Source organism: Eptatretus burgeri, chromosome 12 (assembly GCF_056783735.1).
Source record: "Eptatretus burgeri isolate ZD-2024b chromosome 12, Ebu_testis_v1, whole genome shotgun sequence".
NCBI lineage: Eukaryota > Metazoa > Chordata > Myxini > Myxiniformes > Myxinidae > Eptatretus > Eptatretus burgeri.
Genome location: NC_140972.1, coordinates 35,099,372 through 35,341,871, shown reverse-complemented (window position 1 = coordinate 35,341,871; position 242,500 = coordinate 35,099,372). Strand labels below are relative to the sequence as shown.

The 242,500-nt window shown below is 44.5% G+C and overlaps 5 protein-coding genes across 14 annotated transcripts in view; 1 reads left to right on the top strand and 4 right to left on the bottom strand.

Annotated features, from left to right (window-relative positions):
• Window positions 1-76,305, bottom strand: part of TRPM7 (transient receptor potential cation channel subfamily M member 7) — a 224,113-nt gene extending 147,808 nt beyond the window's left edge. For 2 of the 3 annotated variants that reach the window (XR_015050321.1, XM_085850122.1), the window contains exons 1-9: window positions 75,703-75,893; window positions 52,090-52,169; window positions 42,727-42,765; window positions 41,698-41,902; window positions 41,396-41,609; window positions 34,697-34,821; window positions 32,916-33,087; window positions 31,652-31,826; window positions 16,614-16,737 (exon numbers count right to left, since the gene is read on the bottom strand). Coding sequence is in view for 2 of the 3 variants with exons in the window: in XM_085850122.1 (XP_085706248.1) it covers window positions 16,614-16,737; window positions 31,652-31,826; window positions 32,916-33,087; window positions 34,697-34,821; window positions 41,396-41,609; window positions 41,698-41,902; window positions 42,727-42,765; window positions 52,090-52,169; window positions 75,703-75,705 (1,137 nt within the window). In the remaining variant the exon portion in view is untranslated. Of the gene's footprint in view, window positions 1-16,613; window positions 16,738-31,651; window positions 31,827-32,915; window positions 33,088-34,696; window positions 34,822-41,395; window positions 41,610-41,697; window positions 41,903-42,726; window positions 42,766-52,089; window positions 52,170-75,702; window positions 75,894-75,940; window positions 76,057-76,174 lie in introns of those variants that run through there. The other variant, XM_085850121.1, reaches the window with a different exon arrangement.
• Window positions 76,306-92,471: 16,166 nt separating this feature from the next.
• MLLT11 (MLLT11 transcription factor 7 cofactor) lies at window positions 92,472-108,812 on the bottom strand. Its single transcript, XM_085850120.1, has 4 exons — window positions 108,703-108,812; window positions 101,840-101,968; window positions 97,036-97,180; window positions 92,472-92,922 (listed from the first exon to the last, which is right to left on the bottom strand). Exon 4 carries the CDS (start codon window positions 92,910-92,912, stop codon window positions 92,613-92,615), a length of 300 nt encoding a protein of 99 aa, XP_085706246.1. The 5' UTR covers window positions 92,913-92,922; window positions 97,036-97,180; window positions 101,840-101,968; window positions 108,703-108,812; the 3' UTR covers window positions 92,472-92,612.
• On the bottom strand, window positions 108,347-193,201 carry LOC147015401 (signal peptide peptidase-like 2B). 8 transcript variants are annotated; one of them, XR_015050320.1, is made up of 17 exons: window positions 186,475-186,794; window positions 183,807-183,917; window positions 174,789-174,971; window positions 172,460-172,558; window positions 153,831-153,964; window positions 150,892-151,046; window positions 144,956-145,052; window positions 144,754-144,870; window positions 140,693-140,774; window positions 140,501-140,575; window positions 139,857-139,919; window positions 138,730-138,832; window positions 128,233-128,310; window positions 128,046-128,086; window positions 113,385-113,545; window positions 111,244-111,267; window positions 108,347-110,267 (listed from the first exon to the last, which is right to left on the bottom strand). XR_015050320.1 is itself a non-coding variant. In XM_085850118.1 (16 exons), exons 1-15 carry the CDS (start codon window positions 186,541-186,543, stop codon window positions 111,250-111,252), a joined length of 1,545 nt encoding a protein of 514 aa, XP_085706244.1. In that variant the 5' UTR covers window positions 186,544-186,793; the 3' UTR covers window positions 108,347-110,267; window positions 111,244-111,249. The 8 variants fall into 8 exon arrangements, 5 of the variants coding, with proteins under 5 accessions (XP_085706244.1, XP_085706242.1, XP_085706240.1 ...); XR_015050319.1 differs by lacking the exon at window positions 111,244-111,267; XR_015050318.1 differs by lacking the exons at window positions 111,244-111,267; window positions 128,046-128,086 and having other exon boundaries at window positions 108,347-108,812; window positions 109,222-110,267; window positions 186,475-186,792.
• Window positions 193,202-195,991: 2,790 nt separating this feature from the next.
• Window positions 195,992-215,220, top strand: LOC147015400 (U6 snRNA-associated Sm-like protein LSm7). The gene is made up of 4 exons (XM_085850119.1): window positions 195,992-196,147; window positions 198,789-198,876; window positions 212,694-212,765; window positions 214,766-215,220. The coding sequence occupies exons 1-4, from the start codon at window positions 196,124-196,126 to the stop codon at window positions 214,948-214,950; spliced, it is 369 nt and encodes a 122-aa protein (XP_085706245.1). The 5' UTR covers window positions 195,992-196,123; the 3' UTR covers window positions 214,951-215,220.
• A 13,170-nt stretch (window positions 215,221-228,390) lies between these two features.
• Window positions 228,391-242,500, bottom strand: part of CHSY1 (chondroitin sulfate synthase 1) — a 102,259-nt gene continuing 88,149 nt past the window's right edge. Inside the window, exons 2-3 of the mRNA XM_085850113.1 lie at window positions 237,408-237,827; window positions 228,391-232,306 (exon numbers count right to left, since the gene is read on the bottom strand). Coding sequence (XP_085706239.1) covers window positions 231,077-232,306; window positions 237,408-237,827 — 1,650 coding nt within the window. The 3' untranslated portion in view covers window positions 228,391-231,076. The remainder of the gene's footprint in view (window positions 232,307-237,407; window positions 237,828-242,500) is intronic.

Sequence of the window (242,500 nt, the reverse complement as noted above, 5' to 3'; positions counted from 1 at the left end):
CTTTTTATTTTTTTTTTTGGTGTACAATGTCGAGGCTGGTATGAGAGCTAACACATAGACGTATAACAAGGGGAGCAGGAGACAAGAGGGGCAGGAGAGGGAAGGAAAAAAGTGTGGAACAGAGACATTAGGAGATCTGAGGAAGGGAGAGAAATGGGGCGGGGAACACGGATTATACAAGATGGACACTAAAAAGACTTTCAAGTTCTTACATGATGGGGACTTTCAGGAAGAAAAGCAGGGAATTTGAAGGTGGGTTTGGGATGGATTAATGTAGTTTGGGATGGGGGAAGATAAGAGATTGTGAACAGCTGTTTTGAAGACCTGGAGGGAAGAGTGGGATTGAAGAGAGTGTGGTAGTTTGTTCCAAAGGTGGGGAAAAAAGAGGAATGAAAGAGTTAGGGTGAGCAGTGATTCTTGATTTTGGTAGTTTTACCAGAAGGGGGTTTCTGGCAGACCTTGAGCACCCTGCAGAAATATGGTGGGGAGATATCGCAGACAGAGCAGTTGGGGCGAGACTAGAGAGGAGACAGTAGACAACAGAAAGACCACCGACCTGCCTGCCAGTGAGAGAGTGAGACACCCAAAGACTCAGCCTCATTGTGGGAGATACCAATGATCCTAAATGCCTTGGTTTCCACAGCATGAAGCTGAGAAAGGTGAGAGGCAGGAGCACCAGCCCAGAGGGGAGAGCAGTACTCCATCAGGCTGTGGACGAAAGCTTTGTATGTGGTCAGGAGCTCAGGTGTGCCAAGGAAGGACTTTGCATGATGGAGGATGCCCAGTTGTCAACTGGCTTTGGAGGTGATAACCACCATCCAGATACGTCCAGTGACAGAGGGACAGAGAGGGAGAGAGAGAGAGAGCTGTGGGAGGGTGGGGGGAGAGAGAGGTGTGGGAGGAGGGTGCTGCACTGTATTAGGAGGGGGGGGGAAGAGAGAGGAGAGAGGAGAGAGGAGAGAGGAGAGAGGAGAGAGGAGAGAGGAGAGAGGAGAGAGGAGAGAGGAGAGAGGAGAGAGGAGAGAGGAGAGAGGAGAGAGGAGAGAGGAGAGAGGAGAGAGGAGAGAGGAGAGAATATTGTTACGGCTGTGGAAATTCACAGAACACCATAAAGGTTCCTTATTCAGTTATTCCGGTAAGTCTGTGTTCAGTTAGATTTCCCCACCGTTGTTTAATGAAAATTATTCGTGTCACAAGGCTGTGATCTTTGAGGTAGGTTTTTCTTTTTCTATCGTTATTTTGAACCAAACACATCTCCACCACCATTACAACAACCAACATCGCTCCCCTTAACCACAACGCCAACCACACCACCAACGCCACAACCACGATCGCCAACCACCTAACCACCTTCGTCGCTACGCCAGCTATCAATTCCCTTCTCCTCCACGGACACATTCCAACCATCTCTCCGCATTCAGTCAATAAACGCGAGCAAAAGGAAGGAACTTGAGGGCGCACGGATTTTTCCCGCCTAATATTCCCGCCTGTTTCTCCGCACTTGGTGTGGAGGGAGGGCGAGGCAGATCGTTCGCCATTGGTCGGTTCGTGGAATGAGGCGCTGGGAACGGAGGCACGCCCCTTTTCGAGAAGTTTCTCGAAGAAGCTCGAAGGGAGGCGGAGCCGAAAACGGGGAGGAGCGAAGCGCTGAGCCCCAGGAGATATAAGGCGGACAAGACGCGAGCTTCGAGCGGGGGTCTTTGTCTTTTGTCTTGGTCTTTTTTTCTTTCAAGCTGGTGTGGTTCAAGCTCGTGTGGATCGGGGCTTTGGTGGTTTCGCCTTCTGGGGCGGACATCGAAGAGGTGCTGCCTTTCTTTCTGGGCGCAAAGTCGCGAGGGTTGTGCGTGGAGGACCAGCCCTGCCGCGCAGTCAGGAGGAGAGTGCCGGAGAGAGCTCGCCGACCGTCGCACCACGAGGGTGCAGGTAACCAGCGTCGGTCTCGTGGGACCCATTCGGTCAGCCAAGTCCCACGCCATAAAGGCCCACGGGCCCAGTCTGACCCCCGTCTGTGGGGGTGGTCTTTTCTCTTCTTTTGTGTGAATGATGTGGTGCCGTGTCCATAAGTAAAACTGCTTAAGTGCCTGTAAATGAGTATTGCTTTTATTCGGTCGTAGTGCTTTCCCTTGCTTCGTTTGCCTTGCTTGTGTCTTTGTCCCCGTCCCGTGTATGCTTTGCCTGCATACGTTTTGTGTGTCAATTGAGAATAAATGTGCTTGGTTCAAATGTACCCCGTTCGTCGCGTCCTCCTTTCACCACATTGAAATGCCATCTTGCATCACGGAATAAATAGTTGGGTTTAAATACCCGTTAAATAGAATCGGTTCTGGCGAGGTCGGGCGATAATACCCGCTCGGTTATCACTGCAAAACGGAACGGACCGCGTAGCGGTTCGTGTCCAAGCCGACCTGTGTTGAGGTACGGTTTCCCGGTTAGCTATCCTCGTGGGTACTTAGGTATATCGAGATTCGGCGATTGACCCTATCCTGCGCGGGTAGAAAATTGGCTAGGCCGTGGTGGGGTTGAAGACCCACCCACGACAGGGTTCTGGTGTTGCTCCGGAAGGTCACGACTGAATTGTCCGTCCGGTGGGCGAGCTGCTACTATTAGTGGAAAGCGGCAGTTCATACGCCGGTGGGCGCGAATTCGTAACAATATGTTATGCTTTATGAACAACACCTGCATGCGCACTTGGCCAATATCGGCAATTTTTCGGTAATCGGCTGATTAGAGTGAGTGTGTTTACTGACAGTACGTACTGTATCCAAACCAAAAACCTTCAGTCGGTTTCACCCTTGTTTTGGGGGATTTTCAATGAGCAAATTGAAAAACACATTTCATTAAAAACGTTTCAAGGAGATGTGCTGCCAATCGTCGTTTGAGAGGTGGAAAAAAATTTGGCTCGGAAATTTAGAAAACATGTTAATCCGACAAACGGCTCAGAAATTGGGTGTTAGCAAATATATTGTTACGGATTCGCGCCCGCCGGCGTGCTGACGGCCACGTAACTCGAATCGCGGCACGTCGCCCACCGGACGGACAATCCAGTCGTGACCCTCTCGGACCAACGCCGGGAACCAGTCACGGGTGGACCTTTCGGTCTCACCGCGATCGAGCCAATCGGCCCCCGCGTGGGATAGGGTTGCTCGCCAAATTCGACCTACCTAAGTACCCACTAGGAGGGTAGACCGGGCGATCGCACCTCGCCGCAGGTCGACTTCGGACACGGGCCACTTAAGCGACCCGTTCCGTACTATCGGGATAACCGAGCGGTGTTATCGTCGGCCTCGACGGTTCGATTAATTATCGGGCGTATTCAGCCCACTACCAACCCTTTACGTGAAGCAAGATAAGGATTCAATGAGAGAAATGACGAAGCGAAGTGGGAAAGCAGTTCAACATAAAGCACATTTATTCGCGATGAACGGAAAGCACACATATACAATTCCACCAAAAGCACATAGAAAAGAAGAAGAAACACAATGCAATTTTACACAAAAAGCAAATGTAAAAGCGAAGACACAATGCAGAGCTAATACCGACTACCGAGCACACGGCAACACTTATACAATTCTACTTCACAGACGGCGCCGACAACACATACCCAAAACCAAGAAAAAGAACACCCTCAAGGATGAGGCGGGCCTGAGGCCGAGACCGGGTCGGGCCTACCCGTCTGGTGATGAGACGCGGAGCGGCGATGGTGCCTCAACTCCGCGGGCCTCGCGGACAGTGTCTGGTAGGGGGTGGGAAAAGGGGCCCCCTTGGTCGCACTATCTCAGCGCGGGGGGGGGGGAAACAGGAGGGGGTTGCTGATGCTCGGGGAAAGGAGGATTTTTACTCTGTGTGGTCTGTAAGGAGGCCTCCCTGGTGTGCAGCTCCCGGCACGACGCGAGCACCCCCTCGTCTGCCTTCGCCGCCTCTCCACAGCTCCGTCCTCTTCGCTCCGACTCCAACGCACACGACGACGACGACGACCAACAACCAACGACCAACTCTTTTCTGACGAACGCAGCCGCTTATATCAGCCCCGTGGCTTCGCCTTTGACCCCCTGCCTTCGACCTTTCACCTCGCTCCCCATTGGCCCGAGAAAAAGTGGGCGTGAATGCATTTTGATCCATGAATTTGCATATAGCGACCGCCCTCCAACGCCCTGGAGGCGGGGCCAAATCGCCCCTCGCTCACCGATTGGACGGAACAAAAGTGGGCGTGTGTCGTTTTTGATCCGTTTTTGGAGCGGAAAATCCGTGGTTTTGTACACGCTGTTCGGCGCGCGCCCTGCACGAGTCCAATACCGGTACCCACAAGCGGCGCAAGAACGGTGGCGATGCGACGGTTGCGAGGTGTGACGGGAAAGGTCGTGGCTGTTGTGGTGAAGCGGCGTTGTGGTGGGTGGTTGATGTTGTGATGACTGTTGAGACGCGGTTGGCGGTGGTAATCATGGCGGTTGGTCCAAAATAAAGATAGTAAAAGAAAAACGGCTATCCTGAAGAGTCGCAGCACGCATGAATGACATGTATTCCCACTAGACAACGGGTTTGGGCCTAACTACACATATACTTACGGAGATATCTCACCTAAGGGACCTGAATGGTGGTTTGCGAATTTGGTAACCACAACAATATTTTGATTCGAAACTCACAAAGAGAAACTATATAATCTTTGTAAAGCACACCCGGTTCATCACGTACCTCTACCTTGTAGAATTGCCGACTGTACATCCTGATCGGGACACAAACTGTATCGCTATCAACTGCAGGGCACTTGACAAGGGGCTTAAGCACTCAAAGAAGCACTCCAATTAAATGGTTGAAAGGGAACAGCTGGCTGGCTTGGCAAGCAACAGCAAGCCGATTGGAAATGGCACGTACCCGCAAAAAAGTAAACATCGCGGATATCTTAACATTTTCAGAATTCATTCCAGCTTTCGAGTTTTTTAATCCACATGATCCGATCCGATCCACCAAGCTCAAATTATATTTCTATTATTTCCTTGAATTAATCCGTAAGAGTAGATCTTGGCAAATCGCATCACAAATTACATAACTAGCAAATAAAACCCATCGCTTCGCTAACGGGGGTAATAAAAGGGGGGGTGGGGAAAGAGAGAGAGAGAGGAGGGAGGGGAGAGAGAGGACAGAGGGGAGGCAAAGAGGACGGAGGGATGGCGAAGAGGATGGAGGGGTCGGAGAGGGGGAGGGGAGGCAGAGAGAGGAAGAGGGGTGGGGGAGAGAGGGAGAGGGAGAAGGGTGGGGGAAAGGAGAGGGGTGGGGGAAAGAGGGAGAGTGGTGGGGGAAAGAGGGAAAGGGGTGGGGGAAAGAGGGAGAGGGGTGGGGGAAAGAGGGAGAGGGGTGGGGGAAAGAGGGAGAGGGGTGGGGGAAAGAGGGAGAGGGGTGGGGGAAAGAGGGAGAGGGGTGGGGGAAAGAGGGAGAGGGGTGGGGGAAAGAGGGAGAGGGGTGGGGGAAAGAGGGAGAGGGGTGGGGGAAAGAGGGAGAGGGGTGGGGGAAAGAGGGAGAGGGGTGGGGGAAAGAGGGAGAGGGGTGGGGGAAAGAGGGAGAGGGTGGGGGAAAGAGGGAGAGGGTGGGGGAAAGAGGGAGAGGGGTGGGGGAAAGAGGAAGAGGGGTGGGGGAAAGAGGAAGAGGGGTGGGGGAAAGAGGAAGAGGGGTGGGGGAAAGAGGGAGAGAGTGGGAGAAAGAGGGACAGGGGTGGGGGAAAGAGGGAGAGGGGTGGGGGAGAGAGAGAGGGAGAGAGGGGTTGGGGAGAGGAAGGGGTTGGGGAGAGGGACGGGAGAGCGAGAGGGACGGGAGAGCGAGAGGGATGGGAGAGCGAGAGGGACGGGAGAGCGAGAGGGACGGGAGAGCGAGAGGGACGGGAGAGCGAGAGGGACGGGAGAGCGAGAGGGACGGGAGAGCGAGAGGGACGGGAGAGCGAGAGGGACGGGAGAGCGAGAGGGACGGGAGAGCGAGAGGGACGGGAGAGCGAGAGGGACGGGAGAGCGAGAGGGAGAGGGACGGGAGAGCGGGAGAGCGGGAGAGCGGGAGAGCGGGAGAGCGGGAGAGCGGGAGAGAGGGAGAGAGGGAGAGAGGGAGAGAGGGAGAGAGGGAGAGAGGGCGAGCGGGAGAGAGGGAGAGAGGGAGAGAGGGAGAGAGGGAGAGAGGGAGAGAGGGAGAGAGGGAGAGAGGGAGAGAGGGAGAGAGGGAGAGAGGGAGAGAGGGAGAGAGGGAGAGAGAGGGAGAGAGGGAGAGAGGGAGAGAGGGAGAGAGGGAGAGAGGGAGAGAGGGAGAGAGGGAGAGAGGGAGAGAGGGAGAGAGGGAGAGAGGGAGAGAGGGAGAGAGGGAGAGAGGGAGAGAGGGAGAGAGGGAGAGAGGGAGAGAGGGAGAGAGGGAGAGAGGGAGAGAGGGAGAGAGGGAGAGAGGGAGAGAGGGAGAGAGGGGAGAGAGGGAGAGAGGGAGAGAGGGAGAGAGGGAGAGAGGGAGAGAGGGAGAGAGGGAGAGAGGGAGAGAGGGAGAGAGGGAGAGAGGGAGAGAGGGAGAGAGGGAGAGAGGGAGAGAGGGAGAGAGGGAGAGAGGGAGAGAGGGAGAGAGGGAGAGAGGGAGAGAGGGGAGAGAGGGAGAGAGAGAGAGAGAGAGAGAGAGAGAGAGAGAGAGAGAGAGAGAGAGAGAGAGAGAGAGAGAGAGAGAGAGAGAGAGAGAGAGAGAGAGAGGTTGGGGGGAGAGAGAGGTGGGGGGAGAGAGAGGTGGGGGGAGAGAGAGGTGGGGGGAGAGAGAGAGAGAGGTTGGGGGGGAGAGAGAGGTGGGGGAGGAGAGAGAGGTGGGGGAGGAGAGAGAGGTGGGGGAGAGAGAGAGAGAGGTGGGGGGAGAGAGAGAGAGAGGTGGGGGGAGAGAGAGAGAGAGGTGGGGGAGAGAGAGAGAGGTGGGGGAGAGAGAGAGAGGTGGGGGGAGAGAGAGAGAGGTGGGGGGGAGAGAGAGAGAGGTGGGGGGAGAGAGAGAGAGAGGTGGGGGGAGAGAGAGAGAGAGAGGTGGGGGAGAGAGAGAGAGAGGTGGGGGAGAGAGAGAGAGGTGGGGGGAGAGAGAGAGAGGTGGGGGGAGAGAGGTGGGGGGGAGAGAGAAAGAGGAGGGGGTGGAAGAGAGAGGAGGGGGGTGGAAGAGAGAGGGAGGTGAGATAGGGGTGAGAGAGGCAAAGGGGTGGGATACGAGAGCAGATAGAGGGAGGGGAGGGAGAGTGGGGAGGGGGAGAGGGAGAGGAGCAGAGGGCCAGAGGAGAGGGGGGTCGATTCCGGCAGATGTGATGCCCAGTTTATCATCTATCCAAGAGACGGCACACACAATGATGAATCACCCTGCCTGTGAAACACTGAGATGACTGTTTATAGCTGGGTCGGGATTGAAACCCAGGAGAGACAGCTTCGAGGAAGCGTGTGACCTCTCGGCTATCCTGCCGTGATCTGGTGATTCATTGCTTTATAAAAACTGAATTGATCTGAGCAGCAGTTACAACTCTTACACAAAACAAAAGAAAGAAAGAAAGAAAGCTTTAGTTTGTCCAATTCACACGTTCTTTAACAGCACTTCCTCTCCTCGACCTTCCGAGAGTTATATGGTGGTGGAAGGGGTTTGGCAGGAAGATAGCGTGAGGGGAGGAGAAGGGAAGGCAGCCTGAGGAGAGAAGGGAGGGAAAGGCAGCCTGAGGGGAGAGGGGAGGGCAGGCAGCCTGAGGGGAGAGGGGAGGGAAAGGCAGCTTGAGGGAGAGGGGAGGGGAAGGCAGCCTAAGGGGAGGAAAAGGCCGCACGAGGGGAGGGAAAGGCCGCGCGAGGGGAGGGAAAGGCCGCGCGAGGGGAGGCAAAGGCCGCGCGAGGCGAGGGAAAGGCCGCGCGAGGGGAGGGAAAGGCCGCGCGAGGGGAGGGAAAGGCCGCGCGAGGGGAGGGAAAGGCCGCGCGAGGGGAGGGAAAGGCCGCGCGAGGGGAGGGAAAGGCCGCGCGAGGGGAGGGAAAGGCCACGCGAGTGGAGGGGATGATAAGGCAGTGTGCAGGAAGAGTCTGTCTGGACAAAACCACCATCTGAACACGTCCAGAGGTAACCACCGTCCAGCCACGTATGGAGATAACCACCGTCCTGACACGTCCAGAGGCAGACATATGTATGTATATGTATGTATGTATGTATGTATGTATGTATGTATGTATGTATGTATGTATGTATGTATGTATGTATATATATATATATATATATATATATATATATATATATATATATAGTTACGAATTCTCCCCCGCCGGCGTGTGAACGACGACGTCTAACCAATAGCGGTCGCTTCACCCACCGAACGGACAATTCAGTCGCAACTTTCCAGAACAATGCCGAAAACCAGTCACGGGTGTGCTCCAAGCACACCACAACCTTGTCCGCACCCTACCCACGCTACAGGGTCTGATCGCCAAATAATTGATTTACCTAATTATTCGCGCGGGGAGATTACCGAGAGATTGTACCTCAGCGAGCCGCATCATGGGACTGCATTGGCGGCCATTGCACAGTGTTTGTTTTCACCCATCCATCTATCCACCGTTCATTGCTGTGTTGCTTGAGCCAACACCATCACTGTGCCGCAGGGACTGCCCTGTAGGCAGCTGCACCCGGAGACTGCATTTGTGCAGCCCGTGCACCGTTTGTTGTTCGCTGCGTTCATTTCAAAAGGGGGAGGCCTTAGACTGCGTGTGAGTAGCAAGCCACATCCCCTGTCACCTGCTTTGTTCATGAGCCAGAGACTGCATGTGAGCAGCCTGGCTCCCTGCTGTTTTTTCCACAGAGTCCATAGATCCTGGGCCATGGTTTAGTCTAGAATTTGTAAGGATAAGATGTAATTGTAAATGTGTTTTGCGCCACCAGCATGTGTGGCTTAGGGCCGGCCATTTATTTAAGTCGTCTGAATGAGTGGGTTTGTTTAGTTAGTTACTCAGCCCGTAGGTTATTTATTTTGGGGACACGAATATACTGAATGTCACACTCAGGGATCCAAAGATAAATGGTACAAGGGGAAAACTTACACATGATGGCACACGAAAATTCGACGACTCGGGACGAGTCTATAAAAAGGGGAGGGGGTAGTGTTACGGCTGTGGAAATTCGCAATACACCATAAAGGTTCCTTAGATTAGCTATGCCGGTAAGTGAGTGTTCAGATAGGTTTCCCCACCATTGTTAAGAGGGGATTCTTCAGTGTTCACTGGGCTGCGACCCTTTGAGATCGCCGTTTTTATCTATTGTTATTTTGAACCACACAAACAACCGCCGCCACCAACTACGCCACAACACCAACCACGCTCAAATCAACCCCACAACAACCACCGCCATCTTCGCCACTACGCCCGCTTGAGAACGCCATCCTCCACAGTCCACGCTACGACGGTTTCCGCGTCGGGAACCGTCCAAGAACGCGGGCAGGATTGACAGAACAAAAGCTCTCTCGGAGCCTGTGGGGTTTTTTCCCCTCGCTTGATTCTTCCGCCTGAATCCCCCACGCTTGGTGTGAAGGAAAGGGGTGGGGCAGCTTGCTCCCGATTGGTGGATGAACGGCGTGACGTGGACGGGAGTGAGGAACGCCCCTTTTTGGGAACCCTCTCGAAGGGAGGTGGAGTCAGAAGCGGGGTGGGGCGAAGGACGGAGCCCCGCGCTATAAAGGACGGATGTGCGCGAGGCTCAGGCTCTTCTCGGTTCATGCTCGCCCCTGTCTCCCCGGTGGTCCAATTCTTCTTCCTCTCGCTCGTGGTCCTTTGAGCAGCCTGTTGGTGGAGACGCGGACGGGAGGCGCAGCAGTGCCGGCTGTCTGGTGGACCTGCGCGTCCGGACGAGGGGTGCTGGAGAGGGTTCGCCGGCCGCGTGGGAGGCCGGAACCAGGCGCGACCACGCTGAAGGTCGTGGGAGAGGGACGCGACGGCCGCTGGAGGAAGGTCTTTTCCTGTTATTTTTGTATGCATGCTGTGGCGCCGTGTCCTCTAAGTGAACCTGTTTAAGTGCTTGTACATAATAATTATAGTCAGTGGTAATGCTTTTTCCTTGCTTGTATATTGCATGACTGCCCTTGCTTGCATTGTGCTTCATAATGAATGTCCTTGTGTGAAACATATCCCGTTCTTTGCGTCCTTTCCCCTTTGAAAGTGCTATCTTGCATCGTGGAATGAGTAGTGGGGTTTGAACGCCCGGTAAAGAGAATCGGATCTGTCGAGGTCGGCGATAACACCGCTCAGCTATCACTGTAGTACGGAACGGACCGCTTAAGCGGTTCGTGTCCCAGGCCGACCTGCGGCGCGGTGCAGCCCCTCGGTAGGTTACCCGCGCGGGTACTTAGGTATATCGACATTCGGCGATTCACCCTATTTCGCGCGGGTAGAATGCGGACTGGGCTTTGGTGAGGTTAAACTCCCACCCGTGACTGGTTCCTGGCGGTAGTTCCAGGAGGGTCACGACTGAATTGTCCGTCCGGTGGGCGACGCGGTTGCGATTGGAGTTACGCGGCCGATCGCACGCCGGCGGGCGCGAATTCGAAACAATATAGTAGCGATACCCGTGCACATGCACGGGATAGCAGTACAAGATAGCTGGTAGCAGACGACAGACCGTACACGGGGAATGACAAAAATATGCTTTGTGCAAAATGCAAGTGGTACTATGGAACGCCAAGACTTCCCAAACATTGTCGGCATGTCCACTAAGTGCCACAGCAATTTCATAGGGATCGTGTGACGGCGAGCCGAGTTTTTAGTGTGCAAGCTTGGTAATATATATATATATATTATATATATATATATATATATATATATATATATATATATATATACATATATATATACTGTTGTGGTTTTCCGCCCGTCGGCGTGCAGGCAACCGATTCTAGCCAATGGCGGCCGCTCTCGCCCACCAAACGGGCAAACCTAGTCGCAGCTTTCGGATCAACGCCGAAATCCAGCTACGGGTGTATCTTTAATCACACCGAAAATCAGCCAGCTATTCTGTCCACGCGCGACAGGGTCCGATCGCCGAATTGTCGATTTACCTAATTATGCACGCAGACAGAAATGCCGGGGATTTACACCTCAACGGTACCTGCTTGGAAACGAGCCGCTAAGCAGCTCGCTCCAGCTCGCTCCAGCTCGCTCCGTTTGCGATTTGCCGAGCGGTGTATATCGCCAAGCCCCGCCGGATCCGATTCTCTTATCGGTTATTAACAACCAGCTATATTCCGAACTTAATTATGGCAGTTCAATTGAGGGAAAGGACGCAACGAATGGGTCAACATTCACACAAGGACATTTATTACACACACGACACGTATGCAGTCATGTATGCAATCAGGTACGTATGTAATCAAAGCAATTAATGCAATGGGGGTAAGGGACAGGACACGAGCAAGAGAAAGAACTACAACCGTTGGCCTATTTATTATGTACAATTACTTAAACAGGTTTACTTAAGGACAAGGCGCCACAGACTTTCACTCAAAAACCCCGGAAAGAAAAGGAAGAAAAGTGACCTTGTGGTGGGCCCTCGGGACTCCGTCCTCCTTCTTCCGACCTCTCGCTCGTCCTACCCTCACAGTTCTTTCTCCTCTTTTGCGCCACAATTCTCCTGCACCACACAATCCTTCCACCACCACCACCACAATTCTCTCTCCCAGACACTCTCCTCAGCGTTCCAGCGCCTCCGACCTTTATCCACGGAGCCCCGCCCCCCTCTCCTCCCGGCGCGCGAGAGAAACTTCCAGAACAAGGGCGTTTTCCTCACTGAATCGGGGCCGTTTTCATTCTTCTGGAGGGTTGGGCTCCTGCTGCGTTGGCCGGCGGAGATGTTATTCGTTGGGGGGTGGGGGCCATTGTCTGCTTTCCTTTAATGAATGCAAGGCTTCTGGCAACGATGTGCTGAGGTGGAAATGCGGTTGTGGTTGTCGTGATGGTCGCGTGGCTGGCGTTTTGTGGTTGTCGTGATAGTGGTGTGGTTGAGATGGCTGTGATGGTGGTGTGGTTGGGCAGTTGTGGTTAAGGTGGTTGTTGTGAAGGCAGTTGTGGAGAATGTGGCTGTGGTAGTTGAGATGCGGTTGGTGGTGGAGGTGGTTGTCGTGAAGCGGTTGGTCCAAAATAAAGATAGCAAAAGAATAATAGCTGACTCAAAGATCACAGCCCGGTCACACGAATAATTCCCTCAGACATCGGTGGGGAAATCTAATCTGAACACACACTTATCGACATAACTGATCTCTGGGGAAGCTGTATGGTGTTCTGTGAATTTCCACAACCGTAACAATATTATATATATATATATATACATATACATATATATATATATACATATATATATATATATATACATATATATATATATACATATATATATATATATACATACATATATATATATATATATATATACACATATACATATATACATATATATATATATACACATATACATATATACATATATATATATATATATATATATATATATATATATATATATATATATATATATATATATATATATACATATACATATACATATATACATATATACATATATATATATACATACATATATATACATATATATACATATATACATATATATACATATATACATATTACCCCTGTGTTGTAAGAGGCGACCAGGGTTGCGTCAGGAAGGGCATCCGGCGTAAAACATGTGCCAAATCACTATGCGGATCATACGGATGATCCGCTGTGGCGACCCCGAATGGGAGCAGCCGAAAGAAGAAGAAGATATATATATATACATATATATACACATATATATATATACATATATATATATATATATATATATATATACATATATATATATATACATATACATATATATATATATATATATATACATATACATACATATACATATATATATATATATATATACATATATATATATATATATATATATATATACATACATATATATATATATATATATATATATATATATATATATATATATATATATATATATATATATATATATATATATATATATATATATATATATATATATATATATATATATATATATATATATATATATATATATATATATATATATATATATATATATATATATATATATATATATATATATATATATATATATATATATATATATATATATATATATATATATATATATATATATATATATATATATATATATATATATATATATATATATATATATATATATGATTGGGGCAGTTGGGATGACACATTTTTGCAGAAGAAGAAGGCGCTTCCAACGAAGGTAAACAACTAGATCGACTCTGCTAATTTAAGCAAAAAGCGAGAGCAGACCCGGTCTCAGACAACGTTTCGCCGGCTTCGCAGCCGGCTTCATCAGGCACCATCGACGCTGAACCTTGGCATGTGTCCAGTTTTTATTTTGATACGACTGCTCACTTCTGGTCACGTGCTAGCGCTCAAGGTCAAATGAAAGTGCTTTTTATTTTGCAAAAGCAAAAACAAACGTCATAACACATCATTAAAGCGGTTCTCTGCTTTTTTTACTTACACTTGATCGGGTGTTGTGCGTGTGTGGGTGGGTGAGCACGTGTGTGCACTTGTCTTTGTGTGTTGTTATCATGTTGTCTTTGTGTTTCCGTGTTTCTGGCACTTGTCAGGATAGAAGGGAAAAAATATGGAGCAAAATACAGAAAGATCCAAGAGGAAAACCTGCAGCTCTCTGCAAGAAAGCTGAAATTGGGACAGAAGTTCACCTTTCAGCATGACGACGACCTGAAGCACACAGCCAAAGCTACACTGGAGTGGCTAAGGAACAAAAATATAATTGTCCTTGAGTGGCCCAGTCAGAGCCCGACTTAAATCCAATCAAAAATTTGTGGCAGACTTGATGATTTCTGTCCATCAACGCTCCCCATTCAACTTGACTGAGCTTGAACAGAACAGTTTGAACAGAACAGAAGAATGGGAAAATATTACCCAATCATGGTGTACAAAGTTGGTGGAGACCTATCCCAACAGACTCACAGCTGTAATTGCTGTCAAAGGTGCCTCCTCTAAGTATTAACTCAGGGAGGAGGGAGGTGGACACTTATCCAACCAAGATATTCTAGTTTTGTATTTAAAAAAAAAAAAAAAAAATTGTGAAATTTGTTTCTCACTTGGAAGTTGTGGGTTATGATATGTAAATATAGGTGGAAAGTGTGATTTAATGCAATATAATTCCAGGCTGTAAAGCAACAAAAGGTAAAAATTTTGAAACGAGGTGTAGACTTTCTATAGGCATTGTATACATATCTACAGCGAACTCTCAAATATCACGGGTTTTGACCAATCACGGGCAACCTATTGTGTCCAATTGAGTAATCGCAGTTTTTCATTTCAGCCAATCATGGTTTTAGCTGAGATGAGTCATCGTTTGTGTCCGTGTGTATGATAACCTCCCATTACGAGCCTTGTGCTGTTTCTTGCGCACCATTTATTGCAGCAATCAGACCAGCATATGGGAACGAAGCTAAGTTTAATCCTAAATTATCATCAACCAGGAAATGACATCTGGAGATCCTGTAACACGAGATCTCCAAGATCTTGTATACACAACAGTTAATAATGGCATCCAAACGTCAAACGATGGACAAAATTAATCATGCCAGAAGGCAGAGAAAGGTTATGACATTATGCGAAAAAAAAGAGTTCCTAATACATTGGCAAGAGGTGAAAGTGCGGCATCTGTGGGCCGCCATTACAGGAATAGACTGTGCGGTGAACGCGAGTCAAATATCCGTTCAAGTGTTCCCGCTCCGCAAAGCGCAAATGTCTCATTCCAGTCGCGTGATCATCATCGTGAAAGGATGGAAAAAGCACTTAATGTTTGGATCAAGGACCAAAGAGAGAGAAAAAAATGTCCGAGTGGACCGGTGTACGGGAGAAACCATTGTGGATTTACTCGGACTTGGAGTAGAACAGTTTACGTGAAAAATCATTGCAGATTTACGAAGCCTCCAGTTCATCCATGGTTCATGGAATTAATCGAGGCGAAGGGATATATGCCGGAGCAAGGTTTTAACGCCGAAGAGATGGGATTATTTTGGAAGAGGATGCCATCTTGTACCTTCCTCTCGAAGCAGTGAAGATCTACTCTGGATCAAGGTGGCTGAGGATAGTTTTTTTCCTTCTTCTATGTGGCAATGCAGCAGGCGACTTTGTCATCCTCCCGATGATCCAACAGCCATCGCCAGTTCTACAACCACATCTTTCTAACCTCCAACCTCCCAACAGCATCATAATCATCCCGAGCTAAATCTTGTGTTTTCTATTTATAACAGAGAACAGTATGAGTGCGTAATATGTTTACTCTCACCCACCTCACTGTTTTGGAATAAATTTAAAAGGTAAAACTCATGTTTTTGTATATTTTATGCCATACTTATTTTATTTACATGTTTATTTCAATGTGAACATGCTTTATATGTATTTTACATGTTCATTTCAATTGTACTGTGTTTATTTCCGGCTGCCGTCGATCTTCCTCTATATTTCCTCGAAGCCCAGGAACCAAAACCCCATTTTCCCATTGGCCCTTGGTTTCTCCGTACGATAAAAAGAGAGACAGTTTGGGCGAAGAATATTTGGAACCCCCTAACCTGGTGCGACAGCTCTGGTAAGCCGGCGTGTCCGTCTGGAATGATGTTCTTTGGTTTCACTCGACATCAATAGCTACGAGGTCCACGCCGACCTCCCCCAGGACTATGAGGTGTGAAGCTGCTCCCCACTCTCCTCCCTTGTTACCAGTGCTTCCCGCACATCGTTCCCTGGCGCAACGGACTGCACAAGCAGGATATCCTTAGTCCCGCAGCACGCCATCACCAAAGCGCTGCAAAACCCCGATCGAGCGCCATCACAGGGAGAAGGTGATGATCAGATGGAGAGCAGAGACGACCAAGCAGATGAGTAATGATGATGACGAGCCAGACAAGAGCCCAGGGACCGACTGACAAAGCCAAGCCAGACTGACTCAGGCAAGAGACCGACAAAACCTGTTGGCATTGGCATGTGGTACATGTTTTGGAGCCTTTATTGGGTGAGAGCTAATTGGTTGTTCTCTTTCTCCATGGGAAGCAATGAAAAGCTCACGGTTCGAGGGTTAACCCTCTGTTGCTTCAATGAAGGGTTAATGCCTGAATCATCAGCTTCTTGCTTCCCACGACAGTCAGCAAACCTCAATCAACTTCCTGTTGATTTTATACATTGTTTTACCTGTCTGCCGATGCATATCGACATGAGTCTTCACCAGCAAGACTAGTTCATCATTGACCATGACCATACTTTCTTTACATCCAATATAATCAACAATATTTTGTAAAAGTACAACAGAATTCACACTGGGGGTTGGGGGGGGGGGGTGAAGCCAGGAGGTTTACTATTAAATTACGTGATAAGAGTAACAATGAAAATGACATTCAAATATGTTTAAAACTTGGAGATAAAAGCAAGACAAGTTAGTAAAAACAATGAGAGTGCTGAAACAGTCAAATACAAAACCACTTCATCGAAATTGTGAAATTAACGATGCATTCAATTGAGCGGAATGTGAATACCCACCAGCGCTTTGTTCCGCATGCACTCAAGCAAGGTTTGTAGCAGGTGATGAGCTTGTCCGTGGCTGAAATTGAACGTCCTTTTTATGGTACTCATGATTTCCTCTTGGATCCCATCACAAAGTTCCCTGTGCGCATTCAAGGTTCAAACAATGACCGTTTCCACTTTTTCATTTCGCATATTCCTCAATGCCACTTTCCATTGCTCAAGCCACTTTCACATAAAGCATACAGACATGACCGAAGTGGAGAGTTTGATTCATTTTGTCATGCAAAGTAAAGAATCATATTGTGAAACAATAAGTAATCCATCAACATATTATAACAGCAATTTAGGCACACCACTGTGTGAATGATCAATGATCACAATGGCTTTGTGGCAAACATTGCAACAGTAAAAGTACAAATGGCAATGACTAACATGGGTGTGGCTTAACCATTTACATTCCAAACTAAGAGAGAGGGGTCAATAAACAGAAAGCAGAGACAAAGAAGTGACATTACTGTGATTGAGAAGCACACTACAAGGGGTATGTGTAATGTTACTAGCCCCAAAACAAAAAGTTTACTGATACAATAAAAGGGCCGGTTGCATACCAACTTCATGTTTAAGTGGGAGCTGAATGCAAGACCGAGGAGGACACAAAAACGAGTCCTGATTTGGGAATACAAGCTGTTGAGGAAGAAAGCCCAAATTCTCCAGTGTGATGTTAAGTACCTCATGGTATGTTCTCGAGGTGATAAATTACGATCTCGTCGAGAAGATATTGTGAATGACCTAGCTGAAAGTACTGGTGTTAACATTTATTCAAGAAAAGTAAAATACATTGTTATGGAACCGGGGTTTGGGATTCACCACAAGAGGGACTTATGGAGCCGTCTTCCCACACTAGGGACCTCTTAGCTTGTCCGCTCTCATGCCTCTGCCCCATGCACGTCTGGTCACAATGCTACCTGCCCAGCACTACTTGGCCCCATCTTGGTGCAGCTTGTCCCAGCTCCAGCACCATTGGTTATGGCAGTCGGTTTCTTACTCAGGTCTCCAGCGCGTTCCAACAGCAGTGAACAGTCTGGCGTTTCACCTTTTTAACCCTTCGTTAGTCTGCTGTGTCATTCAAACGTGGTTAGTCTGGTGGGGTGTTTACACGCCCCAATGCGAAAATGCATATAATGTTACTCTTTTTAAAAAATGTAAAAAAATGCGGGATGCCAAAACACCCCATGGGACTAACGAAGGGTTAAGCAGCTTGAACGGGGTGGAGACTTGGGGGGGGGGGGGGAGGTTAGAGTTCATGGGAGGTGGAGTTCCAAGGAGCAAAGATCATGGCAAAACGCCAGACCCTTGAACCTGTGCCAGCACGTTCCCATTGGTGCGCTCACCATGCAACGCCCCCCTCGGGTGTCAATCATCCTCGAGGTTCTCCTCCAAGTCAATGCTACTTCTTTTTAATTGGTTTCCGTGCCCAAATGGTTTGAAAATAGGAATATTGTTATCTCCCTCGTCATCTGAATTTGTGGTCGTCTGTAGTGCGGTGTTTTATAATGTGGCTATATGTGGTGCTGTATGAGAGGACTAATAAAATTTTAAAAAATGTACAAATAGCAGGTTGCACCCAATATATACGTGAAGATTGTTAAAATATAATTTGGGATAAACAGAGAGCCGAATTGTGTTGTGTGGTGCATTAAATTACAACCACCACATATGAGACTGGAATAAATGAGGATTTAAAGGGAAAATAAAGGAAGGACAGGAGGGGTATAGAGAAGGAGGAGGAAGACGACTTACTATAGCTCACACAACACATTTGTCCCACGCCCCTCGAGACAATGGGTGAGGGCCAGTCTGCACACATACACGAACAATATTACCAATACGAGGAAGCTCCTACGTGTTATGGATGTTTGTTTCACCTGGGGGCCAGTTGTATTACCATCACATTATATTGGATATGCAGCTGCCGAAAAACCTTTGCTGAGGAGAGGCAACCAAACAAAAGAACTGCAATGGATGGCAGAACTGAAACAGTGGGATGACCAAACCTGGAAGAAAGTGCTCTTTGCAGATGAGATGACCCAAAGTTTAAACTGTTTGGGAATAATAAATCAATGGAAGTTTGTTTGAAGGCAACCCCTGGAGCGATACAATAGTCAGTGCAAAACAGCTACAGTGAAGCATGGAGGATCAATATACAAGTGTCAGACTACATCTCAGCCAAGACTTGCATCTATCGGAGACTTGCATGTAATCAAAGGTACATTAACTGCTGACAGGTATGGGCAGGTTATGATCCATCATACTATTCTCTTAGGATCACATCTCATTGAGTGGGGATTCATCTTCCAGCATGAGAATGACCAAAAGCAGAGTTGATGTGGTGAAAAACTATCTGGAAGGGAAAGAGTTTGAACGAACACGGACAAAGATTTTTTAGCCTGCACAAAGCCATGATATTGTTACGACCAGGGGTTCAGGGCTCGTCATGAGTAGAAGCACTCAGGTCCCACCTGAACGCCAGGTCCTGAGCACTGGCGGGTTGTAAGCGCAACCACGTATGCCAATTGGTACTGCCAATCCTGACAGGGTTACACGATTTCGCATTTCACCGTTTCCGGTGGATTGACTGCACCAAGTGAGTTTCGTGCCCTTGATGCATACTTGCGTTTATTTACCACATCAGGTGCAGCCGAGCAGAGCTGTCAAGTTCGCACCGGCAAACAAGCAAATCCGGTGGAGTACAACTTCCCGTCTAACTACACTTGTACACTGTGTCGGACCAATAAAGGAAAAGACAATCGAGACAGATTACAAATAACAACAAACAATTATTTATTACACACACACAATCATTTAAAAGCAAGTATCGACATGCAAGAAAGCAAAAGGCACACAAGAGTAGATTTAACCATGCACATATTCATTCCTATTCAATCTTACTTGTAGTGGGGCAACTTAGCTAAATATAGCATAACAATTGTGCATTTTGTGAGGAAAGCACCAAATTTGGCACACTAGTAGCCTAACATATTATGAACAGATTTGGATATTGGGCCATCTCAAATTCAGCCGCTGATGGCTGTGGCAGCCATTTTCCACTGCCACCAAAAATTTTGAGATGGCCCAATATCCAAATCTGTTCATAATATTGTTGTGGTTGAGGAAATTCGCAAACCACCATTCAGGTCCCGTAGGTGAGATATCTCTGTAAGTACATGTGTAGTTAGCCCCAAACCCGTTGTTTAGAGGGAATAAATGTGATTCATTCGGGCTGCGACCCTTTAAGATAGCCGTTTTTCTGTTCTACCTTTATTTTGAACCAACCACGTCTCAACCGCCATCACACAACAACCACCAACCGCAACGCCGCTTCACAACAACAACGCCAACAGCCACGACCTTTACCTTCACAGCACACCCAGTCTCGTGCCCACAGGCCCCGTCTGTCCCCTTGTCGTTGAGGGTGACCCTTTTCTTTTGCTTTTGAGTATATGTGTTGTCGGCGCCGTCTGTAAAGCAAAACTGTGTAAGTGTTGCCGTGTGCTCGCGTAGTCGGTAGTAGATCTGCATTGTTGTGTTTCTTTTGTTGCAATTGCTTTTGGTGCATAATTGTTGTAATTGTATATGTGTGCTTTCCATGTGCCGTGGAATAAATGTGCCTCATGTTGAACTTTTTTTCCCATTTCGCTTGGTCTTTTCTTTAATTGAATCTCCATCTTACTTCACGTAAAGAGTTGGTAGTGGGCTTAATTCGCCCGATAATTAATCGGAACCGTCGAGGTCGACGATATAACACCGCTCGGTTATGCCGATAGTACGGAACGGGTCGCTTCAGTGGCCCGTGTCCGGAGTCGACCTGCGGCGAGGTGCGATCGCCCGGTCTACCCTCCGTGTGGGTACTTAGGTAGGTCGAATTTGGCGAACAACCCTATCCCACGCGGGGGGCCGATTGGCACGATCGTGGTGAGGCCGAAAGGCCCACCCGTGACTAGTTCCCGGCGTTAGTCCGAGAGGGTCACGACAGAATTGTCCGTCCGGTGGGCGACGTGCCGCGATTCGAGTTACGTGGCCGTTCACACGAATTCGCAACAATGGTGTCAGGTCGTGGGACACAAACCCATCCCCCTCCTCGCGGCACTGGTGTCGGAGAGCGGGAAAACGGGCTCTCCTGTCTCCAGCTAAATTCACGGGAATCGGTCCAGGGGTGAGAGGAGCGACCCCCGATTCCCTCCAAATTACGAGCGATTCAAATTAACCCTTTACGAGAGATAAGATGGCGTCTCAAGGCGAGCGGGAGCCGGGGGTATTAGAAATGGATTTTGAATGTGTAGAATCCATGGTCCAGGATGAAAACCCCCGAGCAGGAAATGTTGGTTGTGCAGGAACACGAACTACCCCAACTGAACCCAGAGCCCGAAATAGGTGCGGCGGCGGCCGCGGTGTATGACACATCCCCTCCCCCTCTCCGCCAAAACCCCCCAATCCTTGTCGAACCGAGTGCACTCGACAGGATTCTGCAGGCAATAACAGCGAATACGCAACAAATGAACGAAATAAAAACAAAAATGGATACGAATACGCAACAAATGAACGAAATAAAAATGAAAATGAAAACAAATGCGCAAGGAATGAAGGAAGAAATGAAAGAACTGCGGGGTGAGATGGAGAACATGGGACCAAGCCTGCAGGCGGGCATGAAGGCAATGGCAGTGGAGCTCAAAATGGCGATGCCACGTGTGGGAGCGAACGAGCTGGGAGGGAGTGCAACGGCTGTCAGGCCCGCGGTGAAGGCGGGAACAAAGAAAATAATTCGGGGGGCGTGTTGGGCGAGACTGGTAAAGGTGACGGAGAGAGCAACAGTGACGGTGACCGAGAGGGAAAAACTAATTAGGGTGACGGAGACGTGCACGAGGGAGACAAGAGACGAGGTGAAAGGAATTGAGAGGGAGAGAAAAGAACAATTAAGACGGAAAGCAATGATGAGGTACGCGGAGATCGTGAAAGAGCAAGGAGTGAAACAGAGGGAAGGACGGGAGCGACTTAAGGAGAAAGCAAGGTTGACCTACATAAAGATAAGGGAAAGACGTCAGAAAGAAGCAGAGACTAATAGACACGAGGGGACAACAGAAACTAATAAATGTACAGAGACACGGGAGATGGGAACGATAGAGGGAAGACTACACAATGAAGACGGGGTTAGCGACGCGCGCGCGCGCACACACACACACACACACACACACACACACACACACACACACACACACACACACACACACACACACACACACACACACACACACACACACACACACACACACAGGCAGTGGAGGATAATGAGGGGGAGTTGGCGGACTGGTTAGAGACCCGGTGCGAGCAGCTGGATGGCCTCCTCCAGGAACGAGGCGAGGGAGTATGCCCCCTTGAAGCGAGTCACGACCAGGTGAGTTCGGTCGTGTCGAGCGAGGTCGAGAGGAGGAGTGCTGTGGACAGGTGCACGGAAAGCTTGGGGGGTATAGAGGCCCCGGAGACCCTTGTGGGGACACGAATCCCCAGTGTGGTCGTCTCGGTGTGTGTGGTGCAAGGTGTGAGTGCGTCCCCGTGTGTGGAAGCGACCCCGTGTGTGAGTGGTGTGGTGGCAAGTGTGCCGAAGGGCGTGCTTCCCAGCACGCCGTGTGTGGATGAGACACCGCGGGCGAGTGCCCCCGCGTGTGTGAGTGGTATGGCTTGTGTGGGGGAAATGGCACGAGTGAGTGAGCGGCCGAGTATGAGGGAGACAGCGTGTGCATGGTCGCTGTGTGTAAGGGAGATGTCGGTCGGCATGCGTGAGCATGCAGCCGCGTCTCCCGGTGTGAATGTAATGGAGTGGAGTGTGAGCGTTGTGACACGCAGGAGTGCGTGTGTTGAATGGAGACGACAACGGCGATGGAGGAACGAAAGCCGGGTAGCGGCCGTAGAGGTTTTGAGCACGGCGCCAGGTTCACCCAGCAGCGAGCGCGAGGTCCGTGCTGTGCAACGCACGAGGCCCCGACATGCTCGTTTGCAGGAGTGAAGCCCGGTCCGGAAACGAGCGCGGTGAATGTTGCCGATCCCGCGACGGACAAAGTTTAGGCAGGATTTCGGATTTGGACCGGAAGGGTTCTCCACGCGAGCGGGTGTGTTAAGCTCCAACGGGCAGAGCACATGTGTTCGCATGGGGAACCCCTCGAGACGTGAGGCTTGTGTTTTTTTGATGCGCCGGGTGACGTCATGGCTGCGTGTGTGGTTGGAATCCGGCAGGAGGGTGAATCCCTGCCGGATGGTACCGTCCAAGAGGGACGAGGGACGCGAACAGCTGCCATGATGTCACGCCAAAGGTGCGCGGCTGTGAATTGCTGCGCTGGTGCGCAGGTTGCGAGTTACCGCGCTGGTGCTGCGCCATAAAAAAATAAAAAAATAAAAAAGCAAGCCTCGCTTTCGGGTGAACAGGATTTTCCCGGGCAAGGGGTGGATGATCCCCTTCCTGGGCACAGGATGGAAACTAGTTAGGGGGAAGGGTTAGCTTAGTTAGACCGGCTCCATGGGGCAGGGGTAAGTCCTCATGGGGCCTGTGGAATGGATTAGGTAGAGGGATTTAGATGAGATTTAGGTTGGGAAATTGATTAATGGGATTATTTGAGGACGGTGACAGACTTTGAATGTGTAGCGGGGACGTAGATTAGCTACATAGTGTTAAAAGGAACGTGCTGTAGTTTAAGGGGCGACGTGGGAGCACGAGTTAGTTAGGGGATGTAGATAGAAGGATGGCAGAGTTCAGCGGTGTGCGTGTTGAAGAGTTGCGAGGTGAGTTGAGTGGAAACATGTACTTGGTGAGTGAGTGAGGCCAGCGGGTCTGTGTGAATGGAGCGAATGGGGAATGCATGGTGCGATGAGTGATTGGGGGGAGGAGTGACTCCCGCCCAAGGGACCCCGGGGTCAGTGTAAAGTGAGTTAGCTGGGTTAGTCAAATTGAAAAATGGAAGTCGTTTTGCTGTTGGCGGGAGTGTAGGCTCGAAACCCGTTTGGAGGGGTGCAGGAGCCCTGTTGACGGGCTGGGAGCGTGGCTGCGAAAGGTGAGTATCGCTGAGTGGGTACCCCGGGCACCAGGCTAGTCGGCCGTAGTAGGCCAAGGGCCCATGGGGGGCCGGGATAGCGTAGTGGGCACGGGTGCGTCTGCTTGGTGTGGGGGCCCGGGGCGCCATTAGCCACGTGGGCAGTGTTGTAAGCATGGGTGACCCTCGGAAAGGGGCCTGGGAAGCCAGCCTGCCACGTGTGCATTTCAGGGGAGTTGCCATGGGGGGCACTCCCCGGTGTTTAGGGAGCTGGTAGGCTCGGAGGCAGTGTAGTGCCAGGGGGTGCCATAGCTGGAGATTCGGCAGAGGGTCGTGTCTGCCAAGGGGAGCCACGCGTCCCAGCCATGAGACCGTGTGAGGGCACGGAAAGAAAATTGGGGGGCAAGGTCCGAAATGTGAGAGGACACCAACACAGGTGACGGGAATCTGGGTTTTTAGAACCAATAGTTTAAGCGAGAGGCGCTTGTTGAAAGCCCCGGGGTAGTTTTAAGGTTAATGGTTAGGGTAGATTAGGAAGTGTACCCCTCCGCACCATCCATCCCTTTGCTCTCATTGTGGGCCGCTGGACCCACTTTGTGTTATAGATCGCTGAAGTCTGGGGAGGCCATCTTGAGGCTTCATTGGGCCTCGACACAGGACGTTAGCTCTCCCTTATTCCCCTCCGGGAAGGGAACGTAGGTGTTGGGAGTAGGCTAGTAGACGATAGGTTAGCTGAACAAGGATGATAAAGGGGGTAAGGGGACGAATTATAGTGGGAGAAAGGAAAAAAAAAATCAAAAATTAAATAAGTTGGGGCTAAATTGGGTTTGACAAATTAAGGGAGTGGGTCAGGACAGTGACAGGCAAAGGCGATAGGTCGGAGGGAGACCGTAGGGTAGGTTCGAGCCCGCCTTCCGAGTGGCCAGCACCACCGCACTCCCTCCACCAACTTCCACTGACAGGCAAAGGCTGGCCAGCTTCATCTGCTGGCTGTGTTGCTTCAAGGCCTGTGCCGGCCCACTTCGTCGGCTGTGTTTGCCTGCACCAGCCAGTTCGTCTGCCGGCTGTGTTTGCCTGCAGCGGCCTTGTTCTGCAGGCTGTGGTTGCCTGCTCACCTTTGCCATGCCATGCCCACTGCCCCTGTTCACCAGCCCCCGTTCAATTTTGCTTTGCCCCCCCCCCCCTGTTCATTTTCTTGTGCGCCAGGATCAAGGCAACAGTTTGCAAGCTGCGAGAACTGCCCTGTTGGCAGCTGCAACACGGGCCTGCAGTGGCGGCCCGTGCACCACGTTTGCGTCCATCCATTCATCCATCCATCCATCCATCCGTTGTGTTCATTGCGTGTGCCACTTGAGCTGGCACGGAGACTGCGTTTGTGCAGCCCGTGCACCGTTTTGTTGCTTGCATCAGTGCCCGTTCAGTGTTTTGCAGGGACTGCCTTGCGGGCAGCCGCACCAGGAGACTGCGTTTGTGCAGCCCATGCACCGTTGTGGTTCACTGCGTTCAGTTCAAAAGGGAAGGCCTTGGACTGCGTGTGAGCAGCCGGCCACGTTCCCTGTCACCTGCATTGTTCGAGCCAGAAACTGCATGCGAGCAGCCTGGCTCCCTGCTCACTGCTTTCTTTTTGCAGAGTCCATTGATCCTGGGCTATGGTTTAGTGTAAAATTTGTAAGTTAAGGTTAAGATGTACTGTACATATGAGTGCGCCCCCGGCAAGTCTGTCTTAGCGCCGGCAATTTTATTTAAGTCGTCCGTGTGAGTGGGTTTGTTTAGTTAGTTACTCAGCCCTCAGGTTATTTATTTTGGGGACACGAATACCATGAATGTCGCACTCAGGGATCCGTAGGTAAAACGTACTTGGGGAGAACTACATATGATGGCACACGAAAATTTGACGACTCGGGACGAGTCTGTAAAAAGGGGAGGGGGTAGTGTTGCGGTTGAGGAAATTCGCAAACCACCATTCAGGTCCCGTAGGTGAGATATCTCTGTAAGTACATGTGTAGTTAGCCCCAAACCCGTTGTTTAGAGGGAATAAATGTGATTCATTCGGGCTGCGACCCTTTAAGATAGCAGTTTTTGTGTTCTATCTTTATTTTGAACCAACCACGTCTCAACCGCCATCACACAACAACCACCAACCGCAATTCCGCTTCACAACAACAACGCCAACAGCCACGACCTTTACCTTCACAACTCGCTCCCGCAAACATCGCATCACCGCCATTCCAAACATCGCCATGGCCATGGACCAGCACTTTAAACCCTCCACCACCTTCGCCTCTCCTTCTGCGGCCATTCCCGTACCGCTTGTGGGCACTGAGCGTCAGGCTGTCCTGGACTCGTACAGGGCGCGCACCGAGCCGCGGGTACAAAGTGCGGCCTTTCCGAGGAGAAGTCGGATCAGGAATGATACACGCCCACTTCTGATCCGTCCAATCAGCAAGCGCGGGGCGGTTTGGCCCCGCCTCCAGGCGCGTCGGAGTAGAATCGATATATGCAAATTCGAGGATCAGGGGAGATTCACGCCCCTTTTTCTCCGTCCAATGGGCGAGCGTGGCTCCACCCCGAGCTCGTTCTGATCCAGAAATTTGCATATGGGTTCTCCTACACCACTATAAAGCGCCGAGCGTGGGGCGAATTCAGTCAGTTTTTCGGTCAAGGCGAGTTGGAGAAGAGTTGGAGTTTTGAGTTGGAGAGAAGGTTGGAGGCAGTGAGTTAGAGTCAGGAAGGTCGAGGCAGTCAAGTCGGGTCTGGAGAGTGGCAGTCTGTCGGGGTTCGGAGTCTGTCGGGGAGCTGCAGAGAGAGGAAGCCTGGAGCACGGTCGAGGTGATTTGCTGCAGTCGGCTGAGGAGAATTGTGGAGGGGACCGGATACCTCGGGTCCGAGGCAAGGAAGACGGCGGTCGGCGACGCGGTCGCAGTGGAGTCGCTCGTCGTGGGACCCAAGCAAGCCAGCTATCCTCTTTCCCCAGAGCATCAACAATTCCCCCCCTTCCCCCCCCCCCCCGCGTTGAGATAGTGCGAAAAGGGGGCCCTGTTCCCACCCCACTCCAAGCAGTGCCAACGAAACCCGCGAAGGAGCGCGGAGTAGGGTTACCGCCGCCACATTTGCGGCTCATCACGAGACACGGGTAGGATCCACCCGGTCTCGCGGCCCACAGGCCCCGTCTGCCCCCTTGTCTTTGAGGGTGGCCCTTTTCTGTAAATGTGTTGTCGGCGCCACCTGTAAAGTAAAACTGTGTAAGTGTTGCCGTGAGCTCGCATAGTCGGTAGTAGATCTGCATTGTTGTGTTTCTTTTGTAGCATCTGCTTTTGGTGCATAATTGTTGTAATTGTATATGTGTGCTCTCCGTGTGCCGCGGAATAAATGTGAATTATGTTGAACTGTTTTTCCCGTTTCGCTTCGTCTTTTCTTTAATTGAATCTCCATCGTGCTTCACGTAAAGGGTTGGTAGTGGGCTTAATACGCCCGATAATTAATCAGAACCGTCGAGGCCGACGATAACACCGCTCGGTTATCCCGATAGTACAGAACGGGTCGCTTAAGGGGCCCGTGTCCGGAGTCGACCTGCGGCGAGGTGTGATCGCCCGGTCTAACCTCCGAGTGGGTACTTAGGTAGGTCGAGTTTGGCGAACAACCCTATCCCACGCGGGGGGCCGATTAGCACGATCATGGTGAGGCCGAAAGGCCCACCCGTGACTAGCTCCCGGCGTTAGTCCGAGAGGGTCACGACAGAATTGTCCGTCCGGTGGGCGACGTGCCGCGATTCGAGTTACGTGGCCGCTCGCACGCCGGCGGGCGCGAATTCGCAACAATATTATGAACAGATTTGGATATTAGGCCATCTCAAAATTTTTGATGGCAGTGGAAAATGGCTGCAACAGCCAGCAACGGCTGAATTTGAGATGGCCCAATATCCAAATCTGTTCATAATATGTTAGGCTACTAGTGTGCCAAATTTGGTGCTTTCCTCACAAAATGCACAATTGTTATGCTAAGTTGCCCCACTATGTGTACCATGCTACATACAGAGTGTCCGTTCTGCAGAAGAAGTTTCTTGGCTTGGGTTGCAATTCTAGATGGGTCGCCAATCCAACATACGATATTCGGATAAGGGTGCAGGAATCTGTAATTTGAAATTTGGGCAGGGTGCCGGCAATAGCTCACCTCCTCTTCACGAAGGACTGAAACGTGCGATCTGTATTGTCCACCAACCAATGCTGGCAGACGGGATGCCCAGTTTACCATCCATGTGAGGGACAACACACACATTGATGAGTGAAATATCAGGATGACAGTTTATAGCTGAGCTGAGATTTGAACCAAGGGAAGACAGCTCAGAGGCGAGTATGCATATCACTTGGCTCCCCTCCCACCATTAATGGTACTAGTGCGGGCCCGTAGGTGCGTGCCCGTAGGTGCAGCATCGTTCCTTCGCTCTCGTAAATGATGACTGGATTGGGGCATTGCTTCAATTAGATCGGACCAACTGTATCATAAATGGCCATAACTTGGGAAATATACTCAGGTCCCCAGCGTCGATTGTGACGTCATACCAAACGAAGAAGAAGAAGTGTGACATCAATCGTGCAAAAAATAAATATATAAACAATAATTGTGACGTCATTCGTGATGTCATAGCACCGTGTCCTGTCATTGGTTGACAGACGTTATTGGTCATTATTGGTTGACAGACAATATATAGGTCGTTATTGGTTGACAGACATTGGTCATTGTATCACGTTATTCTTTTTATTACTGCCAATTATTGTGCTATTATTATTGATATGCTGTTATCATTATTCTGAGATATCTTTGGGAAAAAATGGCATGATAAGGTGGAACGACACTTCAGCTGCGATATATACACCTTTCCAACAATGAAAAAAGCAATAAAATGGCCGTAACTTGGGAACCGCTCGTCCGATTAATATCAAACCTTGAAAAGGCACATCCGCGGGTCCCCGGCAATATTCCTGGCAAGTTTCAATCAGATCGGACTGGTGGTCGTCGAGAAACGGCGGTCGCAGACAGACACACACACACACACACACACACACACACACACACACACACACACACACACACACACACAGTGCTGGAATTATAGATAGATAACCAAATTTTCACTTCGATGCAAGTGTCTATAAACACAGGTTTGTCTTCTCCCACTCCCCTACCACACAAAGAATGGACAATTTGGTTGAAATCACTTCTGTGGTTCACAATTTATAGTGGGAACAAATAATTTCATTTGAAGGTTACATATCTCTAAAAAAGGTATGTTGTAAATAGCATGAAACCAAAACATGGACAAAGTGATGCATCAGTATTCATGCTGAATCATGATACGAAGAATCAACTCAGGACAGATGTTGGTCGTTTTCCATGTAGTTTTCAGTAAGTATCACACATTCTTCCTAGTGGTGGATGAGTTTACCGATGCTGTTGGAATACAAGTTGTGTTTTTTGGCCTGAAAACCTTTTTCAGAGGTAAACATTTGGACTCTTTCAAAACAAACATACTATAAACCACATACATATATCAAACACAAAATCAAATGTGTCAACCTTTGTGCTCTCTGTCATGGCCAAGAGGCTTTTTAGTGTCAAATGCATTTGCCAATAGTGAAGTAGTTAAAGAATAAATACAAGTACGAGGCTATCGAGGCATTGTATATATACACAAGGAGAGATAATGGATAAATCGATCAAAATAAATACAGTTGAGAGGAAAGAAGGGAAGGGTAGAGGATAGGAAAAATAAGTGAGAGCGACATAACTCGGAAAGAGTGGAGGAGCAAAGAAAGAAGTGAAACACTGCATTCTGAGACTAAGCATAATGATACATTAATCAAAGGTACTTAAAAAACTGTACATATTTCAGGATAGGTATTGTAAAACTTTTCCCCTTGTTTCACCATTTTTTTTGCCCATGCATGCTAAGCAAAAAGCAGTGCTAAGCAATTGGTTTATCATGTCTGTCTGTTGGTCTACCTAAAGACGTCAGTCTATGGTCAAAGAACCACTTAATTTCAGTTGAATTTTATATTTTGAATACAACAGAACAAGAATCGGAACGCGAGCCTGCAGTTTAGCAGCACTTTGGCTCTGAATATGGCAAATTGTACAGAATGTCGTCCCGAGCATGCATGCGCAGAGAGAGGTGAGGTAATTATTATCTTGCCAAAACTAAGTTTTTGCAAGATATGTTAGTCAGCTTGTATGTTTTTTTTGTTTTTTTTTATTATCTTGCCAAAACGAAGTTTTTGCAAGATATGTCAGTCAGCTTGTATGTTTTTTTTTGTTTGTTTGTCTGTAATCACGTATAAAAAATCTGCAGAGCACAGTTATCATTGGAAATTTTTGTAACTTCGCATATCAGAGGCCTATAGAGGTCCCTTTCAGCGCATAAAATTTTGAAGGTCAAGGTCAAAGGTCAAGGTCACTTTGTCGCAAGTCAGGGGAGTCGACGAAACCCTTATTTTTTGAGTAATTTTGATCAGATAGTCTTCAAACTTCATGGGAATATAGTTCATGGTCTGGCACTCAGCTGATTAATTTTTGGTGGCGATTGGCCTTGACCTTCATATGTTTTTTTTTTGTCTGTAATCACGTATAAATCACTCTGCAGAGCACAGTTATCATTGGAAATTTTTGTAACTTCGCATATCAGAGGCCTATAGAGGTCCCTTTCAGCGCACAAAATTTTGAAGGTCAAGGTCAAAGGTCAAGGTCACTGTCGCAAATCAGGGGAGTCGACGAAACCCTTATTTTTTGAGTAATTTTAATTGAATCGTCTCCAAACTTTATGGGAATGTAGTATATGTTCTGGTGCTCAGCTGATTAGTTTTTGGTGGCGATTGGCCTTGACCTTCATGGTTAGCGCCTGAGGTCAAACATATTTGACCCCAAGGTCAAATTTTCAAGTTTTAGGAACCATATCGTGTATTACCTCAAATTGAACACCTCGATGAGTGCTTTCTAGATATGTCAAGCTTGAGACATTATGACGTCATTTGGTGACGTTATGAGGCAAACACATATTTTTCATGGTTACTCGGTAGAACGATTCTCATCGGAATCTCTCGTAGGCAGATATTCCTCAAGGAGTCGCTCCTGGTGGATAGCAGCTCTGTTCACCTCAGTGTGACCTGAAAGAAGTCACACGTGGTCACCTTTTGGTAAGATGGTTTATTTTAGTCTGTCTGGCAGTCAAAGAAAATTTAAAAGTTTTGCAGTACTTGGACAAAATATTACTCCATTTTATGGCATTTCGAAAATCGAATGTGCCACTCACGCTCTCAGCATTGGGGAATATCAAGATTCAGACATAATGGCGGCTCGTAGGAAATATATATCTTGCTCAGAAACGCAAAGCAAGAGTTTAAAAGACCCTTCTCCCATGTCCTTTTTTCTCAAAGCTGTGGTGGGGTAAGGTGTTGTATGAACTCTTTCGTCTGATTTTTTAAAATCATTTGTACTTCGTAAAGTAAAAGTATATTTCTTGCTTTTGTTTGTCAAATATAAATTTGGATTTGGCTAAGAATCCAGAATAAATTGCAAACAGATTTTTCAATCCAGCTTACACCTGCAAGAGCCTCAAGATACTATAAACAAGAGGCGAATACTTCGATATCGCGCGGCTGGGGGGCAGTAAAAGTCTAGGTTAAGAATGATGAAACAATTTTGCAGTTATAAAATTTAAATGTAGACACGGTGAATTAGCATGCATGATGGGAAGAGTTGTGATGTTGGACAAATTTCTATTTATAGCCCTCAGATCAAAGGGACGTACGTGGCCATAAGTGTAATAGAAGACGTGACAGAAGAGACAGGACAGAATAGCCAATTGTATAACAGCGCGATGTCACCGCGCTATAATAAAAAGAGGATTGATGACCGACAGAAGGCCTGTTCATGTATCCAAGATGATTATTACTACATTTTTGAATGTGTAAGTAAACTCCTAACCCGGTCTCGTAGGTATTCTTATGGACGAAGGCAAGTATGTCTGCAGCACGCCCTGTGCCTTCACACACGACCACAGGTACTGGTGGAGTTGACTTCAGGTACTCCAACACGGTCACAATCAGGTTTGGACCCCCTTCAGCTACAAGGCATACCACGGGCACACCCTGACCCATACCTGTCGAGCAGACACACAGGGAAAGCAGCACACACCTCAAAACACCATCAATAACTGCACATCATGGTATGGCAAGAAAAAAACAAAATGCTTTCGCAACAGTGGATCCAGGGAAGTTTGAATATTACACCTCACACACCGAAGAGAATAAAATTCATCAGTTATAAGCTCTAATATAAGAAATTACAACACGGATGGATGCATGAATGAGAACTCTGACAATGAAATTGAGATACCAATGTAGCGGGGCAGAATATGATGGATATGTTGTGTTCTCACCTTTGCAAACTGATAAATTTGTTGACAATAAAGGTGTAAACATAAGTGCTACCATGACGAGATAAAGACTCATCACAGTGTTCCGCTTCTAACTGTAGTTACTAAAACAACTCAGGAACTACACTATTCTTCCTGAAGAAAAAAACACAACAAAAAAACATTGCTTACACTTCTTGCCAATTGGATTCAAGAATAGTGCTGTAAAACTCCCATTAGATTAATGAATAGCACATGCTGTTCCACAGCCAATGAGGGACTCACAAAAGCAATAAAAGGCTGGTTCTACCAGAAAATTTTTTATTTGATTGTGAAATTGAGTAAATAGTGTTTGATACTTAATGGTGTAATTCTAAAGGTGATGTGCCAGATTGGAGTTGATGAATATAACCTGAATTGTGCTTTACACAAGGTTACTCTGGAGTCAACTAATAATACATTGTCGCGGGGTGGCCGGCCTGGCCCCCTAATGTGACTCTTTGTCTTTGCATAATGATGAGAATTTTATTGAAGGCAAGAGTTGAGGAAATTCGAAACAAATTGATGTTTGTCATCTTTCACAAGTCACAATTCTTGTTTATGCAAGAGGAGAAATGCAAAAACAGCTTTTATGGCTTAAGGCTAAAACGAATGTCAAATAATTAAACAAAAATCATATACCACGTTTCTATAAATTATAAACACCCAATTTCATTTATTGTACGTGTTTAAATGATAAAACAATTCGTGCACAGGACATAGGATTTTTAACATACACCATCGGAAATCCTTACTTTCCGTGCCACAAGAAGACCACTCTGGCTAATCTCTTACGTGTATGTATTTTCTGCAAAGCAATGTGTTTTTCCAGTTGCTTGCGCAGACCGTCCTCAGCACCAGTGCGACCCACAGTACCATCATCCACCAAGATAAAGTGCGAGTGTAGGTTGTTAAGCAAGTTTAGCTTGCTTAGCGGGTTCGTCAGTGTCTGATAGGGAGAACAAACCTGGGGAAGGGGTTAAAAAAAAAAAACACAAAAAGAAAAGAAACTTCAACAAGAGTCGAAATTGATGGTCCTGCAAATCTGCTTAACTCTCACAAAAGAAATATTTGGCTGCAAACTTCAAACTGTGCCGATTCAAGAAGGCAACCGCTGAATTTTCATCAATTGCGCCACTTGTGAACAAAGCTCGAAAATGACAGTGGCAATTTAACCAGAGTGGAAATAAGGTCAATACATAGGAGGGCATAACCAGATGTACATTGAGACATAACATTTTCAACATCAAAACAAAAACTACATTGCTATCCATATTGAAAATGACGATAATATCTCTAAAGTTATGTTTTGGATGGGCGATTGCTATCTTTGGCACAACCAAGCTTTTGGTCTCAATGTGCAGCACCCTCACCCTCCTACTAACCAGACAGGCCAATGTGGATTGGTGGAAAGAAAAGGAAACCAAAAAGGGGGGGGAGGGGAGGGGGTGAATTAAATAATTGTAGAAATAAACACAAAAAGGACATTAAAAATAATGCCTCTGGCGATTTTGGTGGTGGAGACATAAAAATCTATTTCAGAGCATTATTAAATCGACCATCAATAGAAAACCACCGAAAAAAAAATATCCCCAGTTGCTTTAATCATTGTGACAGTGAGGCAGACGTTCAGCATCTCCAACGTTGAATGGAGAACATTCAAGGCAAAAAGCAATGACCAGTAAAGCCAGAAGAAAAAGAAACCGCGATCATAAAATAAATTATGACGAAGCAAAAAATTCCATATGTGGGTATTCGTTTCAACATTTGCCAAAATGTTTAATACCTGAATAAAGTTGTGTGCTGAACACACGCACACATGATGCACATCTGAATTATGGAAGCGAATAGTTGATCTCCATTTCAAATGAAACAGGTAGAAGCCTGCCTGTGTATCAAATATCATAATTCTCATTTGTGGAAAATGATGTTTGTCAACACTGTTCCTTCTATAATGGTAGGCTTACATTTACTGCGCATCTACTTCTTGCCAAAACAATTTGAGGAACAGAAACCAAGTGAGTGCTTAGCACATTTACAAAATCGGTTTTTCATGTGCCGCGAGCGTAGGATATATGCTGGAGGCTCGGGAGACATCAGTTGGCATGAACACTGACCGACTGCTTACAGGGAGGGGGGGAAAGGTTGGGACGCAATATAACTTTGGCGTGCCAGTCAACAATGAAATGGGATTGCCGGTCATCCTGAAGCTCAAACTGCAAATTACAAACAGCTATTTAATATGCCAAATTATGAAGCCATGTGTCATGAAAAATAAATTAACAATGTGTATTCAAAGGTTAAGAGGGGTTTGCAATTACTGCATTTCTATTACCGACAGAATAGACAAACAGGCATACTATATTCCAAATCAGGTGATCAGTGAGGCACGATTATATCTTTATACATGTCTAACTTCACTTGCCAAATGTCACAACTGTTTGTAGAATACACGAAACACTGCAGAAGAAGGTCTGCAACAGCAGAGTGGGAAGAACATCGAGGAATGCAAGCAAGCAGAGTCAATGGAAGGTGACGGAAAATGTACAAGATGAAAGGTATACACCATTACTCACATCTTGACCAATGAGATCATTTCGGTTCTCAATGAGTCCCCAGGGTGCTATTCCAATTGTGCATATTTTCTTGCAGGAACGACTCGAGTGCTCTTTCAGTGCATCACCCACGTGCGTTACGATACCTGCCGTGCACGTGCCAGCTCAATATCCTACTTAAAGTTAAAAAAAGAAAGTGCCCTTGCAGTGCAGGTAACAAATCAAAACATCATTTGTTGGGGTGAAAAGTCATGATAAATGCCTTTTGATTTGACACACAGCATTTTAAATTTGGGGAGTGTCTAGTTTAACATCAAAAGCTCTTTACCTGTTGAGCAGTGCAAACAGGTAATCTTAAAACATCACTGTCAGAACAGGTTTCTTCCTGAGGTTCACTAGATTTATGTATACAGCTTGCCATTTCATAAAAAAAAATATATAAGAATAAAGTTTAAACCAGTTACACTTTTCTTATATTCATTCCAGATACCTCAAAGGTAATGTTGCAATACAGGTATGCCATAATGGTTGAGTCACAAACCTTCCACATTGCATTTCATTATACAGTGCCTTAAGAAAGTATTGGCATGTCCAGAAGGTTAGCCCCTATCTGGACGGATAGCCAAACGATTTCCCTTGGAGGATGACAGTGGAGATTCTCGGAGATTATGACGTGCGCAGGAAAGAAACAGCTTGGTGCTTCACCAAGACGGTAGCACATGGGACGGAGGACAAGGGTTTATTACTCAAACCCACAACAAATAGACGACACAAGCAACTTAAATAAATACGGGGTTTAATGAAAATAATCATATATTTACAATGGTAATTCAAAGTGTAATAATAAAAACGGAACGCGAGGTAAACTAAATCTAATTTTGAGGCGCCTCCACGCAGACTTACATACAGACAAGGGGACAGAATAAATAAAAGAAAACTCCCTCCTTTATCCCGGCACTTAGCTGTGTGCCCGGAGGTGAGTTCCTGAAGCTTGAAGGTCACCAAACCGCTTCGTCACTGCACGGGAAAATGCACCCAAAATGGCGCCCAGCCACACTCTGGGCGGGAAACGTACAGGAGGCAATTTGGATGGTGATACTCAACACCAGGGCTCAGACACGGCCGTGCAAGTTCTTTCGTCGATCGCACTTGCCAACGTCGCTGCTCCTTACAGAATGGCACCGTCTCTTTCCCCGATGGCACAACACAAGGCTTCGAGGGTTGTCCCACATGATCCAGCCAACAGTCATTGACCCCTGAAGGTGGGGTTTCTTGCCTGCTTGGACAGCTTAGTTGTTGGTTTAAGGATGTGATCCCTTTTTAATCGCTGGTCTTGAAATGCAAAAGGTCATAGGGGACAATCACATACTGTGGAAATTATCCTTAATCCCTGCTTAATTAACACAGCACCACCCCGATGTGGTGACACGCAACACTTAAGTTGACAGTTTCCTTACTTAATTTACATGGAGATGTTTCCTACTCGTCCACGGACCAAGCAACTCTATACAATCCGATCTTTCCTATGAAATTCCTCCATCTACCCCACAAACACAACACAGGGTCCCCATTTCCAGACACCACTGGCTGCCAGGGACAAATTACCTTAGGGGGCTGCAGTCACTGCTCCTCCAGAGCTTGATCCATTCCTGCAGTCCCACATATCTTCCCACCCACACAATCCAACATCTCATCTCCCCCCCTGTTTCCATTCAATTATATCAAACATTGCAATGCAAAATGGTGACTGTGTTCCGACACTGCCATGGCCTGCTTACATGTTATAATCCACATTCATTCTCCAAACACAATTCAATTCTTTACACATTACAGACATCAACATCACAATACAATTCTGATTTCCTTTACTGACCATTGAATCACTCTCGTCCACTCCCATCCCAATTACCCATGTCCAAATTTCTCGCAAAGCTGAACCTTTGGGACAGTAAGCATCAAGGCACCTTACCTTAAGTGCAAGTTGTCGCAGGTTGGTCAGGTCCAAGAGTGTCATCAACCCTTTCTAATTTTCCTCGCACCGTTCCAATCCACCCCTATTGATCCATGCTTTCAATCTCCCTGGATTCCATACCCCTTTTATTTTTATTTTTTCGAATTTGCCCATTATTCGAAAACCTTGAAGACCAACCTGGTTAATGTTTGGGTACAGCTGTAGACTTCAAGCACAACCTCGATGAGATGTCAGAGAATTAGCTCAGCCACAGGAACTGCATCCACAAGGTATCTTGTGAGAGGCAGCAGGACCGATGCCTGCACCCCCTCTAGGATCTGGTAGACCTAAATTTCTCTCATTCACTACCAGAAGCCTGCATCCTCCTCCAGAATCTGGTAAACCCAAAGTTCTGCCATCCAATCCCGATCAATGTCTTATACAATCCTATCTTTCCTCTGAAATTCCTCCATCTACCCCACAAACATAACAGCATTCACATCCATCGACTTTTTCACATTTTGTTGTGTTGCAGTCTGAATTTAAAATGGATTAAAATTTTTTTTTAAATTGGCACTGATCTCCACAAAATACCCCATCATGACAAAGTGAAAACATGTTTTTAGAGATTTTTACTAATTTATTAAAAATTAAAAGCTGAAATGTCTTGCGTCAATAAGCATTCAACCCCTTTGCTATGACACTCCAAATTGAGCTCAGGTGCATTCAATTTCCTTTGATCATCCTTGAGATGTCCTTATATCTCGTGTCTTAAACCGTCTTAGCCAGTTTATAAAACTGATGAAGCTTTTTTTTAGTGTTTGTTGAAAGATCTCAAGAATAAAAAATAAAAATATATCATCAGAGATGGGGAATCCCCCGCCATTGAAAAATAATTGAACTCAGAAAAGCGTTTTTCCATTTATTACAAAAACATTTTTTCAAGATGGCCGCCACAGTCGGCCATCTTGGATCGGGCCATGCCCAAAATCAATAGGCTTCTTCCTTTTCAGGTGGTACATGTGTGACCCAAATTTCAAATTGATATGGCGAACAGTTTATGAGTTATCGCACTCACAGCTATAAATGTTGACGCCCAGCCAGCCGGACGGACGGAGAGCCGGACGGACGACCCGGGTGATAACAATATCCCCCTTCCGCCACGCGGCGGGGGATAAAAAGGAATAAATGTAACAACTGCAAACCAATGACAATGACAAATGCTGGTTTTATCCAGCCTGTAAAAAGTGGCACAAATCAATTAAAAAAACAAGCAGTCATAGACTGGTACTTACGAAATCATCAACTTGACCTCTGACCTTGTCTAATAAAAGCTGTCTCGAGAGAAGGTAGCGACGCAAACCAGAAGTTTCTACGATGATTCTGTATCAAACCATCAAAAACCGTAACGTCGACTGAAGCAAAAATCTCCATTTCTCCACGCAATTATATTATACCTTAACTTAACTCAACGACGCGTCTGCTCGAGCGCACTGCATCACGTGACGACCCGTGACGCGTCGAGTGAAATTTTTTTTTATACAATCTTAAAACGTCTCCAAAACATCCGATTTTTACCAGAATTTCGACAACCGAGTTTTAAGCATCCTAAGCGATCGCAAAAACCGAAGACAAAATTAAAATCGAAGTTAAAACGAACTCGTAACGTCGAGCGAAGCAAAAATCTCCATTTCTCCACGCAATTATACCTTTACGCGACTCAACAACGCGTCTGCTCGAGTGCACTGCATCATGGGACGACCCGTGACGCGTCGAGTGAAATATTTTTATATAATCTTAAAACGTCTCCAAAACATCCGATTTTTACCAGAATTTCGACAACCGAGTTTTAAGCGTCCCAAGCGATCGCAAAAACCGAAGACAAAATTAAAATCGAAGTTAAAATGAACTCGTAACGTCGAGCGAAGCAAAAATATTCCATTTCTCCACATGAATTTACGGAATTATGTTTGACCTCACTGGGACCTTGACCTTTGACCGATTTGGACCAAAATCTAATCAGCACTAGCCATCACCCTCCTGAATCATGTGGTGTAATTTGACACTGGTTGCTTCTTCCGTTCTCAAGTTATCGTGCCTACAAACAAACAAACAAACAAGCAGTCATAGACTGGTACTTAGGAAATCGTCAACTTGACCTCTGACCTTGTCTAATAAAAGCTGTCTCAAGAGAAGGTAGCGACGCAAACCAGAAGTTTCTACGATGATTCTATACCAAACCATCAAAAATCAAATGTTTTGGATGTTTGACCTCACTGTGACCTTGACCTTTGACCGATTTTGACCAAAATCTAAGCAGCACTAGCCATCACCCTCCTGAATCACGTGGTATAATTTGACATTGGTAGGTTATTCCGTTCTCGAGTTATCATTTTTTGGATGTTTGAGCTCACTGTGACCTTGACCTTTGACCAAAATCTAATCAGCACGCGCCATCACCCTCCTGAATCACGTGGTGTAATTTGACATTGGTAGCTTCTTCCGTTCTCGAGTTGTCTGTACCAAACCATCAAAAATCGAATATTTGACCTCACTGTGACCTTGACCTTTGACCAATTTTGACCAAAATCTAATCAGCGCTAGCCATCACCCTCCTGAATCACATGGTGTAATTTGACATTGGTTGCTTTTTCTGTTCGAGTTATCGTGCCTACAAACAAACAATGAAACAGAAACGGAAGTGTTCAATATACTTATGAAATCTTTAGATTTCGTAAGTAACAATGTCCTGGTGCAAGCAAAAAGAAAAAAAAATAACTTCAAGAGATAGTATGCTAATAAGCAATAATTTTTTTTTTTTTTGCCACATGCAGTATTTGTTGCCATTCCCTTAACGTGAAGGAGTGGCAAATGTTGCCGTTCCCATCAAACTTGGTCATCATTGCAAGCAGTCTATATTATGCAAGTGAGTTGTATTAGCACAAATGATCCCAAAAACAAATCGTAGAATTTTAACCCATTGTTTCAAAATGGTGTAAATGTACCAGATGTTAAACATGGGAAACTTCAGAACACCAACTTATGTTGCTTGGACCTGAGAGCAAAACTTTTTTTTCAGGCCATTCTTCCATTTGAAGTAAGCGCATGTCTCGCAAGTCGCACTCTGACATCCTTCAAGAGCAATTACTTTTGAAACTGGCTGGAAGGACGGCTTCGAGGTATGTGCACTTGTCGCTGAGCTGTCAAGCTGGTATAAACTACCACCCTCATGTTTCACAGGCAGGGTGAAGCATGAATGTATGGACCATCCCACAGATGGACATTAAACTGGGCATCCCATCTCTGGCATTCGTTGGTGGATGTTAAAGATCCCACGGTGTCCTTCAAGAAGAGTAGGCAAGTTATCGAAGGAAAGATGATGGGGCTGGTATTTCCTGGGATGTAACCAACAAGCCTGCCACAACTCAGTCAGCCACCTGTTTCGAGGATGTGTACTCTGCTGTCACCCATCAGCCTACCCCCAACCCTGTCACTTCTTCGGAGGATGTGGATGAACCTGCCACACTTCAGTCTTAAGACGCAGCCTCACCCACAAGAGAGGGTACTGGCAAGAAAGAGGGGGAGAGAGGAGGGGGGGAGGGGTGAGAGAGTGGGGGTGAGAGAGGGGGGTGAGAGAGGGGGGTGAGAGAGGGGGGTGAGAGAGGGGGTGAGAGAGGGGGGTGAGAGAAGGGGGGTGAGAGAGGGGGGTGAGAGAGGGGGGTGAGAGAAGGGGGGTGAGAGAGGGGGGTGAGAGAGGGGGGTGAGAGAGGGGGTGAGAGAGGGGGGGTGAGAGAGGGGGGTGAGAGAGGGGGGGTGAGAGAGGGGGAGAGAGGAGGGGCGAGAGAGGGGGGGGTGAAAAAAATGCCCCAATCCAGTCGTCGTTTACGCACCTCTGAGCACGCACCTACGGGCCCGCACTAGTTTTAATAAATTTTAAGATACGTATTTTTTGACATTGCAGAGTTAAGATTTTGTTCTGTCGGAATCCATCTCCACTTATATAATGAGAGTACATGGGATCATTAAATTTGATAACAAATTCACCAACAGAAAGATTTTTTAGGAATGTAAATCTTCTGTTTTGAGGGATTGCTGAGGTGTTATAATGATACAAGTGATAAACAAATAAATAAAAGAAAAATTTGTTCACAATCACATTTTCTGTATTATTTAAACGGAATATTAAGATTAAAAAATGTATGACCTTCAAACTCAGATTAACTATATTCTTCCTTTATGAAAAAAAAAATTCGACAAAACGGCGAACAATATATGGATACCACAGGAGAACAAAACAAATGTATAATTTACAAGAGATTTGTGAACTTATTGCTAAAGGCCTGATAAATATAATATCTTTCTGCAATATATGAGGATTAAATTTGTAAGTTAAATATTGTTTATAAATTATTTTTAAAAAAACATGCTCCGACAGAATTACCAAATAAATAAATACGAGGTTACAAGGTTTCACCCAAATACAAATGGATGCATTTTGGTTGGACTCACTGACGCAGTTATGAAAATCAAGAAACAAATATTCCTGGAACACCGATTGGGGTTGATGCTTCACAAGCAATGGAGCACCAACCTATACAACTTAAAATTCCGAGTTGCAAATAAAATGCCAAAATATCAACAACGAAGAGGGATGGCAAAACCTTCAAAAAAGAAAGACGTGAACGTGACAGTGATAATACAGCAAGACGGTATCCCAAAACACGAAAGGCTGAAGAGATATAGTGGTCAGGCTGACATTTGGAACGTACCCATATTAACGCCACCAGTGAATATCCAGGCTCCAGTCGTAAGAGCAGCCTTGATAAGACCCTTACCAAACACCTGCCTCAGCTTCGGGTGCATTTTAAAGTTTTGCAAGCCTCCATGCACCGAGATAAGCAGCTTGGGCAGCTCCATTTGCCACTCCTTCACCATAAGTTGAAGCAGCAGTTCAGGTCGAGTATCATACGACACACGTACATACTGAACAGGGAGTAAAAAAGCAACAATTTCAAAACAATGCAGATTACATATAACTATCACACACCATCTCATATGAAACTTCACTAACCTTGGCCCGGTATGAATGTGCACCACCTTGGAACTCAATGACACCATAGGCATCAGTGTGAGACTTCACCGTGTGCAATTCTACAGTCCAGGACACATCGGACACTGCGTCTGAGATTGGCCCCGCTCCCTCCCAACCCCGACCCGCTGGACTCAGGCCGGTCTGCAGTTCTTCATGCTGCCCGACCAGTCGACCACAACGGCATCTGGACAGGCACAGATCAAACTAGAACGGCACTCGGTGGTGCGCATACCTCCGCCAGGTTGAACAGTTTACATTTTGTATTCCACCGATCGGCCGGATTTGTATCTGGACCTCAACTGGAATGTAATCGGCATGTTCTTGTCACCTACCCAACTCATCCACCATGTTTTGTTATGATCCATTAACAAATGTTTGAAATATGCTATATAACATTTTTGGCTCCATCTCTTAATGGTGAAGAATCACTTAGAAATTATAGTCTCTGGATTGGATCTGGATCATCACCCAAATCCAATCAATTCATTCTCGTCACACACTCAACCTGTCCACCAAATTTTGTTCAAATCCGTCCATAACTTTTTGAGATATCCTGCACACAGTCAACCAAAGACAGACAGACAGACAAACTCTGTCCACCTTCGGTGGTGGAGGTAATGATTTCACCAGGCTTCCACCATTTTACTCAATCTGTACATCATTCCGTGTATATGCGATTTAAACTTGCTCATTTTCTTTATTTTTCGAATGAAACTTCATACCTTCTGGAATTTTGCTTAAATACACAAGAACTAACCACATCTTAAGCAATCAAATACACAGCAGAGCAGGTATGGATGAAGCTCTGAATTTCATTAAGGATTAAAAATTGGATAACTTTGAGATCCAAGTAATGACAATACCTCAAGAAGGACCCTTTTTAAAAGTTATCAACATTTGTATCTGGAATTTTAATAATTGCCACGCTGAAAAAAAAAACAATTTATATTGTGAATATTTCTGGAAACAAATCGAATTTTGAAAGACAGTAAACCAATACGAACACACCTGATGAGTTGCTGACATATCTGACACCCAGGAAGGCATCTGGAAGAAAAGCACCATAATTATCATTTCACCAGTCTTATTCCTGGCAGCAAAAATAAAACTATATTTGTGCAACCAAACTATCATGGCTATACAGTCACGAGATATACAGTCGCTAAAGTTAGACCGTTTTAAAATAGAAGTTATATTGAAGGCACGAAGAATGCTTTTTGGTTTTTCCTTCTCCATTATACACGTGTCAAAAAAATATTCATTTTGGATCAAAGGTATACAAAATCTTTGCAATTAACTTGTTAAGACCCTTCCGTTTCTATCATTTATTCACCTTGTTCATGGGAAATCTACATATTAGGTACAGAAAGTTGGATTATGAAAGGGGGGGGGCAGAGGGGGATAAATATAAAAATTGTTTTTTATAAGGGTCAACAGGAAAGGTAGGGAACATGGGGAGGAGGAAAAAAAAGTTTGAAGGTTCGGAGAATAAAGGAATGTGGGAAGGGGGGGGGGGGGGAGTAACATGGATGTGCATTCCCTCACATGTAATATCGTCAAACTAACACATCAGGTGGGGAACGACCAATGGGCCATTAATGGCTGTAGACTTTCATGTGTTTGTAGAAAAGAAAGCTTGTCCTTGTCATTTCCATAGAAACTCCATCTTTTCCATGTTCGTCCTAGGTACAAGTAATACGACTATAAACTGTTACATCTTGGTGCTTTGCAGGCAAGGTGCTGCGTCTGATTGTGCCATCTATCATAAGGACATTAAGACAGGTGTCCTATCTGCGAGCATTTTGTGGTGAATGTTAAAAATCTGAGGGTACCATTCATAAAGGGTAGGCCATTGTATGCCAGTCCCTTTGCCAAAAAACCAAGCTCCTGCCCGAGCCTGACCCAGTGAGATGGTTACTATTGTGTCGATTTGCCTGGATATAAATGCCAATATGGTGCTCCAATGATATTCAAAGTCAGGGGCAGATCAGAGTTTCTATCTAAAGCTCCTTTCTTTGTTCAAACAAGCCATTTAAATTATGTGAACGAGGTAATTTATCTGAATGGAAAGAATTGGGAAAAAGTGATCAGTGCCTTTTTTTTTTTTGCATACCTTGGTCGAGGCTCGTATGAGAGCTAACACACAACTCACAGCAAGGAGGCATGAGACAAGAGGGGCGGGAGTGGAAGGGACAAAACAGTGGGGAACAGACACATTAGGTGAACTGTGGAAGGGAGAGGGATGCGGATGGAACGGGGAACATGGCGAAGAGAAGATGGACATTACAGGGACTTTCAGGAAGGAAAGCAGGAGAATTGAAGGAAGTGGGCTTGGGTGGATTATCGGGGGTAGAAAAGATCGAGGAATTGGATGGGGGAAGATAAGAGGTGGTTGTGAACAGCTGTTTTGAAAGCCTGGAGGGAAGAATGGGAAAGAATAGAGTGAGGAAGTTTATTCCAAAGGCGGGAAAAAAAGAGGAATGAAAGAGTGAAGATGAGCAGTGATTCGTGATTTTGGTAGTTTGACCAGAAGGGGGTTGTTGGCGGACCTTGAGCGCCCTGTGGAAATGTGGTGGGGACAAATCGCAGAGAGAGCAGGGGGTCAAGGCTGGAGAGGAGTCGGTAGAAGACAGAAAGACCACCGACCAACTTGCGGTGATTGAGTGAGAGGCCCAAAGACTCAGCTTCATTGCGGGAGATGCCGATGATCTTAAATGCCCTGGTTTCGACAGCGTGAAGCCGAGAAAGGTGGGAGGCAGGAGCACCAGCCCAGAGGGGAGAGCAGTACTCCATCAGGCTACGGACAAAAGCTTTGTAAGTGGTCAGGAGCTCAAGAGGGCCGAGGAAGGACTTTGTACGACGGACGATTCCCTGTCGGCGACTGGCTTTTGAGGCGAGGTTGGAAATGTGACTTTCCCAGGAAAGGTCATGGCAGATAGTGAGACCCAGAAGCTTGAAAGAAAAGACTTCTTCCAGAGGATTGTTGAGAAAGTGGATGGGGGGGCTTTGTAAACGGTCCTTTCGAAGAGACATAGTGAGAGTGTGAGATTTGTCTGGATTGAAAGACATGTTCCACGTGTTGGACCAGTTTGTGATTTTATCCAGATCTGCAGTCAGCGAAGAAGCTGCTGCTTGCCGGTCTGAGGGATGACAGATGGTACGGCAGAGGGTGGAGTCATCGGCAAAGAGAAATAGAGGATTTTCCAGAGAGTCCGAGAGATCATTGATGAAAACCAGAAAAAGAACAGGGCCCAGAACGCTACCTTGAGGAACTCCAGCTTGCACAGGAAGAGGGGATGAAAGAACTCCATTTAGGGCCACACGTTGACTGCGACAGGAGAGGAAGTCTGCGAGCCATGAGTGGAGATGGCCTTGAATACCATGGGAAGAGAGTTTGGTGAGTAGGGCAGGGTGCCAGACTGTGTCAAAAGCACGTGATATGTCCAGGGATACGGCTCGGATTTCCTGTCTGGAATTGAGGACCTCCATCCATTGATGGGAGAGCAGAAGCAGCATATCCAGGGTAGAGTGACCTGGTCTGAAACCAAATTGATGATTGGAAATCAAGCCATTGGAGAAGAGGAAGGATTTCATGTCTGAAGCGATGATGGATTCCATCACCTTGCTGATGATTGGGAGAAGGCTGATTGGTCTGTAGTTACAGGGATCTGTTTTTGCACCTTTTTATGCAGGGCAGTGATGTTAGCAGATTTCCAAGCAGATGGCAGATGACCTTGGGCAAATGAGAGTGTGAATAGAACAGAGAGAGGGTGAGCAAGAGCAGAAGAGCAGGCTTTGAGGACACGTGGGCTGATGCCGTCTGGACCGGTTGCAGAATCTGACTCGAGGTTTGAAAGCAAGCTCTCCACCTTGTCAGGAGAAAAGGATACAGAGTCCAGGGACAGTTGGGTGCGACTGGGTAAAGTGGGTAGAGATAGTGATGGGTTTAGGACACAAGATTTAGCTGCAAACACCGAGTTTAGACATTCAGCTTTATCACGTGTGGAATCAGCAGTGCGGCCATTTGAGGTAAGGGAGGGGATGGAGGGGGAACATACACCAGAAACAGATTTGATTAAACGCCACCAGGATTTTGAGGAGGGAGAGAGGTTTGAGAGTTCAGACTTGAGATGAGAAAGATGTTGTTTTCTGGCTCTCCTGAGGGTAGATACACACTTGTTCCGAGCTTTGTGGAAAGAACTAAGATTGCCCTCAGTTGGGTTTGCTTTCCATGAGGCAAAGGCAAGTTGTTTCAGGACAACTGCCTCGCCACAAGCTTCAGTAAACCAAGGGCGGGAGGAAGGGTAAGACAACTGAACACGAGAGGGGATAAATCTGTGCATGAGGGAGAGCAAGTTTCTTTGAAAGAATTCCCAGGATGAGTTGATGTTTGAGAAAGTAGTGATAGGAGACCAGTCTGTAAGTTTGATGGCTGCTTGGAGACCCTGCCAGTCTACTTGATTGAAATGCCAGACTCGACGGCGGTGAGGTGGTTCTCTGAAAACAGCCAGAGAGATGTCCACTTTAACAAGGACGTGGTCAGAAGAGCCAATTGGAGCGAAGGAAGAGCAGCAGATATTGTCAGGTAAATTTGTCAAAATCAGATCCAGAAGAGATGGAGTACCATTGGTTGAGATCCGGGTCGGGAAGTTGACCGATTGAGTCAGTCCCAATGAGTCGCCATGGCAGGTGAGATTGGTACCCACACCTAGCCAACTGGCGTGATGACAATTGAAGTCACCACATAAGAGGAAGAGAGAGTTTGGATGAGAAGATAGAAGATGGTCCATGTTTTCGGATAGTGAGGTGTAGATGGAGTCATCACTGTTCGGTGGACGGTACAGTACACATATAAACATGAGGTGGGAGTGGAGGGGAAGCCGAAGCCAGAGGTATTCCTGGGGGTGTGGAGGAGTGAGAGCAGTGCATGGAGAGTGAGGAATAGAGTCTTTGATGAAGAGAGCAACACCTCCACCAGGACGAGGCTCAGGTCTGTCATACCGAAAGAGGGAGTAACCAGGGAGAGATACTTGGGAGTCAGACACGTCTTGGGAGAGGAAAGTTTCTGTTAGGCAGATAATGTCTGGTTTGTCAGTGGCAACCTGTATGGAAAGATCTGAAAGGTTTGAGCGAAGGCCCTGGATATTTGAGGTCCACACTTTTAATGAAGAGGTAGGGGAGGAGGCTTTGGGTGCAGGAGGTGGAGGGGGAGGGGGAGGGTAGGACAAGGGACGAGGGTGGGAGGTAAGGAGGGTTGCTGAAAGTGTGGGGTATTGCAGAATAGCCAGGGAGGGGGCCGAATGAGGAGGAGAAAAGGCTCTGTGGTGCTGGGGGAGAGGGGGGACAAGAGACAAGGAAGAAGGCAGTTGAGGATTTTAGGAGGTGGAGTGAAGAGATGGAGGTGAGAGGGCAGTGGAGGGAGGCAGGTTGGTGGATGAGAGGGGGGGCAACTTAGAGAAGGAAGAGTGAGGGGGATGAAAAGTGGGAGAAAGGCGAGGGGGGAATTTTTGAGAGAGGTGAGAGGGAGGCTTGGAGGGAGAAGAGTGGGATGGTTTCTTTGAGAGTGAGGGTGAGGGGTGAGGGGGGTGAGTTGGCACTGAAGTTGGAAAAAAAGAATGGTTGATGGAAAGCGAGCATCCATGGCAAACTGTGGTTTTTAAAAGTTTTAGGTCAGAGATGCAGAGATGCCTTATTGATTATGATGACCAGGTCAACCATCAGTAGAACAACAGAGGACAGTGTTACCATTTGCAGATATGAAGAGTGCGATTGTCGTTCATGGCACTGAACAGTTTTGTTTGGGGACAAAATGAGCAGCACACTGAAATAATTTTCGATTTTTAGAGAATTTGAAGACAAAGGCTACAGACTCAAACCAAAAAAAGGCTTTAGTGACCAGGTTAGTTGATCATGCCAGGAAGTGCTGAAGCAATTCAAACTGCAAATTGGTAAATCAACCAGAAAGGCAAATCAACAATGTACATGAAACATAAATCTCCAAAGATCATACATATTCTACGAACACGTTGTGGGTTTGTACACATTTAAGCCTTTCAAATATAAATGCTTTCAAAAAGGTTGTATATTGTATTCCGATGCACCATGCTCTGTTGCAGTGTCGGTGATACCGAAGCAGTTTCTTGGCAAAGGTTATATTGGGTGTTTTTTGCCAGTGACTTCCCAGCAGTCATTAGGGCAGGAAGTTGTAATTTGTTCATGGTGCCGGCGATAGATCGGCAACTCTTAAGGAAGGACTCCAAGGGATCTTTAACCTCCACCAACTAATGCTGGCAGACCGGACGCCTGATTAATGTCCATCTGAGGGACAGCACACACACACATTAATCAATCACCCTGCCGATGAAACACTGAGATGACAGTTCTTCGCTGCGTCAGGATTCAAACCCAGGATAGATAGCTCAGAGGCGAGTATGTGTACCTCTATGCCATCCTGCCAGCACTGTGTAATATATACCAACACTTGAATATATATATATATATATATATATATATATACATATACATATATATATATATATATATATATATATATATATATATATATATATATATATATATATATATATATATATAGGATTACACAAATGAGTGATGTTGTAATTTTACATGACAGTGCGACAGACCTGGAATGTGTGGTGGAATGTGCAATCCACCCTTTGACCCACTCCAATGAGTTCTTATCAATACATGACTTTCAAAATGACGTATGAACGCTAAAGGAGGCCTTGTATATATGTATGTATGTATATATATATATATATATATATATATATATATATATATATATATATATATATATATATATATATATGTTTTCAGTGACTTGGTTGTACTTACACATTCCCTTTTAACCTGCTGTTGCTGGCACACAATCTGTAATTCAAATCGTCTTTCAAGCACAATTTTCAGGATTTAGAGTCTAAATTTTAGACGAAAGAGTGGCAAATTCAAAAAGGTTAACCATAATTATTCTGCTCCTGAACGCAAATTGGAGTCACGGGAATATAGGAACACGAGACATCCGTGGAAGAGAGGAATCGCGTTCCTATCATTTCCTATTTTAACACAATTAGCTAGAGGCGGCCGTGGTTATAACACATGAACGGACGCTTCTCCTTTCACCAATAGATGAAAAAAAATCTTGTGCAATTTATCTTGTGGCCCCAGAACCAAACAAGAAAAAATTGATATTTATAACAGCAATCACAGCCCATACAACTCTCTCTCACCCCCGGTTATGACTTTCATGTCGGTGTAAAGAGGCACAAAGGTTTGGGGAGCGTTTACAAACCTTTGTCCTATCATGGGTCCATATCTTCTGGAGTTTTTACAGTACGGAATGCAAGATATCAATGTTTTGGACAAGTTGATCAGGAAGTTCTCCAACTATTGTGCAGAGGGGCATCCCCTTCTCACAGGTATGTTTGCAAGTATTTTGGCTTCTTTAAAAGTTGTATTTTTTTTTTAGACGTTTCATAATACAACCCTTATCTGTCAGGCATGAATTATGTCCAGGCTGCACTGATTGACTTTGCTACAAGGGGTTTCTGCGCATGCGTGCCAAGAAATCTAGGGTGGATTACGTCATTTCAAAAGTGCCGTATTAGAACATGAAATGTGTCAAATGCTTTGACCAGACCACATCGTGAACCTTCTTTGCCGAGTTCTAATTTCAAGTATATTGATTCAATCAGAATCTCATATGAGAGTAGATCATCTAAAGAAGCAAATTCCCACATAACTCTTGGAAAATATGCTTTCAAGAAGAAAAAGTTATACTGACTCGTAAAGTAGACATTTCTCTGGAGAGTTAAAAAGTTTTACCTGGAGTTTATCTTTCAACTGCACAAAAACTGCTGCAATAAACAAAAGAAGTGTTCAAGAGATTAAAAGCTTTTGAAACTTGGATATGGAGAAGAATGATTAAATTTAGTTGGGTAGATAAGTTTTTAAAAACAAGAGATTTTAAAACACAGAAAGGAAAATGGCAGAAGGCTGATTAGTACTCCCAGGAGTAAGCAGAAGCAGTGATTAGGCCATTGTCTGCATGGTGATGTTCTCGTTTGAAAGGTATTTGAAGGCAGGTTTGTAGGAAGGTGTGGGAGAGGACAGAAGCTGAGATCGTTTCCTAGTTGGTGAACGAATGGAGAACCTCACTGCAGCGCCGAAAGCAGAGAATGTCAAACACCGAGAAAGTAAAGAGTAAAGGTGCTGGCACCCAAATGAGATAGTTATTGCTTCACCATTGGACCTGCTTTTACCACAGCACCCATAAAAAGGAGGAAGAATACCACCAACACAACTCAATATCCATGTGAGGGTATGAAATGCACACATTGATCAAAAGCATTCCTTTGATTCAACTTTTTACATCAAGAAGTATAAAAATGGATGTACAGTAGGTAGTAGCAACACATGCTTCATATGGGTAGGAAGGGTGGTGTGTATGGAAGTTCAACCTAGTGCAACAAAGCGCATAGGCTTGGAGGGGAGGGGGGACGGAGGGTGGGAATGAAAAATCTGTCCCGAGTAAGTAATGAATATATGGCACCAAATTATACACTGTTGCCCATAAAGTTGGAATAAAATATTTTTAACCACTTTTTATTGAATGATTGTTACAGTGTGAGCTATTTATCATATCTCGGGTGTATATCGCCAAACTACTTCATTGATCAGTCTCTTCCGAACATACGACTATGAACTTAGTCCACAATTAACCCTTTACGAACTGTGTTCTAAGCCTGAAACAAAAAGGGGGTATTTGGACAGCAGAATTAAGGATTTTGTGACAATTTTTCCACCCGAGTCAGTTTTACAGATAATACATTTTGGGTGATTTCATGCATCAAAATGTTCAATAGTAGTTTTTTCAATGTCAATCAGTCACTAATAATGAGTATGGCCACCCCGGCATGAATCAGTGCATCAAGACGTCGCGGCATACTGTCCACAAGGTTGTTTATGATGTCAGTGGGCAGAGCGCCCCACTCATCGGTCAGAGCCTGAGCTAACTCATGTAGAGTTTGAGGAAGATTGTCCCTGTCATTGAAGGCTCGGCTTAAGGCATCCCAGGCATGCTCGATAGGGTTCATATCAGGGGAACGAGCAGGCCATGGTAACTGCTCCACCCCCTCTGCCTCAAGAAATTCTCTCACTGCAGCGGCCCTGTGCGGCCTAGCGTTGTCGTCTTGCAGCCGAAAATTGTTTTGATTAAGCCTTCTTGCGTGTGGAAGGCAGTGGTTTTCCAGAATGTCCAGGTACACGATGGCGTTGACGTTTTCATCCGGCACCACCAGTGACGTTTTTCCTCCATAATGAGTACCGGCCCATACCATCACTGAGCCGCCACCACCTTCAGTCGCTTCCTGAATACAGTCATCTCGGAGGTTCTCACCACGTAATCGATGAACCCTTTGTCTTCCATCTCTACGGTCAAGGATGTAGCGGCTCTCATCCGTAAAGACATGTCACCAGTGTCCGAGCTGTAATCTTCTGTGCTCCCTAGCCCAGCAAATTCGAGCAACTCTGTGGTGAACGGTTAGGCGTGGATATTTGGTCATTCGTCTTGCTCGGTAACCATGTTGAAGCAATCTCAGATTTACAGTTTGGCGGGAAACGTTGATTCCATAGTGTCTTCTCCACAAACGACGAAGACGGCTCGCTGGTATTTTCCGGTTTCTACGGCACAGATTAAGCAGTCGGCGATCATCTCGTCTGGTAGTCAATCGTGGTCGTCCTGGAGATTTTCGTGGCCTCAAATGACATCTGACGATTTTACAGACCACACTGCAATATCCCGACAAAATAAGCGACATCGGCTTGTTTGTACCCTTCCCGTCAGAGTGCAAGCACTCTTCGGCGTATTGACAATGCCGTTGGACGAGGCATAGCCTAGGGAACCTCTGTGTCAGTTTTTGTTGTAAAGGTAACAACCAACAATGAAAAACGTGGGCTCGTTGCACACAGACTTGGAGCAGAGAAAAGGACAAAACATCAGACGTCTGGCCTTTCATAGCTCCCAACAGAAGGCCTTGTTACGTAATTCAAAATTTTGCATGAATTCATTTCACCTAGGCAGTGGGGACTCATTATGTAATCTTAACCTGCTCTAATCTGATTACTGAGGCACTCAAATAGAAATAAGTTTTAAGATTGGGTCTGAAAAATTTTTATTCCAACTTTATGGGCAACAGTTTCATTTACAAGATGCTTTGCCTGATAAGATCAAAATAATCGGAGGAATAGAAGATGGAAATATTATTTTTATAAATTTGGTAAACATTCACATCTACCAGAACATGGTTGTCTGTAGAGTAAACAACAATCCATGATGGGAAGTAAATATACCTGTGAGGATCCTTTGAACTTGGTATGAGGTAACAGCATTCCCTCTTGGAGAAATTCTGTTCAATCCAGGATTTCTGAGACTAGAATCATATTCAGGAAACAAAAGCATACTGTCAAAACATTTTCTCAAGTAAACTCATCAAAAAAAATAACAATTGAAACGAATCTCGTCGAAAATTAGATAAATCCCAGGAGATCCCACGAAAAATGAAAATGTCAAAAAAATGACGCTTCCGAGTCTCGTGTCCGCTTTCGCAGACTAGTCGAGAACAGAATGTAGCAAGTCAAAATCTTTTACACAAATTGGGAAGTCAAGAGGCAGACAAAGGTGCTTGAGCAAAAATGACCGAGCTAAACCGAGCATCACAAAGACTTGAAGGAATCAGCAGCACGTTACTGCACAGGCGCAAGATCTATATTAATATTTCGGCACGCCCCTTTCTTTGTTCCATCAGATTTTTGTTACTGCATGAAATGAAACAAGATTTGGCACATATACTAATGATATTATTGTCTTCCTTAAGAGGCCCCTCAAAATTCGTTTTGATGCATTTTCACAAACTCCAACGGATTCCATTCAAATTCGGTACGATTATGGCTTTTGGTCCAACTTAGGTCATTGGCTATAAATTTCTTCCATAACACTTACGATATTCGAAAAAAAAAAAAAAATCGATAAATCGATATCCCTTATGGGATTTTCCATTCAAATCCACTCAAGTTTAAGGTCTACGGGGGACGCAAATTTCCACTTTGCCCCGGGCGCTGTTTACCTCCGCTATGCCAAGCTGTTAGGGTTAGGGTTAGTGTTAGGGTTAGTGTTAGGGTTAGCTACCCTAACACTAACCCTAACAGCTAACCCTAACCCTCACCGCTAACAGCTATTCAGGAAATTTGCAAGAAAGCCCGGGCAACGCCAGGCTTTATTGCTCGCCTGAGCAACGCTGGGCATTACTACTAGTAACTAATAATGTAGCAGATGATGGCCAGTCCTCGTTTCATTTCCCTGCAGTAATGTCAAGATGATTTCATTTTAAAAGTCCAATCCAACCAGAAAACAGAAACCTTTCAATCTCAAGACAAGTTTGCTGATAGCACCGAATAAATGTATTTTTAAAAGCCACTGACCCACAATTCAGTTGCGCATTGTCCATCCAAGAAGAGGCATTTCCTTTATACAGGACCAATACAAATATCCGATCGAGAAACTTTTTTTTTTTAACTTTATCCAAACTATCCTGCACAATCAAGCACTGTGTTCAGGACTAGTCTGCTAAGCAATCAGAGGCTAATAATGAAAGGCCAAAGGAAGAGCTCAACGCAAAATTGCAAACTGAAAAGGGTCAAAATGAGGCAGCGATCGCACATGATAGACTGACGCAGGACATTTGGAATGTCATTGAGGAATGAAAGATCTCCTCGATGAAAAGCAGGCTGTACCTTCTACTTTCAATGTTCAAAGTCCACAATAACGCACGCTGAAGAGATAACTTGCTCCATTGCTTGTAAAAGAAAAATCCGTCTCGAGACAAAATAAGAACTTATTGCCACAATCAAATGCGCAATCAGGTCCATTCAGTCTGTTTGACTGCCTGATGCTCCAATGAAGGCAATGCAGCAAAAAGCTCAGCCTCATGGCAAATATTACACTGCATTGTTTGCCTTTACTTTCCCAGCAGTAGTCATGCCAGGAATTTGCAATTTGACCAGGCTGCTGATGATAACTAGACTAGTCTTCACATCAGATCTTTCACATCAACCTTGGTTCCCACGGCATCAAGCCGAGAGAGATGTGAGGCAGGGGTGCCTGTCCAAAGGGAAGAGCAGTACTCCATCAAGCTGAGGATGAAGGCTTTCTGGCTCAGACCTTAAGGTCGTGGAAACCAAAGCCTTCAAGATCATTCGAACCTCCCACCATTAAGCATAGTCCATGGACCTATCTATCACTTTGCCAAAGCAGACAAGTCAGTGGTCTCTGTCTTCTATCGCCTCCTTTCTGGTCTCACACCCTCTGCCCTTTCTGTCCTTTGTCACCCACTCTCCCTCCCCCTTTCAGGCCAGGCCAGATATTGTCAGGTCAGGCCAGATCAGATCTACGAGTTGCTACAGGTAACATGTAAACGTGTACGAACCTGCTTCATGGTCGGGTTGTCAGCAACTAAACCATCTCCCTAACAAGGTTTCCGGATGAGGAGGGTGTATGGACATGGATACCCAGAAGGATTAAAAACAAAACCTGTCAAAGGGTGAAGGTTTCCTTGTGAGCTAACGGCCATCCATATCTGGTGCCCAACGGCATCTGCAGACATCCTCCTGCAGTTGGGTTACCTTTTTCCAGGAAGTTGGTGGCAGGATTTGCACTCCGGCCACCATAACACACTTAATTCCACAAAACACACAAATAAAGCAAATGAAACTGAAAACCCACTCAGTCAGAGTACCTCCTGTGCAGCTGCCCTTTGGAGGGCAGCTCACCGGATGATGGGATTAGGGCAAAGCCTTCGGGAACCCCATTCTTTGATGATAGGAGGAAAAGGACAGGGTAACCTTCCTGGGTTGGATTGTGGTGGTATGTGTTGGGGTGGAGCTGAGGTGTCATCCACCAAATGGCGGTCTCCTGGGGTTAACATGAGGGTGTCCCTTCAGTTGGGTACCTGGAATGTCCTATCCCTATGAGAGGATGATCACCTGTCTCTGCTGTCATCTGAACATCGATATTGGAGCACTCTCTGAGGTTTGGAGACCGGATAGTGGTGAGATCATGACAGGTGATTCCACCTACTACTGGTCTGGTCACTCTGATGGTTACCATGCCCAAAGAGTTGCTGTAGGTGTGTCTAATAAGCTGACTCCCATGATAATTGAGGTAACACCGGTCAAGGAGCATATGAGACTGAGGATTCGTCACTCATTGGGTGTCGTTTCCCTAGTCTCTGTACATGTTATTACTGAGACGAGTGATCTCACCGTGAAGGACGCATTCTATGCAATGCTCGAGTCTGTGGTGGATCAGTTCCCCAGATGAGATACTCTTCTAGTCTTGGGGAATTTCAATGCATTGACTGGCATGACAGGGATGGTTATGAAACATGTCGGTCCCCATAGGTCTGGAACTGTGAACCAGAACAGCACTAATCCCTTGACTTTGCAAGAAACTGTGGATTTAGAGTGGCTGGTTCATGGCTTCAGCACCCAAAGGCTCATTGCTGGACTTGGTATTCCAATACTGGTGGTGTGGCAAAGGAGACTGACCATGTGCTCGATGAGCACTGGAGGATGATTCAGATCTGCAGGGTCAACCGAATGCTCAGTTCTTCAATACCGACCACATTCTTGTTCTAGCAACTCTGAATTTGCAGCTTAAGTGCAGGAGAATGGTACCATCCCAGCCTAGGTTGGATGTTGGCAAGTTCAAGGATGAGAGGGTGAGTGGAGATTTGGGTGGTCTGGGTGCTTTGGGGAATCCTGAAGAGTTGTGGAAGCCTTCAAGACCACCATCCTTGATGTTACCGGTGGTTGTCTTGGAAGACACCATCAGGTGAAGAACTTTGTCTCCGAAGGTCACCGAATACCATTGACCAGTCACAGGGTCAGGCTTAATGGCAGAGCTGAGCTGTTCAGGGAATTGAGGCATAAAACTGTACATGCACTGAGGGTGGACAAGGCCAATGTGCGAGGAATCTGTGAAGTCGTAGAGCAATCACATGTGGTTAAGTGATACTCAATTACTCATCCTGCTTTCAGAGGAATTTGTGCATTGCGTTCCTCCTAGCCCATCCCTCGGTGTACTGCAGTTACAGCGGAGGGTGGTGGGCTCTTGACAGAGGAGTCTGAAGTGAAGGCCCGCTGAGCCAGTTACTTTGAGTGGCTATACCAGGCTGACCCACCAGCTGTTGAGTGGGACGTCAGGGGTGTAACTAACCCCATTGCTGACCCTTGATTCAACTGTGAACCACCTTCGTTTGTGGAAACACAGGATGCGGTGAACCAGTTGAAAGGGGGTAAAGCTCCTGGGATCCACGGCATCCATGCTGAACTTCTCATAGCTGGTGGAAATGCTGTACCTGTGTCATTGCATGAACGTCTGTGCTATGTTTGGAGCACAAGCATCATCCCAAATGACTGGAAGAGGGGCCTTGTTGTCCCTCCCTGGAAAGGGAAGGGTGATCGCTGGGACTGCAACAGCAACCGAGGGGTTATACTGCTCTTAGTGCCAGGCAAGGTCTTTGCTTGGATAATTCTTGAGAGGGTTCGCCACTATGTGCTTGAGCACCAGCACCCAGAGCAGTCGGGCTTTATACCAGAAAGGTCAATGATTGACCATTTCCTTGCTCTTTGGGTCCTCAATGAACACAGACGAGAGTTTTGGCATGGGCTGCTCACAATCTACGTTTATCTCCAACAAACATTCGATTCGGTGAATTGGAATGCTCTCTGGAGGATTTTCAGTCTTCGTAGGGTGCCACCAAAACTGAGCAATCTGATTTCTGAACTATACACTGGTGCTGAAAGTGCTGTGAGGTGTGGTGATTCCATCTCCAACTTATTTCCAGTTGTTACTGGAGTTTGTCAGAGGTGCTTTCTGGCTCCCACACTTTTCAGCACTTGTATGGACTTTTTTCAGGAAAGGATGTCGGAGACATCAAGCTGTGGTGCATTGTTTGGGAGAGACACTCGATAATCTTAAAGGGGCCCTCAAGGTGCTCAATGAGGAGTTTGAGCCGCTAGGATTACGGGTTTCATGGGTCAAAACTAAGATACAGGCTTTCCATGACATCTTGGATGCTTCTATCTTGTCTGCACCTGTTTGTGGTAAGGATGTTGAGGTCACAGAGAGATTCACTTACCTTGACAGTGATATTCATGTCTGTTAGCTGTGAGCCAGAGGTCAACAGACGTCTGCGTTGGGCCTGGGGAGTCATGGATTGACTGGATCATGGGGTGTGATGCTGTCAGGACCAATGCAGGAGGATGAAAGTCCAAGTCCTTGGTCCTTCCAGTCTTGCTCGACGGATGTGAGACTTGGACTCTGACCAAGGATCTGTGATAGAGACTTAATTCCTTTGGTACCAACTTTCTTTGGAGAATCCTTGGCTATCACTGGGCAGGCTGTGTGTCCAACGAGTGGTTTCTGAGAGAGACTTGTCTTAGATCTGTTACCTGTATAGTCCGTGAGCATCACCTGTGGCAGTGTGGACTTGTGGCTCATTTTCCTGATGCCGATCCTGCTCACCAGATTCTCTCAGCAAGGAAGCCTCGTGAGTGAAGGAGGCCAACAAGCCGACCACGTGCGTCGTGGTTTCTGCAGGTTGATAGGCATCTCAAGATGGGGATGGGCCAGGCATCTGCCTGGGGGGTGGCCAGACGGAGGTCCCAGGAGTACCGGCGGAAAGTGGACGCAGCGACGAGCTGCTCCGGCGCATGCTCCCATACCTGACCTGATCCTCCCTCCCAAGTTTCTGCAGGGTGCACATGGTCCACCAGCAACCACCTTCTGGGGAAACTCCTAAAATCCAGAATCACTGTTCACCTCCACTCATTCGTTCCTGCTTTTTCCCTTCGATGGAACTTACTTCCACATTCTCTTCAATCCCATTCTTCCCTCCAGGCCTTCAAGACAGCTGTTCACCTTCATCTCAGATTTGTTTTTTTGTTTTTCCTCACATCATCCCTGATCCAAAACCATGATCCTTTCTATCCCCATTGATCAGTTATATGTTCTAGCATTCATTTTGAACACAATACGATACAATCAATAAATATACAAACAAACAAATAAATAAAAATGCTATGAGGAGTGATGGAGGGCTAGAGGGGAATGCTATCAAGTGGGTTATTCAGCCATTTTTAATGAAGAGAAACCAGACATTTTCTGCACAATATTTTAGGAACAGACAAATGTTTATGCTTAAAATACTCCCACAAAAGTTAATGAACTTATTGAGCTGACATTTTGCACAAAGCAAAATCTTGTAATTTCCTTCCTGCAATGCAGCTCTGACCAACTACTTGGGGCCTATTGTCCAAAACAATAATGCCTCAAAATTAAGGAAACCACAATGCACCTTTGCTTACACATCATTGGGTCAACATATCAAACCCAAAAGTGGAGAGTTCAAGTTCAGACCCATGTCAATCTCTCACACAAGTATCAATCTGTTAAATGGAAGGGCCACATGAGGCCTCACCAGCACATTATTTACAGTTTATCAACTCAAACCGATGAAGGCAGAGCACAACATCCACTTTCCACTACCACCCAACTGTCCTTCAAACTCCGCAAAAGGCTCTACGACACGCAGAACGAGTAAGCAGCTCTCAATAACACCTCTTAATGAGTGCTTCACCAAGAAAAAGGAATTTTTTTCTCATCAAAAAGGATTTGGAACAAAACAATGAAAGCAAAATCTCTCGATATTATCATCGCCAACCAATTCTCAAGCACCTCTTACAGACTTGTTGATATCATTGGAAACGTGACATATTCGTACTATCAGGAGCACGGCACACTGTAATGTAACCCTCGGAAGGTTGACAGCATTGAATTTTCCTTAATTCCTTGCACGTTTTGAAATATTTCAAGAGGTCACTGAAAAAGAGAGTACCCACCTCACAAGTGAGGTTTAAAAATAAAATAAACTAGTCAAAGGAAGCCCTTCAAATATATGACTCAATCTGAAGTCAGCAACTCAAACTCATTCACAACTTGTGTCATTGGCAGCTTTAGCAGCAGCAAGGACGTGACTTGTCATTCAAACAAGTTTTGCAAATTTTCGTTTCAAATTTTTGGCTTCACAGTACGGATGGGGTGCCGTGGCAATGTTTTACCGTGTGAACATTAACGTGAAGGTCATTAACGGTTTAAAAACTGACAAACATTAACAGCTGCCTTTTTTTGTCTCCATAGAAAATGGAGGAGCTAGTACATATCACACCAGCAGAACACATGCGAAGGGAATATACATGGACAGTGCTATCACAATGGTTTGTGCATGTGTTTTTCTGATGACACATTAATGTCGGCTTGAGATGAGCAGTAAGTACATTGGCATATCATGAAACGATGGCATGGGTCCACAGTTCAAAATGACATAGTCTTGCACGGCTCTGGGTTGCCCTGTTTTACATTCCATCCACACACATGGCTCATACGACGCTGTGATCTCAGGTTGATGTCTACATTGCTTTACTAATGTACTCAAACGTCATTTTGAAGGTTCGTGATGCACAGTCGGGTACAAAAGTAAAAAGTATGCGTCCATTCAAATCAATGGCGAGCTTTCTCACACAACGATTTCAAACAGAAACATTTCATGACAATAAAGATGTTCATTAATATTCTTTTCTTTATTATAGTTACAACCAAATACCACCCGTAACTTCACTGATGAGATACTAAAGAGGGAGGGAGAAAAAGTGAGGAGAAGAGGGAGAGAGGGGTGGGGGAGAGAGAGCGGGGAGAGTGAAGAGGTGGAGGGGAAAGAAGAGGGAGGGCAGCGAGGAGGGGGAGGGGAGCGAGGAAGGGCAGTATGAGGTGAGAGGAAGGGAAGATAGACTTGCGGTGGAGCATGAATTACGATTCATTCCGTTTCATCAAAATGATTCTGCATAGAATAAGAGTGAAGATGGAAACAAAATAATGCCTGAAATCCTTTTTTTGGTCTTGGTGATGCTGGACTTTTCCACTGACGACTCTGCCGTTTGGTCTCAGGATCGTATTCGAATATCCACGATTCATTGTCAGTAATGACTACCCGAGCAGGTCTGGATCGTCCTCGAGGCGCTTGATAATGTCTTGACAGACAGTGACTCTTTGCTGTTTCTAGTCCTCGGACAACAGCTTGGGGACCATCTTTGCGCACACCTTACGCATTTCGAGATTTTCAGTGATGATGCTCCAGAGTGTCCTTGTTGATGGAAAGTTCCTCAGCAATCATCCGCACCGTGAGTCGATGATCTGTACGCACCATCTGCTTCACACGCTCGATGTTGTCCGCCGTTCTGCTTGTTGAAGGTCTTCCAGACCGTAGATAGTCTTCAACCTCCTCCCGTCCCTCTTTGACCTCTTGTGTCATTCAATTGCACGTGTACGTGACATCGTTTCTTCCCCGTAGATTTGCTGCAGCATTGCGAAGGATTCGGAAGGTGTTTTACCAAGCTTGGCAAGAAACTTCAGATTGGCTCTCTGCCCACGACTCATAGCGCGACGACTCGGACTAGACGAGTAAAGCACGACCTGTAAAAAAAAAAAAAAAAATCACACAATGAGCGGTCAACCATCCCCAATCATATATGTTGCTGGAATGTTGCGAAAGACTGTGATGCAACCCGTTCATTCAAGTTGTGTCAGTGGAGCACAGAGCAGGCTCAGTCCCGTTCCTTTTTAGACGGACCTCGTATATCGTTTTTGGCCCTTTCTCTCAATGGTGAAGAATCACTTAAGAAGTGCTTGTATCCAGAGACAGATTCAGATCTTCACCAAAATCGAATCAAGACTTGTCACACATCCATACTGTCCACCAAGTTTTGTCTGAATCAGTCCACAACCTTTTGATATATCCTGCTCACAGGCATACAAACATACAGGAGTGGATACATAACCCCTGTCCAATTTCGGTGGTGGAGGTAATGAAAGGTTAATACATTTGAGAGAGATAAAAATTAAGTGAGCAGTCAGATTATGCTCTGGAGTGTATTATATTGTTGCGAATTTGGAAGCTTACTGCACACAACAGCCAGGTCCGAAAGATCAGCGATATCGGTTAGTATGCGTTTCTCGTTAGGGTCTCGTCCTATGTTTAATGGGTGATTAATTGTAAGTGCGCAGAGTTATTTTGATAGTTAGGACTTAAATTACCAACAACAACGATACCTGCCCTCGCTTCCTTCCACCATCATCCACCAGCACCATTGCACGCGTGCGTGTCAGCACGTACGTGGGCGGAGTCCAGTGTGCTAGGTGGGGCTTCTCTGGACGGTGGTGTGCTGGCTTCACCCCAAATATGGACACAAGCGTTGCGCTCTGGTTTCGCCCAAAATATGGGCACAAGCGTTTTTGTTCTGGCTTGGCTCCAAATAGGGGCATAGAGTGTTCTCTCTGCCCAATGAGGGAGTGCGAGCAGGGGATAAGAGAAGCGCGCGTGGGCCAAACGAGAGTTGTTGTTGAGAGTTGTCTTCTGGTCTTGAGAGAGTTGAGAATTGTCTGCTGGTGTTCAGTCTTCGGAAGTCTGGTGGTCTCCTGAAGCCAGTCGTCGCCTTCCTGGGGTCCCACCAACAGAGCGTCTTCTCTTGTGGCCTGAGTGCCTGCGAGCCTGTCCCGTGAGGATCGCCTGCCTGGGCTTGGAGCGGCATTGTGCAACAGGTTTGAGTCCTGCCACACCAGATAATCGAAGACCGCACGAGGCGGAGAGGTCCGAGAATAGGCTCTGACCTCCAGCTCGCCTTTCTCGAGCTGGAGGCCTCCAATAAAGACCTGACGGGTCAGTTTCTTTTTGGTTGTATGTGTGTGTGTGTGTGTGCTTGTGGTGCCAGTCTATTAAGTAAAGCTGCATAAGTGCTTGTACATAAATTGCTATTCCTTCAGTATTCGGTTAACTCTGCCTTCTTGCATGCTCCCCTGCCCCATTATAAATAAATATCCCTTTTGTTAAATGTTCCAGCTCATTTCTGTGTTTCTTTCATTGGCTTGGCATGGTGTGTATTGAGAGATAGTGAGGGTAAATTGTTCATTTGGTCCGACAGGCCTTGGTAATCTCCGCTTGGGTTACACACGGTTGGGGCTCGGTAACGGCTCGTTCCGCTCGAGGTCCGTCGAGGGTGTGAATTCCCCGGTAGCTTTGTCCACGTGAGTAATTAGGTATATTGAAGTTTGGCAATTGACTCTACCCCATGCGGTCAAATTATTGGTGATTCATGGTCCAGTCAGGGACCCGTGCCTTTCGGACTTATCCAAAAGGCACGACCTCAATTCCGGTGTGTTCGGTGGAGCCGACTCTATTGCTCCCTCTCGCGGTTGTGCTCGCCAACAATATAACTGTTGGGGGAAAAAATGGGCTCAAACATAATCCATAAACTAATCAAATCAATGCCAAATAGAGTTGAGGGAGTTCTAAAGGCAAAATGGGGTTACACTGATTATATATTATTGAATGGGATCACAGATATATTTCCAATTATAATAAGTGGGCTGTCAGGATGGCCGAGAGGTACGCACATTTGCCTCTCAGCTGTCTAGCCTGGGTTCGAATCCCAACTCATCTATAAACCATCATCCCGGTGTTTCATCAATGTGTGTGCCGTCCTTCGGATGGACGTTAAACTGGGCGTTAGTTGTCTGTCGGCATTAGTTGGTGGATGTTAAAGATCCCATGGTGTCCTTTGTGAAGAGTAGGCAAGCTATCATTGGCACAACAAAATAAACTAGAGGGGGAGCACTCGGTAGAGTGCAAAACCTCCGCCGCCAATACTGCTAGGTCACTCAAGTGAACCCGATATCCTATTCATTCAATTTGACGTCAACAGTGCTCACAGAGTTATAGTTTGCAACTTTCCCTTTTACATACTCAATTCATTCGTCATAACTAGATTCCTTGAGACAGAAATTGATTTTACGTGGGTATATCCACCTGAAATTCCAAAATCAGCCGCAATTATAATTTTGGCATGTTTTTTTGTTGGAAATCACTTATAACATGTAGAAATGCAAAAAAAAATAAAAAAAAAAAAAAAAATCGAAATTTTGTTGAAAAAAAAGTTGCAAAATTTCTTTTTTCTCTAACAATTTTTTTTTTTGGGGGGGGGGGGTTGGAAATCACTTAAAACATGGAGAAATGCAAAAAAAAAAATTCAAATTTTTTTCCAAAATGGCCGCCATAGCGGCCATATTGGATTTTGGACCAAGTCCAAAATCTTATGGCATGATCCTTGGACCATACCAAATCCCCCCACCAAGTTTCGTCGAAATCCGTCGAGGAGTTTTTCCGTAATACTGTTCACAAACAAACAAACAAACAGAAAGGGGTGAAAACAGTAACCTCCGATCTTCGATGGCGGAGGTTAATTACAATTTCCTGCTCCAATTACTGATGGGAAGGCAATGGCAAAGCACCCAATAACACTTGCCAAGAAATTGCTTCGGCAGCTCCAATGCTCTGCAACCGAGTATGGCACATCAAAATCAGGCATTATAAGTGTTACTATATCCAGCTAACTGTGTTATGGAAATCCCTTGAAAGTGCTTTTGGTTTCATATTATGATGATTCATTTCATCACATCCAATTTAATAAATTTGTTACTGGGCTCAGACTTTTGTACCCTTCTATGTGTACAACCTCCATCATTCGTCAAAGGGTTCTCCATGATGTACGAGTCTGTAAAAGGTGGTGACAGGAAAATGTGAGGTGCATTAAAAAATAATAATAATTGGATGCATTATTTTGACATGGGGATGTCAATGATTAAGATGGCTCTTTCCTTTGCATGTTAAGAATTTGGAAGATGCACAGAGTATACAATAACAACATTTTTTTCCATAAAACATTACTTCGTGGACAATGGGGTTAATTTTGTTATCAATCGTTCCACAAAGCCCTTAACAAGTGTGTGTCCACTCTCAGGCGAGCCAGAAAGCATCATCTCTCCAACCTCAAGAATGAACTTTCAAACTTATCTCCCACCTCTAAAACCTGGTGGTCTTGTCAAGTCTGTCTCTGGTGAATGCTCCCCTTCCATCCCTTCCTTCACTTCAAATGGCACCACAGCCGACTCCTCTCGTGAGAAGGCCGAATGCCTCAATTCTGTGTTTGCTTCCAAATCTTACGCCCCTAACCATTCTCAACAGCTCCTGCATTCTGTCTTTTGCACCTGAAAATGTGAAAAAGTTTCCAGCAACCCCCTTCTGGTGAAACTCTTAAAATCAAGAATCACTGCTCACCGTCACTCTTTCATTACTCTTTTTCCCCACCTTTGTAACATACTCCCACACTCTCTTCAATCCCACTCTTCCCTCCAGGTCTTCAAAACAGCTCTTCATGACCATCGCTTATCTTCCCCCATCCAAAACCATGATCTTTTCTACCCCAGCTAATCCAACCCAAACCCACCTCCGTCAAATTCCCTGCTCTCACCCTATGTACCCCACCCCATCCCTCTCCCTTCCACAGATGTCATGTCTCTGTTCCACACTGTTTTTTCCTTACCTCTCCCACCCCTCTTGTCCCCTGCCACCCTTGTGGTATGTTCTGTGTGTTACTCAAACGAGCCTCGACAGTGTGTTAAAAAAAAATGGCAGAGAAAAGGGGAGGTGACATGAAAGGAGAGATTAAGGAGATTAAGGAGGGAATCGGAACTCGACTTCAAGTGATGGAGCAGCTGAAAGAGATCGAGACAGAGAAAACCAAAAAACAGAATGTGTCATGTATGGGAGACGTACCGCAGCATGGGACTTCCTCTAAATTGGGTGCAGGGCCAAGAGGGGTGGAGGGAGGTGACGTATCCATCTGCATACCATGGGGACTGAGGGGTGTTGCAAGCTGACGAGATATAACATATGGCACTTATAGTGGGGAAGAAAAGTTAGAGGCATATTTAGCACAATTTTACCATGGTATGCAGATTAAACAGATGGACAGCAAGTGAAAAAGCATCCGTGTTGGTCGCATTATTGAGGAAAGGTGTTGGGGATACTGAATGCCTGGCCACAAAACCCAATGATTTATGAGGAAGTAAGATGATGCCACACGAGATGTTTCAGGACAACACAAAAGGCCGAGGTGGCATGGCTGCAGCTCACGTAGCGGAAGTGGTGATGCCCATAGACATTCCAGAATCTGGCTGAAGAGAACGGATGTTTCGTGAAGCTTGTTTACCTGGATGTGAAGCCTGGTGTTGGCTTCACAGTTAAGATGGCTGGCTCAAGATCTTAGGGTCTTTCGTCTGAGCTCCTGTCGTTCCCTTAAATAACACCAGGTGGGTGACTCAGCCCGTCATCCTGCCGAGATCGGCAAAAGGAGTACCAGCTTACTGGTAATAGGGGCAGTGCCAAACGAAGGACCCCGCTTATGGTATCGAGAATGGCAAAAGAAACACCATAAAGCAAGATATAGAGACTCTGTAAAAGTGATGCAGCCAGGTTTTAAGGCCTTTCAGAGGCAACTAAGGTGGCGACCACAGGAAGAGAGGACATCTAATCTCCGGAGAATGCTGGGACCCACATGCTGGGAATGTCGGAAACAGGGCCACTTAAGCCCGCCGCACATGAGCCGATGCAATAATACCGTCGGCGATGAGTCTTGTACAATTTTGTTTTGTCGTAGACTGCCATACACGACGTGACTGTTGATGACATTATTGTTGGAAAACAAAATGGCAAAGAAGAAGAGCAGGGAGAGAATGAGAAGGGTGAAAACTCTGAGCACTGATGCTTTGGCACGAGTACTAGTTTGGCGCCGACAGTGTGACAGGAGAAAGAAAAGCTGCGGGTAAAGCCCTGGGTGGAGAGAAGGCTGGTTCCAGGGGCATTCAACAATTTGACAGTGGAACTTGCTGCAGAAGATGAGTGCTCTTATGCAAACTTCCAGAGGATGCATCTGACATTTAATGAGCTAGAGGAGTGGGTCAGTCGGTGGATAGTGAGGAGAAACACAACAATCAGAGGCATAATGTTAGCTGCAGAGTGATTTGTTTTGTTTTTTTTGGCCACAAAGTACTGCATTACTGCAATTTAAACATGCATTGAAAAACGCACACACACGCACATAGCAGCAATTTTATTTTCCCAAATGCGCATTCCTCTTTGAATATGTTTTACTGCTATAGTCAGAAAGGGAGGCGTGATCCCGCCAGAAATCTATGAGCTGGAACTTTTCTCTTCTGACCAAAAGTCTGCCATATTGATGCTACGGCAGGAAGTCACTGAAAGTTGAAGTTTCATTCGTCAGTTCATTGCACCATGTCGCTAGTGGTCGTAGACCGCCGCACACGACCCAATGATGCATGGCTGTTGTCAACAACTCATGGGAAAAGTCGAAGATGTTCAATTTTTACGACGATCGTTGAAAACAATGTTGACGATTATCACATTAAAACGATTAATTATCAGAGACATGCTGACCCAACAAAACAAGACCGTCTGCAACGAGTATGCAGTGGGGTTTACAATCAGAGCGTTCATGCTGGGAATAGGGATGTTGGGGGAAGAGAGAGGTGACAACAAACTCGGTTGGACGAAAATGGTAAACCATTGGATTGAGACAGGGTCGGCAAGACCAGTGAAGCAACCACAAAGACAGCTAGTTTGGAAAGAAAGAAAAAAAGCCAAGGATATAAATTTAACACTCTGAACATCTCCAGTGGTCATAGTCTGGAAGACGTATGGGACAGTATTATTTTGTGTGGACACCAACTAATTGAATGCAGTCATGTAACTAGAAAGGACTCGACCCTCTTCCCCAAGATGTTCGATGCAATAGCTGCATTGAAGTGGTATAGGACGCTGGACCTAAATAGCGGCTATTGGCAGGCCAAAGTAGACCCAACCAGTTGTGAGAAGACTACATTTTCAGAAGGAACAGGTCTCTGGCAATTCAAGGCAATACCATTAAGGATGTGCAACATGCCCGCCACGTTAGAAAGGCTTGTGGACAGGGTGCTGGTTGGTTGACAATGGCAATTCTGTCTCGTCTATCTGGACAACATTCTAATTCATTCACCGACATTCGACTTGGCCATTTCCCAACTGCAGCAAGTGTTATCACCCTTCTGAGAGGTGCGGTTTACATCGAACCCTGAGAAGTTATAGCTCTTTCCAACAAGAGACTCCCATCTCGGGCACATTATATGACGGGAAGATGCGTCCATGGACCCAGACAAAATCTCTGCAGTGCAAGATTGGCCTACTCCAACAAATGTGCGGCAGGTGAAGGCGTTTCTGGACTGTACGCGAACTATCGACAGTTTTGTAAAGGTTTTGACAATACAGCACAATCACTGCACAGGTTGACGGAAAACGACGTGTTGTAAAAATCTCCATTTAAAATAGATTTCATGCACTTTTTGGAAGAAGAAAAAAAAAAAACGTTGCAAGCCGCCTGAGTTGTCAGCGTGGTCGGCTGGAACTCCACATCCAGTGCTGAACCGAAATAAAAGCCTCCATTAGGCTAGGAAGGCCTGCGAGGCTTATAACATCGGCATGGTTGGTTGTGAGTGCTCCAGGTGTGCACGATTCTCCACAGACTTAAACATCAAGATCGAGATCGACAGCGACGCTCCTCTGAAACAGCTGTGATTGAACATGAGCGGAGCATTGACCGAGCTTGCGCTCTGGGTTTCGATGGTATTCCTTGTGCATGGAATTGTGGTGTACAGAGCTTTATTTTTACTACTTTTCATAATTCCCTATGGGAATCAAATCCATGGAGAACTGCACACATAAAAATTGTATTTTCCCCAATGCAAGTGCACAAATAAATGCTTCCTTTTTCCACTGGTAACACCGAAATGGAATCCAAGCTTGTTGGCAATGGAAAAGGTACTTTTTTTGAAAAAGAAAACCACGAGCTCCACTGTTCATGTACTGTAGAGCAAAATAAGTTTTATTTTCTTACATTATATATACTAGTACGGACCCGTAGGGGCGGGCCCGTAGGTGCAGCCCTCTCTCGCCCCTCTCTCTCGCCCCCTAGTCTCGCCCTCCTCTCTCATCCCCCCCTCTCTCGCAGATATTGGTCGACAGATAAATGGCCGTAACTTGGGAACCGCTTGTCCGATTAATATGAAACCTAGAAAAGGCACATCTGCGGGTCCCCAGCAATATTCCTGGCAAGTTTCGATCAGATCGGGCCGTCAATCGTGCAAAAAAAAAAAAAATCAAAATAATAAATAAATAAATAAACATTAATTGTGACGTCATTCGTGACGTCATAGCACCGTGTCTTGTCATTGGTCAACAGATAAATGGCCGTAACTTGGGAACCGCTCGTCCGATTGACATCAAACCTCAAAAAGGCACATCTGCGGGGCCCCGGCAATATTCCTGGCAAGTTTCAATCAGATCGGACCGGCGGTCGTCGAGAAACGGCGGTCGCAGACAAACAGACAGACAGACAGACAGACATTGCTGGAATTATAGATAGATAATGCTAATATGCATTCAATCCTCACCAAGTTGAAGAGATTAGTTTCAGAGATCATATTTTAAAATGTCAAAAATTAGAATTGGTGCGAATTTATTTTATTTTGCCTGGCTCGACAGACATAGCTCAGCATAAAATAACCTTTTCAAAGCAGTTTAAGAACATAATTACACATCAGACATGATATATAGCAAATATAATTGGAAAGAGAAAAGAGAGTAAGTGATTTTAGGAATGGAGAGCAGAAGGGAAAGGAGTAAGAAGCAAAGTGGTGGGTGAGAGATGGGGGGAGTGGATGGGTGGAACAGGAAGCTGGTAATCAAAAAGGCCACCAATTTAGGGAGGCAAATGTGCATAACGTAATCCAGCTAATGCTCCAGAGTGGAATAAAGAAATGAAAGCAAGATTACAAACTGAACTGGTTAACGAATAGGAAACTTTGCAGCATCAACAAGCAAGACGAACCTCTTCATAAATACAGCACTAACCACAAGGTTAACCCCTTAAATCGTCCCAAAGGTGAAACCACAATCACACCGAGCACAGAGACGATAAACTAAATTATTCTTGTGCGTCACATTTCCAAAAGTGGTCCCACTGGAACGAAAACTACAATGATACTCTGGAATGATAATAATTATAGCCAACATTGTAAGCACTCCCAGAGCGATATTGCCCTGCAAGAATGAAAGTGAGAAAAGCTCCTGGCCAATTGATGAGTGCATTTACATGCAACTTCAGCTCCACAAGTATTTTGGCACTGAGATGAAAAAGGATGAGCAGGAGCAACTGATCTTTACACCCAAATGATCTATGCATTGCAAAGGTTCATGCACCCACGATCTACTCGGCCTCTGCCTGAGAGTCTTCGGATGATCAGACGGAGGCTGGAAGCGTTTCCCGTTTGGCCGATCAGACAGAGGCCGAGAGAGTCGGAGGGCTGAGTGAGTGTTCCCATCCTCTGCCTTCTACATCTTCTGCACAACAAAAGCAACAGGTTACACAACCGAGAACTGTCAGCCATCTTGGCATGAAAATGAGATGGGTACTAGGGTCCGGCAATATATATCGATTATACTGGTTTAATTCTTCATATTGATATACCGGTAATGGAATTCTGAACATACGAGTACACCGAAAAAAAGAAAGAAAAAAAAAGAAAAGAAAAAAAAACGGGCATATCATGAACAAATCCAAGAAAGATTTGTCAAATCCTTAAATACTGTACATGATTTTAAAAGATTTGATGCATTCGGCATCTCAGCTACACCGGAACCACAGTGGAACATATGACGTCAAGATGTAATAGGAAGTAAGTACAGTAGGTTTCAACTTTTACCCATCAACACCCGAGCATTTTTGTTTGCCTGAGTAGCTGTTTTAAAGCAATTGCCAATTGGGTATTCATATGAATCGGGTGTGCTTTAGAAAGCCTGTGCTAATTACCAAAATGGCGATCCGCAACAGTCGTACCGGTATGAAGCGATACCGGTATAGTCATACTGACATGGTGATCTGTGAGACCGGAATGAAGCGATACCGGTATAGTCATACTGAAATGGCGATCTGTGAGACCGGTATCGTCATACGGACATGGCGATCCGTCAGACCGGTATGAAGCGATACCGGTATAGTCATACTCAAATGGCGATCTGTGAAACCGGTGTGAAGCGATACCGGTATAGTCATACGGACATGGTGATCCGTGAGACCGGTATGAAGTGATACCGGTATAGTCATACTGACATGGCGATCTGTGAGACCGGTATCGTCATACGGACATGGCGATCCGTCAGACCGGTATGAAGCGATACCGGTATAGTCATACTCAAATGGCGATCTGTGAAACCGGTGTGAAGCGATACCGGTCTAGTCATACGGACATGGTGATCCGTGAGACCGGTATGAAGTGATACCGGTATAGTCATACGGACATGGTGATCCGTGAGACCGGTATAGTCATACGGACATGATGATCAGCAATCGTCTTGTGATTCCAGTATGAAGCAATACCGGTATAGCCATACTGACATGGCGATCTGTGAGACCGGTATCGTCATACGGACATGGCGATCGGTGAGACCGGTATGAAGCGATACCGGTATAATCATACTGACATGGCGATCGGTGAGACCGGTATGAAGCGATACCGGTATAGCCATACTGAAATGGCGATCCGTGAAACCGGTCTGAAGCGATACCGGTATAGTCATACGGACATGGTGATCCGTGAGACCGGTATGAAGTGATACCGGTATAGTCATATGGACATGGTGATCCGTGAGACAGGTATGAAGTGATACCGGTATAGTCATACGGACATGATGATCAGCAATCGTCTTGTGATTCCAGTATGAAGCAATACGGGTATAGCCATACTGACATGGCGATCTGGGAGACCGGTATGAAGCGATACCGGTATAGTCATACGGACATGGTGATCTGGGAGACCGGTATGAAGCGATACCGGTATAATCATACTGACATGGCAATCGGTGAGACCGGTATGAAGCGACACCGGTATAGTCATATGGACATGGTGATCAGCAATCGTCTTGTGATTCCAGTATGAAGTGATACCGGTATAGTCATACGGACATGGCGATCGGTGAGACCGGTATGAAGCGACACCGGTATAGTCATACGGACATGGTGATCAGCAATCGTCTTGTGATTCCAGTATGAAGTGATACCGGTATAGTCATACGGACATGGCGATCGGTGAGACCGGTATGAAGCGACACCGGTATAGTCATATGGACATGGTGATCCGTGAGACAGGTATGAAGTGATACCGGTATAGTCATACGGACATGATGATCAGCAATCGTCTTGTGATTCCAGTATGAAGCAATACGGGTATAGCCATACTGACATGGCGATCTGGGAGACCGGTATGAAGCGATACCGGTATAGTCATACGGACATGGTGATCTGGGAGACCGGTATGAAGCGATACCGGTATAATCATACTGACATGGCAATCGGTGAGACCGGTATGAAGCGACACCGGTATAGTCATATGGACATGGTGATCAGCAATCGTCTTGTGATTCCAGTATGAAGTGATACCGGTATAGTCATACGGACATGGTGATCAGCAATCGTCTTGTGATTCCAGTATGAAGTGATACCGGTATAGTCATACGGACATGGCGATCCGTGAGACCGGTATGAAGCGATACCGGTATAGTCATACTGAAATGGCGATCTGTGAAACCGGTATAGTCATACTGAAATGGTGATCTGTGAGACCGGTATAGTCATACTGAAATGGTGATCTGTGAGACCGGTATGAAGCGATACCGGTATAATCATACTGACATGGCGATCCGTTAGACCGGTATGAAGTAATACCGGTATAGTCATACGGACATGGTGATCCGTTAGACCGGTATGAAGTGATACCGGTATAGTCATACGGACATGGCGATCCATTAGACCGGTATGAAGTGATACCGGTATAGTCATACGGACATGGTGATCAGCAATCGTCTTGTGATTCCAGTATGAAGTGATACCGGTATAGTCATACGGACATGGCGATCCGTGAGACCGGTATGAAGCGATACCGGTATAGTCATACTTAAATGGCGATCTGTGAAACCGGTATAGTCATACTGAAATGGTGATCTGTGAGACCGGTATGAAGCGATACCGGTATAATCATACTGACATGGCGATCCGTTAGACCGGTATGAAGTGATACCGGTATAGTCATACGGACATGGTGATCCGTTAGACCGGTATGAAGTGATACCGGTATAGTCATACGGACATGGCGATCCATTAGACCGGTATGAAGTGATACCGGTATAGTCATACGGACATGGTGATCCGTGAGACCGGTATGAAGTGATACCGGTATAGTCATACGGTCATGGTGATCCGTGAGACCGGTATGAAGTGATACCGGTATAGTCATACGGTCATGGTGATCAGCAATCGTCTTGTGATTCCGGTATGAAGTGATACCGGTGTAGTCATACTGACATGGCGATCCGTGAGACCGGTATGAAGCAATACCGGTATAATCATACTGACATGGCGATCCGTTAGACCGGTATGAAGTGATACCGGTATAGTCATACGGACATGGTGATCCGTGAGACCGGTATGAAGTGATACCGGTATAGTCATACGGTCATGGTGATCAGCAATCGTCTTGTGATTCCGGTATGAAGTGATACCGGTGTAGTCATCCTGACATGGCGATCCGTGAGACCGGTATGAAGCGATACTGGTAGGGCGATCCATGATAGTGATGGATCCTGACCTATGCCGATTACAAATACTGATATCGCTTTAAACCAAAATCATTTTTAATACAAGTTCAAGTTGTAAGTAAAATAACTGTTCTCATCATGGGGGGCGGGGGGGGGATCCCCATGTGGGAATACTTTGAAAAATTACCGTGTGTCAATGATGTGTACATCATATATTAATACGTTACGGGCCATTGCGTAGTTTTGGAAACTGTAAAAAAAAAAATTATTATTATTATTCTTTTTAATAGCAATATATACCGGTAGATTGATATCGAAAAAAACCCCAATACCGACAGAGTCTAGTGGGTATTGATCGACAACTTATCGAAATCCTTTATCATTGAGGTATGACCGTTAGCCCTCAGCCCCCCCCCCCACCCCCTGCCTCCTTCTCCTCCTCTCCCTCCCAAAATAAAAGATTTAGCACTTATAGTTTTCACTGTTATCATTACCTCCACCCAGCGAAGACGAAGGGAGGTTTATGTTTTAACCCCTGGTAAAAACGATATATAGCATGATATTTCAAAAGGTTATGGACGGATTCAGACGAAACTTGGTGGACAGGTAAGGTGTGTGACAAGGATGAATTGATTGGATTTTGGTGAAGATCTGTATCCGGATCTGGGGGGAGGTATGCACTCTATCGAGTGCCCTTCTAGTTCTAGATGTGACCAGCGCTTAACCTCGACTCAAGTCGAAACATCAACTCTGGTACTAACAAGGCCAACCAAAGCGTAAACACAGTACCAACCTTGAGGATAATCTTTTACATTACCAAAGCTACACCTTCATCCAAACTGTCATTGCCTGCATATTCTGCATCACATTAGCAAGCGATTATAATTTATCAATGATATGAGAGAACTTGGACGACCGAGAGATATTGGGACTACCGCATGGTAAGTGGACCGTAATGTGTGACGCAACAATGTTTGGTTGAATCAGTCCTGCACTACTGTTTATTTGTTTGTAATCATGCTTCAACCTTTGGATGACAGGATTGCTGTATTCACCAATCAGAACAGCACTTGGTAGGACGCATCACCTCCACCAGGTTGAACAGTTTAGGTTTTGTATCCCACTGATGGGCCGGATCAGAATCCGGACCTTAACCAAAATCGAAATCGGCTTGTTCTCGTCACCAAACCAACTCATCCACCCAGTTTTGTCATAACTCGTCCACAAATTTTGAGATACCCTGCTTGCAGACAGAGACAAACAATACCTGTGTTTACCTTCAGTTGAGGAGGTAATACTATTTTCTAGCAAACATCCACAAGAATTAAGACAAATTAAAGATCATTAAAGTCCACACTACTTTATGAGAAAATAGAAATGAGAACAGACGGTGCCATAGTGAAGATGATCATTAGCCCTTAGCACAGTTCATTTGCATAAAACTCAATAACTAGCAAAGGCTCAACATGTGCTTTCGCTAACTTGGCTCACCGAGCATGACCGCTCCAGACTTTGCACTTGAGTATCAATGGCCATTGAAAAGCAAGTACCGGTGAGATTTTTACCTGATTGTAACATTGTATATTACTGGTTTTTCCACTTTCAAGGAATTTTAACACAATTAAACTATTTAGATTCAAAAACATTACTGCCATCAGCTTCCAGATAATTGATGGACCTTGAATTTATTTTGGTGGTGGGGGTGGTGGAAACCAGAATGTCTCCACTTCATCATGCTGGTGAAAAATGATGGGGCTGGCAGGATGGCCAAGATGGAGACACACTCGCCTCGAAGCAATCTAGCCTGGGTTTGAATCCCGACCCAGCTATAAACTGTCACCCCAGTGTTTCCCAGGCAAGGCAATGCATCAATGTGTGTGCCGTCCCTCGAAGGGATGTTAAATTGGTTGGGCACCCCATCGGCCATCATAAGTTGGTGGACAATGACGATCCCATTGTGTCTTTAGCGAAGAGTACACGAGCTATCGCCGGCATCCTGGCCAAATTCCAAATCCCTGTACAATCAGTAAAGTTCCCTGTGTTGGGGTGGCGATCACTCTGGGAGCGAAACCCCCAGCCAAGAAACTGCTTCGGCAGAACTGATGCCACGTGTGGAGTACATGGTACATGATGAAAAATGGTCGACCCAGGTTTCATCACATCGGTCACAATAATCATCAAATCATCTCTGCTCCTCTGTTGCAATAGTCATACTAGATCACACCAAGGTTTTATTTTATTTTTTTTAAACAAGCAATCAAGCAAGTTCAACTATAGCTAATAGGCATATTTAGGCCTGACACAATCTTCATAATTATTCACAATCATTTTCTTTAATGTTCAAGACACCTTGGAGCAAGGTAGAGCAATTGTCATTTGTGCAAAGTAGCCCTCCATTGCACGGATGGGTAATTACTAGATAATTTTTGCTCTGACTTTCATTGAAAGGCAGGAGAAACAAGGTAAGTCGGGCAATACAAGAGGAAAATACGCAAGGGGTCACAAGGTACACGGATGGCTTCGGTGGAGTAACAGATCAGTGAACCATGGAGCCTTTACCAATATACTATTGTGATGTTACACGTGCATTTAAACAAATGAAACATCCATTATGTTGATAGAAAACCAAATTTGTATAGACATGCACAACTTGACAGCTATACCCGTCGTGTCGTGACCACCTGACCCTGGGTTGTTTTGACAAGTAAAGCAAATTACTTCAAACTTATTTGAACAGAAGACGTTCTCATGACTTGGTGAGAAAAATAAGTTGTAATTTTAAAAAGTTTTTTTTTTATTTATTAATGAAACGGAAGGGTGCATCGTGCTCTTGTGGCACAATCCAAATACTGCATTTTCAAACGATACATGATTATGGCAATCCACAAGGGTAGGGCGAACGGGCATGGGGGGTGGGGTGGTGGTGGTGGTGGTGGTGGGGGGGGGGAGAGATCTCGCTTGACCACAACCTGTATGGTTATCGTTACCATCGACAAGCCGGACCTCCCACACCATCTACACTGCAGGTATCCAATTAACTAACTGGGAAAGACGAGGCGGGAAGGTATTGGCATTCACGAGTACAAAAAACACCCAACCATCGGTGATTCGACAGACATCAAATGCAGCGCGAGAAAGCAGCAGCTGTAGGGCTACACGACCACCGCCAATGAAACCTTCCCGAGTTCCTGATTCCCACGTGGATTCTTGTCTCGGCGGTTCCACATCGTCTAGCGTGTCCTGGTGTCCAACTCACCATCCTCCTCAGGGTGTCGGGCGAGTCTGCGTGCGCACTTGTACCTCAGCCATCGACACGCAGCCGACGCAGCTTCCAACCAAAGAAAATTCTGTTCCTGAAGAAAACAATCACCGCCAGAGCGGACGATAGCTCTGTCATTCTCAAACCGCCGCCAGCTACAGCCACGCGGCCCGTAAGCACGGGACGCCTCTCGCGTCTTGACGTCACCGTGTCGATCGTGCATCGTACGTCTTACGTCAGCGCGTTGTGTCTGGCGTCTTGGGGAACGCAGACTCCCACAGGCGTTACGAATCGGGGAGCGTGGGCAGTCCTCGTCGGCGTTGTTGTTGTTTTAATAATGACCCTCCTGTCCTGGGTGACGACATCGACAAACGCGGTGGAATAAAATAAGAAAAAGAGAGAGAGAGCGTTAAAAAGGTGAAAGAAGACATTGAAACTGAAAACCAAAAATTAAGAGTTTATTCACCACCTGCTTATCATCTCAAGTTGAATTTTCTCAACACCACCCCCTCAAGATAGTCACATCCTTTCTTGACATTTCTATTTCAACATACTCAGTGGTATTTTCTCATTAAATCACTCAGTTGTCGCGAGCTTACTTTTGTCTCCTCACATATAAGGAGGAGACCGAGACATCAACTCTTATTACAGCGCGGCGACGTCGCGCTGTTATATAATTGGCTATTTTGTCCTGTGTCTTCTGTCACACTTATTGGGTGTGATGTGGGCGGAGATTGCCGGGTGGATTGTGGGCGGAGATTGCCGGGTGGATTGTGGGCGGAGATTGCCGGGTGGATTGTGGGGGAGATTGCCGGGTGGATTGTGGGCGGAGATTGCCGGGTGCATTGTGGGCGGAGATTGCCGGGTGCATTGTGGGCGGAGATTGCCGGGTGCATTGTGGGCGGAGATTGCCGGGTGCATTGTGGGCGGAGATTGCCGGGTGCATTGTGGGCGGAGATTGCCGGGTGGATTGTGGGCGGAGATTGCCGGGTGGATTGTGGGCGGAGATTGCCAGGTGGATTGTGGGCGGAGATTGCCGGGTGGATTGTGGGCGGAGATTGCCGGGTGCATTGTGGGCGGAGATTGCCGGGTGCATTGTGGGCGGAGATTTCCGGGTGGATTGTGGGCGGAGATTGCCGGGTGGATTGTGGGCGGAGATTGCTGGGTGGATTGTGGGCGGAGATTGCCAGGTGGATTGTGGGCGGGGTTAATGCGGAAGAGCGACGTTTTTTGTGCTGAATCGTTTTCTGTGTGACGCCGGAAGTTGATTTTCTGAGCAGGAAGTGATAAAATCTTCCTGTTCCGTTAGTTGTTGATGCGCAGCTCTCGTTCTTCATTGTTTTTTTTGTTTTTTTTTTTGCACGTTTTGTTTTATAGTGCGGCGACATCACGCTGTTATATAATTGGCTATTCTGTCCTGTGTCTTCTGTCACGCTTATGGCCGCGTACGTCCCTTTGATCTGAGGGCCATAAAGAGAAATTTGTCCAACGTCACAACTCTTCCCATCATGCATGCTAATTCACCGTGTCTACATTTAAATTTTATAACTGCAAAATTGTTTCATCATCCTTAACCTTTTACTGCCCCCAGCCGCACGATATCGAAGTATTCGCTTCTTGTTTCTTTTTTGTTTTTTTTGCCCCCTTTTTACAATCGCACACCATTGACATTCCCATACATGGAAATGTGGAGGTGACAAAACAACAGGTTGGGCAGAATTGAAGGTGGGTTATTTATTTATTAGATGTGATCGGAAGTCATACTGCATGCAGAATCCTGGAGGGTGGTGACGTGGTCATTCGGTGAGAGAAAACTCATGACGTCACACGGTCAGCTGACTGGAGGGATGCATTGCATATCGGCGACAGGTCGCTCCAGAGGTGAATGTGATTCCGTTACCAATCAGCATGGACAACGCTTGCCAAGTGGCTTAAGCATTGAAGCAAGCACTCCATTCCAAAACGGTGGATAAGGAACGGCTGGTTTGGCAAGCGATATGATGATGATGAAGAAGATGAAGATGAAGATGAAGATATGCACCTTGAAAAGTTGGAGCGAAACCCTTATTTTAAACAAATGATAAATTCTCGTACATTCGATGACCCATTGTGTTTGGACTCGAAACAAGTTTCACGAACATCTTGTTCTTTGTCACGAGGTTTTGGATTTTGTAAAATAATTGCAAAAATATTGTTTAGTTTAATTACTTCCACCACCGAAGGTGAAGGAGGTGATGGTTTCACACCTTTCTGTGTTTGTTTTTTTGTTACTTACAAAATGGAAGATTTTTCAAGTATATTGGACAGTCGATTATGAAATTCTGTCTGTCTGTCTGTCTCTCTGTCAATTGCCTACAGGTCACAATTTAAAACCGATCTTCACAAAGCTCACCAACTTGTCGAGGTAGTCTCAACTTTAGAAGCCTATTGATTTTGAGGTCAAAGGTCAAAGGTCATCTTGAGGTCAAATTTCTAATCATTTTTCATCCAATTGACCTGAAATTTGAACAGGATTTGCATCACTGAATTGGGAAAGCGACAATTTGAGGTCAAAAGGTCAAAGGTCAACTCAGTCAAACTTCTAAAATCATCAATTTTGATATGAAAAATAATCAATTTTCATCTGATTGGCCTGAGCTTTGATTAAGATTGTCAATTTTATTCTTAACCAAATGGACAATTTGATGTATCCATGGCAACCTTTGGAGAGAGGTGGATTTTGCAAGTATCGTGCTCTGCACGGCGTCTTTTTCTTGTTTGTCTCCGTCTGTCTGTTCATTTGTTTGTTTGCATGCAGGATATCTGAAAAAGTTGTGCAAGGATCCGGATGAAATTTGGTGGACAGGTTCAGTGTGTGACAAGGACGAATATAATTCAGCGATTCTTCAGCAATGAGAGATAGGGCTAAATTAATATTGAGCACGATATCTCAAAAAGTTGTGGATGGATTCTGATGAAATTTGGTGGACAGGTTGGATGTGTGACAAGGAAGAATCGATTCAATTTTGGTGAATATGGGAGTCTGGTTCTGGATACAATAATTAATTTTAAAAATTACTCTTCACCATTGAGAGATAGGACCAAAACGATATAGTGTTACGAATCTGGAAACCTTTTGCACACAAACAGACAGCAGACCCCACAGCTCAGTTATTTTGATAAGTATGTGTTTATAGTTAGAATCCCTCCTTCTGTCTAATGGGAATTTTGTGTGTGCGCTAAGAGTCATTTTATAGTTAGGTTTTCTTTACAACTACAACAACAACAACAGCAGCAACACCGACCCGCACTCAACCTGGTCGCCATTGCCGTGTTTTTGGCTGAGGGCGTGGGTGGAGCCTCCGTCACTTCGGATCGAGGCTCCGCTCCAAGGAGGGGCATAGAGCGTTTCCTCCAGCCAATGAGCGAGGGGCGGGCATCGCACGCGCGCTCCAGCCAATCAGGGGGGCTGACCACCTCAGGGGCGGCCCTGTTCGGCCTGACCAATGAAGGGCGGCCGCGAGTCGCCCGACAACCCCTCTTCCAATCCGGAGGCGAGTCCATCGGAGCGGTGCCCTCGACCTGCAGGGGAGGGGGAGGATAAGAGGAAGTGGCGAGCCGTGGAAAAAAACTAAGGTTCGCCTCGTCTTGCATGCTGGCGTTCTCATCTGGTCCGTGCCCGTGCTGGCTGGCGTCCGTGGTGCCGTACTTGGCCCCTGGTGCTGCGTTGTTGGCGGTGGGTTTGAGTCCCGCCACCGGACAAGCTCGAGCAGACCGCATGAGGCGGGCAGGTGCAAATACAGGCTGCGGCCACCATTTATTTGGGTGTGTGTGTGTGTGTGTGTGTGTGTGTGTGTGTGTGTGTGTGGGTGTGTGTGTGTGTGTGTGTGTGTGTGTGTGTGTGTGTGTGTGTGTGTGTGTGTGTGTGTGTGTGTGTGTGTGTGTGTGTGTGTGTGGCGCCAGTCTGTGTAAGTAGAATCGTTAAGTTCCTTGTTCATTGTACATTACAATTTCGTTATTCGTGATAACTCTTCTCTGTGTTTCCCCTCCCCGATTATTGTTATAAATAAACCCGTGTTAAATATTCCAGTTCGTGCGTTCCTTCATTGCCCCGGCGCGGTGCGTATTGAGAAGTAGTAAGGCCGTTCGTACCGTAAATTGTTCATTTGGACCGAAGGATCTTGGTAATCCCCGCTCGGTTTATACCCGGATCGGGCTCGGAAAACAGTCCGTTCCGCCCGAGGTCTGTCGAGGGTGTGGTTTTCCCAGGTATATTGAAATTAGGCAATTAGCCCGACCCCACGCCGTCAAAATATTGGCGACCACGGTCCGCTAAGGGAACCGTGAACTCTCGGACTTATCCGAGAGTCACGACCTAAATTCCGGGTGTTTGGTGGGAGACGACTCCCCCAGCCAGTAACAGAATTTTCATGTATAAAGTTGAAATTTCGCGAAAAGACCCTTTTAAACGGTTCTGGTCGGTGCGTGGAGAAAATGTTCAGGATCTCGCAAGGAGTCATAGGTTAAAATCGGTCACAAATTCAGGTTTTTGACTCACCATGCCTCTGCAAGTTAATCAAACCAGACAATAACTGGAGGGGGAGCACTCGGGAGAGTGCATAACTTCCGGCGCCAATACTGCTGGGTCACTCAAGTGAACATTATATCTTATTCATTAAATATGATGTCAACAGTGTTGACAGTTATAGTTCTTTTCTCCAACATTTTTTTTTGGGGGTGTGGGGGGGGGGGGTTGGAAATCACTTAAAACATGTAGAAATGCAAAAAAAAATCGAAATTTTGTTGAAAAAAAAGTTGCAAAATTTTTTTTTTCTCTCTAACAATTATTTTTGGGAGGGGGAGTTGGAAATCACTTAAAACATGTAGAAATGCAAAAAAAAAACATTTTTTTTTCTCTAACAATTTTTTGGGGGAGGGGGTTGGAAATCACTTAAAACATGTAGAAATGCAAAAAAAAAATTTTTTCTCTAAATTTTTTTTTTTGGGGGGGGGGTGTGGAAATCACTTAGAACATGTAGAAATGCAAAAAAAAAATTCCCCCTTTTTTGGGGAGGGGAATTATTTTTTGGGGGGGGGGTCAGAAATAACTTAAAACAGGTAGAAATGCAAAAAAAATCTATTTTTGGGGGGGGTAACAATTTTTTGGGGGGGGGGGGTTGGAAATCACTTAAAACATGCAGAAATGCAAAAAAAAAAATTCTCCAACAATTTTTTTTGGGGGGGGGGAGGGGACCAAGTCCAAAATTGAATGGTATGATCCTTGGACCATACCTAACCCCCCCCCCCCACCAAGTTTCGTCGAAATCCGTCGAGGAGTTTTTCCGTAATACTGTTCACAAACACAAAGGGGTAAAAACAGTAACCTCCATCCATCTTCGAAGATGGCGGAGGTTAATTAGCACTAAATAAAAAAAAACCTTGGCACAGAGTCTACACAATAAATCAGGGATACATCGGGTCCGACGAGACCGATATGACGGAGCTCGAAGTGTGTCGAAGGGTGAATCGTTTGTGAATATCGACAATTCAAATTTATTCTTATTTGCAAATTTGTGACGTCTTTGTAACGACGAGTCATATCGGGCGGTGTAGCCGTCGTTCTCCTCATGGGCGGTTAATGTTTTTTTTTTTCGATTAAAAAAAAAAAGGTTTTTAAAATTATTTTAATCACTTCATATATTATTTTGCCACCGCGAGACATTGGAGGTTAACGGGAATCGATTCTATAGTAATCGATTCTATGTAATGAAAGCGAGAGAAGAACCTTCAGAGTGTAGGCTTTATTCCATTTGATTGAAGCCGCTTCTGCGGGCACATCAGGGGATACAGGTGCAGCAAGGAGTACATAAGCAGTAAGGTATACACGCGCAACTAATCACCGCAAAATAAATCAGTATAAGCACGGAGTCCGATATACTCTCAATTCTCACCATTCAACGAGCACCAAGAGAATCGCCGCCGTAAATGACAATGCCCCTGGGACAATCACCCCGACCGAGCGGAATCTTAGCTTTATCTATTCCGTGCTCGAGCCATGCAACATGTGATCACACGTCACGACCTTCAATTCACCACATTCTCCCCGTCTTTAAAATGTAACTAGAGGCCCAACTAACGCACCATGATTACTTCAGCGCTACAGGAGTATACATTTCAAGCAACGCGAACTATCTAAACTACAGAAGCATACATGCCAAGCAGTGAGGATTATTTTGAGTTGTAGGAGCATGGTAATGAGCATCGATATATTATGTAACGAGCATATAGGAGCATGAGCATCGAGGATGCCGGTAATCCCCTTTACAGATTGAGTCGGCGAGGGGGTATTATCCGTCGACCTCTCCGGGAGTAAATGGCGGTTTCACTTGAGGGAGGCTTCCGATCCTCTTGGTGAGCCTCGACTCGTGCCGGAGATGACTCCTCGAACGCTCTCGGGTGGAACGCGGCAGCTCCGTCGCCACCATTCCCGGGTGGAGTTCCTGGGGGCGGAACACCTGGGGAGGGGATGTCAGAGGGAGGAGTGCCAGATGGTGGTGTACCTGCGGGAGGAGTACCTGAGGGAGCCAAATGGCGAACCGACACAGTGGTCTCCCTGCCATCCGGGAGTCTGACATGAGCATACTCTGGATTAGTATCGATGAGTTCGACCCCCTCCACCATGGGTTCATACTTGCTTTGTCGTACCGGGCGTTTCATGAACACTGTTCCGGGATGGGTTAGCCAGTTGGGCACCGATTGGCCGTCAACATCACGTCGCTGGTGAGTAAACATTCGTTCGTGAGGAGTTGCATTGGTGGACGTGCAGAGCAAAGAGCGTATGGAATTCAGAGCGTCGAGAAGGGTAACCTCCCACTGCTCGGGCCCCAGCCCTCTCGATTTCAGCGCCAGAGTTACGGCTTTCCAAATGACTCCGTTATACCGTTCCACCTGCCCATTACCCTGTGGGTCGTTTGTAACCCGTCGTTCGACTAGTTGCTATGCCGTGCTTTAATAGGAACTGTTTTAGCCCGGCTGACATGAAACACGGCCCTCTGTCTGAATGTATGTACGAAGGTTTCCCAAACATAGCGAAGAGGTCAGACAGACATTTCACGACAGTGCCCGAGGTCATATCCGAGCACGGAAATGCGAAAGGGAACCTTGAATATTCATCAACAACAGTGAATATGTATCTGTTGTCTGTCTCGGTCGGCAGGGGCCCTTTGAAGTCGATATTTAGTCTCTCGAAGGGTGAAGTGGCCTTGATCAATCTGCCAGATGCCGCGCCATAGAATCTGGGTTTTAGTTCAGCACAAACAGGGCATGAAGCATTCATTTGTTTAATATCTTCGATAGAATAGGGAAGGTTTTGTCTGCGCACGAAATGTGCCATTCTGGTTACCCCCGGGTGGCAAAGAGACACATGTAGGTCTTGCAAAGCCCGACTGATTGTCGCCGAACAGTAGACCCGAGAGAAGGTGTCTGCAGCAGGGTTTTCCCTCCCGGGCCGGTAAACTATGTCGTAACTATAGCAGGCTAGGTCTATCCGCCATCTCATAATTTTTTCATTCTTAATTTTCCCGTTATTTTTCCCATCAAACATGAATGCAACGGATCGCTGGTCTGTGACGAGTGTGAAGTGGTTTCCCAGTAAATAGTGTCTCCATGTACGTAGGGCTTCGACGATGGCGTACGCTTCCTTCTCTATTGCTGAGTGTCTCTGCTCGCTTCCAGAGAGAGTTCTCGAGAAGAACGCGACGGGTCACCCAGACTGATTAAGCGTAGCAGCTATCGCGTGATCAGAAGCATCCGTTTCCACCACGAAGGGCACCGAGCTGTCGATCGATAATACCACGGAATTACTGATATCATCTTTCAGGCTGTGGAAAGCTTTTACAACAGCGGCATCTGGTGGGAAGTTTTTGCAATGCAATAGGGGATGTATTTACTCGGAGTATTGGGAGATCCATCTTGCATAGTAAGCGAACATGCCGATCACCCGGCGCATTGTCTGCAGGTCCTGAGGTGGGGGTAGCTCACGAAGTGGGCGCAATCGTTCAGGATCGGGCTTAATCGTGCCGTCGGCTATTGTGTAGCCGAGAAGGTCAATTGACCTTGCCGAGAATACGCATTTCTCGTAGTTGAGGGTCAGATTATATTTTCTAGCAATGCTCAAGAATCTGTCCAGATTCATATCATGTTCCCCCTGATCCTTACCGCACACTGTGACATTGTCCACGTAAACAAAAGTGTCTTTGAGGTTTTCATCTGAGATGATGTCGTCCATAACTCGTTGGAAGCAAGCTACTCCATTCGTGACACCGAACGGAATCCTCCTGAATTGGTAGAGGCGTCTACCCGCCTGGAATGCGGTGTAAGGTTTGTCTTCCTCTCGGATGGGAATTTGATGATAGGCGCTTCGCAAATCGATGGTGCTGAATATCTTATAATTGGCCACGTGTTCGACCATCTCGTCTATGCGCGGCAAAGGGTAGGCATCGAGTTGGGTGAAACGATTGACCGTTTGGGAATAATCAACAACCATTCGTTTCTTATGGTTCTGATTGGCGGTGACCAACACCTGTGCGCGCCATGGCGAATCGCTCGGTTCTATAATTCCTTCTTCCAGTAATCGCTTGGTCTCTGAAGCGATGAAGTTCATATCAGCAGTGGTATATCGTCGCGATTTGATCGCTATCGGTTTGCAGTCCGGCGACAAGTTAGCAAACAGCAGGGGGGACGTTACCTCTGCGGTGGTCAGAGCATTTAAAATTAGACGAGGTTTGCTTCCTCCAAAGGGTATTTCGACGCTCGTGTGCTGCTTTAGGACATTATGACCCAGAATTACATCTGCGCATAAATCACGAAGCACCAGTACCCTTACATCCCGATGTGTGTACCCTTTTACGTCCAATTCAACATTGCAGTACCCTCGTACGCGGGACTGTAGTGATGTGGCGGCCATGCATACCGTATTGTCTGTCGGGTGGATCTTCCATTTCCTGCCCTTCACTAGCGAGCTGTTGACGAAACTTTCAGAGCTACCGGTATCAATCAGTGCCTCAGCCATATGCCCGTTAATTCGTACGTTGATGATAGCCTTGGATAGATTCCCCGGTGAGGCTGCAGTTAGTTTCTTTTGTGAGTAGAGAGCCGCAGAAGTGGGTTTATTTCTCCTTAGAGTAGATTTACATACCCTGGCATAATGCCCTTTCTTGTCACAATTCATGCATGTGGCATCTCTGGCGGGGCAGTTTTGGCGGGGGTGTCTTTTGTACCCACAAAAGAAGCATTTTCCAACCGAAGTAGTTGCTGAGGAGTTTGTCGAGGTCTGGGTATCCGACTCCTCGGGTTTTTCTCCATCCTCTGTGTCAGGGGTGCCCTGTGGGGTTCCTTGAGTTTCCACTGTAGCGGCATTCATTAGCAGCATCGGTGTCCCAAATGACTCAGATTGCTGCTGAGCCGTATCCATCGCTCGAGCCTGGTCGAATACCTTTTCAAGAGTGGGTTGCGCTTTCTCCAGTAAGCGTTGCCGTATGTGGGCTGATCTGAGTCCTTGGATAAATGCCTCCCGGGTCGCTTCATTTCGGTGTTCCTCGGCGTTTACGGCCCGGAAGCTGCCGTCTTTTCCCAGCTGTTTCAGAGCTTGCAGGAACTGATCGATGGTCTCCCCGGCTGCTTGCTTGCGTGTGTTGAGAAGATGTCGTATGTACACCTCGTTCTTGCGCTTCACGTAGAGCGCCTGCAGCACGTCGATCGCTGCTTCGTAGGTGTCACACTCCGAGAAGAGCCTGTATACGCTGGGCGAGACATGATTCACAAGGGCGGCCAATTTGTCGGCTCCCTCTTCGATGATGGTCAGATAGTGTGAGAAGGAACGGAACCAATGCGACCATTTCATTTCCGAGTCAGTCGCGTTTGGGTCTGCGTCGAACCTCTCTGGTTTGTAGATCTTGTCCATCGTTGGTTGAGAGAGCCGAGAAAACCAAATGGAATAAATTGTAATGAAAGCGAGAGAATGCCATGACCTTTCCTGGGAAAGTCACATTTCCAACCTCGCCTCAAAAGCCAGTCGCCGACTGGGAATCCTCCGTCGTGCTAAGTCCTTCCTCGGCCCTCTTGAGCTCCTGACCACTTACAAAGCTTTTGTCCGTAGCCTGATGGAGTACTGTTCTCCCCTCTGGGCTGGTGTTCCTGCCTCCCACCTTTCTCGGCTTCACGCTGTCGAAACCAGGGCTTTTAAGATCATCGGCATCTCCCGCAATGAAGCTGAGTCTTTGGGCCTCTCACTCAATCACCGCAGGTTGGTCGGTGGTCTTTCTGTCTTCTACCGACTCCTCTCCAGCCTTGCCCCCCCCTGCTCTCTCTGCGATTTGTCCCCACCACATTTCCACAGGGCGCTCAAGGTCCGCCAACAACCCCCTTCTGGTAAAACTACCAAAATCACGAATCACTGCTCATCTTCACTCTTTCATTCCTCTTTTTTCCCGCCTTTGGAATAAACTTCCTCACTCTATTCTTTCCCATTCTTCCCTCCAGGCTTTCAAAACAGCTGTTCACCACCACCTCTTATCTTCCCCCATCCAAATCCTCGATCTTTTCTACCCCCGATAATCCACCCAAGCCCACTTCCTTCAATTCCCCTGCTTTCCTTCCTGAAAGTCCCTGAAATGTCCATCTTCTCTTCGCCATGTTCCCCGTCCCATCCCCATCCCTCTCCCTTCCACAGTTCACCTAATGTGTCTGTTCCCCACTGTTTTGTCCCTTCCACTCCCACCCCTCTTGCCTCATGCCTCCTTGCTATGAGTTGTGTGTTAGCTCTCATACGAGCCTCGACCAAGGTATACAAACAAAAAAAAAAAAGAAGAACCTTCAGAGTGTAGGCTTTATTCCATTTGATTGAAGCCGCTTCTATGGGCACATCAGGGAATACAGGTGCAGCAAGGAGTACATAAGCAGTAAGGTATACACGTGCAACTAATCACCGCAAAATAAATCAGTATAAGCACGGAGTCCGATAAACTCTCAATTCTCACCATTCAATGAGCACCAAGTAGACCGCCGCCGTAAATGACAATGCCCCTGGGACAATCACCCCGTCCGCGCAGAATCTTAGCTTTATCTATTCCGTGCTCGAGCCGTGCGACATGTGATCACACGTCACGACCTTCAATTCACCACATGGAAATTGAAATGAATGAGAGAGAAAAAAGGCCTTCGGTTTGAATTCGGCTTCAATTCGCTTGATTGAAGCAATCTCCACAAACACAAAGAAAAAGGGACATCAACAATCGATTACAGCCAAGTATAATGATAATAATTAACCAGCAAACACAGAGATAGCTAGGTACACTCTCAACTCTCACCGTTTAAGCCTCAGTGGACTACTCCGGTCAACGACAATGCCCGAGGGACCATCCTTTCGTCAGAGCAGTTTGTCAGTCATTGCTTCACAAGCAAGTCTCACGTCACGTGGTGCGGCTTTGTCTTCTTCTTCTTCAATTTCACCACAGAAACATCTCGATATGAATATTGTATCAACTTCGTACGATGCGGATGGTCGTCGTGCATCCACGGATACCCCTTTAACGCCGCCTGATTTGCGGAGCCTCGACACATTACCTTTCTTTCCACACGAACATCACTCGTAATGTCTGTACGGATAGGTGGGGCAGTCGTGCAGGTCTCGCTGCGAGGGTGACGTGCGTTGCAAAGTTTCTTCGGTCGGGTAGATGTGTGTCTGAGCACGATGGAGCTCACGGTGGTTCTGCTCGTGCTCGTCACCAATGACGTCATTTACCTCGAACTCAAGCGCACACCGAACCCACTCGTCCGTTTCTGGATGAAATTCTTCCGGATGTGGTCACACGGTGGAACCCAAGAGGAAGAATGTTACTGAAGATCTTCAGTGTATCCTCGTCGCCAAATATGTCATATATATATATATATATATATATATATATATATATATATATATATATATATATATATCGGAGAACAAATAACAGCTTTTTTTTATCACAGACTTATATTTGTTCAATGCTCAGAGCAACCAAAAACACAACAACCATTCGGGCCACGCAATCCGACTCATTCGCACCTCTTACCGGAACTGACGTCACACGCGTTCGCTCATTCGCCGAATACATCGCGTCGGTCCGACGTCATCTTTTTCCCCACTAATAATACCCATTCCTTCCGGCAGAAAAAAATCTGATGTTAATACCCCCCTCACTCGCGGTTAAACCACTTTGCATTATTCCACTTGTACAGGCGAAAATTGTGATTTGTCCGTCCCCATATTCTCGCCACCGAATTCATGGAAGGCGTTTAACAGTGAAGACTCGTGTGGAATCGCTAATCGGGCGATGATCGCCCGTTCAAAGTTAGTCGCCAATTGCCGAAGAGTGATTATTATTGAATGTGGATTGAAACCTCATCGCAAGCGCTTAAAATAAACAAGGACAAATGTGTCCAAGAGCCGCGTCCTAAAGGTTTGGTCTTCACCAGAAGAAGAACAAGAAGAAAAAACAACAACAAAAAAATAACTTCCGATATTTCGTCACGTACCTTGATCGAGCCAATAGCGAGACCCGTCATGGACGATCGTCGTTCATGACGAGAAAATAGTGTATTTACGAAATTACAATACATTAAATGGAATAATCTTTAAATAGTAACGTGAACTTTTCGAAACTTTAAAGCAAATGTCCGAATATATTTAAAAGTTCATGATAGACGCTCTCAAAAGGCACCCTCAATACGAGGATGTGTACAGGTGTTTAGTATTTAAGGAGATCCGGATCCAGTATATAAAAGAGCCGAGTCCTAAAGGTTTTGTCTTCAGTAGTAGTAGTAGTAGTAGTAGTAGTAGTAGTAGTAGTAGTAGTAGTAGTAGTAGAAGAACAGGAAGAACAACGTCTCGCCCCGCGAGACGCGGCTAAAAAGAAACGGCGAGGGCATGTTTAAGAGTGTGTTTGAGGCCTTGAAGAAAGCATTGCATCTTCTGTAGTTTACACGAATAAATATCAATGTGTGTCTCTCCTCAATAACTCCACAACCCTCGAACACATCCAGGTGCAGCCAAGTGAGCCTTACAGAAAAAAATTCTACAATAATTCACTTCTCCTTAGAGAGATAGACAACGAGAGAGAGAGAAATAAAGAGGAAAAGAGGTGAAAGAAAAGAAAAAGCAAGAATTAGAACGAATAAAGAGAAACGTGAAAATGTAGAAAGAAGTGTGAAAGGAACAAAGAACAAAGAACAAAGAACCCAGACAGATAGATTTCAGCAATAACTCCTCAGGCTCAAATGCAGCAACAGGTACAAGATACCAGTGGTCCGTCAGTGGGGAAGCGCAGTCCACACAACATCAGCATATGTGGCAGTTATGCAAAATCGCATGCCTCTCAGGCAATGGCATCCAACATACAGTGATCCCCAGGCAGTTATTTCATTAGTGTTCGTGTTGGTAGTCCTCTCCTCATGTCTAGTGGGTTAACGGATTGCGTTGCATTGCGTGGGACGAATTGCGTTGCGTGGGACTCGTAATTAGCTCAAATAAAGATCTCTTTGATCCGTAATCAGACCTCCACTCCAACCCTTTCCTTTTTGCCACAGTTCACAGCAAGTATGCAAATGCAAACACACATGTCATTCAACAGACAATTGTTTAATAAGCACAGTGCAATGCCTTCCGTGGCTCGGATCATCCCGTTGCACACAAGACAACCTGCCCTGGGAATGTGCGTGCCATTTTCCATTCAAATCTGCGCTAATCCCAGCAATTCCCAACCGGTACCTCAGCTTACGACACACCTCATTCACCAAATTTCACCACTTTGACCACAAATGCCTCCTGCACCTGGGAAAAATACTCCCGCACCCCCTTGTACCTCTGCATCGCGACGATTCGCCACTCTATTTCGAGCACCGCACAGCGTCGGCCATTGTCGTTGGCGCCGTGCGAGAGGTCGCGGAAAGGGCGATCCGGAAGTTTGGTTCGAGTCCCGGGTGTGCATTTTGGCTCATGAAGGAGCCCGTGATTGGCGAACAAGTCCGCCACCATCCAAAATAGACTACACCCGGTGCACGTTCAGGGCCATGGTGCCAGCTCGGGGAACATGCTCTCCATGTGAAGTCAGGAGCTCTGAACCGTGCGGAAGCTGGTGGGTATCTGAGCCGATTTCCAGTCCCGGAGCCTGGCGGGGCGTGGCTAGGGCTGCTGTGGCTCAATAGAGGAGCAGGATTTGGGCCACAGTGCATCACTTTCTGATCCTTGCTCCACCCTTCACCTGGGGCTGATAAAAGCGGGTAGTGCGGAGCCGTTAAAAGAGGTTCTTCTTCGAGAACATCATCCGTGTGCAACTGCCATCCTCCGAGAGCTAATCCTGGACTCCCTGCTGTGCTGTCGACGTGCCGCCACCCCCACGAAGCCAGATGGACTCACTGCCAGTCACGGATGGCGGACCAATGCGGAGCGCACGTTGCCATGAGCCCCGGTGAATAAATAAGGAGATAACGCACCATATCATGAGGTGGGAACGCTCAGGCGGGACGTCCCACGGAGGTACACGCTTACACATACAGACCTTTACATGGCTAGGTTAGGGATCTTCCTTCTCACGCATCTATTCTCATTCTCTCTCTCTCTCTCTCTCTCTCTCTCTCTCTCTCTCTCTCTCTCTCTCTCTCTCTCTCTTTCTCTTTCTCTTTCTCTTTCTCTTTCTCTTTCTCTTTCTCTCTCTCTCTCTCTCTCTCTCTCTCTCTCTCTCTCTCTCTCTCTCTCTCTCTCTCTCTCTCTCTCTCTCTCTCTCTCTCTCTCTCTCTCTCTCTCTATCGATACACCCCTATATCCCGTCTATTGTGGACGCACAAAGAAGAACATGTACTGACTCACAATCTCATTTTCCTCTGGCACGACACTGCACCCCTCATGTCGCATACATCGCACCTCCCACTCCCACACCATAGACACCAGTATCTTTCCAACTACCCTCCCTAAGCATCCTGGGCTGTGTTGGTCAGCCGACCGTGCCCGGCATTTAGAGAGCACTCATCCTCACCTTTTTGGCTATCTTAGTGTGTGTGTGTGTGTGTGTGTGTGTGTGTGTGTGTGTGTGTGTGTGAGAGATGGTGCCTGTCCTAGATAAATTAAGATTGTAGAAGATACTCAGGATAATCCTACTCTGTCTTCTTTTGTAAGTTGTTGTCTTTTGCTGCACCCCACAAATTCCTTGCTTTCCCCTGCTGTACATAAAATAAAACCCAATTCACTGTGCCACATGCCTTTCCTCGCTTGGTTGTAAATGAATGTGTTGTATCGAAATGCTCCCAGCTCGTTTTTGTGTTTTCGTCCATTGGTCCAGCATGGCCCACACTCTAATTTAGCTGGGACAATATTCCCGAACGATCTGTTTCCTAACCGGTACGTGCTTGGCAGTTCCGCTCGGCTGCATCTGATCTGGTAAGGTGATCCAGTTTGAGCAAGTGCATAGTGAGGGTGTGTTCCCCGGTAATTAGATCACGTGATCTAATCACGCCTCCTCAGGAAAACCATTTGGTTCGGTGTTAACTGCCCACCACAATTGAGCCAGGCCAAGGGGGGGGGGGGGGAGGATTAACACAAACTGCCAGACCCATGACAATATTTTATCCAAGTACTGCAACACTGAAGATTTGTGGAAGTGCCAACAAGGTGATTGCGTTTCACAGTGTTCAGGTATATAATTCGAATGAAATAAAATAAAACCTTTAAATGCTGACAAAAAATTTTCCGAAAGTTTATCGCCGTTGATGCACCGTATTTTCCACCACCTGGTTTAACACATTCAATTAGTTCTTCATGCCTTGTTGTTTGTGTCCTTTATGCTTGTGTCCCTATAAATAGTAACTTTCCTGTTTGGAATGATTTTCAACGTTGTGCGACTAACAGACAGGCAGAGGAAAGCAATTGCTGAACAGCATGCACTGCGAGCATGCATGCTCGGGACGAGATTCTGTACAAGTTGTCCAATTTAGAGCCAGAGTATTGCTAAACTACAGGTTCGTGTTCCGATTCATGTTCAAAATATAAAATTAAATGGTTCCTCGACCACAGACTGACATCTGTAGACAGACAGGCAGACAGAACCAATTGCTTAAGCCCGCTTTGCGCTTCGTGCACGGGGTAACAAGTGTCTTGAGAAGGTAACTACGACCACTGAGTCTTCTTTAACAGCCCCAATTATTCCCACCTTCTTGTGCATTTGGCCAAGGAACATTTTTGGCCCAAGTTTTTCAAGAACTGGCTCGCCAGGTCTGATGTTCGACAAGGTGGCATGAATACGAATTTGTTCTGGTTGCTGTCGATAACCTGCCTATTCCAGAAAATACCGTGGAGTATTTTCCGTCAACCACCAACCAGTTCCGGAATACGAGTCCTCAGACTTTGTGGTGTAAATTGAGGCATCGCCTTGCATGCAAAACACCAGGATGACAGTTTACAGTTGAATCAAAATTGGAACCTCGACTCGACAGCTCCATGAAAGGTGTGGAGACAACCAAGCTACCCTTCCAGCTCTTAGATAAGGTGTAGCAGAGAAATATTAACGATATCTGTGGATGGGTTTGGCAGGATTTCTAAAGGTGGCGTACATTAGCGAGGGCTCAAATCCCACCCTCACTCTGTCATCCTGGTGCTTCGTAGGCGATTTTTTAAAGAGCAATTATCAATATGTTTTCAGATGGTCAGAAAATGTTTTCACCGCTCATAATTTAAGAAATCAACACAAGCACACGCCAAACGATGGATGTTTGATCATTTTATTCCTTCTCAGTTTTTTTTCATTCTTGCTGCATATACTGAACTGACTTTTGTATGGACATTTGATAATATGTGGGGAAAAAAGCTCCTTCCACCAAAAACATTTCTCATTAGGGGAAGCATCTCAGCTTACGATAAGGTTAGCCACATCATGGATATCCTTAACAGGACTCCGCCAGAAGGTGAAGCAGGTGAATTCGCCAAACTCAGAGTTTGGAGCTTGGTCCAGTGTCAAAGGGAGCTTGTGAGGTGGTGTGGGACGAGCGTGCGAGGTTGCTCCACCACTGGCCGAGTTGGCAACACTTTTCTGGGATCTGCACAGTGCTGGAGCCAGTGTGAGCGCCAGCTCACGAGGGTCCATTTCAGGAATAGGAAGCTTCCAGAAGAGGAAGGAGTTGAATTGGCTGCTCTCAATGTCTGGCATGTTGAAAGTCCTGGGCATGTGGGAAAGATTTTATTTTTGTACTTTTTCATTCCAGACAAGCCCGATAAGGATGTACTATAGAATTTAAATGCCATTCTCAAATACAAATGGAAGGAGAGTGATGAAAAATATGCTCCATCATTTTCCCCCAATGGATCTGATTTGTCATATACACGAGTTATGTTGGTATGGGACTTACTGTGGTGATATCATTGCCTGACTGGGAATTGAGAAAAAGTCTAATGACCCTTTTGCCTTACTGTCGTAGAAAAAAAACAAAACTTAACAAATCATAAGGAAATAAAACAATAAAAAAGCAAAGGAATTGAAGAGACACTTTACATTGGCCCGACCTCAAACTAGGTTAACTATCTTGTGAAAGCAGGATTGAAAAACAAAACAACTTAAAAACAAATCATAAGGAAATAAAAAAAAGCAAAAGAAAATCCTTCATTAGCAAAGGAATTGACGAGCCTATAGTTTGCATTGTAGATGCAAATGAAGACATTTTCTGCACGTGTGTACTCAACAGCTCATGTTACAGGTGAAATATTGATGGGAATGTGGGCCCAGTATGCTGGCAGGAGGCCAAGAAGTTGATATCCAAAGAGATGCTACAAATAGTGGAGATCACAAAGAGGAATGTAATGTGATGTAATGTGTTCGCTGTCTGTCCCATTGAAAAACCTTTCAAGTAAGTCACTGTTCGATAGATGATCACAAAAAGATGAATAAAGAAGAAAAATCACACAAGTAAAGGCAAATCAGCCCTCCTCACTCAAACCAAATAAATCTACAGGTGCCATTATTTCTTTTCCCTGAATGAGGGAGAGGGGACGGGTAAATTGCAAGACTGCGGAACCCCGACATTCGCAGATTTGACATTCGTGGATCATAAAGTGTGACCTGCTTCTACATTCACACTTTGTGTATTCATGGGGTTTAAATTATTTTTTTTAACTCTTCAGGATTGGTCTCCGATATCTACCACCCCTGATAACTCAGCCTGGGAATTCTTCCACAGAAACCTGCTCTCCCTTATGCACAGATTCATCCCATCTCGTCTTCACTTATCTTACCCATCCTCCTGCTCTTAGTACTCTGAATCTTGCAGAGAGGCTGTTAAAACAACTTGCATTCTCCTGCTGGAAGGCAAATCCGACCAAAGGCAACCTCAGCTGATTCCACAAAAATCCATAACAAGTGTGTGTCTACCCTCAGGAGAGCCAGAAAACATTTGTCCAATCTCAAGAATGAACTTTCAAACTTGTTTCCCTCCTCTAAAACCTGTTGGCACCTTGCCATTCTCAGTTAAAACAAACCTGTGCCTCTGCAGCGACGTGTGGTGAGGTGAACGCAGCGAGCCGATCCACGCTACTAGTGTTATAAATCGAAGATGCATGACAGTGGGGGCTGATGTTTAGACACCTTACACAACCAAACATAACCTAACTAAATACAAATGACAAAATAAGTCAGTAAATCAAAACACAACCTTTAGTTTTTTTTTACTCTTTAAAGCTCGACTGTCAGGATGAATTTTTATGAACGAAGTAAATCTTTACAGATGGAATGTTTACAATTCCCATAATTATAAACATCTCGTGGTTGCACCTGTTTGTTATAGAGTTGAAGATCCTTCCCCTCATCGCTAAAATGCAAGCATGATGATGTGGAAGTTTACTGCACACCTCCTCTTATCGTATTCTCTCCATATTCATAATCTTTAACCATTTGTTTTTAAAGGTCATCTTGTTAATATAATGTGTTATATTTACTCATAGATCCTTTGGGCTTCTCGTTACATTTCCATGGTCAACACACCTTCCAGGTGATGGATTCTTTGTTCTTGTTCATTTCTGCAATTATTATGTAAATGATTTACCAAACCTCAAATGTATTGATCTTAATTATTCTGCAATCAAGTAATAAATTTCTTGTGGGGACTAAGAATGTCTTCACCCCATGTTGGTGTCTGACTCTGGTGACAAAGGATAGCTTGAAGTCTCATCACACGTCAAATCATCAAGAAATCATCATCTTCAGGTACCATTCCAGGAGCTCTGTTTCAATGACCAATCAAGTGGCTTTTTGATCAAATGTTAGGTACATTGGTACTTATCTTGCACGAACCTTATTGAATTTCGAACTAGACTGAATGATCCTTTCCATTGCACTTCTATCACTGGAATCCATTCTGTATTTTCACACACAGCGATCCGATTATTATTATGGTAGACTGGAATGCAAACATTGGAGAAGCGAGAGTACCAAGGATTGCAGGAAAGCATGGACTTGGTATCCAAAATGAATCAGAGAAGCGAATGTTGGAGTTGTGTGTCGAGAATGAGCCCGTAATTGCAAACATATGGTTCAAACAAACCATGCATACATTGACTGTACGCATGGACTTCACCTGATGGGCAACATAGAAATCAGATTGACTACATTCTAATCAACAGAAGATGGAGAAGTGCTGTGCAATCTGCCAACATTCTGCTGGGGCAGACTGTGGGACAGATTATAAACTCCTTGTGGCAAATTGAGAAAGGTTGCAAGACTATGGGCAGTGGTGAGAGGACAGATGCGAAGCCAGATTAAATGGAGGCTTTAAGAGTTGCTTTAAATAATGAAAAGAGATTCGTGATAAAGGAAGAGTATCTGCAACAATATCTAGAGCGATAAAGGGAGTCAAAGTTGGCTGAGAGGGCTTCAAACACAGTCATCACAATCGGGCTGGGCAGGAACAGGTATTGTTGCAGAAAAGGACAGATTCTGATTTTGGGGGGTTGGGATTGGAAGGCATTACAGGGTAGGCGGTGGAAGGCAGCTTCTGACATAGCCCGCAAGTCAACCCTGTGCAAAAAATAACCAAAGAGGGAGAAGAGGGAGTCGAGGATATCCTGAAAAAGAAAGGTTTCAGTTATACAGATGGCATCATTGGGATAAGGCTGCAAATTATAGGAAGAGATTCATGAGGTTAAAGTGTAGGCCACCGATATGAATGGATCAGATGAATTTGTAAGGTGTGTTACTGGGTGAGTGGGAGAGATGGCAGGGTGGGGTGAGTTTGGGGGCAGTGGGATGGGTGAAGGCACAGGCAGGGGTGAGAGCTGAAGAGGCAGGAACAATCAAGTATGGATTGAGGGGAAGGGCTGGACCTGTATGACTGCATCAAACACAAGGCGGTTTCCACTTCCGAATAACAATATCAGCAAAACACAACTGGGGTGAAGAGCTCATGGTTATTGAAAGCTCAGGAGGGCTGAACCCAACGCATGTGATGGATTTTTGCAAATGAGTTGATAGCATGAGAAAAACAGAGCGAGCATGTTGAGCAATGAAAAGCATCAGAAAAGGTCAGGAGGGGAGGGAGAGAAGGGGATGGAAAAGGAGCATAGGAGTGGCCAAGGCTCACGTGGGGAGGCAGCAAGAGCAAAGAACACATAAATGAGAGAAATGAATGAAGAGAAAGAGAGAGAAAAAATTCTTTTTTATAATGTTTTTTTCGTGAGTGGAGAGTGGGGAAGACAGGTCAGCGGGGTTGGGGGAGAAAGTTGAAAATCGTTTTGCAGTAAAAACGTTATCTATGTCATTGCTGCATCCCCCTTGCGTCATAATGCAGTGCCACATTCATTCTCCATTCATTCCCAACACAGATGATGCGCAATCGTATAATTGCATATGAAGATGATATGCAATCGTACAACTGTCAATGTCGATGTAATATGGCATATACAGAAACCATTCGAAGCAAGCTTGTTGAACGTGTGGTTCCATTTGGATTTTTGGGTGAAATTACGTATACTTGTTTCTTGTAATAATAGCAGCAAAATTAAAATTTACGGTGACACCCAACCTATACTAAGTTGATGAAGATCCCTGAAACTGAATTGATTCCAACGTAAGACTGTATGCACACAATACAATTCACAATCTGTTGACTTCATGATACTGCGCAGTAGAAACCCTTGGGGTCGAGGAATGATACGATACGATACGATACAAATGGGAATATATGAACCCTGCAGCTGGGCGTGATCGTGAAATGACAATAAAGGAGCAACGGCTTTTTTATAACAATTCAATATCTCGTGATGAAATTATGAAAAAGGAAACTCACGAGTCACGAGCTGAAAGAGAATAGGGATCCCAAGCTAGTGCAACCGAAAAGTGCACAAAAGGACGCACCCTGATACCTCCACGACGACCCCTTGTGGTGACAATGCACAGCGACTCGGATGTTCACCATCATTGAGATCGATCAACTGCAACGAGAACGGATTTTTTGCATCGACAACAGGGTGAACTTGGGAATTTTGATTCTGTGGGACCTGGGAATTTTGACTCGGTGGGACCTTTGGAGCGGTTCTACATCAGGGTAATAAATCCTTGCGTTTGAGGATGTGGGAGCTATAATTCCTGGACTGAAAATAAAATGGAGGTGATGGAAGGTAAATTTTAAATTTCATCCACTTAAGCTGGGAAGTAAATCAGAACTGATGAGATGAACATTAAGTTGGGGGGAGAGGATGGATGGGTGGCAGGATGACTGAGAGCGGTGGTTCTGAACCTTTTTCAGTCAGCATACCCCTTGGTATCAGCGTGAGGCATCACATACCTCCTCTCAATGGTGACGTTATTTTTATACAATACCATGTGTACAAACAAGCTTCTTTCACTGCCTCAAATCAAAATGTATCTCACATAAACACTGGGTGTTCACAGACCCCCAGTTCAGAACTGCTGGCCAAGAGGTACGCACACTCACCTCCAAGCTAACATGGATTTGAATCCCGACCCAGCTATAAACGGTCATCCCAGTATTTCACAGGCAGGTTCATCAATGTGTGTGCGGTCGTTAAACTGGGCGTCCCATCTGCCAGCATTAGCTGGTGGAGGTTAAAGATCCCATGGTGTTCTTCAAGAAGAGGTGACGAGCTATCGCCAGCACTGTGAACAAATGAGAAATTCCTGCCATAACTAGCAGGGGGCATTGCATCAGCAGTACTGCGATATCCCTTCAGTGGCACCCTGAGCCAATGATGATACCACACAGCCTTGTGCTACACACAATAGAGAGGAAGTTGGGAACACCATGACATCTTATGTTCTATATTTTGAGAGATCAGTGCTGCAAACCTGTGACAAAATAAGTTTTCAGGTTGAAAGTATTTCCTTATTGACAATATGTCACTTTCAAAATGGCATATGAACTTAAGGCCTTTCACACATGCGGTGCTTGTGTGTATGTGTATGTGTATGTGTATATGTGTATATGTGTGTATGTATGTGTATGTGTATGTGTATGTGTATGTGTATGTGTATGTGTATGTGTGTGTGTGTGTGTGTGTGTGTGTGTGTGTGTGTGTGTGTGTGTGTGTGTGTGTGTGTTTGTGTCTGTGTGTGTGTGTGTGTGTGTGTGTGTGTGTGTGTGTCATTTCAGCGATTTGCTTTTGCTGGTGTGGGCACATTTCACCTGCCATTATAAGCGCAAAATATGTAAGTGAAATCAGCTTTTAAACATAATTTTCAGCACTTTGAGAAAAGAGTGGCAATTTTACAATGGTTAACCATAATTGTTGTGTTCCTGGATGCAATTTGGACTCACGGAAATAAAGGAAATACGAGAAATATCTGTGGATGAGACGTGTCGAGTTCCTATCATTTCCTGTTAATAAAATACGCAACTTTCAAAATGATATAATCCACCACAAAATGCTTGGTGTGCATGTGCTGATACCCGAGGAAACTGCAGAATTTGTGGCGAAATAAAATATAATGCATGTCTGGGATAAGGATTGTTAATTGAAATGGCTCATAATGCTTCTGAAAGAAGCCTAAAATACTTAGAAAAGTACCTGAGAGAAAGGGCTGTGCCTCTGCACAATGAAAGACTTGGAGAACTTTGTAAGCTCACTGAATAGGCAGCTGCTCGTAATGCAAACTCTCGACCATGTGGGCTCGAGTGGACGGGTGTGTGCTACGCAAACCCCCAATGGGTTGCTTCTAGTGAATGGACTGCGTATCTAGATTAGGTGCTTCTGAACACCGACGGGAAGGATATTGTTGCGGGCCGGGGGTCAGGTGAGAAGACCACTAGGTGGGGGAAGCTATCTCGGTTCCCACCAGACTCCCCAGAATTGGAGGCCGTCGCACACGGATAATTCCGTGACGCGGCGGGTCGCTTAACAGAGCGTGGATGTAAATAACTCAACTGCGTGACCTAGGGTCCTCCCGTCTATGGGTTAATCGGGTTACCTAATTAATCACGTGGTTTTATTACCGGGGAACACGCCCTCGGTATGCCTTGTCCGAACCGGATCACTCTACCGGACCAGATCACTTTACCGGATCGGATGCGGCCGAGCGACACTGCCAAGGACATACCGGCTAAAATGAACGAATTGTTGGGAATAAAGTCCTGGCTAAACGAGGATTCGGACCATGCTGGATCAATGAAAGAAACCACAAAGACGAGCTGGTAACATTCCTAATGATAATAATTTATGAATGGTGGGCAAGGAAAGGTATGTGGTACGATAAAGATTTATTGGGGTGTGTTGTGCAGAGATAGGGGAGAGAGGTGTGATGCAGCAAATAAACAGACAACTTACAAAAGGGGACACAGAGCAGACTTAACACGAAAATAATAACAATAATAATGATAACGATCTTCTGCAGTCTTACTTAAGCAGACAGGCGCCAGGACATACACACACGCACACAGACACAGAAAACCCGATGAAGAGGGAGTATTGCAACAGGAAGGGAAAGGAGCTGCGGCCATGTTCTTGGTACCTTTGTACTTGATAGCATGATGCGCCACCAATACGTTTCGGGGGGGGGGTGCTCCATAGTGCGGCACCCGACAGCTGGCACATCGTCTGTGGCTTCAGAAGAGCATGTGGAGACTGTGTTCGGAAAGGAGGAGCTTGAGTGGAGAAGGGTCAGAGTCCAGAGTGCGAGAATGGAGTGGCAGACGGGACCAGGTAGGCGGGTGGGGTCGACATTGTGTGGGCGGAGACGAGGAAGTGGAGTCCGGGAAGCAGGAGGCAGGTCGTGGCGGTGTCGACGAAGTGAGGCGAGAGCGGGAGAGAGGTGGAGAAAGAGAAAGTGTAGAGAAAGGCGGAGGGATTGCTCCGACCTTTATAGGACCTGCCGCGCGGGGGGAGGGGCCACCACGAATCGAAACGTCATCACCTTAATCAGGCGCTCCGATTGGCCCCGACCCCTCACGTGGCCCGCTAACTCGGGCCGGAAACCGCCTCACTTCATTTCCAGCAAGGCCATCCCCAGACAGCGAACATATTTTGCTTCGACCCCACGACATGACACGATCGCCCACACCAAAATTGGCATGCGAACCATCCCGCAAAAACCCCCGGGTTGTGCCCGGGCGACTGGTCGAGGGTCTCGCATGCCCGCTCAGGCGTTCGACCAGTGTCAACGCGCTCGCCCCACGTGCGCCAACGTGGCCAACGCGCACTGTACATTCCTTGGCTCGATCGCAGCTTCGCTGGCCGTCGAGACGAAAAGACGTTCACCATCCGTGGAGCATCCGCTGGTGCCAGCGGGGGCCGAAGGTACATCATTATGGATAAATCCATGCACGTTTCGCGAGCGGCGTATGTGTCTGCCTTTGAGCACATTCCATCCAGCACGCGCAGTTCGGCCATTACGCACATGGCCAGAGCTCACGCTCGCATGACTCCACCAGCGTGTGCACGGGGCGAACACCAATATGTCGGATATTGAGGTTGAAAAAGAACAAGCCGCTTCTGCTCCGCACACTCGTATCCCGCCCAACATGGCGTGGAGTCGTCTTTATCGGCCTCCGTACGCGTTTCATGCAGCGTGGGCATCGTGCTGGCCGTGTTTCCTGTGTTGTGAAAAGCACCATTCGTACAGCCTCTTAAGAGGTATTCATTCGTATGCCTTTTTAACCCTGCGTTAGTACCCTGGGGTGTTTGGAAACCCCAATTTTTTTTAAATGTCCCGTTTTCTATAAATGTGTGCACTAATATCCATTTTCTCCGCAGTAGCTTCACGATTCTGTGTGTTGAGTGCGCTCAAAATTAATTCATGGTCCCGTGGGAACTCTTGTGAGAGGTAGACGTCATTTCTCAGTGGGCAGAGAGACAATACCTCAGGGTACTAACAAGGTACTGAAAAAATAAGCCTGAAATTCCAAAGGAATTCTTGGAAACAAAGAACAGATGTAATTATGACAGCATATTTGGTTTCACAGACAAAATGACACTAGTTTCATACATCCCGCAGAGTAAGAAGGAGAACAATGTTCTTGTCAGCAGCATGCACTATGATGACAAAATTGACCCAAATTCTGGAGGTAAGAATAAACCAGAAATTATCAAAAAGAAGGTTCCCTGCATGCCCAATGCCCCCACAACCCCACTCGTCACAGGGGGCAAAGAGATGTGCATCCTGTCCCAGGTCACACGATCATAAAGTGAAAACAGTTTGTAACCAGTGTGGTAAACATGTGTGCAAAGAACACAGCAAGTTGACTGTCAGTTGCATTGAGTGCCAAAATAAATATATCAGGTGATGAAAGTGAGTGATGAGGATGTTTCTGCTGTAGCTGAGTTTTGATAAATTTTGTTTTCCATTATTGTCTTGATGTATTTATGTACTCATGTACTATGAAATCAAACTGAAATATAATTATATGTATAATCCTGCATACGTTCACTAAATAAATGAGTTGAACTTCATGCTAGTTTTGCTTACATGCTTCATTTTAAAAATTTAAAAGTTGGGGTGCTCAAACACCCCAGGGTACTAACGGCGTAAAAAAAAAAACCATGGTACGAACGCAGGGTTAATGCAACCGGCAATCCTCCCCAGACCATCGGAAGCCCGAGTCGATAATCCCGCACTGACAAGTGCACTACATGACTTGCCGCACACGTTGGGTCCAGTGCTCGCCCGGGAACGAGGATCTCTGTGCAGCAGTTCCCTCACAGCGGCGCCGAACGCGCTGATCTCCACGAGGCCCCACCTTACAGTGAAGGTGCACATGGCTGATTTACCTAAGGAATAATCAGACGAAAAGAAGAGTAGGGATGAAGATATTAGGAAAATTATTTAAGCAAGCCGAGCTATTAGATCATCACAACACACTCCCTTGTTGTTCCGCTAAACAAAAGGAAAAGGACTATCTACACGTATAATAATGGAATAACCAACCGTCTTGGGACCACTATCTGTTGTGTGCATGCGGTTCCAAGAACCGCAACAATATATTTAGGGTTTGTGCATGTACAGGGCAAGTTTAAAATGATGATATTTACTATTAATTATGTTGAGATGGGTGTGAAGCTACCATAGATGTGAGGGCTATTATAAATATATTGTTCGTCTGGTTCCGGGGCCAGAAAATAAATTATATAACATTTTTGCATTTATTTCTGAAAGATGAAGCGTTCATATGTGAATATTTCCAGTTGAAGCCAAAGAAGAATTTTATTTATCCTCCAGAGATCTTCAGTGACTAAGTATAGGTTGTGCATCCAGAACCGTCACTGTGGTTTAAATTTCACTGCTATTATTACAGGAAACAATTATACGTAATTTTGCATTAAAATCCCAACCAAACTACATGTTAAACAAGCTTGCTTTGAATGGTTTCTGTACATATTATCTATCTATATCTTACTAAAACTCTCATCTTGTATATTTGTATGTATGTATGTATGTATGTATGTATGTGGTGTGTGTGTGTGTATGTATGTATGTATGTATGCATGTATGTATGTATGTTCCTGAAATACAGCCAAAATGGTACACGACAGTGCAAAAAATTTACGGCCACCTTACTTACCATTCTCCTGCGGTGTGCAGTATCAAGATTCGTTCAAATCGGGTAAAGAAAAAAATTATTTAAAAAAATCAATTCCCGATTCAGTGAACTACTCTTTGGGATTATTTGATCAATGCAAACAACCTCAGCGGTATAGTTCGCTGGAGCTATCTTTTTTTTTCTTGAAATGATTTTTTTTTTTTTCATCAACCGCTGTCACAACAGGAACCCAACGGGTTCACGGGTCATCTGGTATTTTCTAAAAGTTGAAGAGGATTTTCCAGAGAGGCAGAGATCGTTGATGAAAATCAAGAATAGGACCGAGTCCAGAACACTGCCTTGGAGGACTCCAGTCTTGACAGGGAGAGATGAAAAGATTCCATTGAGTGCCACACAGTGGCCACGAGACTAGAGGAAGGCAGTGGAATCATGTGTGGATTTGGCCTTGGATTCCATAGGCAGAGAGTTTGGAGAGTAAGGTGGGGTGGCCACACTGTATTGAAAACATGAGATATGTCCAGAGAGACGGTCCTGATCTCATGGTTGACATTGAGGGCCTCCATCCATTGTTGGGTGAGTAGAAGCAGCATGTCCAAGATAGAGTGACCTGGTCTAAAACCAAATAGGTAATCTGAGATCAGGGCATTGGAGAAAAGGAAGGATTTTATGTCAATTATAATGATGGAATCCATGACTTGGCTGATGATTGGAAGTAAGCTGATAGTTCTGTAGTTAAGGGGATCAGTTTTTGCATCTTGTTTATGTAATATGATGTTGGCTGAATTACGAGCAGATGGAAGATAATCTCTGGCAAATGATAGGATGAACAGAGCAGAAAGGGGATGTGCAAAGAGCAGCAGAGCATGTTTTTAGGACGTGTGAGCTGATGCCATCTGGTCAGGTTGCAGAGTCAGAGTCGAGGGTTGCCAGAAATTTCTCCACATTCTCAGGTGTCCAGGAACAGTTGGATATGACTTGGTAAGGTGGGTACAGACAGCGAGGGGTTGGGGACCCAATATTTGGAAGCAAACACAGAATTGAGGCTTTCGGTGCTCTTGGGGAGGGGGGGGGCGTTTGGAGGTGGAAGAGCAGTACACAGATGGTGAAAAATGGAGTCCTTCATTTAAAGTAAAACTCTGCATTGTTGGCAGTGTGCAGGAATGTGGAAAGAGGATGGGGGGCTCGGAGAGGAGGCGGGTAGGGGAGAAGCTATGAGGGGACGGGGTGGGAGGGTGCAGGACGGTTATGGTGAGGTGGGAGAAATCAGGACGGGAAAAGGGTTGGGGGATGGGTTGGGGAGGAGGAGCTCGGAGGGTGTGAAATGGGGTGGATTAGCTGGGATGATGCAAGATGAGGGGGGAGCTGGAAGGGTGAGGGATGGGGCAGGGGCAAGCTGTTGGAATGCGAGAAGGGGGTGGGGAGGGGGAAAAGCAGGGACGATGCAGGATGGGGGAGCTGGGAGGGTGTGAGACAGGGTGGGGGAGGGGAGTTGGAAATGTGCAGGATGGGGCAGGGGGAAGCGGGGTGGGGGTGCGAGATGGAGTGGAGGCTGAGAAGGTTTGAGATGGGGGAGCTGTGAGGGTACGGGGTGGGGGAGCTGGGAGGGTGCGAGATGGGGGAAGAGCTGGGGAGGGGTGAATGAGGAGGAATCTGAGAGGGGTGGAATGAGGAAAATCTGAGAGGGGCGGACGAGAGGGAATGTGAGAATGGGGGGGGGGTGGGACGACGGGAATGCGATAATGGGGGCAGGACGAAGGGAACTGAGGACTCCGGTTGAGGAACTGAGTACTCCGGTAGACCCTGCAGTTCTGACTCATCATCCAGTGTCCATCAACGAGGACAAGGTCAATCTCCTTTGCTACACCACCAGCACTGGAACACCAAATCCACCAGTGAGTCTGTGGGTGCTGAAACCATGAACCAGCCACGCGAAGTCCACAACTTCTTGCAATGTCAGGAAACTTGGTGCTATTCTGGTTCACAGTTCCAGATCCATGGGGACCAACAAATGTCTCGTAACAATCCCTATCAGTGTTGGTCTATGCGATGAAATCCTCCAAGATGAAAAGAGTATCTCGCCTGGGCACCGATCAACCACAGACTCCAGCGCGGCATAGAATGTCTCTTTCACAGCGAGATCACTCGCCTTAGTCGGAGCATATACAGAGACCAGGGAAATGACACCCAAGGAGTGACGAATCCTTAGTCTCATCATATGATCATTGACCAGTGTTACCTCAATTATAATGGGAGTCAGCTTATTGGCCACAGCTACAGCAACTCCTTGGGCATGGTCACCATCAGAGCGACCAGACCAGTAGGAGATGTAATCACCAAACATGATCTTACAACTATCTGGTCTCCGATCCTCATAGAGTGCTGCAATACCGATGTCCAAACGCTGAAGCTCAGATGACAGCAGACAGGTGATCATCCTCTCTTCGGAATAGGATGTTCCAGGCACCCACCCGAGGGGGCAGCTCAGGATAACCCACGGAGACCGCCGTCTGGTGGACACCTCAGCACCACCCCGACACACCACTGCAATCTGACCCAGGAAGTTATCCGTGCTTTTCCTCCTATCATCAAAGAATGGGGATCCTGAAGGTTTTGCCCCAATCTCATCATCTGGTGAGCTGCCCTGTGGCACTGGAGGTACTCCCATTGAGTGTGTTTTCAGTTTTCTTTGCTTTTTTATGTTTTGCAGAAAGAAGTGTTTTACGGTGGCTGGAATGCAAATGCTGCCACCAACCTCTTTGAAAAAGGTAACCCGATTGTAGGACGTCCGCAAATGCAGTTGGGCATCAGCTATGGATGGCCATCGGCTTAGAAGGAGCTCCTCCACCCTTTAACATGTTTTGTTTTGAATCCTGCTGGGTGTCCATATCCATATAACCTACGGAAACCTGGTGGGGGAGCCGGTTTAGTTGTCAACACTCGACCATGAACAGGTTTGTTCAGGTTTTACATGATACCGGCAGCAAGTCACAGATATGTGGCCTGACCTGACAATCTGGGTTTGGTGATACCGTATCGGCTGGGCTGCTCTGTACCATCTAGCGTGGCCCCATCCTCATGTGATCCCCCAAATCAAGACTCCGAGTAGCCAGATTACAGGCGCTTGCCACTCCGCCCGGTCCTGATCTTAGGGGTTGAATACTGTTACAGCTGTGGAAATTCGCAAACCACCATTCAGGGCCCGTAGGTGAGATAACTCTAAGTACATGTGTAGTTAGCCCCAAACCCATTGTTTAGAGGGAATTTATGTGATTCATTCGGGCTGCGATGCTTTGAGATAGCCGTTTTTCTGTTCTATCTTTATTTTGAACCAACCACGCTCCAACCCTCAGACAACAACAACAACGCCAACAGCCGCGACCTTTACCTTCACAACTCAATCCCGCAAACATCGCATCACCGTCATCCCCAAACGGCACCATAACCATCAAACCACCACCGATAAACCCTCCACCACCCTCACCTCTCTCCTTCTACGGCCATTCCCACACCACCTGTGAACACTGAACGTCGGGCTGTCTTGGGCTCGTTTAGCGATACGCACCGAGCCGCGAGGCAAATAGCAGCCTTTCCGAGGGAGAATTCGGATCAAGAACGCTACACGCCCACTTCTGATCCGTCAAATTAGCAAGCGCGGAGCGGCTTGGCCCCGCCTCCAGGCGCGTCTGTGTGAAATCGATATATGCAAATTCTCGGATCAGGGGAGGTTCACGCCCACTTTTCCTCCGTCCAATGGGCGAGCATGGCTCCGCCCCCGAGGTCATCCTGATCCGAATATTTGCATATCGTTTTCTCCTGCCAGCCTATAAAATGGCGAGCGCAAGGCGAATTGTGGCAGAGTGTGGCAGTAGCAGTGTGTGTCGGCAGGGCAGAGTGAGTCGAAGTCATCGGTGTGGCATCGAGTTAGGTTCTGCAGTCGGCTGAGGAGAGTTGCGGGAAGAGGCAAAGGAGCTCGGGTCCGAGGCGAAAAGCACGGCGGTCGGCGACAAGGTCGTGGTGTGAGATCGCTCGTCGCGGGACCCAAGCCAGCCAGCCATTCTCCTCCCCCAGGGCATCAACAATTCCCCCTTTTCCCCGCGCTGAGATAGTGCAAAAAGGGGGCCCCGTTCCCACCCCACTCCAAACGTCGTGCCAACGAAACCCGCCAAGGAGCACGGAGTCGGGGCACAGCCACGCGGCCACATCTGCGGCTCGTCCACCAACGCGTCACGAGGACGCGGGTAGGACCCCCCCCCCCCGGTCTCGCGGACCTGGCTGCTCCTCCAGGTCACGCACACATATTGGCCTCCAGGCCTGTCTGCCCCCTTGTCTATGAGGGTGGCTTCTTTCCTTTGCTTTTGAGTAAATGTGTGTTGGCGCCGTCTGTAAAGTAGAACTGTATAAGTGTTGCCGTGTGTACGCGTAGTAGTAACTCTGCGCCATTGTTTCTTTTGTTTTAACTGCTACATGTGCATTTTGACTGTTTGGTTGTATATGTGTGCTTTCCGTGTGTCGCGTAATAAATGTGCATTGTGTGAACTGTTTTCCCGTTTCGCTTCGTCGTTTCTTTATTGACCCTCCATCCTGCTTCACGTAAAGGGTTCGTAGTGGGCTTAATACACCCGGTAATTAATCTGAACCGTCCAGGTCGGCGATAACACCGCTTGGTTATCCCGATAGCACGGAACGGGCCGCCCAAGCGGCCCGTGTCCGGAGTCGACCTGCGGCGAGGTGCGATCGCCCGGTCGACCATTCGCGCAGGTACTTAGGTAGATCGAATTTGGCGAGCGACCCTATCCTACGCGGGTGGGCAATTGGCACGATCGTGGTGAGGTTAAACCCCCACCCGTGACTAGCTCCCGGCGTTGGTCCGAGAGGGTCACGACTGAATTGTCCGTCCGGTGGGCGACGTGCCGCGATTCGAGTCACGTGGCCGTCTGCACGCTGGCGGGTGCGAATTCGCAACAATACTTTTGCAACCAGTGAATTTTGATTTGTACATGTTTTTTGTCGGTATTCCTGACATGTAACCTCCTTCACCTCAAAGTATTTAATTTGATCTCTTCAGGTATGAATAAAAAAGTTCATTGAGAAAAATTGTTTCTCCATAATTTGTAATTCATCGAAATGTAGCATTATTGGGAGGGGGTGAATACTTTTGCAGGCCACTGTAATTCCTGCACGATTCCGACATACCATACTCTGCTTCAGAGTGGCAATGCTGCCGAATCAGTTTCTTGGTAAGGGTTATACTGGATGATTTGCCATTGCGTTTTACAATAGTTATTATGGCAAATGTTTGGCCATTGTGCCAGCGATAGCTCACCTACTTTAGGTGAAGGACACCGTTGGATCTTTCACATCTACCAATAATGCTGGCAGATGCCCAGTTTAACTTCCATATGAAGGATGGCACACACATTGATGAATCTCTCTGCCTGTGAAACACTGGGATGACAGTTTATAGACAGGTCGAGATTCGAACACAGGCTAGACAGCTTAGCATGCATACCTCTAGCTCTCGTCGAGGCCATGTAATTATTTGGTACTCTGTCAGAGGTTTGCACCTCATTTGTATCCCATGATGTCATGTCAGTAAATCACAACAAAATCACGTTCGTTTTTTATGGCACAGTATACAAGATTGGCCATGGGACATTTAATGGCAACTGTCTAAACCTAAATTCAGATGGGACAATCAGCGTTATGTCCATATCCAAAGGACTGTGTGGTCTAACGTTCTGCATATCCCCTGCCAGTACTGTACCAGGAGACTCGTTTTTTGTTGGATTCAATGAGGAGGGAATAAATCCAGGATTGGACAGTGAAGAGATAACAACACTACCGAATGAGCTGTCCTACCATCGGTTTAGTCCACAACACCCAGCATTCCATGTAAATTTTCCATCCAATTACTAATTGGGTGCATTTAAGCCAATGTCATTCACGATCTTTCCATGAACTTACCAGCAGTTCATTCAGGGGATGCAAAGATGCTCATCCCCAATCTCTGACAGTCGATCATCATTCCTCGTTGAAATTCTCAAGTCCTTTCTCTTGGACGTGATGCTGTGAAACTGCATGAGCAATAACACCATTCACAGTTGATACGATACCAAAGATGGCTTTAGCTAGTTACCGTCATGTTGTAAATCGAGCCATTACCCTCAGGTTGAACAAAAATCATACCAGAAAAAAAAAAGAGTTTGAAATTATTGTTGACCAGATTGTTTTAACGATTAAATAAAAAATATTTTTAAAAAAGGCAATCCAACAATTCCTGCAATGTATGTCTTGAAAAGAGAAATATCATAACAGCAGCACGAATACGAACCTCTTCGTGCCATAATCATCAACACACTGAATTGGCACAAACAGGTGAAAAGCTAAATGCCAAGTGTATTTGATTCTCATGTATCTCATAGTAGTAGTTCTACGATGATACAATGGTGAAATCAATTGTTATTGTTACTCTTGTTAACTCACACTTGTGTCGTATTTGCATGTGCAGCTTGGAAAGCTCAGGTGTTGGTCAAGACCGTGCACTTGTTACGTATGTCATGAGTGATGTGCTCAGAAAGGAAAAACAGCCTCTAGCGGTGAATACAAATCACAAGATGAGGTTGCTGGGAACATCATCGTGTACGAGTTCCTACGTAAATTTATTCATCACCCAGCTTATCCTTCGTACCTCTTGTCAATTAGCTCATACATAGGATCGCATAATTAAATCTTCTTCAAGTTGAAGCAAAACATTGTAGAAATTATGACAATTTTCTGGCTCAAGACAATTCAAACTGAGGTCTTTCACAGAATTAATCGGTAGAAATGTACAACTCTTTTGCACACAGCACCCTGCCCTTCAACGGGTTATGAGACCACTGATTATCATTTAAAACTTAAACCAGACCATTAACAATCATAAAGGCTAAGGCATAAGAGCGATTGCACTTTGGTATGGCAGAATATATATTTTTAGCCAAACAGCTATACAAATGATAAAAAGGTGTGCCAAAATGTCATCGGGGCGAATGCACAAAAAATATAAAGTACAAAATGGCCACCAAGACTTTGGAACAATCAACTTCATGGGATGGTATGCACTGGATCTCAAGACTTGCAACAACCCCATGAAGTTAAATTTATCGGTGTAGTGGTCTCCGAGAAAAAGAAAGATCATAAAATATGACGGAATAAACAACAACCACATGCTTACAGTGACACTTGCTTGCAAGGTCTAAAAACAATCTTAGATAGCATAATCAAAGTGAGTACTGTGGTCAAATTACCCTGGTACTCCAGGAAAAGCAAAGCATAAGCTAGGCACAAAATTAACATGTGCTATTTGAAACAAAAGAAAAAAAAAGAGCAAAAGGACAGGTTTCGATGGGTTGTTCCTCCTAGTGCTGTAAGGCATACAGTGTTCCATAGGTGCCTGAGGTGCTTGGCATTAACTTCCCATGAAGAACAGGTCTCTCTTGATCTTCTATCAAGTTGGTGTGACTGGATTCTTGTGAAATCGTCATGATATCCTGTGAAGAAAACCCACGATGAATACAAAAACATATTTTGTTTTCGACTTTCCATGAGACACTAAAACCTGGTCGAAGTAAATTGAAGCGTTAGCATCTATTGCAGTCTTGTACAATTTGGCTTTAGAAGAGCCAATACCATGACTCCGACTACTACTTTAATGGCCACATTTATTCCCACATTTTGTGGGGTCATTTTTTGCTAAAGTGTTTCACGAACTGGCTGGTCAGGCCTGACGTACTACTGAAATTTTCAGGAATTTGTTATATGTTCAGGGTGTCGGCAATAACTTGCATTCTCTTTGCAAAGGAGACGGTGGGATCTTGAATGTCCACCAATGCCCCCAGTGCTGGCAGATGGGTTCATCGGCTTAACAACCCCGGCAGGCGGCACATTGATGCCTCATCTTGCAGGCAAAACACCAGAATGACAGTCTATAGCTGAATCGGGATTTGAACACAGACAAGATAGCAGAGTGTGCATACCTCTTGCTTATCCTGCCCGTCTGCCTTTAGAAGAATAATCATAAGTTATCATCGTAGTAATAAAGATTATAATCACAATCATAATCATAGCAATCGGGCTGTCAGGATGGCCTAGTAGTACGCACAGTTGCCTCTAAGCCGTCTAACCTGCGTTTGAGTCCCGATCCAGGTATAAATTGTCATCCTGGTGTTTCACAGGCAGGGTGATTCATAAATGTGTGTGCCAGCCCTTGGACAGACATTTATTCGGGCATCTCGTCTGCCGGCATTAGTCAGTGGAGTTAAAGATCCCACGGTGTCCTTCGCAAGGAGTAGGCAATTATTTTCCGGCACCATGGCCGAATTCAAAATTCCCGCCCTAACCAGCAGGTGGCACTGCATCAGCAGTATACCCAATCTCCGAGCAATGATGCAAACCAGCAGCCAGAGGCTGCACAAAAAATGATAATGATCTACCATCAAAATAAAACATAAAAAGTACAATTCCTACCATTCCCTAATGTTGAGCACAGGCCTTCAGAAAGCAAGGGGAGGAAAAGGGAAAGAGAAAAATGGAGAGTGATGGTGGGGTATGGGTGGAAAGGTGGGGGAGAAGGTGGTGTAAAGGGAAATTAACTGTTATAGGGTTTCACATGATTTAACTTTTTTTTTTTACTTCAAGAAAATTCATAAAGAATACAGATGGAGGAAAAAGCAATTCTCCCCATTCAGACTAGACCACCTTACTACCTTCCCTCAAAATCACAAGTCAACACGTTTGAGCTGACAACTACCACAAGAACATGAACAAGTTAAAGATGGCTGCAACTGAAATAATTTTTTTGGTGGTTTGAAAAAATATTTAATTGGAGATTTTTTATACACAGGATGAAGAGAAGTGAAGGAGGGTGGGGGGGGGGGCAAAGGCACTCAAGCGTTGAATGTGAGCAGGTTTCGGAATATGAGAGATGGGAGGAGGGTAGAGGATAGGAATTCTAATGGACCCCTCAATATGATCACTTGTCCAATCCATCCAAATGCTTCTCTTCAATCTGCTTCTGTGCTTATCACATTTCATTTTAAACCTATCCAACCCACTTCCTCGACTGAATCGGGGAAACTCTCCACAAGCTAATGCCTCACTGTGTATAAATGAAAAATGTCCCTGTCTCGCTTGCTCGTTCTTTACCCGAATGGTGTGTTTCCATTGTCCTGGCCTCCACCATCACCTCAAAAATCCTATCGTATCTCCTGTCAATCTTATTTATGATTTTAATATGTAAAAACAGCTTAGGGCAGAAGCGAGTGAACACGGTTGTGAGAAATCATGGCTGCATTACAGGATTGAGATCTCCCATTATTCACAACTTACCATGGAGCAACTCACCTGCTGTCCTAATTGGGATTTTGAGTTAATTAATTAATGGAGAATGTGCTCTTAAGCCTCTTATAAGGGAGCTGGTGGAATTCCAGTGCCCATGACAATCCACAAGGCTTCTGTGTAAGTAGCCAGGCAGAGCTTTTGCAGAAACCTGGGCATTGCACAGAGCGGCAAAGTGTGACAGTCCACCGTGTGGAGGCCCTGGTGGGGAAGATCAGCCAGCAGAAAAGGGTAATGCTATGATCAAACCATCTGGAAAGCTACATCACTAAACTGAAGGGAAGTTTGTACAAGGCCCATGAGATGCGAGTGGGTGAACTGGCTTGGCCGACCCGTTGATTAAACTGAGGTACGACATCCGGGTGCACAGCCGGAAGTTTCTCCCTTGGGACCCGATTTGGATTTACTGACCCCAGAGGAAGAAAGACATGTGCCCACAGTGGATAAGTTCACTCCCAGGAAGGGCCCCAGAGTGGTGCTCAAATAAGTGACTGATGTGGTTTTCAAAATCCAGATGGGTTTGCATACACTTCCACATACAAGTCCACTGTGATCGGATGAGCCCATATCTGGGGTCAATGGGCCCTGGGATGGATTGGCAGGGTGAAGGGTAAGACTGTTAGCACAACAGGCACTTATATAATTGTACAACCCACCAAGTAACGATTTCAAAATATTTGGAATAAATAAATAAAAATTGAAGATGGTTTTCCCACCGTCACGACTCACCAAGCTTTGCTGGGGTGAATGCAAGTGAGCTGGGGAATTGGTATGGAAAATGTGCTGGAGGCATAAGCGTTAGCATGTTGCACCAAGTGGAAAAGTTTTAAATGTTTAAGCCATGTGTAGGTTTTTTATATATATATATATATATATATATATATATATATATATATATATATATATATATATATATATATACATACGTTTGTGTGCGTGTGCGTGTGTGTCATGGCATTATAGGAACATGTTATCTTGTATGGCAGGTGGTTAGGTAATTGTTGACAGTCAAGAAGAAAAAGAAACCCTGCAATTCCTTCAATTTAATTTTGTTTTTAGTCATAGAGTAACAGCGTTACACTTTTTAATCTTGGTTAGGAAAGTGGAACTTTACCTTTTCTGTTTTGGACGGACTATAGAAAAACCTTCCATCTCAGCCCTCCACCAATCTCTCTGCTTGTACAATAAATAGCAGCCACGTCGTAGCTTACATCTCCCACCCACAGTTTCCCCCCTGATTCCATCTCTCGAATGCCTCCAACTAACATTACCGTAAATTTTGTGTTGCTCCAGAACATGGACAATTCCCGACGGATGCAGGCGACGATCGTGCAAGTGAGCAGCATGCACGGAACTATGTATAACAGTGCCGGTTGTCCCATCTGCATAAGCATTAATGCCACGAAAGTGAGCATCAGTCCCACTGCGTAACCTGCTCATCACACAAATAAGGGCGAATGACAGACACCGCATTAGACGTGGATGTGTGTGTTATAATTCATATGAAGATGACGTCATACGAAATCAAATTAAATGTCGTAAACACTATCGAAAACATGCGGGAAAACACAAGTATTTTGGAGATTAATTTTGCAAAACTTATATCATGCTTTGGAAAATATGCAAAGACAAAGACAACAATAACTCAATACAGTATGTCACTATGGGATACGTACTTTACACTAAAGAAATAACCATCTCTACAATTCTTTGTTGGAGGACTTCATAAAAGATGCATCATTTGGGGGACAGCCCCCTTTTTCCCCCTCTTTTTTTTTTACAATTCCCAAATGGCTCAGCAGAGCAGTTTAAGCAAAAAAAAAAAAATTGTACACATAGTCGAGGTTATGGAAGAACTAGTACACTAAACAGATGTAACAGACAAAAAAAAACAGGATGTAAAAGGAACAGTATAGAGAGAGAGGGGGAAAACACCAACAGCAGAGTTGAAGGCCAAGATAGAGGGAGACTTGAACAAACAATGGATGTGGGGTGGAATGGGGGGCAAGAGAGGATGCATGGGGTGGACAAAATGGATAGAGAAGGTGGTTTATGGTTAAGTCGGTAAAGCCTTGTTGCATTGCCCTCACCAGTATGGATTTGATTGCCATGTCTGCCCAGATTGAAGGTTTTAGTTGGAACAGTTCCCTGTGAAGGAGTGGTAACTTGTCCAGGGATGAAACTAAGCTGATGAATCATTCATGACTTATTGTCAACACCCCCATGTTCTGTCAAGATTATGGACCAATCATCCTACCTTCCTAAGGTTCATAAAGAACCTGCTATATATTTGCCAGACTAATGTATAGCCTGGACTATTAAATAACCCCAGCAGACTTTGTATTTGTTTTGCCTTGTCCCAAACATGCTACATATACTCTTAGAACAGTGCCAAATTCCAAAAATCTGGCTAGTTAAGCTGTATGAAGCATCTTTGAAGAAAAGCTGGTAAACAACTTTTTCTGAACTGGCTTTTTGGTGCTGAAAATTAACATTTTGCTTACCTAAGCTCAATTTTGACTTTCTAGGTGAGTAGGTCAAAGGTCATCAAATCCACGCCTGCAATGTTTATAATGTGGGTTGACAAAGATAGTTCCTATCACATAGTAGAGACGTGCCAGGTGGTTTATCTGTCATGATTTATTAACCATTTTCATTAGGCCCCACAAACGGTTGTTTCTCATTCAGGTGGTGGTGATAAAATGATGTGAGCATGCGGATTTTGTTTTTATACCTTTCTCCACATTTTATACATGGATGAAATAATTCAATGAATATGAATGGGGAGATGCATTCTGCGCATGCCTCAAGTGGATGCAGAATAGACAGATGGTGCTGTCATCAGGAGTAAGTTTTGAGAGCAGGAAGTTTGAAAGTTTTTCAAATAAAAAAAATAAACATTTTTTTAATGCGGGCCGATATTTTGGTGAGTACGGGGACAAAAAACTACTATGTATGTTTGTGGAGCCTCATGGCTGTCTTATTTTTGCTGTTGGATAGAAAGTTTTATTGAAATGTAAATGTCTTACTTGTTTCATTTCAGATCAAAGCCAACATGGATCCACATTTAGCAACTTGAAGCAGCCAGTCTCTGTGCCCTTTGATATTTGTATAATTTGCAAAGAATCGCATGAGTCAAAAGGTGATACATTTGCTGCAACATCAAAAGGACTGGATTTGTTGAAAACAGCAACTGCCGGGAGGCAAACGATAGTCTAACTTAGGCATAGCGCGTTGCACGCATCGCCGACGATGTCGTGACGTAGCCTATTAAAAGGCTGACGCACAACGATTCGAATCATAACTGCCGTAGAAATGGAAGTGTCAACATTGCAGTCACACCTTGGTGATCTTGCCAGCGTATGCCGACCTAAGAAAAATGTCTAAAACGTTGGGGCACGTCAAATACAGTATGAGTAAGTTTGGTATACATGAGTAGAACGCTAAAGTACGCTATCATACGTCGTAGTAAGTAGAGTACGTCAAGAAATTTTAAACATGTTCAAAATTTTACGACGTACTTGGCGTATGACACACGTTCCGCATGCGATGGGGATAAGTTTTACACACGTTATGTGGACGCTTACACACGTCCACAAAGGCTATTTATAAGCTACTCATAAGTCGAAACACGTCGCGGTAATGTCTTTTTTACGCGAAACTTATTTCTAACTTATGTTTGACGTGCTTTGAACCAATTCTTTACGTAGTCCCAACACACATCGACGTATGTAGACGTATTCCAATGACGTCTTCCGGTCGACAAAAAAAAAAAAATTAACGTGTTTCTAGCTTACAACTGCCATATAAAGACGTGTTCCCAGCGGTTTTGGGAATTGGTATATAAAAATGCTGCTCATAAAAGGGGAACCCAACAGTGTTTTCGAGTCCTTTTTGAGTCGATGTCCATGTCAGCAGTAACAGTATCAGTATTAGTATTAGTAGTAGTTTGTTCATGTTGGCAGTAGTACGTGAGTGTGAGGGGGAGGGTGTGGGTTATGATGGATCGTCCTTGCGTCCGCGTGCCCACGGGTAGGAGACATCTTTTCACCATTGTTCGAAGTTCTTCGCGGCTAATTTTTTATGGGGCTTTTTCAACAATGAGCTATAGCTTGTTTTTACGATATAGGTCTATTCATAACGGGTTGGACAAATGCACAATGAACTAATAATGTGCATAGAGCGCTTTGATTACTTATAGATACGATATACCAACGAATAATTATCGTGAAGCCGGCGTTCACAAACTATGCCCAACGATAGCCTAACTTATCCATATTGTGCGGCAGTTTATCTTTGCCGGTGACGTAGGGTTTGCTATTCATAGGCTGCCACTCAACGATTTAAATGGCTGCATCTCCACTATTGAAAGTAGACGCTTGCGCTCAACAATTGGATTTTTTTTACACTGAACGACTTTTAAACGGTACCACTCAGCTATTTTCATTGTTTACAATGAACGATTTCAATTGCTGTCACTTGCCTTTGTTTTTTGACGCTGGCGCTCGGAAATTTTAATCGTTTCTATTGAACGTGCTAAATCGCTCAAACCCCACTATTGAAAGTAGACGCTTGCGCTCAACAATTGGATTTTTTTACACTCAACGACTTTTAAACGGTACCACTCAACTATTTTCATTGTTTACAATGAACGATTTAAATTGCTGTCACTCGCCTTTGTTTTTTGACGCTGGGGTTTGGAAATTTGAAGCGTTTCTTCTGAACGTGTTAAAACGCTCAAACTCGACTATTTTAAATAGACGCTGCCGATGGACAATTGGAATCATAGCCAAGCTAGACATCGAAGTGTGAACATCCTCGTCATGCCGAAGAAAAGTTTGAAGAATGCTGCAAATAAGTGTCCTGGCCGTGGCCGTGGACGCTGACGCAAGGATGATCCATTATACCGACGTCTTTCAGCCTATGAGTAACTTAAAAGTAACGTCTGTCGATGTGTGGCAACGATAGCGTAACGTGCCAACAACACGTTAATCATAGGTTAGAAATAAGTTTCAGGTACGCTAAACATTACCTCGGCGTGTCTCAACTTATGATTAACTTACAAGTAGCATGTGTTGACGTCTGTCAACGATCGCAGACCGTGCATACAACTTGTGGCCAGCGTAGCGGAACGTGTGAGTCATACGCTGGCATACGTCGTGAAATTTCAAGCATGAAAAAATTTGAGGACAACCAAAAAGTACAACGTTTAAAGCCAACGTACAACGACGTATGGCAGTGTTTTTCAGCGTGCTCTCAATGTTATCAAAATTTACCCATAACGTATTCAACGTGTGCCAGCGTTTTAGAAAAAAAAATTCAAAAATCAGCATACGTTGGCTAAAACGTCAAGGTGTGACCGGGCCTTAACATCAATTTTTAGAGCTTCATCTGACACTACACCCAAACTTGTGGGACATAAATCATGCTTTGCTCTTTACACAAGTAAAGAGAAAATTTGAAGACTACAGAAACGTGATCAGATATCATGCCCTCACACTTCATCCTCCATTCATGCACCCAATCTTCTTCCATCTAAATCTGGATTACACACTCGTTCAAAATCCATGGATTGGAAACTCTGCATGTTTTGCCAGGACACAAAAATAAAAGAAACAGCTTATAATGTTAGCACTATGAATATGAGTGACAAAATTCTATCAGCAGCAAAATATGTTGAGCTAATATGTCGATGTGTAGCGGATGTGAATGATCTCGGTGCAGCTGAAGGATCGATCCATCCATTGGGACCATACTCTGTGCAGAGCGATGGTGCTGCTGAAGCAGTCTCCTTGGCTATTGGGCACAATCCTGGACGGGTCACCACTCCGACACAGGGTACCAGCAAGCTGGCACTCATTTTGCCGACCTTGGAAGGATGACAGGCCGAGTCAACCCCACCTGGTATTAATTCAACAGAGTGGGATTTGAACTCAGGATCCAAGGATCCCAAGCCCACCACTCTAACCATTAAGCCAACACCAAGACATATAATATGTGTATATTGTTGCGGGCCGGGGACCCGGTGGCGAGAACGACCGCTAGGTGGGGTAGGTTACATCGTCTCCCACCAGCTCCCCGGAATTGTAGGCCATCGCTCTGGATAACTCCGTGAGGCGGCGGGTCGCTTAACCGACCGTGGACGCAAATACCTCCACCGCGTAGCATAGGGTTTTTTCGTCTTGAACCAATTTACCTCATTAACCACGCGGTGTCGTCTACTGGGGAACCACGCCCTTGGCACGTCTTGCTCGAACCGGGTCACTCTACTGACTGCGGTAGAGTTCCAACTACCAACTCCGGTTCGGGTGCAGTCAAGCGGAACTGCCAAAGCCGTGCCGGCTGGGATGAGCAGATTAATGGGAACAAAGACCCGACTAAAACTCAGATCCGAACCATGCTGGACCAATGAAGGAAAGGACAGAAACGAACTGGGAACATTTCTACAATAATTTATTTATAATAAACGAGGAAATTTATGTGGCACAGAAACAGGTTTATTGGGGTGTTATGCAGGGGAAAGAAAGATGGAGTGTGACAATTTACAGCAATTTACAAAGCAGACACAGAGCAGACTTACGCGGGAATTATACAGGTAAGATTTACAATGATCGAAAACACTTGTACAGTTTCTACTAATTAGACTGGCGCCACACACTCAGATGCACACTCGGACAAAATAAACCCAGTTGAAGGCAAAGGACTTTTGCAGCCAGGGAGGGAGGCGGGCTGAGGTCGCAGTTCTTTCGAGTACCTGAGTCTCGGGGAAAGGAATGCTCCATGGTGCAGCACCTGCCAACGGTCGTGCAGTCAGGTCCACAGCCGCCCGTGTGGAGTTCGGGTCTGTGGAGGAGCTCGAGTGGGCCGGGACTAATAGTCCGGCCATCGGGGTGAGACGTGAGCGGAGCCAAGCAGTGGGAACCCCTTCGTTTTCCAACCAACTCTGGCCTCCAAGCACAGAACGAACGACCCCCAAATAACTCAACGAACCACCCCCAAAGAACTCAAGACTGAGGATGGTGTCATGGTTTATAGACCTCCCTCAGCGGGGAGGAGCCTTAGTGAAGCCAATGCCACTGTCCACCCTGATTGGACAGGGCCTCCATGGGTCCACCCTTTCTGGCCAGGCACCGGCGAGGCCCACCCACTCCACGCATGTGGACTTGTCAAGAAAGAGTTGGAGCGTTTGGAGAAGCCGAATAGGAACTGCGACAGCGAAGATTCTGTCTCGGAAAAACGAGCCTCCAGAGACAACAGGTGGACCGTGGTACGTTGTTGCCAGCGGACCGAAGGCTGCAAGCGTTCTGGTACCGTGGATCGCAATGGAGGATGGGATATAAAGATTTATTACCCCAACTAAAAAACATTGCAACGCACCCCTTTGATTTCCCACTGCACACATACTTAACGGCATAACTGACTTGGGACACCTGTATGTTGTATGCGTACAGTTCCTCGAACCGTAACAATATAATATGCATAATCACATATAAATAATATGTATGATTATGTATAATATGTGTAGATAATATGTATAATCACATATAATATGTGTATATAACATGCTACCACTCAAACTGTCTGAAAAAGTTTCTGAGAGATACTGAAAGAGCAAAAGTTTGAGAATAAAACTGAAGATTTAGTAGTGGTATGGATTGGGCAAGAATGTCAACAATGTGCAGATAAACGTCATGCTTTGGAACCGGTGCAGGTTTGGGAACGTTATAAAGAAAGAATGAGCTAATGGAATGGGTATTGACATCCTCTCCATCCTTTCTGAGAAACTTATCCACATTGAAAGAACGATTGTCCTTATTTCTCAAAAATGTTTATGACTTTATTTTATTGTGTTATCAGGTTTCATCTGAAAGGCAAACACTCCTTGTTCCAATTAAATTCAGCCATGTTCCTTTATCGAAGCTGGTGAGCGGTGATGAAGAATTTCATGATGAGAAAATCCCCATCTGCAAGCAGGATGATGGCCAGTTTCTGTCCATAGTTCATGTCACATTGAAACTCCATGGCGATATACTATCTCAACCACAATTCAAAGGAGTTGATGTTAACGAACAAGAGGAAATAGATTGTGTTCCATTGAGTTTGTAGGTGTTTCCCCCCCATCTGCGACTGAGTGGGGCATTCACTCCTTGAGGACGACGATGAACATAATTTTGATGAACAAGAATCCCACAATTCTCCATCTATTCCATACATTTTTTTTCAGCATCACTATCCATGTGCTGTTTGATACAATCTGACCTATTGACCCCCATTTATGACCTCAAACAAGAAAAAGAACAATCAGAGATTGGAGACCCTCACCAGGACTTGTTTTGTGTGGTGTTTGTGTACTGGTGTGTTATGTAATTAATAAGAGACATAACGAGAACTGCCACTTTACAACTGCTGGCAGTGATGACCGGGTACCAATATGTCCCGCTTTGATCGGACACTTGACCCTGACCCATGACATTTATGATTATTCAGTTGAATTTATAATGGGATGAAAATAAATTCAATTCAAATCAAATGGAAGACTAAATAGGTACAGTCCTACTGCAGTCCTACATTGGAGTAATCAGAAGGAAGCCAAACAAGCAAATATACCAGAGATGGGGAATCCCATCATTGAATGAAAAAGGTCATACATATTCCAGATAATGAGGGAGGTGAATTGGAAACAAGACACCATTTGGTCATCATCTCGAAAAAGTTCCCCAGGGGTGAGGAACATAGTAACCAAAAATAATTGAAATCAGATAAGCGGTTTTCTATTTATTACAAAAAAACATTTTTTTCAAGATGGCCGACTGGGGCGACATCTTGGATCCGGCCACACCCAAAATCAATCGGGTTCTTCCTTTTCAGGTGGTACATGTGTGACCCAAATTTCAAATCGATATGGCCAACAGTTTATGAGTTATCGCACTCACAGCTATAAATGTTGACGCCTGGACGGACGGACGGACAGCTGGATGACCTGGGTGACAACAATATCCCCCTTCCGCCACGCGGCGGGGGATAAAAAGCAAAGATGAAGTCATCAGGAGGAACCTCAATAGGATTTGCATTTCAGCTGCTACTCCTCTATCCTCAACACCATTCAGGCACAGCCAAGTGAACCTTATTAAAAAAAAAAAAAACCAAAAATAAATAAATAAAAGAACCCAGATCAAAACAATTAAATAATTCTGGCTGCCAGACCATGCATCCGATCAGGTTGAAATTTAAAACATGCATTTCCCATCACTGCTATACCACAATTTTGAAGTTTCATGTCGATTGATTAAGCAGTTCAAGAGAAAGAATTTTTGAATGATTTTTCACTCAATCCAATATGGCAGCCAGACCACATGACATCAATTATTGGTGAATATCCTGCTATCCCCAAGGCTTGGGGAACATTTGTGTGAAGTTTCCCCACGATCTGTCCAGCCGTTCTGGAGAACATTTTTTTATGGGTTTTAGGGTAAATCCAATATGGCTGCGAAACCATGTGACCTATGACATCATATGTGTGAACCTTTTGTTCCTCATGGACAGGCGGTCATACTTGTAAAGTTTCACCTCGATCGGTTCAGCCACTTCAGAGATTTTTGAAGGTTCAAAAAAAAACAAAAAAAAAACATGGCTGACGACAAATCACTTGACCAATGAAGTCATCAATTTTTTTTTCTGTGAACCATTTTATCCCGAGATGACGCTCAAAAGTTTTCATACTGATCAAATGTAGCGTTCTACATATGCAATTATGACATCATAACAAAGGCACTAATGACATCATAAAAAAAATCACATTCCTCATGGGGAGTACTTGCCATGTGCCAAGTTTAAATTATTTTCTTGGTGCCGTTTCAGAGATACAGAGGTCCAAAGTTTTTTTTTTTCTGTTTTTCCAACATGGCTGCCACACCACATGAACTACAACATCAATTACCAATAAAACATTCTGCATGAGTAGTCGCTCCTATGATGAAAATTTGATCTCAATCCGACAAGTGGTTGCGGGGAACAACACTAAAGTTCTGTGCGGACAGAAACAAAAACAAAGAAACAGACAGACCCAAATGCAATACCCTCTCCTTCAGCGAGGAAAACTGAAGAGTACCCATCCCTAGTGACGGGAAAAGTTTATGCTAATCTGTCAATTTAAATAATTTAATGGACTTTAAAAAGGTTAATTGTGTCGCACTCTTTTGTTTCACTCACTCCCCTCCAAAGCTCCGAGTTACTTATACCGCCCAACGTGAAATGGTGGTCCAACATCGGGTGGTCAAGGTTGGATTTGTCTAAAAAGAGGGCAAAATAATATTTGCCATGAACATTGTTCATGCCTCTTGTTTCGTCATTTCAAAAGTGAATGTTGAACTTTTCAAACGCACCGCAGGAAGTGGCAGCCGTAAACGAGAGACAGACACCAAGTTTCATAATCTTCTTCTGCACTAATAAATGCCAGTAGTGTGTGTGCATCAGTATGTGTGTCACCTACATAACTCCAAAACCATGCAACCATGCAGCCTGAAACTTTGCATGCATACTAAGGGAACTCCAAGGAAGTGCATGAGTGAAAATGGGTGTTTGGGTTAATTAAAAAACCCCTTTTAAAGATAATACGGCCATATGTAATTATATCCTTTATCAGGCCCATCCTCGGCCACCTCGCTCTCTATGGGGTCTCAAGGCGTATCCTGGCTTACCTCGCTGGGGTCTGAAGCCTCCATGAAGCCACCAGGCCTGCTCAACGATGCCTTGACTTGAACAGGCCACAACGATTTCTAAACGATAAACCTTCTTTTTTTGTCACTCCACTCACTTGTATTATCGATACCTATGAATTGCTGGATCCATTGCAATGCTTACAAATGCCCAGAGACCCCAGCGTTCATGGCTTTATTTCATTTCTGCACATGCCATACTTCGAAAATCTCTTGAACCAAGCAGAATTACAAAATTTAAGCTCCGGAAGTGAACTTAGCTGCAGATCCGAATGCTAAAAAAGTGTTCATTTGTCCAATTCGGACATTGATTAGGCATCTCCGGTAGGTGTTAAAGCCACTTGCCACTTGGCTTAAGCCACTTGGCAAGTGCTGTACAATATTCGCACTGCCGCTGAATACTGTACATCGATTGACTTGAATAAAGGTTAGGGTCACTCACCTGCAGTGGGCACGTGTTGTTCTGCTTTGCAGCAGGTGGTGGCTGGCTCACTGAAAATGTGAAATTTTATTTTACACGACGTTTCCCATTTTTGTACGATCTTCCATTATCTGACACGTTACTTCGGCAGAGATAAATACAAATAAAAATTAAACATTTCGTTTATTTTGAAAGTCTATTCAACCGTTTTGTGGAGTGCTTAGTGAAGCCATTCGGCACGCGTTATTCAAGCTTCAAGGGCGATATCGCTGTACGATACCAGGGGGTAGGAAGGCAAAATAAATTATATGATCACAATGGGTAAAAAATGGTTTCAGTTGTTATGAAGTAATGAATCGCCACATCATGGCAGGAAAACCGAGAGGTACGCATACTTGCTCTAAGCTGTCGAGCCTGGGTTTGAATCCCGACCTCGCGATAAACTGTCATCCCGGTGTATCACAGGCAGGGTGATTCATCAATGTGTGTGCCATTAAACTGGACGTCACATCTGCCGGATTCCCCCCCCCTCCACTTTCTCCTCCCCTCTCCCCACCTCTTCCCATCTCCCCCCCCCCTCCTCCACCCCTATCTCTCTCTCCCTCCGAATGTATCTGGACGGTGGTTATACCCGGATGGTGGTTATCTCCGCACATATCTGAACGGTAGTCATCTCCGCATATATCCGGACGGGGGTTATCTCCATACGTGTCTGGACGGTGGTTATTTCCGGATGGACCCTCCCCTCATGCTGCCTTCCCCTCACCCCCTTCATGCTGCCTTCCCTTCCTCTAACCTCTTGCTGCCTTCTCTTCTCCCACCCTCATTGGTCCCCCCTCCTTCCTTGCTTCCCCACCTCTTCGCTCCTCCACCCCTTTCTCTCCCACACTCTCTCTCCCCCCTTCCTTTTTCCCCACCCCTTAATATACCTGTTATCTGGACGGTCGTTATGTCTGGATGGACCCTCCCCTGACGCTGCCTTCCCTTGACATATCTGGACAGTGGTTATGCCTGGATGGTGGTTATATTCACATGTATCCGAACGGTGGTTATCTCCACACATATCCGTAAGGTGGTTATGTCCGGACGGTGGTTATCTCCATACGTGTCTGGACAGTGGTCATTTCTGGATGGACCCTCCCCTCATGCTGCCTTCCCTTCTGCTCCTCACTCCCTCCATCATGTGTCCTCCTCACTCCCACTCCCCTCAAAAAATGGCTTCCTTCTTGCCATCTACTGTACAGGCCAGACTTGTGGAGTGCTTGGGATATTGTTGTCACATGAACACACTGACCAGTCTTTGCCATAAAGGTAGGGAGCTCTTTCAAAGTCGCCAATGGCCTCTTGGCCGGCTCTCTGATCAGTCTCTTCCTTGCTTGGTCGTCCAGTTTGGAGGGACGGCCTGATATAGGCAAGGTCTTGGTGGTACCATACGCCTTTCACTTCTTAATGAATGACTTCACTGTGCTCCAAGGGATATTCAAGGCCTTTGAAATATTTTTTATACCCAACCCCTAGTCAGTGCCTTTCCACAACTATATCCCAGAGGTCTTTTGAAAGCTCCTTGCTACTCATGGTTGAGTCTTTGCTGTGAAATGCACTACCCAAGAGGAAACCTATAGGAACAGCTGATTATATTCTGAAATAATCAGAATAACTACAAATTTAACACAGGTGGAGGCTAATTAACTTGGTGTGTGATTTTGAAGGCAATTCATTACACCTGTGCTAATTCACAATTGCTATTATAAGGGGGGTGGACACTTATCCAACCAAGATATTCTCGTTTTATATTTTTAATTATTTTCTGAAATTTATAGAGTTTATTTTTCACTTGGAAGTTGTGGGTTATGATGTGTAAATAAAGGTGGAAAAAGTCCAATTTAATGCAATTTCATTCCAGGCTGTGAGACAACAAAAGGTTAAACTTTTGAAAGTTGGTGTGGACTTTCTATAGGCACTGTAATAGATAATAATGCTTTGGCATATTGTTTAAATATACTTCGCTTCAGAATGATTAGCAAATGAAGCTACCTATTTATTTCCTTGTTCATCGATTGGAAGAGGTTCAGTCTCTTGTACTTGTAGGACTCACCATCAGGCACGACCTTTCCTGGACCAACCACAGAGCAAAGCTGGCCTCCAAAGCAAGCCACAGATTGGGCACCCTCCATCGATCCAAGTCTTTCCTTGGAAAATCTGAGCTACTCACAGTCTATAAGGCCTTTGTCTATAGCTCAATGGAATGCTGCTGTCCACTATGGGCTAGCACTCCAGCATCATATTTGTCTCTCCTGGACTCTGTGAAATCTAACGATCTCAAGTTTGTTGAACTCTCCCGTGATGAGACCATAGCACAAGCTTTGTTGCTTTCACATCGTGGGCAGGTTGGTGGCCTCCGTTTTCTTCTGTCCATTCTCCAAAATGGCTCCTTACATTTTCCAGTCCCATGACCCTCCCTAACACCTCCAGGATGCATGTGTTCTTTCAATAACCCACTCCTGGTTAAACTTCCAAATTCCAGGTTGACTGCACATCTCAACTCATTTATTCCTCACTTCTCCCATCTATTGTTCTGCCTTCCAGAGGCCATTCAGTCACTCTTCCCGACAGAGTTTCAAGCAGGACACCACCACCTCATGTCATCCCCCATCCTGTCCCATGGTCTTTATTTCTCCTATTAACCCTTCCCTACCCAACACACCTTACTTGCTGATTTCAGTGTCTCCTCCCTCTGTCTGTACATCTCTTCATTTTTCCTTTCTTGTTCATTTATCTACTTTCCATTTGTGTCCAATTGTTCATCCCCTACCCCAATTGCAATTTAACCTTGCTCTTCCATGACATTCCCTCTTGTAACAAAAAAGAAAAAAAATATATGGCATTTCGTAGGTGAACAAACATAGATCACTGGTAAAGGGGCTGTCACACCTTGACGTTTTAGCCAGCGTATGGCAAGGTCTCAAAATGTATGTAAAACGCTGGCGTACGCTGAACTATTGATGTTTTTTAAAAGTTTTGGGCGTATAATAACATGTTGGACGTATGCATAACGTATTAGTAACGTACACAGAACGTTTTAATCACATATAGATAACTTATACCAACGAATGCTGAGTGTGTTGTCGGCGTTCACAACCTATGCCCAACGATAGTCTAACTTATGCATAGCGCGAGGCAGCGTATCGCCGACGATCACGTGGCGTAGGCTATTCATAGGCTGCGGCTCGACGATTCAAATCATAACCGCACTAGACATCGAAGAGTGAAGCCGCTGTCACACCGTGACGTTTTAGCCAGCTTATGCCGACGTATGAAAAATTTGCCCAACCAAGCTGGCACACGTCGAATATGTTATGGGTAAGTTTTGTATACGTTAAGAGCACGCTGGCATACGTCGTAGTTTTCTGGCATACATCGTCATACGCCGAGTACATCGAGAAATTTTCAGCATGTTGAAAATTTCTCGACATACTCAACGTATGACACACGTTCCGCATACGCTGGCATAAGTTGTAGGTATGCTACGTGATCGTTGACACACGTTACTTGTACGTTACTCATAAGTCGAAACACGTCGAGGTAATGGTTAGCGTCAGTGTTCCAGACTCCCTGGTTTTTTTTTTCTTTTCTTCGGTATGACGGTGATGTTGACACTTCGATTTCTAGTGCGGTTATGATTTAAATCTTTGAGCGGCAGCCTATTAATTATATTATACTATAACCGCACTAGAAATCGAAGTGTCAACATCACAGTCATACCGAAGAAAAAAAAAAAACAAAAAAAAAAAACAGGGAGTCTGGAACACTGACGCTAACCATTACCTTGATGTGTTTCGACTTATGAGTAACGTACAAGTAACGTGTGCCGACGTGTGTCAACGATCGCGTAACGTGCCTTCAACATGTTACTCAAAGGTTAGAAATAAGTTTCGGGTACGCTAAACATTACCTTGACGTGTTTCGACTTATGAGTAACTTACAAGTAACGTGTGTCGACGTGTGCCAACGATCGCGTAACGTGCCTACAACTTATGCGGAACGTGTGAGTCATACGCTGGCATACGTCGAAAAATTTCAAGCATGGAAAATTTGTCTAATACCTCGGTGTACAAAGACGTATGCCAGCGTACTACAAAAAACCAGCGTACTACGACGTATGCCAGCGTGCTCTTAACGTTTACAAACTTACCCATGACGTATTCAACGTGTGCCAGCGCTTTAGCCAAATTTTGCATACGTCAGGCATACGCTGGCTAAATCGTCAAGGTGTGACAGGGCCTTAAGCATGTGGTCGATATGAGCAAGGCTGTTTATGTGATTACTTCTTCAGTCACCTGTCAACAGGAACTCTTTTGTTCAATTCACGAGCAAGTGCACTCATTGGCAGTTAAGCAGTAATCACGATGACAATGGTGTTGTTGAGCTCCATCCAATGTATGTACAAAAAACTATCGATCAATACAATGGGTGCAATCGACAGAACATTGACTGAAGTATGCTAATCATCATGGGAAGCATGGACAAGCTGACGTTTTTGGCATTAACCCTTCATTGGAGCAAAGAGGGTTAATGCCCGAAATATAAGTTTCTCCTTATCTTTGCACAGCAATTAGCATACTTTGATCAATATTCTGTCTATTCCATCCATTATTTTTACAATCTGCCAAGGCAAAACGATACTAGCCTTCACATTTAAGACTACTAGAAGCACCCGCTCCATACGGGAGCAGTCAAGGGGGTCATATTATTATAGTTATGCCTATTTTACTCCAATGGATCCGAGGATTACACACCCAAAAAATGGTTGCAATCGGTTCAGCCATTTTTGCGGTACCTGGAAACAGACAGATGGACAGACGGTGAATTATAGTAAGATTATTCCATTCTATCAGTGTAGTCTTGGCAGGGTGTAACTGTGCTAGTGGTGCCAAGGCATTTGAGAAGCAGCACAGCAAACTCGCCCTACAATGTGATACTCACTTATAACACTGAAAATGAAGTAAATCTTTGGTGCTTGAACCCGATAATCAAATCGATGACAGTAAGCAATGAGCAGACCTGTTGAGTGAGTCACAGCACAATGTTATTAAAAAAAAAATTGTATATATATATATATATATATATATATATATATATATATATATATATATATATATATATATATATATATATATATATATATATATACATGTATATAGTATATCACAAACATCCAATAACACCCATGACTCATTGACACTATTTTACCAACTCTACTTCCAACAAAACCAACCCCATGCCATGCTTATAGCCAACCAAGATCAAAACCTTTAGAGACTGTTCAGTGTGTCACTGGAATTTAACCTGATAGCTCAGCTTGGGACTTTAGGAATTACTCGTATAGTTGTGATTTGCAATGTCAGCTGATTCCACAAACCTCAATACAGGTCATGTCAAGTGTTGGAGCATGCGGCGGAGCAGCGAGTCGCTGCGTCCACAATAGTGTTTCAAAAGTTGGGAATTATAGGGATGTGCAGTGCCTTCAGAAAGTATTCACACTCCTTGACTTTTGTCACATTTTGTTATTACAGGCTGAATTTAAAATGAATTAAATATAAATTTCTTGTCACCGATCTACACCAAATACCCCATATTGACAAAGTGAAAACATGTTTTCAGTAACTTTTAAATGTTAATTAAATATAGACATAAACAGAGACATTTTGAAGGACATTATCATAAAAAAGAAAACCACAAAGCTTTTCGTTGTGCTCTCATCAGGTGAAATTCACACAAAGTGAATGAGGTAATGATGAAGAACAGTCTAATAGACGCCTATCAATAGTCAATTCTGATTGGACGTTCTCGACTAACGCATCATCACCTCCCAATGGTCTAGGTGGGAGGAGCCTGTTCAGTGTTCAGCTCTCCAATTGGAGGTTGCAGAGTCTGAGGCGGAGCCGCTAAGGCGGTTGTAGAATCTTCATCACCATCTGTGATCGTGAGACGAGTTGGTGTTCCTCTTCTTCTTTGCACAAATAAGCAAAGCGAGTGGACAAACTATTTTTGCCGACATAACATAGGGTCCTTGGAAGAGATAAATGTCACTTCCAGTATTTGGGGATGTGTTATACTTCGTCCTCTACTCAATATCATGAATGCATCCACATTATAATGTTCAGCACAGTTTGCATTCTCAATCAAATGCTGTCCAACAGCAGATGCACATGATGTTGGGATTGATACTGGGACCTTCCTACAAGCACGTTCCGGCTGTATTCACGAACCAATTGTGTTTTTCCTGATGGATAAAGGGACATGCTGTTTGATTCTTCGATCAAATAGTCAGTAAGTCTGGGTAGTTCTGCCTACATACTGAGCATCACATCGGCACTTGAATTAATCAATAATATTGCTAAGTTTTGAGGCAGGTAAAACATCCTTCTTAATTGCAGGAATCAGACGGCGAGAGGTGGAAATCACTCTTGGACGAACAGCCAGATACGTGTTTGAGACACATCTTTTGATTTGTTCCTCATATCTTTGTGACATTTTCCCTTTCCAAGGAATCTTGATTATAGACCGGGCACTTTTCAGGGCCCATCGTCCGTTCATCCATAGCAGTGAGGAATTTGTGCATAAACCTCCTGATGATATACTCAGGATATCCATTCTCACTGAGGATGCCGGCAATCTTGTCCACCTCTGTATGAAGTTTGGAGTTGGATCATATCCTCTTGGCTCGACTCACTAATACATTGATCAAACCAACCTTGTATCTTGTTCAACTAAAAGGGTCCCATCGAGTATACTGGCCGGTGAAAGTGCGCTTTCTATAAATGGACGTAGTAAATGAAGATGCAGATCTCTGTACGAGGACGTCCAGAAAGAGTAAGCAATCAGAACGTTCCAAATCCGTCGTGAACTTGAGAGCAGGATGAAGAGAATTCAATTCAATTCATTCAAGAAGTAGTCACAGACTTCATGAGATTCAAACAGGAAAAATATGTCATCCGCATATCTGTAGCATACGATGGGGGATTGAGATACCTGTAACTTGGTTAACTTCTGCAGTTCTTGATGACCAACAAAGATGTTTGCTAATGTTGGGCCCAAAGAAGAGCCCATGACCACCCCATCAATTTGGACGAACATAATGTTATTCAAGCTAAATTCGACATCTCTTGTAGCCATGTTCATCATTTCGACGAAGACAGATTCAGAAATGGGTGGATGCTCAAGTTCCATGTGATATAGCAAATGTGTGCATATATCGATGGTCTCTGTCAAAGGGACATTTGTAAACAGGCTATCAATGTCAAAAGAACACATTACATTCTCCAAACCTGGAGAACACGTCTCCCTTATGGCATCAGCAAAAGTGAAAGAATCTTTGATGACGAACCTGGAGATCAACTCGAGTACTGGTTGCAGTAACTCTCCCAGCCATTTCGCCAGCTGATGCTGGGCAGAGCCGACCATGGACAGGATTGGTCTCAGTGGAACATTCTGCTTGTGAACCTTCGGTAGACCGTACATTCTCAGATGAAGAGAGCCTACCGGCTTGATCCTCTTGTAATATTCCCTCGACAGTTCACCATGTTTATGCAGTTGGAGCAACCTCTTACCAATTTCATTCTCCAAATGTGACGTACAGTCATGTGTGCACACGCATCCCAGCTGTCGAAACTTGGACTGATCCTGTAGGATAATCAACATTTTGATTTACAGATGTGGATTTCAGGGTTTCTTCTTAAATGTTTCATGGCAGTAATGCATTCCCTTTGTAAATAGAAGTCAGAAAGCTCCTTTTGGGCCCCACAGTAGGCATATGCTAAATCACAAAGTCGAGCCTTCATCGCCTAACCTGTTTCAATTGAAACTGCATAATGTTTACTCAACTGCTCATAAAGAAGCTCAAACTCTGCAAAAACTTCCTCTCTTTTAATGTTATTGTTTGGAATGCTGAACCCAAAACCATGAGTGAGAACAAACCTCTCGGTGTCAGATAGGGTATAGTCTGAGAAATTGAGAACATGCTTTGAAGAATCACGAATGACAGAACCAATATGTTTCACCTTTAAAACGATGAATGTTTCGATCGTTTCTCTGTCTTGCAGCCAATTTGGCACGGTCATCAATCTTTGTAATATATCTACACAGGCGTACCATGTCAAAGGACAAAAACTCCCGTGCAAGCCGCCACTCTGTTCGCAAAGCGTGACGTAGGCCTGAGGATCGACGTTATGTTCTCCCAAGTTCATCCTGCAAAAACATGCACTCAACAGACGGACTTGATCTCATTCTGGAATGTTGAATTCTTTTCTGAATAAATACAGGAACGACCTTGTGGTGGAGACAGGCCCTGAGATATCTCTCGGTCAATTTGCCTGTCCTACATTTTACATGTAGACGAACCAAGTTGTTTAACTGCTCCACCTGTGGACGCCTTTGCTGCAGTCTAAGGTCTTTTGCACTCTGAAGCAGATTCTCCTCAAGGATTTGCCTGTATTTGGTTCCAATCATTGTTCCCTCTATCCTTACAAGTCTCATTTTAGTCAGACAGTTCTGCCGCTGAAAAGCATCCCCGTAGCATGATGCTGTCACCACTCTGCTTCACGGTAGGGATGGTGTTAGACGGGCGATGAGCTGTGCTCGATTTCTGCCAGATGTATCGCTTTGCATTCAGCCAAAAAGTTCAATTTGCGTCTCATCTGACCACAGAAGATTTTGCCTCATGCTCTCAGAGTCTTACACATGCCTTTTTGCAAGCTCCAAGTGAACTGTCATGTGCCTTTTTCTCAGGACTGGCTTTCTTCTAGCTACTCTCCCATAAAGCCGAGATTTGTGAAGTGCTGCAGAGACTGTTGTCCTTCCGGCAGGTTCTTCCATCTCAGCCAAGGAACTCTGCAGTTCTGTCAGAGTGGTCATCGAGTTCTTGGTCACCTTCCTGATGAAGGTGCTTCTTGCCCAGTTGCTCAGTTTGGTTCAACGGCCAGTGAGAGAAAGAGTCCAGGTAGTTCCATATTCTTTCCATTTCCTAATGATGGAGCACACTGTGCTCTTGGGAACTTTCAACACTGCAGAAGTTGTTTCATACCCTTCCCCAGATCTATCCCTCCTCACAATTCTATCTCGGAGTTCTACGGACAGTTCCTTGGACTTCATGGTGGAGTTTCTGCTCTGACATGCACTGTCAATTGTGTGTGGGACCTTATAGTGAAAGGTGTGTTTCTTTCCAAATCATCTCTAATCAATTGAATTGGCCACAGGTGGACTCCAATCAAGTTGTCGAGACATCTCAAGAATGATCAAAGGAAATTGGATGCACCTGAGCTCAATATGGAGCGTCATAGCAAAGGGGTTGAATACTTATTGATGCAAGACATTTGAGGCACCGCGAGGAGGAGTGATGTAAGGGACACATCGGCCATTTTGGAGTTAATGCCATATAGCACTATTTTAACCCTTACCCTATCATCCGAGCCTATCATCATCATATCATTAAAAAATGTCGCTTACATCACTCCTCCTCGCGGGGCCTCATTTCAGCTTTTCATATTTAATTAATATGTAAAAAATTTCAGAAAATTTTTTTCTGAAATGAGGTTCCGGTTTTGAGCTCACTTCCGGTTCCGGTTTTGAGCAGCGAGAGGTCTCCTTTGGGGCTCCCTGCTGACGTTCTCAAAGCTAAGTTTCCGGCTGTTATTTGTCCCGTTTTAACTGTTTAATTTTCTCACCTACATGTTACTGTGTGTTGCTAGTTCGGTTTTGTTTCAAAAATCGTGCTATTTTGTGAGTATTTTTGTCGACGTTCTTACCTGTGCTTGAGGCCTAGGCGTAGGCTTGAGGCCTACTGGTTCCACTCGGTGTTCGATCGTTTTTTTTTGTTGTTGTTTGTTTTTTCTCCCCATTACCTTCATTTTCTATCCTCCCCATTACCTTCAATTTTGATCCTCCCCACTTTCCAAACATCCCCCATTCTCCCAACTAATCTCTTTCTTATCTTAAAAAAAAAAAACCTACAACAACAACACGCTCACCTTCTCCCGATTCTGCTTCTTCTTCCTCTTAACTTCCTCCTCGTCTTCCTCGATTTTTTTTTTTTTTTTTTACACTTCCATGACCTAATCTGTTGAACTCTCTCATATTATATATTAATATTAACAACAAAAAAATATATATATATATACACCCAACAACAACAACACGCTCACCTTCTCCCCTTCTCCCGATTCTGCTTCTTCTTCTTCCTCTTAACTTCCTCCTCGATTTTTTTTTTTTTTTTTTTTTTTTTATATACACTTCCATGACCTAATCTGTTGAACTCTCTCATACATTATTTTTAACAACAAAAACGATCTTATAATGCTTCATCTTCCTCTCTCACACATGTGGTACTCTTTACTGTTTCACAATGCACTACTCTTCTGCAATTTTAACAGACTGCTCTTATTTCGAGCTCTCCTTCATTCCTTGCCTAAAAAATCCAACTATTACAGCGCTTCTTCTCTCCATGCTCTGAATTCGCCTTCATTGCACCCATCAAGAATTGTGTTAAATCGCATCTCTGACCTAAAACTTTTAAAAACCACAGTTTGCCATGGATGCTCGCTTTCCATCAACCATTCTTTTTTTCCAAATTCAGTGCCAACTCACCCCCCTCACCCCTCACTCTCACTCTCAAAGCAACCATCCCACTCTTCTCCCTCCAAGCCTCCCTCTCACCTCTCTCAAAAATCCCCCCCTCACCTTTCTCCCACCTTTCATCCCCCTCACTCTTCCTTCTCAAAGTTGCCCCCCCTCTCATCCACCAACCTGCCTCCCTCCACTGCCCTCTTACCTCCATCTCTTCACTCCACCTCATCAAATCCTCAACTGCCTTCTTCCTTGTCTCTTGTCCCCCCTCTCCCGCAGCACCACAGAGCCTTTTCTCCTCATTCGGCCCCCTCCCCTCGCTGTTCTGCAATACCCCACACTCCTTCAGCAACCCTCCTTACCTGCCCCCCTCCTCCCTTGTCCTACCCTCCCCCTCCCCCTCCACCTCCTGCACCCAAAGCCTCCTCCCCTTCCTCTTCATTAAAAGTGTGGACCTCAAATATCCGGGGCCTTCGCTCAAACCTTTCAGATCTTTCCATACAGGTTGCCACTGACAAACCAGACATTATCTGCCTAACAGAAACTTTCCTCTCCCAAGACGTGTCTGACTCCCAAGTATCTCTCCCTGGCTACTCCCTCTTACGGTATGACAGACCTGAGCCTCGTCCTGGTGGAGGTGTTGCTCTTTTCATCAAAGACTCTATTCCTCACTCTCCATGCACTGCTCTCACTCCCTCACACACCCAGGAATACCTCTGGCTTCGGCTTCCCCTCCCCTCCCACCTCATGTTTATATGTGTACTGTACCGTCCACCGAACAGTGATGACTCCATCTACATCTCACTATCCGAAAACATGGACCATCTTCTATCTTCTCATCCAAACTCTCTCTTCCTCTTATGTGGTGACTTCAATTGTCATCATGCCAGTTGGCTAGGTGTGGGTACCTCTCTCACCTGCCATGGCACCTCAGCAAAAGCTTTCTGCGACTCATTGGGACTGACTCAATCGGTCAACTTCCCGACCCGGATCTCAACCAATGGTACTCCATCTCTTCTGGATCTGATTTTGACAAATTTCCCTGACAATATCTGCTGCTCTTCCTTCGCTCCAATTGGTTCTTCTGACCACGTCCTTGTTAAAGTGGACATCTCTCTGGCTGTTATCAGAGAACCACCTCACCGCCGTCGAGTCTGGCATTTCACTCAAGCCGACTGGTAGGGTCTCCGAGCAGCCATCAAACTTACAGACTGGTCTCCTATCACTACTTTCTCAAACATCAACTCATCCTGGGAATTCTTTCAAAGAAACTTGCTCTCCCTCATGCACAGATTTATCCCCTCTCGTGTTCAGTTGTCTTACCCTTCCTCCCGCCCTTGGTTTACTGAAGCTTGTGGCGAGGCAGTTGTCCTGAAACAACTTGCCTTTGCCTCATGGAAAGCAAACCCAACTGAGAGCAATCTCAGTTCTTTCCACAAAGCTCGGAACAAGTGTGTATCTACCCTCAGGAGAGCCAGAAAACAACATCTTTCTCATCTCAAGTCTGAACTCTCAAACCTCTCTCCCTCCTCAAAATCCTGGTGGCATTTAATCAAATCTGTTTCTGGTGTATGTTCCCCCTCCATCCCCTCCCTTACCTCAAATGGCCGCACTGCTGATTCCACACGTGATAAAGCTGAATGTCTAAACTCGGTGTTTGCAGCTAAATCTTGTGTCCTAAACCCATCACTATCTCTACCCACTTTACCCAGTCGCACCCAACTGTCCCTGGACTCTGTATCCTTTTCTCCTGACAAGGTGGAGAGCTTGCTTTCAAACCTCGAGTCAGATTCTGCAACCGGTCCAGACGGCATCAGCCCACGTGTCCTCAAAGCCTGCTCTTCTGCTCTTGCTCACCCTCTCTCTGTTCTATTCACCCTCTCATTTGCCCAAGGTCATCTGCCATCTGCTTGGAAATCTGCTAACATCACTGCCCTGCATAAAAAAGGTGCAAAAACAGATCCCTATAACTACAGACCAATCAGCCTTCTCCCAATCATCAGCAAGGTGATGGAATCCATCATCGCCTCAGATATGAAATCCTTCCTCTTCTCCAATGGCTTGATTTCCAATCATCAATTTGGTTTCAGACCAGGTCACTCTACCCTGGATATGCTGCTTCTGCTCTCCCATCAATGGATGGAGGTCCTCAATGCCAGACAGGAAATCCGAGCCGTATCCCTGGACATATCACGTGCTTTTGACACAGTCTGGCACCCTGCCCTACTCACCAAACTCTCTTCCCATGGTATTCAAGGCCATCTCCACTCATGGCTCGCAGACTTCCTCTCCTGTCGCAGTCAACGTGTGGCCCTAAATGGAGTTCTTTCATCCCCTCTTCCTGTGCAGGCTGGAGTTCCTCAAGGTAGCGTTCTGGGCCCTGTTCTTTTTCTGGTTTTCATCAATGATCTCTCGGACTCTCTGGAAAATCCTCTATTTCTCTTTGCCGACGACTCCACCCTCTGCCGTACCATCTGTCATCCCTCAGACCGGCAAGCAGCAGCTTTTTCACTCACTGCAGATCTGGATAAAATCACAAACTGGTCCAACACGTGGAACATGTCTTTCAATCCAGACAAATCTCACACTCTTACTATGTCTCTTCGAAAGGACCGTTTACAAAACCCCCCCATCCACTTTCTCAACAATCCTCTGGAAGAAGTCTTTTCTTTCAAGCTTCTGGGTCTCACTATCTGCCATGACCTTTCCTGGGAAAGTCACATTTCCAACCTCGCCTCAAAAGCCAGTCGCCGACTGGGAATCCTCCGTCGTGCTTAGTCCTTCCTCGGCCCACTTGAGCTCCTGACCACTTACAAAGCTTTTGTCCGTAGCCTGATGGAGTACTGCTCTCCCCTCTGGGCTGGTGCTCCTGCCTTCCACCTTTCTCGGCTTCACGCTGTCGAAACCAGGGCATTTAAGATCATCGGCATCTCCCGCAATGAAGCTGAGTCTTTGGGCCTCTCACTCAATCACCGCAGGTTGGTCGGTGGTCTTTCTGTCTTCTACAGACTCCTCTCCAGCCTTGCCCCCCCTGCTCTCTCTGCGATTTGTCCCCACCACATTTCCACAGGGCGCTCAAGGTCCGCCAACAACCCCCTTCTGGTAAATCTACCAAAATCACGAATCACTGCTCATCTTCACTCTTTCATTCCTCTTTTTTCCCGCCTTTGGAATAAACTTCCTCACTCTATTCTTTCCCATTCTTCCCTCCAGGCTTTCAAAACAGCTGTTCACCACCACCTCTTATCTTCCCCCATCCAAATCCTCGATCTTTTCTACCCCCGATAATCCACCCAAGCCCACTTCCTTCATTTCTCCTACTTTCCTTCCTGAAAGTCCCTGAAATGTCCATCTTCTCTTCGCCATGTTCCCCGTCCCATCCCCATCCCTCTCCCTTCCACAGTTCACCTAATGTGTCTGTTCCCCACTGTTTTGTCCCTTCAACTCCCACCCCTCTTGTCTCATGCCTCCTTGCTGTGAGTTGTGTGTTAGCTCTCATACGAGCCTCGACCAAGGTATACAAAAAAAAAAAAAGAAAAAAAAAAAAGAAAAGAAAACATGTTTTCACTTTGTCATTTTGGGGTATTTTGTGTATATCAGTGACAAAAAAAATGTAAATTCAATCCATTTTAAAATTCAGGCTGGAACAACAAAATGTGACAAAAGTCGAGGGTATGAAGACTTTATGTAGGCACTGTATATATTTCACAATATTATGATAATAATTGCTGAAATTGCGAGCTATTGAAATGTATATACATACACATTCTTGTGTGTAGGTTTCTTTGAACATTTGTTAACAATGACACATCAATTTTAGCACATAAGTTTCTGATTTAATTCTTCAAACTTTCAACAGTATGTGGTTTCGTGGTATAAACCATGGATTTCAGGTTCCCCCAAAGAAAAAACAAATGGACAAACAGACAGTGGTGAAAGCATACCCTCTGTCCACCTTCGGTGGTGGAGGTAATAATGTTTGACACATTGCTATGAGTATGTTATAAAAACAGCTAATAAGCCTGATAAACTCTACTTTTGTTTAAATATATGACAACTTCATAGAAGGCTCAAAGCACTCAATTGACTGTGGTCAATAAACTGCATTTGACACAATAAAGTAAGCAAATAAATAACCAGACCACACTACATCTCAACCAGATTTAAAAAAAGAGATATATATATATATATATATATATATATATATATATATATATATATATATATATATATATATATATATATATATATATATATATATATATATATATCTCTCTCAGAGCTGTGACACTCAAAGATGTTTCCCATCTTGCCCCCATTCAGAACGTGCAATCTAAGGACCTCTGTACGATTGGTCTGTCATGACAGGAGGTTGGGTTTCAGTGTTTACAGGCAGGTTGAAGGCATTGAAGTCTTCTGGTGACTATTTTCTAGTCTTCCTCCTACGACCCTCTCGTACTTCTGCCCAATCCTTGCCCCTTTGGAGAAGGTTGAATGTCTTCTCCAAAAACACCCCAATTGTTCCCGACCCCAAGTCTAACCCTGCTATACACCACCACCTCATGGTGTCTCCCATTTCTACCTGTGAGCTGTACCACATCCACTGAGACCCTGTGCCTCCTTCACCTGCAACTCCTCTCCTCACGCTCATGGTCCATACATGTGTGTTGTTGTCCACCGGCTCTCACTTTGTTTCTTTTACCTTGGCCCCGTAATTTTGCTCTCAACAAGTATATAAAAATTTTCAAACCCGAACCTCCAAAACCAATTAAAACCCAACTCTCTCATTCAGGAAAAAGTAAAAGCTGTAAAACTTTTTATTTATACCATGACATTCTCAGCATTTAACTTTAACCTTACCAGGCAGCCCGACATCCCCGAAACCTAGCATTGAGAATGTAAAGCCTTGGCAGAGGGTTGGCGATGAAAGGTGCAAAGTTGGTATCTTGAATAGCAGGGGTATCTGTTTGGAATAAAAAATAATATTGAAGATATTATCAGAAATTCATTCATCGTTTTCTTACATATATTGTACGAGTACACACGCTCCCTACGGGAGCGACGGGAAGGGTCATGCTATTATCCTCTCTGGGGTATATAAATTACAGCAGATCTAGGCTTGGGTCCGTTAGTCTGTGGAGACGCAGTAAGCATATAATGCCTCAATAACGTCGGGTTTCCTCCCTTCCAGTTTCGTATTAAACAGCAGTAGTGACTGTTTAAAAATTAATCATTAATGTTTGTGCTTTATCATATTTTACTTCTGGTAGGGGTGCCCCATGAAACGCCACAATAGTCTTGTCATTTGTGTTGTTATTACTTTTATTATAAACGGCCTTGGGAAAAAAACGCCACAATAAGCTATCTCTACACCTTGACACGGATTTCACCCAAGGTGGAAAACCCACCTGGGGAGGGAGGCAAATGAAGTCGTTACCACCTCCATCGTGTGACCCTTAGTCCTGTCAAGTTTGGTTGAGATTGGGTAAGTAATGACCGAATGTATTGCAGTCAGACAGACAGACAGACAAACAGACACACCAAATTGCATGTTTTTATATAATTGTCAGTGTTTTGTTTTCACATTCACTGAAGTCAAAGAAAACATGTACGCACAAATAAAAAGTTCCGCTGCCAGTGTTGTGCAAAGCTGAGCTGTAGATTCGGAATAAAGGATAAAGGATAGACTCAAAGCAAAACTACCAGAGGAAATTTTAACAGATGATGAAATTCAAAAAGGCATCAGCATTACCACTGACTCAACAGAGATCTCAAGTCAACTGACCGACCGGTTTCACCCTTACATCACGATGACTGTCGTTTTGAGCCCCGCAAGGGCAACGTCCTGCCCCTGTTGTCAATGAGTTAAGAGTTATTGGCTCGAGCAGCCATTGCAGGTGAGCAAAGTGATTGGCACTGAGTTTATCATGCATGCAGAAAATGTGTTGAAAAACAATGCTGATGTTATAAGGAAACTCCAAACTCACCATTTCCTTGGAGGTCGAGTTTGAGGGTCTTGTAGCAATCTGGGTCATGATGCTCTCACCAGACTACAGGTAAGCACAATTGGATAGGTATTAAGGAATAAAAGCACCAATTAACTTGTATTTTTGATGCAATTCTGTTCTGAAAACTTTCAGTAGTAACAGCTAGATCAATCAAAAAGATCCATTGATCTGAATGGATCGTTTGTGTGAGGCTCACTAATCATTGAGTCGCGATATAACTTTCAAATCCTTATCAAATTTACATAAGAACATGAAATAACGGCACTTTGGACGACCAAGCATTGTATGTTGTATGACGACCAAGCATTGTATTGTATGCAGTCACTCGATTTTCGGTTTAGGGCTCATGGCAGAGCTTGCACATCAATCGAAAGAGGAACAAGGACACAAGTAGACATGTGGACAAATTGACATAGCAAATGGGATTTTAACCCAAAATCATGGTCTCACAAGATACATTGTTCAAATGGAAACAGCAACAAGGTATCATTTGGTGGTTAATTAAAAATATCTCCTTTCATATTTAAAATATAAGTTAGTTGTGCAAGCGAATAAGAACACTAGAAATAAATAATATGCATATATTAACAAAAGGACATGAATATATACTGATGTACACATACCTTTGTCAGAAAAGGAGTGATGAAGACAAAGAAAACGTCATAAATGAACAGGAAGCTCAGCAAGATCAAACATCCCTAAGAGAGCACAAATCGTACACACAAATGCTTAAACTCATTTATTCTCTCAAACAATACATGCAATTTCTATCAGAAGAAAATGTAAACTTCCAAATGGAAGCATAATGAACCAACCTTAAAGTTAGGAATGCGAACGGCCTGTATCATGTTGAGGCAAAATGCCATCCCCAGGAGATCCTGCAAAGCCCAGGCCCACCTGTAATCACAGGTCAGCATCAGCCATGTGCAATACCACATGCCAGCAAACATCCTCTTCTCAAAATCTCAAATTATCCACCATCTAACTCACTTGAAATCCTCAACAAAACATGAACAAGACTTTGTGATGCAGTGAATAAGTTAATGGCGGAACATGACACCAATTGTGCCGTTAACATCCCAGGAGTCAAGCACCAACATTGTTGAACGAAAAAAAATAAAGCTTTGGTTTTGAGTGGTGCAACGTCATCCCCATACAGCAATGGCCTGTATGTGATGGCCTGAGAGGCCTTATGGTTCTGACAGCCTTGTTGAAGATCATGGCAGATTCAAAACATTACAGTTTGAAGTTAAATTAGACAGAACATCCATTGAGAGAATGTAATACAGTAAGTAAGAAAAGGTTAGGGATATGGGGAGACACTGTTCTGGCTGTGGACACTCAAGAGTATTTGCAAAAGCAAAAAGGGCATTTGCAGGATTCATGGCAAGCAAAAGTTGGACCAGAATGTAAATCACAATTGCATGAGCAAAGTAGAATATTGATTTTTGCAAGTTGAGGTCTTCAATACTGTTACAGGTTCCGTCCGGGGTAGTACGCAGGGTTCTCGGAGTGGCTCGGTCCCGCTATTCGATCTCTGACCCTGAAGCCGACAAGACACGGATACGTCCGCGACCCGACGGGCTGGTGAGCAACCGCAGACGCCAGTTGAGACAGCTAAATCTAGCAGGGTCCTCGCTTTCATGATCGTGTTCACTTACTGGTGATTTAGCTATCTCAAATAGGGAACTGCGCTCTTGACTTCGCACTGTCTACTTATTATTTACGGCCGAGCAAAATCGCAGGTGGGAGGTCGGCTAAACTAATGGAGTGAATCAATGGAGCACAACATCCATCTAATTATTACATACGCTATGTCGAACCAATGGAGGAGACGATCAAACAGGTTTGAAACAGTTTCACAAACAATTCAAAGAAAGGCACATATTTACGAGCACAATTCAAATATTTCCAGAATTTAGAGACACAAAACAGAACTTAACCCCAAGCACGTAAAGATCCCCTTAAACACTCTTACTTATCGAAGACACAGGACAGACGCACTTCACTCACACTGGGAAAAGTAAAGAGACAAGCCAGTAGGCGACGAGGGATCCGCTAGGATGGAAGCACTGGATACAATGCTTTTGATTCTGACCGATCCACCGACGAAGATTCATTGCCAAGACGTATTGGTTCACATACAATTGTTCCTCTGCCTGGCAAGATTTTTCCTATTATGTATTTTGCCAACTTGGCACTCCTCACAGGACTACCATTTGAAAAATAAAACCTAAATCAAAAATCGGCTCGAGTAAAATTTTCTAAATATCTCGAAGTGTTTAATTCCGAAGTCTCATTTCTCCACATTCAAAACTGCAGGACAAGTATTGAAAATAGTGAACGTATGTCGAGAAAAAGTATTTTTTCGAATTTCGCGTATTTCACCCCCGACACCCTTGGTGATCGAATCTGGAAAAATGCTGCAGTTCAATTTTGTAGTAGTTATTAAACTCTAGCCATACACCGAATTTGAACGTTCTGCCGTCGACGGTTTCCGAGGTCAAGGTCACTTAACATATTCCCTGGTTCACCACCTTTCCGCATTCGGAGGGCTGCTATTCGGAAACTATGAGAGATAGAGAAACGTTATGCTGTCGCGATAACTAGATGGGGATGCAAGGAATAGGCAGGAGTTGGTCCAGTCGCTCTACCTATCATAGAAGCCGCGCTACGTCAATTACCGTTTGGGTTCTTAAAACGTGGTTTTTCAGCCGCTGCATAGCAACCGCGGGTGGTTGCTTAGCAACGAAACTCAAACACGCACACTCCCAGCCCATATGGCACCTGTTCGCCAAGTTTCATCGAAATCGGTTTGCTGGTTTGTGCTGTGGAGCCTCGCGTTCGCGCGCGCGCGCACACACACACACACACACACACACACACACACACACACACACACACACACACACACACACACACACACACACACACACACACACACACACACACACACACACACACACACACACACACACACACACACACACACACACGGAAAAACCGACAATAACGGATATCTAGCGAATCCCAATGAGTTTGTGGTTCAAACCTTCGTACGGAGGGAACGAATGATCGATGAACTCGGACTAGATCTTCCCTTTCAAAACACAACCAATCCATTAAAACGAGCGCCAGGAAGCACAACATGTCGGGACGGAGTGAACGTCACGTACCGGGTCCGGAATCTTCATCCTCGGGTGAACAGACCATGGACCCGTCCGAGGGAGAACCTCCTGGACGGACCACGGACCCGCGGTCTGAGTTCGAACCCCCCAGACCGAGCACGTTTCCTCCATTCGAGCTGCTCGTGGATCCCATGGGGTGTTTGCTGTGTGTGGTCTTCGCCCGAGAGATATCGGGTCGTCATGCACCATCCGCCACTGTAAGGTTCAGTGTGCCGAAGGACTGGACATTGTTGACGACGAGACGTTCCAAGAGAAACAAACCACGTGATCATGAACCTTGTTGAGTCATGGTTTCTCGGTGGTCGATTCGCCACCGGTCAATCACGTGACGTAGCAAATCACCGATGAGCACGTTTGGGTTCTTAAAACGCGGTTTTTCGGCCGCTGCATAGCAACGGGTGGTTGCTTAGCAACGAACCTCAAACGCCCACACTCCCAGCTCATATGGCACCTGTTCGCCAAGTTTCATCGAAATCGGTTTGCTGGTTTGTGCTGTGGAGCCTCGCGTTGCACACACACACAATACACACACACACACACACACACACACACACACACACACACACACACACACACACACACACACACACACACACACACACACACACGCGGAAAACCCGACGAATGGATATCTAGCGAATCCCAAAAGAGGGAGAGAAAGAAAGAAGTTTGAGGCTTGGGTGTGGCTTCACACTCACCCCACATAAGCAGGTGGGCTTGTGTTGGTCCAAAGGTGGAGGGAAGAGAAGGAAAGGGGAGGAATGGAATGCGAGTGGGTGTGGTGTCGGAAAGGTCACGCGTTTGTGTGGTTGGAGCTTCTGTGCCCAACGATCGTGTGCTGCCTTTTGCCCTTGGACCCCTTTGGTCAGCATAACTTGTTGGCTTCTGCACAATCCGTACATGCAATAACTCGTACAAGCAGGCAGCAGAAAGGCAGCTTTTGGAAGGCAGGCAGTTACGGGTACCGTTCCGATCCTTGGCATGTCAGACAGCTCCTTGGTGTGCCAGACAGCTCGACAGGAAGGTGGGTTCGTCAGATAGCTCCCCGATCTTCGGTACGTTCCAGAATATATTGGTGCTGAATAGGCAGGGCGTCGGTCACCGCAACACTCTTCGACCTTCCCGTATTGCCCTCCATTTGGCGCTTTTTACATACGCAACCCAGCGGGTTGGTTCCACAGTGTCTACACACTTGCACCACACCCCGAGAGAGCAGCTTTAGTGTCTCTTGGTTCTCAAGGAGTTCTTACTTGGCACGCATTCAGCACTGAGATTGACTTGTAATCGGGTAATGGCGGCATTATCTATGTCTTTGATTATGGTATCGGTGTATTGTAATGTGTGTATGATTTGTTTGGTGGGGAGGTGCGAGGGGAAGAGAGATGAGAAAAAGGGTTTGATGAGGTGATGGGGATGGATGGACGGATTGGGGGGGGGTGGGTGGATGGATGGATGGATTGGGGAGGTGGATTATAGCGGACATAGAACCTGCCAAACACGCACAACACATTTTTCCCCATCCCTGTTACGAGTGGGGGGGGGGGGGGGCGTAACCTGACCAAACTTACTCGTGAAATCCACGCTTACAAGACCACGATCCCCTTTCAATGTCAATAATCCCTTACAAGATGGCATCAGGTTTTTGATGAAGGACTGCACAAGTTGCTGTTTATAACTAAGTAACTCACCGGTCATCATGGCGGAAGACAAACCAAGTGGCAGCAAGGCTCAGGCAGGCGGCAGCCAACACAATGAGCTGTGGTTGTGGAAGCTTGTGCATGAAAGGTAGACTGGTTGTCGAGATTCTATAATCATGAAAACTTTTAGAAAAGCAGGAAAACAGGGAGAGAAAGCTTCTTCCAAAATATATTATTGCATAAAGATACTCACGTGCAGGTTTTCAAAGGTAGCCTGTCAACAAGAGGAAGTAGACATTTGTATAATCCCATTGCAGAGGCCAGGCAGAACAAAACAATCAGGACATAAACTGTGAAGGGAAATGAAAACACACGCACAAATAAGCAATTGCAATTTGAAAATTCAAAATTGTTCACTGCCAGTTAACAATAACGAAAAAATAAAACAAGCAGTCATAGACTGGTACTGACGAAATCGTCAACATGACCTCTGACCTTGTCTAATAAAATCTGTCTCTCGAGAAGGTAGCGACGCAAACCAGAAGTTTCTGCGATGATTCTGTACCAAACCATCAAAAATCGAATGTTTTGGATGTTTGACCTCACTGTGACCTTGACCTTTGACCGATTTCGACCAAAATCTAATCAGAACTAGCCATCACCCTCCTGAATCACGTGGTGTAATTTGACATTGGTAGCTTCTTCCGTTCGAGTTATCTGTACCAAACCATCAAAAATCGAATATTTGACCTCACTGTGACCTTGACCTTTGACCGATTTCGACCAAAATCTAATCAGCACTAGCCATCACCCTCCTGAATCACGTGGTGTAATTTGACATTGGTAGCTTCTTCCGTTCTCGAGTTATCGTGCCTACAAACAAACAAACGAACAAACAAACAGAAACGGAGGTCATCAATATACTTACGAAATCTTTAGATTTCGTAAGTAATAAAAAGTGTCACAATCCAAAACCATTATACCGATTACACAGCAATAACTTTGCCTTATTCATACTTGAAACGACCACATAAATCAACAATAACAGTATCCCTGCAAGCTACAAGTGTGATTACGTTCCACTGTCTCATATGCCACAGAGATGCTCGAAGACCAATCAGATCTCAAATTACAAATACTAGTGCTTGGCATTCAAACATCCCAAAGGATACTAACAACCAGTCTGATGGTGCAAATGACAGATGAGATCACAATAAGTTACAAACTTCATCGTTTATTGCTGACACTGAAGGATCCTGCAAATCAAGATCTTGATCAATGTTGTCATCAAAGACTCCGAAATAGAGAAACCATTCTGTGAATGAAGGTAAGTAAACAGAAGAAGCGTATCCGAAGTATATCTCTCTGTATAGCCATCAAAACAGTACTGAGATGTCAATGTCTGTCCTTGTTAAATATCTGAAGAGGATGGTATATAGAATATATATATATATATATATATATATATATATATACATATATATATATATATATACATATATATATATATATATATATATATATATATATATATATATATATATATATACATATACACACATACACACAAGTCTGGAGACGGCAATGGTTCACGAGTGGTATTTGACGATGTAGATTGTTTCAGAAGTCAAGGATGAGCAATGTGATAATTTTTGACCAAGTTATAAAAATGATCAACATGATGTGGTACGAGTGACAGGCTATCAGCTGCAAAATGTCAAAAACCCGGTTTCGTTCAACAACTTTAAAAATTTGACCTTTGCATAACCTTTAAAGGTCACAAAACAATGTTGTGGACATTAAAATAAGGAAACAGGATATGTGCTATAGCTTATTGGAGTTAGTTCATCGGAGAAGTTCGAAAACCCGGTTCGATTCCCACAACTTTGAAAATTTGACCTTTGTGAACTTTAAAGGTCAAAGGTCAAGGATTATGACCTTTGGTGCAAAACTTCCTCTGGAACATTCCAGGAACAATATAACGTCATTTAGGCTATATGGCATTTCACACTCCTCGGATTACACTGAACAACAAATTTCAAAAATTTTTTTTTACTGGAGATGTGTAAAGTGATTAAGACTAATTTGGGTACGCTGATTTCAAAAATCATAACCGTTTTGCTGTATCACGTCAGGATTTTCAGGAACAGAAATATTCCCATTGCCTAGAAGTCAGGATTTCAATGAAATTTACATATGTCTTTAACATGTCTATTTCGTACAATTGTTGTTAACTTGTGTTATATTTCTTTCTTTCAGATAAAGATGAGTAGGCGTTCCTGTACCAATCATCCTGACAACTTCTGTTATGTCTGTGGTCGGTATACCAAAAAGATCAACAGCGAAGTATATCTACAGCAGTGAAAATGAAGGCCGCCTACTTTCACTACTTCGGGTGTAAGGTGGGGGACCAAGAACAGAGCTGGGCACCACACATCTGCTGCACAAGCTGTCACACAACCTTGACTCAGTGGTTGGTGGGCAAGCGCGCGAGCATGCCATTTGCGGTGCCCATGATATGGCGTGAGCCGCAGAATCATCATGATGATTGTTATTTCTGCTGCACAAGCATCGCCGGCTTCAACAAGAAGAATAAAGGTCACATCAAGTACGCTGACTGCGTCTCTGCTCGTAAACCTGTGCCTCATGATGACGAGAACCCCGTTCCAACACCTCCAGCTGATCAGAACATAGCTGTAAGCAGTGGTGAAGAGGATGGTGATGATGAACCTTTTGAACCCGACACTCAAGAATCACACCTTCTGAACCAGGGAGACTTAAATGATCTTGTAAGAGATCTCTCGCTGTCAAAGGCGAAGGCAGAGCTGCTTGGATCAAGGCTGCAGCAGTCGAATCTACTTGAACCTAACACCAAGATATCCTTGTTCAGAGCACGTCACAGAGACATGGCTGAGTTCTTTGAGATGGAAGACACGATGACATTCTGCATTGACATCAACGGTCTGTTGAAAGAACTTGGGTGTGATCACGATCCTGCAGACTGGCGCCTCTTCATCGACTCGGGGAAGAACAGCTTGAAGGCTGTTTTGCTCCACAATGGCAACGAGAAACCATCAGTCCCACTGGCTCACGCGTTCGGCATGACAGAGACCTATGAGACTATGCGGCAGCTGCTTGATTCCATCAAGTACAATGACTTCAACTGGCACATCTGCGGAGACTTGAAAGTGGTGGCGCTGTTGTTAGGGCTGCAGTCAGGCTACACGAAATACATGTGCTTCCTTTGTCTCTGGGATAGCAGAGACGACAAGAATCACTGGACGAAGAAAGATTGGGAAGAACGAAAAGAGCATTGGTCGACACAACGTGAAGCATGTCGACACAACGACAGGTCGACACAACCTGGTCGACACAACGTGAAGCATGTCGCCCTTGTCGACCCAGCCAAGGTTTTCCTTCCACCACTCCACATAAAGCTCCGCTTGATGAAAAGTTTTGTACGGGCAATGGATCTGAATGGGCGTGGGTTTTTATACCTCAAGGAAAAGTTTGGCAACACCTTGTCGGAGGCCAAGATCAAGGCTGGTGTCTTTGTTGGACCGCAAATCCGACAGATTATGAAGGACGAAACTTTTCCGACAACTCTAAACCCCAAAGAGCTGGCAGCGTGGAGGAGCTTCAAAGCTGTGACGGACAACTTCTTGGGGAACGAGCGCGCGGACAACTATGAAGAAATAGTGCAGCAGCTGCTGGAGTCCTTCAGGAAACTTGGCTCCAGGATGTCCCTGAAAATCCATTTCCTACACCAGCACCTGAACTTCTTCCCTGACAACTTGGGAGCAGTCTCGGACGAGCACGGCGAGCGATTCCACCAAGAGATTTCACTCATGGAGACGCGTTACCAAGGGCAGCACAACCCGAACATGATGGGCGATTTCTGCTGGTTCCTGCATTGTGAAACTGACACAGAGCAGCACAAACGCAAAGCTAAATGCCTAAAGCATTTTTAATTACATTCTAGTGGAGTTTTTCTGTAATTTCTATAATTTTGAAGCATTCATGATGAAATAAATGAATAAATGAATTTTTGTAAATTTCATTGAAATCGTGACTTCTAGGCAATGGGAATATTTCTGTTACTGAAAATCCTGACGTGATACAGCAAAACGGTTATGATTTTTGAAATCAGCGTACCCAAATTAGTCTAAATCACTTTACAAATCTCCAGTAAAAAATTTTTGTTGTTCAGTGTTATCCATACTTTGATGAAATCAGCGTAAAAACAAACTTGAAGGGGGTGCCACGGGCAAGGTGTTCGAGATAGAGCAAAATGGTTTCAAGACTTTAGGTGGGGAATGACCTCAAGATTATGCATAAAAATATTGTCATCCTCGCTCTCAAAGTTTGGGCGGTCGTATGATTTTTATGTCAAAATTCGCAATTTTCTAAGTTCGTGACCTTGTGACCTTGACCTTGGGAAGAAAATGAAAAAAAAAAAAATCGAGCTCCGTGGAGCTATGCAGGTGCCATTGGGCGAACCAAATACTGAAACTCCTGCCAGATTCGACAAACCCCCTCGGAGAAGATGTAAATTGATATCGGCTACCCCCTAAAAACATGTTTTTTGGGCGTGGCTCCGCCCATAATGTGCGCACCACGCCCATTCTCAGGAAAACACAACTAGATCATTGTATAAACCTCCCACCAAAATTTTATCAGGATCGGATCAAAACCCACGGAGCTATGCTTGGGACAGACAGACAGACAGACAGACAGACAGACACCAATAACAAATATAGTGGTCACTTTCTGACTCGTGAACCAATATATATATATATATATATATATATATATATATATATATATATATATATATATATATATATATATATATATATATATATAGATAAGAAAATTTGTAGCTGAAATGGGTAGCCCCAAAACTTGGGGAACATTTGTGTGAAGTTTTCCCTAAATCTGTCAAGCCATTCTGGAGAAGAATAGAGGTTTTTCGAGTAAATGCAAAATGGCTGCCAAACCGTGTTACCTCTGATGTCATAGGTAGAGAACTTTTTGTTCCTCATGGATAAGTGATCATACCTGTACAGTTTTGCCTCGATCTGTTCTGTCATTTCAGAGAACAAGGTTTTTGAAGGTTTTTATGCTAGAAACAAAATGGCTGCTGAACTATGTGACCGATGACATCATCAATTTTTTTCCCCCCAGAAGTTTATCCCGAGATAACCCTCAAAAATTTTCATACTGATCGGATAAAGCGTCTGACATATGCAATTATCATGTCATAACGAAGCCATCTATGACATCATCAAAAAAAAAATCACTTATCCCCCATGGGAAGTATTTCACATGTGCCAAGTTTCAATTTTTTCCATGGGCGGTTTTGGTGATAGAGATGCAAAGTTTTTCCATTTTTCCAACATGGCTGCCACAACACATGACCTATGATATCATAATCATTAAAACATTCTACATTATTCGTCGCACCTATGGTGAGAATTGTGTCAATCGGATAAGCGGTTTCAGAGAAAACTGGCATGGACAGACGTACGGACGGACAAACAACCGGAAAACAATTCCACCGGCGACCTCGTCAGCGGATGCATAAAAAGGTTATTTCACCCTCAGCTGTCTTTTCATTGTTAGTTCCTGAACCACTTTTTCAGTTCCTCTTCACATTCAGTTGTAAATTTTTGGACAACCATTAAGTTTGAATTTTCTGTAGCCTTTCCACCTCATGCATCCTCTCCTGCATCACATTCCCTCCCCACACATTCTTTGTCCACCTTCCTCTGTCTTGGCTTCAGGCTCTACTGTTGGTGTTTTTTTTTTTTTTTTTTTTTCTCTCTCTCTCTCTCTCTCTCTCTCTCTCTCTCTCTCTCTCTCTCTCTCTCTCTCTCTCTGTGTCTCTCTCTCTCTCTCTCTCTCTCTCTCTCTCTCTCTCTGTGTCTCTCTCTCTCTCTCTCTCTCTCTCTCTCTCTCTCTCTCTCTCTGCTGTTCACAATGTCCTATTGCGTCCTGATCCATTCAATGTACTAGTACGAGCTCTTCTACAAGCTTCGACTATGTATCCAAAAAAAACAAACATAATGGATCATTTGTGAAATATTACACTTCGGGCCAAACAAGTTACCATCCAATTCTTGAGGACAATGGATTGATGAGATACTCATAAATGGGTTTAAAATACAAGCAAAATAAATACTCTACCCAAATAATCATAGAAGAAGTAAAGCAACACAAGTATAGTGCTCAACATGAGCACAAAGATGACTGCAGTTGATGTACTGATGTCCAAGGTATCCTCTTTTTCCTTGTTGTCCAATTTTCCCTCTCCATCCTCCTGCTTGCATTTCCGTTTCTTCCTGCAAGGCACCCAAATACTTGTATTTCGTATTGATATTGTCAACATCACTCCCTTCCCTTCCCCAAGCACAGGATGGTGTACAGGTAGCACACTTACCTACATTTGAGCTGTCTCGCCTGGGTTCTATTCTCGGCCCAACTATAAACTGTCAGACTGGAACTTCACAAGCGTGCCATCTCTCATCACAAAGTACGCCATCTCTCAGATGGACATTAAGTGGAAGACCCATCTGATAGCACCAGTTGGTGAAGGTTAAATATCACATGATGTATTTTGCCAAGTCGGGGTGAATTATTGCCGGTGACCCGAACAAATTCCAAATTCCTGCCATGTTCAGTCAAACGTCAAGCCTTGCAAGCCAGTTTGTAAAAAGTTCGGCCAAAGAAAACTTTCCCTAGCCGATTCCACAACGTGGGAATAATTGAGGCAAATAAAGTAGCAGTGGCAGAAGAGTCGTCTTTCCACCCTTTCCCACAAGTTCCCCAATGTCCGTTCTTGATGGGCATATCAAGGGATTGTAAAAGTGAGTGTAGAGAAGACAGTGATGTGAATTTTGCACTATTACTGAAATTGCAACAGAATGCTTGTTTATTGTGTTCACTTCTCAAATGTTATTGAGGGTTACTCCTGGTTACAAAATAAGCCTTACCTCAAATGTTAGAATTTTAGTTGCATCAGTCACTTTATGGACTGGCAGGATGGCCTAGAGGTACACACACTTGCCTCGAAGCAGTCTAGCCTCGGTTTGATTCTCGTTCCAGTAATAAACTGTAATCCTGGTGTTTCACGGGCAGGGTCATTCGTCAATGTGTGTGCCATCCCTCAGACAGACACTACGATGGCTTCGCGTCTGCCGGCATTATTTTGTGGACGTTATAACGATCCCATGATGTATTTCCTGAAGAGTTGACGAGTTATCACTGGCACCCTGAACAAATTCCATATTTCTGCCCTAACTTCAGGAGGGCACTGGATCAGCGGCGTACCTCACACCTCAATCCAAGCCACGCCTCAGGCCAATGATGTTACCCCACAGCCATTGATGCAACAAACGAAAAAAAGAAGTCATTATATGGTGAATACTTACTTTAGGGTGCATCACACGTAATAATATTAAACGAGATTTTTTTTGGAGGGGGGGGGTTAAAATAAGGGGTAAGAGAGTGTGTGGTGGAAAGGGCACGACAAGCTTGTGTACATACAGTGGCATAGTTCCAGTTATGAACTTTTATGTTGTCATGAGACCATCAACATTCAGCGATGATGAACTTTCACTCAGTGATGAATGGAGAAGACAAAGGAAATAAAAACATCGTTGGCATATTGGATCATTTTCATTTCAGCTTGTAGCTTGGAAGGGAAAGCAGTTGGTCATTGTGGTCTGGAACTAAAGCCAAAAGTTACCAAAATTGGTAACCCAGATTGGAGATTTCATCACACAAGACATGGATATATTATCTTTGTAAATGTAACACCAGGATACTCTAAAACCGACAACAAACATGTATGTACAAGTAGTGGACAAAAAAAATAAATGTAAACACCAATGTAAAGTCACTTAATAGGGCATTGGGCCACCACGTGTGGCCAGTATACGCCATGACAGAGACCACCAGTGTCTGGAATTCTGCAGGAGGGATGCGGAACCATTCTTCCACAAGAAAGTCAATTAACTCACACCCGTTTGATGGAGGTGGAAAACTGTTTCAAGTGTCGTTCTATAAGATCCCATAAATTCTCGATTGAGTTCAGGCAACAAGGCCTGTGCAGCATTTTTATACATGACACAAAGCATGCTGGGATGTTATTTGCTTGATTAACACAGGAGCCACACCTGTGTGGAAGCTATTGCTTGGTGTCCCTAATTTACCCAGGAGTGTCCATTGCTTTTTGCCCACTACCTGTAAGTTGCTTGTGTTAGGATGCAGCAACCTGCCAGATCCACATAACTTTTACAAGCAGAACAACAAGAAAGCACCGCCCACATCCGCGTTGTATTTGGAATAAAATTTGACAAAAACAGCAGCTTAAAACTTTTTTTATTATTTTGTGTTCTCCATATTCTCAAAACAATGGTTTGTTGAAAGTTTGATGACTAAAGCTGAAAGGGTAAATAAAATAAAGCAATACGGAAGCAATTACAAAACCCAACAATCACATTGTGTGGCGGACAGCCTAATAAGGGCTGTTTGTACTGACTGTGACTGTACTGCTCTTTGGGACCCAATTATTAATTGGTGTTATCATATTATCATCACAAAGTTTTGCTGAAAAGCTGATGGAAAAAAGCTCAAATGGTAAAATGTTATGGGACGGATGGTGACAGGACAAACGGATGACACGAACAAGATAGACAGACAGACAGACAAGCAGACACACAAACACACACAATCACATTCAATAGCCATTAATTAATACTGGAATGCATTCAATATTCATAATGGATACCAAGTGCAACCAGGAAGGCCGAGTATTTCAAATCTAATTCACATGTGTAAAAAAAAATAAAAAATAAAAAAAATAAATCATATCAGATCACCTTAATTCACCCACTGCAGCAACAGCTTGTTTTGTGTACTTTCAACCCCCTCACGTAAAATAATGGCATCTATCTTTAATACAAATCATGAGGAAGGAAACAGCTATATCACCTCACTTCCTTTGCCTAACACCAAATATCACGTTCCAGAAACTCAAACAGAAATCACATTTTAACACCCATGTTCAAACTACACACAGCACTCAGTACACGTTCCGAAACATCCGACACCGTAACACTTACATCTCAACGTCACACAGTCCAGACCAGTATCCACCCAGCACCACTGTCCCTACAGCCAGTGCAAAGATGATCAGTACACTCCAGTTGAATGTAGATTTTGGCATGGCGACAAGTGCTGCCCACAAAGAGCCCTGCTGTCGGTGAAGGTGGCAGTTAGAAGAAAAGAACAAACTACATTACCAGTCACTTCTGAAAGTGAACAGGAACTTCTATGTGCCAGAAAGAGTTTGAGGCAGAACAAAGATCTACCGTTCAATGAGCAATGCAAAAGAAAGAAGTTTATGTTAATATTCAATATACGTATAGTGTGTTGTAATTACCCAACGCACAAGAAGTGAAAATCGGACTGTTAGGCAATTGGTTCATGTCCGTCCTTCTTGTCAGTTTATGATCGAGGAACAACTTATTTAAATAGAATGTTATATTTTGAACACGAAATGGAATAGGAATAGAAAGACAAGTCTTTCATTTTACCAAACTTTGGCTCTGAATTCCTCCCAAATTCACATGCACAGATAGGAGTGACATAATTTTCTTTACTCTTTCTGCCTGTCTGGCAGTCAAAGAAAATTTAAAATCATTCCAACGAGGAAGCTTACTGTTTAAAAGGACACGTACAACAAGCATGAAGAACGAATGTAACATGTTAGATAGGGTGATGTAATAGACATGGCAGACAATGACAGTAAATACCAGAATTAATTATTTGTACGACTTTTACGATCTTTATTTTATTGAAATATATATATATATATATATATATATATATATATATATATATATATATATATATATATATATATATATATATACAGTGCCTATAGAGAGTCTACACCCCCTTTCAAATTTTTCACCTTTTGTTACCTTATAGCCTGGAATTATATTGCATTAAAATCAGACTTTTTCCACCTTTATTTACACATCGTAACCCACAACTTACAAATTTCAGAAAATTAAAAATACAAAACTACAATATCTTAGTTGGATAAGTGTCCACCCCCTCTTGAGTTAATACTTGGAAGTGAAACCTTGGACAGCAATTACAGCTGTGAGTCTGTTGAGGTAGGTCTCGATCAACTTTGCACACCATTATTTTTTTTTGTTTACCTTGTCGAGGCTCGTGTGAGAACTAACACACAACGCACATCAAGGGGACATGAGACAAGAGGGGCGGGAGTGGGAGGGACAAAACAGTGGAGGACAGACACATTAGGAGATCTGTGCAAGGGAGAGGGATGGGATGGGGAAAATGTGGAATAGAAGATGGACATTACAGGGACTTTCAAGAAGGAAAGCAGGGAATTTGAAGGAAGTGGGCTTGGGTGGATTATCAGGGGTAAAAAAGATGGAGGATTTGGATGGGGGATGATAAGAGGTGGTGGTGAACAGCTGTTTTGAAAGCCTGGAGGGAAGAATGGGAAAGAATAGAGTGAGGGAGTTGATTCCAAAGGTGGGAAAAAAGAGGAATGAAAGAGTGAAGGTGAGCAGCGATTCGTGATTTTGGTAGTTTTACCAGAAAGGGGTTGTTGGCTGACCTTGAGCGCCCTGAGGAAATGTGGTGGGGACAAATCGCAGAGAGAGAAGGGGGGGGGCAAGGCTGGAGAGGAGACGGTAGAAGACAGTAAGACCACCGACCAACCTGCGGTGATTGAGTGAGAGGCCCAAAGACTCAGCCTCATTGCGGGAGGTGCCGATGATCCGAAATGCCCTGGTGTCTACAGCGTGAAGCCGAGAAAGGTGGGAGGCAGGAGCACCAGCCCAGAGGGGAGAGCAGTACTCCATCAGGCTACGGACAAAAGCTTTGTAAGTGGTCAGGAGCTCAGGAGGGCCGAGGAAGGACTTTGCACGATGGAGGATTCCCAGTTGGCGACTGACATTGGGCAATATTTTCCCATTCTTCTGCACAAAACTGTTCAAGCTCAGTGAAGTTGCATGGTGAGCGTTGATGGAGAGCAATCTTCAAGTCATGCCACAGATTTTCAATTGGATTTATGTCGGGGCTCTGACTGGGCCACTCAAGGACATTTATCTTTTTGTTCCCTAGCCACTCCAGTGTAGCTTTGGCTGTGTGCTTCGGGTCATTGTCATGCTGAAGGGTGATCTTCCGTCACAATTTCAGCTTTCTTGCAGAGGGCAGCAGGTTTTCCTCTTGGATTTTTCTGTATTTTGCTCCATCCAGTTTCCATATGCCTGGTATTGGCTTAATGGTTAGGGTGGCGGGCTTTGGATCCGAGGGTCCTGAGGTCAAATCCCGCTCAGCTGTTGAATTAATACCAGGTGGGGTTAACTCGACCTGTAATCCTTCTGGGGTCGGCAAAATGAGTGCCAGCATTCTGGTATACTGTGTCAGAGTGGCGACCCATCCAGGATTGTGCTCAACAGCCAAGGAGACTGCTTAAGCAGCACCACCACTCTGCACAGAGTATGGTCCCCATCTCCTCGCCTCCATTTTCCCTTCTATCCTGATAAGTGTCCCAGTCCTTGCCAATGAGAAACATCCACATAACATGATGCTGCCACCAACATACTTCACAGTAGGGATGGTGTTCTTTGAGCGATGTACTGTGTTGGGTTTGCGCCAAATGTAACATTTTGCATTTAGGCCAAAGAGTTCCATCTTCGTGTCCTCAGACCACACAACTTTTTGCCACATGGCTTCAGAATCTCCGGAGTGTTTTTTTTGCATACCTCAAGCAAGACTCAAGGTGGGCTTTTTTGAGTAATGGCTTCCTTCTTGCCACCCTTCCGTACAGGCTAGACTTGTGGAGTGCTTAGGATATTGTTGTCACATGCACACAGTGACCAGTCTTTGCCATAAAGGCATGTAGCTCTTTCAAAGTACAGTTAACCCTCGCCATCGACTGGGGTTACATTCCTCTGAACTTCTGTGAATGGCGAAATTGCGAATGCTGAACAGTTTATAACATGCAAGTCAATGAGATACGTTTCAGCCTCCCAAAATAAGTCCAAAAATCATGAATCTTTTTCTTTTTTAAAGACATTTAACTGAAAAATAAGAACAATTGAGTAAAATAAGATAAAACAAGTAACATTTACCATCAATAAGAAGGCTTTACTACTTGGAGTACTGTTGGTGGGTAGCCCCGGTCAGTTCTATTTGAACATAGCCATAACACAGAGGTAGCCGATCGATTAGATAAAAAGGATACAAAGTTTTATCACAATAAAATACCGCATCACACCAACTGCCAAGCAGCCAGAAGACAATGATGCGGCAGTGTGGCAGATGCTGGAAGATGCAGAATGTAAATTTTCAAATTGTTATATTTTCTGGCGATACGATACAATTATAATTTAACACACAATGTTAAATGAAGGAAAATATTGGTATTCAAACATTGAAAGTGTTAAATACGGATGAAATACGAACGAGTTCAGGTGGGCGTGCTTTATTTTGTCCACGGTGGATGTTCCTGGAAGACGCAGAAGGCAAATTTTTATATTTCCGGCGATACAGTACAGTTGTGTTTTAACAGGTAATGTTAAATTAAGGAAAATATTGTTATCCAAGCATTGAAAGTGTTAAAAATAAAACTTATGAAAACCTAAGGAGTTTTGAGGTGGGAGATCATTTTTTTCCGCAGATGTGTGGGAGTATCGGCGTGGACGGAGAGAAAGGGTGTCTAAAAGGTAAGCGCATATGTACGCGAAATCGCAGACAGCGAACATGCGGACGGCGAGGGTTTACTGTATATGCCGTCATGTCTTGGTGGCCTCTCTGATCAGTCGTCTCCTTGCTTGGTCATCCAGTTTGGAGGGACAGCCTGATCTAGGCAGGGTCTTGGTGGCACCATATGCCTTCTACTTCTTAATGATCATCTTGACTGTGCTCCAAGTGATATTCAAGGCATTTGAAATATTTTTATACTCATCCCCCGATCTGTGCCTTTCCACAACTATATCCCGGAGATCTTTTGAAAGCTCCTTGGTGCTCATGGTTGAGTCTTTGCTGTGAAATGCACTACCCAGCAGAGGAAACCAACAGGAACGGATGATTATATTCTTAAATAATCAGAATCACAACAATTTAACACAGGTGGAGGCCAATTAACTTGGTGTGTGATTTTGAAGGTGATTGGTTACACCTGAGCTAATTTACAATTGCTATTATAAAGGAGGGTGGACACTTATCCAACCAAGATATTCTAGTCTTGTATTTTTAATTAATTTTCTAAAATTTGTAGAATTTGTTTTTCACTTGGAAGTTGTGGGTTACGATGTGTAAATAAAGGTGAAAAAAGGCTGATTTATTGCAATTTCATTCCAGGCTGTAAGGAAACAAAAGGTGAAAAATTTGAAAGGGGGTGTGGACTTTCAGAAGACATTGTATATATACTGTAATGGCCAAAAATATTAGCACTCTTGCATTTTTTTCAAATAATTCACCATTTCTTCCAGAAAATTGTTGACATAAAAAAATATTTTGGAATCCACATATGTATTTCTTTGGTTTGCAGTGGAACAAAACAAAAAAAGCTGAAAAAAAATTAGAAAATCTTAGCTTATTCCACACAGAAATCCTAAAATGGCCCAGATAATATTATTGGCACCTTTTCGAAGTAGCAATAAATAATTAGATTTCAAGCAGGTGATTCTCCTTTACTTTGGAATTGAACTCCCCTATGGTGCGTTGCAGGTGCCTGCAATATAAAAATCATTCATTCAACCAGCTTGAAGGGAGAAAAGGAGTCATTCTGCTGTTTTGTGTCACTGCATGTACTGCAATGAGCATGGAGAAAAAAAAAGACAACCAGAGAATTGTCTGAGGAGGTAAGACACAAGATTGTAGTCAAGCATGGACAATCTCAAGGCTACAAGTCCATCTCCAGAGACTTTGATGTTCCTGTATCCACCGTACACAATGTAATCAGGAAGTTTAAGGACCATGGCACTGTGGCCAACCTCCCTGGATGTGGCTGCAAGAGAAAACTTGATCGAAGATTGCAGTGAAGGACTGTTCGAATGGTGGAGAAAGCACCTCCATCAACTGCCAAACAAATTCAAGCTGACATTCAGACACAAGGTTCGACAGTTTCAACTCACACGATCCGTGGATCCGTGATCCGCACAAGAAGAGTGGGCCAAACTGCCAGTAGAGAGGGTAGGAAGCTCATTCATGGCTATAGGAAGCGCTTGACTCCAGTTATTTTGTCTCTTGGCTGTGTTACCAAATACTAAGTGTGGGGTGTCAATAATTTTGTTAATGCCATTTCTTTATCTTTTCTGATTTAAAAGGACATATCAAGTTCAGAATCAAAAACAAAGGTCTGTAATAGTAACAGTGAAATAAAGAATTGTAGAGACCAAATACTTTTATCAATTTCAACTTATTTTTCGAGAAAATTGTGAGTTATTTGAAAAAAAGTGCAAGGGTGCCAATATTTTTGGCCATGACAGTACTTGAGCACTGTAGTATATAAATCGCCTGTCATAATACTTCCATGAACTTCCAGTTTTGCAGTACTTCAATTTAAATAAAGGTTCAACAGGGGTGGTGTATAAGTGTACTGTTCGGCAATGCTTCTGGTCTACTTCAATAACACAAAACTTTTGGGTTTTTAAAATCATCTTATATATTATTTCCGAGTTTGTGGTTTCGTGTCGCGCTATCTTCGACTTTGTTCTGCGCTCGAGTAACGTGATATTCGGCTTACATTATCTCAAAGACCATATGAGGTGCATGGTACAAAAAAAAAGTAAATAAAATGGTTCTGAAACAGTGAAATCGTATTCCACTTACTGCATTAAAGTAAAATTACTACCGATACTCTGCATCAGTTCCTTTCTCAAACACACCCACCCCAACATGTCGCGCAGAGCGCGGGTTATGCTAGTTATTAAATTAAAATTGAAGAAACACTACATGGGGTGTCGTGTTCTATGAGCTCTTTTGTTGAAGGTTGTTTTACATAGGGATACATGTGACACCCTTGCTGAAATTTTGCTGAACACCTACCTGGAACTCATTTGAGCTTTTGAAGAACTCTCACTATATCACCGGACACCACGTTCCATACTCATATAAATATACTTTGTATGATCCTATATCATGTGGGAGTCTTGAGCATAAATCAGAGTTATTTTCATGTTTATTTTGAATGTTAAGAGTGATGGAAGAGCTTGTACATAAATCATGTGCAGGACAAAGACATAGGTAAATGTCAGTGTGCTTTTACATGCATTACAATGACACGAGTGGACAATGGACAAACACATATGGTATTTGAACCTAGATTCCCTGCTTCATGATCCATGGGTTGAGATAGGAGCACAAACAGACCAACCCAACATTTGAGGCATTTACTGTATGTTTGCCATTGGTACATGAAGAGATCAAGTTAAATTTTTATTTGTTTGCATTGATTAAAAATTCCTCGAAAAACAAGCATGATCGAAATACAAGTTTTCTGGAGGTGGGGGATAAAAACAAAATTGCCATACATAACTTGAAAGTCAATGGAACTTACCACCATTCAACTACTGACAGCAAAGAACACCGTTTCACATAATCAAGTCATAGTAAGGACTCTCACCAAGCTATTCAAAGACTTCAATGCAATGTCAATGAAGAAGATTCCCTGACATTATTTTTGTGCAGTAATAGTCCAAATGGAAAACAAATCTGGGATCAGCCACTTTTCCAGTGGGTTCAATTCCATGTTACTTGATAGAATGTTACACTGTGATGTCGTGTTTGAATTTTCTTCGTTTTTATTTTACAGAAGCAAGTTCTTCAAATTTGGATAAGGAAGCAAGTGAAAAGTGCAAAATTCACCTCCACCTCGTTATTCTTGTTGAGGAAGTAAAACGTATATTAAACGAGAATGGAACTCGGGAGAGCGCATACCTCTGCCAGGCAGAACAGTTTGTGGTTTTGTACCCCACTGATCGGTTGGACCTGGATCCAGACAGGAACCAGAATCAAATTGGCTTGTTCTCATCACCTAACCAACTCATCCATCTAGTTTTGTCATCACTCATCCACAACTTTTTGAAATATTGTGCTATATATCGTTGTTGGCCTCTCAATGATGACCTCTTCATCTCTCAATGATGAAGAATCACTTTTAAAAATTATAAATTCTCGTATCTGGATCCACATTTGTCCTTATCACACACCCAACCTCTCCACTAAATTTTGTTGGAATCCATCCACAACCTTTTTAAATGTCCTGTTTGCAGACAGAAAAACAGACAGACAGACATGAAAACATAAGATGGAGGAGTAACAATGATAAATCTTCAAAAAAACTTTGTAGTCATAAAAATTGTTCTGAACTATGGAACACAAAAGTTCTTGAACTCAGATTTTTTTTATACTTTTATCAAAGGGGTTGAATACTTATTTATGCGAGACATTTCAGCTTTTCATTTTAAATTAATTTGTAAAAAAATTCTAAAAAAACATTTTCACTTTGGCATTATGGGCCTTTTGTGTAGATCGGTGACAATTTTTTTTTATTAATTTAATCCATTTTAAATTCAGGCTGCAACACAACAAAATGTGACAAGAGTCAAGGGGTGTGAATACTTTCTGAAGGCACTGTATGTACATCGGGTTGTCAGAGTACGCTCGTACTCTCAATGGAGGGATGGTGCGGAAAAAAAATGGCCGCCCCATCTGCTACATACAAAATTAAAGTTGTAGTATCTTCTTGAAAACTTCACTTATTCTACATATGAGAACCTACTTGGTTTGTTCAGCTGATTGTTGAGGTAGGGATCACTTTTCAGTTCTCCAGACCATGGAAAAAGCAAAAAAACAACAACAAAAAACGAGATTGATCAAACCCAGGAATTCATCTTCTCGTACATCATAATAATAATAATAATAATAATAATAATAATAATAATCATAATAATTTTTTTTTCAGACGGAATATTTCCAAGCTGCCTCTATCAATGGCAATGACTCTAGTACCGGATGACAGTTTTTTATCTCATGCATCATCCTTTGGTGTTGTAACTTTAATAGCTTGAAAGGATTCCACAAAATGTACGCAAAACTATATTCCTTTGGAAAAGAATAGGCATGGATACGAGGGGTGGGTGGGACTGTACGACTGTCAATCAGCCTAATGGGGGTGGGGCTGCTATGCATTTGCCTCAATGTCATACATATGGACATCAAATAATATCAGCAGAAATATCATGTCTCGGGAAATCCATTGTTTTTCAGTGCTATATTTATGAAACTAAAATAATAGCGAGCTACCAGTGCTTCCCACGGGACACAGTGATCACGAACCCTCCTCCAGTCACATTATCAAGGCAAAGGCGAACCACATGATCAACAAAAGACGCGCACATCATGTGAGAGTGGTAAAAGAAACAAAAACACATGGGGGCGTGGTTATTATGCTGGGGGCGTGGTTATGCTGGGGCGTGGTTATGCTGGGGCGTGGTTATAAGAATTAGTGACCATGGTAACACTGGTGGCTTTGGGAACAAAATGGAAGAAACTTGCACGAATATTAATGCACGTGTGCACAAATGCACGGAGGATGCGAGGGGTTGGTCACCGATGGAAGTGTTACGGTGAGAGTGTGATTTAATAGGGTTGAGTGATGGATGGAAGCATGGGCATGACTATTGAAAGGCGCGATTGCAAAGATGAGTGACGGGTGGTCGCATGTGCGTCATGAGGTTTGTTTACTTTGCGTCCTCAAGAAATCATCACACTATGCGCTTGCGCCTATTACGTGTGTGCCGATGCCACACTTACAGCCCGCCTTTGTCTCCCCGATAAACCAGGGGAGGCAAAGGCAGGATAACAGAGGTGAAATGTGCTGAGAGGGTGTTGTTTGGTTCGCTCTCAGCTACCGTGAAGCTGAGAGGGAGCTCCTTTCAGAGGCATTGTCACGTGATCGAGGTTGTTGTCTCATGTGCGGGAAGTCCTGAGCATTGGTCATCACGTGGGAAACGAGGAATATTTGTTCGCCCTCATGCTCGTTGCTTAATGTACGAGTGAAAAATATGACGCCGAGATATGCTGTAGCAGCCTCTATCACCCTCGTGGAGGCTTTAGCAGCGTGCAGGACGAGTGACGTACATGATCCCGAGACCATTGTGAGCGACCTGACACGTAGCAAGATAGGGATGATGTTGGTTTAAAGAGTAGCTAACAGTATTGCAGTCACATAATCCCTACATCACTGCCTTCTTTACACCATCATTTTATTGCTTCAAGCTTATACAAACACTCCACTGGTTACAACAGTACTTGATTACTCTTGTAGTGTAGCCACATACTGAGACCACAAATTTGTCGCCCGACAACAATGTTAATACCAGTACATAACATCAACTTCTTACAAACTGCATGCACATCTCGAATAACAGCATTCTACATTTATCTGCATTTGTAATTGGTTAGTTCAACTTAATTTAAAAAAAATGTAGGAATGACAACTGAAGTTGCAAGAACTCCTTGAAATTGTATAGGAGCTTCTTTTACTTATGGAGAAATGAAATCTAGGAGTTTCTAAGAATTTTAGCTCGACAATAGCTTGGAGGCAGTGATGTAGAGATTCTATGTGACAGCAATACTGTTAGCTAATCTCAAAACCAACATCATCCCTATCTTGTTTAAAACGTTTTTTTAACTGTAGTTTATCATCCCTACATTGCTTTTTTATCTAGAATAAATATTTTTGTTCACTTGTTTTTAATATGAAACAAGTCTGGAGACGGCAATGGTTCACGAGCGGTATTTGACGATGTAGATTGTTTCAGAAGTCAAGGATGGGACAATGTGATAATTTTTGACCAAGTTATAAAAATGATCAACATGATGTGGTACGAGTGACAGGTTATTAGGTGCAAAATGTCGAAAACCCGGTTTTGTTCAACAACTTTCAAAATTTGACCTTTGCATAACCTTTAAAGGTCACAAAACAATGTTGTGGACATTAAAATAAGGAAACAGGATACGTGCTGTTGCTTATTGGAGTTAGTTCGTCGAAGAAGGTCGAAAACCCGGTACGATTCCCACAACTTTGAAAATTTGACCTTTGTGAACTTTAAAGGTCAAAGGTCAAGGATTATGACCTTTGGTGCAAAACTTCCACTGGAACATTCCAGGAACAATATAATGTCATATAGGCTATATGGCATTTCGCACTCCTCGGATTATCCATACTTTGATGAAATCAGCGTAAAAACAAACTTGAAGGGGGCGCCACGGGCAAGGTGTTCGAGATAAAGCAAAATGCTTTCAAGACTTTAGGTGGGGAATGACCTCAAGATTATGCATAAAAATATTGTCATCCCAGCTCTCAAAGTTTGGGCGGTCGTATGATGTTTTTGTCAAAATTCGCAATTTTCTAAGTTCGTGACCTTGTGACCTTGACCTTGGGACGAAAATGAAAAATCGAGCTCCGTGGGGCTATGCAGGTGCCATTGGGCTAACCAAATACTGAAACCCCTGCCAGATTCAACAAACCCCCTCAGAGAAGATGGATTTTTATGTCAAAATTCGCAATTTTCTAAGTTCGTGACCTTGACCTTGGGACGAAAATGAAAATCGAGCACCGTGGGGCTATGCAGGTGCCATTGGGCTAACAAATACCGAAACCCCTGTCAGATTCGACAAACGCCCTAGGAGAAGATGCAAATTGAAATCGGCTACCCCCCTAAAAACACGTTTTTTGGGCGTGGCTCCGCCCATAATGGGCGCTCCATGCCCATTCTCAGGAAAACACAATGAGATCATGATATTAACCTCCCACCAAAATTTTATCAGGATCGGATAAAAACCCACGGAGCTATGCTTGGGACAGACAGACAGACAGACAGACAGACACCAATAACGAATATAGTGGTCACTTATTGTTTCGTGAAAATATTTTTTCATGAACCAATAGGCAAAGCCCAGAAACAACCGAAACATGTTGGGTTTGAAGGCTCTTCTTCTTTTTCATTTTGGTTCAGGTATCAACTCGAGCATGCATTCAGCAAACTAACTTTTATTTCCAGTTTGTTATACTTATTGTCTTTATTAGTTTCCAGTCTACGAAACATATCAGTTAATGAAAATTGCTTTTGCTTTTATTTTTGCCAAATAGACCCAAACACAGTGGTTTGTAGGCAGGGGTTCACACAATTTTTTTTTATTAGGTTCTCCAATGAGTACCAGCAGAAATGGATTGGCTTGGAAGAAAAATTTTTTTTGTTAGCTTCAAGTGCTTTCCCAAGCACCATTCAGGTTTTTAAAGCGCCTCTCAGCTTAGTATGCATCTTACTCCTCTGTAAGCGCTCTCTCAGAACGTCTGCTCCAAATGAGATACTCGCAAACTGCTCTTTTTAACTCCGCCATCGAAGGTAAAGGAGGATATGGTTTCACTCCTTTCTGTCTGTTTGTGTACAGGATATCTCAAAAAGTTGTGCACAGATCTGGATGAAATTTTGTGGACAGGTTCGGCATGTGACAAGGACGAACTGATTAGATTTTGGTGAAGATCCAGATCCGGATCCAACGACTAGAATTTTTTATGCGATTCTTCACCATTGAGAGATAGGGCCAAAAACGAGATATAGCACGATACCTCCAAAATATGTGGACGGATTCGGACAAAACTTGGTGGACAGGTTGGGTGTGTCGCAAAGACTAATTTGTTCGATTTTGGTGAAGATCTGGATATGAGAATTATTTGATTTTTAAAGTGATTCTTCACCATTGAGAGATTAGGGCCATAAACGATATATAGCATGGTATTTCAACAATGTATTTGGCCAGATATATTCTCGTGGAACAGGCATTACATGGCGGAGGTATGCGCTTTACCGAGTGCCCTTCTAGTTGTTGTTTGGGCGCTCCTGAACCTCCTCTTTTTCATCCTTGCTCATGCATTCGCCTTAAATCTATTTTTCTCTTATCTATCTATATATTACTAAAACTCTCATCTTGTGTGTATGTACGTACGTATGTATGTATGTATGTTCCAGAAATACAGCCAAAACGGTAAACGATAGCGCAAAAGTTTTAGGGCCACTTTACTCACCATTCCATCTGCGGTGTGCAGTATCAAGTTTTGTTCAAATCGGGCAACGAAAAAAATTATTAAAAAATCAATTCCCAATTCAGTCAAGTGCTCTCCGGGAGTATTTGATCAATGCAAACAACCTCAGCGGTATAGTTCGCTGGAGCTATCTTTTTTTTTTCTTGAAATGATTAATTTTAAAATCTCAAACATTTAGTATAGACAAAGAACTATTTATTTTTAAGCATAAAATAAACATCGCCATTTTGATCTAATACTTCCGTGTTCATTAATAAATAAAATTGTGTTTGGAAGATTACGCACAATAATTTCTTCGACTTTCTTTTCTCCATTTTTTTTTTCACATTGACGCGCAATATCAAATTTCATTCAAATCAGGCAACGAAAAAAATTATTAAAAAAATCAATTCCCGATTCAGTGAACAACTCTTCGGGAATATTTAATCAATGCAAACAACCTCAGCGGTATAGTTCGCTCAAGCTACCATATATATATATATATATATATATTTTTTTTTTAATGATTTTTTTTATCAACCGCTGTCACAACGGGAACCCAATGGGTTCACGGGTCGTCTAATAAGTTATAAACTTGTAATATAACTTATAAACTTGATTTTGTACATTTAAATTTTGAAATCACAGGATACCGATTTATCAGAATTATAACAGAATCTTACCTTCACGATCTGAGAAAAACCTCTTCTTCATCTTCGCTCTCGTATTCTCCTGAGATCTCTTATTTTTTAATGTTATTGGTTATCATATAACATAAATTATCATATCATTTAACATATAAAGCTCATTCTAACCACTCACTGAATTATTTTTAATACAGAACTTTAATATTAAGGTGACGTAGAAAGCTGAAATTTTGTGTGCCAACATACATCGAAGATGATACACCGGGAAAAAGGGGGGGGGGTCACAGGAAAGTATCCGTAAATGAAAATCTAAATAAATGAAAAAAGAAAATGAAAAAAAATGCAGGTGAGCGACCTGAGACAATGGGGAAGCATGGTTCGTCACTGCTTACAATGTGTAAGCATACCTCGTAAGTAATTTATAAACTTCACTAGAGTGGATTGGCTCGCTACGCTCGCCTCTCCACATGTCGCTGCAGAGATTGAGGTCATAAATTTGCTGTGATGGCATGATTTACACCAATCATAATACAAACATTTCTTTTCTACAAATTAGTTTGTAATATTGGTGATATTATAATTTTTGAAATTTAATTTGTTATACAAGAAGGTCCAAGTGGTCTCAATGGTCAAGAGTCTATCTAATCTGTCTGAAGGGTATAAGGGGTCTAAATGGTGTTAAGGTCTAAGGGGCCTGGAGGATTTTGGGGGTCTTTTGGGTCTTCATGGTATTTTTGTATCTTCATGTTTTGGATCTTCAGGGTCTTTTTGTGTCGTTGGGGTCTTTTAGGTCCTCTATCTTTAGGGGTCTCCGGGGTCTTTTGGGTCTTCAGGATTATCTGCGTCTTTTGGGGCTTTAGGAGACTAAAGGGTCTTGGTGAATTAACGTTCAAACAGGACGTGATTAATAGATATGTAGTCTCCACGGCTTCCAGGAATGACACGACTTCACCACCTCACCAACACACCACACTTTTCGTTTTACATATATATGGATTTTCTAATCACAGCATATCACATCAGAATTATCACAGAAAAATCTTTCCTACAATACCTGAGAAAATCTTCCATCAAAAGCCTCGGTTTTTGCTTGAATGTATGCTTTTGAGCTTTTGAGGGGTAGTATGCTTTTGAGCTTTCTTAGCATCTTTGAAGTCTGCATTAATTTTTTCCCCATGCATGAGTACCTGCGTACCAGTTACGTGAGTGAACCCCTATTTATTGTGATTCTTTCTCTTCTTCATTTTGGTTCCGGTATCGGCTCAAGCATTGAACCCACAATCGCAAATAAAACTGAAAACCCACTCCATGGGAGTGCACTGTACTGCTGCCCTTCGCAGGGCAGCTGACTGGATGATGGGATTGGGGCAAAGCCTTCAGGACCTCCATTCTTTGATAGGAGGAAAAGCAAGGGGGAAACTTCCTGGGTTAGATTGCGGTGGTGTGTGGTGCAATGGTGTCGTCTTCAAGAGGGCAGTCTCCTTGGGTCAACCTGGGGTGGTCCCTTCGGATAGGTGCCTGGATTGTCCCATCCCTAAAGGAGCTGTCACACCTTGACGTTTTAGCCAGCGCATAGCAAGGTCTCAAAATGTATGTAAAACGCTGGCGTACGCTGAACTATTGGTGTTTTTTTTTCAAGTTTTGGGCATATAATAACGTGTTGGATGTATGTATAACGTATTAGTAACGTACACAGAACGTTTTAATCACATATAGATAACTTATACCAACGAATGCTGAGCGTGTTGTCGGCGTTCACAACCTATGCCCAACGATAGTCTAACTTATGCATAGCGCAGTAGCGTATCGCCGACGATTACGTGGCGTAGGCTATTCATAGGCTGCGGCTGGACGATTCAAATCATAACCGCACTTGACATCGAAGTGTGAAGCCGCTGTCACACCTTGATGTTTTAGCCAGCATATGAAAAATTTGCCGAACCAAGCTGGCACACGTCAAATACGTTATGGGTAAGTTTTGTATGCGTTAAGAGCACGCTGGCATACATCGTAGTTTTCTGGCATACGTCGTCATACGCCGAGAATTTTTCAGCATGTTGAAAATTTCTCGACGTATGACACACGTTCCGCATACGCTGGCATAAGTTGTAGGCACGCTACGTGATTGTTGACACACGTCGACACACGTTACTCATAAGTCGAAACACGTCGAGGTAATGGTTAGCGTCAGTGTTCCAGACTCCGTTTTTTGTTGGTTTTTTTTCTTCGTCGGTATGACGGTGATGTTGACACTTCAATTTCTAGTGCGGTTATGATTTAAATCGTTGAGCGGCAGCCTATTAATTATATTATATTATAACCGCACTAGAAATCGAAGTGTCAACATCACAGTCATACCGAAGAAAAGAAAAAAAAAAAAACCAGGGAGTCTGGAACAGACGCTAACCATTACCTCGACGTGTTTCGACAAATGAGTAACTTACAAGTAACGTGTGTCAACAATCGCGCAACGTGCCTACAACTTATAGCCAGCGTTATGCGGAACGTGCGAGTCATACGCCGGCATACGTCGAAAAATTTCAAGCATGGAAAATTTGTCTAACACCTCGGCGTACTACGACGTATGCCAGCGTACTACGACGTATGCCAGCGTACTCTTAACGTATACAAACTTACCAATAACGTATTCGACGTGCGCCAGCGTTTTAGCCAAATTTTGCATACGTCAGGCATACGCCGGCTATATCGTCAAGGTGTGACAGGTCCTTATATTAAGAGAGGATGATCACCTGTCTCTGATTTTCATCTAAGCTCCAGTGTTTGAACATCAGTATTGCAGCACTCTGAGGTTTGGCGACCAGATAGTGGCAATATCATGGCAGAGAGTTACACCTACTATTGGTCTGGTCACTCTGATGGTTACAATGCCCATGGAGTTGTTGTGGCTGTGTCCAATAAGCTGGCTCCAATGATAATTGAGGTAACACCAGGTGTCATTTCCCTGGTCTTTGTATATGCTTCGACTGAGGTGCGTGGTCACACCATGAAGGACGCATTCTGTGCCGTGCTCAAGTCTGTGGTTCACCAGTGCCCCAGGCGAGATACTCTTCTCGTCTTGGGGGATTTCAATGCATCGACCGGCACTGATAGGAATGGATATGAGACATGTATTGATCCCCATGGGCCTGGAACTGTGAAAACAGAATAGCACCAAGTTCCATGACTTTGCAAGAAGTCATGGACTTAGGGTGGCCGGTTCATGGTTTTAACGCCCACAAGCTCATCGCTGACCTTGGTATTCCAATGCTGGCAAAGGAGATTGACCACGTGGTCGTTGATGGTCGCTGGAGGATGATTCAGAACTGCAGGGTCTACCGGAGTGCTCAGTTCCACAATACCAACCAAAGATTTGTTGTAGCAACTCTGAAGTTTCAGCTTAAATCCAGGAGAATGGTACCATCCCAGCCATGGCTGGATGTTGGCAAGCTCAAGGATGAGAGGGTAGTTGAGGAGTTTGCGAACAGGCTGAGTGGGAATTTGGAGGGTCTAGGTACTTTGGGGAATAATGAAGAGTTGTGGAATGCTTTCAAAGCTACCATCCTTGATTTTGCCAGTGGAAGCCTTGGAAATCACTGGAGGGCGAAGAAGAATTTACTCTCTCAAGGGACACTGGATACCATTGACCAGAGTTGCAGGGCCAGGCTTAATGGCAGAGCTGAGCTGTTAAGGGAGTTGAGGCATAAAGCTGTACATGAGCTGAGGGTGGACAAGGAGGCCTATGTGCGAGGAATCTGAGGGGGTAGAGCATCACCTGTGGTCAAGTGATTCTCGCTATGCATAGAGGGGAATTTGTGGATTGTGTTCCTCCATGCCCATCCCTCAGTGTACTGCAGTTAGAGCGGAGGGTGGTGGGCTCTTGACAGAGGAGTCTGAAGTGAAGACCCGCTGGGCTGGTTGCTTTAGGCAGCTGTACCAGGCTTACCTCCCAGCTGTTGAGTTGGATGTCAGTGGTGTTACAATCCCTATTACTGACCCTCCAATCACCTGTGATCCACCTTCGTTTGTGGAAACACAGGCTGCGGTGAGCCGATTAAAACGGGGTAATGCTCCTGGAATCTGTGGCATCCATGCCAAACTTCTCAAGGCTGGTGAGAATGCTGTACTCGTGTCGTTGCATGCAGTTCTGTGCTCTGTTTGGAACATAAAAATCATCCCGACTGACTGGAAGAGGGGCCTTGTTGTCACTCCCTGAAAAGGGAAGGGTGATTGCCAGGAATGCAACAACTACCGAGGGGTGACGCTGCTCTCAGTGCCGGGCAAGGTCTTTGTTCGGATAATTATTGATATGGTTTGCCACCATCTGCTTGAGCACCAGTGTCCAGAGCAGTCGGGCTTTACACCAAAGAGGTCAACGATTGACCATATCCTTGCTCTTCGTGTCCTCACCGAACGCAGACGAGTTTCGGCCGGGGCTACTTGCAGCCTATGTTGATCTCTGTAAAGCGTTTGATTCAGAGAATTGGGATGTCCTCTGGAGGATTCTTGGTCTTTGTGGAGTACCACCAAAACTGATCAATCTGATATCTAAACTATACTGTGGTCCTGAATGCTGTGAGATGTGGTGATACCATCTCTGACTTATTTACAATTGTTACTGGAGTTTGTCAGGGGTGGGTTCTGGCCCCCCAACATTTATCAGCGCTTGCATGGACTGGATTATGGGGAGGATATCGGAGGGATCAAGCTGCGGTGCATCGTTTGGGAATGTCAAGATCTCTGACATTGATTTCAGAGACGATGCTGACCTCTTTGCGGAGACTCTGGATATCCTTTTGGAGCCCTCGAAGTGCTGAATGAGAAGTCGGAGCCACTGGGATTTCCGGTTTCCTGGGTCAAAACTAAGATCAAGGCTTTCAATGACACCTTGTATGCTAATATCTTGTCTGTACCTGTTTGTAGAAAAGATGTTGAGATCATGGAGAGATTCACTTATCTTGGCAGTGCTATTCATATCTCCGCTGGTTGCGAGTCAGAAGTCAATAGACGTCTGGGTCAGGCCTGGGGAGTCATGGATTCATTAGATAATGGGGTGTGGCACTGTTGGTCCCTGTGCAAGAGGACGAAAGTCCAAGTCTTCAGGTCCGAGGTGCTTCCAGTCTTGCTCTACGAATATGAGACTAGGACTCTAACCAGGGATCTGAGACAGAGACTTAACTCCTTCGGTATGTTGTCTCTGGAGAATCCTTGGCTATCACTGGTCAGACTTTGTGTCCAAGGAGCGGCTGCTGAGAGATACTCATATGAGATTTGTTACCTGTATAGTCCGTGAGAGTCAGCTGCATCTGTATGGCCATGTGGCTCATTTTCCTGATGCTGATCCTGCTTACCAGATTTTCTAAGAGAGGGAGCCACGTGAGTGGAGGACGCCAATGGGCTGACCACATGCCTCGTGGTTGCAGCAAGTTTATCAGTATCTCAAGGAGATGGGGATAGGCCCGGCATCTGCCTGTGGGAAGGCCAGACGGAGGCCCCTGGCAGAAAGTGGACACAGCGACGCGCTGCTCCGGCACATGCTCCCATACCTGACCTGACCTCAAGCATGCATTAAACGGAAATTAATTTTTATCCACTGAACATTCATTGGGACCGGTAGAGGACATGCATTGCTAACGAATTCTCACTCTTGGTTTAACTCTTTTCCCCTAATTGTACACGCCATATGTACTCCCTTCACTTCCACATATTTTGTATTTCATCATCATCATCTCCCACCCCACCTTCCCTACTTTTCATCTCCTCGTCATTTTCTGAATAGTCTTCTTAATTTATCCCTCCTATAAATATGCAATTGGTATAAAGCCCCCCTTTTAGATCAACAGAAAACAAGTGGCCAAAACACCTCTGAAAGGAAAGATATTAATTGACAATCTTTGTTGAGTCAAACATAGCATACCTCAGTTTCATAAAATATAGTTTCAATAAAAAGAAAAAGAAAAAGGACCTTTCCAAGTTGAGACATATTGATGACGTCCTGCTGTCGGATGAGAGCAAGTGGTATCGACATGTTATCTGGCATCAAGTCACTTCCACTGGGAGTCACCTGGTAAGAACAGCAGTTGGTGATTCGACTTTTCTTGTTTAGTGATGCATTCTGGCTTCAAACCATTCTGGGCCCTCGATGAAAAGTTGAACTTTTAAAACAAAATTCCATTTCAGCCAATGCAAACATCAATATTTTGCTTACTTGCTAATTGATACACAATACAGGATTTAAAAAATGATGCATGAATGCTAACGTGGCCTTTAGCGCATGTGCTGTGTGTGCGTTTTCAGTGACTCGCTTCTGCTGTTGCAGGCACTTTTAACCAGCCGTTGCAGTGTGAAATCTTAAAGTCAAATGGTCTTTTAACATAATTTTCAGCATTTAGATGAAAGAGAGAGAATTTTGGAAAGGTTATCCTTAATTGTTGTGTTTCTGGACGCAAATCGGACTCAGGAAAATGTATAGAAGTACAAGAAATATATGTGAACGAGGGGTGTCGAGTTCGCAGCATTTACTATTAATGCAAGCGAGTGACGGGCAGACACACACATGTGCGCGCAGACACACACATGTGCGCGCAAACATACACACACACACACACACACACACACACACACACACACACACACACACACACACACACACACCTCTGATGCAAAAATCTTACAAAATTCCTCTTTTGGCACCGAACCAAACAAGCTGGAAACGCACTTGGTAGAGCGGAAACCTCCGTCACGTAATGCCTGATCCACGAGAACATATCGGGCCCAATACGTTTTTAAATATCTTGCGATATTTCGTTTTTGGCCCAATCTCTCAATGGTGCCCAATCTCTCAATGGTGAAGAATCACTTTAAAAATTAAATAATTTTTGTATCCAGATCCGAATTCGGATCTTCACCAAAACTGAATAAATTCTTCCTTGTCACACACCCATGTCACCGAGTTTCATCCGAATCTGTCCACAACTTTTTGAGATATCGTGCTATATCTCGTTTTTGGCCCTCTCTCAATGGTGAAGAAACGAATAAAAAATTCTAATCGCCGGATCCGGATTAGGATCTTCACCAAAATCTAATCAGTTTGTCCTTGTCACACACCCAACCTGTCCACAAAATTTTATCTAGATCTCTCCACAACTTTTTTAGATATCCTGCACACAAACAAACAGACAGAAAGGGGTGAAAAAATAACCTCTTTCACCTTTTGGTGGCACAGGTAAATATAATTATAATAGGCCTCACAGCTCCCAGTCTCCCAGCATGATTAATAAATAGTAAGATGACACATATTGGATTTTTTTCATCATTTAAAAAAAGTAAATTTCAAACATAAGCCCCAGATATGATCTGCCCATCACTGTTGATAAGCAACCAAACCAGATACGGTGTCTTGCTCAGGGAAGTCTACCTGGTACATCTATCTGGCTCACTCGTCAATATAGCTGGCGCAGGATTTATGGATTTTCATGTCGCAAAGTTGTCCTTTGTCGAAGAGTCGTTAGCCATTGCTCTGTTGGTAATGACACATGGCATCATCGTTCCAATTGCAGGCGTCAATTAAATATATTATCAAGCTTGCCATGGTCACAGCACATGAGGCACTTCCACAAGGTTCAATGCTCATTCACTTGTTGCAATCTTTCGGCGTTTTTGTAGAATGCACCAATCTACGATCCTTCGGGCCTTGCACCAGCCCACGTCGTCGGGAGTTTCTGCAGCATGGAAAGCTGCGAGATCTCAACCCACAAGGCGAACTGAGAAAGTTCTCCAACTCTTTCGTTTTGCAGAGACCCATGCCTTTCTCGCAGGTATTTTTTTCAAGAATTGTTGGCTTCTTTTAGTGAGCCATTTTAGGGAAACAAACCTTTTCTTGCACACATGGAATACGGAAACATGTCCTAATCAACATTGCTGCTAAGAGGATGGATTATTCAGATGGGTAGACATTCTAGGGAGGATTATGTCATTTTGAAAGTCCCGTATTCAATTTGGTTGGTGCAGTTGGGTGCCTTGTCACCCATTAGGATAACAGGTTCACAGTAAACATACATATTGTATTTATGAGAGAAAGCACGTGAAAAAGAAAGGTGGCGCTACAGGCTATACAAATAGAATATACAATTGAAGAATAGAAAAAAAAAAAAGCTACAACTTCATTTTGAAATATCACTTCTGATGAAAAAAATGTAATAACCTTACAAAAATGAAATCCTTCCAAAAATAACCTTCGACAAATTGATTAAATAAAATTAAAATCCTGTACCCACCAAACTCTGTAATCTTACCAATGGGTCATGACTGACCACTAGTAAACCATGGGCTCCTCCATGGACAGCCAGTTCAGCTTTGCGTGCAAAGGTGCATTTTCCTCGTTTCACCAAGAGCATAGTATTAGGAAAACCCCTTGCAGGAATGTCCCCGGGCTCACACAGCTCTAGCCATGATAGGTTCTGCAGCTGGTACATGTGCTGTGGGTATGAGGGAAATAATAAGAATAGGGGTTAGGGGAAAAGGAAGGTTCACTGACATGGCAGAACGAGTAAATGGGAACCACTGCTGCAAAATAGATCGTGAAGGTGGACGTGACTGTCATGGTATGAAATAGGATTTAGGTCACTGAACAGACTCTTGAATAAGGATAACCTCCAAGGATATTTGAGTTGCACTATTTGTCCTAAAGCAATCTAGAACTGTTGTTGAACATATTTTCAAAAACACCTGTCTGTGCCATGTTTATATTTCGTGCAAAGTAAGAATACAAAAAAGTGTGTGTGTGTGTGTGTGTGTGTGTGTGTGTGTGTGTGTGTGTGTGTGTGTGTGTGTGTGTGTGTGTGTGTGTGTGTGTGTGTGTGTGTGTGTGTGTGTCGAAAATCATGGTGAAGCTGGACGTGAAGGAAGCCTCTGTCGACCCATGTGACCATATGTCTTAATAATTATGCACTGTTTGAACATCAATTGCACCACAACTACATCTATTAATTACGTACAACTGCAACATACCTTTTAAACCCTTAGTTAGACCATTTTGACTGCTTCGACCCCTTTGGACCTTTTAGACCACGAGACCCAGGTCAGGTCAGGTATGGGAGCATGCGCCGGAGAAGCGCGTCGCTGTGTCCACTTTCCCCTGGTACTCCAAGGGCCTCCGTCTGGCCATCCCCCAGGCACATGCCTGGACCATCCCCATATCCTTGAGATGATGATCAACCTGCTGCAACCACGAGGTACGTGGTCAGCCCGTCGGCATCCTCCACTCACGAGGCTGCCTCGATGAAAATCTGGTGAGCAGGATCAGCGTCAGGAAAACGAGCCACATGTCCATACAGCCGCAGCTGACGCTCACTGACTATGCAGGTAACAAATGTCATTTGAGTCTCTCTCTGCAACCGCTCGTTGGACACAAACTCTGACCAGCGGTGTCCAAGGATTCTCCGAAGAGACCTGGTACCAAAGGAATTAAGTCTCCATCTCAAATCCCTGGTCAGGGTCCAAGACTCACATCCATAGAGCAAGACTGGAAGCACCAAGGACCTGAAGACTCGGATTTTGTCCTCCCGCACAGGTACCGACAGCGCCACACCCCATGCTGCAGTGAATCGATGACTCCCCAGGCCCGACCGAGACAACTGTTGACCTCTGGCTCACAGCCAGCAGAGACATGAATATCACTGCCAAGGTAAGTGAATCTCTCCATGACCTCAACATCCTCACCACGAACAGGTACAGACAGGAAAGCAGAATCCAAGATGTCATTGAAAGCCTGGATCTTAGTTTTGACCAAGAAAACCCGTAATCCCAGTGGCTCCTACTCCTAAATGAGCACCTCGAGTGCCCCCAAAAGGATATCTAGAGTCTCCGCAAAGATGACTGCATCATCTGCGAAATCAAGATCAGAGATCTTGACATTCCCAAATGATGCACCACAGCTTGATCTCTCTGACATCCTCCCCATAATCCAGTCCATACAAGTGCTGAAAAGTGTGGGGGCCAGTACACACCCCTGACGAACTCCAGTAACAACTGGAAATAAGTCAGAGATGGTACCACCACATCTCACAGCACTCTCAGTACCAGAGTATTGTTCAGACATCAGATCGATCCGTTTTGGATCCGTGGCACCACACGAAGACCAAGAATCCTCCAGAGAGCATCGCGATTCACTGAATCGAACGCTTTACAGGAATAAACATAGGTTGCAAGCAGCCCCTGCTGAAACTCTCATATGCGTTCGGTGAGGACCTGAAGAGCAAGGATATGGTCAATCGTTGACCTCTTTGGTGTAAAGCCCCACTGCTCTGGACGCTGGTGCTCAAGCAGATGGTGGCGAACCCTATCAAGAATTATCCGAGCAAAGACCTTGCCCGGCAATGAGAGCAGCGTCACCACTCGGTAGTTGTTGCAGTCTTGCCGATCACACCTCCCTTTCCAGAAAGGGACAACAAGGCCCCTCTTCAAGTCAGCTGGGATGATGCCTGTGTTCCAGACAGAGCACAGAACTGCATGCAACGACACGAGTGCAGCATTTCCACCAGCCTTGAGAAGTTCAGAATGGATGCCACAGATCCCAGGAGCTTAACCCCATTTCAACCGGTTCACCGCAGCCTGTGTTTCCATAAACGAAGGTGGACCACAGATGATTGGAGGATCAGCAATAAGGATTGTAACCCCCCCTGACGTCCAACTCGACCGCTGGTGGATCAGTCTAGTACAAACGCTCAAAGTAACCGGCCCAGCAGGCCTTCACTTCGGACTCCTCTGTCAAGAGCCAACCACGCTCTGCTCTAAATGCAGTACACCGTGGGGTGGGCTTGGACGAACACAATGCTCAAATTCCCCTGTAAGCAGGACGAGAATCACTTGACCACAGGTGATGCTATACCCCCACACAGATTCCTCGCACCTTGGCCTCCTTGTCCACCCTTAGTGCACGTACAATTTTACGCATCAGCTCCCTGAACAGCTCAGCTCTGCCATGAAGCCTGGCCCTGCGACCCTGGACAATGGTATCCAGTGCCCTTTGAGAGACAAAATTCTTCTTCGCCCTCCGGTGAGTTCCAAGACATCTCCCGGCAACATCAAGGACGGTGGTCTTGAAGGCAGTCCACAACTCTTCAGGATTCCCCAAAGCACCAAGACCCCCCAAATCTCCACTCAGCCTGCTCGCAAACTCCTCAGCTACCCTCTCATCCTTGAGCTTGCCAACATCCAGCCTCGGCTGGGATGGTTCCATTCTCCTGGATTTAAGGTGCAACTTAAGAGTTGACCCATTCAATATTTTAAGACCCTTTAAACCCCTTTGAGCCATCGAGACCTTAAGGTGCCTTGAGACCCTGTAAACCTGTTGGACCCTTTGGACCCTAACTAATACAGGAATGTACCCTTTAGACCCTTTAGACGCCTCAAGACCCATTTTGACCCCTTTGTATATTTTAGACTCGAGATATTTTAGACACCTTCGATCCCTTAAGACCTTGACACCCCCTGAACTGTTTAGACCCCTTTCGACTCTTTCAACCCATTTGACTTCATTGTCTCTTTGGACCCTAACTACTATTGGAACATGCAGTTTAAACCCTTAGATCCCTGATCGACCCTTTGGACCCCATTCAACCACTTAGACCCATTAGTGTGGATTAAACATGGGGGTCAATAATGTTAGACCCCTTTTAAGACCCCTTTAAACACAGACTACACAAACATCAAAATAATCTTCTTGCAGTGTACAGACTACAGGGATACTTTTCTTTAACTAGTACAGTAAACCCATAAAATATCGTGGGTTTTGCCCCATCATGGCAACCTCTTTATGTACCAATTTCATTTTGCGGGGTTTTATTTCGACCAATCGTAGATTTTGAGTGGGTTTCAAGAGGTGAAACAGAGGTGAAACAGAGAACGACAAGGTGTGTGTGTGTATGTGTATGTGTATGTGTATGTGTATGTGTATGTGTATGTGTATGTGTATGTGTATGTGTATGTGTATGTGTATGTGTATGTGTATGTGTATGTGTATGTGTATGTGTATGTGTATGTGTATGTGTATGTGTGTGTGTGTGTGTGTGTGTGTGTGTGTGTGTGTGTGTGTGTGTGTGTGTGTGTGTGTGTGTGTGTGTGTGTGTGTGTGTGTGTGTAATTTAACCACAACCTTCATTACCCATAATGGCATTAAACCAGAGTTGGTGTCAAAGCCACCCAATGCTCTCCTGTTTATACATTTATCGTTTTTAAAAGACTCGTCTAATAATTAATATTTTTTATAAAGCATTGCAGTGAAGTCTGATCCAAATAATTTTAAAGCAATATATGTATTTGTATATTGTAATCAGTAGCAAGAGCACAAGTGAGCACAATATACGCTCGAACAAGAAGTTATATACAGAATTGTGCTACGACATGGAAAACAGCATCCTGGTTGCCATGGCAACCACTTTAGATGACGAACGTATGTCACGACACCGTCTCCACAGTCTGTACCTATGTACCAAATATGAAACGTGAAAGTTGAAAACTTTGGGAGTTTAGAGTGCAGACAGGAACGGATGGAAAACAGCATCCTGGTTGCCATGGCAACCACTTTAGATGACGAACGTATGTCACGACACCGTCTCCACAGTCTGTACCTATGTACCAAATATGAAACGTGAAAGTTTAAAACTTTTGGAGTTACAGTGCGGACAGGGACGGATGGACGACCGGTATCACATAATACGCCCCGATATATATTGTTGCGGATTCGCGCCCGCCGGCGTGCGAACGGCCACGTAACTCGAATCGCGGCACGTCGCCCACCGGACGGACAATCCCGTCGTGACCCTCTCGGACTAACGCCGGGAACTAGTCACGGGTGGGCCTTTCGGCCTCACCACGATCGTGCCAATCGGCCCCCCGCGTGGGATAGGGTTGCTCGCCAAATTCGACCTACCTAAGTACCCACACGGAGGGTAGACCGGGCGATCGCACCTCGCCGCAGGTCGACAGATAACCGAGCGGTGTTATCGTCAACCTGGACGGTTCGATTAATTATCGGGCGTTTTAGCCCACGACCAACCCTTTACGTGAAGTAAGATGGAGATTCAATAAAGGAAAAGACGAAGCGAAACGGGAAAACAGTTCAACATAAAGCACATTTATTTCGCGATGAACGGAAAGCACACATATACAATTACACCAAAAGCAAATGTAAAAGAAGAAGAAACACACAATAATACACAAAAAGCAAATGTAAAAGCAAAACACAATGCAGATCTACCACCGACTACCGAGCACACAGCAACACTTATACAGTTTTACTTCACAGACGGCGCCGACAACACATATACTCAAAGCAAAATAAAAAGGGACCACCCTCCACTATGAAGGGGCAGACGGCCTGGGGCCGAGACCGCGTCGGGCCTACCCGTCTGATGAGCCGCAAAATGGCGGTGGCGCCCCGACTCCGCGAGCCTCGCGGACAGTGTCTGGAATGGGGTGGGAACGGGGCCCCCTTCTCGCACTATCTCAGCGCGGGGGGAAACAAGAGGGGGTTGTTGATGCTCGGGGGAAGGAGGATATCTCCCTGGCTCGGGTCCCGCGACGAGCGTCTCCACCACGACCTCGGTCGCGTTACCGGCCTCTCCTCTCCGCAGCTCCCCGACTCTGACACGAGCACCCCCTCTACTGCCTTCGCCGCCGCCACCTCTCCAACTCTCCACAGCTCCGTCCAACTGCCTTCTCCGACTCCTCTCTTGATTGGCTCTTCCCAACTCAACTCCGAACTGACTTGACTCGTTCCAACTCCCAACTCAACTGCACCAACTCCCAACTCAACTTCAAACTCAACTGTTTGGCGAGCGAACGCGGCCCTTTATAGCCCCGGTGGCCTCGCTCCTTCACCTTCGACCCTTTACCTCTGGCTGGCTCCCCATTGGACAGAAGAAAAGTGGGCGTGAATGCTTTTTGATCCGCGAATCTGCATATAGCGACCACACTCCGACGCACCTGGAGGCGGGGCCAAATCGCCCCATGCTCACTGATAGGACGGAACAGAAGTGGGCGTGAGTCGTTTTTGATCCGATTGCTTCGGAAAGGCTGGTGTTTTCGCACCCCTGCTCGGTGCGCGCCCTGCACGAGTCCAGTATCGGTGCCCACAAGCGGCGCGGGAATGACGGTGATGCGATGGTTGCGAGAGCGAGTTGTGACGGTAAAGGTCGTGGCTGTTGGCGTTGTTGTTGTAGTGAAGCGGCGTTGCGGCTGGTGGTTGTTGTGTGATGGCTGTTGAGACGTGGTTGGTGGTGGTAGTAATGGTAGTAATGGCGGCTGGTCCAAAATAAAGATAGTAAAAGAAAAACGGCTATCTAAAAGGGTCGCAGCCTGCATGAATGACATTTATTCCCTCTAAACAACGGGTTTGGGCCTAACTACACATATACTTACAGAGATATCTCACCTAAGGGACCTGAATGGTGGTTTGCAAATTTCGTCAACCACAACAATATATATATATATATATATATATATATATATACATATATATATACATATACATATATATATATATATATATATATATATATATATATATATATATATATATATATATATATATATATATATATATATATATATATATATCGGGCATATAAAAAATAGTGTGGAAGATAAAAACATTAGAAAGGAAAAAATAACCAAAAACTTTAACATTTTCACGCTCACGCCGGGGGTATCGCTATAGCTCTCTGTTCTTCGAACAGGCGAGCTAAAAAGGGGCCTGCAGAGGGAGTTTATGGGGGGAGGGGGGAGGTTGCCCCCCCCAAAGAAGTATTTGCTTTCTTCTCAGAAACAATCCACACAACTCCGATGAAACTTCACTGGAACCTTCATCACCCATGATGTACCAAACCTTGTTGAACATGAGAAAAATTGGGCTCTAAAGGGGTTTAAGGAGTGTTGCCCCACAAAATATGCATTTGCTTTCTTCTCAGAAACTACACACACAATTCCGATGAAACCTGACCACCATCTTCACCACCTGTAATGTACTTAAGTTTGCTCACGGTATAAAAAAACAAAAATTAGGGTTTAAGGGGTTATATGGGGGGGGGGGGGTTGCCACAAAATATGCATTTGCTTTCTGCGCAGAAACTGCACACGCAATTCCGATGAAACTTGACCACCACCTTCATCACCTGTGATGTACTAAAGCTTGTTCACCACGTGAATTTTTTGGGGGGGATTTAAGGGGTTCTACAGGGGGGGTTGCCCCCAAAATATGTATTTGCTTTATTGTCTGAATCCACACACAATTTCGATAAAACTTGACCACAACTTTCATCATCTGTGATGTACCATGGTTTGTTCATAGCATTAAAAACGGAATCCATATGTATTTACTTTCTTCTCCATTTTATATTTTGTAGGTCCTTCATGCTTACCAGTGGTTGTCTGGTTATCTTATCCAGCCACTACCAAGTGAGTGACCAAGGGGTATTGCCCCCAATGTTTAATATTTCTGTGAGGTTCTTTGTCATCATTCCTATACCTCCAACTATCACTGGTACAACTTTGGCACTCTTCACTTCATTCTTGAGGTTTTGGTGTTTGGTTATTTTCTTGATATCTACATCGTTTCGTCCAAAATCACTGGTATTAACACCTCACTCAGCAATGCCTTCTTATCTTTTATTTTGTATCCAAGTATGATATCTCGTCGCAACGTTTTGTTTTCGATGTTCACACTCGATGGGTTCATTAGGTCATATGTGAGCGGTAGGTACTTCCATGTTTTCATCGATTAATTTTGGTTCATGTTCCCACAAATTTTCTGGAACTGGGAGATCAAACTTTTTGCAGATATGCCAGTGGATTACATTATAAAAACTCTGTTGTGTCATTATGTGTACACCTGTTCTGACATGAGTTTTTTATTCCCACGCTTTCGAAGAAAAGCGGGAATATTGTGATTGTCTCCTGCATCCGTCCGTCCATCTTACCCTGTAACTCCTCCTACAAACTCCTCCTACCGTTTGAAATAGGAACTTGAAACTTTGGGACATAGGAGATATATGTATGGGGAAGTGCACAATACTTTCAGATTTTTGATATGACCCCGAGGGGCCAGGCCAGAGGTGTTGGGGTCATGGGGGTCAATAAAAAATAAAAAAATTAAAAATTGTCATCGCTTTTAAAATCAAACATATTCATGAGTTATACATTTAACAACATATTTTTTAAAACACATGATGATCAGAGGGTGCTTGTGGGGTAGGGGGTGCTTAGCGGATAAGGGGTCAAAATAGCTCCTCCTACACCGTTTGAGATAGGAACTTGAAACTTTGGGACATAGTCGATATATGTATGGGGAAGTGCACAACACTCGGATTTTTGATATGACCCCTAGGGGCCGGGCCAGAGGGGGTGGGGTCATGGGAGCTGATTTTTTTAAAGTGTATTTACCAGTACATGGTAAATTATTTCATAAAGAACTTACTTATGTGGCCCCCATGAGTGACAAACAGTCACGGGTTTTACTGTATTTATCTCATCGATTATGAATAATTATAATTAATATTATACATACTTCATTCCTATGATTAAATTGATGCACAGTTCTATATTGCTGGACAGTGTTAAATTAATGTTTCATGAAATGTTGACATGCTTGCAATGACTTCTGATTTAGTAAACATAATAAGTCTTTGGACATAAAGCACATCAAATAGAAAAGAATAGTCAATCCATTTTGCAAGATAAAATTTCACCTAGCGTTAATGGGACAAAGCAGTGCGCACGGGAATATGCGATGGTGTGCCATCGACAACGTAGTGCTAGTTTTGTGTGTGTGTTCGGTCATTAAGCACAACATATCATTCTCTTTACTAACCCCATCCCCACCCCTCACCTTTCTCGCGTCTGTCTGTCTGTATATGTATATATATATATATATATATATATATATATATATATATATATATATATATATATATTTATTTCCTCGCACCCCTCCCTCCCGCGGTGCATAGCAACGTATGGTGAGGAAAAAGCTCTCCCCCCCCCACCTTTCCTAGCTTCCACTCCCGATCTCCTCTCTTCCTCTTTCTCCCTCACCTCCCTCCTGTCTCTCCCCATCCCCCCTTAATACCACCGTCAGTGAAGCGACGGGTTGCATTTGCTAGTAATAAATAGATTATCTTATGGGGAAGAAATGAAATAAAGGAATATGAAAACCATGTAAGGAAAAAATTGCTAAGATTATACCAATCACTGTGACTTCAAAGTGACTTTTTAACTCAAACAAAAATCTCAGCGTGGATATCCTGCTAGCTCACCGCAGTGTGCAGGTCTGTAGGAAGATGGGACAACATGTGATTGTACATCACACAATAACTCTGAATGCTGTAGTTTCCTTGTACATTCAGCAATGCAAAGTCAGCATCAGCCTGTTCACAAAAAAGTGAGATATTGATGTCAATAAAGATTTTGAAGAGGAGCAATGTGTTAGACACCAATGACTACAGCTCAGTTCCACCTCCACCATATGAATAAATGAATGATTAAATAAATATTTTTAAAATCTGGCATGTCAATGAGAATGGTTAATATAGCAGTTTCCACAAGTCAAAATAAAATATAGGGTGTAGGTGGAACTTAGCTGTGATCATTAGTATCCAACACAATTCTGCTTTTTCTCATATGTTGAAAAGAAAATGACCATACATTTAAGAGGAAAACTGGTACAAACAAATTATAATTAAATTCAAAGATAGAATCGAAACTTCTTTAGTCTCTTTTAAACGAGTTTGTAACCCAATCAATGTGTGCGCATCTGCGTGAACACCTGACCCATGCACAACACACACCCCACATCACAAGAGTTGAGTTTTCTGAAAATGCAGCAATAAAAGTTACAGTCCACAAACTTCTCTTTTGCACAATGACATTCCAGTAGATTGCTAAAACTGAATAAACAATGTCACTATACCACCAAAGAGTATGTGCAGCACTGTAGTTGGTGAAGTGCCAAGTTGCACATCCACATTCCATTACCACATGAACTATACGAATAAAAATAGAAGTTTGACAAAAATATTCATTCAATGATTTTATAAATAGAAGCCTCAAAATCACATAACAGGTTCGGAGGGAGACCTACCAATTCAACTGCATTCACCACAAAGGAAGCTGGTGACACAAAAAGAAAGAAAAAAAAAAAGCCAAAATTTGGTTCCCCTGTCCGCAGGTCCACGACGGACCCGGTTCCCCTGTCCGCAGGTCCACGACGGACCCGGTTCCCCTGTCCGCAGGTCCACGACGGACCCGGTTCCCCTGTCCGCAGGTCCACGACGGACCCGGTTCCCCTGTCCGCAGGTCCACGACGGACCCGGTTCCCCTGTCCGCAGGTCCACGACGGACCCGGTTCCCCTGTCCGCAGGTCCACGACGGACCCGGTTCCCCTGTCCGCAGGTCCACGACGGACCCGGTTCCCCTGTTCGCAGGTCCACGACGGACCCGGTTCCTCTGTTCGCATGTCCACAACGGACCCGGTTCCTCTGTTCGCAGGTCCACGACAGGCCCGGTTCCTCTGTCCATAGATCCAATTCCTCTGTTTATAGATCCATTTCATGCAGTTAGCTCCTCCATGTTTACAAATCCAAGGAACAATTGTTTCCCTTATATAAACGCGACCAACATAGGTTTGAGGTTCTCCCATGTTTCTCGGTCCAAGACACACTTACCTTTTTCTTTTATATTAACAGTTCCAGGACAGAGCTGGTTCCTTGGTATGTTTACAAATGCAGGACGCGCCTGGTTCCTCTATGTGCGGCTGCAGGACGCGCCTGGTTCCTCTATGTGCGGCTGTAGGACGCGCCTGGTTCCTCTATGTGCGGCTGCAGGACGCGCCTGGTTTCTCTATGTGCGGCTGCAGGACGCGCCTGGTTCCTCTATGTGCGGCCGCAGGACGCGCCTGGTTCCTCTATGTGCGGCCGCAGGACGCGCCTGGTTCCTCTATGTGCGGCCGCAGGACGCGCCTGGTTCCTCTATGTGCGGCCGCAGGACGCGCCTGGTTCCTCTATGTGCGGCCGCAGGACGCGCCTGGTTCCTCTATGTGCGGCAGTAGGACGCGCCTGGTTCCTCTATGTGCGGCCGCAGGACGCGCCTGGTTCCTCGTGGGTGCACAGGACGCGCCTGGTTCCGCGTGGGTGCACAGGACGCGCCTGGTTCCTCGTGGGTGCACAGGACGCGCCTGGTTCCTCGTGGGTGCACAGGACGCGCCTGGTTCCTCGTGGGTGCACAGGACGCGCCTGGTTCCTCGTGGGTGCACAGGACGCGCCTGGTTCCTCGTGGGTGCACAGGACGCGCCTGGTTCCTCGTGGGTGCACAGGACGCGCCTGGTTCCTCGTGGGTGCACAGGACGCGCCTGGTTCCTCGTGGGTGCACAGGACGCGCCTGGTTCCTCGTGGGTGCACAGGACGCGCCTGGTTCCTCGTGGGTGCACAGGACGCGCCTGGTTCCTCGTGGGTGCACAGGACGCGCCTGGTTCCTCCATATATGGGTGCAGAACACACCTGGGTCCTGTATTTAAAATTTGCAGAAAGACACGTTGGATGCCCATATTTACAGTTCTGCACACACATGATGAACTCGCACATCGCGACCAAATTCAAGGGAGGCCATCATATCAAGCTTTACCTCCTCTTCACCATTCCAGTTCCCTTAGGTATTTAAGCCCTCCTCAAGCTCTCCAGAATCGCGAAGTAAAGTGGTCTGCATGAAGGCAAGAAGAAAGTGAACTTGTTGAGACACAAAAGTGAAGAACAAGTTGAGGTTGGACCTGTAATTTGACTCCATCATGAAAGCGCAAGTCGTTTTCGAACCGATCTCGTCACGAACAACAACAACAACAAAACAACATACAAGGAAAAGTTCAAACAACCAATTCACGGCGACGCATCGAATCTGATACTTTAACCTGGTGTTAGGATGGCCGCCACTGACCGGGAAAGGGAGTGTTGACAGCACGGCGAATGCGTAAACACACAGCAGGCTCGGCCGTGCGGAACCCATGGCGAACTCTCTGTGGATGAGGAGGTGAAGCCTACACGTGAAGGAGCTCGTCCCACTGCCTTTGCTCAGGAGAACGTCCCGCCATTTAATCTCGCTGTGTCTCCGAAACCTTTAAATGAACAGAATCCCTGAATGAACCGTGCACTCGTTGACGCGTTCTCCTCACTCCGCCCAAACATGAACAACACAAGAATGACCGCGCTGTGCGCTCTGGTCACAGCCTGAGACAAAATCCGGAAACACGCCGATTGGGGAATGCACTTTCAGAGCACACGACACCTCTCGATCTCTCATTCATGTTCGCCTTGGCTACGGTTATATCAAAACGAGCCGATTCGCCACACCGTCACGGATTGTTTAACCCCAACATGGCCTGGTGTTGACTCAGAGGTTATGGTGGCGGCTTGGGATCCTAGGGTCCTGAGTTCAAGCCCCGTCGGCCGCTGAATTAGTACACCAGGGGGTTGACTCAGCCTGTCATCCTTCCGAGGTCGGCGAAATGAGTACGAGTTCCAGTGTGTGTACTGTGTACTGGTAGAGGGGCACTGCATCAGCGACACAGTCGCGCTTCAAGAAATGATAGCAACCCCGGCAGCTAAGCTGCCATACGACCGACCACCAACCCAACATGGAACCGCCAAAAATTACGTCACCCTATTTTTAGGGAACTGCGTACGACGAGTGTTTATTGGCTTAATTAAACCCCACTGATAATTTTTATTCCACATTTTTTTGGGGGGGGGCGGGGGGAGGTCCCTCATCGTGAGAAACACAACAAAACAAAGCAAATTTGATGCTGATGCAACAAACCCAGGCAGTGGATAATCAGCAGACGCTGACAGGCCTGATGTCTTGGGCCCACACTTTTTGTTCGGAATGTGCGGCCTGTATATTAAAACCTTATATTAATTAAGACTTTTTATTCAACATATGATTATATTTTTTGGGGGGTCCGTCATCGTGAATAACACTCGACTCAAACAAAGCCAATGGAAATCTGACGCAACAACCACGGGCAGTGTATAATTAGCAAAGGCCTAAAGGCCTGATGGCTTCGGCCCACTAGAAAACCAAGATGGCAGCCATATTTTGTCTGGGCGCCGTGGTGGGTGGAGCCAAGCAACAAATATGGGCGGAGCCAAGCAACAAATGTGGGTGGAGCCAAATAACAAATGTGGGTGGAGCCAAGCAACAAATGTGGATGGGGTCCAACAACTCTCCAACCAATTGGTGCACATTTCAAAAATCGACTCCAACAAGAATCACAACACATCCCATCCCATCCCATCCTCTGTGCAGAGCGTTGGTGCTGCCTCAGCAGTCTCCTTGGCTATTGGACACAATCCTGGATGGGTCACCACTCTGACACAGGATACCAGCAAGCTGGCACTCATTTTTGCCGACCTCAGAAGGATGACAGGCAGAGTCAATCCCACCTGGTATTAATTCAACATCCGAGTAGGATTTGAACTCAGGATCCTCAGATACAAAGCTTAACCATTAAGCCAACACCAGGCATACCACCAATAACAATAATAATAATAACAACAACCACTATGTGGAGTTCTTGGAGACCTGCAACAAGGTCGAAACAACAACAACCACAACAACAACAACTCGAAGGTAAAAATAAATTTGCATATGTCATGTCATTTGTGGAAATCTGCGTTTTTAAAGTTAATTTATTTGTGACTTTTGTTTGCTTTCATTGTTAATATGAAATAGGCAAAGCCGAGAAACAAAGAACCAGAAAAAAACTAAATAACTGAAAATATGTATAGAAATCTAAACATTGTGGATTTGAGAGTTAGATCATATTGTTCATTATTTTGTTGTCATTTTGTTATTGATTTTAGTTCTTTGTCTCACCTCTACATGTTATCTATAGAACTAACTAACTCTTCGTTCCTTATTAATCTTGCACCACCACAATCTACTGCTTGGTTGATTACAATTGTGAAATACGTGATGCACATCGATAACGTTTGTTGTTTTTTTGTCCCTTATCACATATCTATTATAGTAAAGGATATTGTGTGTCTGTCAGTCAGAAGGCCAGTCAGTCAGTCAGTCAGTCAGTCAGTCAGTCAGTCAGTGTGTTTTCTCTATCACTCCAAAACCATGAAACATAGGGACCCAAAACTTTGCATGCATACCAAGGGAACTCCAAGAGAGTGCATTTTATGAAAATTGAATGTTTGGGTTAATTTAAACACCCATTTTGAAGGTAATTAACTCATCTCATCATGAAAAAACAAAAACAGGCTTATCCTTGTTTAAAACCCCAAGTCAGGTATATCTTGGTAAAAAAATGCCCGCTCTCCATTCCAGGGGTCTTAATCCGCCATTTTTTCAGCCATTCAAAAAATGGTTTAGCGATTTTCCATGATGACCTCTCATGGACTAATTCAAGTATATATTCAAAATCTGTCTTCATATTTGAGGATTGGAGATGGTGGACTAAATAACTGTCAAAATCTGGAGTGAAATCGAAAAATTTTAAGAAATCACCAATCCTTATATTTTAATGTATTTACATATTTACTTTCAGCAAGCAAGGCTGTGATCCTTCCTTCATCTTCTTACAATAATTCACCGCTGTCCGTCTGTCTGTCTGTCTGTTCCCAGGTACTGCAAAAACGGCTGAACCGATTGCAACCATTTTTTGAGCGTGTAATCCTGGGACCCCTTGGAGTAAAATAGGCATAAATATAATAACATGACCCCCTTGACGGCTCCCATAAGGAGCGGGTGCTTCTAGTATTTACAAATTTCCAAAGCACCAAACTTAACTTTTCTACTGTTTGGAGAATTATATTGAGTGACGAAAAGATTAAGCAAAGTGTAATTTCATTGAGTGCAACAAAAACAATGACGATAAAGCACTCATCATTGAATGCCTGATCTTTGCTGTATGCATCGCTAATCGCCGCCTGCCAAGGCAGCCATTCCTCATCAACCATTTTGTTGGAGCGCTTGAGTGCTAAAGCTACTTGGTGAGCGATCTATAAGCTGTTTGGTAATGGCTGCCTACTACTCGTCTGAACGCCCAAGGGTAATCACGAAGAAGCTATTATAGGATCACATTTTTTACCAAGATATACCTGACTTGGGGTTTTAAACAGTTCACATTTAAACACTTCAGCAAGAGTCTTAAGAGCCATTTTCTTGCAATTCATAACTTAAACACATGAGCCACCACCTGTCGTGGGGAAGGAGAGGGAATCCAGAGGGAGGTGGCAGAGGAAGGGGTGGGGTAGGAGAAGGAAGGAGGAAGGGGCAGGGGTGGGAGGAGGAACTCGTGTTGCTGGGCAACGCTGGGTACCTTTGATGGTGATAATCATTAATGAGGAATGAGGAGGAGTCTGTCGAGATGAGTAGGTACAAAGGACAATTATAGAAGATACCAAGTATTTGGTAGACCTTGATAACATACCACTTGAGGCATGGGAGTGGTATGTCAACAAGCTCACGTATCAATAGGGCACCTGCGGTTTACCTGATCCGTATCATTTTCGAAATGGATTGCTTGACGATCCGTCAATATGGCCTGATGTTAGTTTTAGAGATTAAAAAATAAAAAATATTATTGATACACAAGGACAGTTCACTCACCACTCTTTATGGGCATACAAGTCGCTGAAGGCTTATAGATTCAGTATCACGAAGTTAATGACAAATCACCATTTCGCTTGATGAAGACAAAGGTCATGTTTTAATGTTTGTGTGACTACTGACAAGCCGCATCAGCTATAGGTTTGTGATAACAAGACACAAGGAACTGTTTACTCTGCCCACTGCACATGGATAACAGGGTGTGTATATAGTTAAGCCTACATATTATTATTCCATCATTTCTTTTATAACATTATATATATATATATATATATATATATATATATATATATATATATATATATATATATATAGATGTACATATGAAAAGTCATGTTTCTATTTCTTTACCGTGAAAAACTACATCTCCTACTATACTCCCCTCAACATAAGAAAATAAGAAAGAGCAATCCGAGATTTTGTGTGGCAAATAAATGGAAGGATGTACGAAATGAAAGGTCGTTGATTTCAAATTGAAGGTCTAATTGGTCTAGTTGTAAATGTGTAAAGGTCAAAAGTCTGAAAAGTTTTAAAACTCAAATGGTCTGAACACTCCGAAGATCTAAAGGCGAAGAGGTGTAAGGATCAGAAGGTTTAAATGGGTCCAAAGGGTCGAAATCGTCTGGTATGTCTAAATCTAAAGGGACTTAAAAGGTTGAAAGTGTCTAAAGGGTGTAACTTAACGTCTAAAGGGTTGGAATTGTCTGAAGGAGCCAAAAAGGTTTTAAAATGTTTAAAAAGGGTGGAAAGGTCAAAGGGGTCTACAGGGTATTAAAAGGAAGAAAGGAGTCTAAGGGTCTTCAAGCTTCTAAATAGTTGAAGAGGATCGAAAGGGTGTAACGAGGTCTATAGGGTCTTGGGGCTCTCAGGGGTCTTCGGGTTATAAAGGGTGTAAAGGCTGTTAAGGGTTTCAAAGAGTCTTCTGGTTCTAAAGGGTCTTAAGAGCTTTAGGGATCTTAAAGGTCTTAAGGTCTTTCAATTCTAAAGGGTCTAATGTAATTAATACACATACCCACATTCTGTGCCGACAAATCAACAAACAGACAAGCAGACAGACAAACAAATGCACCCAAATGCAATACCCTCTCCTCTGGCGAGGGTAACAAGCAGCTGATACTCAGGGTACCCCACCTTTTGGGTTGTGTAATATGAAAGCTAAATGTTCAACAATTTTTGAAATATCGTGTACACAAAAGTACATGGACGGATGATTGGTCGTTCAGACGGAGCCCATTTTAATGTCCTTGACTTCAACATTGTCAGAGGGATGAGGGACAAAAAAAAAACTTTAATGTGCGAGAACAGCATTTGTATAATTACAATCTCTTGTCCAGACTTGGGAATATTTGCAGCCATGTTGTAGACCAACCTGCTTTTCAAAGTTGGCCTCCAAAGCCAACCGCCGACTGAGCATCCTCTGTCGTACAAAGTCCTTCCTTGGCACTCCTGAACACGTATCCACCTACAAGGCTTTCATCTGCAGCGTGATGGAGTGCTGCTCCCCCCTCTGGGCTGGCTCCCCTGCCTTACATCTTGCCCAGGTTACATCGTAGAAACAAAGGCCTTCAACATCATTGGAATCTCCCGCAACGAAGCTGAGTCTATGGGCCTATCACTTTCATATAGCATACAGGTCGTTGGTCAATCTGTCTTCTACGGCCTCCTTTCTGGTCTTGTACCCTCCACTCTTTCCATACGTTGTCCCCACCCAAGGTTTCTGCAGGGTTCACAAGGTCCACCACCAACCCCCTTCTGGTAAAAAGACCTAAATCCAGGATCACTGCTCACCTTCACTCATTTATTTCTCGTTTTTTACCCCACCTGCAGAATCAATTTTCACATCCTCTTCCATCTCATTCTTCCCTCCAAGTCTTCAATACAGCTGTTCACCATCATCTCAGTTATAATTAGATAATCCAAATCCAAAACCATGATCTTAAAAACAATTGTGGTTAACCATTACTTAAATTGCCACTCTTTCATTTAAATTCTGAAAATTATGTTTAAAAGTCTGTTTGACTTACACATTTCTCCATCGCAACGGTATGTTAAAAAGCACCCATTTAGCAGAAGCTGCTCACTGGAAACGTGCACACACAGCACATCCATGGAAGCCTCATATTCACATTCATACCAAACGTCATTTCCAAAGTCATGTATGTTGCCAAATTCAGAGCCAAAGTACTGATAAATTACAGGTTCGTGTTCTACAGTGCTCAAAGAATACAAAGAAGAAAGAACTCAAATTAAATTAAGCAATTCATCCATCTCCCTCCTCCTTGCATATGCCAGCTTGCCTGCCCAGTAGCTGCTGTATCATTTTGTTAGGGCGCGACTATGCCGCTGATGCTGTGCCCCGATACCAGTACACTGGTAATCAACGAAAGGATAACAGGCTGAGTCAACCCCACCTGATGTTAATTCAGTGGAAAACCAGGCTCAAACTCAGGACCCAAAGATCCCAAGCCAGTCACCCAAACCATCAAGCCAACAGCAGGCTTGAGGTTCATCGATCATAGAAATAGACTGATAGACAGACAGACAGACAGACAGACAGACAGACAGACAGACAGAGTGAACCTATTATGAAACCCCACTTTGCCCAACGTGTGCGGGATAATTACAAATATAATTGATCAGTCTGCATTACTGTGCATCGACTAAGCTTCATGATGGTGTTTTCTGACAAGTTCTGAAACTCCTCCACAGCACAGGCCATAGGGAAAGGCTTATTATAGCTGTTGTGGGGCTCTACAATTAGTGTCCCCAATTTTATATATATATATATATATATATATATATATATATATATATATATATATATATATATATATATATATATATATATATATATATATATATATATATATACATATATATGGACACAAACTCTTAATTTATACTCTACAAGCAAAGTACCCGTCATCGACGGGTAATTCATAAATGAAAGCATATGTTGGTTACTCACAGTTTCTGTGGAGTCAATTTTGTTCTGAATGGGTTTCTTCGGTCGTCTACTGCAGCACATTTTTAAAAACAACGTTCCTCATTTTCTTGTCTGGGGCATGGACGTGCAGCTTTGATCTTGATCCAACTCTTGATGCCACAACATACAACATTCCGTGTGAGAAAACAGGCGAACGCAGATCTCGTCCGATTATGCTGAATGTCTGTCCCTGTGCTTTGTTTATTGTCATGGCAAAGCAAGGTCATAAGGGAAATTGTAATCTACGGAACTGGAATGGCAGGTCACTCTCGGATGGTATAAGTGGTATCCTTGGAATTAATGCATGTTTTCCTACTGCTGGTCCATTAATTATTTTGGGTGCATGGCCTTTTCATGAATGTGTATGGCCTGAATGATGGAGAATTACCAGTGCTGCAGTGGGATTTCCCAGTGCTGCAGTGGGATTTCCCAGTGCTGCAGTGGGATTTCCAAGTAATGCAGTGGAATTTCCAAGTACATACTGCAGTGGGAATTCCAAGTACCGGTACTGTAACAGGAGTACCAAGTGTTGCAGTTAAATTGCTAAGTGCTGCAGTTGAATTTTCAAGTGCTGCAGTGGGATTGCAAAGTGGGATTGCAAAGTACTGCAGTGGGTGTTCCAAGTACTGAAGTGGGGTTTCCAAGTACATAAAAGTGACTTACCGGAATGTAGTAAGATCTTGCAAGCTCACAAACTGATTTTCAGGTACAATCTCACTTGATGGTCAGCTAAAAAGGAGAATGAATAAGTTTACTTTTATTTTACTTTATTTGGAGCAGGAAGACTCCACCAAACAGGGTGGGAAGCTGTACAATTTTTGCTCAGTAGTGACTGATGACTGAGTTGTGAGTCAGTGGATAAAGAAAAAAAATCTTAGCTTGACAATTTGAGGATGGTAGTATAATTTGAGTCAATTAGACAATTTGAAGTTGATTACAGGCCGAGAGTGATTGGATCAGAAAAGTATGCTGGTAAGCAAACCACCTGCATCTTTCATTCTACTTTTCAAATGCAAACCTGCAAAACTACCGAATACAACACTGTGTCTTTTTGCACTGTTGACTGTTCAAATCAACAGCAAACCTAACCTGCATCTTTTGTGCACTATTTAAATGTTATGCAAATCTGCAGTTTGTTTCACTGTTTAAATGTTTTGCACCGTTGAACAGTAGCTTGCTGGCTTTAAGGATAAGACTTAAGGGAAGGCAAGCTCGATAGCAATATTTTTTTAGTTTTGGCTGTTTTCTTCTGTTGTCTACAAATAAAGGTGCGTAGGGGATGGTTATGAAGTGCAAGTCAGGAAAGGATAAAAAAAATTACTCACCTGAATGAATGCAAGGAAACCTCATTGCTCATTCCATCGATAAAAGCAACATTTTTCCGTCGATAATTATAATCACAATTTTCAATGAACGTGGTTGGCGGTTTTACTTTCTTATTCAATGAAAGTGGTAACGGTTTTACTTCCTTCTTAAGAGCATTGGGTGTGTCCTGCCCATTTTCACTCCCAAAATTTACAATAGATAATAGTTAGTTCATAACCAAAAGTACATCTAGCCACCTTCTCGATAGTAAATTAAATACCTGCCAATTTTCAGGAGGATATCATTTGATTTTACGTTGCAAAACGGGAACAAAATTCGGCGTTTCTCTCTTATTTTATAGATCTCAAAATGGTGAAGGTCAAGGTCATGTGGTGGTCCAAAAAAAAAAATGGCCATTTTGGCCAAAGGGGAAGCCTCCTCCAGTCAGGGGAGGCTTACTCAGCTTGGCCATCGATTTGTGATCGCAGATATCTCGGTGATCTCTGATCCTTGTGTGTCCCAAAACCGTATATGTGTTCTGTGCTGCCCTTACCATCTCCTGTTGTGTCTGGTAGTGATTAGCTCATTCATATTTTGTGTTTTTTCACCATAACGTACCACGTCACTGCTTTGATATGTTTACTGCACGGACGTCATGACGTCATTACGCTTCCCTTCAGGGGGTTTGGGCCTGAGACAAAGGGTTTCGCTTATTTGTTCTAACGAAGGGTTAAGGCCCGAAACATGAGCTTCTCTTCGCTTCCTACGGCTGTTGACTTGGCTGCCTCGGCATATTGCAATCGACGTCCTGTTGATTACATTCATTGTTGTTCTGAGAGTTCCGTTGCGAGTTTCACCACCTGGTGGAAGGAAATCCACTCAGCAGGCATCCCTTTTATCAATTTTAATTTTCTCCATGTTTTCCCAAATACCGGACACAGCTTGGATAAAATATATTTACAAAATCCGATTTCGATATCAAGCGAGTCGAATTGTACGTACATCTCCTGCCGTGCGGTACCAATTAATGATACCATATCCCGTGCCGTCCGTACGTGAACTATTTAATTAGATTCACCACATTTTATAACCTGGTTGTTGGTTTAGTGGTTAGGGTGGTGATTTGGGATCCTGGGGTCCTGAGTTCGATCTCCCGCTGAATTAACACCAGGTGGGGTTGACTCAGCTTGTTATCCGTCCGAGGTCGGCGAAATGAGCGCCAGCATTCTGTTAATAGGGGCACTGCATCAGCGGCATAGCCACGCCCCTAACCAATGATGCAACCAGAAGCCAAAAAAAGGCAGCACACGATGGGAAGTACATTTGATAAGGGTTGAACATCATCACAACAAAACAATCGTCCAACGAAGGAGGTAAATTGTCAATAAACTGGACAATGACGTCAGAGAGAACACGTGCGAAGGTGTAAGTATGACTCTCGTGATTAAACAATGTGATCAAATGAAATGTGACGTAGATTCGCAGCCCTGATTGGCAGGTGACGGGTGGCTGTGGGAGGTCAGCTTTCTGATTGATTAGTTTGTGGAGCTCGATGACACGCAATAAAAAGGGCGGGAAAAGTGATGCTTTAACTACTTTGTTTGTTTGTTTGTTGGTTGGTTGTGATTGTAGTGCTGGTATAAGTTCACGGCTCATTGTTAAAGTGGGATTGTCATGCTTAATATCGCCTCTCAACTAGTAAGTATGTTAACCCTTCACTCACCACTCTCCCATTCACCACAACTCCACGCACCACCACCCCCCCCCAACTCCACGCACCACCACCCCCCGCCAACTCCACGCCCCACCACCCCCCTCCAACTCCACGCCCCACCACCCCCTCCAACTCCGCGCACCACCACCCCCCAACTCCGCGCACCACCACCCCCCAACTCCGCGCACCACCACCCCCCAACTCCGCGCACCACCACCCCCAACTCCGCGCACCACCACCCCCAACTCCGCGCACCACCACCCCCCAACTCCGCGCACCACCACCCCCCAACTCCGCGCACCACCACCCCCAACTCCGCGCACCACCACCCCCCAACTCCGCGCACCACCACCCCCAACTCCGCGCACCACCACCCCCCAACTCCGCGCACCACCACCCCCAACTCCGCGCACCACCACCCCCCAACTCCGCGCACCACCACCCCCAACTCCGCGCACCACCACCCCCCAACTCCGCGCACCACCACCCCCCAACTCCACGCACCACCACCCCCCAACTCCACGCACCACCACCCCCAACTCCACGCACCACCACCCCCCAACTCCACGCACCACCACCCCCAACTCCACGCACCACCACCCCCAACTCCACGCACCACCACCCCCAACTCCACGCACCACCACCCCCCAACTCCACGCACCACCACCCCCCAACTCCACGCACCACCACCCACCCACCCCCCAACTCCACGCACCACCACCCACCCACCCCCCAACTCCACGCACCACCACCCACCCACCCCCAACTCCACGCACCACCACCCACCCACCCCCAACTCCACACACCACCACCCCCCCCCAACTCCACGCACCACCCCACCCCACCCCCCCACTTTGAATTATGAAAGTTGGTGTGGAGTTTCTATAGGCACTGTACTGTGTATGTATATACGTATATAATTTTATTTCTCAGGATTGGAAGACTTTCCAAGTATTTGACCAGCTTGTGATTTTTGGCTCTGTATGAGGGAAGAGGCCTGTCTATCTGAAGGACAAGGCTGGGCCGTCTTAAGGCCTGGATGGGCACACTGGGCGGTTACCAAGGGGCCCCACGATTCTAGGGACCCCACGCTGCCATATTGTTCATGAGAGATCTCTTGGCAGAGTGAATAATTACTCGACCTCTCGCTGGAAAGGCCTGGGATTCAAATCTCTTTTCAAATTGTATTTATAACATAAAGAATTTGTGCATAAATGTCTGACAAATGTTATTTATTATAATGTTGTTAATCTGACTTGCAGCTGTGGATTTTAATTGCCTAATTGGATGTGAGCTTGTGTGTTTGCTTTTGTTTTAACGTTTAATGACGAGAACACTTCGAAGGAGAAAGAGTGACTGACGTCTCCTTTCTTCCTTTCTTCCTTTCTTCCTTTCTTCCTTTCTTCCTTTCTTCCTTTCTTCCTTTCTTCCTTTCTTCCTTTCTTCCTTCCACTATAAATTGTGTTCCACGAATCAAGTAGGTCTGACTTTAATATTTGGCGAGTAAATGTGCTGCTAGATGTTTCACCTCCACCATCGAATATGGATGGAGGTTACTGTTTTCACCTCTGTCTGTTTGTTTGTGAACAGTATTATGGAAAAACTCCTGGACGGATTTCGATGAAACTTGGTGGGGGGATTAGGTATGGTCCAAGGATCATGCCATTAGATTTTGGACTTGGTCCAAAATTTTTTTTTCGATTTTATTGTAAAGATATATTTGAATTTTTTTTTTTTTTGCATTTCTACATGTTTTAAGTGATTTCCAACCCCCAAAAAAAAATGTTAGAGAAAAAAAACAAATTTTGCAACTTTTTTTTTTCAAAATTTCGATTTTATTTTTTTGGCATTTCTCCATGCGCGTCGATCTAGTTTAGTTTATTCAATCGTGGTTCAGTAGAGTCTGATCCGTTTTGACCTACAATGAATAGGATATCAGGTTCACTTAAGTGACCCAGCAGTATTGGCGGCGGAGGTTTTGCACTCTACCGAGTTTGCACCCCCTCTAGTTTGATTTTGTTTTTAACTGGATTGATTGATTTTTTTTATTTATTTATTTTTTTTTTTTTTTTAGGTGCTTATTCAAAACAGTTATGAAATAAGCACCAATACAGATTAATCTTATAAATAATAGTTAACCAGTCAATATATACATATTTTTTAAATCTATGTACAGTCAATAAATAAATACTATAATATAAATATTTATTTGTCAAATACTAGTATCAATAAATGATTTTGATTTGGTTGAAAGTACCAATAAATCTATAGGGTTAATTTTTTTATCGACCGTTTACATTTTTATTCCTGTGGGTGGGTAGGGGCTCCAGTGCATTGCTTAGGGCCTACAATGCTGTTAAGATGGCCCTGGGATAAGGAATGTGCCCCAAGAGGCTGGAGCAGTCAGGAAAACGAGTCAGAACGTTTAAGATTAAGAATAGGAGAGGTCCGAGAACATTGCCTTGGGGCACACCAGACTTAACAGGGAGAGGAGATGAAAGGAATCCTGAGCGTTTCATTCTGTACACTATTTGTATAAATTAATTTAAAGTGCTGGTCCAACTTTTGTGCCCTTTGGAGTTGACAACAACAATACAAACGACCAATGTATTTCCTTTGCCTCAGGGAGAACTCAAGAAGCGAGAAACGATTCTGGATATGTCCCGCTTCTTGAATAAGCAGGTGCATGTGAAGTTCTTTGGAGGAAGAGAAGGTAGGGACTTTCATTTACTTTTAAGCCTCTATGGCCTGCATTTGGAATTTAATTGAAAGGTGATGATTATTATTTTTTTTCTGGCCTTTAAGTTTCACAAGCTATTTAGTATTTTAATTTGATTGTGCAGACAAATCTGGCCTCAATTTAATTGACTCTTTGGCCAGTGTTGTACTACTTAGGTTTAAACATATTTTCAATAAGTCAACATCGATTTTGTGCTTGAGCCCAGAATTGCTTTTCGTGCGGTTGATTCTTCGTTGTGTTATGATCCCCAGCATACAGACACTCTGCTTTGGATGTTTCACTCATGATTCCCAGGCCTGAATTGTGTGTGTATTCAGATTTGATAGACAGTACTAACCTTTTAATTTTTTTCTTTCTGCTACTGAGATTGCATTGTACACGGCATTGCTCTTCCACAATTGTCGTGTGCCATTTCTATATTTATTTATACCCACGACGCTTGTGTGAATAGTGTTCTCTCATTGGTATAAACTATAAAACAAAAATGCCATACAAGTAATTGTCTTGCTTGGTGAAAATGTTCCCTTTCAAATATGTGTATGTATATATATATATATATATATATATATATATATATATATATATATATATATATATATATATATATATATATATATATATATATATATATATGTTGTGGAAATTCACAGAACACCATTCAGGTATCCCAGAGATCAGTTATGTCTAAGTGTGTGTTCAGATTAGATTTCGCCACCGATGTCAAAGGGAATGATTCGTGTAAGGCCAAGGTCACATTTGCCACTGCGGCTGTGGGGTCTCCAAAATCTGTGGCCACCAGCAATTATACAGCGGCCGCAGTATTTCCACGGTCACACAATGTAGCGGTCACATATGTTTTTATTTTTCGGGGAGCCGCACGGCGTATTTAGAAATCGTGGAGACCGAAAAGGAGATGGTCTTTGATTTGATGTCTCGCACGATGACCAGGGCGTCCCTGCGGCGGCCATAGAATTTTCAAGGCGACCGCAGGAGGGCCCTAAGACAGACGGTAATGAGTGGGTATATATACCAGTTCTTTTTTTTTTTTACTGAAATAAAAATATACCAGTATATATAACTATAATATACCGTGGTGCCCCCAGAATCCGAACGCCCCATTGTTTGAACAAATTGGAATCCGAACAATTTTTTTTCGAGAATTTTGCCCTAAAAACCTAATACATTTTAAAAAACCGAACACAACGTAGCGTTCATGTTTGTTCACGTATCTCCCCCACCTATTTGACCCGCATCTTCGCGCTTTGTTCATTCAGTTCGTCGGTGGAAGTACTCGTGAAAGCATCTCTCGTGTGTCGATTGATACTTTAGGCCTCAGTCACATTTGCTATACGGCGGCCGTACGCCCTCTGAATTGACAAACGTGCGGCGGCCGCAGAGAAACTGCGGTGGCCTCAGGGTGGCTCTATGCCATATGGCTATATTTTACAGGTCGTAAGGTCGCTGTGGAATTGTAACGCAGAGTTATAACTTTTTTTTCATTTTTTTTTTTTTTTTTTTTTTTTTTTTTTTTTTGTATACCTTGGTCGAGGCTCGTATGAGAGCTAACACACAACTCACAGCAAGGAGGCATGAGACAAGAGGGGTGGGAGTGGAAGGGACAAAACATTGGGGAACAGACACAGGTGAACTGTGGAAGGGAGAGGGATGGGGATGGGACGGGGAACATGGCGAGGAGAAGATGGACATTACAGGGACTTTCAGGAAGGAAAGCAGGAGAATTGAAGGAAGTGGGCATGGGTGGATTATCGGGGGTAGAAAAGATCGAGGATTTGGATGGGGGAAGATAAGAGGTGGTGGTGAACAGCTGTTTTGAAAGCCTGGAGGGAAGAATGGGAAAGAATAGAGTGAGGAAGTTTATTCCAAAGGCGGGAAAAAAGAGGAATGAAAGAGTGAAGATGAGCAGTGATTCGTGATTTTGGTAGTTTTACCAGAAGGGGGTTGTTGGCGGACCTTGAGCGCCCTGTGGAAATGTGGTTGGGACAAATCGCAGAGAGAGCAGGGGGGCAAGGCTGGAGAGGAGTCGGTAGAAGACAGAAAGACCACCGACCAACCTGCGGTGATTGAGTGAGAGGCCCAAAGACTCAGCTTCATTGCGGGAGATGCCAATGATCTTAAAAGCCCTGGTTTCGACAGCGTGAAGTCGAGAAAGGTGGGAGGCAGGAGCACCAGCCCAGAGGGGAGAGCAGTACTCCATCAGGCTACGGACAAAAGCTTTGTAAGTAGTCAGGAGCTCAAGAGGGCCGAGGAAGGACTTTGCACGACGGAGGATTCCCAGTCGGCGACTGGCTTTTGAGGCAAGGTTGGAAATGTGACTTTCCCAGGAAAGGTCATGGCAGATAGTGAGACCCAGAAGCTTGAAAGAAAAGACTTCTTCCAGTGGATTGTTGAGAAAGTGGATGGGGGGGTTTTGTAAACGGTCCTTTCGAAGAGACATAGTGAGAGTGTGAGATTTGTGTGGATTGAAAGACATGTTCCACGTGTTGGACCAGTTTGTGATTTTATCCAGATCTGCAGTGAGCGAAGAAGCTGCTGCTTGCCGGTCTGAGGGATGACAGATGGTACGGCAGAGGGTGGAGTCATCGGCAAAGAGAAATAGAGGATTTTCCAGAGAGTCCGAGAGATCATTGATGAAAACCAGAAAAAGAACAGGGCCCAGAACGCTACCTTGAGGAACTCCAGCCTGCACAGGAAGAGGGGATGAAAGAACTCCATTTAGGGCCACACGTTGACTGCGACAGGAGAGGAAGTCTGCGAGCCATGAGTGGAGATGGCCTTGAATACCATGGGAAGAGAGTTTGGTGAGTAGGGCAGGGTGCCAGACTGTGTCAAAAGCACGTGATATGTCCAGGGATACGGCTCGGATTTCCTGTCTGGCATTGAGGACCTCCATCCATTGATGGGAGAGCAGTAGCAGCATATCCAGGGTAGAGTGACCTGGTCTGAAACCAAATTGATGATTGGAAATCAAGCCATTGGAGAAGAGGAAGGATTTCATGTCTGAAGCAATGATGGATTCCATAACCTTGCTGATGATTGGGAGAAGGCTGATTGGTCTGTAGTTACAGGGATCTGTTTTTGCACCTTTTTTATGCAGGGCAGTGATGTTAGCAGATTTCCAAGCAGATGGCAGATGACCTTGGGAAAATGAGAGGGTGAATAGAACAGAGAGAGGGTGAGCAAGAGCAGAAGAGCAGGCTTTGAGGACACGTGGGCTGATGCCGTCTGGACCGGTTGCAGAATCTGACTCGAGGTTTGAAAGCAAGCTCTCCACCTTGTCAGGAGAAAAGGATACAGAGTCCAGGGACAGTTGGGTGCGACTGGGTAAAGTGGGTAGAGATAGTGATGGGTTTGGGACACAAGATTTAGCTGCAAACACAGAGTTTAGACATTCAGCTTTATCACGTGTGGAATCAGCAGTGCGGACATTTGAGGTAAGGGAGGGGATGGAGGGGGAACATACACCAGAAACAGATTTGATTAAACGCCACCAGGATTTTGAGGAGGGAGAGAGGTCTGAGAGTTCAGACTTGAGATGAGAAAGATGTTGTTTTCTGGCTCTCCTGAGGGTAGATACACACTTGTTCCGAGCTTTGTGGAAAGAACTGAGATTGCCCTCAGTTGGGTTTGCTTTCCATGAGGCAAAGGCAAGTTGTTTCAGGACAACTGCCTCGCCACAAGCTTCAGTAAACCAAGGGCGGGAGGAAGGGTAAGACAACTGAACACGAGAGGGGATAAATCTGTGCATGAGGGAGAGCAAGTTTCTTTGAAAGAATTCCCAGGATGAGTTGATGTTTGAGAAAGTAGTGATAGGAGACCAGTCTGTAAGTTTGATGGCTGCTCGGAGACCCTGCCAGTCGGCTTGAGTGAAATGCCAGACTCGACGGCGGTGAGGTGGTTCTCTGATGACAGCCAGAGAGATGTCCACTTTAACAAGGACGTGGTCAGAAGAACCAATTGGAGCGAAGGAAGAGCAGCAGATATTGTCAGGGAAATTTGTCAAAATCAGATCCAGAAGAGATGGAGTACCATTGGTTGAGATCCGGGTCGGGAAGTTGACCGATTGAGTCAGTCCCAATGAGTCACAGAAAGCTTTTGCTGACGTCCCATGGCAGGTGAGAGAGGTACCCACACCTAGCCAACTGGCGTGATGACAATTGAAGTCGCCACATAAGAGGAAGAGAGAGTTTGGATGAGAAGATAGAAGATGGTCCATGTTTTCGGAGAGTGAAATTCGTTCGCCGTAGAAATTCGACAAGCCGAAACAAAAGAACTGGTTTAAAAAAAAAAAAAATTAACCCATTTGTTACTGTCCGTCTCGCCGCACGTTCGGCTTAGGATCCCCCTGCGGGCACCTTGCGTCTGCCTTAAATTATATGGCCGCCGCAGGAATGCCCTAAGCTCACCGTGTGACGTCAAATCAAAGACCGTACGGCACCCCCATGTTTTCAGTCTCCACAATTTATAAATACCCCGTGCAGCTCCCCGAAAAATAAAAACGTATGTGACTACTACATTGTGTGACCGTGGAAATATTGCGGCCGTTTTATAATTGCTAGTGCCTATACACTTTGTAGACCCTTCGGCTGCCGAGCCAAATGTGACTTTGGCCTTACTTCGTGTTTTCACCTTCATTTGTGATGTTTTTTTTTTTTTTTTTTTTTTAATCATCTTGTGTTTTAATTAATAACAAAAAAGCAATCCGATCACGTGGTGTAACGGACTGTCGGTCAAGAATTGAATTTCACAGCAAAACTGGTTGTAATTTGGAATATCCATGATTACATCAGCCCGATGCGTTTGATGAAAGTGATTGTGGTTCTGCGGGCATCATGTTGGAGCTGCCCTGGGGGCAGCGCTCTCGCAGAGTGCGCGAGCGATCGGAACCCAGGACTGAGCTCGAGCCTGTGTGGACCTTTGGATGTGGTGATTGTACCAGTTTACATACAATACACCACCACCGAAGGTCATTTACTCATCTTATTTTACCTTAAACATGGGGAATTTCATTGAAAGTGTGTTTTCTTTGGGTCCACGAACGGATTAATTCACTCCATTATTTCTTATTGGGAAAATATTTTTTTCAATCCGAACAGCCTCCTGGAACGAATTAAATTGGGATTCTGGGGGCACCACTGTGTAGGCAAACACCGATACTCCGATCTCTAGCGGTAGCGCACGGTCGACGCAGACTGCCACGGAGGCCGTACGTAGGTGCACGGCGGGCGTAGGGGAACCGTGCGTCGACCCTGCGTTGCAGACCAGACCAGGTAGTCAAACAGACCGCAAGGCCACCGTACGGCGACCGTGGAAATAGTGTGGCTGCCGTAATTTTTTGGGGGTTGGGAAAATTCATTTTTCATTGGGAAGAGCTTATGGCAGCCGCACGAATAACGCAAGCCCACCGTACGGTCGACGTGGAACACATCTACGTCATCACTTGGCTTGTCTAATTGCTACGGCGAACGTAGAAAAGAAAAAGGTTAAAACTACGCGCTATAATTCCACGGCGCCCCTACGGCCTGTCAAATATAGCCAAACAGCGTAGGGCCTCCCTGAGGCCACCTCAATTTCTCTGCGGCCGCCACACATTTCTGTCAATTCAGAGGGCGTACGGCCGCCGTATCCTCGCCATAGAGCAAATGTGACCTCGGCCTAACCGGGCTGTGATCTTTGAGGTAGTTTTTCTTTTGCTATCTTTATTTTGGACCAACCGCCTCTCAACAACCACAGCCACCTTCTCCACAACCACTTTCACCACAACGACATCTCACAACATAACCAACAATGAACAGCATCGCCTCACCTTCATCTCCATTGCGCCGCCTTCTTTGCGCCAGCCACGGCGAGTTCCCCACGAGCGCCATCTCCGCCGACAGACGAGGGAGCTGATGATTTCTACCACATCCGCTCTCTCCGAGCTTCGCGTCAATTGGATCAAAAGGGGCGGAGCCAGCGGGGAGTCGGAGGGGAGAGATCAAAACCTCTCCTCACGGACTCCATATAGAGGCGCGCAGAGACGCCAAGCGAGTAGTTGAAGTCTGGGTTCGCCGTGGAGCTCGCTTGTGGAGAGTCGGTCTGCGGCCTGTGAGGAGTCGCGTGGTGAGCAGGCAGTCGGGATCGTCACAGCGGAGCTTGGAGTGCAGCCTGCCATGCCGTGCCGAACTGTGGGCCGCTGGAGCGCAGCCGGAGAGGAGGCGCCAACCAGCGGCAAATGGTCCGAGGTGATCGGGCCCCGGGACAGTCCGAACGACGCTGAGGAACAGGCGGGCTCTTCAGAGAGAATCAACTCTAAAAGAGCAAAGGCCCGTTTGTTCCTATGAGGCGTTGTCGACTAGGCCCGATCGACCGGGCCACATGACGAGGCCTGGGCCAAGCCACGGTCACGCCAGCTGCCGTGTGGACGGGACGTCGAGGAGCGCCCAGCGAGTAACCAGCCCGGTCTCTCGGAGTTCCTGCGGTCTCCACAGCTCCGTGAACTATAAAGATCCACGAGGTCCAGTCCTACCCCTTACCTTTCCTGGGGTTTTTCTTTGAATGAATGTTGTGGCACCGAGTCCGTTAAGTATAACTGTTAATAAGTAATTGTACATAATAAATAGACCAACGGTTGTAGTTCTTTTTTTTTTTTGCTCGTGTCTTGTCCCTACCTCCCATTTATTGCATACATGCTTTGAAGACCTGACCGCATATGTCGTGTGTGTAATAAATGTCGTTGTGTGAATGTCCACCTGCTCGTTGCGTCCTCTTCCCTCAATTGAACTGCCATAGTTGGTTCTTAATAACCGATAAAAGAATCTGATCCGGCAGGGCTTGGCGATATACACCGCTCGGCAAATCGCAAACTGAGCGAGCTGCTTAGCGGCTCGTTTCCAAGCAGGTCCCGTCGAGGTGTAAATCCCCGGCATTCTGGCTGCGCGCATAATTAGGTAAATCGACAATTCGGCGATCGGACCCTGTCGTGCGTGGACAGAGTAGTTGGCTGATTTTCGGTGTGATTAAAGATACACCCGTAGCTGGATTTCGGCGTTGATCTGAAAGCTGCGACTAGGTTTGCCTGTTCGGTGGGCGAGAGCGGCCGCCATTGGTTAGAAGTGGTCGCCCGCACGTCGAACGGGTGGGAAACCACAACAATATATATATATATATATATATATATATATATATATATATATATATATATATATATATATATATATATAATATATGCACTACTGGTCAAAAGTTTTAGAACACCCCCATTTTTCCAGTTTTTACTGAAATTTAAGCAGTTTAATGTTTCAATGTACTCTGAAATTAAAGCATAGAACAAATAAACAATTGCAGATAAAAAAAAACATGGAATCGTTTTGTTGAACAAAATTTAACCTAAATTTTTGACTCATCAAAGTAGCCACCTTTTGCGGATCGAACAGCCGAACATGCTTGTGGCATTCTTTCTACAATGGAAATAAAATATTGCTTGGAAAGTTCTTCCCAACACTGTTGCAGAAGTTCCCACAAATGTGTTGCACTTGAAGGTTGCTTTGCTTTCACCCTTCTGTCCAGTTCATCCCAAATCAGGTTGATGGGGTTTCAGTCTGGAGACTGTGCTGGCCATTCCATGATTTAAAGCCTACCATCTTGTTCTTTTCTTCCAAGGTCATTCTGACATAGCCTGGAGGTGTGTTTTGGGTCGTTATCTTGCTGTACGATGAACCCCTGACCAATTAGGTGTAGACTAGAAGGTATTGAATGGTGCTGCAAAATGCTGTGGTAGCCCTTTTGGTTCAGGGTGCCAGTCACTCTGTGCAAGTCGCAGACTGGATCCAACAAAAGAGCCCCAGATCGTCACTCTTCCTCCTCCATGTTTGACAGTTAGTGTCACACACTGAGGAACCATCCTTTCACCTACTCGACAGTGTATTAAAACCCTGCGTGATGAACCAAAGATTTCAAATTTTGATTAATCGGTCCATAAGACCTTCTTCCAGTCCTCAGTAGTCCACTGGCGGTGCTTCATGGCCCAGGTAAGCCTCTTTTTCTTATTTTGCCATATTTGCAGTGGCTTTCTTACTGCAGCTCGAAGTCTTCTCTTCACAGTTGAAATGGAGCATTTCTTACTTCGACCAGTGTTAAGCTGTGCTTGAAGCTGCTGTCCTGTGAGCCGCCTATCACGCAAGCTGTTGACTCTCAAACTTGTCTTCTGATTGTGTTGTGGCTTTGGGTCTGCCAGACCTTTTCCTCCAGTTTCCAAATGCCTTTTGATTGTGTAGGAAACTGTACTCACTGATGCCTTGGCTTCTTTGCAATTTCTCTCAAGGAAAGACCCACACTTTTAAGGGTTATAATGGTCTGTCTGTTTTCCTTTGTTAATTCTGTCTTTTTCTCGCTATTATGATGGACAATATTGCACTGAAGGAAATAGTATATTGCTAAGTAATGCTTCAGAGGGTGTAGCAACAGTCTGTTCCAACACTGCTTTTATACAGACAGAGGGTTTGTAACGAATCAACAAAAGTTGGGACACCTGTAGGAATTGTTTGCATCAACTTTCAAGGCTTAACTTTCTTCCATTGCTGCAGAACAGCTGCAGTTGCTAACCCATTACTTCCCTGAAAAGGGCCTTTTCAACACCTCTGAAGGTTACATTATTTTTCAGTTTTTGGTAACCTAAAGATTTGAACTGCTTAAATTTCAGTAAAAACTGAAAAATGGGGGTGTGGTGTATATTTTTGACTGTTGTGCACTCGTTCAGTTGATCATAAATAACTGTTTAGTGCCTGTTTGTTTTCTTTATGATGTTGCTAAACCAGTAAGTTTGCTGTTTGGAGTGATTTCCAATTTTGACTGCCGGACAGTTTATTTATTTTTAAATCTCACTCTGTACATGTGCGATCTGGACAATTCGGAGGCAAAGTACTGTTAAACTTCAGGTTCGTTTTCTGATTCGTGTTCAAAATATAACGTTCAATTAAAATCGAGTTTCTCAATCATAAACTGACATTTGTAGACAAAGTGAACCAATTGCTAAACTAATTTTCGCTTCACGTGTATGGGGTAATGGTTTGAGCGTATTTGAGTCTGGGAGGTCAGCGATTTTAAACCCCTGATGAGCCAGACCAAAGACTTTAAAAAATGGTATGTGCTCCTTGCTTGATGATTAGCATTTATAAAGGAGAGAGCACAGACAAGCAACCATAGTTCTTTTTTTTGGGGGGAGGAGATTTTGTCAAGGTCTAAAGAGTGAGAGGCTGCAGCCTGCTTGTCTGAAGGATATGAGATGTCAGAGTGTGGAGTCAGCAGGAACGAGGATTTTTTTTCCCCCATCAGATTGTTGAAGATTAGGAATGGGACTGGGCTGAGAACAGTCTTATGGCATTCCAGCTTTAACAAGAGAGGAGATTTAAGGAATCTGTTGAGGGCCACACATTCGCTATGAGTAGAGAGTCAGTAAGCCATGTTTGGAGTTGACCGTTGATACCGCAGGCAGTTTGAAGAGCAAGGGCAGACTATGGAAAGCTCGAGAGATGGCCTGATCTCCGATCTGATTTTGAGGGTTTCTGTCCATTGTTGGGAGAGTAGAAACAGCATGTCAAAAATGGAATAACATGGTCTGAATCCAAATATATTATCTGAGAGTAGGTCATTAGAGAAAATGATCATTTTCTCAACTGCGAGGTTGGTAACCATTGTGCAGGCTTTGGGCTGAATGGCTACCTCCTGGACACACATATTCATTGCAAGATAACTTGTGTTATTGAGCACATGTTGGGGTCCTATGTTACCCATCTGAGCACTTTATTCAGATGCCATCTTGAACGAAGCAAACCCAAACTTGAATGCTTGATCAGAACTGAAACCTAAAATCGCCAACTTGAGTTCTCCACATTAATTGGTGGGTTTAAAAAAAAAAAAAAAAAATCTTATTTTACTTATTTATTTTGTTTCTATGAATCCCTGTAGCTCCCTCTCCTTTTTGCTCAATGATTTTCTTTATGTGTATGAGTAAACACCCCATGGATATTAAAGTTTTTCCAGTTTCTAAAATTGACCGTATTGTTGTGGATCCGGGGTTCGAGTTTCGCCATGAGGGGAAGTGCTCTAGTTCCTCCCAAACACCCGGTCCTAAGGCCGCCAAACATGGATAACTCTGTGCTCTGGTGGGTTGTGAAGCAACGAGCGCCGATTGGTACTGCCAATCTGGCAGGGTTACATGACTTCACATGATACCTAACTTGTGGACGGTCACACCAAGGGGGGGGGGGGGGTCTCGTACCCTAATTACTCATCGGATCAGGTGCAACCGAGCGGCGCTTCGAGTACACACTGGCTAACATGGGCCAATCGGCGAGGTAAAACTTCCCGGCTAACTGGGTACATTCACAATATAAGCAAGTTGGGTTAGGAAAGGGCATGTGGCGCAAAAATCAAAGGTTTTATTACAAATGCAGTATGCACAGCAGGGAAAAGCAAGGATTGATTAGGTGTGGCAAAAGAAAATGCACGTATATACAGGGGGCTGCAAAAGTAGGTGTACAGTCCTTACTGTATACCTACTTTTGCAGCCCCCTGTGTATAAAAAAAAAGACCATGTAGAGCTAACTTGATCCTTATGTTTTTCTTGGCTTATCTTGTACTAACATGACAAGCATCAGATTCATTCCCGAGAAAGATAGATGGTTTGAGGTGATGGCCACGCCGGGTATTCTAGAGGTTGCAAACGGACCAGTGTGCAAGCCCAGTTGCTTAGGTGGGGGATAGAGGGAGGAAAACAGGTGTCTAAGGTGTGTGGTGATTGGCAGATGACGTTGAGAGGAAGGTGTAAAGATGTGGATCAGGGGGTTGGAAATGGAGCAAAGAACGTGTGAGAAGGTCGACTTAACGTGAGGTGTAAAGAGATCTGTACATGTAAATGCTAATCCTGTCTAATTGCACTGTCTGGCTCTTCTGCTCGGTCGTGGACTGTTCCGTAACTCCAACAACAATGATGACAGGCTGTGAGGTGAGGGGAGGCTTCATCGGAGCTTTCTTTTATATTTCCTCGGTGGGGGGGAAATGCTAGAAAGCGCAACGGGCGGAATGATGGGTGTTTTCCCGCGCCCTCAATGACTTGAACCATTGTGTTGGGCCTGCCACGGTGAGGATTTCACATCGAAAATGGCTTCATTTGCTTCGTGCTTTGCCACGCAAAGGAGCTCTTGGCATGTGGAGTGAGGTACTTTATCACACGCCCCGACTATGGGCGCACCTCATACCCGCTGGTTCCAAAAGTGGTGGTGGTTGTCGTCAATGATTGTGGTTGGTGATGGCAGCGGTGGTGTTGCATAGTGGTTACAGTGTGGTGAGTTCATGATGGAGGCGGTTGTGGTCGAGATTGTGGAAAATGGTGAGTACGGGTGAGCTTGGGTTGTGGTCTGATTTTTGTGGGGAGTTTTATGAAAGTGTTGCAACGGTGTATGAGATGCTGCAAAATTGGGGTCCGAGTACGGCGAAGATCTGAGGTGATGTCTTTGGAGAATGGTGTGAGGTTTGAATGGGTTTTGGTATGTGCTAATTAATTGTAGCTATGCATGTGCGTGCATGCATTAAGGAGCGATGTGTGAAGTAAAGGATAAAGCATAACAAATGGGAATATAGACCTACCTAAAAGCCCTCAACACATTTTGTCCCTTAAACCCACTAGACATGAGTAAAAGGTTGTCTAAAACGAATACAAATGAAATAACTGTCTTGGGGCCACGATATGTTGTCTGCCATTACCTGGGGGGAGCGCCGGCTTAACAAAATCGCAACAGTATTAATTATGGGTATGATAGTTGTACTTTTATTAAATCGCTCAATCCCTCTCACCAGGACTGAACCAATTGAGAAATAATTCTTGAACTCAATCAACATTGTAATGTGCTAAGGGTCAACTGGGCCTACCTCCTTCGGCATTGCTGCTGTCTCCATTCCCTTCTGTTCTCATCAGCTTCAGTGACTTTGTTTTGCCATTGATGGTTGTGAACTTTCCCTGATTTGATTTTGATGGCAAAATGTGGTGGGTGGGGGAAGAGAGGAGAGAAAAAAAAAAAAGCACGATCTGGTGAATGCCACCATCTTTCTCCAAAGCTGGGTTTTCCTGAGGAATACATGCAGAAAGCAGATATCCACATTTAAATTTTTCATGTGTACAATGTCCATCGGCAAATCATGCACTGATCCATAACTTTTTTATAATTACTTTAGAGAGCTTTTTGAAAAGAAAAAAAACTTGTTATAAATTTCCCATGATCCTCGCCACCTCTGGTTCCGCTATTTTGATGCGAGCCATACAGACTTTTGTTTCGTTCTGCTAATAGAGATTATCGCACTTTGCCCATGTTGCTTTTGACAATGTCACCTGGGGGTTCTCATCTATTTCCACCTGCAATGTTCAAACTGTTGAAGCAAGACAAGTCATTCTTATTTTGCCTTCCACATTTTGGTGTCAGAAGTGGGATATCTGGATGCAGATAAAGACCTGAGGAACCCCCAGGCTGATTAACCGACTGATTGTCATCGCATACCACTCAAGAACAACAATGGTGGAGTTTGGCGAAGAGATGGAGGCTTTGTCTTGGGAGTTGGAGACCCTTGGGATGAAGGTACATGAACAAGAGGAGGCCTTGAATTCCTGACAGTACCAGCCTTTTGTGCTGACGACCGACCACCAACTTTCCAGATTCAAGGACAAACCAATTCATGACGGTGATATTCCTCTTGAGTGGATAACCACCCTGAAGTGTACAGCTGATGCTCGTAAATTGAGGGATGAGGAGTTTGTTATATTACTATGTGAACATCTGGCCGGGCGAGCTCGGCAAGAAATTTTGGTGAGAAGCGAGGATGTTAGAAAATTGTCAGACCAAATCATTAAGGTTCTGAGAAACGTATTTGGTGGTGGGGGCGATTTATCATCAGCTCAACATAATTTTTACTCCTTCCACCAGCAACAGCATCAGGATTTTTTTTGACCGTTTCCCTTGATCTCATTGAACTGCATGAAAAAAAAAATCGTTGAAGTCTGCCTATCTTTAGGTGACCATCACATGTGTGAGTCGGCTTTGCAGGGTCAGCTGTCGAACGTAACAAATGACGTATATCTAAGGGAGATGGGTCGTTTGAACAGAGAGCAGCCAAACCTGTCTTTTTTTGGACCTCCAAGATGCTGTGATTGACTGGCTGGGAGATATCACCCCAAATGACACTAAAAAGATACAAAAATAAAAAACCCCTGCTGCTCAAGAACATCAAGTGATGACAGACACCTTAAAGTGACAGGAAGACATTGCCAAGTAACAACAGCAGCTCGATGACTTCCTTGCTGGGCTGAAGGAGGCCAAGGGAAGGAAATCTCATTCCTGTTGGTCCTGTGGTGAAACCGGTCACTTGGCATAACTGTCCAACCAAGAAGTTAAACTACGACAGCTTGTAATGGTGAACCACACTGCAGGCATTGGTGTGTCAAATATGAATGGTTCAATTTGTAACAATGGTGAGGACGTGTCCAGAAACCATGTTGAATGTCTGTGTGAAACTGTTTTAATCGATATTGGTGTCTGGCGCCGAAGTTTCAACCATTGCAGAGACTTTCTATCGGCAATACTTCGATAAGCTTGAATTGATGAATGTGGGTGAGCTGATTCGTATTACTGCCACGAATGGACTGGATAGTCCCTGTCTCTTTTATTATTGTTTTTTAATATCTTAGACATTTTTATTTTCCTTACCTTGCATTTGTCCTTTTTTTTTGTTTTTCTTTTCTCAAGCCACGGGTGTGTTAAAAGGCTACGATCCGCTTGTGAACCTCGTACTGGATGAAGCCATTGAGTTTATTCGAGGTTTGTTTTTTTAATTTATTTTTAATTAATTACAAAAGTAAAAATGTATTGATATTATTGTACTTTAAACATAGCCTTTTCAGGATGGAGGGGACTTATAAGGAATCTTCCTGGGCAAGGACCTGCACTAGTAGGCCAGGGGCCAGTAGGACCTACCTTGCACCCCCCCCCCCCCCCGCGACAATTTTTCACTGATACCACAGTGTTCATATATATATATATATATGTATATATATATATATGTATATATATATGTATATATATATATATATATATATATATATATATCCCAAGTATCAAAAAAAGATGTTCCCAGAAAAATAACTCATTTGCACTATGCTTTATTAAGCTGTTTCCATTTTTGCCTGTAATTAAGCTATCCAAACATTATTCTACATCTCTGACAACAAAGGAAATATGTTCACTGTACTCCTTGACCCTCCAAGCATATGTGTAGATTCCTCGTTTACCAATTTCCATGTACCAGAAGTTGAGATGTTTACGAAAATGAGAATTTCCATAATGGTGGATCCTAATTATCATATCAATGCATTTAAAATGATTTCCACTACTTTTACTCAAACAGAAAATAGTTATGTTTCCCTTAAACACGAACAGACATAAGTCAGTTATGTATTATATCAGGCCCAGGTAATTAATTCTATTGATTAATCTGATTTCGCATGATTTTTCGAACAATTCATTGTGCTTTGTATTTTATGCTAATTAGCCTACTTTAAATTTTTTTAATATTTTTGCCAACTTGGCTTGTATCTGGCAACACTTGAGTAATGTTTTTTTTGACAAAAAAAGACGTGTGGTAATTACAAGGAAAGAACATACCCATCAGAGATGGGGAATCCCCCACCATTGAAAAAAGTCGTACATATTCCAGATAATGAGGGAGGTCAATTGGAAACAGAACACCATTTGGTCATTTTCGGTTGGCCATCTTGGATCTGGCCACGCCCAAAATCAATAGAGTTCTTCCTTTTCAGGTGGTACATGTGTGACCCAAATTTCAAATCAATATGGCAAACAGTTTGAGTTATCGCACTCACAGCTATAAATGTTGACGCCCAGCCAGCTGGACGGACGACCCGGGTGACAATATCCCCCTTTCGCCACGCGGCGGGGGATAAAAATGGAAATTCATGCATTTTTGTGGGAATTATTGTCTCCAAGTCAAATTTAACCAATATGCAAATGAGCTAATTAGCACAAACAAAATATATTTTGATACGTAAATGTATAAGCTTTAATTTAATACTTTTGTGATTTTTATGTTTATATTGACATTTTGCCGATCTTTGTGATTTGTCTATTTTTGATTGCTTTATTAAGCTATTTCCATGGCAACCATAGTGCAAATGTTATTTTTCTAGGAACATCTTTTTTTCTGATACTTGGGATATATATGAACACTGTGGTATCAGTGAAAAATTGTCGTGAGGGGGGGGGGGGGTGCAAGGTAGGTCTCACTGGGCCATAAAAGCATAGTGCAAATGAGTTATTTTTCTGGGAACATGTTTTTTTCTGATACTTGGGATATATATGAATACTGTGGTATCAGTGAAAATTATCGTGGGGGGGGGTGCAAGGTAGGTCCCCCTGGCCTATAGGTAGTTTGCCATTGCCTTCCCAAGCAGCAAGGACAGTGGTTTGGCAAAAATGCTGGTTACAGTTGCCTGCTTTGAGATACTGTGGGATCCTTAATGTCTACCTTGACTAATGCTGACCGATGGAGTGCCTTGCCTGTGAAAGAACGTGAAAGACAGACCAGCCAAATCGGGAAGCAAGCCCACACGAGACAGCTGAAATGCAAGTGAACTATCTTGCCAACTCTGTGTTTGATGGTGTTTACAAATGAGCCAATGCTTTCCTGTAGTTAATGTGAAAATGTTTACTCGAAGAAATGTTCACTGCAGTTGAAAGTTTAATTAAAAAGGGGTGGGGAAAGGTCAGACGACGTGTGTGTGTGTGTCTTTCTTCCCACCCAGACGCAGAGAACCCTTACCATCTCACAGATGAGACACGAAAACTTGGCTTGGTCATTTGCCGCGGAACCTCCATCAGCTTGCTGAGTCCCCAGGAGGGTTTCCATGCTATTCCAAACCCATTTCCTCTTCCTGAAGGATTTCAGGAAAGTTACAGCCAAACGGGTCAGGCCAACATGACACCATGACCATAATTGTTCTTTATTGCCACGGCTGATAAAGCTCATGGCAAATATTAATTATAGGGTGTTTGACTTTTTTATTCTTTTGTGAACAAAACCAGATTCTTGGCATCATAATGAAAATATTTTCTCCTGCTGTACTACATGAAAGTGGAACCAAAATTGCTTTCTGACTAGTTGTACAACAATAGGAATCATTTGCTTATTAATACTTGGATTATGTGCTGATGTTAATTCCGATGTAATCGTTTACAATAAACCTGAATTGGCAAACTATGGGTTGTGCCTTGTTGGCTATGGAGATACCTGGATAAAATGTTAGTCATTCTGAATCTTGAATGTTAATGCTTTTGCAAACCAGCGTTGTAATAACTATTTATCCAAGTCACACGGTGTGGGTGGAGTTAGGTGAGTGAGGTCAGGGAGACAGTTCTTGTTACCTCCACCACCGAAGAGGTTGTTTTCACCCCTTTGTCTGTTTGTGTTCAGGATATCTCAAAAAGTTGTGAACAGGTTCGGTGTGTCACACGGGCAAACTCATTAGATTTTGGTGAAGATCTGGATCCGGCTACTAGAAATTTAAAAGATTATTCACCATTGAGAGACAGGGCTCAAAAACGATGTGTTACGAATCTGGCAGCCATTTGCACACAGACAGCAGTCCCTAAGCTTAGTTATTTCAATAAGTATGTCCTTGTAGTTAGAATCCCTCCTGTCTCATGGGAATTGTGTGTGCACTATGAGTTATTTTTTAGTTAGGTTTTTTTTTTATACGTCAACTACAACATCCCTCCTTCGCTCCTGCCACCATCGGCCTTCCTCACGCACATGTGTGCCGAGCACAGACGTGGGCGGGGCTTCCATCGCCTCAGATCGGAGCCTCGCTCCAAAAAAGGGAATGGAGTGTTTCCTCTGCCCAATGAGCCAAGGGCGAGCATCGCACGTGCGCCCCAGCCAATGGGAGGTGAGCGTGCCGAAAGCTACTACGGCGCCTCGTCCAATCGGGAGGCAATTGGCAAAATAAATCGCTCAGACCTCGAGTGGTGGTAAAAACGAGAGGACGGCTAATAGTGGTGGTCGTGGTTTGAGCGGTCTGTGGTGGCTTGGTCTCGATTGTGGGCCGTGGACTTTGGGTAGTGGGTTTGAGGCCCACCGTGGTGGTTTGGGGTTTGTGTGACCGCACGAGGCGGGAAGGTACCCTAGCCAGGCTCTGGTCCCCCAGCTTGCCTTTCTCTCCTGGGTTGACAGAAAATAGACCCACGGGGCCCATTTCGTGTGTGTGTGTGTGTGTGTGTGTGCGTGCGCGCGCGTCTGTCACCGTCCTGTAAGTAGAAACTGTTAAGTGCTTTTTGTTCCTTGTAAATTGTGTTTTTTTTTTTTTATTCGGATAACTCTGCTCTTTGTGTGCTCCCCTCCCCGATTATTGGTTATAAATAAACCCCTGTGTTAAATGTTCCAGCTCGTTTTCTGTGCTTTCTCCCATTGGTCCAGCACAGTGCGTATTGAGAATTAGTGAGGCCGTTTGGGCCGGTAAGTTGTCATTGGGTCCGGCGCGGCTTTGGTAACTTCCACTCAGTTACGCCGGATCCGAGTCGGTGATAGCAACTCGGTTCGGACAAAGTCGGCCGAGGGTGTGATTTCCCTGGTAAGTTGACGCCGTGGGTACTTAGGTATGTTAATTTTGCTATTGACCCTACCCCACGCCATCAGAGAATTGGCAATCGCGGTCTGCTAAGGGACCTGTGACCTTTCGGACTTATCAGTCACAACCTAAATTCCGGGTGTTCGGTGGGAGACGACTCCACTGTTCCACCTTGTGGTCGTTTATCGCCACCGAACCCCGGCCCACAACAATATAGCATGATATCTCAAAAATGTATTGGGGGCCCAATATGTTCTCGTGGATTGGGCATTACTGTGCGGAGGTATGCACTCCTCCGAGTGCCCTTCTGGCTTGATGAAACCATTCAATATGCAGAAAGGATTGTAGTTCTGTGCAATTTTGCAGGAGCAGAAGTTGGGGACATTGAAGGAACGTTGAATGACATCGTATCGGGTCACGGCAGGAAGACGTTGGTTGTGGTACACCTTGGAGCAAATCGTGTTGAAGTTCACATGAGGATTTGAAAAATATACCAAACAGGATATTTGGTCATGATGAAAAATTGTTGCAAGGTAGTTTTCTGGTGTATTCCTCCGTTTCTAGAAAAGGGACAATTTTTTGCGATTTGAGCGATTTAGATGGCAACTTATGGTTGAAAGAATGGTGCAGGCAGCAAGGTTTTATGTTTAGAAAATAGTGGGAATCACTTTTTGTGGCAAAGGGGTTTTCTGGAATGATGGCCATGTGTTTCTGATAAACAAGAGAGCAAAGTCTGCAATGGGAATTGAGGCTTGTATTTATGCTCGAGGGTGGTGGGGAAGCTACAAACGAAAACTGCAAATGAGGAATTTATTTTTAAGGCCAGGCAGCAAAAACAATTACAAGAAGGGGAAATTTCATATTCTACACCAACAAGAGGAGTTTGAAAGCAAAGTACATGGTGAGGAATAGATATAGTTGCAGTTAGTGAGACTGTTTCATGAGTTGTCATTGGAGGACAAGACTCGAAGGATACATGACGTGTCTGAGGAAGTAAAGGAACAATGAAGAGTATTGATGCATCCAAATTGGAGGAATTTGGGAACTATACACCAGTTAGCTAAACTTCAGTTGTGGGGAAGATGTTGGATGTTGTTTTGGGATCAGATCTGATGGGGAACCATTTAAATAAATTCAGACAAATTAAAGGTATTTAGCACAGATTTATGAAAGTGAAGTCTTGTTTAACAAATTTATTGGACTTCTATGAAGTGGTTTCTGTTTGGGTGAGAGAAGTGCAATGGAAGTAGTGCATCTCAACCTTTTAGAAGGTATTTGAGGTACTAAATGGGAGCTTGTTAGCCAAGGTGAGAGCTTGTGGATTGGCTGGTGGACGAGCTAACTGGATTGTAAACTCGCTTTGTGAGGGGAAGCAGAGTGGCTGTAAGTCATCTGATTGGGGAGATGTAACCTCTTGGTTTGAGACTGGGACCATTATGTTTCACAATTTACAGAAACTATTTGGATGGTGGGTTGAAAGTTTCGTTTCAAAATATGTAGACACAGAGCCTGGGGTGATCAGATTCACGAATGTCTCCAACGCTAGGTACTTTAATAGATCAGGCAAAAGACTGACGGTTGTAGTTTAACATGATGAAATGTAAGATTTTGGATGGGTGAGAACAATGAAAATGGATTACATAATTCAAGAGGCAATCTTGGAACATGTCATATGGGAGGATCTGGGGGTGGTAATAGATGTGGGGGCAGGTAAGTGGACTGCATAGTGCCAAGCAGCTGCAGGTAAAGCTGACTGGGTTTTAGGTTGGATTCGTAGGGGGATAAATAATAATTTGAAAGAGTAGTGTTAACATTATAGGAAGTTGGTGAGGCCTTGTCGAGAATATTTTCAGTTTTTATCAGCACATGCAAGGAAGGACATACAGTGCTTTTAGAAAGTCGCCATCCCTTTTCAAAAATTTCACTTTTTGTTGCCCGATAGGCTGTAATTAAATTGCATTCAACTCAGAATTTTTCCACCTTTTATTTACACATCGTAACCCACAAATTCTATAAATTTCAGAAAATTAACTAAAAATACAATATCTTTGTTAGATAAGTGTCCATCCCTCTGAATTAATACTTGGTGGAAGCACCTTTGACAGGAATTAGTCTGTTGGGATTGGTCTCTACCAACTTTGCACACCTTGATTGGGCAATATTTGCCCATTCTTCTGAACAAAACTGTTCAAGCTCAATCAAGTTACAAGGAGGAGCATTGATGGACAGCAATCTTCAAGTCTTGCCACAGATTTTGGATTTAAGTCGGGAAGCTGACTGGGCCACTCGAGGACATTTTTCTTATTGTTCCTCAGCCACTCTAGTGTAGTTTTGGCTGTGTGCATCGGGTCATCATGCTGAAAGGTTTTCTTCCGTCCTAATTTCAGCTTTCTTGCAGAGGGTAGCATGTTTTCCTCATTTTTCCTCATTTTTTTGTATTTTGCTCCATCCCTTTTTCCCATCTATCCTGACCAAGTAACCCCAGTCCCTGCTGATGAGAAACATCCCCATAACATGATGCTGCCATCACGATGCTTCACAGTAGGGATGGTGTTCTTTGAGTGATGTGCTGTGTTGGGTTTGCACCAAACATAACATCTTTGCATTTCAGCCAAAAAGTTCCATCTTGGTTTAATCGGATCACAAAACTTATTTTTCCAAGCTGTTAAGTCTTCAAGGTCTTTGTAATTTATACCCGTCCCCTGATCTGTTCCTTTCCACAACTTTATGCTGGAGGTCTTTTGAAAGCTCCTTGGTACTCTTGGTTGAGTCTTTGCAGTGAAGTGCACCACCCAGCAGAGGAAACTTCCAGGAACAGCTGATTTTATTCTGAAATCAGAATCACTACAATTTCACACAGTTGGATGCCAATTAACTTGGTGTGATTTTGAAAGTGATTGGTTACACCTGAGCTAATTTACAATTGCCATTATATTGGGGGTGGACACTTATCCAACCAAGATAATCTAGTTTTGTATTTTTAATTAATTTTCTGAAATTTGTATTTTTTCACTTAAGTCGTGGGTTACAATGTGTAAATAAAGGTGGAAAAAAGACCGATTGAATGCAATTTATTTCAAGGATACAAGCCAACAAAAGGTGTAAATTTTGAAAGAGGATGTAGACTTTCGAGAGGAATTTTAGCTGCCTTAGGGAGGGTACAGCATGAACTGCTGGATTTATTACAGGGCTGCTGCTTTATAAAGCTATGAGTGGCTGAAAGAGTCAGGACTTTATTAAAGGAGGCAATATGCTTTGATATGTTTAAGATGATGAAGAGTATAGAGGGAATGTGTGGAAGTGTTTTGGGATGACAGTAAGGCATGTCTTTCACTTAAAGTGTAGCTTATGCATGGAATGGTCTCCCTGGAGCAGTGGTGGCAGTTTAAACTGGAGTTTGGTATCTGGAAGCATTGGAGATTGAAGGGGCACATAGATATTGGCAAGACTTGGAGGTAGCTTGCATGTGGATGGGTGACAAACTGATGGTATGTGTAGTGATTGTCATGTCCTGGGGAGGGTCTGCCTTTGTCTTCTTGTTATAGTAAAATCCAGTTAGAGTTCATGAATAATAATAAAAAAGCCTTTAGTTTCAAGTTACATTTTCTTTGCATAGATGGCACCTCCACCCTCCCACTATCGAGTCCGTAGCTTGAAACGGATTTGTTTGGTCTGGTGTAGCACAGACCTGAAAGGCGAAATGGCCACCTCCTCCATCAAAGTTACATTGTTATTCTGTTGCTTTAGAATAAAATATACTAGGCATCCACAACCATCTTTGACCATGATGAACAGGGGGCTGAGGCCCTTAATTTTTTTTTTTTTTTTTTGCCATCACTTTTCACCTTTCATTATATATATTTTTGTGTTCACAACCACTTGAGCGATTGACAACTTTCAACAGAATCTACCCATGGAGAATTTAATTTTATTTTTTTAAACAAACTTGCATGATGCTTGGATGGAAAATGTGGCTGGCATTCCAGTTTTCTGGAGGAATGGGTTGCAGAGTTTCGCGTAGCAGGAATAAACAGCCTCGACTTTGCTTAAGCTGCTGTCACACCTTGACGTTTTAGCCAGCGTATGGCAACGTATCAAAATGTATGTAAAACGCTGGCGTACGCTGAACTATTGATTTTTTTTTTTTAATTTTTGGGCGTATAATGTGTTGGACGTATGCATACCGTATTAGTAACGTACACAGAACGTTTTAACCACATATAGATAACTTGTACCAACGGATGCTGAGCATGTTGTCGGCGTTCACAACCTATGCCCAACGATATTCTAACTTATGCATAGTGCACGGCAGTGTATCGCTGCGGCTGAGTCAACCTCCTGGTGTGTATTAATTCAAGCGGCCAACAGGGCTTGAACTCAGGACCTTTTGGATCCCAAGCCGCTACCCTAACCACTACACCAACACCAGGCATAATTATGATCTCGTAGTAATGAGGAATTTTTTTTTTTTTAATTTCAACCTGATCGGCTATATGGTCCATGGTCTGGAAACCAGAATTATGAAATTGTTTGACTCTGGGTTCTTTGTTTTCTTTTGAATTAGGTTCACTTGGCTGTAGCTGGAGGGGTTTGAGGGTGGAAGAGCAGCAGCTGAAACCTGAACCCTATCCAGGTTCCTCCTGATGACTTCATCTTTACTTTTTCTTATTAATTACATAACACCAGTACACAAACAAAACAAGTCCTGGTGAGGGTCTGTAATCTCTGATTGCTCTTTCTTGTTTGACTTGCAATGAGATTATTACTCAAGGTGTAAGTGTTAAACAGTGTCGGTTGTTTATTAAGCCTCACGCTACATCATCGGGGAAGGATTATTGCTGTTTAAGACATTTCTATGGAGCACCCCCAATTTTTAATGGTATCACAGAGTTTCTTAGACCATTAGGAGCACAAAGCCACCATTTAGAATATATTGTTGCGAATTCGCGCCCGCCGGCGTGCGAACGGCCACGTGACTCGAATCGCGGCACGTCGCCCACCGGACGGACAATTCTGTCGTGACCCTCCGGGAACTATCGCCCGCAGCCAGTCACGGGTGGGCCTTTCGACCTCACCACAATCGGCCACCCGTGTAGGATAGGGTTGTTCGCCAAACTCGACCTACCTAAGTACCCACGCGGATGGTAGACCGGGCGATCGTACCTCGCCGCAGGCCGACGCCGGACACGAACCGCTTAAGCGGTCCGTTCCGTGCTATCGGGATAACCGAGCGGTGTTATTGGTCTGCCTCGACGGTTCAGATTAATTATCGGGCGTTTTAAGCCCACTACGAATGAACCCTTTACGTGAAGCAAGATGGAGATTCAATTAAAGAAAAGACGAAGCGAAACGGGAAAACAGTTCAACATAATGCACATTTATTCTGCGGCACACGGAGAGCGCACATATATCAAATGCAACAAAAGAAACTGACGCAGAGATACTACCGACTACGCCTACACACGGCAGCACTTATACGGTTTTACTTCACAGACGGCGCCGACACACATTTACTCAAAAGCAAAGGAAAGAAGCCACCCTCATAGGCAAGGGGGCAGACGGGCCCGTAGGCCAATGTGTGTGCGGGACAGAAAGGAGCAGTCAGGTCCGCGAGACCGGGGGTGTCCTACCCGCGTCCTCGTGACGAGCTGCAAATGTGGCTGCGCGGCGGTGCCCCGACTTCGTGCTCCTTCGCGGGTTTCATTGGCACCGCTTGGAGTGTGGTGGGAACGGGGCCCCTTTTTGCACTATCTCAGCGCGGGGGAAAGGGGGGGGAATTGTTGATGCCCTGGGGGAAGGAGAATGGTTGGCTGGCTTGGGTCCCGCGACGAGCAATCCCACCGCGACCTCGTCGCCGACCGCCGTCTTCCCTGCCTCGGACCCGAGCTCCTTGGACTCTTCCCCCAATTCTCCTCAGCCGACTGCAGAAAACCACCTTGACGCCTTCGCCTCCCGCCTCCACTCCGCTCTCCAACCCGACTTGACTGCCTCGCAACAACTCCAACCAAAAACTAACTCTCTGCGCAACAACTCCCCTCATTCGCCTCGCGCTCGCCGTTTTATAGGCCAGCAGGAGAAAACAATATGCAAATTTCCGGATCAGGATGACCGCGGGGGCGGGGCCACGCTCGCCCATTGGATGGAGGAAAAGGGGCGTGAATCTCCCCTGATCCTAGAATTTGCATATCTCGATTCCAGACAGACGCGCCTGGAGGCGGGGCCAAGCCGCCCCGCGCTTCCTAATTGGACGGATCAGAAGTGGGCGTGTAGCATTCCTGATCCGAATTCTCCTCGGAAAGGCCGCTATTTGCACTCGCGGCTCGGCGCGTATCTTGTACGAGCCCAGGACAGCTCGCCGCTCAGTGCTCACAGGTGGTGCGGGAATGGCCGTAGAATGAGAGAGGTGAAGGTGGTGGAGGGTTTCCGGCGGTGGCCAATGGTCATGGTGCCGTTTGGAATGGCGTGATGCGATGTTTGCGGGGGCGAGTTGTGACGGTAAAGGTAGTGGCTGTTGGCGTTGTTGTTGTCTGAGGGTTGGAGCATGGTTGCAGTTGGTGATGATGGCTGGAGTGGTGGTTAAGGTGGTTGCGGTTGAGACGTGGTTGGTTCAAAATAAAGATAGAACAGAAAAACTGCTATCTAAAAGCGTCGCAGCCTGAATGAATCACATTTATTCCCTCTGAACAACGGGTTTGGGGCTAACTACACATGTACTTAAGAGATACCTCACCTACGGGACCTGAATGGTGGTTTGCGAATTTCCACAACCGTAATATATTTTTAATTTTCTTTTTTCTTCCTGCACTGCCACCACTCAATTCCCCAGTTGTATCTCGGAGCTGGCAGGGACTTTCGGAATTAAATGTTGCATCAATAATGTGAATAGAAAGTACGTGTGGTTGACAATTTTTACCTTGACCGAATTAAGGTTATGACCCAATTCGACATATTTAGCATTTCACTAAAGTTTGTCCAAGCAGAATGAAATTACTCTCCAGACAGACCAGACCAAGGCACATTTATGCTTAATTTACATCTTGCCCCCTGCGGGTTAAAGGTCAAAGTCAAATTGCAGTTTGAAAAGTTTGTTTTGTTTTCTCATTGCTATATTTTGCCAATGTGGAATATCGGACAGCTTGGCCTTCCACGATGTTCTTGCATCATAATAGTGGACTTGCATTGAAGTTGTGCATCTGATATGTGATTAGTGTCCTTGACCTACTTTTTTCGGATTGTGACCTAATTAACAGAAAACACCAGTTTTTCTTTCACCTGTCATATTTTGAACACAAATCGGAAAATTAACTTGTACTTTGGCTCTGAATTTGTCCCGATCACGCATGCGCAGAGAGGTGAGCTTATTATTTTACTGTCTGGCAATTAAACAAAATTGAAAATCATCCAAACAGGAAACTTACTGTTTCTAAGGATGCCATAAAGGACACAAACAGGCATGTTAAACGAAAAGGCATTTGGTAGAGTGCATACCTCGGCCATGCAATGCCTGATCCAGTAGAACATATTGGGCCCAATACATTTTTGAGATATCATGCTATATATCGTTTTTGGCCCCATCTTTCATTTGAGAAGAATCACTTAAAAATAGAGTACAGCGGTCCGGATCTTCCCCAGAATCTAATCCTTTCGTCCTTGTCACATAGAGCCTCCACCAAATTTTGTCCGAATCCATCCACAACTTTGTGGATGGATTCATTCACACAGACATCCTGTTCACAGAGACAAACAGACAGACAGGGTTGCAGACATAACCTCCATCCACCTTCAGTGACAAGTAATGAGGAGCATGAGAATTGAAATTCCAAGAAATAAGATTTACTTTTAAAACTGAAAAAGTGGATTGTGAAATTGGAAAGAAAGAAAGCCAAGAGCATGCAATTGTCAATACATTGGAAGAAATGCTGCTTGTGGGGCCCAGAGTCACCCACGTGTCATCCCAGTATGGACTGTGTGAAACTTTGGCTTTCCGTGGTTGAACCCCCTCCCCTTTTACCTGTCCAAATGCACTCAGCTATGGTCTTGGGTTATCTCCATAAACCAGCATCTTCCAGGCCAAGTTCTTCTGAGTTCTGAGCATCTCTCCACTACACAGCCCCTTTTCTGGCCAAATCAATCTAACGGAAGTCACCAACTGGCCGCTAAAGTGTGGTTCACCCACGTTTTACTCCCAGCACCCTTCAGACCATTATTCCACTTTTTCCACCGATATGTCTTGTGACTGACATCAATGGAATGGCCAGTGGTAGATTGGTGTGCCAGCAGATGTTAATTTTAAAATCGACGGTGAGATTCAGTAGCTTTTCTCCTTTACAAATATTTTTCCACATGCTTCAGAACAAATAACACGTGAGGCATGAAACTGTAATCGTTTTCACTCTACATCTCGTGAAGACCTGGCCAAGCAGCTGCCAGCACAATCGACGCAATTCCCACGCATTTAAAATTCAATTGCCCTTTTAGTTTCTGCATACCAACATTCATCAACAACAACGAAAAAGACAAAACTACACAAGACTCTGATGAAGCAAATTCGACAACATTAAAGTCTGTCTACATATGATGATCAAACTCAAGAAATCCACTCGCAAACATGATTTCTAACCCTCCGAGCTCGTATCAGCATTAAAAAACCCCCAAAAACACCTGATGCAAATACCACAGCAGGCCATCAAGGACAAATGCTGCAGGATGTTTGCAAAGGGTGTGCTCCTCCTTCCTGACATGCCTGTGCACAAGGCCCATGTTGTGCATACTGCCATTTGTGATCGTGGCTTTGAACAACTGGATCCCTGACCCTCCCTGCTCTTGCCCCACCTCAATACACCATGTATTTGGCTCCACAGTGACTTACATTTCAACATTTAAAGTTATACCTCAATGGTCGGTGATTTGCTGGTGAAGAGGAACCGGTCGAACCAACAGAAGTGGTTGAAGGAGCAATCTGAAAACATCTATTTTGCTTGCAGACAGTTTGAAGCACAATTGAGCAAGTGCGTTGAACGTAAGGAACACCATACATTGAAAAAACAACAAACCAAAGTTGGTATGTCTTGGGACTACAGCACTGCATTGTATCACCTTCTGAGATCTTTTTGAACACCGTTGTAGCAAAATTGTGTGATAATTATTTAGAAATTCCTTGCAACCTCTACATTACTGAAATGTGAAGCATACGTATACCATCAGAGTTAAGCAAGCTTGGGACGACTACGACTACCACTATCACTAATCCGCATGTGAGGCTAAGGGATATCACGATCACCTTGGGGGTTAAAGTTTTTTCACTTTGTTCCCTTGGGACAGGGTGTGCTAACTTGAGGTTAGGGCAGGTATTTAGAATTTGGTTCTGGTGCCGGTGATAGCTCGCCCACTCTTCACAAAGGACACCGTCCTTTTTTTTCCTGGGATCCTTTTGGGATCTTTTATGTCCTTGGGATCTTTTAGGTCCACCAACGAATGCCAGCAGTTTAACGTCCATCCGAGGGAGGCACACACAGATGACACACCCTGCCTGTGAAACACCGGGATGATAGTTTATAGCTAGGTCGGGATTCAAACCCAGGCGAGACAGCTTAAAGGCGAGTGTACGTAACTTTAGTCTATCCTGTCAGCCAAACAAGCTTGGTGGATGACTAAATATTCATCTTTGTAAGAACTTATGATCGGCAGATGACAAATTAGAATGTGAAGAAAAGTTTTTCAAAAATACTGCACAATACAATATTATTCACATGGTCAATGCAATTGCAAAGATCAAATGTTAATGAGTTATTACTTTACTATTTGATCAAATTGATGAGTTATTATTTTATTCCCAAGATGAGGCTGAGTCTTTGGGCCTCTCACTGCAGGCAGGTCGGTGGTCTATCTGTCTTCGACCGTCTCCTCACTGGTCTCACCCCCCCCCCCCGCTCTGTCTGCGATTTGTCCCCACCATATTTCCGCAGGGCGCTCAAGGTCCGCCAACAACCCCCTTTTGGTAAAACTACCAAAATCACAAATCACTGCTCACCTTCTCTTTCATTCCTCTTTTTTTCCCACCTTTGGAATAAACTCCCTCACTCTGTTCAATCCCATTCTTTCCTCCAGGGCTTCAAAACAGCTGTTCACCACCACCTCTTATCCCTCATCCAAATCCTCGATCTTTTCTACCCCCGTTAATCCACCCGAAACACACCTCCTTCAAATTCCCTGCTTTCCTTCCTGAAAGTCCCTGTAATGTCCATCTTGTATACCCCGTGTTCCCCACCCCATCCCTCTACCTTCCACAGATCTCCTCATGTGTCTGTTCCTCACCGTTTTGTCCTTCCCTCTCTCACCCCTCTTGTCTCATGCCCCCCTTCCTGTGCGTTGTGTGTTGCTCTCATATGAGCCTCGACAAGGTATACAAAAAAAAAGGTTTAACTACTCCATCAATACACTTAATAAACAACATTTAAACAGGTGAAGGAGATTACCGATATGGTTTCCTCATTTGAGAATTCTCAAAATGTTACCCAAACTGATCATTCGGACAAAAAGAAACCTATCATGTTTCAGCCTAAAATTCAACAAAACCGATGAGAATATTTTAGAATAATTACCTTTCAATTCGTGTCCACAACTGCTGAGATTGAAATGGATGAAAAGAGGTTTTCATCTTTGACATCTTTCATCTTCAGGAGGCAGCACAACTGTTCTCTGTAAGCCTTGTATAACACACAAACCATCACACAGCACCCCTGCATTGTGAAAGCAATTAGCCCATTCTTCTCAGCATTAGCTATATGGTCACAATTGGCCTAAATAATTCCCATGACTCGAAAGTAAAATACTGTAAATATTTTACTTGGTGGGAGAGGTTATCATTAAGGGGACAGGCCAACACGTTGATGAACATAAAACCATTTTTGGTTGACAATAACAACTAATTGAATGCATGTGTACGCTGCAGGTAATGCCATTACAGTATATATAATAATAATAATAAGTGATAGGGAGAGGCACAACGACGCCAACGACAAAGAAACCAGTGAACACCGTTTGCCATCATTTCAATATACCGTTAATTAATAAACTAGAACGGGCACTCATAGAGCGCAAACCTTTGCCGCCACTACTTTTTTGTTCTTGGTACGAGTGTGGGGAACTGGTTTCATATGAATGGTCTTATGACACAAACCACATATCTATAATGTCATGACCCCCCCCGACTTTCAGGGGCTACGGACTAAACAACAATCAACTCACGTCGTTTTGGCGAGTCTTCACTCGCAAGCTCGGTGAATACAACGTTTCAACAAGAGAAGGTAATCTCGTTTTCAAGGTCATGACCCCCCTGACCTTTGACCCCTAACCGGTAACGAGTATGGGCGTCATTGTGTCATATTGCATATCACAAGATGAGGCGTTGAATTCTGCACATTTTGGCGTTAGTTGCATGCAAATTGAATAAAAATTGACCGTGTTATCGTAAAAAGACGATTTTGACCTTTTCGTGACCTTGACCTTTGACCCGAACGATCCCAAAATCTAATCGAATGCTTCCTGGCTAATAACCAATCATCCCACCAAATTTCATGCAATTCGGTTTTATACTTTTTGAGTTATACGAATCACAAGATTACAAATAAATAAATAAATAAATAAATACACGCCGACCAAAACATAACCTTTCGCAGAATGCGAAGGTAATAAATAAAAATCTTGACCATAAATGCATGCATGTACAACCTTAGTATGTACCGGGAGATGATGCATCAAAATGCAGTATGAGGGTCATGGGACACTGAAAGAAAGACAGCGCATCCAAATAATTATTGTTTTATTCTCTCCATTGTCATGCTCCATGTACCCCAAAAATCAATTCAAGTCACGAAGTGGATGAAGTACAAGCAAATAAAAGGAGTGGTGTGAAGGGGAATCGGAGCCGTGGGAACAGTTGGTGTTTGTTTCGGACACTTCGATATAGTTCAACATTTTGCCAACCCCCTTCAGAGTAATTTGTTCATCCTGCAGAAAAATCTCAATTTTAAAAGTCACCAAAGAGACAGCAAAACACGTTTACTGTTGATGGCGATGTCAATTTATAGTCTCACACAACACTGTAAGAAACGAACAGCACGAGCTACAGGTCTGGGGGAAGGGAATGGGATGGGTTAATCAACCCTCGTTTCCAAGACCAAACTTTTAAACAACAATAAATTCACAGTCGATGCTCACTGGCAGTGTCGGACATTAACACCAAAATATACAAGGCAGCAAAGTTCGAATTAAGATCACTTTTCTTTCCTGCCTGCCGAGAAGCAGATAACCAAACACATGTTCACCTCTCATCCGAGTTTGTTAGTCATCTACCTCATTTACTTTGTTAATCTGTCCCAAATACACACCCAAATCCCCCCCCCCTCAACCACAAACGAGGTAACTGAAATAATGATCACCCCATTCAATATTCACAAACATCAACTGTTGCATATTTTTAGTCTGCACATGTTAAAAACAGGAAAACTTTAAAACCATCACTTTTCAGAACAGGCAGTAAACATTAAACAGTTTCCTCACCACACCATCAGACTAGTCTACCGAGTATCCAAAAGCAATCTCCACACGCCCCGTATCCCATTCTTGGCATTGAGCGGCGATGATACTCGGGGATATCTGACCCGTAGCAACCCAGGGACTGAGGTTTGGGAGCACCACGATGCCAGGCAATCGGTGCTCTTCGGAATATGTTCAGACCACTCGTTATAAAAGGCACCGAGGAATTATGGAAGAAACAGAACAGGTTCACATTTTTTGGTGCTTATGGAACACCGTTATGCCATTCAAGGTCCTGGAACAATGGTACTTGAACTAGATCTTTGAGGGCCTTTGGATGTGAATATTTTGGTTGACTTTAATTAACGAACACGCACCATGATGCAATTCCGTGATGCGGAATCACCTTGGCAAAAATACCGCAATGCAGAATTAAGCGGGCACCGCTTGCAAAACGGGTATAACTGCTTAGGAGGAGGTGTGCTAAAGTACCAGGTGCCCTCACATTGGTGCAATATCTTGAGATCTCATTTGGAAGACCACAAAGGTAATACTTTTTCCTTTAACCGGTGCAATAAGGCGACGTGGCAACATAAAAAAGGTTTTTTTTTTAAACCTGACCTGTTACTTGACAGTCGATTGGTCAGCAATGCTCACATGAGAACCAGAATCGAACAATGGATAGTCAGTGGGTGGGACAGAGGAATGTGATAAAACACACATAAGAAAGTGATAGAAATTAAAAAGTTGGGGGGTGTTAGATTGGGGAGGAGGAGGAGGAGGAGGAGTGGAAGAAAGACTATGAACAGAAAGAGCACTACTATGGTGGGTGGTTCTGCTCACCTGCCTGGGGGCTGGGTTAAAGTGCTGTGGCTGGGGGGCACGCCACTAATAAGGTCCAACAGGATGGTTGAAATGGGAAATGCAAGACGAATTCATGCAAAACGCAGACCATTGGAGACTCGTCCAATCATTGCCACCTTTCCTTTATAAAATACGTTTTGTGAGTCTTCCTTTTGCCTTTGTAATAAAATCCACCCCCCTCCTGAAACTTCCCCCAAAATAGCATAAAATAAAATGTATAAAAGAAACCAGAAATAAAAATAAATTTCATTAAAAAACGCTCAAACAAACTACTTTTAAAAGATCACAGAAGATGGGCAGTAAAAAGAGGTAAAGACAACAGGGTGGGAGAGGGGGAGAGATAGAGACAGAGACAGATATAGAGACAGAGACAGATATAGAAAAAACAAAAACACCTTCCTCACATCATCCAGTTCTTTGTCGGCCAGGTTTTGGATGCAAAGGTGCTATCAATAGTCTCACCTGCCTTTAACTTACTGCAGAAGGTAGAACAAACAGAACCTGCTGTCTAGTCACCTAAAGCGTAAACAAGGTGTTGCCCCATTGGGCTGGGCTGGGGAGCGGTTCTGCAAGAGACAATGACCGTGCCAAAGCACCCGAGGGTCATGTACTGCTCAGCCCCCATTTCATGTTGCATATCAGATGGTTTGTTTTCGGGAATGCAAAAAAGTACATTTACATACACAAATAAACACGCGTGTACAAAAGAAAACTTCAGCTAACAAAACGTGTAAAAGGGGTTTATCACCATATTCAGTTTGACATGGATCCAAAAATACTCATATGTTTGTATTTGACAGCATTATTTTAAAGCAATATAAATAAAAAATAGTTTACTTTGCCATTCAAACATTAGTCTCGTTCCTCTGCAGGCAGCACACATGAAATAGAAAGTGGCCTCAAAGAAACACAAGATGGAACCTGTACCAGAGCGACGTCAGCTCTGGTGTATCCGTCCACTTAATCCGATTACAATCTTGTATTTCCCTTCAGTCTCCTCAGCCAATCTTTGCTGTGCTTTTGAAACGCTGCCCTCGGGAATCATTGATTTTTCAGGAATAACACGAGCTGGAAAATATTGAGCCATAATCAGGAACCCGTCCTGTTGAACCCGCCACGTATTTCAAGCCAGGCCTGGGCCAATTGTTCTTTATCTCCAAGTGCTGCGGCACGCGAGCTCAGACACATGCGTAGTTGACGCGGTTCTAAAGCTGGGTCACACACGACAGGATGATACACGTGCACAGCACCAGGCTCCTGGCTCCTCACAGCTTCGAGGCCAGCTTGCACGACGCGTGAGAAGAGGTCCACATCCTCAAGTCCCCAGCCACGTATAGATGTGTCAAAACCACCCACTGCTGCCAGGTCTCCGCGATGAATGCATGTAATGCCGTAGCCATAGTCTCGCCAAAATCCAGAGCGACGAGTTAATAAAAATGTCCCTGGGGTGTCTGTTGTGGGTGGCGGTTGGGCGAACCGTGGGTCATACTGACTAAAGACAATGGGAAAGTACACCTTTTGCCCAAGCAAGGCGTTTGTCCTGCAATTATGAAGGAAACTTGGTGTAAAGGCAAGATCAACGTCACAGAAGAAAAGAAGCGAAGAGTTTGGGAAACGGGATGCACCAACCTCGAGTGCAACCCCACGGGAAAATGGGCCAGACATGGGAAGCAGCTCAAGCTCAGCCTTTGGGTAGCGTTGCTGATATTTTGCCAACAGTTGTCGGTGCTTCTTGCTATCACCATGAACACCTAATGAAGGACCATTTTTGTTTCCTTCTACAGCACTTTTCCCCTTTTCTTTCTCATCATTGGTGAGCGCGTCAAAGAGCAGGACAACCAGCCGGACATTTTCGCCGACCCTTAGACACGTCTGCTCAAATAACTTCAAGAAACGGCCAAATGTCTCAAGTCGTCCCGTCAACGGAACCAACACATTGACCATTTCACCACCAGGTCCCTCAGTCCCAAGACCACTACCAGCCACATTCTGCTCTCCTTGAAGTGCCCTCAAAGGGTTAGAAAAGAGCGAGAACAGTGAAGAATAAGCACTACGATCGATATCGATGGCCAAGGCAGTCGGTTCCTCCCAGTCGTGTTCAAAATCAATCGCCGTACGGCCGAAAGACTGCTGCAGATAGGCGTGCCGCCGCACAGGCACAGTTATCTTTTTTCCTGAAAATCTCTTGTACAGCAGCAGCAGATCAAGAACATAGGAGGCACCACGGAGTGGGTCCAAGCGTACATATCCATACTGTATCTCCTTGAAGTCAATGACACGGCCTCGAGCATGCGAATTTACATTAATAGACTCCATGACCTGCAGGAAATCATACAACAAAGAAATGAGGGGGCAAACCATTTCTCAATGAATTACATACATCTACTTTGTACATTGTGAACGCTCATTTTTCAAAGTCAGTCAGTATCAAAGTGCACTGTATAAGTAGGATGACTGATAATTATTACTGTCTTACAGAATACATTAAAAAATGCATTTGCACGTAGGTGTGTGTATTTAAGAAAATCACACATTTCAAACTCGAGAGTTCGTAGAACATGATACCCTGTGCAGTGTTCAAGTATAATTCTTCAATTTAAAGAAAATAATGATTTTAAAGATCGTTTTCAAAAATTTTTTTTTGGGAAGTTTAGCACTATTGAAGCAGTCTTATACACCACCTAATTTAACATGTCCAAGTACTGCAAAACAGAAGTTTCGAAAGTGCGAAGAAGGCGATTTGTGTTCTACAGCGTTCAAGTATATAATTCAATTTAAATAAAATAAAGATTGGAAAAGTCAAATAAATAAATTAATTCCGGAATTTACCGTCATTAAAAAAAAATCTCACTTCTCTCTGGCATGCACGATCAGGACAAATTCAGACCCAAGCTACAGCTAAACTACAGGTTCGTTTTTTGATTCGTGTTCAAAATCTAACATTCAATTTAAATAAGTTGTTCCTCGATCATAAACTGACGTTTGTAGACAGACAGATGGACTGACGGACATGAACCAATTGCTTAACGCTGCTTTTTGCTTTGCGTGTCACTATAATGTTTAGCTCGAAAAATTAAAGGATTCGATTAACGTGAATCACAATGTCTTAGCAAAAAAGGATTCAATTGATACGTATTGCCGTTACAACAGGAAGAATAATACGATTAATTTGCAATTGGTCACTGGCTTTGACACAAATACAAATTTATATTTCGGACCACATGCATCAAAAAGCCAAATATAGTATATATTAAACAAAGTTTCAAATGGAGCACCTCTCTGCCATTAGAGCATTTAAATTGGTGTAAAGGAAGGGAGCTTGGATTTTCTTGTGAACATTAAAAATCCCATGATATATTTTGAAAAGAGGATGCCATTGTGTGCTGGGACACTGGTAATATTCTAAATTCCTGCCTTAGCGGGACACTGGATCAAAAGTATAGACATGTCCCAATAAATAATATAAACCAGCATCCAGTCACTGCTTAGACACGAGTGACTCCCTTGGATAAGCATTTCATTGGAGCATTTAAATTGCATCAACTGTGGTGATAAATGCAAACTGTTGCTCCCAGCTTGCCAGCTCAATGACGGAAGACGCCATTTGCATTTTTGCCTCCTCAATCCTAACCCCGTTTTGAATCCTGTGTGTGCACAGGCAACTTGTGAGTAATAAATAAAAAGGTGGTATTTCTTTTTAAATGATTCGTTCATCAAAATCGTGATTGGTAAAATGTACACCCCATCACAGCTTGTAAGTAGAGGTGGAGGAAGTGGGAGGTTTTAGGGCATTGCCTACATGGTGGAGTAGTCTTTTAATACTTGTTTTTACAGTCAACAAAGGCTCATTGAGAAGAATGTCTACAAATAACATGCAGCATAAGGACATTAGTACATCATTTTTACAACACAAGGACATGTCTCGACAACGAAAAAAACACATGGTCACATGGGATTTTAAAGTAGGTTCTCCCCTACATCATTAGCCAGGGGTTCAGATGAGAACACAAACAGGCCATCTTAGTTTTTTATTTTTTTAAGAGTTAAACAATGTGTGATCTCGTAACAAAAACAAAACCTATTTTGGTAACTTGGACAATGGATAAGAAAAGCAGTTAGTTTTAAAATCCCGACGTAGCAGAAACAACATGAAGATGAGCAGGCACTGGGAGTGAAAAGGTATAATTGTGGAATGTCTGGACTCCCCAAAACCCTCTGAAGATTGGCTTATGATATAATGAGATTAAATCAATGAGAGGAGTTGCGGGGGAACAGGCAGGTTGGCGTACACGCACAGTCTGTCAAACAGGCACGTAAGATGTCGGTTATTTAAAGCTTGCAGCGTTAGTCTAAGAAATTTTTGAGGTTATCCCGAAGACTCAATAGCTCAGTGGGCTGTTGCTGAATTAGTGATGCAGTCAGGCCCTCACTGTTCCTATGGTTGGCAGCAAGTGCCCTGGAAGCAGCGGGGGAAAGAGAGTGGCACTTGTATATGTGGAAGAATTGTGTTACTCAGCCAGCAGGTTTCCCAAATAGCTCCGATGGCAGAGCAGCTGGTACGGTGTGCTGGAGGATCTGGGTTTGATTCCTGGTCTGGACCTGTAAGTTTTTTCTACATATATTTATAATGTTGGTTCTATTCTGTTCATTTCTAATTATATTACTATGCCGCCTGTGGTGATTAATAGCGGACATGGATGTGTTCCCCCACAGGGGTAAGACCCTCTCATGAGCAGGCCCTCGCTGCTCCTATGGTTGGGAGCGAGTGCCCCGGAAGCAGCGGGGGAAAGAGAGTGGCACTTATCCTCCTGCGCGTGACATCGCCGGGGTGCCGAAGGCACTCCGGAATTGGAAGGAAGCAGTGTACAATTGTTGATTAATTGCATCATTAAAACAAATAAATAATAATCGTAAAATAATTTCTCAATCAATTGCCAAAGAGCACACCTAAACCACCACTGTTTCATCCAAATCTGTAACTTTTTGAAAATTAACTAATTAATCGTAATATGAATAATGAATCGTTTAATTGATTCATCAATAAATCAAAAATACCCTTTATAGCCAAATCACTTGGTCACTGTCATGTCCAAGTATCAGCTTCCTAGCATTAATATGCCTGAGATATTGCCAGGATGAGAAATAAAATAAATAAGCAATTAATAAATTGATGATAATTAAGTAATTAATCAATTAATTGATTAACCAAAAAAACAAAACTTCTTTGCCAAAGCACAACTTCACTTTTGTCCCCAAATTTCAGCTTCCTAGCTCAAAGGATGGCTGAGATATCGCCCGGAAAAGCAAGGAAGAAAATAATTAATTGATTAATCAATAAATGAAAAACTGAGTACTCCCTTCCTTTGGCACCCAGCGATGATGTCATGCATCACCTGGATATGGAATTGGGAAGGAGCGTTGTACAATGACAAATTATATATACAGTATAACAAATATAACAATATAAAAATAAATATAACAAAAAACAAATTCAACAGATTTATAAACAAGGATATATAACAAATGATAAAAAATAAATTATAAATATAACAAATTATATATATATATACCATTAAATGTAGAACAAATTAAAAAGTCTCATTTAATCTTCATGCCAGATGAGATTCCAGAGAGTGGAGCGAAACTCACGTTATTTTTTTTTTTAGTATATTTTAGTTCATCTACATTCAAACTTGGAATATACAGTATTTATTTACGTACATAGCTCCAATCTACATTGCAAGGCTCAGCACATTGTAAGGCTCCAAATAATGTGCATTGTATTGTAATAGACGTGACAATTGTATAATTTACCCACTGTGACAGACTGGGAAGGTTACTTGGGAGACTAACCACATCCACATTTTGGAGAACTGCTATTACAGGCAGTTTATGATTTTAAAATGTCCTGATTATTTACACAAGTAAGAATTTTTTTTTAAAACCCCCATTCTCTTCCCCCCCCCTAAAAACTTGGATTACTGCATCATTACTCATTTGGATTGTAGCAATATTGCTGAGCAGGAACATACTGTCAAGTTTAGACTTGATTCCCAGATTTGTCATTCTGGTGCTTCACACACCATCCGGTTGGCATCCTGGTGAGGTGTTTATCAATAAATAAATGGTCTTGTGAGTGGGATATTACATTGGGAATGGGATATGTCATGCTTGCCAGCATTTTGTTTTGTATTCATGGTCAAGGCTCGTGGAACAGTTATAGTAGAATGGAAGGGAACAAAATGGAAAGAGGGAAACACCAACAGCAGAGTTGAAGTGAGAGTGAGAGCGAGATCAAGGGGAGGGGGAGAAGGACAAATAGGGGTGAACAAGCTGCACATAAGCTGAATTAAAGGCAGCAAGAAGAGGAAGGGGAAAGCTGGGATGAACTAGAAAAGGAACAAATCAACCAACAACAAACTAAAAGAGGTGAGGTAGAGGAGGACAAAAATCACAATAACCTGAATAAAGGGAGTGCTTGGATGTTTAAAAAAGGGAGTGCTTGGATGTTTAAAAAAACGGGGGAGCGCTTGGATGTTTAAAAAAAAAGAGGTAGTGTTTGGACGTTTAAAAAAAGAGGGAGTGTTTGGATGTTTAAAAAAGAGGGAGTGCTTGGATGTTTAAAAAAGAGGGAGTGTTTGGACGTTTAAAAAAAGAGGGAGTGCTTGGATGTTTAAAAAAGAGGGAGTGCTTGGATGTTTAAAAAAGAGGGAGTGCTTGGATGTTTAAAAAAAGAGGTAGTGTTTGGACGTTTAAAAAAAGAGGTAGTGTTTGGACGTTTAAAAAAAGAGGGAGTGCTTGGATGTTTAAAAAAGAGGGAGTGCTTGGATGTTTAAAAAAGAGGGAGTGCTTGGATGTTTAAAAAAGAGGGAGTGCTTGGATGTTTAAAAAAGAGGGAGTGTTTGGACGTTTAAAAAAGGGAGTGTTTGGACGTTAAAAAAAAGAAAGAGTGCTTGAACATTTAAAAAAAGTGCTTGGACATTGGAGCTTGGATTTGCTTGTGAACGTTAAAAACCCATGATATATTTTGAAGAGGATACCATCATGTACTGGGACACTCGAAAGATTCTGAATTCCTGCCTTAACGTCAACGGGGACACTGGATAAAAAGTATAGCCATGTCCCAAGAAATAATGTAAACCAGCATCCAGTCACTGCTTGGACATGAATGACTCCCTTGGATAAGTAATGGATTGTGTGATGGATTACCAAGAGCCATTGTAATCAGTAATCTGTAAAATGTAAAGGATTTCTTTAAAAAGTAATGCTCCAAATTTTGGTGATCGGGGATAGAGGGAGTGGGGTGGGGGTGAGAGGATAGTTTGTGGACAAGATGACAAGATGGTAAACTCTAAACCCCTCATAAACAAAGTCCCATCTCTCCCTCCCCCTTATCCCTTCCCCCAAAATCCATTCCAACCTCAGTAATGATTTCTTCCAGTGCTGGTCTTAAGACTGGTGGTAACACTCTCCGAGGCGGTGTTCCCTCAGCTGCACCAAACAGGAGTCTGCCCGTCAAGAAGTCCCATTCAGGCACATCATCTCGACGCTGAGGGCGAAGCCATGTGAGGGACAGTGGCTGACCAAGGCGCTCCTCTTCACGTCCGAGGCTATAAGTCACCCCAGCCAACCGTGCAACCCGCACAATGTCACGCAGTAAGTGGAGGGCATGTGCACGGAGTGAGGCAATTCGTCTCGAGAGCATCCGTGTGTGTAGCAGGAACTGGTATGGTGGCTGTTTGTTTGGGTGAAGTGTGATGGCGTTACGCAATTTGCTGCTATGCAGATCTTGGATAAAGCCACGCCGGTGTTCATAGTGCTCATAAAACAGTTGCTGCATCTGGCATAAAAAAAGAGAAAAAAATGGAACAAGAATGACATCAGCATCCATCTTTGCCTCTCAACCTCAAATTCCACTCATCATCAAACCAACGTACAGACGATAAATTCACGTACCGGTGTTTGCGTGTTTGTGTTTGTTTGTCACGCCACTCCTTCCAATTCTGTGCTGATTATATCGAGACTTGCTACAGAGGATGAGCATGACCCAAATTAATGTATAGGGATATTTTTTAAATCTTTGCCAATGGTCTTGGGAGGGGTGAGGGAGGAGGGATGCGAATTGTCTATGTAAATGTGTATTGTATAGCGCCGTCTCCAGGTGGGGGAGGGTATTACAAGACTCCACCATTTACAATGCAGTATTCCTGTCCCCACGTTTTCCAGTGCAGTGAGGTGTTTTGAATTATAAACAGGAGGTATGCTTTTTGCAAGTAACCTGGGTTTTTTGCCGATACGGAGCTGTCAGTTACCTATACACTGCCCAAATAAAGGTATGCTTCAGAAGAACGTGTTGCATGTTTGGAACAAAATCACTCGTAGGGCGGGTACTCTGCTAGTCTCAATAAATTCACTTAATTTTCTGGTAGCCTAAAAACAAACAAACATCAGAAGCCTGGATTATAGAGGTTACAAAAGTTTTTGAAGCTGCTGTTGTAGGATTTTAAAAGACTAGCAAGTTGCCCGTGCCCGCACTGGATTCTAAACAGGGTCAGGGTGGAGACGGAAAAAAATGCAAATGGTGTCTTCTGTCATCGAGCTGGCAAGCTGGGAGCACCGATTCACATTTATTGCCATATCTGATGTAATTTAAATGCTCTAATGGTGGCAAGGTGCTCCATTTGAAACTTTTTTTTTATATATGTAGCTTTTTGATGCCTGGCGTCCATAATAAAAAAAAATGTATTGGTGTCAAAGCCAGTGACCAATTGCAAATTAATAGTACGATTGTAGGATTATATCCATTGCTGCTCTTTGCAGAAGAATCATTCAACATTGCCATGGACTCTAAAAGGAATAAAAGTTTACACCAAACATGAAAGCAACAGTCAGAAGTCTTGGGAATGGGGGGAAGGAGGAGGGAAGAAGGGGGAGGGGGGTTGGGGAAAAATGATAACTTTATGCTCCAAAGCTATTTGTAGAAGCAGATTCATCTACAGTTAACAAAGCCTGAGAATTTTGGAGAAAATGTTAAGTAAAAGGACAATCAACAGAGAAACTTCTTACTCAAGAATATGTTTCAGGTGTGAACCATTTCCCATCGTTAATTGGTTCTTATGGCGAAGGGTCAAGCTGGTGTTAACTCAAATATGTCAGAAATGCATGCACTCGTAAAAATCTTGTTCAGCCAGCGGAGTTTCCGCTCAAATGTCCTTGTCTGTTTTTTTTTTCTTTCAGTCCCAGTCTCGCCAGAGTTGGGTGTGTAGAGTATGGAAAAGACGAGTGAAGGATTGTGGACAAAATGCTCTGCTGAAGGAAAGTTAATCATTCCGATGCTCGAGTGCTGAATGCACAAGATTATTTGCTGCCAGCTCTTCTTTCTTTCAAGTTATAATTCACCTGCCCGCATTCATATTTTAATTCCAGTGTTCAAACTTCTGATAGACTGAGTTTACAAAAGGCCTTTTTTGTGTGACCAGCAAAAAATATATGTTAAGTATCATTTCAAGTGAAACCGATGAAGCCTGAAGTTTGTAAAATCGTTTTTTTTTGTTTTGTTGCAAAGTCTATTTCTAAATACCCAACTTCTTCTTCCTTAGTACGCAACACATGGCTGAGGGTAGCATAATTTGCTGGCGGCACAGCTGTGATGCTGATCGGCATCCTGGCAAAATTACAAAATCATGCTCTAACCTGTGATAGCTCGCCTACTTTTCACGAAAGACACCATGGGATCTGTAATATCCATCAACTAATGCCAGCAGATGGGACGCCCAGTTTAACATCCATCGAAGGGACGGCGCAGACATTGATGAATCATCCTGCATGAGAAACCCCAGGGTGGCAGTTTATAGCTGGGTCGAGATTCAAACCCAGGCTCGACAGCTCAAAGGTGAGTCTGCATACCTTTAAGCTATAAACAAATTCCTGCACATTCAGTGAAACATCTTGCAGCCTGGTCAGATGGTTCATGATAGACATGGGCCAAAAACGTTCCCCGGCCAACCGTATAAGAAAGTGGGAATAAGCAGGGTCGTTAAAGTTGTAGTCGTTTGACTATGCATGAAGCAAAAAATAAACTTCAGTGAACTTCCCTCTTTTGTTTCTATTTTTGGTATGCACCATATTTGGTACACAACGAGTTCTGTTACTTTTCCCATATCTACCATATATATGTAGTATAGTAAAGACAGAGCATATGGTTACTTGACATGTATCACTTACATTATGACAAGTTCATTAAATATGTGTAAGGATGCAAATTTAAAAGTATTGGGCCATGTAAGGTAAGTTTTATATGGCCGGCAGTTGGGAATATGTTTTGTAGGTTGGTTATAAATGTATTCCTTTTCCATACAACCTGCACGAACAATTGGTTTGGCGGTATGCCCAGACATTTGAACATTCATTTGCAAGAAACACGGCGTGCTATGGCGAGTTTAAACTGATCGTTGCTGGAGCTGGCTTCCTGATTGGTGGGTTGGTTTGAATGGGACTGATGGTGGAGCTGGGGAGAGAGATAATTTAATGAGAGCCACCAGATGGACACCAGATCATGAAACTTCCTGAATTTGCTACTTTCAATTATTGTTTACCCACAATAAATAATTAATTTATGATCGAGGTGTTGTTACTCATTCACTTGCTTGATGCAGATAGTCTCTAAATGAAACCATTTGGTATCAGCTCGAACAGCTCATTTATCCAAGCTCACAATTAGAAGACCTCTTTCCTCAGGGCATTGCAAACAGCCATCCAGAGGTGAGTGACATTACACAAAGCAATAAGTCAGACAAAAAGAATACTTGCCCACAAAACATTTCCAAGGGGGTCATGTACAAATTTCTGAAGCATGATGGGATAATTTTGCTCATCTCACCCCCTACCTTTTCTTCCCCCAGCCATTTCCATACTTTCAAAGAAATTTTCCATCTCTTCACTCTCACTCATTCCTTGCATCGTCATCACATTTTCACTTTTATCCCATTACCTCATGCCCCATAAATGTACCTTAACCCTAACAGCATAAATAATAATTCCATGTTGAAGCTCAGTCAGCTCTTTACTCATGGCATCTTGATGGCAAATGATCTCTAAATATCCAAGCCACTCGTCAAGGCATCAGCTAGTGGGTGTGCCAATTCTGTCTCTGCTCTGTCCTCACCGTGTGACTCACTCCGCTTTCTATATCCTAAGTGCTCCCCTTTCACACTTCTCATCTTTATCTTATCCCACCCCCACCTCGATTGAAAAAAACACCCAAATTTTTTTTTTTTTTTAATCACAAACACTTTTTGTCTGTAATTTCATTCCTTTGTTCATTCCGGAGCTCGTCCTTTCTCAATACCTCCCAATCAAAATAACTTCTTCTTCTTCTTTCGGCTGCTCCCGTTAGGGGTCGCCACAGCGGATCATCCGTATGATCCGCATAGTGATTTGGCACATGTTTTACGCCGGATGCCCTTCCCGACGCAACCCTGGTCGCCTCTTACGACACAGGGATATGGTACACCTATTTTAACCGGGGCTACACCGGCCCAGTATACTGGTACTCATTTCGCCGACCTCGGAAGGATGACAGGCTGAGTCAATCCCCTGGTGTATTAATTCAGTGGCCCCTCCCAATCAAAATAACATACCTATTTAATTTGCTTCTTACCTTAAAAGCCTTTTTTAACATTTTAAATTGAAAAAAAAATAAATAAAAGCTTTTAATAACATTGTATTTGTCCGTGAGGAATGCGACAGGTGTTCTTCTCAATCAAAATCTGTTCCCGTCTTTACAAGGTCCTTCCCCAACCTGTACAATTCACAAACACTCGGCCCATTGCCCCAACCCCCCACACCCCCCCCCCATCCCTGTAACAACATTACTTTCCTCTGTGCCTTGGAACAATTCATCATTTCACCCCTCCTGTGATGTCTGTCTCTGAATATCTAAATTGGGGATCATAAGCAGTCTAGTTTGCAGTGGTTGCCAATGCACGATAATAAACTCCCCTTCAGGTCGACTAACAGTGTCAAACCCTTCTACGTCAGCACCATGACCTTAGTCATCTACTACATGACTGCATTCTCCGAACCTCACCTGTTCTCAGTGTCCCCTCTTTTGCTTCCGCCTCACCCCACCCTTCCCATCATTCCCCTCACTCCATCCCTCCCATCTTCCCGCTCACAAAACCCCCTCCCTTATTTCCCTGCACCCTACCACCTCCCATGATTTTTCTCGTCTCAGTCTAACCCAAATTCCCACCCTTTCTCAGCAGGAGACCTTTGCGGGAACAATCGTCTGTGTGGAAGATGTATGGTTGTTCTTTGTGGATCATGTGGTTTTACCTTGTGAAACATAATCCGCGGCAATGCTCACTATAACAGTCAGGATGTGCGTCTGATGTTTAAACGACTAATGTGGTCATCATTAGTTAGATATTTATCGGTATGCCATCCTGATGATGGCAAACAAGTCCGAAATCCTGATAGGTGGCTATGTTTGATGTTTAACTGATATTGACT

Coding starts and splice junctions, on each gene's coding strand:
- MLLT11 (XM_085850120.1), bottom strand. CDS start 92,912: ATGCCAGACATTGAGAGCAGCCAATTCAACTCCTTCCTCTTCTGGAAG.
- LOC147015401 (XM_085850114.1), bottom strand. CDS start 186,543: ATGGGTTCCGCACGGCCGAGCCTGCTGTGTGTTTACGCATTCGCCGTG. Junction 183,918..186,474: donor TGTCAACACTCCCTTTCCCG/GTCAGTGGCGGC, acceptor TTTTGTGAACAG/GCTGATGCTGACTTTGCATT. Junction 138,833..139,856: donor ACTCGACCTCCAAGGAAATG/GTGAGTTTGGAG, acceptor TATTCCAAACAG/ATACCCCTGCTATTCAAGAT.
- LOC147015400 (XM_085850119.1), top strand. CDS start 196,124: ATGCTTAATATCGCCTCTCAACTA. Junction 196,148..198,788: donor TTAATATCGCCTCTCAACTA/GTAAGTATGTTA, acceptor CCTTTGCCTCAG/GGAGAACTCAAGAAGCGAGA. Junction 212,766..214,765: donor AGCCATTGAGTTTATTCGAG/GTTTGTTTTTTT, acceptor CTTCCCACCCAG/ACGCAGAGAACCCTTACCAT.